This window comes from Sparus aurata, chromosome 1 (genome assembly GCF_900880675.1).
Source record: "Sparus aurata chromosome 1, fSpaAur1.1, whole genome shotgun sequence".
Lineage (NCBI taxonomy): Eukaryota > Metazoa > Chordata > Actinopteri > Spariformes > Sparidae > Sparus > Sparus aurata.
Window position 1 is genome coordinate 2,704,708 of NC_044187.1, and position 253,580 is coordinate 2,958,287.

At 44.5% G+C, this 253,580-nt stretch overlaps 17 protein-coding genes, 1 long non-coding RNA gene, 79 other non-coding genes and 1 pseudogene across 108 annotated transcripts; 88 read left to right on the forward strand and 10 right to left on the reverse strand.

Moving 5' to 3' along the window:
• Positions 1-14,979: 14,979 nt before the first annotated feature.
• trnap-cgg (transfer RNA proline (anticodon CGG)) lies at positions 14,980-15,051 on the forward strand. The gene has a single exon. It is a non-coding gene; the product is annotated as a tRNA-Pro (tRNA).
• Positions 15,052-15,408: 357 nt separating this feature from the next.
• trnap-agg (transfer RNA proline (anticodon AGG)) lies at positions 15,409-15,480 on the forward strand. Its single transcript has one exon. It is a non-coding gene; the product is annotated as a tRNA-Pro (tRNA).
• A 641-nt stretch (positions 15,481-16,121) lies between these two features.
• Positions 16,122-16,193, forward strand: trnap-cgg (transfer RNA proline (anticodon CGG)). The gene has a single exon. It is a non-coding gene; the product is annotated as a tRNA-Pro (tRNA).
• Positions 16,194-16,370: 177 nt separating this feature from the next.
• Positions 16,371-16,442, forward strand: trnap-agg (transfer RNA proline (anticodon AGG)). Its single transcript has one exon. It is a non-coding gene; the product is annotated as a tRNA-Pro (tRNA).
• A 656-nt stretch (positions 16,443-17,098) lies between these two features.
• trnap-ugg (transfer RNA proline (anticodon UGG)) lies at positions 17,099-17,170 on the forward strand. The gene has a single exon. It is a non-coding gene; the product is annotated as a tRNA-Pro (tRNA).
• Positions 17,171-17,344: 174 nt separating this feature from the next.
• Positions 17,345-17,416, forward strand: trnap-cgg (transfer RNA proline (anticodon CGG)). Its single transcript has one exon. It is a non-coding gene; the product is annotated as a tRNA-Pro (tRNA).
• Positions 17,417-17,824: 408 nt separating this feature from the next.
• On the forward strand, positions 17,825-17,896 carry trnap-agg (transfer RNA proline (anticodon AGG)). The gene has a single exon. It is a non-coding gene; the product is annotated as a tRNA-Pro (tRNA).
• Positions 17,897-18,537: 641 nt separating this feature from the next.
• trnap-ugg (transfer RNA proline (anticodon UGG)) lies at positions 18,538-18,609 on the forward strand. The gene has a single exon. It is a non-coding gene; the product is annotated as a tRNA-Pro (tRNA).
• A 177-nt stretch (positions 18,610-18,786) lies between these two features.
• Positions 18,787-18,858, forward strand: trnap-agg (transfer RNA proline (anticodon AGG)). The gene has a single exon. It is a non-coding gene; the product is annotated as a tRNA-Pro (tRNA).
• A 605-nt stretch (positions 18,859-19,463) lies between these two features.
• trnap-cgg (transfer RNA proline (anticodon CGG)) lies at positions 19,464-19,535 on the forward strand. The gene has a single exon. It is a non-coding gene; the product is annotated as a tRNA-Pro (tRNA).
• A 408-nt stretch (positions 19,536-19,943) lies between these two features.
• Positions 19,944-20,015, forward strand: trnap-agg (transfer RNA proline (anticodon AGG)). The gene has a single exon. It is a non-coding gene; the product is annotated as a tRNA-Pro (tRNA).
• A 641-nt stretch (positions 20,016-20,656) lies between these two features.
• On the forward strand, positions 20,657-20,728 carry trnap-ugg (transfer RNA proline (anticodon UGG)). The gene has a single exon. It is a non-coding gene; the product is annotated as a tRNA-Pro (tRNA).
• Positions 20,729-20,905: 177 nt separating this feature from the next.
• trnap-agg (transfer RNA proline (anticodon AGG)) lies at positions 20,906-20,977 on the forward strand. Its single transcript has one exon. It is a non-coding gene; the product is annotated as a tRNA-Pro (tRNA).
• A 605-nt stretch (positions 20,978-21,582) lies between these two features.
• On the forward strand, positions 21,583-21,654 carry trnap-ugg (transfer RNA proline (anticodon UGG)). Its single transcript has one exon. It is a non-coding gene; the product is annotated as a tRNA-Pro (tRNA).
• Positions 21,655-21,831: 177 nt separating this feature from the next.
• Positions 21,832-21,903, forward strand: trnap-agg (transfer RNA proline (anticodon AGG)). Its single transcript has one exon. It is a non-coding gene; the product is annotated as a tRNA-Pro (tRNA).
• Positions 21,904-22,559: 656 nt separating this feature from the next.
• On the forward strand, positions 22,560-22,631 carry trnap-ugg (transfer RNA proline (anticodon UGG)). The gene has a single exon. It is a non-coding gene; the product is annotated as a tRNA-Pro (tRNA).
• A 174-nt stretch (positions 22,632-22,805) lies between these two features.
• Positions 22,806-22,877, forward strand: trnap-cgg (transfer RNA proline (anticodon CGG)). Its single transcript has one exon. It is a non-coding gene; the product is annotated as a tRNA-Pro (tRNA).
• A 408-nt stretch (positions 22,878-23,285) lies between these two features.
• Positions 23,286-23,357, forward strand: trnap-agg (transfer RNA proline (anticodon AGG)). The gene has a single exon. It is a non-coding gene; the product is annotated as a tRNA-Pro (tRNA).
• A 641-nt stretch (positions 23,358-23,998) lies between these two features.
• Positions 23,999-24,070, forward strand: trnap-ugg (transfer RNA proline (anticodon UGG)). Its single transcript has one exon. It is a non-coding gene; the product is annotated as a tRNA-Pro (tRNA).
• A 177-nt stretch (positions 24,071-24,247) lies between these two features.
• On the forward strand, positions 24,248-24,319 carry trnap-agg (transfer RNA proline (anticodon AGG)). Its single transcript has one exon. It is a non-coding gene; the product is annotated as a tRNA-Pro (tRNA).
• Positions 24,320-24,924: 605 nt separating this feature from the next.
• Positions 24,925-24,996, forward strand: trnap-cgg (transfer RNA proline (anticodon CGG)). Its single transcript has one exon. It is a non-coding gene; the product is annotated as a tRNA-Pro (tRNA).
• A 408-nt stretch (positions 24,997-25,404) lies between these two features.
• trnap-agg (transfer RNA proline (anticodon AGG)) lies at positions 25,405-25,476 on the forward strand. The gene has a single exon. It is a non-coding gene; the product is annotated as a tRNA-Pro (tRNA).
• A 641-nt stretch (positions 25,477-26,117) lies between these two features.
• Positions 26,118-26,189, forward strand: trnap-ugg (transfer RNA proline (anticodon UGG)). The gene has a single exon. It is a non-coding gene; the product is annotated as a tRNA-Pro (tRNA).
• A 174-nt stretch (positions 26,190-26,363) lies between these two features.
• trnap-agg (transfer RNA proline (anticodon AGG)) lies at positions 26,364-26,435 on the forward strand. Its single transcript has one exon. It is a non-coding gene; the product is annotated as a tRNA-Pro (tRNA).
• Positions 26,436-27,091: 656 nt separating this feature from the next.
• On the forward strand, positions 27,092-27,163 carry trnap-ugg (transfer RNA proline (anticodon UGG)). The gene has a single exon. It is a non-coding gene; the product is annotated as a tRNA-Pro (tRNA).
• Positions 27,164-27,337: 174 nt separating this feature from the next.
• trnap-cgg (transfer RNA proline (anticodon CGG)) lies at positions 27,338-27,409 on the forward strand. The gene has a single exon. It is a non-coding gene; the product is annotated as a tRNA-Pro (tRNA).
• Positions 27,410-27,817: 408 nt separating this feature from the next.
• On the forward strand, positions 27,818-27,889 carry trnap-agg (transfer RNA proline (anticodon AGG)). The gene has a single exon. It is a non-coding gene; the product is annotated as a tRNA-Pro (tRNA).
• A 641-nt stretch (positions 27,890-28,530) lies between these two features.
• trnap-ugg (transfer RNA proline (anticodon UGG)) lies at positions 28,531-28,602 on the forward strand. The gene has a single exon. It is a non-coding gene; the product is annotated as a tRNA-Pro (tRNA).
• Positions 28,603-28,779: 177 nt separating this feature from the next.
• trnap-agg (transfer RNA proline (anticodon AGG)) lies at positions 28,780-28,852 on the forward strand. Its single transcript has one exon. It is a non-coding gene; the product is annotated as a tRNA-Pro (tRNA).
• Positions 28,853-29,588: 736 nt separating this feature from the next.
• trnap-agg (transfer RNA proline (anticodon AGG)) lies at positions 29,589-29,660 on the forward strand. Its single transcript has one exon. It is a non-coding gene; the product is annotated as a tRNA-Pro (tRNA).
• A 641-nt stretch (positions 29,661-30,301) lies between these two features.
• trnap-ugg (transfer RNA proline (anticodon UGG)) lies at positions 30,302-30,373 on the forward strand. Its single transcript has one exon. It is a non-coding gene; the product is annotated as a tRNA-Pro (tRNA).
• A 177-nt stretch (positions 30,374-30,550) lies between these two features.
• Positions 30,551-30,622, forward strand: trnap-agg (transfer RNA proline (anticodon AGG)). The gene has a single exon. It is a non-coding gene; the product is annotated as a tRNA-Pro (tRNA).
• Positions 30,623-31,278: 656 nt separating this feature from the next.
• trnap-ugg (transfer RNA proline (anticodon UGG)) lies at positions 31,279-31,350 on the forward strand. The gene has a single exon. It is a non-coding gene; the product is annotated as a tRNA-Pro (tRNA).
• Positions 31,351-31,524: 174 nt separating this feature from the next.
• trnap-cgg (transfer RNA proline (anticodon CGG)) lies at positions 31,525-31,596 on the forward strand. The gene has a single exon. It is a non-coding gene; the product is annotated as a tRNA-Pro (tRNA).
• Positions 31,597-32,003: 407 nt separating this feature from the next.
• On the forward strand, positions 32,004-32,075 carry trnap-agg (transfer RNA proline (anticodon AGG)). Its single transcript has one exon. It is a non-coding gene; the product is annotated as a tRNA-Pro (tRNA).
• A 641-nt stretch (positions 32,076-32,716) lies between these two features.
• trnap-ugg (transfer RNA proline (anticodon UGG)) lies at positions 32,717-32,788 on the forward strand. Its single transcript has one exon. It is a non-coding gene; the product is annotated as a tRNA-Pro (tRNA).
• Positions 32,789-32,965: 177 nt separating this feature from the next.
• Positions 32,966-33,037, forward strand: trnap-agg (transfer RNA proline (anticodon AGG)). Its single transcript has one exon. It is a non-coding gene; the product is annotated as a tRNA-Pro (tRNA).
• A 656-nt stretch (positions 33,038-33,693) lies between these two features.
• On the forward strand, positions 33,694-33,765 carry trnap-ugg (transfer RNA proline (anticodon UGG)). The gene has a single exon. It is a non-coding gene; the product is annotated as a tRNA-Pro (tRNA).
• A 175-nt stretch (positions 33,766-33,940) lies between these two features.
• Positions 33,941-34,012, forward strand: trnap-cgg (transfer RNA proline (anticodon CGG)). Its single transcript has one exon. It is a non-coding gene; the product is annotated as a tRNA-Pro (tRNA).
• A 401-nt stretch (positions 34,013-34,413) lies between these two features.
• On the forward strand, positions 34,414-34,485 carry trnap-agg (transfer RNA proline (anticodon AGG)). Its single transcript has one exon. It is a non-coding gene; the product is annotated as a tRNA-Pro (tRNA).
• Positions 34,486-35,126: 641 nt separating this feature from the next.
• trnap-ugg (transfer RNA proline (anticodon UGG)) lies at positions 35,127-35,198 on the forward strand. Its single transcript has one exon. It is a non-coding gene; the product is annotated as a tRNA-Pro (tRNA).
• A 177-nt stretch (positions 35,199-35,375) lies between these two features.
• Positions 35,376-35,447, forward strand: trnap-agg (transfer RNA proline (anticodon AGG)). The gene has a single exon. It is a non-coding gene; the product is annotated as a tRNA-Pro (tRNA).
• A 736-nt stretch (positions 35,448-36,183) lies between these two features.
• trnap-agg (transfer RNA proline (anticodon AGG)) lies at positions 36,184-36,255 on the forward strand. Its single transcript has one exon. It is a non-coding gene; the product is annotated as a tRNA-Pro (tRNA).
• Positions 36,256-36,896: 641 nt separating this feature from the next.
• trnap-ugg (transfer RNA proline (anticodon UGG)) lies at positions 36,897-36,968 on the forward strand. The gene has a single exon. It is a non-coding gene; the product is annotated as a tRNA-Pro (tRNA).
• Positions 36,969-37,145: 177 nt separating this feature from the next.
• On the forward strand, positions 37,146-37,217 carry trnap-agg (transfer RNA proline (anticodon AGG)). Its single transcript has one exon. It is a non-coding gene; the product is annotated as a tRNA-Pro (tRNA).
• A 656-nt stretch (positions 37,218-37,873) lies between these two features.
• On the forward strand, positions 37,874-37,945 carry trnap-ugg (transfer RNA proline (anticodon UGG)). Its single transcript has one exon. It is a non-coding gene; the product is annotated as a tRNA-Pro (tRNA).
• Positions 37,946-38,119: 174 nt separating this feature from the next.
• Positions 38,120-38,191, forward strand: trnap-cgg (transfer RNA proline (anticodon CGG)). Its single transcript has one exon. It is a non-coding gene; the product is annotated as a tRNA-Pro (tRNA).
• A 408-nt stretch (positions 38,192-38,599) lies between these two features.
• On the forward strand, positions 38,600-38,671 carry trnap-agg (transfer RNA proline (anticodon AGG)). The gene has a single exon. It is a non-coding gene; the product is annotated as a tRNA-Pro (tRNA).
• Positions 38,672-39,301: 630 nt separating this feature from the next.
• Positions 39,302-39,373, forward strand: trnap-ugg (transfer RNA proline (anticodon UGG)). Its single transcript has one exon. It is a non-coding gene; the product is annotated as a tRNA-Pro (tRNA).
• A 177-nt stretch (positions 39,374-39,550) lies between these two features.
• On the forward strand, positions 39,551-39,622 carry trnap-agg (transfer RNA proline (anticodon AGG)). The gene has a single exon. It is a non-coding gene; the product is annotated as a tRNA-Pro (tRNA).
• A 630-nt stretch (positions 39,623-40,252) lies between these two features.
• Positions 40,253-40,324, forward strand: trnap-ugg (transfer RNA proline (anticodon UGG)). Its single transcript has one exon. It is a non-coding gene; the product is annotated as a tRNA-Pro (tRNA).
• Positions 40,325-40,501: 177 nt separating this feature from the next.
• trnap-agg (transfer RNA proline (anticodon AGG)) lies at positions 40,502-40,573 on the forward strand. Its single transcript has one exon. It is a non-coding gene; the product is annotated as a tRNA-Pro (tRNA).
• A 656-nt stretch (positions 40,574-41,229) lies between these two features.
• Positions 41,230-41,301, forward strand: trnap-ugg (transfer RNA proline (anticodon UGG)). The gene has a single exon. It is a non-coding gene; the product is annotated as a tRNA-Pro (tRNA).
• A 174-nt stretch (positions 41,302-41,475) lies between these two features.
• On the forward strand, positions 41,476-41,547 carry trnap-cgg (transfer RNA proline (anticodon CGG)). Its single transcript has one exon. It is a non-coding gene; the product is annotated as a tRNA-Pro (tRNA).
• A 656-nt stretch (positions 41,548-42,203) lies between these two features.
• Positions 42,204-42,275, forward strand: trnap-ugg (transfer RNA proline (anticodon UGG)). Its single transcript has one exon. It is a non-coding gene; the product is annotated as a tRNA-Pro (tRNA).
• A 166-nt stretch (positions 42,276-42,441) lies between these two features.
• Positions 42,442-42,513, forward strand: trnap-cgg (transfer RNA proline (anticodon CGG)). The gene has a single exon. It is a non-coding gene; the product is annotated as a tRNA-Pro (tRNA).
• A 1,110-nt stretch (positions 42,514-43,623) lies between these two features.
• On the forward strand, positions 43,624-43,695 carry trnap-ugg (transfer RNA proline (anticodon UGG)). The gene has a single exon. It is a non-coding gene; the product is annotated as a tRNA-Pro (tRNA).
• Positions 43,696-43,872: 177 nt separating this feature from the next.
• Positions 43,873-43,944, forward strand: trnap-agg (transfer RNA proline (anticodon AGG)). The gene has a single exon. It is a non-coding gene; the product is annotated as a tRNA-Pro (tRNA).
• A 656-nt stretch (positions 43,945-44,600) lies between these two features.
• trnap-ugg (transfer RNA proline (anticodon UGG)) lies at positions 44,601-44,672 on the forward strand. Its single transcript has one exon. It is a non-coding gene; the product is annotated as a tRNA-Pro (tRNA).
• A 174-nt stretch (positions 44,673-44,846) lies between these two features.
• On the forward strand, positions 44,847-44,918 carry trnap-cgg (transfer RNA proline (anticodon CGG)). Its single transcript has one exon. It is a non-coding gene; the product is annotated as a tRNA-Pro (tRNA).
• Positions 44,919-45,326: 408 nt separating this feature from the next.
• Positions 45,327-45,398, forward strand: trnap-agg (transfer RNA proline (anticodon AGG)). Its single transcript has one exon. It is a non-coding gene; the product is annotated as a tRNA-Pro (tRNA).
• A 630-nt stretch (positions 45,399-46,028) lies between these two features.
• Positions 46,029-46,100, forward strand: trnap-ugg (transfer RNA proline (anticodon UGG)). The gene has a single exon. It is a non-coding gene; the product is annotated as a tRNA-Pro (tRNA).
• A 177-nt stretch (positions 46,101-46,277) lies between these two features.
• Positions 46,278-46,349, forward strand: trnap-agg (transfer RNA proline (anticodon AGG)). Its single transcript has one exon. It is a non-coding gene; the product is annotated as a tRNA-Pro (tRNA).
• A 630-nt stretch (positions 46,350-46,979) lies between these two features.
• On the forward strand, positions 46,980-47,051 carry trnap-ugg (transfer RNA proline (anticodon UGG)). Its single transcript has one exon. It is a non-coding gene; the product is annotated as a tRNA-Pro (tRNA).
• A 177-nt stretch (positions 47,052-47,228) lies between these two features.
• On the forward strand, positions 47,229-47,300 carry trnap-agg (transfer RNA proline (anticodon AGG)). Its single transcript has one exon. It is a non-coding gene; the product is annotated as a tRNA-Pro (tRNA).
• Positions 47,301-47,956: 656 nt separating this feature from the next.
• Positions 47,957-48,028, forward strand: trnap-ugg (transfer RNA proline (anticodon UGG)). Its single transcript has one exon. It is a non-coding gene; the product is annotated as a tRNA-Pro (tRNA).
• Positions 48,029-48,202: 174 nt separating this feature from the next.
• On the forward strand, positions 48,203-48,274 carry trnap-cgg (transfer RNA proline (anticodon CGG)). Its single transcript has one exon. It is a non-coding gene; the product is annotated as a tRNA-Pro (tRNA).
• Positions 48,275-48,930: 656 nt separating this feature from the next.
• On the forward strand, positions 48,931-49,002 carry trnap-ugg (transfer RNA proline (anticodon UGG)). Its single transcript has one exon. It is a non-coding gene; the product is annotated as a tRNA-Pro (tRNA).
• A 166-nt stretch (positions 49,003-49,168) lies between these two features.
• On the forward strand, positions 49,169-49,240 carry trnap-cgg (transfer RNA proline (anticodon CGG)). The gene has a single exon. It is a non-coding gene; the product is annotated as a tRNA-Pro (tRNA).
• A 961-nt stretch (positions 49,241-50,201) lies between these two features.
• Positions 50,202-50,273, forward strand: trnap-agg (transfer RNA proline (anticodon AGG)). The gene has a single exon. It is a non-coding gene; the product is annotated as a tRNA-Pro (tRNA).
• Positions 50,274-50,929: 656 nt separating this feature from the next.
• On the forward strand, positions 50,930-51,001 carry trnap-ugg (transfer RNA proline (anticodon UGG)). Its single transcript has one exon. It is a non-coding gene; the product is annotated as a tRNA-Pro (tRNA).
• A 174-nt stretch (positions 51,002-51,175) lies between these two features.
• On the forward strand, positions 51,176-51,247 carry trnap-cgg (transfer RNA proline (anticodon CGG)). The gene has a single exon. It is a non-coding gene; the product is annotated as a tRNA-Pro (tRNA).
• Positions 51,248-51,644: 397 nt separating this feature from the next.
• On the forward strand, positions 51,645-51,716 carry trnap-agg (transfer RNA proline (anticodon AGG)). Its single transcript has one exon. It is a non-coding gene; the product is annotated as a tRNA-Pro (tRNA).
• A 641-nt stretch (positions 51,717-52,357) lies between these two features.
• trnap-ugg (transfer RNA proline (anticodon UGG)) lies at positions 52,358-52,429 on the forward strand. The gene has a single exon. It is a non-coding gene; the product is annotated as a tRNA-Pro (tRNA).
• Positions 52,430-52,606: 177 nt separating this feature from the next.
• Positions 52,607-52,679, forward strand: trnap-agg (transfer RNA proline (anticodon AGG)). The gene has a single exon. It is a non-coding gene; the product is annotated as a tRNA-Pro (tRNA).
• Positions 52,680-53,335: 656 nt separating this feature from the next.
• On the forward strand, positions 53,336-53,407 carry trnap-ugg (transfer RNA proline (anticodon UGG)). The gene has a single exon. It is a non-coding gene; the product is annotated as a tRNA-Pro (tRNA).
• A 174-nt stretch (positions 53,408-53,581) lies between these two features.
• Positions 53,582-53,653, forward strand: trnap-cgg (transfer RNA proline (anticodon CGG)). The gene has a single exon. It is a non-coding gene; the product is annotated as a tRNA-Pro (tRNA).
• Positions 53,654-54,060: 407 nt separating this feature from the next.
• trnap-agg (transfer RNA proline (anticodon AGG)) lies at positions 54,061-54,132 on the forward strand. The gene has a single exon. It is a non-coding gene; the product is annotated as a tRNA-Pro (tRNA).
• Positions 54,133-54,765: 633 nt separating this feature from the next.
• trnap-ugg (transfer RNA proline (anticodon UGG)) lies at positions 54,766-54,838 on the forward strand. The gene has a single exon. It is a non-coding gene; the product is annotated as a tRNA-Pro (tRNA).
• A 2,074-nt stretch (positions 54,839-56,912) lies between these two features.
• acaa1 (acetyl-CoA acyltransferase 1) lies at positions 56,913-65,174 on the forward strand. Its single transcript, XM_030411371.1, has 12 exons — positions 56,913-57,198; positions 58,174-58,267; positions 58,806-58,863; positions 58,958-59,037; positions 59,119-59,161; positions 59,283-59,381; positions 60,843-60,923; positions 62,173-62,363; positions 62,436-62,615; positions 62,967-63,022; positions 63,662-63,807; positions 63,892-65,174. Exons 1-12 carry the CDS (start codon positions 57,034-57,036, stop codon positions 63,965-63,967), a joined length of 1,269 nt encoding a protein of 422 aa, XP_030267231.1. The 5' UTR covers positions 56,913-57,033; the 3' UTR covers positions 63,968-65,174.
• On the reverse strand, positions 64,904-72,672 carry esf1 (ESF1 nucleolar pre-rRNA processing protein). 3 transcript variants are annotated; one of them, XM_030407462.1, is made up of 14 exons: positions 72,580-72,672; positions 71,085-71,521; positions 70,559-70,890; positions 70,357-70,470; positions 69,842-69,951; positions 69,479-69,631; positions 69,251-69,365; positions 68,741-68,930; positions 68,457-68,648; positions 67,519-67,646; positions 67,245-67,335; positions 66,052-66,143; positions 65,811-65,966; positions 64,904-65,676 (listed from the first exon to the last, which is right to left on the reverse strand). In XM_030407462.1, the coding sequence occupies exons 2-14, from the start codon at positions 71,497-71,499 to the stop codon at positions 65,344-65,346; spliced, it is 2,421 nt and encodes an 806-aa protein (XP_030263322.1). In that variant the 5' UTR covers positions 71,500-71,521; positions 72,580-72,672; the 3' UTR covers positions 64,904-65,343. The 3 variants fall into 3 exon arrangements, with proteins under 3 accessions (XP_030263322.1, XP_030263148.1, XP_030263241.1); XM_030407288.1 differs by having other exon boundaries at positions 70,559-70,891; positions 71,080-71,521; XM_030407381.1 differs by lacking the exon at positions 72,580-72,672 and adding an exon at positions 72,502-72,550 and having other exon boundaries at positions 70,559-70,891; positions 71,080-71,521.
• Positions 72,673-73,081: 409 nt separating this feature from the next.
• ndufaf5 (NADH:ubiquinone oxidoreductase complex assembly factor 5) lies at positions 73,082-77,571 on the forward strand. Its single transcript, XM_030411517.1, has 11 exons — positions 73,082-73,478; positions 73,921-73,961; positions 74,056-74,119; positions 74,223-74,270; positions 74,866-74,969; positions 75,268-75,307; positions 75,517-75,714; positions 75,964-76,024; positions 76,164-76,247; positions 76,784-76,866; positions 77,343-77,571. The coding sequence occupies exons 1-11, from the start codon at positions 73,218-73,220 to the stop codon at positions 77,427-77,429; spliced, it is 1,071 nt and encodes a 356-aa protein (XP_030267377.1). The 5' UTR covers positions 73,082-73,217; the 3' UTR covers positions 77,430-77,571.
• Positions 77,572-78,472: 901 nt separating this feature from the next.
• On the forward strand, positions 78,473-80,563 carry LOC115578531 (uncharacterized). Its single transcript, XM_030411536.1, has 2 exons — positions 78,473-78,554; positions 79,318-80,563. The coding sequence occupies exons 1-2, from the start codon at positions 78,500-78,502 to the stop codon at positions 80,007-80,009; spliced, it is 747 nt and encodes a 248-aa protein (XP_030267396.1). The 5' UTR covers positions 78,473-78,499; the 3' UTR covers positions 80,010-80,563.
• On the reverse strand, positions 79,595-83,500 carry LOC115578728 (uncharacterized). Its single transcript, XR_003983523.1, has 3 exons — positions 83,480-83,500; positions 80,618-80,657; positions 79,595-79,729 (listed from the first exon to the last, which is right to left on the reverse strand). It is a non-coding gene; the product is annotated as an uncharacterized LOC115578728 (long non-coding RNA).
• A 15,059-nt stretch (positions 83,501-98,559) lies between these two features.
• On the forward strand, positions 98,560-103,486 carry LOC115578381 (dynein regulatory complex subunit 4-like). The gene is made up of 11 exons (XM_030411326.1): positions 98,560-98,694; positions 98,858-98,947; positions 99,978-100,175; positions 100,562-100,768; positions 100,869-100,923; positions 101,014-101,219; positions 102,037-102,204; positions 102,464-102,550; positions 102,625-102,834; positions 102,962-103,027; positions 103,100-103,486. Exons 1-11 carry the CDS (start codon positions 98,692-98,694, stop codon positions 103,244-103,246), a joined length of 1,437 nt encoding a protein of 478 aa, XP_030267186.1. The 5' UTR covers positions 98,560-98,691; the 3' UTR covers positions 103,247-103,486.
• Positions 103,487-104,259: 773 nt separating this feature from the next.
• Positions 104,260-125,139, reverse strand: kif16ba (kinesin family member 16Ba). 6 transcript variants are annotated; one of them, XM_030403004.1, is made up of 27 exons: positions 124,717-125,129; positions 122,063-122,132; positions 121,859-121,972; positions 120,834-120,950; positions 120,348-120,445; positions 120,147-120,256; positions 119,923-120,065; positions 119,641-119,809; positions 119,401-119,532; positions 119,132-119,307; positions 118,774-118,839; positions 118,616-118,675; positions 118,377-118,496; positions 118,043-118,094; positions 117,407-117,544; positions 117,197-117,279; positions 116,515-116,603; positions 116,133-116,165; positions 115,694-115,747; positions 114,099-115,448; positions 113,865-114,014; positions 113,661-113,769; positions 112,663-112,710; positions 106,775-106,897; positions 106,072-106,161; positions 105,678-105,761; positions 104,260-105,569 (listed from the first exon to the last, which is right to left on the reverse strand). In XM_030403004.1, exons 1-27 carry the CDS (start codon positions 124,761-124,763, stop codon positions 105,408-105,410), a joined length of 3,987 nt encoding a protein of 1,328 aa, XP_030258864.1. In that variant the 5' UTR covers positions 124,764-125,129; the 3' UTR covers positions 104,260-105,407. The 6 variants fall into 6 exon arrangements, with proteins under 6 accessions (XP_030258864.1, XP_030258960.1, XP_030258523.1 ...); XM_030403100.1 differs by lacking the exon at positions 116,133-116,165; XM_030402663.1 differs by lacking the exons at positions 104,260-105,569; positions 105,678-105,761; positions 106,072-106,161; positions 106,775-106,897 and adding exons at positions 108,751-110,858; positions 113,063-113,110 and having other exon boundaries at positions 124,717-125,139.
• A 3,912-nt stretch (positions 125,140-129,051) lies between these two features.
• Positions 129,052-134,003, forward strand: snrpb2 (small nuclear ribonucleoprotein polypeptide B2). The gene is made up of 7 exons (XM_030411650.1): positions 129,052-129,184; positions 129,755-129,825; positions 130,396-130,568; positions 130,648-130,782; positions 131,042-131,077; positions 133,488-133,576; positions 133,662-134,003. The coding sequence occupies exons 2-7, from the start codon at positions 129,762-129,764 to the stop codon at positions 133,819-133,821; spliced, it is 657 nt and encodes a 218-aa protein (XP_030267510.1). The 5' UTR covers positions 129,052-129,184; positions 129,755-129,761; the 3' UTR covers positions 133,822-134,003.
• Positions 134,004-136,075: 2,072 nt separating this feature from the next.
• Positions 136,076-141,038, forward strand: prokr1a (prokineticin receptor 1a). 2 transcript variants are annotated; one of them, XM_030411499.1, is made up of 3 exons: positions 136,076-136,171; positions 138,135-138,592; positions 140,082-141,038. In XM_030411499.1, the coding sequence occupies exons 2-3, from the start codon at positions 138,165-138,167 to the stop codon at positions 140,761-140,763; spliced, it is 1,110 nt and encodes a 369-aa protein (XP_030267359.1). In that variant the 5' UTR covers positions 136,076-136,171; positions 138,135-138,164; the 3' UTR covers positions 140,764-141,038. The 2 variants fall into 2 exon arrangements, with proteins under 2 accessions (XP_030267359.1, XP_030267367.1); XM_030411507.1 differs by lacking the exon at positions 136,076-136,171 and adding an exon at positions 137,867-137,999.
• Positions 141,039-142,726: 1,688 nt separating this feature from the next.
• Positions 142,727-159,247, reverse strand: aplf (aprataxin and PNKP like factor). The gene is made up of 11 exons (XM_030425575.1): positions 158,744-159,247; positions 158,385-158,519; positions 156,871-156,942; positions 153,702-153,865; positions 152,983-153,157; positions 151,662-151,797; positions 148,351-148,499; positions 147,488-147,786; positions 146,565-146,693; positions 145,720-145,766; positions 142,727-144,042 (listed from the first exon to the last, which is right to left on the reverse strand). Exons 2-11 carry the CDS (start codon positions 158,475-158,477, stop codon positions 143,840-143,842), a joined length of 1,467 nt encoding a protein of 488 aa, XP_030281435.1. The 5' UTR covers positions 158,478-158,519; positions 158,744-159,247; the 3' UTR covers positions 142,727-143,839.
• A 68-nt stretch (positions 159,248-159,315) lies between these two features.
• On the forward strand, positions 159,316-162,336 carry fbxo48 (F-box protein 48). 2 transcript variants are annotated; one of them, XM_030411702.1, is made up of 3 exons: positions 159,316-159,436; positions 160,448-160,775; positions 161,892-162,336. In XM_030411702.1, the coding sequence occupies exons 2-3, from the start codon at positions 160,476-160,478 to the stop codon at positions 162,051-162,053; spliced, it is 462 nt and encodes a 153-aa protein (XP_030267562.1). In that variant the 5' UTR covers positions 159,316-159,436; positions 160,448-160,475; the 3' UTR covers positions 162,054-162,336. The 2 variants fall into 2 exon arrangements, with proteins under 2 accessions (XP_030267562.1, XP_030267572.1); XM_030411712.1 differs by having other exon boundaries at positions 159,323-159,436; positions 160,451-160,775.
• Positions 162,337-163,065: 729 nt separating this feature from the next.
• On the forward strand, positions 163,066-170,761 carry cnrip1a (cannabinoid receptor interacting protein 1a). The gene is made up of 3 exons (XM_030411668.1): positions 163,066-163,353; positions 166,356-166,500; positions 167,453-170,761. Exons 1-3 carry the CDS (start codon positions 163,175-163,177, stop codon positions 167,615-167,617), a joined length of 489 nt encoding a protein of 162 aa, XP_030267528.1. The 5' UTR covers positions 163,066-163,174; the 3' UTR covers positions 167,618-170,761.
• Positions 170,762-172,912: 2,151 nt separating this feature from the next.
• ppp3r1b (protein phosphatase 3 (formerly 2B), regulatory s1ubunit B, alpha isoform, b) lies at positions 172,913-224,253 on the forward strand. Its single transcript, XM_030411657.1, has 6 exons — positions 172,913-173,195; positions 177,625-177,664; positions 218,470-218,646; positions 219,618-219,677; positions 219,907-220,091; positions 221,106-224,253. Exons 1-6 carry the CDS (start codon positions 173,193-173,195, stop codon positions 221,151-221,153), a joined length of 513 nt encoding a protein of 170 aa, XP_030267517.1. The 5' UTR covers positions 172,913-173,192; the 3' UTR covers positions 221,154-224,253.
• LOC115578310 (E3 ubiquitin-protein ligase TRIM39-like) lies at positions 181,052-184,314 on the reverse strand (annotated as a pseudogene).
• Positions 184,938-194,845, reverse strand: LOC115578327 (zinc finger protein RFP-like). 3 transcript variants are annotated; one of them, XM_030411244.1, is made up of 3 exons: positions 194,729-194,845; positions 193,993-194,144; positions 184,938-187,928 (listed from the first exon to the last, which is right to left on the reverse strand). In XM_030411244.1, exons 2-3 carry the CDS (start codon positions 194,118-194,120, stop codon positions 186,425-186,427), a joined length of 1,632 nt encoding a protein of 543 aa, XP_030267104.1. In that variant the 5' UTR covers positions 194,121-194,144; positions 194,729-194,845; the 3' UTR covers positions 184,938-186,424. The 3 variants fall into 3 exon arrangements, with proteins under 3 accessions (XP_030267104.1, XP_030267094.1, XP_030267085.1); XM_030411234.1 differs by lacking the exons at positions 193,993-194,144; positions 194,729-194,845 and adding an exon at positions 190,919-191,157 and having other exon boundaries at positions 184,938-188,080; XM_030411225.1 differs by lacking the exons at positions 193,993-194,144; positions 194,729-194,845 and adding an exon at positions 190,919-191,156 and having other exon boundaries at positions 184,938-188,058.
• On the reverse strand, positions 198,484-202,326 carry LOC115578341 (E3 ubiquitin-protein ligase TRIM21-like). The gene is made up of 2 exons (XM_030411255.1): positions 202,140-202,326; positions 198,484-200,169 (listed from the first exon to the last, which is right to left on the reverse strand). Exon 2 carries the CDS (start codon positions 200,165-200,167, stop codon positions 198,539-198,541), a length of 1,629 nt encoding a protein of 542 aa, XP_030267115.1. The 5' UTR covers positions 200,168-200,169; positions 202,140-202,326; the 3' UTR covers positions 198,484-198,538.
• Positions 204,185-208,124, reverse strand: LOC115576973 (E3 ubiquitin-protein ligase TRIM21-like). The gene is made up of 2 exons (XM_030409743.1): positions 207,910-208,124; positions 204,185-206,389 (listed from the first exon to the last, which is right to left on the reverse strand). The coding sequence occupies exons 1-2, from the start codon at positions 208,121-208,123 to the stop codon at positions 204,741-204,743; spliced, it is 1,863 nt and encodes a 620-aa protein (XP_030265603.1). The 5' UTR covers position 208,124; the 3' UTR covers positions 204,185-204,740.
• Positions 208,883-212,030, reverse strand: LOC115576923 (E3 ubiquitin-protein ligase TRIM39-like). The gene is made up of 2 exons (XM_030409612.1): positions 211,897-212,030; positions 208,883-211,299 (listed from the first exon to the last, which is right to left on the reverse strand). Exon 2 carries the CDS (start codon positions 211,295-211,297, stop codon positions 209,423-209,425), a length of 1,875 nt encoding a protein of 624 aa, XP_030265472.1. The 5' UTR covers positions 211,298-211,299; positions 211,897-212,030; the 3' UTR covers positions 208,883-209,422.
• A 5,994-nt stretch (positions 224,254-230,247) lies between the features above and the next one.
• etaa1a (ETAA1 activator of ATR kinase a) lies at positions 230,248-237,469 on the reverse strand. Its single transcript, XM_030409488.1, has 6 exons — positions 237,032-237,469; positions 236,349-236,480; positions 235,953-236,023; positions 235,704-235,816; positions 233,192-234,528; positions 230,248-231,506 (listed from the first exon to the last, which is right to left on the reverse strand). The coding sequence occupies exons 1-6, from the start codon at positions 237,195-237,197 to the stop codon at positions 231,400-231,402; spliced, it is 1,926 nt and encodes a 641-aa protein (XP_030265348.1). The 5' UTR covers positions 237,198-237,469; the 3' UTR covers positions 230,248-231,399.
• Positions 237,470-253,580: the final 16,111 nt, after the last annotated feature.

Sequence of the window (253,580 nt, forward strand, 5' to 3'; positions counted from 1 at the left end):
AGCAGAAATCATTTAAGAATGAGCTCTTCATCAACTCTCCAACAGAACACATGAAGATGGTAATTTCCTACTTTGGTGGTGGATGAGCTGATGATGAGGTGAACTTCTGGGAAAGCGCTGAGCCTGACAGGATCAGGCTAAGACCAGGTCTATCTGAGGCCACGGAGGAGACACAGCATGTGTTCTTCTGTCTGCTTGTGTTCACTGACAGGCTGCACAGTTGTGATGCATGAAGCCAAAAAGACTTCAAATTTCAAAAAGTTCACTAACTACAAAGGAGGATCACAACATTCATGATGTCATTGTGGAGTTCATTGTGGAGCTTTCTTCAGCTCTCAGTAAAAGGTTTAAAACACAAGCCAACACCTGATCATGCCTGTTGTCTGCACTGCCAATCAGAGGGGCTTCAGCACAGAGTCAGGATGGAAACCGTCAGAGACAAGAGGGCAGGACAGCACGTGTTGTCAAGGTTTATAGTCTAGGGGCGTGTTCTGGAAGAAGGAGGATTGTTGGCGCTCTTTTACTGATTAATCATTTATTCCTTTGTGTGGAGAGAGAACTGGCCACACAAAGGGGAATAATTGTACATCTTAAATAACATTTGAATTATATGAACCGGCAAACTGAAAACTCACTTGCTCTGTCGTCACTATATGCAACATATCTAAGAACCAAAGGAAGCACCAAGAGCTCGTTAGAGAAATTTATCAAATAACACAGAGTAACAAAACATAACTAATAAACATGTTCATATCTGTAGGTCAGGATTATAAAACAGAGAAGCACATCTACAATTATACATGATCATAGAAGTCAAATCATCAGTAAATCATACTGGTTACTATCAAATACACTCATGTTATACTAACATGATATCATTGTGTTAAAAGTTACTACCAAAACTCATCAGAGTGGAATCCTGTAAATCAGCAGAATTTAAGGTTCATGATATCAAAATGATTAGATGATCTGAAACACACGATAAATATATTTACACATTAGTATATCTTATGTTTATTCTGACAGATGATGTGAGATGATGAAGTTTTGACAGAAAGTCTTTGGCTCTTTGGCTCTTGGGACATTTTGTAATGGAGGTCCGTCTGCACGTAGCAGCAGCTCTATCCACTCATATACACATATTTACACATAATAACTCAAAGAAGACAAATGACAAACTTCAATGATGAATGACACATCAACAAAATACAACCTGTCTGAACAAAGATCATCATTATGATTATCTATATGCATGTGTGTGTGCAGCCTGATTTTATTGTATATACAGGCTGATTGTTGTGAGAAAACAATCAGATCACAAAGTTCAGAAAACTGAAATCTGAACGTTCAAAACAGATTTAAAGAGATTTAAAACCAATGATGTGCAGCACATTGACCAAGAAGAGACAAAACAACTGAACCATTTCTGTTACTGTCATTTACAGTGTGTGTGTGTGTGTGTGTGTGTGTGTGTGTGTGTGTGTGTGTGTGTGTGTGTGTGTGTCCCTTGTAACGTGGGTGGTGAAGGGGAAGGTTATGGTCGCTTTCAATGGCGGAAGCTCAGGTTAGGTTAAAGACACGGCAGGCAGCATGTGGGATTTCCGCACTTTATCCCAATATACAGACCATACCAAGCCATGTCTCTACGGCACTAGTTATTACATGCATACATGCAGTGACGAACACAGGAAGTACAACTGCTCTTCTTCTAGGCACCATTATCCATTAAACAAAACATTCAATAACTCCAACTATTACACCCTCCTACAGTGACACTGAGGAACCAGATGACCAGTACCAGAACCCAAACCCAGGATAAAGAGGTTGAGTGAATGTGGTGTTGAAGGTGTGGAGGTGGATCAGTGAGTCAGAGACTCTGTAGAAGGACAGAGTGCCAGCAGGACAGTCCACATACACTGCTACTCTGTTAGAGCCAGAGGAGGAGGAGGAGGAGAGGTCTATTCTTGTCTTATTGTGACAGACAGAGTAACGACCACCATCAGAGCAGCTCAGACTCCAGGACTGATTATTCCAGCCAAACAAACAGTCCTCTCTGTCTCCTGTCCTGCTGATTCCTCTGTAACTCACTGATATATCAACCCATCCTCTCCACTCGACCTCCCAGTAACAGCGACCAGTCAGATCATTTCTACACAGCAGCTGACACCTGTTCTCAAACCTCTCTGGATGATCAGGATATGGCTGATATTCTTCCACATGTGTCACCTTCCTGTTGTTGTCAGACAGTTTGAGGAATCTGTTTACTGTGTTTGTGTCCACTGTGAGTTCACAGACATCTGATGGAGAGAACAAGACACAATTCAGCAGCAGTTTATCATCTAACACAGCTGATGGTTTATTTGTTGCTTTATTAACAGACTGACTGTTAATTAGATCAAAACTTCACAATGTCTCATCTTTTTGGATCTTCTTTCAAACTGACAGTAGAATGCAGATACACAAGCTTTAGATCTAATCTACTTTAACATGTGCTGCCTTGTTTTCAGCAATCAAAGTGAACACACACTTACACTTCCTCAGACCAGGTTTCAGCCTCTGCTCTCCACCATGTTCCACCCTGGAGGAAGAAACAGAGTAAGAATGATCCTTCCAGGTCCTCTTCCACTGAGGACATCATCTCTTTGATTCCATGTTTCACAATTGTCAGTTCAGCAACATTATCCAGCTCTCTTCCCTGATAAATGGTCAATTTTAAAAAATCCCTCATCATTACTATTGTCTGCACTGTCTCCTCTTTCACTGTCGAGCAGTTCAGTTAAAGTTTCAGTCATATCCACATCTTCTCATTACCTCATGTACATTGTAGATCAGTAGGTTGGAATGTTAATTTCTGAATGTTAAGTCATTATAAATGATAAAGAGCGGCTCCTCAAGTGAATGTGTTGCTGCTGTATGACTGATAATGACTTATTATCCTATGATCAGAAAAACTCACTTTTTAGCCAAAAACTCTTCAGATTTGCGTTAGTCCAGAGAACACTTCCAAAGGAAATTAAACATTTCAGCAGTACAAATGGGTTCAGCCTCAGAAAAATAATGGTCTTAAGAAAAAAAACAAAAAAACAGGATTTGGACGAAAGGCTGAAGAGATGAACAGGATGAACACAGAGTCAGCAGGTGAGCTCCTCTAAGCTCCTTTAAATACAGCAGACAGAGTCAACAGGCCAGAGGAGAAGACACAAATATACAACTCAACCAAAGAAATCTCCTTTTTACAGCTTCATTCATGTTTCAGGAAACTGTAACGCTTCATGTTTGTCTGCTGACATATTTAGTTGTTGTTGACGTTTCTTTCCCTCATTCAGTTCCTGTCAAACACATCAGTTATTGGCTGCAGGCAGCTTGTTTTAAAATTATTGAATATTTTACATGTTGCTGAAACTGTGATCCCAACAGAAAGCTGTGAACACAAGGTACAAGATAAATAGAACCTTCTGCTCTCTGCACAGCTTTAGTCACATGCACACACTTCCACACACACAATATGCCTCAACTGCAAGTTCCTGTTAGAAACAGGATGAGAAATCAGTAATTAGATGATTGAATAAAAAGAGTTTCTACCAGACACCTGACATGTAATACAGTGACAGAATCTGAGGATGTGGGAGGGGCAAAGAGAGGAAGGGAAAGAGAAAAAGTGCACAGGTAAAAAACTGCCAATCACGTGTTGTGTGTATTCTCTTCATGTCTGTGACATATTCCACAGATAAGACATTAAAACTGTAGTGAAACAATAATGTCCATATGATTGTATACAGGTCATTTTTAGGTCCATTTTTGTCCAAAATGATGCGTGTTGTGGTAAAATTAGGCGAGACTCAGAATCTCTACATTTTGCTCTGCTCCAGCCTCGCTTGACAAGCAAGTGAGAAGTCCAGTCTGGTACTGCCTAATGTTATCAGCAGTGCTGCTGGTTCAGACTGTGAACCAACAGTCCTCAGCTTGTCAGTGTGACAGAGGAACAGTGTGTGAGCTCTTGTTGTCTGTTCATACCCGAGAGTGTTCAGTCTCCAATCTGGATCCTCGAGTCCATCCGACAGCAGCTTCACTCCTGAGTCTCCTGGATGATTGTAGCTCAGATCCAGCTCTCTCAGATGGGAGGGGTTGGATCTCAGAGCTGAGGCCAGGGTAGTACAGCCGTCCTCTGTGATCAGACAGCCTGACAGCCTGGACACACACACACACATACAAAGAATGATTGTTTTGATCTTTTTGTCATGTCTGTGTGAATTTTGAGTTAAATCTGCAGTTATCTATTCTTGACCACTCGGGAGCAGCATGACAAGATGTAAAACACAACATTGACATATCAACACAGCTGACTTTAAAGATAGGATCCACATACATAAATCTATCAGACTGCTAATTCAATCCAGTTTACAGTTTCTAAGCTCACTACATGAGAACAAAATTTATTGCCTGTAATAGCATGGTCAACGTCAGGCAGAAAATAATAATAACATTAAAAAACAAGCTCTGTTTTGAAGCTTTTTATAAGCACTCTGGCACCGTTCTTACATTCAAAGTACGTCTTAATCATTTTGGATATATTTTTGTCCAAATGTTAATCTGTCTCTGTCCTCCATCAGCCCACTGACTGTGGCTCACCTGCTCACCTTATTGACCATCAGCTAGCTTTGTTAAGCACATTCAAGTTAAGAACAGTTTTCACCATTGGTGTGAGCTGAGTAAAGGTGAGCAGGTGAACCACAGTGACATGGCTGATGGATGACAGAGGAATTTGGCCAATGATGATTATTATTATTATTATTATTATTATTATTATTATTATTATTATTATTATTATTATTACATTCATTCTGAAGTGTCAAGTAACATTTAAATGCTCATCTCACCTGAGAGTCTCCAGTTTACAGTGTGGACTCTTTAGTCCAGCAGAGAGCTTCTTCACTCCTGAATCCTGCAGGTCGTTGTTACTCAGGTCCAGCTCTATCAGACTAGATGACTGGGAGCTGAGAACTGATGAAATATGCTTACAACATCTGTCTGTGAGGTTACAGTTACCTAACCTAAAAAGAAAAACAAAATGACAACATTTCCATACATTCTCTCCTATATTTAAACACAGTAAACATAGCAGTTAGGTATCTTGAGGTTGAACACTTACAAAGCTGTCTTTGATACTTTGAGCACAGGCAGCAGCCTCTCCAGAACTTCATCTGATCTGTAGTATTTTTTCAGGTCAAAGACGTCCAGGTCTTCATTTGAACTGAGCAGCAGAAATGCCATAGCTGACCAATGTGCAGGTGAGATTTCACCAATATCTCCTGAGTTATGGTACTGTTGGACTTGCTCTAGCAGAGACTGGTCCCCCAACTCATTTAAACAGTGGAACAGATTGATGACCTTGTTATCGCGGGACAGATTCTTGATCTTCCCCGTGAATGTAGCTAATTGTGTTCCGGTTATTCCCAGGACATCTTCTTGTAAATTTAAATTCTCTCTGAAGAAGCTCCTGATACTTTTCCTGTGAAAGACCAAGCAGGAAGCGCAGGAACAAGTCCCATCGTCCATGATCGTCAACCAAAGCCATATCCACTGCCTTCTTTTGGAGGAAGGAAAGTTGACTTTTCTCTGATGACCTACGCCACCAACTTTTCTTGCTGGGAAGCAGATTCTTTCTGCTATCTATGAAGGTTTCTAACACATACAGAGCAGCAAGAAACTCCTGAACAGTTAAATGTATGAAAGAGTACATGACTTGTTTGTGAAGACCAGCTTCTTTTCTTATGACCTGTGTACAAACTCCTGAATAAACAGCAGCTTCTGTCAGGTCAATCTGACTTTTCAAGTCATCTTCATAGAATACTAAGTTGCCCTTCTGCAGCTGTTCAAATGCCAGCTTTCCTAATTTCATGATCACATCTTTGTCTGTTTCATCCTTCTGATAGTCCTTCTTATTTTTACGTTTTGTCTGGATGATCAGGAAGTGTGTGTACAGTTCAGTCACAGTCTTCGGTAGGTCACCTTCAGGAGTTTCTGTGAGAAGACTCTGGAGCACAGTGGCTGAAATCCAACAGAAGAGTGGGATGTGGCACATGACGTAAAGACTTCTTAACGCTTTGGACTGAAGATGATTGAGGATCTTCTGAGCCTTATCCTTGTCATGGACTTGCTTCTGAAAGTATTCCTCCTTTTGCTCATCATCAAATCCTTGAACCTCGGTCACCCTGTGGATGAACTCGGAGGGAATCTTACTGGCTGCTGCTGGTCTACTTGTGATCCAGACTGAGGCTTTGTGGAGCAGTTTCCCTTTGATTAGGTTGGTTAGTAGGCAGTCTAATGTTGTAGTGTCTGTAATACTCCGGCACGTCTCATTTTTCTCAAAGTCCAGAGGCAATTTGCTTTCATCCAGACCATCAAAGATGAATAGAATACTTGAACTGTTGTAGTCTGAGGTTTCTAAATCCCTCACTTCTTCAAAATAGCGACATATTAACTCTTTAAGACTCATCTCATCTTTTATTAAATTCAGCTCTCTGAATGTGAATGGAAATATGAAGTCAGTAGTCTGGTTGGCTGTTCCAGTCGCCCAGTCGAGAGTGAATTTCTGCACGGCGACAGTTTTTCCAATCCCAGCATTTCCCTTGGTCAGAACTCTCTTGGGAGGATTTTCTTCGTTTGATAACGGTTCAAAAATTGCATTGAGGTCGATTTTCTTCTGCTCACTTGAACTCCTTTTACATTCGAATTCAACAACTTCGTGTTCACTGTTAACCTCCCCACTGTCTCCCTCTGTGATGTAAAGCTCTGTATAGATCTTGTGTAACAGAGTTGATGATCCATCTTCCTGTGTTCCTTGAAACAGATCCGGAGTTTGAGATTTAAGATAAGATTTTAGATCAGCTTGGCACTTTTGGATGTTTCCTGAAAGATAAATGAGATCATAGTTACATGAATAACATGTTTCTCGTACTTTTCCAAGCAAATATTACACGTTTCTCCTTTCAGAAGACGCAGTTTTTACCGCTTTCAAGGTACTGCGACACAGCAGAAAACACTTCCCTTTTTTCTATTTGATTTTGCATTAGCTGCAGTGGGCACCAACAACCACCACGTGGCACATATGGGCAATCCAGCCTATAGTGAACAGGTTGCTTTATCACCTCATTGTCTCAGTACAAATCAACAGAGCCTCTCTAGGGCCACATGGTAGGAAAAAACTGGCTGTGAAAATCCATGCGAATGGATTTGTAAACTGTGCTCTCAGATTTAACAATCTGTGTGCATAGACTTTGCCATCTTCCCATTGATCAGCTGGAGGCTGATCATCAATAAAACAACTCTGTTTGACTGTATATGAGCAAACTGAGTGACATTTAACAGGAGGAGCACTGCAGTGCGTCTCTTTGTGTGTATGTGGTGCACTGATGTCAGAACTTGGCCTGGACAGGACCCAAGTACTATCATTTTAATGAATAGGGCTGTAAAAGTTAAATTTCATCCAAAATACTCATAATAACATAGTGCCATGCTGCCATTGCTAATCACATTGTGGATATAAAGTCAAATCCTGTCATTAGGATTCACAAACTCTGCTGTTATGTGCTAGTTATCTAGCGCAGCTCTCTGTTTTACCGCTGAAGTTTCACAGTGGTGACGCACCGTATCACAGCGGGTTAGGATTACCATACATGTGATTCTTTTGGTTTCTGAATAGATCTATTCAGAAACCAAACAAATCACATGAAGTACAAAATGGGCAGATGACAGGGTAGAAAAGCTGATGGCCAATAACTTTACAAGATGGTAGTCACTTTTACAGCTTTAAGCGTGTCATCTCCATAACATACTGTGTGTTCATAATATCTGAATCTAGTCATGTTTCAATAGTAGAAGTATGGTGAACTTTTGTATTATTTGGCTGTGAACAACCTTATTTAATATGCATGTATGTTGTATGTTTTTATGTGTTTAAAGAGCTGAATACCTTTGGTTTTAGTAGAAACATCAGTGGTCTCATCTGTTCTGTTTGGAGGTCGGTCTGAGACAGAAACAATCAACATCTACTGAAAAATGTTAAATATTTAAAGGCATTTTGGTAGCTACATTTCAAGCAAGCAGAAAGTATAAAGGTTGTTAATTTAATTTATTAATTCAGGGGAAACATTTACTTGTAAAATTATTGGTGATATCTGTGTGGACAGCAATGTCCCTGCTCGGACTGTAACCTGTTAGGCAAACAATGAACTGATCCTATTTTTCAATAGGTTTGATACTGCGGCTCCTCTCCCACAAGACTCTGCTGCTGGCTGCCCAACAACAACTGCCACTTTACCTCTCCCTACTCCTCCTCCTTACAGACCCCTTGTCTGCCCTCCATCACCTCAATTCACACACAACTACTCCACCCCTCCCCCCTGCTCTGCATCATGTCCTCCATAACCTGAGGACCTCACCTCTCCCCCAACTGTCACCTCTACAGTGTTCTTCACGCCTGAACTGGTGAGAAGGCAGCTGACAAGACTCCATTCCGGTAAGGCTGCAGGCCAGGATGGACCACAGACAGGAAGTACTTACAAGGCTAGAATGGTTGTGACTGGACAGTAAACCCAGTCCTGAAAAATGTACCCATCAGGCTCTCATGCCCTGAGAGGGCGAGTAAAGAGACAGAGCCGGACTGAAGAAGACACATCGTATCAACAGAATCAATATTCCTGCACACACCAGGAGAAGATTGACACTATTTCATTAAAAGTTACAATAAAAACACGACGAAGCAAAATACGTGTTTCACATGTAGCTTCTTCAGATTTGCTCCAATCAGACCATGAATCTGATTAGATCGTGTCAATTTGCCCTGTACTGGCTGCAGCCAGAGGAGAAGCACTGCTGTTCAATGGGCATCTTCCATTATCAAAGAGACATCTTATGTCACGTTAAACTTTTGACATTAATGCTTTTCATTCAAAGGAGTGCTGACCATGAAATTAGCAGTACCACTACCAGGACCTGAACCTGAGAGAGAAGTTTTTATATGTTACATTGTTTACTTGTTAATCATGTATTTGTATTCATTAATTATTTTCACAAGCTCACATTCGGTGATACAGACACACAAACTGCATGATCGTTTCTGAGCATCTTTCCACAAACTGTTTGTTTTAGAGCATATTTTTTGTGACACTTTCATCAGAGCAACACTTGTTAGACTGTCAGACACAAGTTAGTCTGACAGTCAGTTCCACCAAAAACTAAACTTTGACTTTCAGGGCTTCCGTACATACCAGAGAATACAGCAGCTTTACCTTCACTCTGAGAGGAAGAAGGTCCTCTGTTCTCTGGAGTCTCTCCAACATCACCAACATACACTGACACTGAGAGAGGTGAAGACAGAGATTATGGCTGGGTTGCACCAACAAGGATTAATTAAACCTAAAATTAGATCTAATCTGAGTTTAGTAAAACTAGTTTAAAATGAGTTGATCCAGATTTTAAATCAGGCGGAGCTCTTTTGCACCATTAAATGAATCTCTGCTCAGTTAAACAGTGTTTATTTCTGTGAACCAGAGCACCATCAAACCTCCATCCTCTCCAATAACAATTATTGATGCTTCAACCTTTTCTCCTCATTATGAAATCAGGCCTCTTTGTTTCTCTTTGCTGAAAACAATGAGCTTCTGTACTGAGAGGCCTGTTCCTTTACAAGTATTGTGTGGTCGACTCACTCTCTTCTTCTGAAAATGATATTAAAGACTGTGACTGACCTTCTGGTCCTGAGCTGTTGGCTGACAGACTCTGCACCAGGTCATTCCTCTTGATCTTCTCTAAAATCTTCTTGGTCACCTTCAGAGCTCCATCAAGTGTAAAGGTGTTCACCATCAGATCCACTGTGTCCCGTCTTTCTGCTCTCTCCAGCCTGGACTGTTTGATGGGTTGGTAGCCTTCCAGGATGTCAGGCAGCTTCAGATACCATTTGAAATCCTTGAATTCATCAACTTTTAGATCCTCCAGAGTGTTGAAAATGTCCTCTGGTGTCATCGTGGCTCCCTGCTAAAGACAGGCAGTGTTATCACCTGAAGGAAAACCAGCCAGACTTCCATCAGCTGGGAAACATCAGGGAAGACCGGTCTGAACTGTTGAGAAGCTGCTGCATTTATGACCTGACACACTGCGACCTGTACTGACAACATACACAAACTGCTAACCTTTTTATTCTCTGCTCTGCTGGCAGAGATGATTCAAACACAGAAACATGACCCTGGTTGTCAGACTGACCAATCAGTGGTCGGCACTGTTTTAACTCCAACTGTCTTCAGACAATTCTTCAGAAATCTCACTGAGCTATTTTCATAATATAAGAGAAAGTTTCCATGTTGGTCCAGTTTTAAATATACACGGCTCACGAGTGGCATTCGTCCAATCAGGTGCAGCCAGTGAGTGTTTGCGTGGTTGTCGGACGGTGTCGCCTGTTTTGGTCGAGTGTTCAAAGCTGGGAAGCGTCCTGTGCTCTTGTGTCAAATGAGCCAAGACTGAACACAGTCGTTCAGTTTGCAGCCTGAACACATTTATAGTCTACTAATGTTTATTTTCAGGCTCAGCTGGACAATAAAGTTGTAAAGCAACATTACAACATCGCTCTCTTATTGTGAGCTAACGTTACTTTGACATGTTGGAGATGATGTGGTGATAAGAGTGATACAAACACACAGCAGGACCTGACACTCCCTCATCTCTCAGCAGTAAAGTCAGCTCACATTAAAATCACTCAATTAAACAAAACATGAAAAGACTCATTTTGTTGAGAAAGTCACATTTCATAGAATAACTAGTGAGTTCATTCATGAACATTCAGAATTTCAAATCGTCTTCATTCAGTTCATCACTGCTCTCATCCACAAGTTGATGTTGTAGTTTGTTCATCAGAGGTGTGTCATGTTACCTGTCACAGTTCTCACCTGTTAAAGTCCAGATGAGGTCAAAGAGTGGTTCTTCCTTCGTCTACAGACTCTGACAGACGCTGCTGGTGTCTGTGTTCATCTGACCGACAGCCGTCACATCCTCATACCTTCAAATCCAAATCCAGACACATCAATGAGGTGAGAGCAGAAAGCCAGTGTGAGCTGTAGTGCTGCCAGTCAGCAGCAGGTGTCAGTGTTACAGAAGCTCTGTCAGTCAGCGCTCTGATGGGAGAGATTTCACAGCAGTTAGACACGCTGACAGAGATCCAGAGTCCAAACTGCAGGAACAATGAAGCCCCGACAACAAGAAGAGAAACAACAACAGGTTGATGATTGAATGAGGGAGAGAGAACAGTCTGTAAACTCATGACAACATGTGACAAACACAAAGTGCATCAACAAAGAGACAGAGAGGTCGACTGAAAGCAACAACACACATCTGACACACATTTACAATAAACTGTCTCTTTCAAATATCTGCTCTGTTTTCATTCAGTAACAACACCATTAATGTTTGCTGGCTGAATTTAAAGAGTCCTTCACATGTTGTCACATCTCAGTGTCTTAATACACAACTCACATGCTGTATGTATGTTGACAGAGTCGCTGGTTCTGCAGAACTGGACTCTCTTATTGTGACATTATAATATGAATAAAATCACAATCAGCTGATCAAACTTTGATGAGCTCATGATTTTGGCTCCGTCTCTCTTGTTGAAACTAAACTTCTCTCCACAAACATGTTACATTTAGAATAACGAGCTCGTTCTCTACAAAATACATCTATATTTTTAAAGCTGCTTCAAAATAAAATCATTCTAATCTAGAACCATCTCTTTTGTTTTCTTTGCATTAACCACAAGGAAATTACTTGTACACCATTTGATAAAACCCTGCATCTCCCAAACAAGGCGTTTGTTCAACGACAGACAGAAGCCTTCTGCTTTCATTCCTTTATAGTCACTATAATATATTACATTTAGAATAATGAGGTTGTTCTGCTTCAAAATAAAATCATTCTTGTTGGTGGACTAAGAGACTGGAATGTCAGGCTGCACAACTCTTCACATTATTGGAGGAAACAGAAGAATGAAAGAATAAGCAGCTGTTTGTGATGTCATTCTTCTGGATCAGAACCTGCTGAGGAGTATTAACCTCCCATGGCCGCTCACTCACACTGTCACTTTGTCTCATACTGCTGTGGCTGCTTTGTGCTTTTCAGCAGAGTGTCTGGATCAGAACACAAACATTAGAGCTTCACTTCTTCATGTGGTTCCATGTTTGAATGGTCCAACAGAGAATCTGGTCCCTGCCTCTCAACTGGTTTCTTACTAATAAAGACACAAGTTGTGTCTAAATGAATTAACTGTTTCTACACAACTAAATCTTTCCTGAGGAGATAAACGGGACGTTGAGTCTGACTGAACATTGTACAGTTCACATGAAAATGTGAAAAGAATGATGAGTCTTCTTGTTCTTCCTGATTTGCAGCGTTTCAAACTGTTCAAAACCACAAGATCCTGTCGACCAACGAGCTCAACACCTCTCACACATTTCAACAGTTTCTACTGCGATGATTGAGTCAAACTAATGAAGACACAAACAGTCTGATAACACGAGTCTTTACAGCAGAAAAGACACAAATTACACATGAAAAAGTGACATTAAAAACACACTTTTACCTTTTTGTCTGCAGGAAGAAATCATGTGAGTCTCACAGAGACAGGAAGTGAAGTTAGAGACGGAGAGAGAAACTGTTTACTCTCAGGACTGTTTACAGGAAGCAGAAGTTCTGTCTTCATAATCTGTTTGAATTACTTAATTTTTTTAATCTGTAAAAACATTCAGGAGGAATAAAATGTTTTTCAAGTGAAGATAATTGTTTTTTTATACAATATATTTTTGTCATGGAAATAAAAGTTAACTTGGTTTCACACCCATTACAAAAAAGGTTTCTCCTGATTTTTTTCTTTTTACTGTTTTACGGATGATTTTTGTTTCTCCTGAAGATTTTTGGAAAGTTTTCACAGATGAAAACAAAATGACTTTGACAGACGATCCTGTAAAGTGTTTTTACCACCAGCTGTCAGCTCATCAACACAGGAGAGAAAATAATTTAGATCAGACAGAAAATGGATCACCAGAAATAAAAAAAAACATCTTCACTGACCCCTCAGGGCTTCCGTACCTCATTAGCTGTAGAGAAACTACCTGTGGAGCCCCTGCAGGTTTGAGGAGGAAACCCCTAAATCTGATGTATGATCAGCTGTTAACAGCTATTATACCGTGGTCTGGGTGAATACTAGATTGTGATTGGCTGGAGGGTGTTAATGACCTTCTGATGAACAGACAGCTGTGAAACTCCTCCTGCAGCTCCAGTGTAACTGCCTGTTCACTGTTCTATATCTATGTACAGTAGATGTTTCACTGTCACCTGACACACCTCTCCTCCTGTTTATTGTAATGTGCTCCACTGGACACATGATGGAGACACACAACCACATATGGTTCCAACACAGGGTTGGAGAATGAAATGGCAGTCTGTAAACTCCATCATGCTGCACTAATGACACAACATATATACAGTTATTAATGTTACAGTTACTTTGAGGCTGTCTGTAGCTTCATGGACCCAAAGACAGACTCAGACACAATAAGGTGGAGGAAGGTGGAGGGTTATTAATAGAAATCTGAGGAGGCGACGTAGACATCAGGTATGTGGTAGAAAAAGTATAAATCATTCTCATGTTATATTGATTTATATATGTTGATATTGATGCACTGCAGAAATTGTGTCCCACTGTCATCTTGGGTCCAAATGCAAACAGACATATCTCCACTCACCTGTTCCATCTTTTTAAATCCTGATTAACACCCACCTGTGATGTCGTCTCTTCAAGCTGGATCTTCTCTTCACCATTACTGACACAGCCGTCATGTCTGCACATCTGGAACTGGACCTCTGAAACAAACCCAACAGAACATCTGCATTTTAACAAAGACAACCACTGGAACATGTTGTGTTCAGAAACAATATGATCTGTGTCTGATCAGACTTCACTGTCACAGGTTGTCATCACTTGATGTTCCAGCAGGTTTTCTGATAGAACACTGAGCAGGGCTGGACTGGTAATTGGGCATACCAGGCATTTTCCTGGAGGGCTGACAGTCCTCTGGGGACTTGTGAGTTTAACTTTTAAAAGCTGTGGATTCTGATTACATTGGCCTCCATCTCTGTTTTAAAGGAAAACACAAATGCAGTCAACGTAATTCAAGATATCTATTGAACTCTTCAGGGACATGATGAATGAGCACCAATAAACATATATTCATATGTACATCTATACAGTTAGAGTGGATAAAGGATAAGACAATAATCAATTTTAAATTCAGCTATTAAACTATTGTATATAGAATGAATTAAATCATTTTATCATGAATGAAAACTGAATGAAACATAAAACTAAACTAAACTAAACTGTCTGGTTAACTTAACATAAGTTTAAGTTATTAAGCTAAATTGACTTAACTTTATTAATTTCCAGGATGTTTGGTGGTCAGGATGTTAATGCTGCGTCCCTGTGTGAAAGGGGCTTGTGATTGATGACAGTCTTTCTCTCTACCACGAAGCCTTCACTGTGGCTCGTTTCTCTAGGGCAGTGGTGCTCAAAAGGGCCCGCCGGGACCTATTTGAGGCCCCAGAAGTGTCATTCTTGCACAATGTGTTTTGGTTGGGTCGGCACATGTATACCGGGACACGTCTCAATGCCAACGATGGGCAGACAACGTGTTACTGGGGCACTCACTGCAAGCGCAATTTTTAACTTTCACTTGAGTTTCTGGAGTAGTTCTCATATTGATATTTTGCTGGCTGTAGGAGCCAAGATTGCATAAAATTAACAGCTTAGCACCAAGATAGGAAGCGGGGCGGCACTGCTTGCGCCGCTGCACCAATGTGACAAAAAGGGTGCCCTCCACTTTTCTCTGTCTCTGTAATTCACTGGACTCTTTTCCTCTAGCAGGAAGCCCTCGCTGTGGCTCGTTGGTCTAGGGGTATGATTCTCGCTTCGGGTGCGAGAGGTCCCAGGTTCAAAGTCCGGACGAGCCCTCAGCCTCAACAGCTCTGTAAAGTAAGCTCTTTCCTACACAAGACACAAATCTGCCAGAGCACTGCGATACATGTTCCTTCCCAAAAGTGTTTGCTCCTGAACGCGCTCTCAACAAAACACCTTCTAACTCCCGAAGATCAGCTTAAAAGTTAGCGCACGATGCGACCTTGTTCGTTCTATTGTAAAGCAGCCGTTGTGGTCGCCTGAAGCCAAGTGTAAACGATGGTCGTTAGGGTCGTAGATAAGGCAAAATTTCAAAGTGTAAACGAATCCAATCCTGAAAATACACATTGATATTCCTGAAAGACTACCCTGTTTCTGTAAGGCGATGTAAGCCACAGAGACCCCATCTGCAGGGCTCGTTGGTCTAGGGGTATGATTCTCGCTTAGGGTGCGAGAGGTCCCGGGTTCAAATCCCGGACGAGCCCTACCCAACAGCTTCACAGCTGTCTGCCTTTCACAATAGTCCCAAAGGTGTGTCTTTGCCATAACTGCCACAGCTACAGTCTCTCCTCCTTGCCCAAGAAACCCTGTCTCTAGGTTGCTCAACAGGCAATTCAACTTGTTCTGTACTGGCCAATTGTTTTTGAAGATCGCCATCTAAAGCGCCATGGTCAGATGGACACTTGGTGTGCGATCGTCACGTGTAAAATGTTTGTCAAGTTTATTACTCATCCAGGTCATGGATGGTCACGCCTCAGGCAAGTGTCCTTGCTTATAGACACTTGAACGCTTTTAAAGTCTCCTCCAAGGGGGAGTTCTAAATGACTGGTACGGAGTACAAGGGGATCGTTATCGATCGTTGATACCACCTTGTTCATTTGTGCTGCTGGACGTTGTTTCGGCAGCCGTTGAAGTCGCCTGAAGCCAGGTGTAAACGATTGTCGTTGGAGTTGTCCATGGGGCCACATTTGAATGCGTAAACGGCTCCCATCCAGAATATACTGATCGATGTCTGACCTGAGGCATAAGCCCCCCCTGGGTTGAGCCCTGCATGTGTTAAATGTGTGTTTCAATTCCCCAACTGCTCTGTTTGAGACAGCAGCCTGTCAGGAGCTCAAGTTCCAATGGCTCGTTGGTCTAGGGGTATGATTCTCGCTTCGGGTGCGAGAGGTCCCGGGTTCAAATCCCGGACGAGCCCTGGTTAAACAGCTGAGAGCACCTGATGGTCGTTATTTGCAAATTGGCACAAAGATTGGAAGCGGGTTGGCAAAGCTGCACCAATGTAACAAAAGGTGGACCCTCTACTTTTCTCTGTCTGGTGTCTCTGTGGATGTCTTCACTGGAGTCTTTCTCTCGACCAGGAAGCCCTAGCTGTGGCTCGTTGGTCTAGGGGTATGATTCTCGCTTAGGGTGCGAGAGGTCCCGGGTTCAAATCCCGGACGAGCCCTCTGCCTCGTGGCGATAGCTCTGTAAGTAAGCTCTTTCCTTCACAAGACACGCACGTCTGCTGGCGCACTGCAGCGCCTGTTGCCTCCCACAAGTGTGTGTGTCTGAACGTGCTCTCAGCAAGACACCTTCTAACTGCAGAAGATCAGCCTCAAAGTTAGAGAACGATCGCTGTATGTTTTCTGTGCCATTGGCGTCCTCATCAGTTTCGGTGATACCACCTTGTTCATTCTCTGGGAAAGCAGCTCATCCAAGGGGGAGTTGAGAATAAATGGCGGGGAGTACAAGGTGTTTAACCTCAATGAGGTCGTTATCAATCAAGGTGATCCCAGCTTGTTCATTTGTGCTGCTGGACGTTGCTAGGCAGCCGTCGAAGTCGCCTGAATCCAGGTGTAAACGATTGTCGTTAGAGTTGTCGACGAGGCCACATTTGAATGTGTAAATGACGCCCATCCAGAATATACTGATCGATGTCCTGGACAGAGACAGTGGTAAGGAACCGCGTCTTGACCTGAGCCGTAGGCCCCCCTGTGTTGAGCCATGCATGTGTTTAGTGTATGTTTCAGTTCCCCAATGCACAAGACTTTGCATTGCTGTCTGCATACGTTCTAGTGCTCCTGTTTGAGATAGCAACCTGTGAGGTGGTCGTTTTTCGATGGCTCGTTGGTCTAGGGGTATGATTCTCGCTTTGGGTGCGAGATATCCCGGGTTCAAATCCCGGACGAGCCCTCGTTGAACAGCTGAGGTCAGCTGCAGATCTATGTTTGCAGCTCAGCACCAAGATAGGAAGCGGGGCGGCACTGCTTGCGCCGCTGCACCAATGTGACAAAAAGGATGCCCTCCACTTTTCTCTGTCTCTGTGATTCACTGGACTCTTTTCCTCTAGCAGGAAGCCCTCGCTGTGGCTCGTTGGTCTAGGGGTATGATTCTCGCTTCGGGTGCGAGAGGTCCCGGGTTCAAATCCCGGACGAGCCCTCAGCCTCAACAGCTCTGTAAAGTGAACTCTTTCCTACACAAGACACAAATCTGCCAGAGCACTGCGATACATGTTCCTTCCCAAAAGTGTTTGCTCCTGAACGCGCTCTCAACAAAACACCTTCTAACTCCCGAAGATCAGCTTAAAAGTTAGCGCACGATCGCTGCATGTCAATCTGCTGTGCCGATGGCGTCATTTTCAATTTCGGTAATGCGACCTTGTTCGTTCTATTGTAAAGCAGCCGTTGTGGTCGCCTGAAGCCAAGTGTGAATGATGGTCGTTAGGGTCGTAGATAAGGCAAAATTTCAAAGTGTAAACGAATCCAATCCTGAAAATACACATTGATATTCCTGAAAGACTACCCTGTTTCTGTAAGCCGATGTAAGCCACAGAGACCCCATCTGCAAGGCTCGTTGGTCTAGGGGTATGATTCTCGCTTAGGGTGCGAGAGGTCCCGGGTTCAAATCCCGGACGAGCCCTACCCAACAGCTTCACAGCTGTCTGCCTTTCACAATAGTTCCAAAGGTGTGTCTTTGCCATACCTGCCACAGCTACAGTCTCTCCTCCTTGCCCAAGAAACCCTGTCTCTAGGTTGCTCAACAGGCTATTCAACTTGTTCTGTACTGGCCAATTGTTTTTGAAGATCGCCATCTAAAGCGCCATGGTCAGATGGACACTTGGTGTGCGATCGTCACGTGTAAAATGTTTGTCAAGTTTATTACTCATCCAGGTCATGGATGGTCACGCCTCAGGCAAGTGTCCTTGCTTATAGACACTTGAACGCTTTTAGAGTCTCCTCCAAGGGGGAGTTCTAAATGACTGGCACGGAGTACAAGGGGATCGTTATCGATCGTTGATACCACCTTGTTCATTTGTGCTGCTGGACGTTGTTTCGGCAGCCGTTGAAGTCGCCTGAAGCCAGGTGTAAACGATTGTCGTTGGAGTTGTCCATGGGGCCACATTTGAACGCGTAAACGGCTCCCATCCAGAATATACTGATCGATGTCTGACCTGAGACATAAGCCCCCCCTGGGTTGAGCCCTGCATGTGTTAAATGTGTGTTTCAATTCCCCAACTGCTCTGTTTGAGACAGCAGCCTGTCAGGAGCTCAAGTTCCAATGGCTCGTTGGTCTAGGGGTATGATTCTCGCTTTGGGTGCGAGAGGTCCCGGGTTCAAATCCCGGACGAGCCCTGGTTAAACAGCTGAGAGCACCTGATGGTCGTTATTTGCAATTTGGCACAAATATTGGAAGCGGGTTGGCAAAGCTGCACCAATGTAACAAAAGGTGGACCCTCTACTTTTCTCTGTCTGGTGTCTCTGTGGATGTCTTCACTGGAGTCTTTCTCTCGACCAGGAAGCCCTAGCTGTGGCTCGTTGGTCTAGGGGTATGATTCTCGCCTAGGGTGCGAGAGGTCCCGGGTTCAAATCCCGGACAAGCCCTACCCAACAGCTTCACAGCTGTCTGCCTTTCACAATAGTTCCAAAGGTGTGTCTTTGCCATACCTGCCACAGCTACAGTCTCTCCTCCTTGCCCAAGAAACCCTGTCTCTAGGTTGCTCAACAGGCAATTCAACTTGTTCTGTACTGGCCAATTGTTTTTGAAGATCGCCATCTAAAGCGCCATGGTCAGATGGACACTTGGTGTGCGATCGTCACGTGTAAAATGTTTGTCAAGTTTATTACTCATCCAGGTATAGACACTTGAACGCTTTTAAAGTCTCCTCCAAGGGGGAGTTCTAAATGACTGGCACGGAGTACAAGGGGATCGTTATCGATCGTTGATACCACCTTGTTCATTTGTGCTGCTGGACGTTGTTTCGGCAGCCGTTGAAGTCGCCTGAAGCCAGGTGTAAACGATTGTCGTTGGAGTTGTCCATGGGGCCACATTTGAATGCGTAAACGGCTCCCATCCAGAATATACTGATCGATGTCTGACCTGAGGCATAAGCCCCCCCTGGGTTGAGCCCTGCATGTGTTAAATGTGTGTTTCAATTCCCCAACTGCTCTGTTTGACACAGCAGCCTGTCAGGAGCTCAAGTTCCAATGGCTCGTTGGTCTAGGGGTATGATTCTCGCTTCGGGTGCGAGAGGTCCCGGGTTCAAATCCCGGACGAGCCCTCAGCCTCAACAGCTCTGTAAAGTGAACTCTTTCCTACACAAGACACAAATCTGCCAGAGCACTGCGATACATGTTCCTTCCCAAAAGTGTTTGCTCCTGAACGCGCTCTCAACAAAACACCTTCTAACTCCCGAAGATCAGCTTAAAAGTTAGCGCACGATCGCTGCATGTCAATCTGCTGTGCCCATGGCGTCATTTTCAATTTCGGTGATGCGACCTTGTTCGTTCTATTGTAAAGCAGCCGTTGTGGTCGCCTGAAGCCAAGTGTAAATGATGGTCGTTAGGGTCGTAGATAAGGCAAAATTTCAAAGTGTAAACGAATCCAATCCTGAAAATACACATTGATATTCCTGAAAGACTACCCTGTTTCTGTAAGCCGATGTAAGCCACAGAGACCCCATCTGCAAGGCTCGTTGGTCTAGGGGTATGATTCTCGCTTAGGGTGCGAGAGGTCCCGGGTTCAAATCCCGGACGAGCCCTACCCAACAGCTTCACAGCTGTCTGCCTTTCACAATAGTTCCAAAGGTGTGTCTTTGCCATACCTGCCACAGCTACAGTCTCTCCTCCTTGCCCAAGAAACCCTGTCTCTAGGTTGCTCAACAGGCTATTCAACTTGTTCTGTACTGGCCAATTGTTTTTGAAGATCGCCATCTAAAGCGCCATGGTCAGATGGACACTTGGTGTGCGATCGTCACGTGTAAAATGTTTGTCAAGTTTATTACTCATCCAGGTCATGGATGGTCACGCCTCAGGCAAGTGTCCTTGCTTATAGACACTTGAACGCTTTTAGAGTCTCCTCCAAGGGGGAGTTCTAAATGACTGGCACGGAGTACAAGGGGATCGTTATCGATCGTTGATACCACCTTGTTCATTTGTGCTGCTGGACGTTGTTTCGGCAGCCGTTGAAGTCGCCTGAAGCCAGGTGTAAACGATTGTCGTTGGAGTTGTCCATGGGGCCACATTTGAACGCGTAAACGGCTCCCATCCAGAATATACTGATCGATGTCTGACCTGAGACATAAGCCCCCCCTGGGTTGAGCCCTGCATGTGTTAAATGTGTGTTTCAATTCCCCAACTGCTCTGTTTGAGACAGCAGCCTGTCAGGAGCTCAAGTTCCAATGGCTCGTTGGTCTAGGGGTATGATTCTCGCTTTGGGTGCGAGAGGTCCCGGGTTCAAATCCCCGACGAGCCCTGGTTAAACAGCTGAGAGCACCTGATGGTCGTTATTTGCAATTTGGCACAAAGATTGGAAGCGGGTTGGCAAAGCTGCACCAATGTAACAAAAGGTGGACCCTCTACTTTTCTCTGTCTGGTGTCTCTGTGGATGTCTTCACTGGAGTCTTTCTCTCGACCAGGAAGCCCTCGCTGTGGCTCGTTGGTCTAGGGGTATGATTCTCGCTTAGGGTGCGAGAGGTCCCGGGTTCAAATCCCGGACAAGCCCTACCCAACAGCTTCACAGCTGTCTGCCTTTCACAATAGTTCCAAAGGTGTGTCTTTGCCATACCTGCCACAGCTACAGTCTCTCCTCCTTGCCCAAGAAACCCTGTCTCTAGGTTGCTCAACAGGCAATTCAACTTGTTCTGTACTGGCCAATTGTTTTTGAAGATCGCCATCTAAAGCGCCATGGTCAGATGGACACTTGGTGTGCGATCGTCACGTGTAAAATGTTTGTCAAGTTTATTACTCATCCAGGTATAGACACTTGAACGCTTTTAAAGTCTCCTCCAAGGGGGAGTTCTAAATGACTGGCACGGAGTACAAGGGGATCGTTATCGATCGTTGATACCACCTTGTTCATTTGTGCTGCTGGACGTTGTTTCGGCAGCCGTTGAAGTCGCCTGAAGCCAGGTGTAAACGATTGTCGTTGGAGTTGTCCATGGGGCCACATTTGAATGCGTAAACGGCTCCCATCCAGAATATACTGATCGATGTCTGACCTGAGGCATAAGCCCCCCCTGGGTTGAGCCCTGCATGTGTTAAATGTGTGTTTCAATTCCCCAACTGCTCTGTTTGAGACAGCAGCCTGTCAGGAGCTCAAGTTCCAATGGCTCGTTGGTCTAGGGGTATGATTCTTGCTTTGGGTGCGAGAGGTCCCGGGTTCAAATCCCCGACGAGCCCTGGTTAAACAGCTGAGAGCACCTGATGGTCGTTATTTGCAATTTGGCACAAAGATTGGAAGCGGGTTGGCAAAGCTGCACCAATGTAACAAAAGGTGGACCCTCTACTTTTCTCTGTCTGGTGTCTCCGTGGATGTCTTCACTGGAGTCTTTCTCTCGACCAGGAAGCCCTCGCTGTGGCTCGTTGGTCTAGGGGTATGATTCTCGCTTAGGGTGCGAGAGGTCCCGGGTTCAAATCGCGGACGAGCCCTCTGCCTCGTGGCGATAGCTCTGTAAGTAAGCTCTTTCCTTCACAAGACACGCACGTCTGCTGGCGCACTGCAGCGCCTGTTGCCTCCCACAAGTGTGTGTGTCTGAACGTGCTCTCAGCAAGACACCTTCTAACTGCAGAAGATCAGCCTCAAAGTTAGAGAACGATCGCTGTATGTTTTCTGTGCCATTGGCGTCCTCATCAGTTTCGGTGATACCACCTTGTTCATTCTCTGGGAAAGCAGCTCATCCAAGGGGGAGTTGAGAATAAATGGCGGGGAGTACAAGGTGTTTAACCTCAATGAGGTCGTTATCAATCAAGGTGATACCACCTTGTTCATTTGTGCTGCTGGACGTTGCTAGGCAGCCGTCGAAGTCGCCTGAATCCAGGTGTAAACGATTGTCGTTAGAGTTGTCGACGAGGCCACATTTGAATGTGTAAATGACGCCCATCCAGAATATACTGATCGATGTCCTGGACAGAGACAGTGGTAAGGAACCGCGTCTTGACCTGAGCCGTAGGCCCCCCTGTGTTGAGCCATGCATGTGTTTAGTGTATGTTTCAGTTCCCCAATGCACAAGACTTTGCATTGCTGTCTGCATACGTTCTAGTGCTCCTGTTTGAGATAGCAACCTGTGAGGTGGTCGTTTTTCGATGGCTCGTTGGTCTAGGGGTATGATTCTCGCTTTGGGTGCGAGATATCCCGGGTTCAAATCCCGGACGAGCCCTCGTTGAACAGCTGAGGTCAGCTGCAGATCTATGTTTGCAGCTCAGCACCAAGATAGGAAGCGGGGCGGCACTGCTTGCGCCGCTGCACCAATGTGACAAAAAGGATGCCCTCCACTTTTCTCTGTCTCTGTGATTCACTGGACTCTTTTCCTCTAGCAGGAAGCCCTCGCTGTGGCTCGTTGGTCTAGGGGTATGATTCTCGCTTCGGGTGCGAGAGGTCCCGGGTTCAAATCCCGGACGAGCCCTCAGCCTCAACAGCTCTGTAAAGTGAACTCTTTCCTACACAAGACACAAATCTGCCAGAGCACTGCGATACATGTTCCTTCCCAAAAGTGTTTGCTCCTGAACGCGCTCTCAACAAAACACCTTCTAACTCCCGAAGATCAGCTTAAAAGTTAGCGCACGATCGCTGCATGTCAATCTGCTGTGCCGATGGCGTCATTTTCAATTTCGGTGATGCGACCTTGTTCGTTCTATTGTAAAGCAGCCGTTGTGGTCGCCTGAAGCCAAGTGTGAATGATGGTCGTTAGGGTCGTAGATAAGGCAAAATTTCAAAGTGTAAACGAATCCAATCCTGAAAATACACATTGATATTCCTGAAAGACTACCCTGTTTCTGTAAGCCGATGTAAGGAACAGAGACCCCATCTGCAAGGCTCGTTGGTCTAGGGGTATGATTCTCGCTTAGGGTGCGAGAGGTCCCGGGTTCAAATCCCGGACGAGCCCTACCCAACAGCTTCACAGCTGTCTGCCTTTCACAATAGTTCCAAAGGTGTGTCTTTGCCATACCTGCCACAGCTACAGTCTCTCCTCCTTGCCCAAGAAACCCTGTCTCTAGGTTGCTCAACAGGCTATTCAACTTGTTCTGTACTGGCCAATTGTTTTTGAAGATCGCCATCTAAAGCGCCATGGTCAGATGGACACTTGGTGTGCGATCGTCACGTGTAAAATGTTTGTCAAGTTTATTACTCATCCAGGTCATGGATGGTCACGCCTCAGGCAAGTGTCCTTGCTTATAGACACTTGAACGCTTTTAAAGTCTCCTCCAAGGGGGAGTTCTAAATGACTGGCACGGAGTACAAGGGGATCGTTATCGATCGTTGATACCACCTTGTTCATTTGTGCTGCTGGACGTTGTTTCGGCAGCCGTTGAAGTCGCCTGAAGCCAGGTGTAAACGATTGTCGTTGGAGTTGTCCATGGGGCCACATTTGAACGCGTAAACGGCTCCCATCCAGAATATACTGATCGATGTCTGACCTGAGACATAAGCCCCCCCTGGGTTGAGCCCTGCATGTGTTAAATGTGTGTTTCAATTCCCCAACTGCTCTGTTTGAGACAGCAGCCTGTCAGGAGCTCAAGTTCCAATGGCTCGTTGGTCTAGGGGTATGATTCTCGCTTTGGGTGCGAGAGGTCCCGGGTTCAAATCCCCGACGAGCCCTGGTTAAACAGCTGAGAGCACCTGAAGGTCGTTATTTGCAATTTGGCACAAAGATTGGAAGCGGGTTGGCAAAGCTGCACCAATGTAACAAAAGGTGGACCCTCTACTTTTCTCTGTCTGGTGTCTCTGTGGATGTCTTCACTGGAGTCTTTCTCTCGACCAGGAAGCCCTCGCTGTGGCTCGTTGGTCTAGGGGTATGATTCTCGCTTAGGGTGCGAGAGGTCCCGGGTTCAAATCCCGGAAGAGCCCTACCCAACAGCTTCACAGCTGTCTGCCTTTCACAATAGTCCCAAAGGTGTGTCTTTGCCATAACTGCCACAGCTACAGTCTCTCCTCCTTGCCCAAGAAACCCTGTCTCTAGGTTGCTCAACAGGCAATTCAACTTGTTCTGTACTGGCCAATTGTTTTTGAAGATCGCCATCTAAAGCGCCATGGTCAGATGGACACTTGGTGTGCGATCGTCACGTGTAAAATGTTTGTCAAGTTTATTACTCATCCAGGTATAGACACTTGAACGCTTTTAAAGTCTCCTCCAAGGGGGAGTTCTAAATGACTGGCACGGAGTACAAGGGGATCGTTATCGATCGTTGATACCACCTTGTTCATTTGTGCTGCTGGACGTTGTTTCGGCAGCCGTTGAAGTCGCCTGAAGCCAGGTGTAAACGATTGTCGTTGGAGTTGTCCATGGGGCCACATTTGAATGCGTAAACGGCTCCCATCCAGAATATACTGATCGATGTCTGACCTGAGGCATAAGCCCCCCCTGGGTTGAGCCCTGCATGTGTTAAATGTGTGTTTCAATTCCCCAACTGCTCTGTTTGAGACAGCAGCCTGTGAGGAGCTCAAGTTCCAATGGCTCGTTGGTCTAGGGGTATGATTCTCGCTTCGGGTGCGAGAGGTCCCGGGTTCAAATCCCGGACGAGCCCTCAGCCTCAACAGCTCTGTAAAGTGAGCTCTTTCCTACACAAGACACAAATCTGCCAGAGCACTGCGATACATGTTCCTTCCCAAAAGTGTTTGCTCCTGAACGCGCTCTCAACAAAACACCTTCTAACTCCCGAAGATCAGCTTAAAAGTTAGCGCACGATCGCTGCATGTCAATCTGCTGTGCCGATGGCGTCATTTTCAGTTTCGGTGATGCGACCTTGTTCGTTCTATTGTAAAGCAGCCGTTGTGGTCGCCTGAAGCCAAGTGTAAACGATGGTCGTTAGGGTCGTAGATAAGGCAAAATTTCAAAGTGTAAACGAATCCAATCCTGAAAATACACATTGATATTCCTGAAAGACTACCCTGTTTCTGTAATGCGATGTAAGCCACAGAGACCCCATCTGCAGGGCTCGTTAGTCTAGGGGTATGATTCTCGCTTAGGGTGCAAGAGGTCCCGGGTTCAAATCCCGGACAAGCCCTACCCAACAGCTTCACAGCTGTCTGCCTTTCACAATAGTTCCAAAGGTGTGTCTTTGCCATACCTGCCACAGCTACAGTCTCTCCTCCTTGCCCAAGAAACCCTGTCTCTAGGTTGCTCAACAGGCAATTCAACTTGTTCTGTACTGGCCAATTGTTTTTGAAGATCGCCATCTAAAGCGCCATGGTCAGATGGACACTTGGTGTGCGATCGTCACGTGTAAAATGTTTGTCAAGTTTATTACTCATCCAGGTCATGGATGGTCACGCCTCAGGCAAGTGTCCTTGCTTATAGACACTTGAACGCTTTTAAAGTCTCCTCCAAGGGGGAGTTCTAAATGACTGGCACGGAGTACAAGGGGATCGTTATCGATCGTTGATACCACCTTGTTCATTTGTGCTGCTGGACGTTGTTTCGGCAGCCGTTGAAGTCGCCTGAAGCCAGGTGTAAACGATTGTCGTTGGAGTTGTCCATGGGGCCACATTTGAATGCGTAAACGGCTCCCATCCAGAATATACTGATCGATGTCTGACCTGAGGCATAAGCCCCCCCTGGGTTGAGCCCTGCATGTGTTAAATGTGTGTTTCAATTCCCCAACTGCTCTGTTTGACACAGCAGCCTGTCAGGAGCTCAAGTTCCAATGGCTCGTTGGTCTAGGGGTATGATTCTCGCTTTGGGTGCGAGAGGTCCCGGGTTCAAATCCCCGACGAGCCCTGGTTAAACAGCTGAGAGCACCTGATGGTCGTTATTTGCAATTTGGCACAAAGATTGGAAGCGGGTTGGCAAAGCTGCACCAATGTAACAAAAGGTGGACCCTCTACTTTTCTCTGTCTGGTGTCTCTGTGGATGTCTTCACTGGAGTCTTTCTCTCGACCAGGAACTCGCTGTGGCTCGTTGGTCTAGGGGTATGATTCTCGCTTAGGGTGCGAGAGGTCCCGGGTTCAAATCCCGGACGAGCCCTCTGCCTGGTGGCGATAGCTCTGTAAGTAAGCTCTTTCCTTCACAAGACACGCACGTCTGCTGGCGCACTGCAGCGCCTGTTGCCTCCCACAAGTGTGTGTGTCTGAACGTGCTCTCAGCAAGACACCTTCTAACTGCAGAAGATCAGCCTCAAAGTTAGAGAACAATCGCTGTATGTTTTCTGTGCCATTGGCGTCCTCATCAGTTTCGGTGATACCACCTTGTTCATTCTCTGGGAAAGCAGCTCATCCAAGGGGGAGTTGAGAATAAATGGCGGGGAGTACAAGGTGTTTAACCTCAATGAGGTCGTTATCAATCAAGGTGATACCACCTTGTTCATTTGTGCTGCTGGACGTTGCTAGGCAGCCGTCGAAGTCGCCTGAATCCAGGTGTAAACGATTGTCGTTAGAGTTGTCGACGAGGCCACATTTGAATGTGTAAATGACGCCCATCCAGAATATACTGATCGATGTCCTGGACAGAGACAGTGGTAAGGCACCGCGTCTTGACCTGAGCCGTAGGCCCCCCTGTGTTGAGCCATGCATGTGTTTAGTGTATGTTTCAGTTCCCCAATGCACAAGACTTTGCATTGCTGTCTGCATACGTTCTAGTGCTCCTGTTTGAGATAGCAACCTGTGAGGTGGTCTTTTTTCGATGGCTCGTTGGTCTAGGGGTATGATTCTCGCTTTGGGTGCGAGAGATCCCGGGTTCAAATCCCGGACGAGCCTTCGTTGAACAGCTGAGGTCAGCTGCAGATCTATGTTTGCAGCTCAGCACCAAGATAGGAAGCGGGGCGGCACTGCTTGCGCCGCTACACCAATGTGACAAAAAGGGTGCCCTCCACTTTTCTCTGTCTCTGTGATTCACTGGACTCTTTTCCTCTAGCAGGAAGCCCTCGCTGTGGCTCGTTGGTCTAGGGGTATGATTCTCGCTTCGGGTGCGAGAGGTCCCGGGTTCAAATCCCGGACGAGCCCTCAGCCTCAACAGCTCTGTAAAGTGAACTCTTTCCTACACAAGACACAAATCTGCCAGAGCACTGCGATACATGTTCCTTCCCAAAAGTGTTTGCTCCTGAACGCGCTCTCAACAAAACACCTTCTAACTCCCGAAGATCAGCTTAAAAGTTAGCGCACGATCGCTGCATGTCAATCTGCTGTGCCGATGGCGTCATTTTCAATTTCGGTGATGCGACCTTGTTCGTTCTATTGTAAAGCAGCCGTTGTGGTCGCCTGAAGCCAAGTGTAAACGATGGTCGTTAGGGTCGTAGATAAGGCAAAATTTCAAAGTGTAAACGAATCCAATCCTGAAAATACACATTGATATTCCTGAAAGACTACCCTGTTTCTGTAAGGCGATGTAAGCCACAGAGACCCCATCTGCAGGGCTCGTTGGTCTAGGGGTATGATTCTCGCTTAGGGTGCGAGAGGTCCCGGGTTCAAATCCCGGACGAGCCCTACCCAACAGCTTCACAGCTGTCTGCCTTTCACAATAGTTCCAAAGGTGTGTCTTTGCCATACCTGCCACAGCTACAGTCTCTCCTCCTTGCCCAAGAAACCCTGTCTCTAGGTTGCTCAACAGGCTATTCAACTTGTTCTGTACTGGCCAATTGTTTTTGAAGATCGCCATCTAAAGCGCCATGGTCAGATGGACACTTGGTGTGCGATCGTCACGTGTAAAATGTTTGTCAAGTTTATTACTCATCCAGGTCATGGATGGTCACGCCTCAGGCAAGTGTCCTTGCTTATAGACACTTGAACGCTTTTAAAGTCTCCTCCAAGGGGGAGTTCTAAATGACTGGCACGGAGTACAAGGGGATCGTTATCGATCGTTGATACCACCTTGTTCATTTGTGCTGCTGGACGTTGTTTCGGCAGCCGTTGAAGTCGCCTGAAGCCAGGTGTAAACGATTGTCGTTGGAGTTGTCCATGGGGCCACATTTGAATGCGTAAACGGCTCCCATCCAGAATATACTGATCGATGTCTGACCTGAGGCATAAGCCCCCCCTGGGTTGAGCCCTGCATGTGTTAAATGTGTGTTTCAATTCCCCAACTGCTCTGTTTGAGACAGCAGCCTGTCAGGAGCTCAAGTTCCAATGGCTCGTTGGTCTAGGGGTATGATTCTCGCTTTGGGTGCGAGAGGTCCCGGGTTCAAATCCCGGACGAGCCCTGGTTAAACAGCTGAGAGCACCTGATGGTCGTTATTTGCAATTTGGCACAAAGATTGGAAGCGGGTTGGCAAAGCTGCACCAATGTAACAAAAGGTGGACCCTCTACTTTTCTCTGTCTGGTGTCTCTGTGGATGTCTTCACTGGAGTCTTTCTCTCGACCAGGAAGCACTCGCTGTGGCTCGTTGGTCTAGGGGTATGATTCTCGCTTAGGGTGCGAGAGGTCCCGGGTTCAAATCCCTGGACGAGCCCTCTGCCTCGTGGCGATAGCTCTGTAAGTAAGCTCTTTCCTTCACAAGACATGCACGTCTGCTGGCGCACTGCAGCGCCTGTTGCCTCCCACAAGTGTGTGTGTCTGAATGTGCTCTCAGCAAGACACCTTCTAACTGCAGAAGATCAGCCTCAAAGTTAGAGAACGATCGCTGTATGTTTTCTGTGCCATTGGCGTCCTCATCAGTTTCGGTTATACCACCTTGTTCATTCTCTGGGAAAGTAGCTCATCCAAGGGGGAGTTGAGAATAAATGGCGGGGAGTACAAGGTGTTTAACCTCAATGAGGTCGTTATCAATCAAGGTGATACCACCTTGTTCATTTGTGCTGCTGGACGTTGCTAGGCAGCCGTCGAAGTCGCCTGAATCCAGGTGTAAACAATTGTCGTTAGAGTTGTCGACGAGGCCACATTTGAATGTGTAAATGACGCCCATCCAGAATATACTGATCGATGTCCTGGACAGAGACAGTGGTAAGGCACCGCGTCTTGACCTGAGCCGTAGTCATTTTCAATTTCGGTGATGCGACCTTGTTCGTTCTATTGTAAAGCAGCCGTTGTGGTCGCCTGAAGCCAAGTGTAAATGATGGTCGTTAGGGTCGTAGATAAGGCAAAATTTCAAAGTGTAAACGAATCCAATCCTGAAAATACACATTGATATTCCTGAAAGACTACCCTGTTTCTGTAATGCGATGTAAGCCACAGAGACCCCATCTGCAGGGCTCGTTGGTCTAGGGGTATGATTCTCGCTTAGGGTGCGAGAGGTCCCGGGTTCAAATCCCGGACGAGCCCTACCCAACAGCTTCACAGCTGTCTGCCTTTCACAATAGTTCCAAAGGTGTGTCTTTGCCATACCTGCCACAGCTACAGTCTCTCCTCCTTGCCCAAGAAACCCTGTCTCTAGGTTGCTCAACAGGCTATTCAACTTGTTCTGTACTGGCCAATTGTTTTTGAAGATCGCCATCTAAAGCGCCATGGTCAGATGGACACTTGGTGTGCGATCGTCACGTGTAAAATGTTTGTCAAGTTTATTACTCATCCAGGTCATGGATGGTCACGCCTCAGGCAAGTGTCCTTGCTTATAGACACTTGAACGCTTTTAAAGTCTCCTCCAAGGGGGAGTTCTAAATGACTGGCACGGAGTACAAGGGGATCGTTATCGATCGTTGATACCACCTTGTTCATTTGTGCTGCTGGACGTTGTTTCGGCAGCCGTTGAAGTCGCCTGAAGCCAGGTGTAAACGATTGTCGTTGGAGTTGTCCATGGGGCCACATTTGAATGCGTAAACGGCTCCCATCCAGAATATACTGATCGATGTCTGACCTGAGGCATAAGCCCCCCCTGGGTTGAGCCCTGCATGTGTTAAATGTGTGTTTCAATTCCCCAACTGCTCTGTTTGAGACAGCAGCCTGTCAGGAGCTCAAGTTCCAATGGCTCGTTGGTCTAGGGGTATGATTCTCGCTTTGGGTGCGAGAGGTCCCGGGTTCAAATCCCGGACGAGCCCTGGTTAAACAGCTGAGAGCACCTGATGGTCGTTATTTGCAATTTGGCACAAAGATTGGAAGCGGGTTGGCAAAGCTGCACCAATGTAACAAAAGGTGGACCCTCTACTTTTCTCTGTCTGGTGTCTCTGTGGATGTCTTCACTGGAGTCTTTCTCTCGACCAGGAAGCACTCGCTGTGGCTCGTTGGTCTAGGGGTATGATTCTCGCTTAGGGTGCGAGAGGTCCCGGGTTCAAATCCCGGACGAGCCCTCTGCCTCGTGGCGATAGCTCTGTAAGTAAGCTCTTTCCTTCACAAGACACGCACGTCTGCTGGCGCACTGCAGCGCCTGTTGCCTCCCACAAGTGTGTGTGTCTGAACGTGCTCTCAGCAAGACACCTTCTAACTGCAGAAGATCAGCCTCAAAGTTAGAGAACGATCGCTGTATGTTTTCTGTGCCATTGGCGTCCTCATCAGTTTCGGTGATACCACCTTGTTCATTCTCTGGGAAAGCAGCTCATCCAAGGGGGAGTTGAGAATAAATGGCGGGGAGTACAAGGTGTTTAACCTCAATGAGGTCGTTATCAATCAAGGTGATACCACCTTGTTCATTTGTGCTGCTGGACGTTGCTAGGCAGCCGTCGAAGTCGCCTGAATCCAGGTGTAAACGATTGTCGTTAGAGTTGTCGACGAGGCCACATTTGAATGTGTAAATGACGCCCATCCAGAATATACTGATCGATGTCCTGGACAGAGACAGTGGTAAGGCACCGCGTCTTGACCTGAGCCGTAGGCCCCCCTGTGTTGAGCCATGCATGTGTTTAGTGTATGTTTCAGTTCCCCAATGCACAAGACTTTGCATTGCTGTCTGCATACGTTCTAGTGCTCCTGTTTGAGATAGCAACCTGTGAGGTGGTCGTTTTTCGATGGCTCGTTGGTCTAGGGGTATGATTCTCGCTTTGGGTGCGAGAGGTCCCGGGTTCAAATCCCGGACGAGCCCTCGTTGAACAGCTGAGGTCAGCCGCAGATCTATGTTTGCAGCTCAGCACCAAGATAGGAAGCGGGGCGGCACTGCTTGCGCCGCTGCACCAATGTGACAAAAAGGGTGCCCTCCACTTTTCTCTGTCTCTGTGATTCACTGGACTCTTTTCCTCTAGCAGGAAGCCCTCGCTGTGGCTCGTTGGTCTAGGGGTATGATTCTCGCTTCGGGTGCGAGAGGTCCCGGGTTCAAATCCCGGACGAGCCCTCAGCTTAACAGCTCTGTAAGGTAAGCTCTTTCCTACACAAGACACAAATCTGCCAGAGCACTGCGATACATGTTCCTTCCCAAAAGTGTTTGCTCCTGAACGCGCTCTCAAAAAAACACCTTCTAACTCCCGAAGATCAGCTTAAAAGTTAGCGCACGATCGCTGCATGTCAATCTGCTGTGCCGATGGCGTCATTTTCAATTTCGGTGACGCGACCTTGTTCGTTCTATTGTAAAGCAGCCGTTGTGGTCGCCTGAAGCCAAGTGTAAACGATGGTCGTTAGGGTCGTAGATAAGGCAAAATTTCAAAGTGTAAACGAATCCAATCCTGAAAATACACATTGATATTCCTGAAAGACTACCCTGTTTCTGTAAGGCGATGTAAGCCACAGAGACCCCATCTGCAGGGCTCGTTGGTCTAGGGGTATGATTCTCGCTTAGGGTGCGAGAGGTCCCGGGTTCAAATCCCGGACGAGCCCTACCCAACAGCTTGACAGCTGTCTGCCTTTCACAATAGTTCCAAAGGTGTGTCTTTGCCATACCTGCCACAGCTACAGTCTCTCCTCCTTGCCCAAGAAACCCTGTCTCTAGGTTGCTCAACAGGCAATTCAACTTGTTCTGTACTGGCCAATTGTTTTTGAAGATCGCCATCTAAAGCGCCATGGTCAGATGGACACTTGGTGTGCGATCGTCACGTGTAAAATGTTTGTCAAGTTTATTACTCATCCAGGTCATGGATGGTCACGCCTCAGGCAAGTGTCCTTGCTTATAGACACTTGAACGCTTTTAAAGTCTCCTCCAAGGGGGAGTTCTAAATGACTGGCACGGAGTACAAGGGGATCGTTATCGATCGTTGATACCACCTTGTTCATTTGTGCTGCTGGACGTTGTTTCGGCAGCCGTTGAAGTCGCCTGAAGCCAGGTGTAAACGATTGTCGTTGGAGTTGTCCATGGGGCCACATTTGAATGCGTAAACGGCTCCCATCCAGAATATACTGATCGATGTCTGACCTGAGGCATAAGCCCCCCCTGGGTTGAGCCCTGCATGTGTTAAATGTGTGTTTCAATTCCCCAACTGCTCTGTTTGAGACAGCAGCCTGTCAGGAGCTCAAGTTCGAATGGCTCGTTGGTCTAGGGGTATGATTCTCGCTTTGGGTGCGAGAGGTCCCGGGTTCAAATCCCGGACGAGCCCTGGTTAAACAGCTGAGAGCACCTGATGGTCGTTATTTGCAATTTGGCACAAAGATTGGAAGCGGGTTGGCAAAGCTGCACCAATGTAACAAAAGGTGGACCCTCTACTTTTCTCTGTCTGGTGTCTCTGTGGATGTCTTCACTGGAGTCTTTCTCTCGACCAGGAAGCCCTCGCTGTGGCTCGTTGGTCTAGGGGTATGATTCTCGCTTAGGGTGCGAGAGGTCCCGGGTTCAAATCCCGGACGAGCCCTCTGCCTCGTGGCGATAGCTCTGTAAGTAAGCTCTTTCCTTCACAAGACACGCACGTCTGCTGGCGCAGTGCAGCGCCTGTTGCCTCCCACAAGTGTGTGTGTCTGAACGTGCTCTCAGCAAGACACCTTCTAACTGCAGAAGATCAGCCTCAAAGTTAGAGAACGACTGCTGTATGTTTTCTGTGCCATTGGCGTCCTCATCAGTTTCGGTGATACCACCTTGTTCATTCTCTGGGAAAGCAGCTCATCCAAGGGGGAGTTGAGAATAAATGGCGGGGAGTACAAGGTGTTTAACCTCAATGAGGTCGTTATCAATCAAGGTGATACCACCTTGTTCATTTGTGCTGCTGGACGTTGCTAGGCAGCCGTCGAAGTCGCCTGAATCCAGGTGTAAACGATTGTCGTTAGAGTTGTCGACGAGGCCACATTTGAATGTGTAAATGACGCCCATCCAGAATATACTGATCGATGTCCTGGACAGAGACAGTGGTAAGGCACCGCGTCTTGACCTGAGCCGTAGGCCCCCCTGTGTTGAGCCATGCATGTGTTTAGTGTATGTTTCAGTTCCCCAATGCACAAGACTTTGCATTGCTGTCTGCATACGTTCTAGTGCTCCTGTTTGAGATAGCAACCTGTGAGGTGGTAGTTTTTCGATGGCTCGTTGGTCTAGGGGTATGATTCTCGCTTTGGGTGCGAGAGGTCCCGGGTTCAAATCCCGGACGAGCCCTCGTTGAACAGCTGAGGTCAGCCGCAGATCTATGTTTGCAGCTCAGCACCAAGATAGGAAGCGGGGCGGCACTGCTTGCGCCGCTGCACCAACTGTGACAAAAAGGGTGCCCTCCACTTTTCTCTGTCTCTGTGTTTCACTGGACTCTTTTCCTCTAGCAGGAAGCCCTCGCTGTGGCTCGTTGGTCTAGGGGTATGATTCTCGCTTCGGGTGCGAGAGGTCCCGGGTTCAAATCCCGGACGAGCCCTCAGCCTCAACAGCTCTGTAAAGTAAGCTCTTTCCTACACAAATCTGCCAGAGCACTGCGATACATGTTCCTTCCCAAAAGTGTTTGCTCCTGAACGCGCTCTCAACAAAACACCTTCTAACTCCCGAAGATCAGCTTAAAAGTTAGCGCACGATCGCTGCATGTCAATCTGCTGTGCCGATGGCGTCATTTTCAATTTCGGTAATGCGACCTTGTTCGTTCTATTGTAAAGCAGCCGTTGTGGTCGCCTGAAGCCAAGTGTGAACGATGGTCGTTAGGGTCGTAGATAAGGCAAAATTTCAAAGTGTAAACGAATCCAATCCTGAAAATACACATTGATATTCCTGAAAGACTACCCTGTTTCTGTAAGCCGATGTAAGCCACAGAGACCCCATCTGCAAGGCTCGTTGGTCTAGGGGTATGATTCTCGCTTAGGGTGCGAGAGGTCCCGGGTTCAAATCCCGGACGAGCCCTACCCAACAGCTTCACAGCTGTCTGCCTTTCACAATAGTTCCAAAGGTGTGTCTTTGCCATACCTGCCACAGCTACAGTCTCTCCTCCTAGCCCAAGAAACCCTGTCTCTAGGTTGCTCAACAGGCTATTCAACTTGTTCTGTACTGGCCAATTGTTTTTGAAGATCGCCATCTAAAGCGCCATGGTCAGATGGACACTTGGTGTGCGATCGTCACGTGTAAAATGTTTGTCAAGTTTATTACTCATCCAGGTCATGGATGGTCACGCCTCAGGCAAGTGTCCTTGCTTATAGACACTTGAACGCTTTTAGAGTCTCCTCCAAGGGGGAGTTCTAAATGACTGGCACGGAGTACAAGGGGATCGTTATCGATCGTTGATACCACCTTGTTCATTTGTGCTGCTGGACGTTGTTTCGGCAGCCGTTGAAGTCGCCTGAAGCCAGGTGTAAACGATTGTCGTTGGAGTTGTCCATGGGGCCACATTTGAACGCGTAAACGGCTCCCATCCAGAATATACTGATCGATGTCTGACCTGAGACATAAGCCCCCCCTGGGTTGAGCCCTGCATGTGTTAAATGTGTGTTTCAATTCCCCAACTGCTCTGTTTGAGACAGCAGCCTGTCAGGAGCTCAAGTTCCAATGGCTCGTTGGTCTAGGGGTATGATTCTCGCTTTGGGTGCGAGAGGTCCCGGGTTCAAATCCCCGACGAGCCCTGGTTAAACAGCTGAGAGCACCTGATGGTCGTTATTTGCAATTTGGCACAAATATTGGAAGCGGGTTGGCAAAGCTGCACCAATGTAACAAAAGGTGGACCCTCTACTTTTCTCTGTCTGGTGTCTCTGTGGATGTCTTCACTGGAGTCTTTCTCTCGACCAGGAAGCCCTCGCTGTGGCTCGTTGGTCTAGGGGTATGATTCTCGCTTAGGGTGCGAGACGTCCCGGGTTCAAATCCCAGACGAGCCCTCTGCCTCGTGGCGATAGCTCTGTAAGTAAGCTCTTTCCTTCACAAGACACGCACGTCTGCTGGCGCACTGCAGCGCCTGTTGCCTCCCACAAGTGTGTGTGTCTGAACGTGCTCTCAGCAAGACACCTTCTAACTGCAGAAGATCAGCCTCAAAGTTAGAGAACGATCGCTGTATGTTTTCTGTGCCATTGGCGTCCTCATCAGTTTCGGTGATACCACCTTGTTCATTCTCTGGGAAAGCAGCTCATCCAAGGGGGAGTTGAGAATAAATGGCGGGGAGTACAAGGTGTTTAACCTCAATGAGGTCGTTATCAATCAAGGTGATACCACCTTGTTCATTTGTGCTGCTGGACGTTGCTAGGCAGCCGTCGAAGTCGCCTGAATCCAGGTGTAAACGATTGTCGTTAGAGTTGTCGACGAGGCCACATTTGAATGTGTAAATGACGCCCATCCAGAATATACTGATCGATGTCCTGGACAGAGACAGTGGTAAGGCACCGCGTCTTGACCTGAGCCGTAGTCATTTTCAATTTCGGTGATGCGACCTTGTTCGTTCTATTGTAAAGCAGCCGTTGTGGTCGCCTGAAGCCAAGTGTAAATGATGGTCGTTAGGGTCGTAGATAAGGCAAAATTTCAAAGTGTAAACGAATCCAATCCTGAAAATACACATTGATATTCCTGAAAGACTACCCTGTTTCTGTAATGCGATGTAAGCCACAGAGACCCCATCTGCAGGGCTCGTTGGTCTAGGGGTATGATTCTCGCTTAGGGTGCGAGAGGTCCCGGGGTCAAATCCCGGACGAGCCCTACCCAACAGCTTCACAGCTGTCTGCCTTTCACAATAGTTCCAAAGGTGTGTCTTTGCCATACCTGCCACAGCTACAGTCTCTCCTCCTTGCCCAAGAAACCCTGTCTCTAGGTTGCTCAACAGGCTATTCAACTTGTTCTGTACTGGCCAATTGTTTTTGAAGATCGCCATCTAAAGCGCCATGGTCAGATGGACACTTGGTGTGCGATCGTCACGTGTAAAATGTTTGTCAAGTTTATTACTCATCCAGGTCATGGATGGTCACGCCTCAGGCAAGTGTCCTTGCTTATAGACACTTGAACGCTTTTAAAGTCTCCTCCAAGGGGGAGTTCTAAATGACTGGCACGGAGTACAAGGGGATCGTTATCGATCGTTGATACCACCTTGTTCATTTGTGCTGCTGGACGTTGTTTCGGCAGCCGTTGAAGTCGCCTGAAGCCAGGTGTAAACGATTGTCGTTGGAGTTGTCCATGGGGCCACATTTGAACGCGTAAACGGCTCCCATCCAGAATATACTGATCGATGTCTGACCTGAGACATAAGCCCCCCCTGGGTTGAGCCCTGCATGTGTTAAATGTGTGTTTCAATTCCCCAACTGCTCTGTTTGAGACAGCAGCCTGTCAGGAGCTCAAGTTCCAATGGCTCGTTGGTCTAGGGGTATGATTCTCGCTTTGGGTGCGAGAGGTCCCGGGTTCAAATCCCGGACGAGCCCTGGTTAAACAGCTGAGAGCACCTGATGGTCGTTATTTGCAATTTGGCACAAAGATTGGAAGCGGGTTGGCAAAGCTGCACCAATGTAACAAAAGGTGGACCCTCTACTTTTCTCTGTCTGGTGTCTCTGTGGATGTCTTCACTGGAGTCTTTCTCTCGACCAGGAAGCCCTCGCTGTGGCTCGTTGGTCTAGGGGTATGATTCTCGCTTAGGGTGCGAGAGGTCCCGGGTTCAAATCCCGGACGAGCCCTCTGCCTCGTGGCGATAGCTCTGTAAGTAAGCTCTTTCCTTCACAAGACACGCACGTCTGCTGGCGCACTGCAGCGCCTGTTGCCTCCCACGAGTGTGTGTGTCTGAACGTGCTCTCAGCAAGACACCTTCTAACTGCAGAAGATCAGCCTCAAAGTTAGAGAACGATCGCTGTATGTTTTCTGTGCCATTGGCGTCCTCATCAGTTTCGGTGATACCACCTTGTTCATTCTCTGGGAAAGCAGCTCATCCAAGGGGGAGTTGAGAATAAATGGCGGGGAGTACAAGGTGTTTAACCTCAATGAGGTCGTTATCAATCAAGGTGATACCACCTTGTTCATTTGTGCTGCTGGACGTTGCTAGGCAGCCGTCGAAGTCGCCTGAATCCAGGTGTAAACGATTGTCGTTAGAGTTGTCGACGAGGCCACATTTGAATGTGTAAATGACGCCCATCCAGAATATACTGATCGATGTCCTGGACAGAGACAGTGGTAAGGCACCGCGTCTTGACCTGAGCCGTAGGCCCCCCTGTGTTGAGCCATGCATGTGTTTAGTGTATGTTTCAGTTCCCCAATGCACAAGACTTTGCATTGCTGTCTGCATACGTTCTAGTGCTCCTGTTTGAGATAGCAACCTGTGAGGTGGTCGTTTTTCGATGGCTCGTTGGTCTAGGGGTATGATTCTCGCTTTGGGTGCGAGAGGTCCCGGGTTCAAATCCCGGACGAGCCCTCGTTGAACAGCTGAGGTCAGCTGCAGATCTATGTTTGCAGCTCAGCACCAAGATAGGAAGCGGGGCGGCACTGCTTGCGCCGCTGCACCAATGTGACAAAAAGGGTGCCCTCCACTTTTCTCTGTCTCTGTGATTCACTGGACTCTTTTCCTCTAGCAGGAAGCCCTCGCTGTGGCTCGTTGGTCTAGGGGTATGATTCTCGCTTCGGGTGCGAGAGGTCCCGGGTTCAAATCCCGGACGAGCCCTCAGCCTCAACAGCTCTGTAAAGTGAACTCTTTCCTACACAAGACACAAATCTGCCAGAGCACTGCGATACATGTTCCTTCCCAAAAGTGTTTGCTCCTGAACGCGCTCTCAACAAAACACCTTCTAACTCCCGAACATCAGCTTAAAAGTTAGCGCACGATCGCTGCATGTCAATCTGCTGTGCCGATGGCGTCATTTTCAATTTCGGTGATGCGACCTTGTTCGTTCTATTGTAAAGCAGCCGTTGTGGTCGCCTGAAGCCAAGTGTAAACGATGGTCGTTAGGGTCGTAGATAAGGCAAAATTTCAAAGTGTAAACGAATCCAATCCTGAAAATACACATTGATATTCCTGAAAGACTACCCTGTTTCTGTAAGGCGATGTAAGCCACAGAGACCCCATCTGCAGGGCTCGTTGGTCTAGGGGTATGATTCTCGCTTAGGGTGCGAGAGGTCCCGGGTTCAAATCCCGGACGAGCCCTACCCAACAGCTTCACAGCTGTCTGCCTTTCACAATAGTTCCGAAGGTGTGTCTTTGCCATACCTGCCACAGCTACAGTCTCTCCTCCTTGCCCAAGAAACCCTGTCTCTAGGTTGCTCAACAGGCTATTCAACTTGTTCTGTACTGGCCAATTGTTTTTGAAGATCGCCATCTAAAGCGCCATGGTCAGATGGACACTTGGTGTGCGATCGTCACGTGTAAAATGTTTGTCAAGTTTATTACTCATCCAGGTCATGGATGGTCACGCCTCAGGCAAGTGTCCTTGCTTATAGACACTTGAACGCTTTTAAAGTCTCCTCCAAGGGGGAGTTCTAAATGACTGGCACGGAGTACAAGGGGATCGTTATCGATCGTTGATACCACCTTGTTCATTTGTGCTGCTGGACGTTGTTTCGGCAGCCGTTGAAGTCGCCTGAAGCCAGGTGTAAACGATTGTCGTTGGAGTTGTCCATGGGGCCACATTTGAATGCGTAAACGGCTCCCATCCAGAATATACTGATCGATGTCTGACCTGAGGCATAAGCCCCCCCTGGGTTGAGCCCTGCATGTGTTTTAATTCCCCAACTGCTCTGTTTGAGACAGCAGCCTGTCAGGAGCTCAAGTTCGATTGGCTCGTTGGTCTAGGGGTATGATTCTCGCTTTGGGTGCGAGAGGTCCCGGGTTCAAATCCCGGACGAGCCCTGGTTAAACAGCTGAGAGCACCTGATGGTCGTTATTTGCAATTTGGCACAAAGATTGGAAGCGGGTTGGCAAAGCTGCACCAATGTAACAAAAGGTGGACCCTCTACTTTTCTCTGTCTGGTGTCTCTGTGGATGTCTTCACTGGAGTCTTTCTCTCGACCAGGAAGCCCTCGCTGTGGCTCGTTGGTCTAGGGGTATGATTCTCGCTTAGGGTGCGAGAGGTCCCGGGTTCAAATCCCGGACGAGCCCTACCCAACAGCTTCACAGCTGTCTGCCTTTAACAATAGTTCCAAAGGTGTGTCTTTGCCATACCTGCCACAGCTACAGTCTCTCCTCCTTGCCCAAGAAACCCTGTCTCTAGGTTGCTCAACAGGCAATTCAACTTGTTCTGTACTGGCCAATTGTTTTTGAAGATCGCCATCTAAAGCGCCATGGTCAGATGGACACTTGGTGTGCGATCGTCACGTGTAAAATGTTTGTCAAGTTTATTACTCATCCAGGTCATGGATGGTCACGCCTCAGGCAAGTGTCCTTGCTTATAGACACTTGAACGCTTTTAAAGTCTCCTCCAAGGGGGAGTTCTAAATGACTGGCACGGAGTACAAGGGGATCGTTATCGATCGTTGATACCACCTTGTTCATTTGTGCTGCTGGACGTTGTTTCGGCAGCCGTTGAAGTCGCCTGAAGCCAGGTGTAAACGATTGTCGTTGGAGTTGTCCATGGGGCCACATTTGAATGCGTAAACGGCTCCCATCCAGAATATACTGATCGATGTCTGACCTGAGGCATAAGCCCCCCCTGGGTTGAGCCCTGCATGTGTTTTAATTCCCCAACTGCTCTGTTTGAGACAGCAGCCTGTCAGGAGCTCAAGTTCGAATGGCTCGTTGGTCTAGGGGTATGATTCTCGCTTTGGGTGCGAGAGGTCCCGGGTTCAAATCCCGGACGAGCCCTGGTTAAACAGCTGAGAGCACCTGATGGTCGTTATTTGCAATTTGGCACAAAGATTGGAAGCGGGTTGGCAAAGCTGCACCAATGTAACAAAAGGTGGACCCTCTACTTTTCTCTGTCTGGTGTCTCTGTGGATGTCTTCACTGGAGTCTTTCTCTCGACCAGGAAGCCCTCGCTGTGGCTCGTTGGTCTAGGGGTATGATTCTCGCTTAGGGTGCGAGAGGTCCCGGGTTCAAATCCCGGACGAGCCCTCTGCCTCGTGGCGATAGCTCTGTAAGTAAGCTCTTTCCTTCACAAGACACGCACGTCTGCTGGCGCACTGCAGCGCCTGTTGCCTCCCACAAGTGTGTGTGTCTGAACGTGCTCTAAGCAAGACACCTTCTAACTGCAGAAGATCAGCCTCAAAGTTAGAGAACGATCGCTGTATGTTTTCTGTGCCATTGGCGTCCTCATCAGTTTCGGTGATACCACCTTGTTCATTCTCTGGGAAAGCAGCTCATCCAAGGGGGAGTTGAGAATAAATGGCGGGGAGTACAAGGTGTTTAACCTCAATGAGGTCGTTATCAATCAAGGTGATACCACCTTGTTCATTTGTGCTGCTGGACGTTGCTAGGCAGCCGTCGAAGTCGCCTGAATCCAGGTGTAAACGATTGTCGTTAGAGTTGTCGACGAGGCCACATTTGAATGTGTAAATGACGCCCATCCAGAATATACTGATCGATGTCCTGGACAGAGACAGTGGTAAGGCACCGCGTCTTGTCCTGAGCCGTAGGCCCCCCTGTGTTGAGCCATGCATGTGTTTAGTGTATGTTTCAGTTCCCCAACGCACAAGACTTTGCATTGCTGTCTGCATACGTTCTAGTGCTCCTGTTTGAGATAGCAACCTGTGAGGTGGTCGTTTTTCGATGGCTCGTTGGTCTCGGGGTATGATTCTCGCTTTGGGTGCGAGAGGTCCCGGGTTCAAATCCCGGACGAGCCCTCGTTGAACAGCTGAGGTCAGCCCCAGATCTATGTTTGCAGCTCAGCACCAAGATAGGAAGCGGGGCGGCACTGCTTGCGCCGCTGCACCAATGTGACAAAAAGGGTGCCCTCCACTTTTCTCTGTCTCTGTGTTTCACTGGACTCTTTTCCTCTAGCAGGAAGCCCTCGCTGTGGCTCGTTGGTCTAGGGGTATGATTCTCGCTTCGGGTGCTAGAGGGCCCGGGTTCAAATCCCGGACGAGCCCTCAGCCTCAACAGCTCTGTAAAGTAAGCTATTTCCTATACAAGACACAAATCTGCCAGAGCACTGCGATACATGTTCCTTCCCAAAAGTGTTTGCTCCTGAACGCGCTCTCAACAAAACACCTTCTAACTCCTGAAGATCAGCTTAAAAGTTAGCGCACGATCGCTGCATGTCAATCTGCTGTGCCGATGGCTTCAATTTCGGTGATACCACCTTGTTCATTCTCTGGTAAAGCAGCCGTCTTTTGGAAAGCAGCTCATCCAAGGGGAAGTTGGCGGGGAGTATAAGGTGTTTAACCTCAATGGGGTCGTTATCAATCAAGGTGATACCACCTTGTTCATTTGTGCTGCTGGACGTTGCTAGGCAGCCGTCGAAGTCGCCTGAATCCAGGTGTAAACGATTGTCGTTAGAGTTGTCGACGAGGCCACATTTGAATGTGTAAATGACGCCCATCCAGAATATACTGATCGATGTCCTGGACAGAGACAGTGGTAAGGCACCGCGTCTTGACCTGAGCCGTAGGCCCCCCTGTGTTGAGCCATGCATGTGTTTAGTGTATGTTTCAGTTCCCCAATGCACAAGACTTTGTATTGCTGTCTGCATACGTTCTAGTGCTCCTGTTTGAGATAGCAACCTGTGAGGTGATCGTTTTTCGATGGCTCGTTGGTCTAGGGGTATGATTCTCGCTTTGGGTGCGAGAGGTCCCGGGTTCAAATCCCGGACGAGCCCTCATTGAACAGCTGAGATCAGCCGCAGATCTATGTTTGCAGCTCAGCACCAAGATAGGAAGCGGGGCGGCACTGCTTGCGCCGCTGCACCAATGTGACAAAAAGGGTGCCCTCCACGTTTCTGTGATTCACTGGACTCTTTTCCTCTAGCAGGAAGCCCTCGCTGTGGCTCGTTGGTCTAGGGGTATGATTCTCGCTTCGGGTGCGAGAGGTCCCGGGTTCAAATCCCGGACGAGCCCTCAGCCTCAACAGCCGCTCTTTCCTACACAAGACACAAATCTGCCAGAGCACTGCGATACATGTTCCTTCCCAAAAGTGTTTGCTCCTGAACGCGCTTTCAACAAAACACCTTCTAACTCCCGAAGATCAGCTTAAAAGTTAGCGCACGATCGCTGCATGTCAATCTGCTGTGCCGATGGCGTCATTTTCAATTTCGGTGATGCGACCTTGTTCGTTCTATTGTAAAGCAGCCGTTGTGGTCGCCTGAAGCCAAGTGTAAACGATGGTCGTTAGGGTCGTAGATAAGGCAAAATTTCAAAGTGTAAACGAATCCAATCCTGAAAATACACATTGATATTCCTGAAAGACTACCCTGTTTCTGTAAGGCGATGTAAGCCACAGAGACCCCATCTGCAGGGCTCGTAGGTCTAGGGGTATGATTCTCACTTAGGGTGCGAGAGGACCCGGGTTCAAATCCCGGACGAGCCCTACCCAACAGCTTGACAGCTGTCTGCCTTTCACAATAGTTCCAAAGGTGTGTCTTTGCCATACCTGCCACAGCTATAGTCTCTCCTCCTTGCCCAAGAAACCCTGTCTCTAGGTTGCTCAACAGGCAATTCAACTTGTTCTGTACTGGCCAATTGTTTTTGAAGATCGCCATCTAAAGCGCCATGGTCAGATGGACACTTGGTGTGCGATCGTCACGTGTAAAATGTTTGTCAAGTTTATTACTCATCCAGGTCATGGATGGTCACGCCTCAGGCAAGTGTCCTTGCTTATAGACACTTGAACGCTTTTAAAGTCTCCTCCAAGGGGGAGTTCTAAATGACTGGCACGGAGTACAAGGGGATCGTTATCGATCGTTGATACCACCTTGTTCATTTGTGCTGCTGGACGTTGTTTCGGCAGCCGTTGAAGTCGCCTGAAGCCAGGTGTAAACGATTGTCGTTGGAGTTGTCCATGGGGCCACATTTGAACGCGTAAACGGCTCCCATCCAGAATATACTGATCGATGTCTGACCTGAGACATAAGCCCCCCCTGGGTTGAGCCCTGCATGTGTTAAATGTGTGTTTCAATTCCCCAACTGCTCTGTTTGAGACAGCAGCCTGTCAGGAGCTCAAGTTCCAATGGCTCGTTGGTCTAGGGGTATGATTCTCGCTTTGGGTGCGAGAGGTCCCGGGTTCAAATCCCGGACGAGCCCTGGTTAAACAGCTGAGAGCACCTGATGGTCGTTATTTGCAATTTGGCACAAAGATTGGAAGCGGGTTGGCAAAGCTGCACCAATGTAACAAAAGGTGGACCCTCTACTTTTCTCTGTCTGGTGTCTCTGTGGATGTCTTCACTGGAGTCTTTCTCTCGACCAGGAAGCCCTCGCTGTGGCTCGTTGGTCTAGGGGTATGATTCTCGCTTAGGGTGCGAGAGGTCCCGGGTTCAAATCCCGGACGAGCCCTCTGCCTCGTGGCGATAGCTCTGTAAGTAAGCTCTTTCCTTCACAAGACACGCACGTCTGCTGGCGCACTGCAGCGCCTGTTGCCTCCCACGAGTGTGTGTGTCTGAACGTGCTCTCAGCAAGACACCTTCTAACTGCAGAAGATCAGCCTCAAAGTTAGAGAACGATCGCTGTATGTTTTCTGTGCCATTGGCGTCCTCATCAGTTTCGGTGATACCACCTTGTTCATTCTCTGGGAAAGCAGCTCATCCAAGGGGGAGTTGAGAATAAATGGCGGGGAGTACAAGGTGTTTAACCTCAATGAGGTCGTTATCAATCAAGGTGATACCACCTTGTTCATTTGTGCTGCTGGACGTTGCTAGGCAGCCGTCGAAGTCGCCTGAATCCAGGTGTAAACGATTGTCGTTAGAGTTGTCGACGAGGCCACATTTGAATGTGTAAATGACGCCCATCCAGAATATACTGATCGATGTCCTGGACAGAGACAGTGGTAAGGCACCGCGTCTTGACCTGAGCCGTAGGCCCCCCTGTGTTGAGCCATGCATGTGTTTAGTGTATGTTTCAGTTCCCCAATGCACAAGACTTTGCATTGCTGTCTGCATACGTTCTAGTGCTCCTGTTTGAGATAGCAACCTGTGAGGTGGTCGTTTTTCGATGGCTCGTTGGTCTAGGGGTATGATTCTCGCTTTGGGTGCGAGAGGTCCCGGGTTCAAATCCCGGACGAGCCCTCGTTGAACAGCTGAGGTCAGCTGCAGATCTATGTTTGCAGCTCAGCACCAAGATAGGAAGCGGGGCGGCACTGCTTGCGCCGCTGCACCAATGTGACAAAAAGGGTGCCCTCCACTTTTCTCTGTCTCTGTGATTCACTGGACTCTTTTCCTCTAGCAGGAAGCCCTCGCTGTGGCTCGTTGGTCTAGGGGTATGATTCTCGCTTCGGGTGCGAGAGGTCCCGGGTTCAAATCCCGGACGAGCCCTCAGCCTCAACAGCTCTGTAAAGTGAACTCTTTCCTACACAAGACACAAATCTGCCAGAGCACTGCGATACATGTTCCTTCCCAAAAGTGTTTGCTCCTGAACGCGCTCTCAACAAAACACCTTCTAACTCCCGAACATCAGCTTAAAAGTTAGCGCACGATCGCTGCATGTCAATCTGCTGTGCCGATGGCGTCATTTTCAATTTCGGTGATGCGACCTTGTTCGTTCTATTGTAAAGCAGCCGTTGTGGTCGCCTGAAGCCAAGTGTAAACGATGGTCGTTAGGGTCGTAGATAAGGCAAAATTTCAAAGTGTAAACGAATCCAATCCTGAAAATACACATTGATATTCCTGAAAGACTACCCTGTTTCTGTAAGGCGATGTAAGCCACAGAGACCCCATCTGCAGGGCTCGTTGGTCTAGGGGTATGATTCTCGCTTAGGGTGCGAGAGGTCCCGGGTTCAAATCCCGGACGAGCCCTACCCAACAGCTTCACAGCTGTCTGCCTTTCACAATAGTTCCGAAGGTGTGTCTTTGCCATACCTGCCACAGCTACAGTCTCTCCTCCTTGCCCAAGAAACCCTGTCTCTAGGTTGCTCAACAGGCTATTCAACTTGTTCTGTACTGGCCAATTGTTTTGAAGATCGCCATCTAAAGCGCCATGGTCAGATGGACACTTGGTGTGCGATCGTCACGTGTAAAATGTTTGTCAAGTTTATTACTCATCCAGGTCATGGATGGTCACGCCTCAGGCAAGTGTCCTTGCTTATAGACACTTGAACGCTTTTAAAGTCTCCTCCAAGGGGGAGTTCTAAATGACTGGCACGGAGTACAAGGGGATCGTTATCGATCGTTGATACCACCTTGTTCATTTGTGCTGCTGGACGTTGTTTCGGCAGCCGTTGAAGTCGCCTGAAGCCAGGTGTAAACGATTGTCGTTGGAGTTGTCCATGGGGCCACATTTGAATGCGGTAAACGGCTCCCATCCAGAATATACTGATCGATGTCTGACCTGAGGCATAAGCCCCCCCTGGGTTGAGCCCTGCATGTGTTTTAATTCCCCAACTGCTCTGTTTGAGACAGCAGCCTGTCAGGAGCTCAAGTTCGATTGGCTCGTTGGTCTAGGGGTATGATTCTCGCTTTGGGTGCGAGAGGTCCCGGGTTCAAATCCCGGACGAGCCCTGGTTAAACAGCTGAGAGCACCTGATGGTCGTTATTTGCAATTTGGCACAAAGATTGGAAGCGGGTTGGCAAAGCTGCACCAATGTAACAAAAGGTGGACCCTCTACTTTTCTCTGTCTGGTGTCTCTGTGGATGTCTTCACTGGAGTCTTTCTCTCGACCAGGAAGCCCTCGCTGTGGCTCGTTGGTCTAGGGGTATGATTCTCGCTTAGGGTGCGAGAGGTCCCGGGTTCAAATCCCGGACGAGCCCTACCCAACAGCTTCACAGCTGTCTGCCTTTAACAATAGTTCCAAAGGTGTGTCTTTGCCATACCTGCCACAGCTACAGTCTCTCCTCCTTGCCCAAGAAACCCTGTCTCTAGGTTGCTCAACAGGCAATTCAACTTGTTCTGTACTGGCCAATTGTTTTTGAAGATCGCCATCTAAAGCGCCATGGTCAGATGGACACTTGGTGTGCGATCGTCACGTGTAAAATGTTTGTCAAGTTTATTACTCATCCAGGTCATGGATGGTCACGCCTCAGGCAAGTGTCCTTGCTTATAGACACTTGAACGCTTTTAAAGTCTCCTCCAAGGGGGAGTTCTAAATGACTGGCACGGAGTACAAGGGGATCGTTATCGATCGTTGATACCACCTTGTTCATTTGTGCTGCTGGACGTTGTTTCGGCAGCCGTTGAAGTCGCCTGAAGCCAGGTGTAAACGATTGTCGTTGGAGTTGTCCATGGGGCCACATTTGAATGCGTAAACGGCTCCCATCCAGAATATACTGATCGATGTCTGACCTGAGGCATAAGCCCCCCCTGGGTTGAGCCCTGCATGTGTTTTAATTCCCCAACTGCTCTGTTTGAGACAGCAGCCTGTCAGGAGCTCAAGTTCGAATGGCTCGTTGGTCTAGGGGTATGATTCTCGCTTTGGGTGCGAGAGGTCCCGGGTTCAAATCCCGGACGAGCCCTGGTTAAACAGCTGAGAGCACCTGATGGTCGTTATTTGCAATTTGGCACAAAGATTGGAAGCGGGTTGGCAAAGCTGCACCAATGTAACAAAAGGTGGACCCTCTACTTTTCTCTGTCTGGTGTCTCTGTGGATGTCTTCACTGGAGTCTTTCTCTCGACCAGGAAGCCCTCGCTGTGGCTCGTTGGTCTAGGGGTATGATTCTCGCTTAGGGTGCGAGAGGTCCCGGGTTCAAATCCCGGACGAGCCCTCTGCCTCGTGGCGATAGCTCTGTAAGTAAGCTCTTTCCTTCACAAGACACGCACGTCTGCTGGCGCACTGCAGCGCCTGTTGCCTCCCACAAGTGTGTGTGTCTGAACGTGCTCTAAGCAAGACACCTTCTAACTGCAGAAGATCAGCCTCAAAGTTAGAGAACGATCGCTGTATGTTTTCTGTGCCATTGGCGTCCTCATCAGTTTCGGTGATACCACCTTGTTCATTCTCTGGGAAAGCAGCTCATCCAAGGGGGAGTTGAGAATAAATGGCGGGGAGTACAAGGTGTTTAACCTCAATGAGGTCGTTATCAATCAAGGTGATACCACCTTGTTCATTTGTGCTGCTGGACGTTGCTAGGCAGCCGTCGAAGTCGCCTGAATCCAGGTGTAAACGATTGTCGTTAGAGTTGTCGACGAGGCCACATTTGAATGTGTAAATGACGCCCATCCAGAATATACTGATCGATGTCCTGGACAGAGACAGTGGTAAGGCACCGCGTCTTGTCCTGAGCCGTAGGCCCCCCTGTGTTGAGCCATGCATGTGTTTAGTGTATGTTTCAGTTCCCCAACGCACAAGACTTTGCATTGCTGTCTGCATACGTTCTAGTGCTCCTGTTTGAGATAGCAACCTGTGAGGTGGTCGTTTTTCGATGGCTCGTTGGTCTCGGGGTATGATTCTCGCTTTGGGTGCGAGAGGTCCCGGGTTCAAATCCCGGACGAGCCCTCGTTGAACAGCTGAGGTCAGCCCCAGATCTATGTTTGCAGCTCAGCACCAAGATAGGAAGCGGGGCGGCACTGCTTGCGCCGCTGCACCAATGTGACAAAAAGGGTGCCCTCCACTTTTCTCTGTCTCTGTGTTTCACTGGACTCTTTTCCTCTAGCAGGAAGCCCTCGCTGTGGCTCGTTGGTCTAGGGGTATGATTCTCGCTTCGGGTGCTAGAGGGCCCGGGTTCAAATCCCGGACGAGCCCTCAGCCTCAACAGCTCTGTAAAGTAAGCTATTTCCTATACAAGACACAAATCTGCCAGAGCACTGCGATACATGTTCCTTCCCAAAAGTGTTTGCTCCTGAACGCGCTCTCAACAAAACACCTTCTAACTCCTGAAGATCAGCTTAAAAGTTAGCGCACGATCGCTGCATGTCAATCTGCTGTGCCGATGGCTTCAATTTCGGTGATACCACCTTGTTCATTCTCTGGTAAAGCAGCCGTCTTTTGGAAAGCAGCTCATCCAAGGGGAAGTTGGCGGGGAGTATAAGGTGTTTAACCTCAATGGGGTCGTTATCAATCAAGGTGATACCACCTTGTTCATTTGTGCTGCTGGACGTTGCTAGGCAGCCGTCGAAGTCGCCTGAATCCAGGTGTAAACGATTGTCGTTAGAGTTGTCGACGAGGCCACATTTGAATGTGTAAATGACGCCCATCCAGAATATACTGATCGATGTCCTGGACAGAGACAGTGGTAAGGCACCGCGTCTTGACCTGAGCCGTAGGCCCCCCTGTGTTGAGCCATGCATGTGTTTAGTGTATGTTTCAGTTCCCCAATGCACAAGACTTTGTATTGCTGTCTGCATACGTTCTAGTGCTCCTGTTTGAGATAGCAACCTGTGAGGTGATCGTTTTTCGATGGCTCGTTGGTCTAGGGGTATGATTCTCGCTTTGGGTGCGAGAGGTCCCGGGTTCAAATCCCGGACGAGCCCTCATTGAACAGCTGAGATCAGCCGCAGATCTATGTTTGCAGCTCAGCACCAAGATAGGAAGCGGGGCGGCACTGCTTGCGCCGCTGCACCAATGTGACAAAAAGGGTGCCCTCCACGTTTCTGTGATTCACTGGACTCTTTTCCTCTAGCAGGAAGCCCTCGCTGTGGCTCGTTGGTCTAGGGGTATGATTCTCGCTTCGGGTGCGAGAGGTCCCGGGTTCAAATCCCGGACGAGCCCTCAGCCTCAACAGCCGCTCTTTCCTACACAAGACACAAATCTGCCAGAGCACTGCGATACATGTTCCTTCCCAAAAGTGTTTGCTCCTGAACGCGCTTTCAACAAAACACCTTCTAACTCCCGAAGATCAGCTTAAAAGTTAGCGCACGATCGCTGCATGTCAATCTGCTGTGCCGATGGCGTCATTTTCAATTTCGGTGATGCGACCTTGTTCGTTCTATTGTAAAGCAGCCGTTGTGGTCGCCTGAAGCCAAGTGTAAACGATGGTCGTTAGGGTCGTAGATAAGGCAAAATTTCAAAGTGTAAACGAATCCAATCCTGAAAATACACATTGATATTCCTGAAAGACTACCCTGTTTCTGTAAGGCGATGTAAGCCACAGAGACCCCATCTGCAGGGCTCGTAGGTCTAGGGGTATGATTCTCACTTAGGGTGCGAGAGGACCCGGGTTCAAATCCCGGACGAGCCCTACCCAACAGCTTGACAGCTGTCTGCCTTTCACAATAGTTCCAAAGGTGTGTCTTTGCCATACCTGCCACAGCTATAGTCTCTCCTCCTTGCCCAAGAAACCCTGTCTCTAGGTTGCTCAACAGGCAATTCAACTTGTTCTGTACTGGCCAATTGTTTTTGAAGATCGCCATCTAAAGCGCCATGGTCAGATGGACACTTGGTGTGCGATCGTCACGTGTAAAATGTTTGTCAAGTTTATTACTCATCCAGGTCATGGATGGTCACGCCTCAGGCAAGTGTCCTTGCTTATAGACACTTGAACGCTTTTAAAGTCTCCTCCAAGGGGGAGTTCTAAATGACTGGCACGGAGTACAAGGGGATCGTTATCGATCGTTGATACCACCTTGGCTGCACCAATGTAACAAAAGGTGGACCCTCTACTTTTCTCTGTCTGGTGTCTCTGTGGATGTCTTCACTGGAGTCTTTCTCTCGACCAGGAAGCACTCGCTGTGGCTCGTTGGTCTAGGGGTATGATTCTCGCTTAGGGTGCGAGAGGTCCCGGGTTCAAATCCCGGACGAGCCCTCTGCCTCGTGGCGATAGCTCTGTAAGTAAGCTCTTTCCTTCACAAGACACGCACGTCTGCTGGCGCACTGCAGCGCCTGTTGCCTCCCACAAGTGTGTGTGTCTGAACGTGCTCTCAGCAAGACACCTTCTAACTGCAGAAGATCAGCCTCAAAGTTAGAGAACGATCGCTGTATGTTTTCTGTGCCATTGGCGTCCTCATCAGTTTCGGTGATACCACCTTGTTCATTCTCTGGGAAAGCAGCTCATCCAAGGGGGAGTTGAGAATAAATGGCGGGGAGTACAAGGTGTTTAACCTCAATGAGGTCGTTATCAATCAAGGTGATACCACCTTGTTCATTTGTGCTGCTGGACGTTGCTAGGCAGCCGTCGAAGTCGCCTGAATCCAGGTGTAAACGATTGTCGTTAGAGTTGTCGACGAGGCCACATTTGAATGTGTAAATGACGCCCATCCAGAATATACTGATCGATGTCCTGGACAGAGACAGTGGTAAGGCACCGCGTCTTGACCTGAGCCGTAGGCCCCCCTGTGTTGAGCCATGCATGTGTTTAGTGTATGTTTCAGTTCCCCAATGCACAAGACTTTGCATTGCTGTCTGCATACGTTCTAGTGCTCCTGTTTGAGATAGCAACCTGTGAGATGATCGTTTTTCGATGGCTCGTTGTTCTAGGGGTATGATTCTCGCTTTGGGTGCGAGAGGTCCCGGGTTCAAATCCCGGACGAGCCCTCATTGAACAGCTGAGATCAGCCGCAGATCTATGTTTGCAGCTCAGCACCAAGATAGGAAGCGGGGCGGCACTGCTTGCGCCGCTGCACCAATGTGACAAAAAGGGTGCCCTCCACTTTTCTCTGTTTCTGTGATTCACTGGACTCTTTTCCTCTAGCAGGAAGCCCTCGCTGTGGCTCGTTGGTCTAGGGGTATGATTCTCGCTTCGGGTGCGAGAGGTCCCGGGTTCAAATCCCGGACGAGCCCTCAGCCTCAACAGCCGCTCTTTCCTACACAAGACACAAATCTGCCAGAGCACTGCGATACATGTTCCTTCCCAAAAGTGTTTGCTCCTGAACGCGCTCTCAACAAAACACCTTCTAACTCCCGAAGATCAGCTTAAAAGTTAGCGCACGATCGCTGCATGTCAATCTGCTGTGCCGATGGCGTCATTTTCAATTTCGGTGACGCGACCTTGTTCATTCTATTGTAAAGCAGCCGTTGTGGTCGCCTGAAGCCAAGTGTAAACGATGGTCGTTAGGGTCGTAGATAAGGCAAAATTTCAAAGTGTAAACGAATCCAATCCTGAAAATACACATTGATATTCCTGAAAGACTACCCTGTTTCTGTAAGGCGATGTAAGCCACAGAGACCCCATCTGCAGGGCTCGTTGGTCTAGGGGTATGATTCTCGCTTAGGGTGCGAGAGGTCCCGGGTTCAAATCCCGGACGAGCCCTACCCAACAGCTTCACAGCTGTCTGCCTTTCACAATGGTTCCAAAGGTGTGTCTTTGCCATACCTGCCACAGCTACAGTCTCTCCTCCTTGCCCAAGAAACCCTGTCTCTAGGTTGCTCAACAGGCAATTCAACTTGTTCTGTACTGGCCAATTGTTTTTGAAGATCGCCATCTAAAGCGCCATGGTCAGATGGACACTTGGTGTGCGATCGTCACGTGTAAAATGTTTGTCAAGTTTATTACTCATCCAGGTCATGGATGGTCACGCCTCAGGCAAGTGTCCTTGCTTATAGACACTTGAACGCTTTTAAAGTCTCCTCCAAGGGGGAGTTCTAAATGACTGGCACGGAGTACAAGGGGATCGTTATCGATCGTTGATACCACCTTGTTCATTTGTGCTGCTGGACGTTGTTTCGGCAGCCGTTGAAGTCGCCTGAAGCCAGGTGTAAACGATTGTCGTTGGAGTTGTCCATGGGGCCACATTTGAATGCGTAAACGGCTCCCATCCAGAATATACTGATCGATGTCTGACCTGAGGCATAAACCCCCCCTGGGTTGAGCCCTGCATGTGTTAAATGTGTGTTTCAATTCCCCAACTGCTCTGTTTGAGACAGCAGCCTGTCAGGAGCTCAAGTTCGAATGGCTCGTTGGTCTAGGGGTATGATTCTCGCTTTGGGTGCGAGAGGTCCCGGGTTCAAATCCCGGACGAGCCCTGGTTAAACAGCTGAGAGCACCTGATGGTCGTTATTTGCAATTTGGCACAAAGATTGGAAGCGGGTTGGCAAAGCTGCACCAATGTAACAAAAGGTGGACCCTCTACTTTTCTCTGTCTGGTGTCTCTGTGGATGTCTTCACTGGAGTCTTTCTCTCGACCAGGAAGCACTCGCTGTGGCTCGTTGGTCTAGGGGTATGATTCTCGCTTAGGGTGCGAGAGGTCCCTGGGTTCAAATCCCGGACGAGCCCTCTGCCTCGTGGCGATAGCTCTGTAAGTAAGCTCTTTCCTTCACAAGACACGCACGTCTGCTGGCGCACTGCAGCGCCTGTTGCCTCCCACAAGTGTGTGTGTCTGAACGTGCTCTCAGCAAGACACCTTCTAACTGCAGAAGATCAGCCTCAAAGTTAGAGAACGATCGCTGTATGTTTTCTGTGCCATTGGCGTCCTCATCAGTTTCGGTGATACCACCTTGTTCATTCTCTGGGAAAGCAGCTCATCCAAGGGGGAGTTGAGAATAAATGGCGGGGAGTACAAGGTGTTTAACCTCAATGAGGTCGTTATCAATCAAGGTGATACCACCTTGTTCATTTGTGCTGCTGGACGTTGCTAGGCAGCCGTCGAAGTCGCCTGAATCCAGGTGTAAACGATTGTCGTTAGAGTTGTCGACGAGGCCACATTTGAATGTGTAAATGACGCCCATCCAGAATATACTGATCGATGTCCTGGACAGAGACAGTGGTAAGGCACCGCGGCTTGACCTGAGCCGTAGGCCCCCCTGTGTTGAGCCATGCATGTGTTTAGTGTATGTTTCAGTTCCCCAATGCACAAGACTTTGCATTGCTGTCTGCATACGTTCTAGTGCTCCTGTTTGAGATAGCAACCTGTGAGGTGGTCTTTTTTCGATGGCTCGTTGGTCTAGGGGTATGATTCTCGCTTTGGGTGCGAGAGGTCCCGGGTTCAAATCCCGGACGAGCCCTCGTTGAACAGCTGAGGTCAGCCGCAGATCTATGTTTGCAGCTCAGCACCAAGATAGGAAGCGGGGCGGCCCTGCTTGCGCCGCTGCACCAATGTGACAAAAAGGGTGCCCTCCACTTTTCTCTGTCTCTGTGATTCACTGGACTCTTTTCCTCTAGCAGGAAGCCCTCGCTGTGGCTCGTTGGTCTAGGGGTATGATTCTCGCTTCGGGTGCGAGAGGTCCCGGGTTCAAATCCCGGACGAGCCCTCAGCCTCAACAGCTCTGTAAAGTAAGCTCTTTCCTACACAAGACACAAATCTGCCAGAGCACTGCGATACATGTTCCTTCCCAAAAGTGTTTGCTCCTGAACGCGCTCTCAACAAAACACCTTCTAACTCCCGAAGATCAGCTTAAAAGTTAGCGCACGATCGCTGCATGTCAATCTGCTGTGCCGATGGCGTCATTTTCAATTTCGGTGATGCGACCTTGTTCGTTCTATTGTAAAGCAGCCGTTGTGGTCGCCTGAAGCCAAGTGTAAACGATGGTCGTTAGGGTCGTAGATAAGGCAAAATTTCAAAGTGTAAACGAATCCAATCCTGAAAATACACATTGATATTCCTGAAAGACTACCCTGTTTCTGTAAGGCGATGTAAGCCACAGAGACCAATCTGCAGGGCTCGTTGGTCTAGGGGTATGATTCTCGCTTAGGGTGCGAGAGGTCCGGGGTTCAAATCCCGGACCAGCCCTCCTTGACAGCTGTCTGCCTTTCACAATAGTTCCAAAGGTGTGTCTTTGCCATACCTGCCACAGCTACAGTCTCTCCTCCTTGCCCAAGAAACCCTGTCTCTAGGTTGCTCAACAGGCAATTCAACTTGTTCTGTACTGGCCAATTGTTTTTGAAGATCGCCATCTAAAGCGCCATGGTCAGATGGACACTTGGTGTGCGATCGTCACGTGTAAAATGTTTGTCAAGTTTATTACTCATCCAGGTCATGGATGGTCACGCCTCAGGCAAGTGTCCTTGCTTATAGACACTTGAACGCTTTTAAAGTCTCCTCCAAGGGGGAGTTCTAAATGACTGGCACGGAGTACAAGGGGATCGTTATCGATCGTTGATACCACCTTGTTCATTTGTGCTGCTGGACGTTGTTTCGGCAGCCGTTGAAGTCGCCTGAAGCCAGGTGTAAACGATTGTCGTTGGAGTTGTCCATGGGGCCACATTTGAATGCGTAAACGGCTCCCATCCAGAATATACTGATCGATGTCTGACCTGAGGCATAAGCCCCCCCTGGGTTGAGCCCTGCATGTGTTAAATGTGTGTTTCAATTCCCCAACTGCTCTGTTTGAGACAGCAGCCTGTCAGGAGCTCAAGTTCGAATGGCTCGTTGGTCTAGGGGTATGATTCTCGCTTTGGGTGCGAGAGGTCCCGGGTTCAAATCCCAGGACGAGCCCTGGTTAAACAAGCTGAGAGCACCTGATGGTCGTTATTTGCAATTTGGCACAAAGATTGGAAGCGGGTTGGCAAAGCTGCACCAATGTAACAAAAGGTGGACCCTCTACTTTTCTCTGTCTGGTGTCTCTGTGGATGTCTTCACTGGAGTCTTTCTCTCGACCAGGAAGCCCTCGCTGTGGCTCGTTGGTCTAGGGGTACTGATTCTCGCTTAGGGTGCGAGACGTCCCGGGTTCAAATCCCAGACGAGCCCTCTGCCTCGTGGCGATAGCTCTGTAAGTAAGCTCTTTCCTTCACAAGACACGCACGTCTGCTGGCGCACTGCAGCGCCTGTTGCCTCCCACAAGTGTGTGTGTCTGAACGTGCTCTCAGCAAGACACCTTCTAACTGCAGAAGATCAGCCTCAAAGTTAGAGAACGATCGCTGTATGTTTTCTGTGCCATTGGCGTCCTCATCAGTTTCGGTGATACCACCTTGTTCATTCTCTGGGAAAGCAGCTCATCCAAGGGGGAGTTGAGAATAAATGGCGGGGAGTACAAGGTGTTTAACCTCAATGAGGTCGTTATCAATCAAGGTGATACCACCTTGTTCATTTGTGCTGCTGGACGTTGCTAGGCAGCCGTCGAAGTCGCCTGAATCCAGGTGTAAACGATTGTCGTTAGAGTTGTCGACGAGGCCACATTTGAATGTGTAAATGACGCCCATCCAGCAGCCTCAACAATTGTAAGTAAGCTCTTTCCTACACATGACACAAATCTGCCAGAGCACTGTGATTCCTTTTCCTTCCCAAAAGTGTTTGGTCCTGAACACGCTCTCAACAAGACACCGTCTAACTCCCGAAGATCAGCTTCAAAGTTAGCGCACGATTGCCAATGGCTTTGTTTTAAATTTAGGTGATGCGACCCTGTTTCTTCTTTTGTAAAGCAGCCCTTGTGGTCGCCTGAAGCCAAGTGTAAACGTGTTGTGCTAAACATTACAATGTTTAATATAAAAACAGATTATGAACTTCTGCATTAGTGTAACATAACTCAATTATATAGTATGAATATTTGCTTAGGATCTATTTTTGCTTGGTAACCTGAGGAGTTTTGTCTTTGTAGGGGCAATTCCGAAATATATTTGGAGCGGTGGACCAGGAAGCCGGACACTCGCTCTTTAATGTTTAAGAACCTTCTTTTTACAATTTAAAATAAAGATAAAGGAACACTTCATCAGTTTCAATTATTGACCTATAGAGGAACTTGCTTGGATGGATCAACTTAAGATTTAAGTTTTAATTTAAGAGGATTTCACGACTCTAGCCTCTTTTCTTCTTCAAATGTAACAGATTGTTGCATCTTTGTGGATCACCTAAAAAGGTTAGGAATCTCATAGTTTGACAAAATAGGGGCCCCTAAACAGCATCTTGCATAGGACCCTGAAAGAGACAGAAATGGCCCTGCTATCCACATTGAGTAATGACACCTTCAGCATAACCATCATTGCTTCCTTACAATTACAACATTTCAGAATTTGTAAATTTTTATAACTTTTAACCATTGCATATTCCTGTGCAGCTCTTCCATCTTTATTTATCTTTATCTATCTCACACTTGGTCTGTTTGTTAAATTGTATATATCATAATTACTGTTTGTTTATTGTTTATTGTCTTAAATGTATGCACCTTCCCCACAAAGACAAATTCCTCGTTGGTGTAAAATCCTTTTTGTCAATAAATCTGTTTCTGATTCTGATAAACCCTGCTTTCACTATCCTTTAAGTAATTAATCTCTTATCATAGATGTTTTTAAATGAAGGAAGCAAATTAACTAAAGCTATCAAATAAATCAAGACAAGCAGGGCCGGCCTGAGGCATAAGCGAACTACGCAACTCAATCGAGAAAAACGTTTTTTATTCTTTTTTAAAATATTCAATAAATTAAACAAGTGATATAAATGAATGAATGAATAAATCAAGACAAGATTATTCTGATTTCATGATCAATATTCCTGCCGAGGGGGTCCCAGATCAAATTCTTTTGGTGAGGACAGAACAGCACAGAGGAGACTCGTTCGGAATCTGTGTAGTTTGTCCCTCCGCGCTTTCCGTCCTGACGGAGAACAACACGGAAGTGAACACATCGCTGTCAGTCCAGAGTTCGAGTTACCTGACGGGCTGAATCTGGACGTGTAACCTCGCAGAGTTTCATCGACACAATGCACAGATTAAAAGTCATCTCGGGACACTTGTCTCCGGCCTACAGGCGGGACCTGGGACGGGCCGAGTGCGGAGCGGCGGCCCGGAGCAGCAGCCCGGAGGACGTGGTGGTGGTCCATGGACGGAGGACCGCGGTCGGGAAAGCCAAGAGGGGAGCGTTTAAGGTGAGACACCTGAGCAGAGACACCTGGGCTGACAGAGAGCTCTCTATTTACATTAATGTCGTGATATTCCTATAATCTGTCACCTCTAACCTGTCAGACTCATAAGAGGGAAACAGATTCAGTTACAAGTTACTTTCCAGCAGTAATGGAGTACCCAGGAGATTTTAACATTTGTTTTATTCAAGTCAAAGTTGGAATACCACAGTATTGAAATATGGAACCACAGTGTACTGAAAGTACCCAAAGTTAAAGGATTCATCGTCCAGAATCCCATTAATGTTAATTATATTAGCCTAATATATCATATTTGATGTGTTCATCTGCAGCTCTTTTTTCTTTTTTAAACTTTAAATATACAAATGTCAGTCATGTATGAGCACCTCAGCATTATATATAAGTAGAGTACATTTCTAAATTTCCCCTCAGAATTTACATCTTACATCTTAACGGTATTTATCAGAAACTTTTGTGCTACAGACAGCTAATAAATAATAGGATCAATAAAGTGTCTGTCGGTCTGTATTTAGTGTCTTTTCCACCGCTGCTTTCTTTTGAATACAAAAAAACACACGATCATCTGAAAATACACTCTTATATAAAATATGGAGGGTTCCCAACCTTTTCACTTTATGATAACATCAGTGTGACGTGTTTCAGATGTCCAGACATTTGACTTTTCACCTGGTTTCATTTGAATAACCATTGGAGTTCAGAAGAAATCAGATTATCCAATATTTTACACAAATATCAAAGACTCAACAGGTGTTTGTGTCAGAGCGTAGTTTTATCTTCCTCCCTCTCCTGGTGACCCCTCAGAGTTCGCTCCTCTCAGGATGATGCCACAGTACGGCCAATCTAACAGTGTTTAACTTTAACCTGACTGCAGCACTGGAGTGTTTAACATGGATGTGCGTTGGTGTTTGTAGTGACTGTGTGATGCCGTGGTGATGAGTTTAACCCTCCACCTGCCTGCAGGACACCACACCTGACGAGCTGCTGAGCGCCGTGATGACAGCTGTGCTCACAGATGTTGGACTGCCAGCCGACAAGCTGGGAGACGTCTGTGTGGGTGAGACTACACTTTCATTTCTTCTTCCGCTTCATCACATTAATGCAATAACAAACACATTAAAGGAGCAGTCTGTAGTTTTGTTGAAGAAACGCTAATGAGAAGAGTAAGATCTTCATCAGCTGATTTTGTTCTGTCAAAACTGAACAAACAAACTGACCTTAAAGAAACAACACAGTTTATACTGTTTTACTTTGTTTATATGTGGCAGACCCTGCCACCTTTCTAGCTTCAAACAGAGTGCTGGGACCTGATTTTCCTCTGAGAGCAGCTGTTTTATTCACTGATTGAGAAATATTTGTATTTTTACCTTGTTAATATTGTAAATATTAGAATTCTCTGTTTCTAATCCAAATTGACACACTGCCCCTTACGATAAACTCTATTAGCAGCCATAGTTTATTATTTTTTACCTAAAAATCAGAAACAAGAATGACAACTGGACACAAAACTCGTTCACGTTTTTTAAATATCTCTATAATCGCTGTACTGTGCACAGATGTTCTGTGTGTACTGAGCCGCGTGTTGCTGTCTGCAGGTAACGTGCTGCAGCCTGGTGCCGGAGCTCTGTTGGCCCGGGTGGCCCACTTCCTCAGGTCAGTCCGATCAGACCGATCACTCACTCTGTCATCCTCCATCAGTCACTCAGTCTGTCTCACTTCATGTCTCACTGCTCCGTCTTCCTCTCAGTGGGTTTCCAGAGACGGTCCCCGTCTACACGGTGAACAGACAGTGCTCCTCTGGACTGCAGGCGCTGTTCAACATCGCAGGTAGAATCTGGACTTATCTCTTTATAACCTGAAGAAGGTAAAAGACCCACACTGACCCTGTTATTAACCCCGGCTGTGCAGGAGCCATCCGGAGCAGATCCATCGACCTGGGCCTCGCATGTGGGTGAGTGTATGAGTCTGTAACTGTGAATAAAGACAAGTAAAATTACATCTGGTTAATTCAGGAGTGGAGAATAAAACTGATGAAACATGAGAAAAACAAAGTGTGTGTGTGTGTGTGTCAGTGTGGAGAGCATGTCTCTGCGTTCAGTAGGTAATCCAGGAGATTTGAGCTCCAGGCTGATGGACAACGACAAGGCCAGAGACTGCATCATCCCGATGGGGTGAGAGACAGGGTCCAGTTTGTTCTGTAGGCCAGTCAGTCTGGACTGAAGGTTCTGATCCTACATTAAATACAGTACCAACAAAAACTTATTTATCAACATCCCAAAAATAATTACTTTCAGCTCAGAAATTAAACTTCTGTAATTCACTTTATCCCTAAACTTGCTTTAAGCCTCAAGTTTGATAATCAATCTCAAAATGATTTTGTTGTAATCACAGATGTAGATGTATTTTTACAGGTGTAACATTTCTTATTATAATCATGTAATATCCCCCAAAAATTCTGTAATCTCAAAACTGTTTCGTCTAATCTCTAAATACATTTTGGAGCTCCTTGTTTCTGTTTTTTATAATCACAATTAAATGGTTGGCTGATATTGGCCGATCGATATCGGCGTATTCTGAGTAACATTTGTTTTTTTGTTTTTTTTATACTATTTTAATCTCAAATTGGGAAATTCTTTTTTCCACTCACATTACACACAGGTGCGCACACACAAACACACATGCAGTGTAGAGGAGATGAGCAAAGGTGCTGCCACACATGCCACGGCGCCCAACGAGCAGTGTTAGGGGACGGTGCCTTGCTCAAGGGCACCTCAGCAATGCCCAGGATGTGAACCGGCACTCTCCAACTGTCGGTCCACATCCTTCATTTTGGTCTGGGTGGGACTTGAACCGGCCTTCAAGTCCCCAAGCCAAGTCCCTACGGACAGAGCTATTGCCGCCCCAAATTATATTATTGAATATTTATATTCAGCTGTAAAATATCTTGCTTTCACTATTTATCTTTGTGTTTGATAACAACATTTAAGGGATCAATGCAAAAATATGGGTGTATCAGCCAATATATCCATATCTGAAGTTTTTGATAACCTCCAGGATCAGCACCGATACAGAGCCTCCAAATGACGATTAGCTCACATTTTCTAATACAGCTCGAAAAATAATTCATACAAACCAAAAACATCCAAGTTATTCCCCCAAAGATCTGTCAGCACAAATAGAGAAATGATTTTATTTTGGAATTTTAAGATTAAATAGCTGTGAAGTTTCAAATTATTTGTTGTAATCATGATTTTTTAAAGTGCTAAACACAAAATTCACCACCCTGGAATTTGTTATAATCCCATAATTGAGTCACTATATTGTTTTAATAAAAATTCTCAAACTGTCGTGTTCTAGCCAAATATTCCATTAGATGCCACCAAAATCTGTCTCGTCGCGAATATTATCTTAAGAGCACATTTTGTTAAAACTCCTCTCCCAAAAAAACTTTATGAATCCCAAAACTTCTGCTGTTAACGTCTGTGATAAATCCAAAACTTCTATGTTGTTTTCTTCAGACCCAGTTAGACAATCAGAATCAGAACCGCTTCACTGGGCCTTCTTGCAGCAGTGTGGTTGTGATTGGAGCCTTCAGACAGCAGTGAGTTCACGTACGTGTGTTTGTTTGACAGCATCACCTCGGAGAACGTCGCGGAGAGATTCGGAGTCTCCAGAGAGAAACAGGACGCCTTCGCTCTCAGTTCTCAGCTGAAGTGAGTCCAGTTCTAAGATTTGTTTGTCTGGACGCAGAAAGAAATGTAAATGTTTATTACACCTGTTTCATATGTTTTCATAATTTAACAGGAAGAAAAAACACATTTTCTTAAAACTCCTTCATGATGTCAGACGTTTTTAGTAACAAATGTGCTGACATTCAAACATTTACTAATTAATCCATCATTTATCTTGAATAACATTTTCTTCTAGTTCCGATCCAAACAGTTTTCCTTCCTGTGTTTATTACTTGAGAACTGGTGGAAAAAAAAGTTTTGCATAATCATTAAAAAAAATTTGTGAAACTTCTTCTTACTTTTTTTTTTTTTTTCATGTGTGAGAAAAAGAGTGGATGAAAACAATTCAGGAAAAAAAGTCTGTGTGTGAAATATGTTTGTAGTGGATTTCTTTTTTCCAGGAGAAAAATAGTTTTTCATGCGTGAAACAAAGATTTTGTTTTGTTTTTCATGTGTGAAACTGAGTTTTGGCAGTAAAAAAAATACAAAAGCACTTTAAAAAATGACCCTTCCCCCTCACTTTTTTTCACTCAGCCTAACACCTTTTGAGCAAAAAAAAAAAATTCATGATGAAACAAAAAAAATTCTATTTTTTTTCCCAACTGTTCATACTGAGCAAAAAAAGGTTTTGCAGGAGAAAAAAATATTGCAGCCAGTGATTATTTTCTGAAGAAAATAAATCCACTCCAAATATTTTCCATCCATTAAAAAAAGATTTTCTCTGGCCAAAGCCTTATTTTTGATTTAAAAAAAAAACTCTTTACCTCTTAAATGATTTTTATCTGTTTATTTATCTGTGAAAAGATTTTTTTTTTTTTACTTTGGAGAATTCTTTTTTCACATTTGGGAAAAAGTAAAGTAAAGAAAAATTCACATGATAAAACAAATCAAAAAAAATGTTGTCTTGAAAAAGTTAGTTTTTTTCATCTGCGAAACACATGAACATTTTTTAACCCTCCTGAGAAAATTCCCACCTCATTTCACACACGAAAAAAAAAAAAAATCTTTTTCAGGAGGAACAACAAAAGTGATGTTTTTTATAGGTGAAAGTGTCTAGAAACACTTTTTCAGTCCAAAATATGTTATTTCTGTCGAGCTTGCTACGATGAATCAGACTTTACTTCGCTGTAACCGTCTGCTGTGTCGACGCGAACATTTCTCAGACTGACAACAGTTTTTAAATGCGTCTGTTGTCTGAAACATGTTGAGCGTCCTGCTTCTGTCCCCACAGAGCCGCCCGGGCGCAGAACTCGGGTCTGTTCGAGCAGGAGATCGTTCCCGTCAACACGAAGATCGTAGACGACGACGGAAAGGAGCGCCAGGTGACGGTCGCTAAGGACGACGGGATCAGAGCGGGAACAACTCTGGCGGGACTCGCTAAACTGCGGCCGGCCTTCAAACCTGACGGCAGCACCACAGCAGGTGAGTCCTCAGCTGTGCCCGGCCAGTGACCCGATCAGTCTCAGCAGGCACTAATCGGTCCTTCTGTCTCAGGTAACTCCAGCCAGGTGAGCGACGGAGCGGCGGCCGTGCTGATTGGCCGCAGGTCTGCGGTGGAGGCTCTGGGGCTGCCGGTCCTGGGGGTCCTGAGGGCCAGTGCGGTGGTGGGGGTCCCTCCTGATGTTATGGGCATTGGACCAGCGTTCGCCATCCCTGCAGCTCTGCAGCAGGCTGGTACGATGTTAGAGGCGGTGGTCATGCTTTTAAAGGAGCAGTCTGTAGATGTGATGAAGAAAAAGATCCTCACTGGCACAAATCTGCTTTATTTTCCTCTGAGAGAAGCTCGTTTATTCACTGATGGAGAAAAGTTTGTGTTATTACCTCATTAATGTTGTAAATGTTAAAAATCAGTTTGAATTTCTTCTACAAAACTACACTGTGCTCTTTTATTGTTAAATGAAAATCGAAGGTCGGCCTCAGCTGTACACAGGGTTACATGTTAGCATGTTAGCATGCTAACTGTGTGTAGCCTGTAAGTCACGTTGTTGTATTACAAGTTGGATATAAAACTGTTTCCTCTCTCAGGACTGACTGTGGATGATATTGACGTGTTTGAGATCAACGAGGCCTTCGCCAGTCAGGTGAGTTCAGACTGAAAGTATCATCATCATCATCATGGTCAGCTGAGGACACTGGTTGGTTTCATACAGCAGTGTAGTGTCTTAAAACAGTGTGAGAGAAGTTTTATTGGTATGAAACCAGCAGAGTTGCATATTTTCAGTATTTACAGATTGTGACAAAAATAAAACCAGTTTTAAAACGTGCTACTTCGGCTCTGAGGTGACGTCTCCTCCAAAACACTATCTGATTGGTAATGTGTCACAATTAAAAGCCTATCAACACTGAATAATCTGAATCTACAGAGTAACTTGTAACTAAAAGTAATGCTGAGAGTATAAAGTAGCAGAAAATGGAAATACTCAAGTACTAAAAATCTACTTTGTATCTGTGTTCATCAAGCTGCTCCCACGTCTTTGAACAGCTTCTTCTTTCAAAGTAACATCAGTGATATTTATCTACAAATTATTTTACTCTATATTACAGAGAAGAGAACCATAGAAAGGTTCTGTTCGGTACCACACTGGTTCAAATGTCACTGACAAACATGAGAACAGGCTGATTTTCTGACACCATGTAAATTTGGCTGTTTGCTTCAAATAGAAATGTTTTTTTTCCTCCTGTTCTGTGACTGGCTGCACTGACCCTCTGCTGCTGCTCAGGCCGTGTACTGTGTGGAGAAGTTGGGCATCCCGCTGGAGAAGGTGAATCCTAACGGAGGAGCCATCGCTCTGGGTCACCCTCTGGGCTGCACCGGAGCTCGACAGGTGGTGACGCTGCTCAACGAGCTCAGACGCAGAGGGAAGAGGTTCGTCTCGGCTGCCGCACACACTCATGGTTTGTTGGCGCCGACGCGACTCACTGTTCCTCTCTTGTGTCTTCCTGGCTGCAGGGCGTACGGCGTCGTGTCCATGTGCATTGGCACCGGGATGGGAGCCGCTGCTGTGTTTGAATACCCCGGACCGTAGCAGCAGAACCCTAATCAGAACCCCGTCACGGTGATTAAAGCCCCTTTCAGACAAGACGGATAATCTGCCTTCTTAAAACCTTGTTACACTTAATAAACCTCTCAGGGGGGATTTGTGATTTGTGCTGGTAATCACACAGACAAGATCGTGATGTTTGTGCAGCGCAGCGACCAATAAGAGAACAGAGCTGACACTCTGAATATGACCAGAACTCTGCTAACCACAGAACACGTGGTAGGAATTTGTTCTGCACCTTCCACTGAACATCTAAACTAATGCTGTGTGACACGAGCAGCGTTACAGGTTCCAGAGAGATTTAATCAGCCTTTACATGAAACTCCCACTCAACTAACGCTGCTGCTCTTTAGAAGATATTGATCAGGTGATTAAGTGCCTTTGATTCGTCCTACTTTAATCGTCCCGAGCCTCGCTGTTACTCTCGCTGACGTCTACATGACAGGAGGATGTATTCTGTGCAGGGTGGAGAATACTGACCCTGTGACTGCGTTCTCTACAAGTTGTCGTCAAGGTAAAAAACAACAACTTTACAGTCGTGCTGTATCGTAGAAGGCTGGAGTGAACGATCACCGAGTCTCTTCACTCTGATTCTTTTGCTACATTAATCAGGAGTTCATGTCTAAAGATCCTGGAGGTGTTTGTGAATGATGTTCTGCTCTGTCCAAGTCATTCTGCCTGACATTTAGAGACTACAGTTCCAACACTGAACATTTCACTTCACATTGCCGTCAGACGCACTAAATTCTGTCAACAACGTCCGTATTCCTCCACAGAACAGCAGCCGTGACTGCAGCGCCTCGTTTCACGCCACTCATCAGTTGTTTGGCACTTTAGATTGCCGTCAGACGGACTCTGAAGGTCCGACCCAAACATTTTCAAAATATAACAGAACACAACAAAGTAATGGGACTGTCCGGATGTTTTTATGCCTCAATCTGAGTCTTTTAATTTTGTATATCTGTTATTAAATATCTTCACCTTACTTCTTTTTACAAGACATTTGATTCAAAAACTTAATGTCAAAGCTGTGAAGTGCACAGAAGATCAGAATCACTCGTATGTACCACAGAAGAAGAACTCTGCTCGTGTATGAGGTCCAATGTAACGACTGTAGCATCTTGTAAATTGAGCTGTGAATTAATGTCTTTACTGATTTTCTATGTGTAGAAATAAAAACATTTCAACATGATCTGTGGCAGCAGGATTCAGTTTTTACAAAAAATGTTCTTCACTCCTCGTCCGTCTGGATTCTTTCATGTACAAACGCATCAAACAGAAACCCAGCGGTCCAGAACCTGCGTCACCAGGACCGACCCGGCAGACGAAGAGACTCAGTCCATCACTTTCTGTCTTCACACCTACTTGAGCTTCTGTTTCTTCCGAGCCTGAAACTGCTCCGTTTTGCTTTTTATCGACTTGATGAGCAGCGACAGATTCGGGTCCATCGATTTCTTCGAGGCGGTCTCGACCGTCGGAGCGTCTGAGTCATTTTCACGTTTCGTTCCTGCCGCTTCCTGTTTACCAGCAGCGGTGCCCTCCGCCCGCCGCTGCTCCTCCTCCCCTCGGCGGCGCTGCTTCTCTGTCAGGATGCTCTGCGTGGCCTTCGTCTTCTTGTAGCTGGGGTGGGACGGGTCCAGGTTGAACAGGTGGGAGGTGAACATGGCCTGGAAACGAGGGTCTTTGACGTCGACCTGGACACACAGACAGCAGAGAGGTCGACACATTAAATCATTAAGGAGATGTCAGGATTTATTTCACTCTGAATCCCTTCAGTATTTATAGGTTCATGTTTGCAGAAATGGTTTCCGTCATGACTCAAACTGACCTGGAAGTCGTCGCCCTCCAGCGGCTCCTCGCCCTTCTTCAGCAGCTTCTTCCTCTTCTTCTTGCTCAGGTTCTGCTGCTCCACGATTTTGTCGTAGTTGAAGTGTTTCTGTTTGGCGTCTTCTCCGTCGTCCTCCATCAGCAGCGCCATCTCCGCCTGCGAACACAAACACACGCTGAGCATGAAGCTGCTCTCTGATCTGATGTTTGGTGGTTTATACGTGTCGGGATTCGACTCGGACCTTTTGTTTCTCCAGCTCCTCTTCCTCCTCAGCTGTCCGCTCCTCCTCCTCCTCCTGCGTCGTCTTCTTCTTCTTCTGTTTCTTCTTCATGTCTGCAGACACATCAGACAACATTAACACTGAACTGCCAACACACACGTCTTTTGCTTTAACACTATAATTATGAAGTCAAATCTGTTTCTGCTTCAAGTAACAATATAAATACAGAAATACAAGATTGACATGTTTAGATTAGTGTGACAAAACAACTACAATAAGTTATTTAACAGACGGAATCTAATCATATTTAATTAATACTTCTTTGTAAATGTACTTCATCAATAACAGATACAGGATAATAACTGAACTATACGCTTCAAAACTACAATAATACAGAAGTAGAATCTGAATTTAAGGTTCAGATGAGAAAATATTTCCCTCAATAATAATCCAACATCTTTTTAACCACTTTCAAAGTAACTTAAGATTCCCTGGAGCCCGGCCGATACATCGGTTCTGATATCACGGACCGATATTGTTGTTGACATCAGAAGAATACGGTGCAGAAACTGATGCCTGGGCTGATTTAAAGTGATTTCAAGTGAAGATCATTCAAAAAAAATATGTTCATAAGTTTTTTTTGCTCCCTTATTGCGGCTCCTGTCCTAAAGCTGTGTTCAGATCGGCCTGTGAAAAATACAGTATAGCAATCAATCAATCAACAAATATCTACCAGTCAGCCTTTATTGGCCGTCACAGATGTGTTGTTTCCAGTGAAGTTGACTGTTTCAGTGTTCAGCGCACTGATATGAAGTTTATTGTTAATATTTAAAACATCCAGCCTCTGTTGAATTGACAAACACATTTGAGAGATGGTTGCAAAAAAGTGTTTCTGTCTGAGAATATCTGCTGATAGATCGATATTTGAATGTCTTCCTCCCTGATATTAGTGTTGGTGTCCGCCTCAAAACTCCAGCTTCAGTCGGGCTTTATTGGCCAGCTGTTGATATTGACTCTGAATCAGGATCATTTAATTCTTGCTAAATTCAAAGTTGCAGGAAAACAAAGATGGTGATGGGATCTTTTCATCAGTGATTGTGTCAAGTTCTGCCTCAACGTGACAGTTTCATAATAAAACAGGTGATAAACAACACACAGCTGCCCTCTGGACCCGACTGTGATTGACTGATTGATGATCAGACAGTATTGATCACCTGTAGCAGCGAGCTCCTCGGCGAAGAACGGGTCACTGAGATCGACGTCTGAAGGAAGATCTTCTTCGCTGAGCTCCTCTTCTTCTTCTCCCTGATACAAGACAACAAATACAACTGATTGATGAAACCTCACAGCTTGAGGAAACTTAATAAATGTGTTTAATGAGTCGTGTGTGACTGATTGTGCTGAATGATGCAGGACTCAGATTGAGAACATGGGAACATCTCGCTGCATTCACCTGTGTGTACCTCCTGACTGTGTCGCTGTTCTCACCTGATTTCTTTGAGACTTCTTCTGCTTCTTTCGCTCTTTCTTCCTCTCCAGGAAGTCCTCCCAGGGCGTCAGCTGATCCTTCCCCTCCAACTTCTTCTTCACCAGCTGCTCCGTCGTCTCCTTCAGTCCTGCACGCACAGTTATTAAACTCTTGTCCACATATTTTCCAATATCAATGTTTTTCTTTGCATTTTGGTATTTGTATCTGGGAAAAAATGAGCGTGCACCTGACAACAACAACAACAATGGCGGACAGTGTTTGGTGAGCGCTGCTGAGCTCTAAACAGGCCTGAAAGGTGTTCAACGAACAAAGGTGAAGAATAAAGTTGTCAAACAACTACAAATAGATTAAATCAATAATAGGCTGCTGCTGTAAAATCCACTCATGACACAAGCTGAGTACGTTCACCTCTGGAATGATCACTGTAGACTTTATCACAACCTGCTGGCCCGACATGCTTATTTGGAGAATCAGTAGTAGATGTTTTGTGAAGTGAAATGTAGAATATCCACATCACGACTTGAAGATCGGAGTATTTTAACGCAACAGCTTGATTTTTAAGCTGCTGTCTTTTTGAAGGTTTGACAAGTTCAAATAATATTCAGCAATAAAAATAAAAAGATTCCACAGTTCAGGTAAAACACCAGCTGTAAGTGATTCAACAAGAAACAAGAAAAGATTGAGATTCAATGTTCAGTGTCTCAAATCTGTCCAGAGTGAACCATCTTCGCAAAAAAATGAAAAGATCTCTGATGAGGAAAATAAACCAACATCAGCTGTTCAGACTGTTTGTGGTGGAAATGAGGTCACTTGTGTTAAAATCAGAAAGGTGTGAAGCACACCTGACCTGAGTGAGAGCAGCTCTACAACCTTCAACATGCCTTTGATAGAACAACTTCCCACTCAGACAGCTGCAGGTGAAAAGGTGTGGTCGTACCTGGCACCCAGGAGATCTCCATCTCCATGGCTTTGTCTTCCTGCAGCTTCTTCTCTTTCTCCTGGATCCCTTTCAGCAGCTCTCTGTATTTTAAGATCTGCTCCTCACTTTTCTTCTTCTTCTGCTTCTTCTTGTCGTCCTCGCTCTGAGGTTTCTTCTGCAGCTCCACGACGGGCTCGTCTGTCTGCGAAGCTACAACACCAACAAGACGTCACAACTCCTGAGTGCTGTTCATCCCACCACAGAATCAAAACAGCGAGGCTGCGTCAACACTTCTGTCTCACCTCCGGCTGTGACACCATCGTCGTCATTCTCTTCCTCTCCAAACTCAAACCCTCCTTCCTCGTCGTCCTCTTCTTCGCTGGAGGAGGCCAGATAGGCGTTGAAGTCCATGTGCAGCAGCTCATTCTTGTTGAAATTCCTGTTCAGGGCGGTCACGCGCTCGTGGTCGGTCTCATCCCACGTCAGCTGCACCTGATTGGTTAAAGACACACACACACACATCAGTCCTGCTGCTTGTTCTCTACAAACATCATCTTGAAGTTGTGTCCTGCTGTCATATTTAAACCACAACTTTACACCCGAGTCTGTCACAGCTGCCATTAACCATTTCATTCCAGTTGCCGTCACTGACACTCTAACTAAATGTAACTTAGAATCTGCGTCGGAAGAAGTAAATTTACTTATAATTAGTCAGAAGAAGAAATGCCACAATTCCACTGCAGTAAAACTCCACCATGACCTCCTCAGTGGACGTAATGAAGGATTTCTCTGGACGGCGTCAGTATCTGTACCTTTGAGGTTGTTGTGGCAGACGAGGTGAACAGTTTGGGTGTGTAGGCTGAGAGGTTTACGTCCGTCGCCACGTCTTTGGGCTCCTCGTCAAACTTCTCATCATCAGGAATAAACCTGGTAACAGAGACATGAAGTGAAAAAGAGAATCGACAGTAGTTTAAATGAGACCAGTTTCATTTAAAAAGTTAAACTTGTATTCTCCGGTGCGCTCGTGTGTGAAATCCTACCGCAGGTCCAGGACGGAGCAGCTGCTCTCGTACTCGTAGCCGTCACACTCCTCGTAGATTTTGGCAGCCGTGTTGACCGAGTCACACTCGACTACGGCGTAGAAATACTTCAGACGCTTGAACTGGTAGTCGCGCATCTTCTCTCTGTAAACCCTGAGAACACACACACACACACACACACACACACACACACACACACACACACACACAACGTCAGATCCAGAGGAAGAACACATACTATCAATGATCGGTGAGCATGAAGTAGTTTAAAATGTATTTCAGGTGTTTATACTTGGTAACATTAAAGTGTGTGTGTGTGTGTGTGTGTGTGTGTGTGTGTGTGTGTTTGTGTGCGTGTCTTACTTCTCCTCCTCGGTGTCGTCCTCCGAGTCGTCGGGCAGAGCTCTCAGCTCCAGCGGTCCCTGCGTCTGCTCTGCCGTTATCCTCTCCTTCCCAAACTCTGATGGATAGATCTGGACAATACCCAGCATGCACTGCTGTCAATCTCACTTACACACAACATCCACCTGTCCCCGAGTGCTGTGGTGTAATGTAATAAAATGTGATGTATTTATGTGACTGACTACAACATTTGAGGCACTTTCTTCTTTGATTACACCACATTTATCTGACAGCTTTAGTTACAAGTAACTTTAGAATGAAGATTTTTGCACATCATATAAAAGGTTTTAAAACATGATTTTCTTTGTTATAAATTAAACTACAGTTTATACAAGTACAACTGAAATGATTGGGAAATCAATCAATTAATTTTGAAGCAACTTTTATGTGGAAAATTTTGATGGTTCAAGATTTGTTGCTTTTTTTCCCCAAACATTTTGAATCATTCAAATGTTTGTAGTAATTTAGATCTTTACTTTGACAGACAGCACAGCTCCTCCATTAGGTGTGAATGAGTTCAGCAGAGCCAGCAGGTCTTTGGCTTTCATCCGGTCCCAGTCCATGTTGCAGACGGCCAGTCGGGCAGTAACCTGACAAACATCCACAAACCACAAACTCAGTGAGAGCTCAAATGTTTCCTGGTCAGGTGAGCAGAGACCAGACGTCACGTCGCCTCACCTCGTCGCTGCGTGGAGCGTCTTTGCACAGCTCTCCCCAGTCGTGTTCAATCTCCTCTTCCTCCTTCCTCAAGATGGCATCCACGTCGTCATCATCGTCTTCATCCGAGCTGCTCTCGATGTTTCCCTTCCCTCGGGCCAGATCCGGCCCGCTGTCACTGTCCTCCTCAGAATCCAGACCAGACTCCTCTTCATCTGATCCGCTCGCCTCGTCACTCTCCTCGTCTCCATCATCCTCCTCCTCATCATCCTCCTCACTGCCATCTGTGACACTGTCTCCCAGATCAACACCATCTTCCTCTGCAGAATGCTGCTCCTCCTCATCATCCTCATCTGAAGAAAATCAGGTTACAGGGTTACAGTCGCATGTTTCTGCAGTGACAGAAATCTCAGAAACAAAAACCTGATTTAATACATTCAAGTTCAAAATGAAACAATGCAACACATCAGATTTGACTTCCACAGACTCTGCAAAAGCACAAATTCAAACACAAACAGAAACATGAGAATCAGAAACATGTGCTCACCCTCTTCAAACACTCGGACCCCTCGCTCCGGCTGCTCTGCTTTAGCATTAGCATCTCTGCTCTGCACTGGTTTTTCCTTCTTCACCGCTCCGTCAGCCTTCACCAGCTTCTCCTTCACTTTCTTCTTCTTCTTGCCCTCCGCCACCTTCTTGCTCTTCACGTCATCCTCATCCTCTTCGTCCTCGGAGTCGGAGATGTTGTAGAAGCGCTTCAGGTCCTCTGTGGAGGTGTGGTTGATGGGACGTCCTCGCTTGTCCACCGTGTACTTCACCTTGAAGCGCTTGTCGTGAAACATGGACTGGAACCGCTTGTCGATCTTGACTTTGCGCTCTCTCTCTGGCATTTCCCAGAACCTGGGGTCCTTCTGCACCCGCAGGAAGCGCTCATCGCCGTCCTTGTTCTTCTTGGACGACATGTTGGCAAACTTCACTTGTCACCTGACAGAAAAAACAGGAAACATTATTAGGTAACATGGACAGCGACCATTAAGCTTCTTTCTTATATCATTAATGTGCAACTTTCTTTTATAGGTCGTGAGACAATGTTTAAACAGCAACACATGATCTTTTCTCATGCTATCAAATGCTGCAGCACCTGTATTCACCCTCTGGTTTAGTGCTTCTCTTTAAAGGCCAGTCTGCTCTGATTGGTCAGCTCTCACAGGACTGAGCAGGCATGTTTGGAAGCAGCTCAGCTCTCCTGTGGTCATGCTGGGTTGTGATTACGGGCTGTGACTGTATAGTTGTGACATCACAGACTTAAGGAAGTCCTAACAGCTAATGTTAGTTCAAAGGCAAAATTCAAAACACATATCACACTTCCATAGTATATATAGTAGAGTATAGTATTTATATCGCACCCAGGACTGGTTTCCCTCATGTGGGACCTTTAAATGATCTGATCCTGGTTTCCAGCCTCTGGTGGACTTTCTAACATGCTTTACTGATGTTTGGTTAAATCTGCACCAATCAGTGTTTATTTATTATCAGTGGATAAACTGACTGTACTTTGTAATGTGATACTACTTACTGTCTCGTTTCTACTCTTGTTATAACCGTAGGCTCTTATATTTACACTTTAAAACCTGAATAATCACTTGATGAAGACGCAGATCAGTGAACAACACTGAAAACACTGGATGTAGTTTAACGTTACTGCAGCTACAAACAGTTAGCTGCTCAGCTACTGGAACTGATAGCATCGCATTTAATGACCGGCAGAAGTTCGGGTTTAACTGGGGATGTAACTTTGTCTCAGCTCAGGTGTCTGGACTGTTGTCTTGTTAAACTCGTGTTGTGTCAGTGGTTCGTTAAAGTTCGGTTCAGCTCAGCAGAGCCGCGCTGTAAACAAAATGTCCGGACAGTGAAGACGGTTAGTAACGGCGGGAAAACCCGGAACAACAAACAGCAACACAAACCTGAGCAAGAACCTGTGAGAAGGTATAAAAACAGGTTTAAAAGACTGTTTAACGGTGATAATAATCAACAGTCTTTACCTGAACCGCTCGGATGCTCTGCCACACGTGTTTTCCCAGCATGCAACTCTTCCGTGACCCCGCGCTTCTCCCGCCCCTTTCTCAGTACGGCAAGCGAAGTGGGACTAACGAGGCAAAACGCGCATCAAGGCCACAGGAAACTCCCAAAACACTTTCTAACTAACATAACGTCTAAAATATGACTTTAATATGACTCCAAACTATTATCGCACATGTTACTTTAGTTCACACTGTTAACAGTTACTCAAAAATATTTTTTCGATGCATTTTAGATCTTACTTCTCTTATTTTGTAATTTGATTGATGATCAATAATAGATCACACCAAAACATCTGATCTTACAAACTGCTGTACCTACCTACTTTGACTGCAATTGCTTTAAAATTGAATTAAATTAAAAGACAGTGGATCGAGTAATTATAACAGAAGTTGGTGGAAAAATAGTTTTAATGTTTGAGTCCAGTTCCATAGTTTCCACTGAACCAATCAGAATCCAGTTCCGTGTTTTCCCCCCTGCTGTCCTCGGAGGTCATCGCTGTGGAGGACAGGAAGCATGTCGGGTTCTGTTGTCATGTGTGAAGAGGTTCTGCTTTAATTCACAGCTGATTCTTTGACTTTGGACCCGACGCAGCAGCACCATGAGCACCGGAGTGAGCCGGACCGTCCTGCACAGGCTGCGGGCCGCCGCTCCCGCTCCGGCCGCCTCGTCAGGTACCTGGAGCCGGCTCCCGTCCTCCTGCTGCAGACTCCCGGCCGGGCCGAGGTGTGAGGCCCGCAGAGGGCTGTCGGTATCGGGCAGGGGCACCATGAACGTGTTCAACAGGGAGATGAAGAAGAGGCAGAAGAACTGGGCCGCTTCACTGCAGGACGGACACCAGTACGACTACCTGAGGGACGAGGTAGGAGCCCACAGACACTGTGACGTCACCAAGTACAATTACACAAGAATGAGTACACATCTGAGGTACCGGTACTGAGGTCCTGGTACTGAGGTTCTGGTACTGGACTGGAGTGTTTTCATGCTGTCTTCTGTCACAGCACATCTCAGAGGGAGATAAAGTACTTTTAACTTCACTACATTTATTACAGACCGATCGATATATTGATTGATCGATGTTATTGGTTGATATTGGCAAATCATAGATACAGTTTATATCGGCCCATATGTTGTTTTATGTTTATATATATTTATAACAGGAGGATTAACAGATGAGAGTAAAAAGACACAGTAAAATAAAATGTTAAAACATGAGAGTGGGTAAAATATAAAATTGATCCTTAGAAGAAGAAGTGATCATGTCAACAGAAACAGTGCAGTAAGATCAGCTTGTTGTGTTGCAGGTGGGCAGTCGGGTGGCAGATCGGGTCTATGACATCACGAGGTGAGTTTATGACATCACAGCTTGTTTCTTTTTCACGTTTTTTTGTTGTTTGTCTTCTCTTTCTTATCGTCGCTCCCTCTTCTCGTCCTCTCAGGACGTTTCCTCTCGCTCTGGACATCGGTGCTGGAAAGAGTCACATCGCAGAGCATTTAAACAAGGTACAGTGAACACCTGGATCTGTCTGATGACCTCACTGATCCAGGTAAACACTGCAGCACTGACTCTGACTTTGTCCCGTCTGTGTGTCTGTCGCTGTTTCAGGATGTGGTGGAGCGTTTGTTCCTCACAGACGTCTCAGAGAAAACTCTGGTGAGTGTCGTTACATTATTACCTGCTCGTTATCTTTTCATACAGTCAGACTCATTGTTTGTTAATAGATACATTAATCCTTACAGTCACTTCTTAGGGACTGATGACACAATATGAATTAAAGGAACAGTTCACGCAAAAAATGTAAATCCAGTCCTCCCTGATGATATGAAGTCAAGTCAGGAGGAGGAGAGGAGGACTCTATGGATTCACTCAGAAATCCTAAATAAAAACACTCTCCTCACATGAGCAGAACCTGCCTTAGAAACATCACGTTTTTAAGTTCTCTTCAGTACCACAGTGATCCAGTGACAGTCGTCTGAACATCCACAGGTTCACTGCTAACAGGAAGTGCTAACAGATAATTCGGCAAAGATTTAATCGAGTTCGAGTGTTAATTTCTTTCATTTTATTTGGTTGTTTCTCCATTTTAAATCACGTCTCCAGCTGCTTCAGTTGTTTTACTGTGAAGCTGGCGTTCTGTCAGCATGGAGGAGGAGACGAGGACTGGATCTTCATCTTTAGGTGAACTGTTCCTTTATGAATGTTGGCACATGATGCTGATTAACACTCGTTTCACGGCTCTCGTCTCCAGAAACAGAGCAGACAGAGCGAGATCCCGACTCACTGCGTTCTAGCTGACGAGGAGTTTCTGCCGTTTAAAGAAAACACCTTCGACCTGGTGGTGAGCAGCTTGAGGTGAAACAGTTTTTAAATATTATATTTTCTTTGTGCTGGTTCAGGTTTTCTCCACATGTTAGGAGGATCTGAGGGAGAATTTAACTGTAAACTTTGAATCTACGAGAACACAGACGTTGGTGTTTGTCTCACCTTCCTTTTTGTATTCTGTGAGCATGTTTTGACTTTATTTGGTGTATAAAACACCAGAAGTGTTGCCTCCACAGACTCACACTTGAGGAAACAGAGGAGGCCAGCTGTGTCGTTCACATGTTTAATGTTTGTGTGTTCACTCTCACTTCCTGTTCTCCTCCTTCAGTCTGCACTGGATCAACGATCTGCCCGGAGCTCTCAGACAGGTGAGCATCCACCTCGTGATGATCTCCCAGCAGAGGTCGCAGTTCAGTCAGGAAACGATTTTCCATAGTTTAGTTTTCTACTTGTGGTGAAAGGAAGTCCATGTGAGCCTCTTCTTCACGTTAACCCCTCCTCCAACTCCAACTCCTCCTCCTCCTCCTCCTCCTCCTCCTCCTCCTCCTCCTCCTCCTCCTCCTCCTCCTCCGCTCAGATCCACCAGGTGCTGAAGCCGGACGGGGTGTTCATCGGGGCGATGGTTGGCGGGGAGACGCTGTACGAGCTGCGCTGCTCCCTCCAGCTGGCCGAGACGGAGAGGGAGGGAGGATTCTCCCCCCACGTCTCCCCCTACACGGCCGTCACCGACCTGGGCAACCTGCTGGGCCAGGCCGGCTTCAGCATGCTCACTGTGGTGAGGAACAGAACCACCGTCAGAACCACACAGAGTCCACCATCCATCAGAACTCCCTCTAACCTGAATTATAGATACAAGAGAAAACTATGAAATAAAAGAAACTGTTAACGATGTGTTCATCCCAGGCAAAATTGGCAGTAATGAATGTACGCAACGTAACACATTTACAGTTAAACATTCAGGAGAATAAGAAGAAATGTGAACACACTGAGACTGAATCCAAACCGTCTCTTGTGTCTCTGTCAGGACATCGATGACGTTCAGGTTCACTATCCAGGAATCACTGAAGTCATGACGGACTTACAAGGTATCGACTGTAATTCACCTCCAACATCCAACCGGCCTTAAAATAGATAAATCTGAGATGTGCAGCTGCTGAACCTTTAAACTTTACAGGTATTTTACTTTTGCTCTTGTTGTTTTGATCTGACGATCATGTGTTTCAGGTATGGGTGAGAGTAACTGTGCGTGGAACAGAAGGTCGCTGCTGCACAGAGACACCATGTTAGCAGCAGCAGCGATCTATAAAGGTGAGAGAGCCACCAGAACACCTGAGAAACACTCAGATAACTGACCTCAGATCTGCCAACACACAGTTTCCTCCTCATGTCGGTGCAGCAGACTTCTTCCTGACACTTCTGCTTTCTGTTTTTCCACTGTTTCCTTTATTTAAACCTGACCTGGTGCCTTTTACTCACCATGATCCACACTGACACACCACACCAGCTTTATATAGACACTTTTCTGTTGGCGTTGGCACTCTACATGTTTTAACTTCCTCTCTCTGAGGCTGCAGTGCTGCACACAGGTACAGGTCAGAAGGAGGTGACAGTGAGGGTGGTTTTCTTCAGAGTGACCACAAACATGTGGAGGAACGTTGTGTTGCTGGTGAAGAAGCTCGACGGTTTCTCTGCAGGATCACATGTCAGCTTTAATGATGGTCATTTGTACTCGTCAGCTCACTGTGGCTGAAAATAAAACCCTGACAGTTTAAACTTCTCCTGAACTGTTCCTTTAACTGCAGCTGAACGGAGCTGCTTCACTTCATCATGTGTTTGTGTTTCAGAGATGTACGGTAACGAGGACGGGTCCGTCCCTGCCACCTTCGAGATCCTCTACATGATTGGCTGGAAGCCTCATGAGTCACAGGTGAGACGACACCTGGGGTCAGGTACACCTGGGGTCAGGTACAACTGTGTGTCTGCACAGAGACGGATATAAGAGCACACTGTCTTTGCCTCAGATTGATTCACCTGTGCGTACACCTGATTCTGTTTCATCTCAGCCACCACGTTCATCCATCAGTACACGTGATCGTTACATTGTGATGTCATAACGTGTCAGCAGGCTGTTCTGACACTCACCTTCACCCACTCTGTCCTTATATTCACATAACTGATGAATATTGATAACAAATCTGAGTAAAGACCAACAGTCACCCCCACAGTATTGTTTTAATATTCATACAGAGGTTGAAGCGTTGATGTTCTGAACCTCCCAGAGTTCAACAGTGTCTCAAACATCAGGGCAGGATTCTGATGATTGTGCATGTTGCTTCTGTTTTATTTATTCCACACTAAATGTTTTTTTGATTTTAAATGTTTCTGTGTTTTTGTCCCCGTCAGGCCAAACCAGCGAAGCGAGGCTCAGCTACAGCGTCGTTCGGGGATTTATCACAGATCGGCCAGCCGACCAGCACTAAAAAGACATAGAAGCATCCGAGCCGTAAACAGCTGACGTGCTGCAGATTGTAAATAAGATGTTTTATTTAAAGCGCTGTGTTTTGAAGCAGAGTTAAAAGAAGAACATGTGTTGTGATGATTTTCTCTGGAATAAAGTTGAGCAATGACAGAAGTCATCGTGGTGTTTCCTCTTACAGGAAGTTTGACGCCAACGGCCGTCCAGAATTAAAAATAACAGTTGAGTCACAGTCCAGCTGAGAGACTCACTGCAGGGCGCCATCAGAACCAGACCGACCCGCACTGCTGTCCACCCTGTGGACTCAACAACAGACACAATACAAACTACATATTAACTATCTGAACACCTGTCACAGTGATTTGACAGCTTCAATAAATAAATAAACAGTTAAACTAACAGTGAATTCACCAACAGAGTCCCAGTTTCAGGCTCAGTGAGTGAATCTGACCTGCAGTGTGAAGCAGCCTGATGAACATCAGAGATCTCTTCATCAACAGCCACAGAGCGCTGAGATGACGGATAAAAAGCTGCAGTGGAGCAGCTGAGACTGAATCCAGTACATGCAGAGATTGTACAAAGTGTTAAAGGAACAGTTCAACCAAAAGTGCTGATTAGAAAGTCAGGTGAAGTGTGGTAGTCCACAGAACAGTTCTGGAGCTTCACAGTCAAACAGTTGCAGCGTTCTGCTAAACAACTGAAGCAGCTGAGACTTTATTTAAACAGAGTCAAAGAAAACATTAAAAAGTCTCCGTGCAGCTGAAGAGACGTCATTTACACCCTTTTAAAGCATGAAATCTTCACTGTAGCTGCTGAGCTAAATGCTAACAAGTGCAACTGCACAGCGAGGGTAAAAAATAACCTTCAGCCATCACGGGCATAAATTAAATAATCATGATCAAAACTATCAAAGTTTATCAGTTCCAGTTCTTCAAACATTCCCTTGTATGCACAAAGTTCCTGATGTCAGTATGAGCTGACACAGTAACAGTAGTTTTAGTTCCAACCGCAGCCTCGTTAGTCACGACTTCCTGTTACATGGAGAAGAGACAGTTTCAGTGTGCAGAGTCCAGCGGCTGCAGAGATGCTGCTGCTCCTCTCCGTCCTCCTCGCTGGACGCTTCTGTCTCAGCTCGGCTGGTAAGAACACATTCATTTATTCATGTATGAAGTAAAAAGGCACAAATCTTCTTAAGCTTTCTGATTATTTCTTATTATTGGAGACGTAATCAAAAGATTTAAGTAAAAGTGAATGATCAACTACAAACATTTAAATATTAAAGGTAACTAAAAACAGAGAGTCTGGAGGACAGATGTGATCTGGTGCATTTGTCATTGATCATTAAATGAAGCCGTGTTAATCTAACTGCTGTGTGTACAAAGGAAGGATTCTGATTTTAAAGATGAAATATGTCAGAAATGTATTTCAAAACAGTCAAATGTGAAGAAATAACACCTGCGCAGCTCCGAGCTTCATTAGCTCAATCAACAGGCGGTCAGTTCTTACATATTGCATCAGCTCTTGGATATAAATACAAATACTCATAAATACAAACTGTATTAAATGTTACAGTTGTTACAGGTCTTGAGGAGAACGACTGTATATGTGAAAAAAGTAGTACGACAGAGGAAGCTGCATGAAATGTGATAAACTGCCTCCAGTGGCTGAGTTGCATTGTGGGTAATGTAGGCAGCATGTTTACCCACATTACAACTTAGTCACCAAGTGGCATCACTGGAGGAAATTCATGTGATCACACGTGCAGCAGAACTCCCAAAGACCTGTGAACACACTGAGGCGTGTGAGTGCTCGCTGCAGCAGCTGTGACCTCTGACAGAGACGCACAGGTGACTCAGACACGTTCACCTGTAATGCATTAATAACTGCCTTCTTACTGTACAGGTGTTCCCCAGCGTGTGGCGCAGCAGAACACGCAGGTGACGCTGCCCTGTCCTCACAAGGTGGGAAATGTTCAGTGGAGCCGCTTCATCAACGGTGACAAGGTCGTTATAGTCAGGATTGAAGACGGGATGGAGAGAATCCTCGACAAACACTACAGCTCCCTGGCTGATAATTCACTGGTCATAAGAGATGTGAGACTGTCTGATTCTACTATGTATTTTTGTAACGACAGTAGAATATATCTGCAAGTGACAACAGATCCCAACATGGTCACACAAGGTAACGATGGACTGAAGGACGGAGCTGCAGCCGGGGACCCACAGAACCAACAGTCCTCTGGGTCCTGGAAACTAGCAGCCGGTGCGGTCGTGGGTGCTGCTCTGGTGACTCTGGTCGTCTTCCTGCTGAGATTCTGCCCCAAAAACAGAGAAGAGACAAACAGCAACGTGAACGAGACCGTCACCGATGTGATTTACGAGGAGATTGAAGCTGGTGAGGAGCAGCTGAGGAGGGACTCTGACGTGGAGAGTCCGTACTACTGGACCAGCATCAGTGAAGCGCCGAGCACCTCCACGCCAGCCAATCACAATCTGTACAGCAGCGTGAACAAGCTGAAGCCCGGAGGGCCCAGCCAGGAGGCCGTTTACTACCTCGCCCAGAACCCAGCACAGACAGGAAGTGTCAGCCTTTAACCTGTCACGTCTCACACTGAAGACATGAGGAGGAAGAATTCTGCAGTAAAATGTCTAAAAGCGCCGTGTTGTAATGTGTGAGGATGGAAACAGTTGCTTTACTGTCACGGAGACCAAATTCATATTTATACATCTAATCTTCTTTCTCTCTGTCTGAAAATCTACTAAAGAAAGTGTAAATGATGCTCTTGCAAAAGCAAATCAAGCGGCATACAACGTGTTCTTACCTTTTTGATTATATTGTTTATTTTTTGCCATTATTATTTGTTTGTTTGTTTTGAGTAATATTCTGTCCTTTTGCTGCCTTGGCAAACACATTTCCCCGTTTGTCGGACAATAAAGAAATACTGATTCTAAAAGAAAGAAAGAAATACAAAAACTGCATTTTTTTATGGATCATTTGATTGACTTTGTTAAAATGTATGTTTTAAATATGTGATATTCCAAAGTCTCATATTTATTTATCGTCTTATTTTCTTTCTTTCTTTGAATTTCCGTTTCCGGTCATTGTCTCTCTGTTATACACAGTTTGTTCAATAAAGCTTTATGTGAATGAAAAAATGATACAATGATGAGAGAGAAGAGTGTAAAGTGATCATTAAACTTACCAAAGACGGTGCATCGTTTGGTGAGTGGAATCCAATACATCTGACAGAGATGATAAACAGAATGCTGGGTGAGATTAAAGTGTTGCGGAATGGGTCGTTGTTAGTAGTATGCAGGGATAGTGATCAACAAGGGAAGGCATTCAGAATAAGTAAAATTGACAGAAAGAAAGTACAATGCTCACTGTTTGAGGGCAAAAATGTTGTACGGGGAGTCATCTCGGGAATACCGACAGCTATCACCGAACAACAAGTGAAAGAGAATGTGATGGGAGCAAAAGTGATTGAGGCAAAACGTCTAAAACAACTAGAAATGGGGAAACATGTGATAGTTTGTCTGTTATGATAAAGATTGATGAGACGAAGTTACGGGACAGAGTATTCATAGGATACATCAGCTATGAAGTCAGACCCCATGTCCCTCCGCCACTGAGATGCTATAAGTGTCAAAAATATGGCCATGTAGCAGCCATCTGTAAAGGCAAACAGAGGTGTGGAAGACGTGCAGGAGAGCATGTATACGGGAAATGCAAAGCGGGAGCTAAACTGAAATGTTGCTACGCCAATAAAAAAGCAACAGAGGTACCGCAGATTCAGACCACGCAGGGGATTACACATGCAGATGCAGCTAAACAAGCATCAGGCGAGGAGATGATGAGAGTGCGTGCAGAGGAAAAACATGTGGAGCCATGTAAAGGGTGTGACAAAGTTCAAGAGGATACGCTGGCTGTGGGGAAAAACAAGTTCATACTCTTTATGACTGATGTAATAAATTGTTCTGCACAGACAGAAAGGAAAACAGAAAAGATTAAAATCATTGTGAGGTCAGCTGAGAAATATCTTGGACTGAAAGGACACTCATCTAGCTGACAGACTAATATTTCCGTTCACAGTCCTGCTACTAGCCTGGATAAAGTCTAAGGTATTTGTGTCAAGACTGTTAATGTTTAAAAATGTACTTATGGCTGATATAAACAAACACATCTCAATATTGGTACTGGCCTCAAAAGTCCAGTTCTGCTCAGGCTATAATCATACGGATTTAAACAACATTTCCAACACTGTTTACATCAGCAGCTTATTCTCAACCATCCCTGTTCTCGTTTGTGTCCTTCAGCTGCCTGAAACAGAAAGTGGGCCTTGGAGGACCATAAAGTCAAACACCCGTCCATGGAGGAGGCTGTTGGAAAGACCCCCACCCAACAAATGGTTCAGTCCATCCCCACCTGACCACAACAGCTCCAAGGGGAAATGTTTTTTCACCAGACAAGTCTACAAAATCTTTTTGCAAAGCTCTTTGGACTGGGAGGATTTGCCTTTCTCTGAAAGTCTTACTGAGTTTTTTTGTGAGGAAAACAAAAGATGTAGACATTGTTTGTGAAACAAAGCTGCATCTAAACATGCAAAATCAGAAAGAAACAGCTAAAAACAACCTGGAAATCAGATCACAAGACAAGAACTTACCAATGACCTCAACTCCTGTTTGTCAAACTAACACAGAGATAACTTTTTGCTGCAACTGTCATTTTCTCTTCCCCTGACTGCTCTCCACTTGATCAGCTGTAACGTAAGTTTGTTAGTGATTGGGTACTGCTGCTACATCCAAGGACCAAATTAAAATATCAAATTGACAGACTTTCATTGATTTTTGTATTATTAGGGTCTGAGCACTATCTGTGTTTCTGTAAGTTCAAATTGTTCATAGAGTGAAACCACAAGCTGCACACACACTTTCTCCTTTGCTGTGATCACATTAAAAACATGAACATTAATATTTAAAGTTCAGAGAGCATATTTAGGATCAGACTGAATTAGCTGAAAACAAACAGGTGAAGTGAGAGTGGGAAAAAAAGCATTCAGAGAAAAATCTGACCATTACTGGTGCAGCTGAGGAGCCTGTAAACTATCCTGACTAAAAGGCCTTTTGGATTTATTTCAGGTCCCGTTTTCTATTTTATATTAATAAGTACTTGGTTTAAAACGAGGTTGACATGTAAAAACCTTCAGTCAAATAAAGCCTCATTCAGAGATCCATTCAGAGACATAGAAAGTAATCAAAACTAAAACATTAAGACATTAAAACAGCATCTGAAAGACAGAATGGGAAAAAGCTAATATAATAAACTACAGATAAAAAAAATGCATTAAATTAATGTACTTATTTGAAATACAGTGAACAGTTATGAATTAGAAGAGTGGACAGTTTTACTTCAATTACATTACTGACTATTTTTAAATAAGTAACTGTATCAGAACAAACATTTTAAATAACCCTCCTGATCCTCGTACAAGTAAACCAAATGTGTTCAGTCCTGAGAACATTTAGTGCTTTACAGACCAGTAATATGATTTTAAAGTGCAGGTAACAATGAGGCTGCATAATGATCATATAAACTACTGTAGCTGCTCAACATGAGCTTTTATCTGTCTGCTTGGTGACATCACAGGCAGCACTGCAGGTATATTTCATATCAGCTGCTGGTAAAACGTTATAAACTCTCACAGCTGCTGTTAGCTTCATTCATGTGATAAGAGATGGAGAGAGGCTAACTTACTCAGACATTAAACAACACATGGTTTCTAAATCAGTCATTCCCAGAATAGGAATAGATAATGAAGGTAATGGAAGCCCTGCTCTCCATTACAGAAAGAAAACGTATACATCAAATATAGTTAAAGCTTTGAAAATGCCACTGAGAGGAGACATTGGACTCCATCAAAAGACTCAACACCTTCTTTAAAAATCTATAAAAACCACAACAGAGTGTAATTCAAAAAAAGGTTTTATTATGTAAAAAACCAGCAAAGACAACAGTGCTCACTGTCTGAGCAGGTGAAACCAGAGCCAACAAACACCTGCAGCACCTGAAGGAGTTTCATCAGAAGACGATGTTATGACCCCGGCTCGAGGGAAACACAGGTACTACTCAAACACAGGTTAAATGCAAGTAATCTACGTTTATTGTAACCAAAAAATAACAAAGGAAAACCAAAATGGTGTCTGGCGACCATGCTGCTGGTCCAGGCTGCAGGGAGAGAGTGTGGGTGGGGTCACGCTGGGCTTTTAAACCCAGCAGCAGGTGCCAGGTAACGAGGAGGAGGAGACTCAGGTACTCTGTAAGACACAGCACAACAGGTCTTGGACATAACACCCCCCCCCCCTTAAAATGGTTGCTCTAAGGCAACCTTCCAAGCTCTACAAGAGACAAAGATTATGCGTAGCTGTACACAATGTTGACACTTATGACCTTGAGAGGGCATCGGCAAGAACATTGTCCTTTCCCCGGATATGCTTGATTTCTAGGTTAAATCCTTGTAGGAACAAGCTCCATCGCATCAATCGACGGTTCGAGTTTCTCATCCTGCTCAGAAAAACAAGCGGATTATGGTCTGTGTAGACCACCAAGACCTGGCTGGAAGAAACATAAACATTAAAATGGTCAAGAGCAGAAATAAGGGCCAAGGCCTCTTTCTCAATGGTAGAGTAATGCCTCTGATGAATGTCAAACTTCTTGGAAAAGTAGCAAACCGGGTGCTCGACCCCTGAAGAGTCATCTTGAAGAAGGGCAGCCCCAACCCCAGCATCACTTGCATCAACAGCCAGTTTAAATGGCCTGTTAAAGTCAGGGGCAGCAAGGACTGGAGCACTAGCCAGCAGTGCCTTCAGATTCTCAAATGCCCTCTGGCACATCTCTGTCCAAACAAAGTTGACCTTCGGGCTAAGCAGGCTAGTCAAAGGGGCAGCAGCTGCAGCGAAATTTTTGCAAAAACTCCTATAATAGCCTGCCATGCCAAGAAAACGTTTAAGCTCACGACGAGAAGTAGGAATGCCAAAACTCTGAATGGCCTCTATTTTAGCGCCAACAGGACAGACTTCTCCCCGACCAACAACCTTCCCCAAGTATGTTACGGTGGCCTGTCCAAATTCACATTTGGCAAGATTCAAAGTCAAATTTGCAGCAACAAGCCTACCAAATACTTCCGCCACCTGAGCTTTGTGTCGAGACCAGGTGGAGCTATAAATGACTACATCATCAAGGTATGCTTCGCAGTCTGCAACTCCTTTCAACACCAGGTTAACAAGACGCTGGAATGTTGCAGGTGCATTCCGCATTCCAAAAGCCATAACGGTATACTGACAGAAGTCATCAGAAGTCACAAAGGCAGAGATTTCACGAGCCCTCTGAGTAAGAGGGACCTGCCAGTAGCCCTTAAGAAGGTCTAATTTGGTGACGAAAACTGCAGACCCTACTCTGTCGATACAATCATCTAAACGGGGAAGGGGATAACAGTCTGGTTTTGTGACAGCATTAACCTTGCGAAAATCTGTACAGAAACGAAGTGTGTGATCAGACTTGTCAACCAACAAACACGGGGAGCTCCATGGGCTAGCACTAGGTTCTGCAATGCCATGCCGCAACATGTAATCCACTTCTTTACTCATCAGTCGGCGTTTCTCAGGATTTGCTCTGTAAGGGTGCTGCCTAATAGGCGCAGCCTCACCGACATCGATATCGTGCTGGAGAACGTTGGTACATGTAGGCACATCAGAGAATAGTGTAGGATGTTTACCAATCACTTCAATGATGTCAGACCGATTTGATGGCTCTAAATAAGACAGATGGACATCCAAATTGGATATGATCTCTGAATTCAGAAGCCTACCATGAGACACTCCAGGATCAACAACCCCATCAGTGTCCCTCTCACCCACAAGGATTGGAGAGCTCAGCACAGCAACAGTCTTCACATCTGTAAGTTCAGCCTGGCTCCTCTCACAATATGGTTTCAAAAGATTAACATGGCAGAGGCGCGTTTTACGTTTTCGTTCTGGTGTCTTTATCAAATAATCACACTCACCAACCTGACGCTCAACCACATATGGGCCACTGAATCGAGCTTGTAAAGAAGACCCCAAAAGTGGCAGCAGCACCAACACCTTCTCACCTGGAGAAAAAGTTCGATGCCTTGCCTTCTTATCGTACCACCCCTTCATCCTTCCCTGGGCTTTCCCCAAGTTCTGCCTTGCCAGCTCACATGCTGCTCTCAGCTTAGACCTGAAATGACAAACAAAATCTAGGAGATTTGTGGCTGGAGATTGATTTACCAGCCATCTGTCTTTTAGTAGTTTCAAAGGGCCCCGCACAGTATGCCCAAACACTAGTTCAGCTGGACTAAAGCCGAGGGACTCTTGAGTGACTTCCCTAGCCGCAAAGAGGAGCAAAGGGGTTCCATCATCCCAATCTCTGTCAAACTCTTTACAGTAGGCTCGCAACATAGACTTAAGGGTCTGGTGAAACCGTTCTAAGGCTCCCTGAGACTCTGGGTGGTAAGCAGATGAAGTGCAGTGCTCAATGGACAACTGCTGGAGCACCTGGGAGAACACGCGGGACATGAAGTTAGACCCTTGGTCAGTCTGAATAACTCTTGGCAGACCGAACACTGTAAAGAACTTGATAAGGGCTTTTGAAATGGCTGAAGCGGTGATTTTACGTAGAGGGATAGCTTCAGGAAACCGGGTAGCTGTACACATGATTGTCAATAAGTACTGGTTACCTGATTTGGTACGAGGAAGGGGACCCACACAATCAATCAAAATACGCTCAAAAGGCTCTCCTATAGCAGGAATAGGATGTAAAGGAGCTGGTGGAATTTTCTGATTGGGCTTACCGATAGTTTGGCACACATGACATGTCCTACAATGTTCAACAACATCAGATTTCACACCAGGCCAAAAAAAATGTCTCAGTACTCTGTCCAAAGTTTTCTTAATTCCCATGTGACCAGCAAGACAATGATCATGGGCCAACTGCAAGACATCGTGACGATAGACACTTGGAACCACAACTTGGAACACACTACTCCAATCATCATAACAGGACATCTTAGGAGAAGTCCACTTTCTCATTAACACACCATTGTTCAGAAAATAGCAACCAGACACAGTAGTCACCTCGTCTTCAGAAACAACCTCGTCAAAAAGGGGAGACAGGGTTACATCTTTACCCTGCTCGCACTTGAGCTCATCACAAGAGGGGAACACTTTACCAAATCCCAGCATGTCACCCTTAGCTAAAAATGTATCAAACAGTGCAATATCAGAATCAGCTTCTTGGATTTGTTTCTTTTTCTTTAGCATGGCACGGGTGGCAACACAAACGGGGAATGTCTCTGGATATTGCTTCTCAAGTTCATCTGGGCTTTTGGACACTAAAGGGAAGGGAACCACCTCAGGAGCAGCAAGTACTCTACCACCGGCAAGATCATTTCCTAAGATTAAGGATACCCCTTCAATCGGGATGGAGGAACACAGAGCTACAGCAACCTCTCCAGAAACAAGACCAGTTTCAAGTTTGAGGTTATGCATTGGCAGGGACAGATAACCCCCCCCAAACCCTTGGACAAGGGCATTAGAGCCCAAGGCAGACTGGTCAGTAAACTGTAAAAAGTCATGTAAAATCAAAGACTGAAAAGCTCCAGTGTCTCTCCAAATCTTAATAGGTTTCTTGGTTGTAGAATGACCAAGGGAAACAAAACCATCCATAAGAAAAGACGAAGAGCCAGCCAGCTCACACTTCTGAACTGGTTGGTCCATGTTTTGAGTGCTATAGTTTTTTGCAGATTTTATTAAGGCAACAGGTTTACAAGATTCTTGCTTCTTACTCAAGACAGGGCAGTCAGCAATGAAATGACCACTGTTCTTGCAATAGAAACAAACCTTTTCTACAGGAGTACTCGCAGTAGCCAACTTTCTAGTAGAAACTGTAGAGACAGTGGGAAGAGGCTTTGGAAACCGAGATCTATTAAACAAAGCCCTTCCTTTTTGCTCACCTTGTTCGCCATCAAAATTTACCTTATGTGTCAACTCAAACTCATCTGCCAAAACAGCAGCTTTATCAAGAGTTGTCACTTTTTGCTCATTAAGATAAATACACACAGCTTTAGGCAGACAGTTTTTAAATTCCTCAAGCAGAACCAATTGTTTAAGATCTTCCTTAGTTTCAGCTTTCTGCGACTTACACCAACTATTAAAACTGGTCTCCTTTTCTTTCGCAAAGTCAACATAAGTCTGTTCATCCAGCTTACTGAGGCTTCTAAAGCGCTGGCGGTACGCCTCAGGAACGAGCTCGTAAGTTCTTAATATGGCATCTTTAACCTTTACATAGTCCTTGCTATCCTCAATGCTTAAAGCAGAGTAAGCTTCCTGTGCTCTCCCCACCAAAACACTTTGTAAAAGCAATGTCCAGGCATGTGTTGGCCACTTTGAAACCGTAGCCACACGTTCGAAATGAAGAAAATATTTTTCAACATTCTTCTCAGCGAATGGAGGTACCAATCTGATGTTTCTCACTACATCAAACTGAGAGGACGAAGCGCTCGATGAGTTTAGAGCAGCATGTTTAAGTTCAACTTCTTTAAGGAAGCGTTCATGTTCTAAATGCATTTGTTTTTCTCTAAGAAGACGCTCTTTTTGGGCATCTTCTAATTGTAGTTCTTGAAAAGCCAGTTCTTTTAACCTTAACTCAATTTCACGCTCTGACATTTGAGATGTTACAAGTTGTTGATATGCTGGTGACGATGACGATGGCTTAAGGACTTTGTTTTCTGTTAGAATAGTCCTAAGTGCATCCCTTATACTATCTTTAAGCCGTTTATCGCTACTGGCAATCTCAATGTCATAGTGACTAGCAAGGCTAAGAAGCTGTTCTTTAGTAAGCTGGCAAAGCAACTCCTCTGATGGTGCACTAATAAAGTCATTGAGTGATGCCATGCCAGATAACTTTCCTAAGTCAAAAGTGAAAAATGAAAAAAAAAAAAAAACCCAAATCAACCTAAACTATAAACCAATTACACAATATTTCAAATTAACCAGTATGCACAATGCACACAAAATAAAGTGTCCAATACTACAAGCAGCTAGTCACAAATGGCCTCTACTAAATGGCTCTAGAAACCATGATCACAAAAATAGGCCTAGAAACCCCCCATCAAGCTACTAAGGTAGCACAAATGTTGCCCATACAAAACCATTAACAAAATGGAACCTGCTGGCAATTAAACTAAGGAAACTTAGGGAGAACTAGCCTATAAAGTCAAGTTACACACCATCACTTGACAAATTGAAAGCTGCACCAAAATACAAAATTAGGATCCTAGGCACGCTACCACCTTTGTCCCCCATAAGGCAATAACTACCTCACCTAACTTTACCAATCGATCACTATTGAGTCGGTGAGCAAACCTCCGAGTGTCAATGATCGAGCAAGCAAGCCCCCCTGGTACCTGCCTAACTTCAAACTAAGCCTACCTGCCTTCTGAGACGTGCCGGGTTCGAGGCTTCTTTAAAGCAAAACCTCAGGAAACCTTAGCCATATGACCAAGGCCCCTGAGATGCTCGCCCCCACCAGAGACATGTCTCCACCCAGAGTTGCCTCAAAAATAAAAAAGGCAAAATAACAAATAGTATACCGAAGGAAGGACAGATTGCTCTGCTCAGCTGGCACACTCCCTAACTAACCAGGGATCACTCACAAGCTTAACCCAGAGACACTCAGATATTATACTCACCACACCCACCAGGAGAAGACCACAGCTGCTCCCAGCCAAATTGCCAAACACCACCAACCTATAAGATTACACAGTCTAGGGGAAAAAAAAAACGGACACAACACATTTTTTTTTTTTATCCCGGACGAGCCCCCAATATGTTATGACCCCGGCTCGAGGGAAACACAGGTACTACTCAAACACAGGTTAAATGCAAGTAATCTACGTTTATTGTAACCAAAAAATAACAAAGGAAAACCAAAATGGTGTCTGGCGACCATGCTGCTGGTCCAGGCTGCAGGGAGAGAGTGTGGGTGGGGTCACGCTGGGCTTTTAAACCCAGCAGCAGGTGCCAGGTAACGAGGAGGAGGAGACTCAGGTACTCTGTAAGACACAGCACAACAGGTCTTGGACATAACAACGATCCTCAGTTTTCCTGCTTCAGGTCCTGTGACGGCTCGTCTTATTCGTCTCAGCTGCTCGTCCGTCACCTGCAGGAAGAGAAAGAGGAGCAGTGGTAGTTTGATGTCTCTTTGTGGAGGTTTAGTGTTGTTCGTTTTTAGAGGTTTGGTGTTGTTTTATGTTTGTTTGTTTGTTTGTTTTTAGGGTTTTTTGTTTGTTTTTAGGGGTATTGTTTGTTTTTTTAGAGGTTTTGTGTGTTTGTTTTTAGGGATTTTGTGTTTGTTTTTAGGGATTTTGTGTGTTTGTTTTTAGGGATTTTGTGTGTTTGTTTTTAGGGTTTTTTGTGTGTTTGTTTTTAGGGGTTTTGTGTGTTTGTTTTTAGGGGTTTTTGTTTGTTTGTAGAGGTTTTGTGTTTGTTTTTAGGGGTTTTTGAGTGTTTTTAGGGGTTTGAGTGTTGGTTTTTGGAGGTTTTGTGTGTTTGTGCAGGTTTTTAATGTTTTTAGAGGTTTTGTTTGTGTGTGGAAGTTTTGTTTTGGTGGTAGTTGTTTGTCCTCCACAAAGAGACCTGGGTCTATTTTTGATGAGTTTTGAGTCTCCTTGTGGAGGTTTGAGTCTCTAACTCAGTTGTATTTAACCTGAAATCACTTTTCGTAATTTATTTACATGGAGTTTTAATTTAATTCTGAAGTAAATTAGAACATTTACAGGTTTTGTTTCACTTAGAGGAAATATAAACAGGTCTGGTTACTGTGCCTAAATGCATTTATTTGATCTAATTCATAAAGTATTTAACATGTGTATACACTGAGAGCCACATCATTAGAACCAGTGACGGGTGAAATAAATAACATGGATCATTGTGTTCCAATGCCATGTTCGGCTGTGAAACCATGAGTTCTAGCATTCATGTGGACGTCTCTTTGACAAACACCAGTCACCCAAACACAGCTGCAGACCGAGTACACCCCCTCATGGCAGCAGCACTCCTTGATGGCAGTGCCCCCCCAGCAGGACAACGCGTCTGCAACGCTGCAAAAACTGCTCAGGAACGACCCGAGGAACGTGGGAAAGAGCTCAAGGTGTCAACCTGGCCTCCAGATTCCCCAGAATTCAATCCAACTGAGCTTCCACTGGATGCAGTCTGAGCCAAGAACGATCCACGGGGGCCCCAACGTGGATGGGAGTTGGTTCTGGCGCATCCAATAGATGCTCAACTGGATTGGGATCTGGAGAATGAGGAGGCCAGTTTGACACCTTGGGTTCTTTGCCATGAGGAGGTGTAGTTGGTCTGAACGGTGTTTGGGTGGGTGGTGTTTGTCAAAGAGGCTCCACAGAAATGACAGAACTCAAAGTTTCCCAGCAGAACATTTGATTGTAACAAGATGATCAATGCTCACTTCACTTGTCAGCTGTTTTAATGTTGTGGCTGAACAGTGGAGATATACATGTTAAATACTTTTAATATTTAGCATAAATTGAGTTTTTAACTATATTATTACTTTCACTGCACTTTGTCTAACAGCTTTAGTTACTAGTTACTTTGCAGATTCATATAAACAATATTAAATATTCAAACATGATGTATTATTATAGATTAAGTTATCCAGCATTAAAAGCAGAAAGTTGAGAGCCAGTGTGCTGCATATAGAGGACAATTATTTATCATTTGATTAATTGCGTGATGTCGGTATACTTATAAAGCAATTCTGTAGAAAGACAGCTGATTTTCTGGTCTCATTCTCAGGTCGTCAAATAACACACTTTGTGGGCTATTAACAGGACTCATAGAGAGTCGAGTTGTTAACAGTGAGAAGATTTGTATTTTCATACACATTTTATTTCAAGATATATATTTTTTTATATCCAGTAGCTGTAAAAACATTCCTTGAATCCTGTGGGTTTGAGGCGGGGCCTCAGTCTGCTCTGGTTGGTCGGTTCACACAAGCCTGATAACCAGTTTACCTGGCAGAATACTAACAACTGGATTGCTGTTACTGAACTTTTGTGCCTAGAACTCTATGGTGGTGAACTGGTTGTCATAGCTTACTGCACTCAACATTGTTTAGCTAACACTGTTAGCCTGAAAATCTTTATACCACGATGTTTCTCCAGCAAAACAACAACTTCAAAGGCTTCATAAAGCTTATCAAGCACTCTCTGAACGCACATTTGTGCACTCGAGTGGAGATGAACCTGAACTGAAAACAACCTTCAATACACTCAGAAGGACGCAGACAAACTAACAACCGCTCAAGCTGTTTGTAGCTATCAGTTTGCTGCAACTCCACCATGAACATAACCACAACAACTGCTTCCTAACAAAAAACATCAACACAACACAATCGGATCGTTATTAGTGGTCTGCTGGGCAGTGAGGCCGAGGGCCCTGTAACAGCTTTGTAATGATCTCTGCATGGTGTAATCAAGCAGGATGCTGTTACACACAGTTGAAAAGAAAATGAATTCCTACACATTTTTTTTTTTATTGTGTTTTATCACAGAGTTCAACATTATCTTCAAGCAAAGGCATCGCGCCCATACACACTGAGCTCGCGAGGGAAATCGGCATGGACAGATGAGGGCAGAGACCGGAGCCGCTTCAGTGGCGTCAGGCGAGCTTTTACCGTGGCCCTGAGCATATCCCTAGCCAGGCCGAGGCCCAACTAAACACGTGCACATTGTGCACGATTCTACCATACCATAGGTGTGTAACAACAGGGGCCTGTAAGTTGGCGGGATGGCACAAGGGCTCGTAGGATACACTATTACCAATACCAGCAGCTGATCAAAGGCCTGACTACTGCCATTCATAGAAAACACTGCTATCAGCTCCGATGGACAGCACTCGGGCATTTGCCATTGAAGATAGCTGAAGTCCGGTCAAGTTAACCTGTAACTTACAATGACAACACCAGGTTTGCCTGGCAGACCACTAACAACTGGATTACTGTTACTGAACTTTTGTCCCTAAACAGCTCTATACAACGAGGCCTCCAAAACAACAAGTCTCTGCTCAGTTCTGCTGCTGTTGTAGCACTTAACTCACTGCACTTCTACCACATATAAGAACGCCAATGTTAACACTAAGCTCTGCTCAACATAGTTTATACACTCAAAGGACGTAGACAAACTTACAACTGCTCAAGCAAAACCTTACACAGGCTGACAGAAATTAACATGTCTCTGGTCATTCTGCTGGTGTTTGGAGCGCAGTTTGCTGCATCTCCACCATCAATGAGTCCACAAGAACAACTTCTAAAGCAAAACTTCACTACCACACAGTTGCACATCAGAAACTGAATACGATCCTTATTAGTGGCCTGCTGGTCTAACAGGCCGAGACTTATGCTAATGTTGAATCTACATAAATGAAGCTGTCCATTTAAAATGCATAAGTCTTAGCTCAAAACCCAGAGAGTTCAAAGGAAGAGGAAGTCATTTAAACAGGTTTTGTTTTACTGAGAGGAAATATAAACAGGTCTGGTTACAGTGCCTGAATGCATTTATTTGATCTCATTCATAAAGTATTTAACATGTGTATACACTGAGAGCGACAACATTAGAACCAGTGACAGGTGAAATAAATAACATGGATCATTGTGTTCCAATGTCATGTTCGGCTGTGAAACCATGAGTTCTAGCATTCATGTGGATGTCTCTTTGACAAACACCAGTCACCCAAACACAGCTGCAGACCGAGTACACCCCCTCATGGCAGCAGCACTCCTTGATGGCAGTGCCCCCCCAGCAGGACAACGCGCCTGCAACGCTGCAAAAACTGCTCAGGAACGACCCGAGGAACGTGGGAAAGAGCTCAAGGTGTCAACCTGGCCTCCAGATTCCCCAGATCTCAATCCAACTGAGCTTCCACTGGATGCAGTCAGAGCCAAGAACGATCCACGGGGGCCCCAACGTGGATGGGAGTTGGTTCTGGTGCATCCAATAGATGCTCAGCTGGATTGGGATCTGGAGAATGAGGAGGCCAGTTTGACACCTTGGGTTCTTTGCCATGAGGGGGTGTAGTTGGTCTGAACGGTGTTTGGGTGGGTGGTGTTTGTCAAAGAGGCTCCACAGAAATGACAGAACTCAAAGTTTCCCAGCTGAACATTTGATTGTAACAAAATGATCAATGCTCACTTCACTTGTCAGTTGTTTTAATGTTGTGGCTGAACAGTGGAGATATACATGTTAAATAAAATATGATTATATCATTTATAATATATATAAATGAGATCAAATAAATGCAGGTGTTCTAAACAGACAGACTGTTTAAATTTCCTCTCAGTAAACAAAAAACATTTAAAATACTACTAATTTATAGAGTAGTGTCCTCACAGAGATACTATAGTGGCTTCTGCCAACCCAAACTGTCAGTATTCAACGACCTGTGAATGAGACTCGACTATCTTCTAGAATCATTTACTGATTTTAGAGTATTAATGAACAGCAACTGACACAACTCACACTTTCTGCCTTTAATTTTTGCCCCTATACTGCACTGACCTTGTTGGACCAGGTGTCTCTCCTCTCCAGGTCTGATCATCATACAGGTCAGAGCTGTTCCACCTGAAGCTGAAGACAAGTCCCACTGTTCACCTGGAGAGAGGAGGAAGTACTTTAATATAACATGATGACTACGTGCATATGTGTGTGTGTTTGTCTATATACATTTTAATTATAGCAGTAAAAAAGAAGAAGTAATCAGATTACAGATACATCCGGCAAAAAGGGGATCTCTTACAGGATTATAATTTTATAATAAAGAATGATATAACAGTCTGTAACCATGTGCATGACATCACTTCAGGAGTCTCACATCATTCTGCACTATAAAATCTGCTAGAATCTGATTTAATAAATGTGTTTTTTTAAAAAGTAAACCAAAAGTAAACCAAATGTATTAAATCCTGAGAACATTTAGTGATTTATAGATGAGTAATGAGTATATTTAAAGTCTATCTTTTGACAGACAGGGAGTCAGTGCAGTGAGTTTAATAACACTTTAAACCAGAACTGAGACAAACTGAATCCATTCTGTGCAGCTACAATGAGGCTGCATATTGTGTGTTAAACTACTTTAGCTGCTCAAAATGACCTTCTAGATGCTGACATACTAACAGACATTATTACACATGGAGCCTGTTAGCTAACTGTGCTGTACTCAGATATTCAGCTGTAATGATGCTAGTATTAACAAGCTAACATTACACAGCAGGATAATGCCTTCATGCTAACACTCTCCAGCAGACACACACGTTAGCTAACATGCAAACCTGTCTGTAAAAACACGATGATTAAATGACTCAGACGTCTTTATAAGCTCGTTATACTGTCAGTACCGTTAATAAAGGCAGCTGAGCCGCTGCTAACGTGTTTCCAAACCTGCAGTGCATCTGCAACAACTTTAAAGTCAGCTAGCTAACATAGCATTACCACTTATACTGACCAGCTAACGTTAGCTAAACAGCTTTCATGCCGTTCTAAAGAATAAATACATTTATAAAAACTTAATGCCGACTTTACCGAAACTACCGTCTTGTATTTAGATAGTGATCAAAGTTAGTTAACTGTGCTTTATTCATGTAATTAACATGGCAGAGATAAAACTGACCAAAATCTCAATGGAGTTTGGTGCATGGAACAAAACACAACGTCCATCACGGATTTAATTGGCTGTAATTAAAGGATTATGTTCGAGCCGAATTTACCTCAACAGTTAACAGATAAATGAGAAGTCTTCAGCTTCTGTTCAGAGTTATTTCAGAAACATTTGAGCTAGAAACAAATCTCACCACATGAAAATGAGGCTGGCTCCATTTTAACCCGCACAGAACTTACTGGGCTTATACAGCCATGAAGGTAGTTAATATGTGGAGCTGCTGATATATGAAGGAACATCACCTGGACTTATTACCTGAGATCAATAAGTATTAACTACCTGTACACCTTCCACACAGACATGAATACACCTGTACTGAGCAGGTAACTGGACACATAAAGCAGATCGTACAGAACAGTTTACTCACCGTGTTCGTGTCCTCAGAGAAGAGCAGCTCCAAACAGAGTGACGATCAGTCAGCCATTTTTATACACATCTGAGGTTTTGGAGGGAAATGCAGTAACTTCGCGCGGGAAACGAGGGAGACCGCCCCTTTTGACGTACACCACCTGGATTCGTCAGAAGCTCTGGGGGTGGGACTTCTTTGACGTAGTTTACGTCATTACAGGTAGAGAATTCCTTTACAGCCCAAAGCTGTTAAGCTCAGTGGGTAGAGTAGGAGTTCTGTGATCACAAATCTGCTTTTATCCTGAGTTTGAATCCCTGCTGGAGAAACTCAACTGCATCATATTTACTGTAACTTCTCTTGTCAAAAGTTAAGATAAAAATTATTGGAACAAACACAGATAAACACTTGTTAACAGGATACACAAAAATATACTTTTTTTATTGATATTTAATTTCTCTGGACTTCATTTGTTATCAATCCAAAAACTAACTGAATGTAATCAAGTTACATTACTTTTTGGACACCTCAGCTCAAGTGTTACTGATTTCTGTTCTGTACTTTTACCATAAAATGAATTAAATTAAATGTGAACGATGACTTCATGGGGATGATGTCACAGAAAGGGGCGGGGCACTAGTACATATTATGTATGTAAGAATCTATTTCTTACCCTTCTATTATATATTGTTTATTCTGTACTTTTATTCATGTTTATTGATTAGGCTGTTGTGACACGCAGATATCCCCGTTTGACTAATAAAGGAATTCTGATTCTTATTCTGATTCTGATTCAATCACGCTCATGGGAATTGCATGAGGAGGTCAGTGACGTGATATTCTGATCAGTCATAAATAAGAAAATGTTTCTAATATCTTATCATGTTATGTTTGTTATGGAGCTGTTGAAAAAAGAGAACAGTTCTGGGAAAAACAGGACAGGTGGCGTCTCTAAAGGTTGCACTGGGAAGCAGTAGAGGAGATGCTAAGTGGAGGGCCTCCTAATTCACAGAAATGGGCTGGTTCATCATGGTCTTAAGTATTCTGCAATGGAATGCCAGAAGCCTTACAGCCAATGGACAAGAATTTAAGAGATATATATTTGAACTACAAAACAAACCTCATATAATCTGAGTACAGGAAACTTGGTTAAAACCGCAATTGGATTTTATTATACAGGGTTATACTCCCATAAGGAATGATAGAGAAGTGGGTAAAGGTGGAGGAGTTGCTACATTTATACAAAGTGGAATAAATTATAGTGTGAGCAGCGTGGGAAAGGAGCAGGAATCAATATGTATCAAAACCTGGACAGGAAATGATAGTGTCACAATAATTAACTAATATAACCCTTGCAATAAATTAACACCAGGTATATTAAGTGATATAGGTGGGCAGTCACAAGGGAAAATTGTTTGGTGTGGGAACTTTAATGCACATAGTACACTCTGGGGTAACAAAAGCACTGATGTGAATGGGTTGGTAGTAGAGGTATTTATTAAAGATAATGATCTAGAAACCTTGGTTCAGTACAAAAGAGCTCAAGCAGTAGTCCGCAAAACAGTAAAAACAGCAAAGCGTGCAGGCTGGAGGAAATACTGTAATAGAATTGGGAGAGAGACAGCATTGGCAGAGGTTTGGAGAAGACGAACGGAATCAAGAGCAAATATGAAATACCAGTACTAAGTAGCAGTAACAATAAAGCAATTAGCAATGTGGAAAAAGCAGAACTTTTGGCAAGCACATTTGTTAAGTTTCATGGGTCAGATAACCTATCAGCAGATGCAAAACAGAGTAGAGAAAATACCCTCATGCAGTATCCAGGAGTGACAGAAAGACGGGCCAACACAGGGCGGGATCTGGACTTACCACTTACTACGCTAGAACTAAGGAGGGCAATAACAAATGCAAGGCAAACATCACCAGGGAAAGATGGCATCTGCTATAAAATGCTGGCGAATATGAAGGACAGTTCGCTCACAGCAATATTGAAGATGTTCAACTTAATATGGGAAACAGGCCAAATTCCATCTGCTTGGAAGCAATCAGTCATAGTACCAATACTTAAACCTGGTAAAGTTCCATCTGACCCAACAAGTTACAGACCCATAGCTTTAACATCACAGTAACAACAATAGCAACAGATAGTATCTCAACACTTACAAGCATTCAATCAGGGAATTCATGCGGGCAGGATCTTTTACTGGAAATATCAAATCCAATATACAGATTACACAATAAAGGTGTGGATGTTTCTTTCCTCTGGGCTCCTGCCCACGTAGGAGTCGAAGGAAATGAAGAAGCCGATATATTGGCCAAACAAGCGCTAAAATCAAACACAATAAACATGGAAATACCCCTAAGCAGGGCAGAAATCAAATCTATTATCAGTAAACACATGTACAAAATCTGGCAGGAAAGTTGGGATAGTATGAACACAGGGAGACATCTTTACAGTATACAACCGCAAGTCAAAAATGGTGAAATACGGGGCAGGAACCGGAGGGAAGAAATTATCTTAACTCGACTCAGAATAGGACACACAGGACTCAATCATACACAGTAAAATAGGGAAACATCCAACAGGTTTGTGTTCACAGTGTACACAACCAGAAACAGTCCAACATGTATTGCTGGAGTGTAGTAAGTACAGGGAGGAACGACAGGAAGTTCTCCAAATGCTGACAGAAGAAAAGCTGGAATTGACTTTAAGGAATTTATTAGGGAGTACATCAAAAAAGGGGATGAGTGTTTTAATGAAATATCTAAAGGACACAGGTATAGGATGCAGACTATTTGGAATAACAGCTAAAAAAAAATGTTTGTTTTTTTCATTTTTCACTTTTAATTTTTTCTATTTTATTTTATTTTCTCTTCTCTTTCTGTATTATTTTCTAGTTCTGACATCTCATGTTCCACACTCCCGTCCAGTAGGTGGCGGTAAATGCACCTAAAAGCTGGTTGCCAACCGCCAATAAGAGCCAGTAGAAGAAGAAGAAGAAGTTGTTGCCATGGCAGCGCGTCGTGGTGACGCGTAGCGGAGCACCACAGCGCTTCTGGCTCTGCTAGCTAACAGTTTAACATTAAACCGACATTTTATCGTCCCGCGGACTTTGTTTCACGATGGTGAGTAAACTCCTGTTGAGTCACTAACTCACGTATGTCACAGTGTTATTGTTAGCATGTGTTGGTTAGCATCAGCTAGCTAGATAACCAGCTTCGTGTGCAGACAGCTAGCTGGGTCGGCTAATGAGGAGCGAGTTTAATCATGGTGTGTTTTTATCTCCAGCCGCCCAAAGGTAAGAACAAGAAGGCCGGGAAGGGGAAGGCGTCGGCGGTGGTGGACGGTCTGCCAACGGAGGAGATGTCCAAGGACCAGGTCAGAGCTGCTGGGAGATGCTAACACGGCTAACGTTAGCCCCCAAAACTATCAAACTGTGCTGGAGTAGTAGTTGGAGTCAGCTGGAGGCTGAGTTAGCTTAGCGTCTACCAGTCCAGTGACATTGAGTTTGTCCTCACTGTGACTGCAGCACGTGTGTTGAATAGAAACATTGACTGAGGTTCAGAGCTTCAGCTTTAAATTGAGGATATTTATGTAGAAAAAACCCTAAACTTAATTAAAGTACTTGAGTAAGTGCTCGCTACTTTCTACTTCATCTGGGACTTGAATGAAGTTCAGCTTTGAGGTGCTTCTGTTGCTCCTGACATTTATCAGCTCTGCAGACTCATTACAAAACAAAACACCAGGGCTCAGACTGATGACCTGGTGTCATTGTCTGCACTTTGTTTTAATCCAGTAAAGATCCTTCTCTTCTCATTAACATGTCTTCACTAAAACTACAAACTCTGTCTTCATGACTGAATAAACAAACTGACCTTAAAGGGCAACACAATATGTGGCGGACCCTGCCACCCTGCTAGCTTCAGACAGTCTTCTGGGACCTCTGAGAACAGCTAGTTTGTTCACTGATAGAGGAGCATTTGCATTATTACCTCACTGATCATTTAGATCTCAGATTTAGTTTGAATTTCTTCTCTTTTTTTGTTCTTTTAAATCTGTTTGTCTAAAACTAAAAACCCCGAGCAACCACAAGATCCAGTGACCGAGCTGCTGTGTGTCGGCTGACACCTGCAGGATGTGACCCCATGTGTCCTCTCAGGAGTTAAACCCTCCACACCACCGTTCTCCACAAGACTGAAACAGAATATTACAGAGAAACATGAAAGAACATGTGTTGCAGGACATATTCTTACTCCATTAAACATTATTAGGCTGCTGATTTAATGGTTAGTTAAGTGTTGGCTAAGTTTGCACGGTGCAGACATAACATGATGATATGAGATGTGGAGGATCCTGAACACAACAATGACCTGATCTCCAGCTGACCCGACTGTGTGTGAACTTCCAGCTGGAGGACCACATCATCCGCCTCCGAGAGGAGCTGGACAGAGAGCGGGAGGAGAGGAGCTACTTCCAGCTGGAGAGGGACAGGATCCAGGCATTCTGGGAAATCTCCAAGAGGAGCCTGGAGGAGGCGAAGGCCGAGCTGAGGAACAGGCAGAGGGAGAGGGAGGAGGCGGAGGAGCGCCACCGAGTGGAGATCGCTGTGAGCTGCACACACACTGTTCAGAGGGTTACTGTTACATTTAATCATTTAATATTCAAACAAACCACCAGTTATTCACAGAGACATTTTAAATATTTCTTTGTCAACATGTAGATTTTAAACCGTATGATTATATAATGACAGGAGACGGAGAGATTTAGAGAAACAAACATAACAGAAGAAACATGTAAAGACTATAAAAATCCTGAAAAACAAGTTAATATACAAACTTCATACTTCCTGTTTACTGCCTGTTAGTCCAGAACATCTTCAGGTTCTTCACAGACTCGTTATGATTCAGCTGATTAAACGCAGTGAATGTCACCAACATGTTTCTGACGATGCTTTGTTTCTCTTCTGAACGTCACGTGCTGGTCGGTGTTCAGGTGTACAAGCAGAAGCTGAAGCACGTCCTGTCCGAGCACCACAACGTGTCCTCTGAGATGAAGATGGACGGCGTGGCCTCGACCACGCTGATCCAGAACCAGCACACGGTGTCGGAGCTCGGGCTGCAGAGGGAGGCACGCGGGCTGCAGGCCGACCTCCGGGAGAAGAAGCTGCACAACGAAACCTACATCAAGGAGCTGAAGCTGGTGAGGCTGGTTTTATTCTGACACCTGAGCTTTTGTTTCCTGTTTTATTTGGACATGCGAGCAGCTCTGCCACAGATCTTTAACTGCTGACTGTCAACAGAAACATCAGGTGGAGTTAATGGAAATGGCAAACAGCTACGACCAGAGAATCAGAGGTGAATAACCCGACCTCCACTTCTGAGTTAATTTAAAGCTGCTGTAATAAACTCTGTCTGAACATTTCCCTCCGGCTGCTTTTGAAACAGAGATGGAGTTGAACTTTCACGACAACATGCAGACGATGAGCGAAGCGGAGAGGAAAAGGTGGAACGCCGAGATCAACGAGATGGAGGACAGAATGAAAAGTCGGGTTGTGAGTCTGGTGGAGGATAATGACCGAGCGCTCAGACACGCTGAGGAGCACTACGCTTCTATCCAGCGGGAACTCTTATCAGATCGAAACCATCTGAAGGTGAGATGATAAAACACAAACCGAACAGAAGAGACTCGATCCGTCAACACTGTTTCTACACAACAACCTGCCCGAATGAAAGCATGTTAAACACTCACAGGTTACATGTTAGTGATGTCATGATTCACCAAATCCACAAATGAATTAGACTTTGGATTTTAAGGTCAGGATTTGATTGTGATTCCATTGTTAGTCTGTCACATCTGAATCAGTAAAGATCAGTTTTCAGCTGTCCTTTACATCATTAAAGTCTTCTTTAAAAAGATGGAGGTATTTCACAACAACAGCTCGACTTTCTCCCGTCGTCTCTGTGACAAGTTCAGTAATAAAGACCGCAGCCTTCAGTGATCCAACTACAGACTACAAGAGAGAAATTCAGTTTGTTACAACATTCACTTTCTCACATTTGTCCAGAGTGAACCCTCTTCACAGACAAATCAATAAAGGATCTCTGAAAAAGACAATAAACAAACATGTCAGACTGTCAGAGTTTCCTCCAGTCAGGGCTAAATGCTAAGCTAACTGTGTCGTCTTTGAAGTATCGTAGTATATCGAAGTAGACGGTGTGGAGAGAACAGAAAGTACTCGGAGAAAATCTGATCCTGCTTGATTTAGAAACAAGATGGTGACTCATCCACTACATACAGTCAATACATGTAGAACTGAGAAGTTACATCTCACTGGAGGAAAGAAATGGTCACAAGTATTTAGAATTTTGTTCACAAAGAACCAGAACATGTGTTGAGGATGTTTGGAGTTCAGTCACTCCTCAGGTGTCTCTGCTTCAGTGAGCCATGTTGTGTTTGTCGATTTGCAGTCAGAACTTGAGGAGGTGATGAAGCAGCATTCCCGAGTGGACAAAGAGCTGTCAGCAGCTCTGCAGGAGAACAAACGTATGAGTGAATCTCTGCAGGAGGCCCAAGAAAAGCTGCCACAGCTGCAGAAACAGCTGGAGGAGTTCGAGCAGGCCAAGGCCATGATGGCGGTGCGTTCACTGCACACAAAGCACCACCACACTCTGTATTACAGTAACAGTAACACACAGTAACACAGATGATCAAGTGTTCGTTCCATGAAGGAAAATTAGATTTATTAACAAGTTGAATCTAATTTTTATAGATTGGTCTGTTGTTCAGTTTCCACCACATGAAGATACAGTGACAGTATTAGACGACAGAGTGTAGCATCACCAGCACAGTGAGGTGGATCATTAAAGTATTATCACACTGCGATGTGTCCGACAGACGTGTCGAGCTGAGATGAAGCTGGTTGAGAGGGAGCTGAGGGACCTGACGGTGGAGAACGAGATGCTGCGGCAGGCCTTTGGGAAGGTAAGCTGCTCACAGCGCAGGTCTGTCACGCTCGGCCCGGCCGGCGCTCTCATGAATGTTTCTGTGTCCGGCAGGTTCAGCAGGAGCGCGACGAGCTGCTGAAGAAGCAGATGGAGCTCATCCTGGACCTCCAGCAGAAGAGCGGCCTGAAGGAGCTGCTGCTGGAGAGGAAGCTGTCGGCGCTGACAGAAACTCTGGAGCAGAAGGAGGCTCAGCTCTGCGCCGCGCTCTCCGCCTCCAGCGTCGACCAGACTGCAGCCGGCAGCGCGGCAAACAAACTCGAGGTGTGATGTTGTGTCCACATGAGGGGACACAACCAGGTTCTGTCCTCTGGATCATTATCTGTGATATAATGTAATTTACACGTGTGTGTGTGTGAGCTTCTGTCTGAGAGTGTTTCCCTGCCTGTAGGAGATACTGGACTCCAAACGGGTCACCATCGATGCCTTACAGTGCGACTTGGCCCGAGATTCTGAGGTCAGTTAACTTCTCAGTGATCAGATGTTCTGTCAGATAACGTGCTGATTAAAACGACCGTGTGACCTGCAGGTGTATGACGCCATGCTGCACACCTGTGAGGAGAAGCTGAGGGCTCTGGGCGTCCCGCTGTACGACTTCCCCTTCAGGCCCTCGGAGCAGATCCTGGGCCGAAAGACTCCGGGTCAGAACTCTCCTGGACCTGCGTCCAAACACTGAAGTCCTCCAGGTGTCAGGATCATGCACCTGCTCCACCTGGATGATACTCACCTTCTCTACCTCTGTCTCATCCGCTCAGTCACATGCACTGTACAGCTTTATATTAAACAGATATGAATGGACTTTGTTCTGAGGGGGACCGGTCCGTCACCCTGTGCTGCTGGTGACGACACGTTTACCAGGTAAACTGTGAATCACAAAGGTCACAACAATAAACACTTCTTTTGTCTTCACACTTGATTTCCTCAGTGTGCGTTTTCATTTCTCTCTCACTGTATTTGATCGTGTAATTTGTAAAATGAGGCCAAAAACACAGGACGGTGTTTCATCAGCTGCTGCGCTGTGCTAGCTGCAGTTAGCAGTGACACCAGCGGCTGTAGAGTTTTCCACATGTTACTGTGAACGGAGAAACCAGAGGAGACTGTGGAGACGAACCAGAACTGTTCTGGTGACTCCGACTCTGAGTCCAGTCTGAATGAAGTGAGTCTGACGATGAGTCAACGAGCAGATTAAACTGGTCTGAGTTCAGTCTGAGACACAAACGGTTGGATTTTTCTGTTTATAATGAAAATAGGAGTCAAAATATTTCCTTTCTTCACATTCGTGAGTTTATGTTGTCAACTTCTTATACTCAGAAGTGAACTACAGGCTGTCAGACTGTCACCTCTGAGAGACAGAGGCTAGCTGTTAGCATGCTAACTCCAGTAGATAACTGACAGAATATCAACACTGATGTTTCTTCCCTCGGTTCATGTTAGCTCAGCTTTATAACATTTAAAACTGAACTTCTGAACATATTACAGATGTTTCCTCTCATGTCTTTGATTAATTAGAGTTCTTCCAGTTCACAGAGTTAAATACGATGTTGTTGTTTTGTGTCATTTAGTGTTTATCCCTGTGGACAGAGCCAGGCTAGCTGTTTGCAGTCTTCGTGCTAAGCTAAGCTAAGCTAAACGTCTGCTGGCTGCAGCTTCTGGTGTCGATTCACTCACAAAGAAAACAAGCAGTCTGAATGTTGTGGCACATTCCCTTTACTGACATTCAATGTCAATACATTACATGGCAAACAAGCATATCGTATAGAAAAACTATGCACATCCATATTTACAGTCTATATACACACAGTATGGCTTATGGAGCGAGCAGTCAGCGGTTTGCAGGCTGAATGAACTGAAAGTGTTTCCTGTGAGGCTGTGGAAGACTTCAGGATCGGATCAGTGACGGAGGCTGATGTCACCACGGAGTTAAAATTAGTTCTGGAAGATATATTTAAGTGTTGAGCTGCCGAAGGAGCAAAACGTTCCCTCTGAATGAGTTACTAGATTATTCTTCAGGTGTGTTTCTGCTGAATCACTGCAGCTCTGCGCTCTCCTCTCTTGTTTTACAGGCCTGAAGAGGTTTTTTTACTCGTCGCTAACAAAGTGCAAACTCAATCTAATGTGATTTAACTGATCATGCTGTTGTTTAAAAGAAAACATCCCTGCAATCAATTTGCAAAATCAATAATCAGAGCACAGAGAAGCTGTGAGACACCAAAATGTCTCAAGTCACAAATCGTATTTTCGGGAGTCGGTCAATTAAACTTTAAGAGTTGAGACGTCTCGGATGTTTTTTATACATTTTCTGAACACGTTAAGCGATGCTCGTAGCGACAGCTTGTTTGCACCTCCTGCTGCTCAGAGCGCCTCCTGTGTTAATGTTTTCTTCTACTTTAGACTTGTGATAAATATCGTAGCTGTGAATATATTAGATATAAAGCTGTTTATTGCTAGAATGAGTCAAATAAAGTCTTTGCGTCCATCACTGATGTAAAAAACTCGGCACATGATCGTACAAAGTCGGATCTTTATAGACGATGAAATTGTGTTTTTCTCTGGATATATAATAGAAATGAAACTCTTTAAACAGAGCGCTGATGTTCCTACTTGTCCGTTGGAGATAGAGTTTCCACAGAGAGCTGAACAGCAGCAGGCTGGTTTGAGATGTTGTTCTCTCAGGATGACGTGAGGCTGGAGACGAAACTGACCTGAAGTTTCTCCTTCTTTGAGGCGGTTCTGCGAGCCGAGGCTCGGGGGAAAAGGCACCGAGCAGTTTCTTTTTGTTTTGGTTTGGAGGAACTTTCAGCCCAACAAGACGCCGGCTCAGGCGCTCGGCGGTGGAGTCAGCCGGTGCCGTGGCTGCTGTACTCGAAGACGCCCTTCTTGAAGAACGGCGAGAAATCACAGATGGCGTGTTTGGTGAGATGGAAGCCGCCGTCTGCGTCGGCTCGGAGAGGAGAGCCGGAGGACGACAGCATCACCCGGAACAAGTTCCTCAGATAACGCTGCAGAGAAACACGACGGCAACATCAAGTCAACTCAAACATTTCTATGACCAGAGAGACGAGAGAATCGACTCTTTGTCCTTTAATATTTATATTAAACTGTCTTGCCTCCAAGTGATTCCGGCGCTCAGCGACCATCCGCTCGTCTCGGTTTCCAAACAGCTTCTTTGGAGGGAACTCGAGAGCTGCCAGCTGAAACAGGAAGACAACAGACTTCATCAAACACACGATACAACAGCTGATGTCGGCCATCGCTGAAACCGACCAGTCGTGGTGGGAAAGATGTGCACACAGGAGAGTTCTCCTTTCAATCACATCTTTAACGACGTGAACCTGCAGATTTTAACCTGAACATGTTTTGCTTAAACTACCTGATGCACAGAACAGAAAACAACAAGTTAACTGTGTGTGAAGACAAAAAGTCAGCAGTATAACAACACGTCCCATCAGTGTGACCTTCAGTTAGGTAGAAGTGACGCAGTGACATCACACAGCGTCTCACCTCTGGGTATTTTAACTTCAGGCTCTTGTGCATTTCCCGGAAGCGGCTGTAACGTCTGAACACCGTCCACGTCTCGTCCACCACGGTGATCTGACGAAAGAGGGAGAAACGACGGACATAGAGACGGAAGAAAAGATCAAAACATTAACAGTCGAGCTCAAGTTTAACAGACTCAGACCCGATACAACGTCACCGCCTGGTTCTGATGATTAATACATCCATACAATACATTAACTTCTGAGATCTGAGTGAAGGACTGAAAACACTGAACTTTAATCCAGAGTTCTGAAATGTTTTTCGAAGTAAACTGCTGTTCTACACTTCAAACACTAAAAATCTTACAAAGTCTATTTGTTACACTTCCAGTCAAAATATCATTACACTTAATTTCAGACACATTCACTCTGAGCATCATTTTTTCACGTTTCATATGCAGATTTTTAAAACTTAAATAAAACAAGAAACACCTTGTAATCTTTGTGTTTGACTTGTTTTGTCCTTATTTTTATTTTACACACTTGCTGCAGTAGAAACTGTATTTCTGTAATTATTTAATCACATCTCAGAAGAAGATGAATAAAACACACAACCTGCTGGAGAGAGAAGGATGATGAAGGAGACGACACATGAGAAGATGAAGACGTAAGAAAACATAAATAACCGATGAAGTGATGAAAAGATGAACCCGGCTGAGGAAACTCACCTTCACCTCGAACTCAAAGTGCTCGTCCTTCCCCTGCCCGCGGAGGACGTGGCGAGGAATGCTAATTTTAACGGGCTCCTGAAGGTCGTCGGCGCTCGTCCCGGGAGGGCGACAGACCAGGTGCTGCACAGGAAGTCGGCGGGGAGAGAAAGGAGAGAAGACGGGAGAAGAGAAGAAGACGACAGGACGAGAGTGAAGTGTTGACTCAGTGATCGCTGAGAATCGATTCATGAACACGACTGAGAATCATTTCTGAAGATTAACAAATAAAATCAGACGCTGAGAATCGTGCAAACTTTAAACTTTATTATCCTCTTTACAAACTAAATGTTGTCACTGCGTATCATCATACAAGAGACATTAAACATCAGTCATTCAAATACACAATAATCATCTGGAGTCTGGTCACATGTTGACAAATCAAGTCATCGGATCAAAATCAATCTTTGCAAAGTGCAGAATAAACTTCAAGATTCTCCCTTTAAACCTCATCAGACCAACAATCAAACAGGAAGCTGTTTATCTTCATCGTTCATATAAATCACAGTTCATCATCTCAAAACACAAAACGGACAAAAATCACACAATTACATTCAAATATCAGATATCTTTAAAATGTTTAAAAATATCTTAAAATACTTTCAGATGTGTCGTTGTTACTTTACACACGATGCCTCTGAACTCTTAACGTCTCCCCAAGAACGTCTCCTCAGATCAGGGGAGGACTTTATATCATCAGGAGGAGGAGAGGAGGACTTTATATCATCAGGAGGAGGAGAGGAGGACTTTATATCATCAGGAGGAGGAGAGGAGGACTTTATATCATCAGGAGGAGGAGAGGAGGACTTTATATCATCAGGAGGAGGAGAGGAGGACTTTATATCATCAGGAGGAGGAGAGGAGGACTTTATATCATCAGGAGGAGAGGAGGACTTTATATCATCAGGAGGAGGAGTAGGAGGACTTTATATCATCAGGAGGAGGAGAGGAGGACTTTATATCATCAGGAGGAGGAGAGGAGGACTTTATATCATCAGGAGGAGAGGAGGACTTTATATCATCAGGAGGAGGAGAGGAGGACTTTATATCATCAGGAGGAGAGGAGGACTTTATATCATCAGGAGGAGAGGAGGACTTTATATCATCAGGAGGAGGAGAGGAGGACTTTATATCATCAGGAGGAGGAGAGGAGGACTTTATATCATCAGGAGGAGGAGAGGAGGACTTTATATCATCAGGAGGAGGAGGAGAGGACTTTATATCCTCAGGAGGAGAGGAGGACTTTATATCATCAGGAGGAGGAGAGGAGGACTTTATATCATCAGGAGGAGGAGAGGAGGACTTTATATCCTCAGGAGGAGAGGAGGAACTTTATATCATCAGGAGGAGAGGAGGACTTTATATCATCAGGAGGAGGAGAGGAGGACTTTATATCATCAGGAGGAGGAGGAGGAGGACTTTATATCATCAGGAGGAGGAGAGGAGGACTTTATATCATCAGGAGGAGGAGAGGAGGACTTTATATCATCAGGAGGAGGAGAGGAGGACTTTATATCATCAGGAGGAGGAGAGGAGGACTTTATATCATCAGGAGGAGGAGAGGAGGACTTTATATCATCAGGAGGAGGAGAGGAAGACTTTATATCATCAGGAGGAGGAGAGGAGGACTTTATATCATCAGGAGGAGGAGAGGAGGACTTTATATCATCAGGAGGAGGAGAGGAGGACTTTATATCATCAGGAGGAGGAGAGGAGGACTTTATATCATCAGGAGGAGGAGAGGAGGACTTTATATCATCAGGAGGAGGAGAGGAGGACTTTATATCATCAGGAGGAGGAGAGGAGGACTTTATATCATCAGGAGGAGGAGAGGAGGACTTTATATCATCAGGAGGAGGAGAGGAGGACTTTATATCATCAGGAGGAGGAGAGGAGGACTTTATATCATCAGGAGGAGGAGAGGACTTTATAGAGGAGGACTTTATATCATCAGGAGGAGGAGAGGAGGACTGAGGTTACATTTGTGTGTGAACTTTCCCTTTAATAATCCATAAATACATATAGAAATTATCTGGCAGTGAACTTTTAATGTCACATTGATACGTTGAGGTGAAACAGCCTTCAGTCGTGTGTCTCAGGTGCTCAGGTGGTTGATCAGGATCATGGCCTCTGCAGTGCATCCAAAAGATAAATTCCAGGAGTGGCACTGACTCCTGCGATGAGAGACGGACGGCACCTCCGCCGAGCCTCGCCTGGACTCCACCTTCCTCTCCGGCTTGTTGGTTGTAAACGTGATTTCTACCACCAGCCAGTCGTCACTCCGCCTCACGAGCAGACATCTGATCTCTGATCGCTTCCGGAGTTCAAGCCCTCGGAACTGGGGCTGGGACGGGACCAGACTGGTGCCCCGTGGCACCGGGTGAAACACGCCGTCCTCACGGAGAAGAGCTACGTGAGTGTCCGTCAGGAGGAACTGGAAAATGGCGCTCTGATGCAGACGGGTCGAGTTCATGAGCTTGACGCTCGTGTAGAGCAGAGGACAGATGTTGGCCAGAGAGGGTTTCCCAGGACCGTCCATGTTCCCGTGGACGATGTAGAGGAGGTCTGCCAGGACTCGCTTAAATCTGGAGGTGATGTGAAGACCGCCGTCCAGGACGATGTCAGGAACACTCGAGGACCAATCCAGAGAGAGCGCCATGAGGTCACCGGAGAGCAGCGGGTGATCTTCAGTCCCTTCAGGGAGCTCTTCAGGAGACAGGACCTTCAGTAAGTCCTTGCACAGCTCCTGGGTCAGATCTCTGCTGTGGGTGAAGACGGCCAAGACCGCGTCCTCGGTGCAGCCGATGAGGCGGACGTGCTGCCCTGCCAAGCTAATCTGGACCTTCTTAATCTCCATGAGATCAAAATGGTGGAAGACAGCCAAGGTGTCGCTTGAACTGAATTTACTTGACAGCACCGTTATGTCCTGTTCTGATAAGAGCAAGCAGCCCGGCTGTGGGATCGGCTGCTCACGGTTGGCGGTTTGGATCCAGAAGATGCTCAGGAGCTTGTTGAGTTTTATTTGAGGAGCGAGCGATTCTAACTTTTCTAGAATCTTCTGGGATGAAAGTGACCGTAGCTGAGACAAGGCTGGTGGCATCTGGACCAGGTTCTGATGAAACACCTCGGGACAAGTGTTTCTGAGAGACGACACGGAGCCTTCGGGCCATCCGGAGACGCCCGGGATCACAGACATGTCGCTATTCTGAGGAAGACTTAGGGTGCGATCCATCGACACATCAACTGAACTGACTTTGTTTTCAGCAAGGACACAAGGTTCTGGTTCCGGTTTCAGCTGCATTCGATGGATCAGTGGCAGCTCTTTGGACATCTTGGTCACATACTGTGAGAGAACAACCTTCATGTCACCAGCTCGAACATTCTGGATGATGTCCCGAGTACCCTGCAGCCTTTTTTCAGCGTCCTTGTACGCTTCGGACAGCCTTCCAGTAAAATATCCCAAATCGTAGCTCCAGTTGGCTGCGACTCTCTCAGCTCCTGCGTCTGCCACTTGTTTTATCTGCTCACGAATGGATTCCTTCAACTTCTGCGTGGAGGGGATGTAGCCAAAGACCGAGCTCAGCAAATTTGAGGATCTACCATTGGAAGGTTCTTCATCTTTTACTGATACTATTCCTGCTGCTGTTTGGTGTTTGTCTTGTCCCTTTGCGTCAGAAGAAGAGCGATCATTCACCTTCACGCCACCTTCAAGCTTTTTATCCTCATCAGGAACACAGGAGGCAGAACCGCTCCGTTTCTTATCAGTGATATTCTCGTTTTCATCGAATCTGTTGGTGGTTTTATCTGCTAAGGCGTCAGAACGATCTTGTTCAGACTCAGTCACCCTCACTTCCCACCATTTGTTTTTGTCACTGTCTCTGTAAGGCACTTCCTGTTTCTCCGTCAAGGCTTCAGCTGTGGATTGGTCTTCCCTGTGAAGCTTCGAGAGGCTGCCCTCTCGTTCTTCCGGCATGTTTTCCTGGATGTGAAGGAGGGAGTTTTCCTCGAGCTCCGGTGGGAAGCTAGACCACAACCCGCTGACTCTCTGTGTGCACAAGGTGGAGGGAGAGTCCATGACTACATCGTCAAGAGGGACGTGAAGGTTCTTTGAATTATACTGAAGTCCTTAATCCACCCAGAATTACAGTTCCTCCATCACCAGGTGCACAGGCGAGTCGTAAGTGATTCAGAATTATCAGTGTTAGGAGGGATGGCATGCAAATTATTATGACAAGCGTAAAAAACACTTTGAAACTCCAATCAAACAGGAAAAGTAGCGTTTGCAAATAGTTCTTGGTTCTAATTAAATCCTTCTTGGTGACGAGATGGATTTTCCCAACAGAATTTCTTCGAAAAATACTATTTCACCCATGGTTAAATCCAGGTTGATTGAAATTTAAATCTACGTTTTGTCTGTTGTCTGTTTGTCCTCAGGGCCCGGTCACACCGACCCGACGTAGAAGAACTCAGGGCGCCGAAGGCCGACTGTTGCAGGACCGCGTGACGCCTGTGTTTCGACCAAAACGTTGCACTTAAACACACCAAAAAGAATAAAGCCGACGGCATCGAGCTCGTAACTTCTGGTCTCGCACCGGGCGGATCTGGTCGGTATCGGTCCCTCAAAAAAGGGAAACTAGAAGTTTAAAGACTGGAGATAGAGAGAGCCGAGGCCGGGCCCGTTCCAGAGAACCTCAGGGGACCTTACTTTGGAAAAACTGCAGTAGTGAGTGAAGACAGATAAAGTACTGATCCAGTCTGAACTGGGTCAGAATCTCACACCTGATGTATGTCAGTTTGTTGCAGTTAAAGTCAAACCTCATGTACATCGTCTCATCAACACGGCACCAGAACCAACATGGAGCCAACTGGGTCAGAAAAGGTTCTGAACAAGATGAGCCTCACAATAAATCTGCTCATACTGACAGCTGCAGTTCTGTGAGAGGAGAGCTGGTTCTGGTTCTGGTTCAGTTCTGTGAGCTGTTGATATACAGGAGCAGCTCTACAGTGTTTGTTCAAATAAGGTCATGAGGGGAACAGGAAGGGGCGGAGCTTCAGCTCTCTCCATCTTGTACTGGCGGAGGCGGAGAAAACACCCTAGTGGTGGAATCATGGATACTACAGCGACGTAGGTCCAGTTCTCACTTTGTCCTGGCCGGGTCAAACGGCCAATCAGAGCCATTTCTCTCAGGGACGGACTCCGCCATCGATTCAACATAATCAGTTGTTTGTAAAGCCATCGACAACGACAGCGAGCGGGAAACACCACCAATACTTGGACCACAGACACTCACTGACAGCGGACTGTCAGCCCGGTTCGTCAGTACCCTGAAGAGGGAAAGCAGCTTCCTGGACCCAACTGAAACATGAAGGGTCCGGGTCCACATGGCGTTTTTTTCTGAACACAAGGCTCTGGTGACGTCACCGTGGCTCTTTCTCTTTTTTCCTGGCCTAGCTGATATTATTCACTGTGTTTGTGTCTCCTATGGATGATGTCATCACCAGCATCCTCCTGAGCAACACAGCCAGAACTTTTCTGGAACAAACACCACGTGGACTAGGACCCTGAGAGTTTCAGCCGCTCTCGTTCTACCAAATAAGTAGTCACGTGACTGATATTAAGGACTGGAGTTGTAAAATATGAACCTGTTTGTCAACCCTGAAGACTTCAAACTAAAATCACATTTTCCTTTTTCTTTAATTCTATGTAGATTTTAAGATGTTGAGATTTTATGTAATGTCATTTTGTACCATGCACATGAGCAACAACAGGCACATTGACTCTGATTTTCATTGATTGATTATTAAATTGCCATAATCCCCAAAACCCAGAATGAGATCCTGGTTCTTACCTCATATTTCAGCCTCCTTGGATTAATGTTCTGCTGTTTTTCATCATCCTGAAAAGATGAAACTGAACATCAACTCTCAGCATCACAAAATGTTAAATATCCACCGAAATATTCTTCATTTGCAAAAACAGCAGGCAAGATTTTAATTAATACTCTTCAAAGAAAAAGAATAATAAATGATTTCAAACGTCAAATCACACGTCACGATTCCAGGAGGAAAAGAGGGACACATCAAACAGAACCAGGAGAAATAAAAACCAGGCGGAGAAGAACCCAATTAAAAGAACTGCAAACCAAACTGACTGGAGTCGATCAATAACTGTATCGGGGAGATTCATGCAGATCACAGAGCAGGGAGAGTCTCATCGGGACATTCAGAGCAGACGGATCCTGGTCTTACCTCGTCTGTTAACCTAACAGAGCTACTGTCGATAACTTCCTCCTCCTCCTGCAGGGTTAAAGAGCTGAACATCAGTTCTACACAGGAACAGAAGCTTCGACCCGCAAACTGTTTCTGGACCTCAGAACACACTCAACGTAAAAAGTCTGTCCCGACTTTTATTACAGAATCTGAAGACTGTTTTTGTTCTTAAATACGAGTTAAATGTTCTCAGATGCAAAAACCTCCAGCTGACTTACTGTCATTGATTGTTCTGCCACATAATAAATTCATGTTATGATTTATTAAACATCTATAAAACTGACTCATCGTTTCTGTCCAGGAAAATGTACCCGTTTCCTCGGTAACAGCCGGGATTAATCTGATATATGACACAAACTGGAAGTGAAAGTAAGTGAGTAAACAGTGAGTTCAGTAAAACTTGTGTCAGTATGGATGGAGGTTAGTTCTGAACGCTCGTCTGGTTGTTTTTAAACTTTGGTCTCTAAATATACCAGCGCCCACGTGGACGAGGACGCCGTGTGACCGTCTGAAGTGTGTAAAGTGAAGCAGTACCTTAATAAAACTCTGCAGGTGAAGCGTTTGGATCGGTGCTCACCTTGAGGGATTCGCAGGACAGAGACAGATCCATGTTGCTGCTGCTGCCGTTCAGGAGGTTCATCTTGCGTAACCGTCGCTGGACTTCCTCTTCGATGTACGCGTTGATCCTGGAGAATAACGAGGACGACAAAACAACGTGAGCGACGGCGTGAACGTGTTTCTGGGACTGAAACTGACGACACCCTGCAGAGCAGACGCGTACCTGTCGTCTGACAGCGGCAGCAGCGTGTTGAGACTCTGGATGTGGCTGACGGGGGAGCTGGTCTTCTCCTCGCTGCTGATGGAGTGAGTCCTGTTGTTCTCCTCCCCTTCACTGATCCGCTGCCTCAGCTTCTGGATCTCCCGCTCCACTCTGCAGAGAAGAACACAGCGTGAGTTCTGGTTTCATGAGTGAGGAGCTGGTGTGTTCACGGACTGATTAATATGCTGTTCTCACCTCTGCTGGTCCAGGTCGGCGCCCGTCCTCTGGTTCCGGGTGACTGAGCTCTTGTGTCTCTGCTCCTCGGCGTCGGTCTCTATGGAGACGCTGCGTCTCAGGGCCGAGTGCCTCCTCTCCAGCCGGGCCACCGCCTGCTCCATCGCCTCCCTCTGCTGCTTCTCCTTGGACTCCAGGATCTCCTTCTCCTTCCTCCTCACCTTCTCCTCCTGCCGCGCCACGTTGGCCGTGAACTCGTAGGTCTCCTGCAGCTGCTGGAGCTGCTGAGCGCTGTTCCAGTGGAGGTTCAGTTTCTCCTCCTTGTCCTCCAGCTCCTTCTCCACCTGGTACAGCGTGTTGTCGAGGCCCGGCGGGCTGTCGCAGTTCCCGTTGCTCCCTCCACCGCTGCGCTCCAGCATCTCCACGGCTCTCTGCTTCTCCTCGGCCAGCGCAGGGAGGAGGCCGTCGGCCACCCGGGCCAGCTGACGCTCCTTGAACTGCAGCCTGTGCTCCGCCTGTTTGACCAGGTGCTCCTCCTGGCAGACGGCTGTAGCCTCCAGCGCTCCCTTCTCCTGCTCCTCTTTCAGCTGCTGCTGTCGTTCTTTGAGGCCGCGGGCGAGGAGCAGCAGTGTATTCTGCTCAGCAGCGACCTCCTTCTCCAGGCGCTCCCTCTGCTGCTGCAGTCCCTCCTCCAGCTGGCCCAGCTCCTTCACCTGCGCCTCCTTGAAGTCGGTGTATCGTGCCTTTGCAGATCTCGCCTCCTCGCTGGCGTCCTCCACGTCTGTCCGCTCTCCGGTCTCTTTAGCACGCAGGAGAGCTTCTCTGATCTCAGCCAGCGCTCGACGCTCCTCCTCCAGGCGGCGGGCGTCCTCCCGGGTCAGCAGGGTGGTGGCCGCCTCGTGTTTCTCCCTCAGCTGCTCCTCCAGCCTCCCCACCAGGCTCAGCTGCTCCCGCTCCTGCTCCTCCAGCCGCCGCCGCTCAGTCTCCAGACGAACCTTCTGCTCTTCGCGCTCCCTCTTCAGCCTCTCCAGCTCGCGGTAGATCTCCGTCTGCTCTGCGGCCTCCTGAAGCCGCCGCTGCTCCTCGTCCTGCTCCTCCTCTGCATCCCCCTCCTCCTGGTGGTGCCTCGGCTGGAGGCCCGCCCCCTGGATATCTAAGCGTCTCTCCTCCTCGAAGCGCTCCTTCTCAGCCAGGAAGTCTTTCAGGCGGCTCTCGATGTCCTGACTGCGGCGGCGGAGGCTTTCCTCCTGATGGAGGATCCGCTGCTGCACCTCCTCAGACTCCTTACGCTGGCTCTCCACCTCCTGCTGCAGCCGCTCCAGCTCCGCCTTCTCACTCTGGTGCTTCGCCTCCATCTCCTTGATCAGCCTCCTGCAGCAACCACAGAAACAACAGAGAGGCTGTTCAGATGTGACCCAGTGACGGTCTGTGATGTCACTTCCTGCTCTAGATGTAAACAAACCCGTCCATCACTGAGACAAACACACAAACAAGCTCAAGGTCCAAATACTGCAGAATGAGTCAGAGACAGAGTTTCACAGAGTTTATAAACGTCTTCTTCATGTCGGCCATCACAGTTTATAACTTTACATCAGTCGAGTCTCGACTCTTTGTACCTTTTCAGCTCCAGCTTCTCCAGCTCTTCTCTCTGCTGCCTCTCAAACTCCAACCTGTCCACACAAAAACCTCCATCAGCTTCTTTTACTCCCGTTAAAATAAAGAAGAGAGCACACACACACACACACACACACACACTGACACACAACACCACAGCTAGTGAAGTGCAGTAAGTGAAAGCAGCAGTCGACACAAAAAAATGAGGCTTCAAACTAAAATGCCAGGCGATGTGTGAAAAGCAACGATGCATTCTCTACGGTCACACGTCAAGATGGAGACAGGAAGCAGTGGGGTGACGAGCAAAATAATAATAATGATAATAATAATAATACAAAAAAACAGACAATGAGGGTTCAGATTCAGAGACCGGACGAGTCAACACATGTCTGTGTGTCAAAAACGGGACAAGTTAGACAGGAAGTGGACGACTGAGTCTACCTGAGGAAGACGGGGCCCTTCTCAGTGAAGAGACTGTCAACAAGACGGGTCAGACAGTTAATCAGCCGGCTTCAACCATCAGGTGTGTACAGACGTAACGTGTGATGTGAATACTGCAGGACTCTAAACGCTGTTTCAAGTCTGAAATGTTAAATATGTAGTGAAGGCATGAGCTGAGTGACTGTTGTGTCGTGAAGATGTTTCTGTTTCTCTGTCGGTCAGTTTTCATCGGACCAGAGTTTCAGAGCCTGTGTGTCTGTGTGGTGCTGATAGAGGAGCCTGAATGTGTCCTGAGGGTTTGATGCAGAGGGTTGATGCACTGCAGGGAGTCTGAGCGGATCGTCACATGCAGCTGCTGCTGTCGGTGTGTCGCTGCACTCACCCGGGGTTGTAGAGCATCACGGTGGACAAGTTCTCACAGGACTTGGACAGATCCGTCATAGAGAGGCTGAAGGTGGAGAGGAGGCCGCTCTGAGGAGGAGAAGCGGGTCAGAAACATCACTCACACTGAGCTGGTTCAGTCCAGAGCCTCATGACAACAACGTAATTCTGGATTTGGTACCATTTTGAACCCAAACAACAGGGGAGACTTCTCTGAGTCTTACTGCACAGTTACTATCCAGGTTTTCTCTAAACTGATCAATGTACGAGTTGTAAAGTCAGAGTTAGAACAGTGTGTAACTAAAGTGGCCTGTAAAGACGGACTAATGAGTAGATGAGTCTCCGTGTTCGCTGTGAGGACGTTTAATGTCCCCGACAACCTCTGTAGTCTCATTCAGACACTCGTTAGCAACCGCTAACTGTTTTTAACACATGAAGAGCTTCATGATTAAACTGTGGGACATTTAATGATGATTTAATGTTGGAGAATAAAACACACTCACAGACTGTGAGACGAGGGAAACAGACGTGCTAACATGCTAATGAATTTCAGGGTTTTAGGATGATACCGAGCGGTTCCGTTAGTCTCATCAGAACTTTTGACAGTGGAAATACAGATATAACTGTTGACTGCTTGGTGGAAACATGGTTTCAGTTTCAGCTCTCAGCAGATAAAGTCTCACCTTTCGTTTCTCCCTCAGCTTGGCCGCCTCCTTCGGATGGTTGAACCGGAACATGTTGGTCCTGCCGAGCAGAATCACAGCACCTGGACCGCAACACAACCGACAGGAAGTGAAAACACTGCACACGACCCTGAAGACAACGATTATTAAAGACATTTTCACAGTGACGCAGCTGAAGAGAAGAGACTGATGAGGTTTGTGACGTCTCACCCTGGTTGAGCTGCGACGGCTGCGTCACCTGGACTCCGTTCACTGAACACTGAGCGCCGCCGAGCGGAACCAGAGTCACTTTGCCGTTCTGGTTCTCAAACATGCAGTGTTCGCTCTCCAGGTCCAGACCGTGCAGGACTGCAGGAGGGGGAGACGACACGGGACACACATGGAGACTGTGAGCGTCACAGAAAACAAACTGCTGCACGACGACAACAAACGTTTACAGATCTTCAGTATGAGACGGTCGAGTAAAAGAGTCATAACAGACATAAAGACAGCTCATGAACATGATGCTGATAACTGAGGTTTGTGTGATGCAACAATCAATCGATCGGATCAAGACAGAAAAGTCTAGTTTCCTGAAATTAAATCCTCCTGTGATGAAACAAGATATTTGATCATCTTGGACTTTAAGAAACACAGATCCACACGTTTCATCCCTTTCTGACATCGACAGTGAAAATTATAAACATGTAACTTGTGTATTTATTCTATTTCCTTGTCTGTCTGTGAAGCTCTTCTGTGTTTCCCGCCTGTTTAAAATCCGTCTCTGTTGTTTCTTTTCCCCTGCAGCTCATTAAAACTCCCTCCTGCTGGTTTCTGACAGGAAACAGCTTCATGTAACAAACTCACTGATGTCCTGCTCGGTGGACGCGTCCTCTCGGCCCACGTACGTCCGTCCCTCCTGAGGACGAAGCAGAAAAACAAAGTCAGTCACTTCACAGAACAGGACACTCGACTCTGCTCAGGATTATTAAATGTTAGCTGGACGTCTTCCTCCTCGTTCTCCTCTCTGCTGTGGAAAGATGTTTTCATGTGTTTGTTCAAAAACACAAAAGAAGACCTGAAGTTTAAAGCTCCTGATGTTCACCAGCTCATCAGCAGTTACAGATATAAATCCAGCTTTAAGGATGAAGTCGGTCGGTCAGACGATGACGTGTCTGTGTGTTTCAGGTGTTCCTCTCACCTTTAGGTGATACAGGATGATGCCGGTGCTCAGCAGGTCGTCGTCGATGCCGATGAGGTGAGGCAGCTCCGAGTCCAGCACCACCCCGATGCCCTCCTTCCTCAGAGCCAGAGTCTCCTCCTGCAGACGCGTCCACACAGATCACAGTTTAAAACCTGAGCAGTCATCTAACAAAGCTCTAACGCTGGTTGATCAATGACTGTGAAACTGTAGAGACTGCAGGAAACACGCGTTCTTACCTTGAGGATATTCTGAGTCTCGTTCCATTTGTTGGTCCACTCCTTCGTCAGCTCCAGAACCTGCAAACACGACAGAAAAACCTCCATGTTACCACAAACCTCTGCAGCACATCGTTCACAGCTCACATGCAGGTGGAAACATCTGACTTCAGACTCACTCTGGCTTCATTCTGGTGCAGCTTCTCCTCCATACTCAGAGCTGTGGGCGAGTCCAGGAGAGCGATCTGACAACACAGACACAGACAGACAGAAACACTCAGAGCGGGTTCTCAGTGACGTTCACGCTGTAAATGTGTTATTATCATTATAATAATCACTAACAGCACGTTACAGAAGGAACCATGCAAAAGCTCAATTATTCAAAATAAGATAAACTCATTATCACTTTCCCTAAACGTGCTCTTAAAGGAACAGTTCACCCAAAAAACGTAAACCCAGTCATCCTCTCCTCCTGCTGATGATATGATTTTAGATTTTTGTATGAACTGTTCCTTTAGCTCCGCCCCCTCTGGTCACCTGGTTGCCCTGGACCAGCAGCGCCTTCAGTCGGGCGATTTCTGCGCGCAGCTCTCTGATCAGCCGCACGTTGCCGTCCTCGTTGATGGTGGGCTTGTTGATGATGTTCTTGGCTCGGTTGGCGTATCGCAGAGTGCTGAGCGTCTCGCCGTAGTTCACGTCGGCGGGGGAGATCGCTGCGAGGACAATGTAAACAGAATGACGTCAAACATTTCTGTTTCGCTGGAAGAGTTTGAATGTCGGCGTGTGGCTCGGCGTTCGCTGCTCACTGGCGATCATGATGGTCTTGGAGTTTCCGCCCAGACTGTCTTTCAGCAGCCACGTCAGCACCGAGTCTCTGTAGGGGACGAACACCGACTTCTTCTTCAGGTTGGTGTTCACGCCGTCCTGCGACATGTCAGCTGGACACACACAGGAAACACATCAGTCAACAACACACACACACACACACACACACACACACACATCGATGAATGCTTCAAAGCCGACTGTCGTCCTGCGTCTCTCACCCAGAGAAGAGATGACGTTGCCGAGGGTAACCAGCGACTTGTTGATGTTTCCTCCTTCCTTCAGTCGGACGCCGGTCGCTCCGGTGGCGTCGGCTCGCTCGCTGCCGGCCAGATCGACCAGGTGGATCTTACTGACCGTCTCACTGGGCATCTCTGCATCGAACTTAGCCTGACGGAGACGGAGACAGAGACAGAGACGGAGAGGGAGATGTCACAGTTTGAATATTTAAGATGTGACATCAACATCATTTTTCTCTCTGACATGAGCGAAGAGTTCCCGACCTGCGTGAAGTTGATGGTGAAGATGGCGTGCGAGCGGCTGCTGACGTCGTTCATGCCGGTGCTGGCGGTGGTGCGGTTGATGTTTCCAGCCTCCATCAGCTCCTCCACGTCGCTGTAGTTCTGCACCAGGTGTTTGGACAGATCTGAGATCAGGGAGGAAGGTCAGAGGAAGTCGACTCGAGAACACAACACTGACAGGAAGTCTGATGATTGGTGACACGTACCTTCTACGTACGGTCCGTCCTTCGGGTGCTCCCGGACTCTCAGGTTGTAGGTCTGAGTGGATTTCCTCCTCAGCAGGTCTCTCACTCGCTCGTTGTAGATCTCCAAGTAGCTGAAGGCAAAAAGATCAGAGGACAACATGTTTACAATCCCGTCTGCACCTCATCTCTCTGTGTGCGGCGCAGCGTGAAGTCCGGTCTCACCTGACTTCTGTACGAAACGAGGCTTCGTCCCATCGGGTCGCGTCGGAGATTCTGCTGAACAAACTCTCACAGAACCTCGGGATCAGACCTGCATCTCCCTGAAACAACAGCAACAGGTTCAGACTCGGACAGCAGCGTGTCAGATCCTCACTCAGCGATTATCACGTTTAATTCATGATGCCAATATCGTAATATGCATCTTTTACTTTGTGTTTCGTCTCCAATAAATTAATAAATTATCCTCAAAATAGAAATATAGGGAGATGAGAGAGTCTGTGATTATATCTGAACTATCTGAATCTTTATTGGACTTCTATCAGGACAAAACAAGCAGATAGAAGACAGAAACATAATCAGCAGATAAACCGACTGTCCGAGCTCGTCGCCCAGCAGACGGATCAATGATCGAGTCTCTGTGTGTCTCATCACTTTCTATCTTTCTGGATAACAAAGTCTGGACTGTGACTGTTAATAAAAAAGTCTCACTGGGTTTCCCATCATGGTGTACGACTTCCCCGAGCCCGTCTGTCCGTAGGCGAAGACGCAGGCGTTGTAGCCCTCGAACGCCGCCTTCAGCACGTCGGAGCCCAAATCTTTAAAAACCTGCAGATCAAACAAACAAACACAGAAAAAAAAGAGCTTTTATTTCTGCTCAGACGTCTTTAAAGTCTCGGCTGATGTGACGACTGGAGCTCCAGACTGCACCTCAGATTTAAGCCTCACGTGACCCATCAGACTCGAGTCGGGTCAGAACAAACACAGCGAGCCTCTGACGGGGATCCGAACCTCTGTCAGAACCAGTCACCCAAAACAACAGCAGGAGGTTTGTAAAGAAACGACTGGAGGACTAAGAACCAGAATAATCTGGGTTCACTCACAGCTTCACTGCAGCCGCTAATCCAACACGACTCCTGATGAAATAACTCGGATCAGAACTTCATTTAACAGTTCTGGAGCCAAATGCTGTAGTTTTCACTCTGATACTTCACTGCAGCAGAGACACATTTATAAAAAATAAATAGTCATTCAGATTATTTTAGCAGTCATGTAGGATCCAATAATCAGCCAATTTATAGACGTATAAATGACCTGTTTGTATATTTTGGACTCTTATGAACATTTAATATCAGATTCTTGTAATATGGGCGACTGTGCTGTGATTCATTCAGTTTGACTGTCTGCATTATTTCACCCTGACAGTCCTCCAGTCCAGGTGAGCCAGGTAACAGAGGAGACGACTCCTCTTCATCACATGTTGCTGCAGGTTTAATCAGCTGTGACATGAAGTCAGACGTATGCAGGAACAGGAAAAGCTGTAGCAGCTTCTTCTCTTCTCTGCGTGCCTGGATGTTATTTTACACTTGTTGATACTGAGGATTCGTTTAGATGCGTGCAGCACTGATACAAGTACAGACGACTATATCCTGATCCGATTCTGGACTGAAAACAGCTTCCAGACGCAACAAGACGAACAGAACCAGCAGTCTGACAAACAACCCGGCGACACTCACCTTCTCCTGGGAGACGAAGGCGGAGCTCTTACAGTCCATGGAGTCGTAGGAGAAGTCGTACGTGAAGGTTTTGGTTCGATCCCTCGTCGACTCCCCTGCGATGCCTTCAGGGAGCTTTTAGGAAATCAGAGAGCAAAAATAATTAAAAAGGACACATGTTGAGCCGGAGTTACAGTCTGAGTGACGCGTGGAGGAGAGAAGTACCTTCAGGTTGGTGATGGAGGTTTTGTTTCCTTCCATCCTGATGATGCACTTTGCGGTCAAGTCCTTCTCCCTGTGAGAGATCAAGAACGACATACTGATTATGTTTCCTCGTTACACGGTGAACATCAGTGTTAAACACCTCGTCCAGGATCTGATCAGGTGAGTTTGGAGATTTCTGTCTGAACCTTAAAGGGAAACAATCCAACTTCTTCTTCTTAATGTGAATGTTTTCTGGGTTCTTCCCTCGTTTATGACAGAAAACTGAACATCTTCGGGGACAAAAAGAGACATTTGAGGATGTTTTCTAGACGACTGATCAGCCTGGAACTTTGAACACTACATCACACTGCGTCTCTGCTGCGTCTCGTGACTCCAGACGAACCTGCCGCTCGTCAATAAAACCACATGACTGCAGTTTAATTGCATCAGCAGGGCGACGGCGTGTTTGCTCAGTCACGTATGATCTTCTGCCTCCACCCAGTTTGTTCTCAGCTCGTATTAACGTCCTTTATGAGGCTCATTATTACCGTACAAAGCTTTTAAAACAGGTGCAGCCGGTTTGAGCTCCAAGAATCAGCGCAGACAGAATTAAAACTAAATGACTTTCACACGTCAGATCTAAACGGTCGGCAGAAACAGAAACACTTTTCTGATTTCTGTGTCGGAAAGCTTCGACTCTCAGACTTCCTGTGGGTTTGTGGGTCAACATCAGCTTCACTTCACGGGACACGAAGGTGTCTGTTATCTCAGACTGACTGAACAACACGTTACGTAACACCGAGCGCCCTCGTTATGAGCTCATCACATAACGAAGGTTAACACGAGAGCGTTTAGACAAAGTGCTGAAGTTCGTCTGGAGTTTAGCTGACGGCTGCAGAAACAAACAAATATTCACATTTAACAAACTCTCGACTGATTTGTCTGTTTTTTAACTATCTGATTTGTTTCTGCTCTCATTCAGTTTGTGAACAACTAAAAGATAAATGACAAACGTTGATCTGTTGCAGCCCGACAGATTCATCAGCTGGTCGACATTAACACAGATTTCTCAGAGCGATACGTGCCGATGTGGTTTATAATCATTATCAGATCATCAGTTAAGTTTAATGTTTCTGAGCTCTGACGGCGTTTTGGATAATAAACTGTAAAATATCTAGTCTCTGTTTTCTATCTTTGTGTTTCATAACAAGATTTAAAGAATCACAGTAAAAAATTAGGTAATAAACTCTCGTGATATTCACTAATATCGACCTCAGCGACAAAACTTAAATATCGGTCGGGCTCATTAAAGTTACAGGAGTCAAACAGGAGAATAATCAACAAATACAACAACTGATCAATACTTAAAATCATTGATCTTCCAGCTGTGAGTGACTCTGATCTGTTTGTGTGTGTGTGTGAGACATTTCTTTGCATATTCAACTTTTACACTGTTAAAACACAAAAAAGTTGGTTTGAATCAGAACAAGTTGATTTATTTCACAGTGTAAAGTTCTTCAACAGTCGTTTGGGTTCAGAAACAGGAAAGAAATGTTTTAATTCGTCTTCACGCTGAGAAAAAGTTATTTTAACTTAATTAATTTAAGATTTATTTTGTCCCCTTCTTTAAGTTACACTGTGCTTCATTCTTGACGTTGCACTGCTTTATTTAATATATTTAACAGAATATTTTACATTTTGGTTCTTACAGAATATTATTTAATAACTGTTGTTTTCATGGTTTTAATCCTCCACTGTTGTAAGCTTTGATTCCAGCCTGTTTATTCATGTGTTACTTTACTTTTTCAACTGGATTAGATCAGTTTTACACATATTAACTGATTATAATAATAAAAAGTTACATTATAAGTGTATTTAAATTAGAATCATGTGGTTAACAGATGTATTATTAAAGTTATAAAGGAGGAAACACGGAAGGAAATAAATATGAGCCGCAAAACATGTAGATGAAAATATCTTAGATTGGTTCTGGATCTGATCACAGGCTGGTTCTGTTGGTTCTGGTACTGTTTACAGGCTGGTTCTGTTGGTTCTGGATCTGATTACAGGTTGAGTTCTGTTGGTTCTGGTACTGATCACAGGCTGGTTCTGTTGGTTCTGGATGTGTTTACAGGCTGGTTCTGTTGGTTCTGCTGGTTCTGGTACTGTTTACAGGCTGGTTCTGTTGGTTCTGGATCTGATTACAGGTTGAGTTCTGTTGGTTCTGGTACTGATCACAGGCTGGTTCTGTTGGTTCTGGATGTGTTTACAGGCTGGTTCTGCTGGTTACTGTCTGCTGGTACATCAGGAGTGGATCTGACTGAACGTACAGCTGAAACACTCAGAACAGTCCGTGTCTCTGTAACAACCTGTGCAGGTGTTCAGCCTCTCAGGGACACAGGTGAGGTCACACACCTGCACGAATCACCGAACCAGCTGACTGGAGCTGAGCTGCAGCTCCAGAGGCTGCTAACACTCTCTTTACCTGATCTTAACTCACCTGTACAGGAACCTTAATGCCGCCTGAAGCAGTGAAAACAACATTTCTGAGTGGACTGAGTGATTTGAACGCGGCTACATCCTGATGACCAGTTAGCTTAAAAACACAAACTGCTGTTCTGATTTAAACATGATAGTTTAGCATCAAACAACCGTGATAAGTGTCGTGAACTCACCGCCTGTTCATGGGCCGGACCCGCACAGCCACCCGGACCGATGCCATCGCTCATCCCGCTGCGGTCCGGTCCGGTCAGTTGGCTTCGACAGTGACCCGGCGCTGCTTTATAACAGCCGACTAGCTAACCGGCTAACGAGCTAGCATGAGACTCAGCGGGCAACTCTCCCCCACTGCGGGATAAGGAGGGCAAAAGTCGCACAGATAACCGACTGACTGCGCACAAGACGTCCACACCGGGCTGATAGAGCCGGGGAGAGACGGTCGCCGCCGCCGACAGATGTTATCGCTGTCCGGTGACACCGTGTCGCCGTCCCGGCGCGAACCGGCTCGCATCCATGGTCACTGTTGGGTAGCAGTTAGCCTGTTAGCCTGTTAGCTAGCTATCATCTGACAAAAAGAAGCAGGGAAACATCAGCTGATGACAACACGGCGGAGTACGGAGGCCTGGAGAGGTCGAAACTAAACAAAATAAAATACAATAAATAAATATATAATAACGGGAAAATGTCCAGAAATAAATATATTTCTAAACAACCAAAATAATTAACATCTATAAAAAAATTAAAAATCTTTATTCCAGTTTCTCTAAAGTGACAATGTGCTGCTCTAGTTTGTCTTTGTGATGTAATCTGATGTGAGATTATTGATCAATTATTTAGATCTTTGATTAATTATTTCTGCTCTTTTAAAAGCAAAAATGTGAGACAAGATTTGCTGTTTAAATTAAATATAAAAATATAGTTTTAGACTGTCTGCAAGACAATGGGCAAGAAAAGAAAATAGTAGAAATTAATGAATAAATTGCATATTTATTATTGAGAAATGTTAAATGTTTCTTAGCGAGGAGCCACAGACCAAACATGAGTTAAAATACTGCTTTAAGTTTGACTCACAGCAGAAACTGACACACTATATGTCTGTGCAGATGTTCTGTAGTTTTAATAATAAGTTGAATTATTAATCGCTATTAAAAAAGAAATATATATGTAGGCCTTACTTATGCACTTTTACAGTGTAATCCAGTATTATTAGTTGATCTTATTTATACCAAAGTAAATACTCGTTCCACCACAAGTAGAGAGATCTAGAAGGCCAACCACTGTAATTTATAACACATATTTATAGAGAGCATAAACTATTTATAGGAGCAGTGTTTAGTTTTGAAGAAGAAATCCAAACTCTGAATTTTAATATTCACAATATTAATACAAACTCAGAAATATGTATTTCTCAGATTGTTTATTCAGTCATGAAAACAAAGAGAGTTGAAGAACTAACTGATGTGTTTTTAAATCAGATTATAACTTTATTGAGATGTGCACAGGTGTCACACCTGCTGTGAAGCATCTAATAAATAGATAGATAACTTTATTAATCCCAGAGGGGAAATTCAGTCATCATAGCAGCAGGTACATTCAGTGCAAATACAGTAAAAACATCAGGGCACATATAGAGGCGATAAGAAACAATACAGTACTCTATACAATATGCAACAACAACAATAGAATAGAACGTTCCTAACAATAGAATACTATAAAGAATAAAATGCTCAGGTAGTTATGAAATAAAATACACCAATGAAAATATTAAAGTAAAGAAAATTAATAATATGCTGTAAATAAGACAGGAAGTTTTTCCCCCTGACTTTTTGAAAAAACATTAAATTATAAAATTTCTTCTAAGTCCTCCTGTAGTTCTCCTCCTCCTGTAGTTCTCCTCCTCCTGTAGTTCTCCTCCTCCTGTAGTTCTCCTCCTGTAGTTCTCCTCCTGTAGTTCCCCTCCTCCTGTAGTTCTCCTCCTGTAGTTCTCCTCCTCCTGTAGTTCTCCTCCTCCTGTAGTTCTCCTCCTGTAGTTCTCCTCCTGTAGTTCTCCTCCTCCTGTAGTTCTTCTCCTCCTGTAGTTCTCCTCCTGTAGTTCTCCTCCTCCTGTAGTTCTCCTCCTGTAGTTCTTCTCCTCCTGTAGTTCTCCTCCTGTAGTTCTCCTCCTCCTGTAGTTCTCCTCCTGTAGTTCTCCTCCTGTAGTTCTCCTCCTCCTGTAGTTCTCCTCCTCCTGTAGTTCTTCTCCTCCTGTAGTTCTCCTCCTCCTGTAGTTCTCCTCCTCCTGTAGTTCTTCTCCTCCTGTAGTTCTCTTACTGTAGTTCCCCTCCCGGCCTGTAGTTCTCCTCCTCCTGTAGTTCTCCTCCTCCTGTAGTTCTCCTCCTGTAGTTCTCCTCCTCCTGTAGTCCTCCTCCTCCTGTAGTTCTCCTCCTCCTGTAGTTCTCCTCCTCCTGTAGTTCTCCTCCTGTAGTTCCCCTCCTCCTGTAGGTCCCCTCCTGTAGTTCTCCTCCTCCTGTAGTTCCCCTCCTCCTGTAGTTCTCCTCCTCCTGTAGTTCTCCTCCTGTAGTTCCCCTCCCGGCCTGTAGTCCTCCTCCTCCTGTAGTTCTCCTCCTGTAGTTCCCCTCCCGGCCTGTAGTCCTCCTCCTCCTGTAGTTCCCCTCCTGTAGTTCTCCTCCTGTAGTTCTCCTCCTCCTGTAGTTCTCCTCCTCCTGTAGTTCTCCTCCTGTAGTTCCCCTCCTCCTGTAGGTCCCCTCCCGGCCTGTAGTCCTCCTCCTCCTGTAGTTCTCCTCCTCCTGTAGTTCTCCTCCTGCAGTTCTCCTCCCGGCCTGTAGTTCTCCTCCTCCTGTAGTTCTCCTCCTGTAGTTCTCCTCCTCCTGTAGTTCTTCTCCTCCTGTAGTTCCCCTCCCGGCCTGTAGTTCTCCTCCTCCTGTAGTTCTCCTCCTCCTGTAGTTCTCCTCCTCCTGTAGTTCCCCTCCCGGCCTGTAGTTCTCCTCCTCCTGTAGTTCTCCTCCTCCTGTAGTTCTCCTCCTCCTGTAGTTCTTCTCCTCCTGTAGTTCCCCTCCCGGCCTGTAGTTCTCCTCCTCCTGTAGTTCTCCTCCTGTAGTTCTCCTCCTCCTGTAGTTCTCCTCCTCCTGTAGTTCTCCTCCTCCTGTAGTTCTTCTCCTCCTGTAGTTCCCCTCCCGGCCTGTAGTTCTCCTCCTCCTGTAGTTCTCCTCCTGCAGTTCTCCTCCTCCTGTAGTTCCCCTCCTGGCCTGTAGTTCTCCTCCTCCTGTAGTCCTCCTCCTCCTGTAGTTCTTCTCCTCCTGTAGTTCCCCTCCCGGCCTGTAGTTCTCCTCCTCCTGTAGTTCTCCTCCTGCAGTTCTCCTCCTCCTGTAGTTCTCCTCCCGGCCTGCAGTTCTCCTCCTGCAGTTCTCCTCCTCCTGTAGTTCTCCTCCTGCAGTTCTCCTCCTCCTGTAGTTCTCCTCCCGGCCTGCAGTTCTCCTCCTGCAGTTCTCCTCCTCCTGTAGTTCTCCTCCTCCTGTAGTTCTCCTCCTGTAGTTCCCCTCCCGGCCTGTAGTTCTCCTCCTCCTGTAGTCCTCCTCCTCCTGTAGTTCTTCTCCTCCTGTAGGTCCCCTCCCGGCCTGTAGTTCTCCTCCTCCTGTAGTCCTCCTCCTCCTGTAGTTCTCCTCCTCCTGTAGGTCCCCTCCCGGCCTGTAGTTCTCCTCCTCCTGTAGTCCTCCTCCTCCTGTAGTTCTTCTCCTCCTGTAGGTCCCCTCCCGGCCTGCAGTTCTCCTCCCGGCCTGTAGTTCTCCTCCCGGCCTGCAGTTCTCCTCCCGGCCTGTAGTTCTCCTCCTCCTGTAGTTCTCCTCCCGGCCTGTAGTTCTCCTCCTCCTGTAGTTCCCCTCCCGGCCTGTAGTCCTCCTCCTCCTGTAGTTCTCCTCCTCCTGTAGGTCCCCTCCCGGCCTGTAGTTCTCCTCCCGGCCTGCAGTTCTCCTCCCGGCCTGTAGTTCTCCTCCTCCTGTAGTTCTCCTCCCGGCCTGCAGTTCTCCTCCTGCAGTTCTCCTCCTCCTGCAGTTCTCCTCCTCCTGTAGTTCTCTTCCTCCTGTAGTTCTCCTCCTGTAGTTCCCCTCCCGGCCTGCAGTTCTCCTCCTCCTGTAGTTCTCCTCCTCCTGTAGTTCTCCTCCTCCTGTAGTTCTCCTCCTGCAGTTCTCCTCCTCCTGTAGTTCTCCTCCTCCTGTAGTTCTCCTCCCGGCCTGCAGTTCTCCTCCTCCTGTAGTTCTCCTCCTCCTGTAGTTCCCCTCCCGGCCTGTAGTTCCCCTCCCGGCCTGCAGTTCTCCTCCCGGCCTGTAGTTCTCCTCCTACTGTAGTTCTCCTCCCGGCCTGTAGTTCTCCTCCTCCTGTAGTTCTCCTCCTCCTGTAGTTCCCCTCCCGGCCTGCAGTTCTCCTCCTCCTGTAGTTCTCCTCCTCCTGTAGTTCTCCTCCCGGCCTGCAGTTCTCCTCCCGGCCTGTAGTTCTCCTCCTCCTGTAGTCCTCCTCCTCCTGCAGTTCTCCTCCCGGCCTGCAGTTCCCCTCCCGGCCTGCGGGGGGCGGTAGAGCATAAAGCCGCCGCCGGTGTTCTCGGCGGCAGCAGCGAGTGTTTCCTGTCGTACATGAGCGGTGAGAGTTGAGGAGGTGAGCTCCATATTTTATACTTTTATACAGTTGTGTCTGTTTTCCTCACCTGTCTGTAGTTTTCCCGCCTTTCTGATACCTGTGTATGTATATATTAACACCAGCCGGCGGTGTGTTTCACCACACACACACATACACACACATAACAAACAGTTAGCCGCACAGCTAACTGCTGCTAAGCTAACGTTATGAATGAATGTAGCCGACGTACAGACAACGCACGCTGCTAGCAGCTGTAACTGCGCGGCTAACGTGGGAAAACAGGATAAAAACACCTGAGCTGGGACATTAATGGGTGAAATCTTTAGTTCTGATCGATATCTGCAGCAGCTAGCATCTTCTCCTGACATATTTAAACCTCTCAGCTGTTGTTAGCAGCTAGCCTGACACACGGATCTCAGCAGATGAAGTAAATCAGACTTTAGACCTTTTATTCATCCCGCATCGGGGAAATTCACTTGTTACAGTAGCAGGTAGACAGACAAAATACTAAAAAAGATTTAGATAAAGAGAAAGATACAATATAGAAAGGACTATACGCTTTAAACTGCCTCTCTGTTGTCTCTGCAGACACATCATGGATATCCGACCAAACCACACAATCTACATCAACAACATCAATGACAAAGTCAAGAAAGAAGGTGAGTGTGTGTTTATTCTCTGTGCGGCTTCATAACGAGCAGTCAACAGTGATGATGACAGATTAATTAATGAAAATGTCCTTTTATAAGCTCATCTTCTGGTTTTGCTTTTATGTTGTCTTTTGTGTGATTGGGAATTGATTAGCTGTGGCATTGTAGACGTCAACTTGATTTTAAAATACTTACTAATCATCTAAAAAGTGACTGACGAGGGATGCAACATTATTAGCAATTTCTTTAATAGATAGTCGGCTGCCTTAACAATCAATTATCAGTTAATAAGTCCTAATATATGTTATAAGTTAGTTGTTCTTCCATTAGAAAACTGTTTTAAACTAAGAGGCTGTGAGTTTAAAGAACAGAGAGAGTAAGTTAAGTCTCACTGACGACGACAACATCGTTACACTTTAGATGAAGAATTGAAGTCGTGACTCTCCTGATATCTGTGCTGTGCTGATGTCATCAGGCAGCGCTGATGTGCTGACGTCATGCGTTGGTCGTCTCAGCGGTGCAGAGTTGTGTAGGTTCAGTCGGACGTGACGTCTTCTTCTCTTCTTCTTCCTCCTGCAGAGCTGAAGCGTTCGCTCTACGCGCTCTTCTCTCAGTTCGGTCAGATCGTCGAGATCGTGGCCATGAAGACCATGAAGATGAGGGGACAGGCCTTCGTCGTCTTCAAAGAGCTCGCCGCCGCCACCAACGCACTGAGGCAACTGCAGGGCTTCCCCTTCTACAACAAGCCCATGGTAGGCTGAGAGTCATGATGTTCTGGTTGACTGCTTTCACCTCTGAACTTTGGCTTTAACTGACTCATGTGTGTTCCAGAGGATACAGTATGCAAAGACGGACTCCGAGGTCATCGCCAAGGTGAAGGGCACGTACGGCGACAAGGAGAAGAAGAAAGACAAGAAGAAGAAGGCTCTGGAGCTGCCGTCGAGCCTGACGAAGAAACCAGCAGTGGTGAGTGGAAAAAGGAAAAGAGTGACGTAGAGAGGAGGGAGGAGAAACAGACAGGAAGTTAGCTCAATCTACGACAATGCTAACAGCAGCTTTAAATATCTAACAACATGCAGAACAACTGAAATTCTCCTGATAAGGTCGATCACATGTTCTGTTGTAACTGTTAGAAATCAGCTGTTTGACTGCTTTAACGTGGAAACTACAGACAGGAAACGTCACTGTTCTTTTGTTCACCATCGTGTGTGTTTGTTGTTTGCAGGGATCAGCAGCACCTGTTCACTCCCCTGCAGCACAGGTGAGTTAACACATTGGTTTCAACAGTTCTAATAAACCAGGTTGATGATTTAAAGGGACATTCTGTAGTTCTGGAGAAGAAACTCAAAGTCAGAATTTTAATATTTACAATATTAACGAGGTTGTTAATTAACCAGCTGCTCTCAGAGGATAATCAGGTCACAGGACACTGTTTGAAACTAGAGAGGTGGCAGGGTCCGCCACATGTAGACAAAGTAAAACGGTATAAGTGGTGTTGTCCTTTAAGTTCAGTTTGTTTATTCAGTTTATCAGCCAGTGAGGTTCTTTCTCTGCTCATCAACATTTCTTCAACTAATCTACAGACTGAACCTTTAAACTACAGACTGCTCCTTTAATCTACAGACTGCTCCTTTAAACTACAGACTGAACCTTTAAACTACAGACTGCTCCTTTAATCTACAGACTGCTCCTTTAATCTACAGACTGAACCTTTAAACTACAGACTGCTCCTTTAATCTACAGACTGCTCCTTTAAACTACAGACTGCTCCTTTAAACTACAGACTGCTCCTTTAATCTACAGACTGCTCCTTTAATCTACAGACTGCTCCTTTAAACTACAGACTGCTCCTTTAATGTACAGACTGCTCCTTTAAACTACAGACTGAACCTTTAAACTACAGACTGCTCCTTTAATCTACAGACTGCTCCTTTAAACTACAGACTGCTCCTTTAATGTACAGACTGCTCCTTTAAACTACAGACTGAACCTTTAAACTACAGACTGCTCCTTTAATCTACAGACTGCTCCTTTAAACTACAGACTGCTCCTTTAATCTACAGACTGCTCCTTTAATCTACAGACTGAACCTTTAAACTACAGACTGCTCCTTTAAACTACAGACTGCTCCTTTAATCTACAGACTGAACCTTTAATCTACAGACTGAACCTTTAATCTACAGACTGAACCTTTAGGCCATGTCGTAAAGTACCAAATGATCTTTTTTCCTCCGTCTTTCTTGGCATCGTTTCAAGAATATTTGCATCCAAACGATCCATCATAAACGGCAAAACAATGCAAAACTTGCATTTACACAAAAAAGCGTTTCCATGTCGACGTCATCAGGTGCGACCCTGCTGAGCGTCCACGGCATGTTCACTGCTTTAACACGGACTAAACCACGCGCAGGTGATGGCGGGAACACAGAACCAGAACTAGGTGACCTCTCTGTTCAACTGCTGCACATCTCAGTAGCTATTAAAGGAACAAAACAAACTGAATTCATCCTTTAATGTTCATTTTGTCCAGCAACAATAGAAAACCTGAACTTCACACAAACCTGAAGACTCGCTGCCGGTCCTTTGAACAGTGTTGATGTCTGAACTGATGATTTAATATTTACTGTTACTGACTGCTTCACTGTAAACACTGACAAACAGGACGGCCCACACAGAGACTCTCCTACAGGTTTCCTTTCTTTAGTCTTTGACAGTCGGGAAGCAGCAGGAACTTGACGTCTGTCGACTTCACACACGTTCAGCCGCCTCCTCGTGTTCAGCAGGCTGCGGTTTACATGCAGTCACATTTGTGCTGAAGAGGCCAAAAACTAACTGAGCAACAGAGGCAGAATTTGATTGTTTAGTCGTCCTCAGCACAACACAGCCCTTTATGCTCGTCATGTTCTTCTTCTTTATATATATAGTCACTGCAGGCGACAGCATGAGGTGCAGATATCAAACATGTATGATAGAAAACAAACTGGATTACAGAAGACGAGCTGTGTGGAGCTCACCTGACTCTCCATCAGCATGGAGGGAGGAGATGATGACTGCTGCTGTGTCTCAGTTCAGGTCTGCATCCTCTGAAGGACTCGGCCTCTGAAGGACTCGGCCTCTGAAGGACTCGGCCTCTGAAGGACTCGGCCTCTGAAGGACTCGGCCTCTGAAGGACTCGGCCTCTGAAGGACTCGGCCTCTGAAGGACTCGGCCTTTGTGGTGTTTGAAGGCGAGTCCTTCAGAGAGACCTTGTTAACCTCGTCAGCCGTTGTTAAATGTGACGGTCTAGCCTTTGGAGCATTTCCTGGTTGCGTCACCAGATGTTTTACCCTCACATATCCCAAGATTCTTTGCACACCCCAAAAAGAAGGAAGAAAGAGAGAAAATGGCGACATCGCGTGGCGTAGTCGTGGCACATATCGTGACGATCTACGCCACGTGATGTCGCCATTTCCTCTCTTTCTTTCTTCTTTTTCGGGTGCGCAAAGAATCTTGGGAAGAAGGAGCATCTGGAGGAGCCTTCAGACTGGGACAGCCTTCATGTTGCGTTGTGACATAATCGGCCTTCAGATGCTCCTCTGAAGGATGCAGAGCTGAACTGAGACACAGCATGCGTTTACATCGTTGGGTGAACTGTCCCTTTAACAGATTAACAGGACGTGTTTTCCTCTCAGGTGCCCGACAATCCGCCCAACTACATCCTGTTCCTCAACAACCTGCCGGAAGAGACCAACGAGATGATGCTCTCCATGCTGTTCAACCAGTGAGTTCAGGGTCCGACTCTGTTCAGGTCCAGGTCTTCACAGGAACCAGAACCAGTGTGTTAACAGTGTTCTTGTCCCCGGCAGGTTTCCTGGGTTCAAAGAGGTCCGGCTCGTCCCGGGGAAACACGACATCGCCTTCGTGGAGTTTGAGAGCGACACGCAGGCGGGCGTGGCCAAAGACGCGCTGCAGGGCTTCAGGATCACGGCGACCTGCGCCATGAAGATCACGTACGCCAAGAAGTAGTTTGATCTGGACACAAAGAGACTCTGAGTGACTGACAGGGACCGGCCCGGTCCAGATCCTTCCTGATTTTTGTAAATCCTACAGAGCTTTCTGAAGTTTTTCTTTTCTGTGACGCTCTCGAGGTCGAGGAGGAAAACCTCTGAGCTGCGTTTTGTTTTGTAAAATAAAAGACTTTTCCATTATTGTTGTCTTTTTAAAAATGAATTCTTCAAACATGAGTTTCTGTTCAGGCTGAAACCAAAAACCTCCTCAGCGTCTGATTGTCTGCTGAACACGTTGTAGACTTCAGACCAGAGCTGCAGCGATCAATCAGATGAGTCCACAGCTGTTCTGATAACCGATCGATCTGATTAAGTCGTTTATTTCCAGCTTCTTAAATGTGAATATTTCCTGTTAGTTTCCTCCTGAGCGTCTCTGAGCTGTGGATGAAAGACAGTTTGAGGATGTCGTCTTGGGCTTTGGCAAAACACCGATCGACTGACTTAATAGATCAAACAACGTATTGATTAGTGGAGGAAATCGTCGATAAACTGCATTCTGCAGGACTTGCAGTGGTATTTCTTCCTCCAGCGCTCGTTAATCTGTCGTTCCAGCACTCAGACTGCTCTCGCTGAGCTGAAGCACAGTTCATCTTGTCACTGAGTATTGTTGTCATCTTGTGAACACGACCGCAGGACAGTTATTGATCGGCAGGCAGCTGAACGAGGTCAGACAGACGCTTCATCACTGTGAGCTGTGATCAGATGACAGCGGGGGTTTACGGGAGGAGGAGTGATTGCAGAAGTGTTTCATTCAGCCTGAAGTGATTGTAGAGAGCGCTGTTGACGGCTGAGCGTCTGATGAGGCCACACAGGTGAACCATCTGTTCTCTGATCAGCTCGCAGGAGTCATCGAGTCATCGCCTGCTTCTGTCTGAGAGCAGCACAGGAACACTCACACATGCTATAGGATATAAATAAATTGCTGTTCCATGACAGGTAACCACTTCAGACTGACCACGGTCTGAAATGATCATCAGCACATGACACAAAGAAAAAGAAGACTTGTAATTATAATTCTAACTCCTGTTAACTGACCTCTGGCTCAGTGTGATTATGGTTATTACACTGTATTAAATATCTGAGCTAATTAATGTTGAATGGTTTGTTGAGTCGACTTCAGATGTGAAGTTAATCATCACATCGATCTGATTCATCAGTAAAGTCAGCAGACGTCAAGGTGAAAGAATAAAAACACCACAAACTTTGAGTTTAATCAGCTCGAAACACATTTTTGTAAAGACGAGTTAATGTGACTCATTTAACTGTTGTACATTATTAATGACTCACCTGCCTCACACACCATCACACAAGACAAGAAAGACTCAATAAAATCCAGGTGGAAAATAAAACATGTCAACTTTATGACAGGAAGAGAGTCTGAATAATAATAATAATAATGATAATAACATTATTATTATTGATAATAATGATATTAATGTTATTATTATTGATAATAATAATAACGTTATTATTATTGATAATGATATAATGAAAATAATAATAACATTATTATTACCAATAATAACCAATAATAACATTAATATCATTATTATTATTAATAATAATAATGTATATATTATCATTATAATAATAGTAATAATGTTATTATTGTTATTAATAACAATACTGTTATTATTATTAGTAATAATAATAATAATAATAATTATTATTAATAATATTACGTTATTATTGTTAATAACAATAACACGATTATTAATAGTAATAATAATGTTATTAATAATAATAGTAATTAGAAATAATAATAATAACAGTAATTAGAAATAATGATAATAATAATAATAATAATAATAATAATAGTAATTATTAGAAATAATAATAATAATAATAATAATAATAATTAGAAATAATAATAATAGTAATTAGAAATAATAATAATAATTATTATTATTATTAGAAATAATAATAATAATATTATTTATTAGAAATAATAATAATAATGATAATAATAATAATGATAATAATACTACTACTAATAATAATAATGATGATAATAATAATAATAATAATAATAATAATAATTATAATAATAATAATAATAAACCATCAGAACCTCCTGCTGCTCCATCAGAACCTCCTCCTGCTCCATCAGAACCTCCTGCTGCTCCATCAGAACCTCCTCCTCCTCCTGCTGCTCCATCAGAACCTCCTCCTCCTCCTGCTGCTCCATCAGAACCTCCTCCTGCTCACTGGACCTTTACAGCTGCAGCAGCTGTCACGTGAACGCGCCTCGCGGTCTCGCGGTCAGTTGAGAGGAGCAGAGCGCGCGGACAGAGAGAGAGCAGCGTCAGGTCTGTGATTAACATATTAATATAAATATGATTATTAATTATTGATCTGAGCTCAGTGTTGTTTTATCTGATGCTGTTAATGAGCGCAACGTGTTGATTACTGAGGAGAGACTGTCGGTTATTAATCGACTGATTGGCTGACTGTCTCTTCTTCTTCTTCTTCTTCTTCTTCTTCTTCTCCTCTGATCATCACACCGCTTCTCTCACACACTTCATGTCTTCATCACTGAGGTGTCCTCTCTTCTTCTTCTTCTTCTTCTTCTTCGCTTGTTTCTCTGATCTTAATGATCCAGGTGTTTGTCAGTGTTCTGTCCGCGGACCGAACCGGTCCAGAAGTCAAGTCAAGTTCAGACTTCAGCATCAGTTCACTCTGAAAGATACCTTCAAACTGCAACACGTTACATATTACTAGTTACTTTCATCTTAAAGTGATATACTATGTTACAATAATACTGTCTGCATAGAGTAATAGATTACTTAACACAATGCTTTTTAGTTACTTTCATCTTAAAGTGATATACTATTTAAAACTGCCTGTGTAATCTATTATTTATAAAACTACTTTTTAGTTACTTTAAAATGCAATGGTTACAGATTACTTTAATTTTAAAGTAATGTATTATGTTGAAATATTACTGTCTGCGTAATCTATTACTTTTAATTTTTAAGTAATATATTATGTTGAAAGATTACTGTTTGCATAGAGTAATAGATTACTCAAAACTTAGTTTTAGTTATTTTAATTTTGTGACGTCGTCTCCTGACTTGAACACTGTTGAGCTGCTTCTGTATATCAGCAGCACACAGAACTGAACCAGAACCAGAACCGCAGACGTCAATATGAGCAGATTTATTGTGACGTCCATCTTGTTCAGAACCTTCTCTGACCCAGTTGGCTCCCTGTTGGTTCTGGTGCCGTGTTGATGAGACGATGAGGTTTGACTTCAATCACAACAAACTGACACTTTATTAACAATCTAATGTTTTGTGGACTATGAAACCTTCCGATGACTGGACTTCCAGGTGGACTGCTCCTTTAATGAACAGAACCGTTAGCCGTTAGCTGAGTGATGATTAATGGACCCGGCTCGTTATCTCGGACCCTCCTGCTGCTGGTGTCTTCAGTCCTGAGAACAGACTGACTGCTCATCACAGTTTGGCTCAAAGCTCTTCTGTCGGAGCACAGAACAGTTCTTCAGACGGCGGCGCTCAGATGAGACATTCCCCAACATGTGGACGAATCTAACGGCTCGCCCTCGTCAACACTGTAACCTAGCAACCACGTCAGCAAATCTGTGCAGACGAAGTGTTTGAAAACTCAGATCCAATATTTCTGTAGGTCTGCGAGCAGCCGGAGAGCTGACAAACCGTCAGCAGACAGTAAATCTAGAGTCCATATGTGTGTTTGTGTGAGAGGCCCCGAGACGGACCGCTGACCTGCTCGCAATGTTTCACACAATGCATGCTGGGATACATCCAGCGCTCCTGGAACAACACGTTGGAGCACGAGCGGGGCTGTGTTTTTCTTTTTATGAACTAATCCACTGAAGAGACCAAAACAACAACAAGAGGAGGAGAAGCTCTGAGTGAAGTCAGCACCCAGCAGACTCTGGTTCTGGTTCTGGTTCTGGTTCTGGTTCTCTGTCTCCTAAAGTCCATTTCCCCTCCAGCTCCAGTCAACAGTACAGAACAGAACCTGAGGTCCGCTCCGGATCACTGCTGCAGTCGGGCTGATCAACAGGAGTGAAGATCAATCACTTCTTTAATCCAGAAAGTTACAGATTAATCTGTGTTAACGGCTCCGGATCAGAACCTGATGAGACTCCAGGTGTTTACTCCTCCAGCAGGACTGGATCAGCACCGGCTCTGTCCACACAGGACACGTATTCTTTATTCAACCAGAACATTGTAGAAACATCATGAAGAGTGTAACCGTGTTGTTTCCTGTGTTTCCCCCTCACAGACGCGTCTAAGCATGTTGACCTGATCCAAAATGGACGCCCCGCTGAACAGAACCGTGAGTCTGGCGGACTACTTCCTGGCGAGTGACGGCCTGGACTACGAGATTCCACCGGACGAGATCCCGGACACCACGCAGGGCCGGGCCTTCTTCGTGGCCACCATCGTGATCGCGGTGGTCCTGGGGGGCATCATGTTGGTGTGCGGCGTGGGGAACTGCCTCTTCATCGCCAGCCTCGCTCGCTACAAGCAGCTCCGCAACCTCACCAACCTGCTGATCGCCAACCTGGCCGTGTCGGACGTGCTGGTGGCGGCGGTGTGCTGCCCCTTCCTGCTGGACTACTACGTGGTGAAGCAGCTGTCGTGGGATCACGGCCTGCTGCTCTGCGCCGCCACCAACTACCTGCGCACCGTCTCGCTCTACGTCTCCACCAACGCGCTGCTGGCCATCGCTGTGGACAGGTGGGTCGCCGAGGAGACGGGATCAATTAAGATCAATTAATGTGTTGGCGAACAGGTTAGAAGGTTGCTGTGCGGACGGCGTCGCCGACACCACAGTGTTCTAACTCCTGAGCAGCGAGTCGTTCAGACAAACTTCCTCTCTCCTCGTCCAGTCTTCACCAAATCTGGAAGATATTAGAGCTTCATGTAATCATTGGTTGTCAGAGCGTTGTGGGCGGGGCTTACGGTGTATAAACGGCCATAACTCTTGAACACATCGTACAACTGCGAACAGGTTCAGAACCACAGATGGACCTGCTGACTGAACATGTTTGATCTGTGTTGCGATCGTTTAAATACAAAACTGGCAGTCGACAAGTTTATTTGCGTGGTTATAAAGCAACACTTCTATCTGCTTTCTCGTCTCTTTTGGAGACTAAATAAATGAATAATGTCGTCTTTGCAGCAGCAGCGTCACAATATCACCACGAGGAAACACAACTCACAGACGTCATTCGGTGACGAATTATCCAAAACTTTTATTTTACAGATTTTCTTAGAAAATAAACCAGTAAAAACACAAATATGAAATATTAGGGGCTGTGCAAAGTCAAACCAAACCACAGACTATATTCACGCGGCAGCCATCTTTTTTCCTGATGTCACGCTCAGATGCTGACGCTGCTGCATTCAGGTGCTCCTAGGATTTTTAACATTTCGTTGTTGCGTTGGTGTGTTCACGTGCACCAAACAGTTGTTTTACATTGTGTTTAAAAAGCGCTGACAGCTGATCTGATGTACAGTGTCTGAGAGACGATAAGAGTGAAGGAAACAATAAAAATGTTTGCTTTCATCCACCATGTTTCGTTATAACAACACGTTTCTTAGACTCAGAGAAAAACAGTTTTCTGATAGTTTGGACGCACAGTGAGCTGAGAGGAAAACAGGAGGCAGGTAGAGGATCCGGGTCCTGACCAGAACAGACCAGAACAGACCTCCGGACTCTGAGGAGGAGCCGACACATGATTCACATTCTGCAGCTTCTGGGCTCCTGAATTGAATCCATCATCAGCTGTAGCTGCTGGCACTCTGGGACCAGCAGCCCCGAGCTTCATCTATCACAGCTGACAGCCCTCTCATGTATAATCTGCAGAGAGGAAAGATGGATCAGCTCCACAGATCCCAGAACATCTGCGTGCTTCCAGTTTCCCTGTAAGTTCTCAGCCAAACATGTGGCGGTGTGCCTGACCGAGTCCTGCTCTCCTCTGGATCAGCAACACCACTCTTCACTAACAGTCTGATTCAACGCGGACTCGTTGCTGCTTCTCTGGCTGGCAGCAGTTTGAAACTCTCACAGCATCAAACAGCTTCCAGTCCTGATTATTCAGAACAGCCACAGCAGAATCTAACTTTATTGACGCCTGCAGTGAATCTGCTGGAGATATGAATGGAGACGCTTTTTGAATATGTGTATTTTACCTTCTTCTTCTGTGGTTCTGTGTGTCTGCAGGTACATGGCCATCCTGCACCCTCTGCGGCCCCGGATGAAGCGGCAGACGGCGTACTGTGTGATCCTGACGGTTTGGATCGTCCCCATCTTCATCTCCATCCCGTCGGCCTACATGGCCTCCGAGACGACGTACCCGCACGTGGAAGGCGGCACCTACAAGACCTTCTGCGCTCAGATCTGGCCCGTGGACCAGCAGGTTTACTACCGGTCCTACTTCCTGCTCATCTTCGCTCTGGAGTTCATCGTCCCGGTGACCGTCATGGCCGTGTGCTACATCCAGATCTCCAGGGAGCTGTGGTTCAAGGACGTTCCTGGTTTCCAGACGGAGCAGATCCGGAAGAGGCTCCACAGGCGTCGGAGGACCGTGGTGGTGCTGATTCTGGTGCTGGTCGCCTACGTCCTGTGCTGGGCGCCGTACTACGGCTTCGCCCTGCTGCGGGACTTTTACCCCACCCTCATCTCCAGGGACAGAAACTCCCTGGTGGCCTTCTACATCATCGAGTGCATCGCCATGAGCAACGGGGTCATCAACACGCTCTGCTTCATGAGCGTACGCAACAACAACAAGCGCCTGAAGAAGGACGCCAAGTTCCCGATGAAGCTGGTGACGTTCGGCGAGGCTCGGACCTCCTCGCTCCGAGTGACGGAGGACGTGGACGGAGCTCGGAGGTCAAACCTCTGACGGGCCGAGGACACTGGACGAGCCTGGACTTAAACTTTTCTGGAGATCTCAGAACATCAGCTGGAGAACAGGTAACAATAATTTGTACTCCAACAGTACGGAGCGAGAACACACTCTCAGCCAATCACATCACTGGGCTCGCTGCTCTAAAACAGCCGAGCCAATCATGAGGACGATAGAGCTCTGCAGTGAAGTGCAGCATCTCTGATTGGTGGAGCTCTTTACTGACTGAATCCACACCACCTGTTTCATTTAAACAGTTTTCTGACATTTGATTCGTTGCTGTTGTTGTGTGTCAGTTTGTGGTTGACGGTTTGTCTTTGTGTTACTTTGCATGTGAACGCGACTCACTGCCGTCGTGTTGATGTTTGTGTGTTTGTGTGTTTGTGTGAGTCGAGAACAGGAAGCTGAATAAACCTTCACATATAAACAAACACATTCAGACTGGACTGGCTGCATGTAATCTAATGTTGCATTGTGGGTAATGAGTGATGGTCCTGTTGGGTCGACGCAGCAGAACAGAGATCTCACCTGCTGCGCACATTACCCACAATGCAACTTTGCCACCGAGTGACATCACTGGATGTAATTTATTAGATTAGCTTCTTCTGGAGCCACAAAATGCTTCATACTAAATACAGTTCTTTGATGAGAATTGACTCGTTTCACGGCCAGAACTTGATCCATTTGGGCCGATAACATTTGGGAAGTTAGCCGGGCGCTAAACCGGATGTTAGCCGGGTTAGTCGGCTGTCACCGGACTCCACCTCCAACGCTGGGTCCAGGTTTAACATCACGTCCTCAGCAGAACTCCAGTGGAGTAACTTTGCTTTACTGCGCTGGAGTTTCATTTGTATTTTCACGGTGTGATAATTGTCTCATCCTTGAACATTAATACAGTCCTCCTTCCCTCAGTTTGTTCATGGGAGCAGAATCGTGGCCCGGTTCTGTGTGACATGAGGAAGTAACATGAGGGGGAAGTTGTTTCCTGCTGCAGGAGAGGATGATGGGAGACGGGAAGCTGTTTCATGTTGCATGAGTGGAAGATTTCCCTTCTCAGTGTGATCGTGTGTTAAACATGCGACGCTGCAGCGCATGAATCCACCCAGGTGTTGTGTGTCTGCAGCTGGAGCTCGTCAGCAGAGACGCTGTTCAAATTCATGAGGCCGACCGGCTGGTCATCAGCATCAATCAATGCAAAGTGTCGTCTGTCTGAGTCACGACACGCTACAGAACAAACCAGACTCTGGATCAGCTGGACAGGAGCGACTGTATACAGTTTAAACCCACATGAACCGTGAGGACGATTATTCTGTGTGTGCAGCTCAGCACCGCCCTCAGTCAAACACACACAGAGATTCTGCTACGTTCTGGAGTCAGAACCTCACGTTGTTACTGACCAGAAACATCCTGAACACGACATACTGAGAGTATAAGTAAATCAGGCAGAAAATAGGATCTGTGTTGGTGCAGACGTCTCCACAGACTCGTGGTGCAAACATACGATATTTGACTCTGGAGTGAAAGTGTCAGACGACCTCAAGATTTTAGTGAAGTAAAAATACTTCCACCAGTCGGCGGGTCACGTGACTCTTGTTGTGTGATGTCAGTGCTCAGCAGGTTTCACACAAACAGCTGATTGTCCATCACTGTGTGTTTCATGCAGATGTGTCTTGAAACGAGAGTGATCCAGGTGACCATCATGACTTAAAACGCTGCTTTCTTTAATTGCATTTTAATTGTTGACCTGTTCAGAATCGACTGTTAATTTCAGGAAGACGTGTCTGAGGATGCCAGTGTTTGCTTTTCACCTTTTCAAAGTCAGAAAACCAGGGAGGAATTAATTACATGGAGATAAAATGTATTAAAAACTTGATTTATCAGCTGATGAATGAATAGATTAATGTGATATTTAGTGTTTTTTTGTGTTTTGGTGGCCATGAAATCAAGACAGGGAGCTCCGTTTTCATCAGAAAGATATTATTTAAACAACGTAAGAAAAAAACAGTCCAACAAACAGAGTGAAGATTAACAGAGAGACTCACACATATTTACACAGACAGACTCGATCTGAAACCAGAACACAAGCGACTTCATTCGACATAAAATCTAAACAAAACAAAAAAAATACAAGAACAAAGATTTTCCATCAGTTTTCATTTCCCGCTTCATTCTGGACGGATCAGTTCTGAGTGTTAACACACATGTAGTGATTTAGAAACACACGATTACTTGTTTCGTCCCAAAAAACACAAACTGGCTTTCTCTTTCCTTCTGTAATCAGCCCGAGCTGCTGACAGCGCCACATTAACCCTCTTTAGAATCTGCGGCTGCACAAGGCTTCGCTCAGAGCCACCTGTGTTCAATCAGCAGCCCGTTGTTGGGTTTGACGTTGCCATGACGACACCTGCAAATACACCTGACAGCTTTTTCACACACACTCTCACACACTCACACTCTCACACACACACACACACTCACACCAGCAGTCTCAGAAATCTTTAAAACAGGTCGTGAGTAAACAGACGAGAGGCCGCGGCGCTGACACCAAGGTGCCGAGAGCTCAGAGCGCTGCTGGTGTTTTACTTTGAAGTGTCCGATCGTCACTTCCTGTTAGGAGATCTGACGAAACCAAAAAAAAATAAAAAATCAGAGCGCTTTTCTGGCTCCCAGGTTCTGATTCTGGCTTTGAGAGTTCTGATTGGTTCAGTTTGTTTTTCCAGGACAACAACAGAATTATCAGAAATATTAAAGAAGTTCTGCTTCACCTGAGGAGAGCTGTGACACGCAGCATCCTCTGGACAGAAGGACTGCGGGGGCTGACTGATGTTTCAGTTAGATTACAAAGATTTCAAAACTTAAAGTAGGAAGATAAGATTTTAAGATTTTAGCTGACACAACCTGTGGTGAACATTTCTGCTTGAATCTGGAACAGATCATTTATCTGAAGGACGGTTCTGAGCTCAGTCTGAAGAAGCTACAACCCGTCCTGGAGGATTTCAGGTGATTTAGTCTCATTAAACTGACGTGTGCACATAAAAACAGCCGCCTGACCGCGACAGACAGGACGCCGCGTCTACTTCCTCTTCTTCAGAAAGGCCTTCGCCTCCTTCTGCAGTCTTTTGATGTCCTCCTTGCCGCTGTCGTCTGAGTCAGGAGGGGCGTAGTCTGAGTCATCGCCCGCGTCCCCGCTGTCGTCATCGATGAAGCTGTCCTCGTATTCGTCTTCGTCTTCGTCGTTAGCGGGGGTGTTTTTCTGAGCGGTACGTCTGGTGGAGGCTGTCGACAACAAACAGTGTTAACTGGTTTACATGCTGAGACGCTTCAAACATCACCAGCTCTGCAAGAAGTGACTCACCAAAACCATTTCACCTGGAGACACGGTGTTCTCATGTTTAGAGGACTTGTGTCTTGTGAAAGAAAACACTCATGTAGGTGTTTATTCAAGATCTGGACATTTATGCAAATGAGTGCATTATTAATCATGAGACTCATTTGCATATATACACGTAAAAATAAGAGAATAACATTTAAAAACACTTTTATGCATCATTTTCTAACAGCTCGTAGAAACGTTCAGAATAAAATATTCTTTTTCCATTGAAAACATAATTGTAATCATGAATTCATGATTTTTAACGGCGTTTGCATGATAATGTCAGTAATCCAGATGTTCGAGCTTCTTGTGTATCTTGTTCACAAGTTCATCTGGATCTTTTCAGCTGAGGGCAGCTGTGTTTTCTCTGAGTCTGAGGACGATTTATTAGCCAGAAGAGAGAAAAAACAACACAGTAAACAAAGTTAAAGACAGATTTGATCACTAGCTTCGCTCGCCCACGACAATCATTTAGTTTGAATCTCTGAACAACATAATCTGGTTAATGTAATAATCACATTTCTTCTCTTTAGTCATTTGTGTTTTCAGAGAATCAGTGTGGAATTAAATGAACTTGATGTCTTCTTCCTGTGTCGAGGCAGTTTGGTTTATAAAGTGACACGTACGGTGTCGTCTTCCCGTCAGCATGAGCGCCGCTCGAGTCGAGTCGACGAGCACAAAGCGCCAACTAAACGTCAGCCGGGACGTCGAAACGCACGTGTTGAAAGCGCCAACTAAACGTCAGCCGAGACGTCGAAACGCACGTGTTGAAAGCGCCAACTAAACGTCAGCCGAGACGTCGAAACGCACGTGTTGCAGGTGCGTCATAAAATGTTGGAGGGTGACGGTGCCGACGTCCCGAGGGGGCCCGAGATCACGTTACACAAGCTGCTGACGAAGAAATCAATAGTCCTGAACGAGTTTATGGATGGAGACAGGTGTGTGTGTGTGTGTGTGAGTGTGTGCTCCTCAGGTGGATGTAGGTCTGCTGGCTTTTAGAGACAGAATTTATTTTTATTCTTGCTTATCAATCATAATCAATAACATCATCCTGTAAGAACTATCAGGACGGACTGATGAAACCTGAAGCAGCAGACGGTTTCTCACACAGAACCATCCAGAAACTGTTTGGAAACTGTCGGACACTTTAAAAAACATAAACCTGGCAGCTGATTGGACGATCCATCAGTCCATCACAAGCTAACGTTAACCAATCAGATCATCAGTAGGAGAGAACGTCCACTGTCTTCTCCAGCTCGGACAGAACTGATGTGACAGCAGCTTCGCTAAAGTAACGTCCAGCAGCTTGACAGAATTTCAGAAGTGATTTAAGTCACAATGTTATTTTCACATGTGAATAATGTTCAGTAACTAAAACCCTTGTGGTTGTGTTAAATGTGTGTAATGGACCTGCGGTTTGGAGCTTTTCCTGCATCTTAAAGAAGTTTTGGTCTCCTGTCATCAAGACCACATATTTATTTTAGAACAGCATGATGTTTGTGGAGAGCAGAACCGCTTCACTGGTTCACAAACAGCTTTAAAGTATTAATTCAACATCAAGACAAATAAAAACTGCCCACCTGGTTTCTTTGTGTGTTTGAATTCTTTCCTGTGAAGAGGATTTTTCCTGCGAGGGGAGAAAAAGACGAGTTTAGTTACAAAACACAAAACAAGATTAAAGAACAAGTTTGATAAACAGTCATGCAGGAGACTATTATCAGTATTATAACACCCCAGAGAATCAGTCTGAAGCAGGACAAACAACTGAAGGTGGCAGCAGAGGGAATCTCACGGGGGTTATTCAAATCTAAAAGGTTCATCCTCTGAGCAGCAGGAACGTCACGAAAATCTACCTGCTGATCAGGAGAGACCTCGTGTGCAAGCCTGAGGATTTTGGTCACTACGATGATCAAAGTTCATCACCGTGAATATCCACAACAAACGTAGTGCCGCCATGAACGCTCTGAGTAAATGTTTCACCAATCTGCTCATCAGACGGGAGACGTCAAAGTCTTCGTTCTCTTGATGTTTTGTGATTTGAATTGTGAAAGAAAGCTCTTCGGTGTTTACCTGAGTATTGAACCACTGAACATCTTTAAAACTGTCCAGGTGTGTGTGCAGAGGTTTCATCTGATATCTGAGTGTTTGACTTTCTGTAACTGTGACTGATGAAGATTTGTGATGGTTAAAAAAAAGGACCATGAATATCCAGATAAAATAATAACTCCAGGAACATCCCACTGATCACTGACTGATTTAAAGTCTCCTGTGACGTGTGTTCATCCTGAGAACTCTCTTCACTACCAGAATAAATATTTCAGCTGTTAATGTTCTGCTTCAGGTCATCAGTTGTTGGTAATCATTTGGATTCCCATCATGCCGTTCTCTCTCTGGTGCCAATAATGGCCGTGCTGTGATGTCTGACCTGTAGCAGTCGGTGCCGTAGGGGCACTCGGGTCGGTCTGCCTCCTCTTCCTCCTCCTCCTCCTCGTCCTCGTCCTCGTAGTCGGTGTCACCCGGGTGACAGCACTCCTGGAAGTGGATCGGGTTCTTCCTGGAAACAACAAACATGGAGGTGATGAGAGTTCGTCAGGCTGCTGCTGCTCCATCACTACGTTCCCTGCATCTAAAGGTCCAAACCACAAGACCACAGGAGCCGGACCGGACTCAACTGTTCTTATAATCATAATAATAATAATAATAATAATGATAATAATATAGAATAATATCTTCTTACACTTAAATGAAGGGTGCTAATATCAGCAACTGAATAACAACATTTTGTGAAGAAACAGTTGGAAGATAAAAATGCTAAAATGTTTCACAGATCTGGATGTTAAAGAGACATTCTGGTAGACACACTTCTAGTGGACGCAGCTTTGACAGGTTCTGTTTCCCCATAGACTTCTGTTGCAGCTGAGGAGATCTACTGGACCGGATCCAGAACTTGTCCTAAGTATAAATCATTTACACACCAGATCTTACAGTACAGGACCAGGTTTAAACATACCTGAACTTACATTCACATGTTCTGATCTAAGTTTAAACTGCTCAGTATTTTAACATGTTGTGTCAGTTTGGGGGATTCAGAGGTGAAGAACTGTGTTGTGATGAACTTCTCCTCTCCAGAAAGAAACTTTAACTTTCCTGAAATGATCCTCGTCTTTAATTAGAGCGGTGATGTCTCTGCTGTGAGAAGCCCGATTCGAATTCACTTCATCTCATCTTTGTTGGAAAATGAGCCACATCAAAGGAGAAGCCCTCCAGCAGAACTTCACAGAACCTCCTTCATCATCCTCCAACTTTTCTTATTTAACTCTGAAGGAGTTCAGTCTGAGGTGAACGTACCTGTAGCAGTCCTTCCCGTACGGACACGGCGTTCTGAGTTGAGGTTTGGACGGAGCGGGTCTGGACGGGGAGCTGCCGTTCAACCCGACAGATTCCGCTGGTTTAGTGGTCTGTCGTCCGTTTTTCGCCTTCTTGTCCTCAGTCTCAGGTCGACGGGCTTCATGCGTCCGTGTCGAGGTGTCGGCGGCAGCTGTAGATGACTCTCCACCGCTTCTCTCCTCGTCCACCTCCATCGTCTCAGACTCGTCGCTGACATCACACCTGCTGGATTTACTCTGCAGCCGGACTGAGGGAACATCCTGGAGGTTAAATCAACAGAAACACAGAAAGGTCCACTTCAGTTTGATGAAGACACTCAGTGAGGTGGTTCTGACTTGTTCTGCTTGAAAAAGTAATTAAACTCTAACTGTTTTCATGATGGAGTGTCGAGGATAAATTCAGGAGTGAAGCTGCTGTCGTCTGATGAACAGTTATTATTCTTACAGCCATCTTCATGTATCCAAACACACAAACAAACAAACTACATCTAGTGCAACTTGCATCAAAGCTAAAGCAGCAGATTTATGAATTAATTTATCTGATCAGCTAAAAAAGAAAAGAGAAACGATGCTTCTGATCATCGAGAAAATGCTGAATATTGGATCTGATAATCTAGCAGGCAGGTATTCAGTTGACTCAGGTCTATAGATAATATATAATATATATATATAATATATGTACTATAATATATATGTAATATTGGTATCATTTACTTTTCCTCTCAAAGTGTATTTTAACATCTTTACTTTTACTCAAATATGAAGTACTTTTTCCAACACTGACCGTTTTAGATGGAGCTGCGTCTTCGTCATCACTGATCATCCTTCTCCTCTTCTTTGGCTTCTCCTCCTCCTTCTCCTCCTCCTCTCCTCCTCCTCCTCAGGTGAAGAGGTCTTGGTCTGTTTGCCGGCCGCTCGCTTGGTGCTCGTCGACGCTGCCGCCGGCCGTTTACTTCCCTTTACAGCAGACTGAACTGAAACAGGAAGAGAAGTATTTGATGTTTGAGTCCGATAACAATAAAATATAAAACAGGTTAATATAGATAGTTCACAGAAACACGAGCACGACAAGGATTCTTCAAGGACTCGTGTGTGGGAGTCTTTTATGTCATCAGGAGGAGGAGAGGAGGACTTTATATCATCAGGAGGAGGAGAGGAGGACTTATATCATCAGGAGGAGAGGAGGACTTTATATCATCAGGAGGAGGAGAGGAGGACTTTATATCATCAGGAGGAGGAGAGGAGGACTTTATATCATCAGGAGGAGGAGAGGAGGACTTTATATCATCAGGAGGAGGAGAGGAGGACTTTATATCATCAGGAGGAGGAGAGGAGGACTTTATATCATCAGGAGGAGGAGAGGAGGACTTTATATGATCAGGAGGAGAGGAGGACTTTATATCAGGAGGAGGAGAGGAGGGCTTTATATCATCAGGAGGAGGAGAGGAGGACTTTATATGATCAGGAGGAGGAGAGGAGGACTTTATATGATCAGGAGGAGAGGAGGACTTTATATCAGGAGGAGGAGAGGAGGACTTTATATCATCAGGAGGAGGAGAGGAGGACTTTATATCATCGGGAGGAGGAGAGGAGGACTTTATATCATCAGGAGGAGGAGAGGAGGACTTTATATCATCAGGAGGAGGAGAGGAGGACTTTATATCATCAGGAGGAGGAGAGGAGGACTTTATATCCTCAGGAGGAGGAGAGGAGGACTTTATATCATCAGGAGGAGGAGAGGAGGACTTTATATCATCAGGAGGAGGAGAGGAAGACTTTATATCATCGGGAGGAGGAGAGGAGGACTTTATATCCTCAGGAGGAGGAGAGGAGGACTTTATATCATCAGGAGGAGGAGAGGAGGACTTTATATCATCAGGAGGAGGAGAGGATGACTTTATATCATCAGGAGGAGAGGAGGACTTTATATCATCAGGAGGAGGAGAGGATGACTTTATATCATCAGGAGGAGAGGAGGACTTTATATCATCAGGAGGAGGAGAGGAGGACTTTATATCATCAGGAGGAGGAGAGGAGGACTTTATATCATCGGGAGGAGGAGAGGAGGACTTTATATCATCAGGAGGAGGAGAGGAGGACTTTATATCATCAGGAGGAGGAGAGGAGGACTTTATATCATCAGGAGGAGGAGAGGAGGACTTTATATCCTCAGGAGGAGGAGAGGAGGACTTTATATCATCAGGAGGAGGAGAGGAGGACTTTATATCATCAGGAGGAGGAGAGGAAGACTTTATATCATCGGGAGGAGGAGAGGAGGACTTTATATCCTCAGGAGGAGGAGAGGAGGACTTTATATCATCAGGAGGAGGAGAGGAGGACTTTATATCATCAGGAGGAGGAGAGGATGACTTTATATCATCGGGAGGAGGAGAGGAGGACTTTATATCCTCAGGAGGAGGAGAGGAGGACTTTATATCATCAGGAGGAGGAGAGGAGGACTTTATATCATCGGGAGGAGGAGAGGAGGACTTTATATCATCAGGAGGAGAGGAGGACTTTATATCATCAGGAGGAGGAGAGGAGGACTTTATATCATCAGGAGGAGGAGAGGAGGACTTTATATCATCAGGAGGAGGAGAGGAGGACTTTATATCATCAGGAGGAGGAGAGGAGGACTTTATATGATCAGGAGGAGGAGAGGAGGACTTTATATCATCAGGAGGAGAGGAGGACTTTATATCAGGAGGAGGAGAGGAGGACTTTATATCATCAGGAGGAGGAGAGGAGGACTTTATATCATCAGGAGGAGGAGAGGAGGACTTTATATCATCAGGAGGAGGAGAGGAAGACTTTATATCATCAGGAGGAGGAGAGGAGGGCTTTATATCATCAGGAGGAGGAGAGGAGGACTTTATATCCTCAGGAGGAGGAGAGGAGGACTTTATATCATCAGGAGGAGGAGAGGAGGACTTTATATCATCAGGAGGAGGAGAGGAAGACTTTATATCATCAGGAGGAGGAGAGGAGGACTTATATCCTCAGGAGGAGGAGAGGAGGACTTTATATCCTCAGGAGGAGGAGAGGAGGACTTTATATCCTCGGGAGGAGGAGAGGAGGACTTTATATCATCAGGAGGAGAGGAGGACTTTATATCATCAGGAGGAGGAGAGGAGGACTTTATATCATCAGGAGGAGGAGAGGAGGACTTTATATCATCAGGAGGAGAGGAGGACTTTATATCATCAGGAGGAGGAGAGGAGGACTTTATATCATCAGGAGGAGGAGAGGAGGACTTTATATCATCAGGAGGAGGAGAGGAGGACTTTATATCATCAGGAGGAGAGGAGGACTTTATATCATCAGGAGGAGGAGAGGAGGACTTTATATCATCAGGAGGAAGAGAGTTTAAAGCACCAGAATCAGTTCATCATGTGTTATGTTCCAGTCTTGTGTCGTTCTTTAGGTCTAGACTGGTTCCTTCTCCTGAGAGTGGCATCACAGAGATCACAGCCTCAGTTTCTCTTTAGGAAACTGGAACTTTTCCATCAGTCCACTCTGCCCAGTTAAACTCAGCTCTAATGTGAGAGGATGGAAGCAGTGATACAGTCAGAACCAGCAGAACAGAGCCGTCTGCTTTCCTTCAGAGCAAATATTAGACAGCAGCAGCAGTCTGTGGATCAGCAGCTGTTTAAATCTGCAGTGACACACACACACATCATCTACTGTAATAATCAACGGACATCCTGACACACTGAGAAACACTGACGGCAGTGAATCTATTCAACCTATTGAATACTGAAGCTCTCAGACCGGGTCAGTCGGGTTCAGTCGCTGTTTAAAGTCAACAAACATCTGCAGTGTCACCTGAGAACAGACTCGTTCCTCCACCAGACACTTGGTGGATTAGTGCTGCGAGGACGCCTGCTTTAGAAACAGTCTCATATCAGCACCACAGATAATTCTGTCCTTCTGTTACAAAGAGTCGTCTTGGCAACATCTTTAGCAGCTTTTAAATCTTCTCTTAAAAGGTTCTTTTATAGGGAGACACTCATGACTTTGGTGTTGTGATGTAAAGACAGATCAGATTCAGGTTAAAATGTGAACAGACTGATGAAAACACAATAAATCCACATCTGCTGCACTGAAGTCCAGTTGGACAAACATGAACATGGCACCTTTCGGGCTGGAGGAGGAACCTCGTGGAGCTGCGACAGCCGCCGTCATCCAGGCGGGTAAAACTCTTCTCTTTGGTGCAGGCGGCGTGACGTCACTCCGGTGATGCCCCGCCTCTTTTGGTTGTGCAGAGTTTCCCTACAGGAGACAGAGCAGCCTCTTCAGTGTCCCGTCAGTGGGCATGATGTCAGAGTTTTAAACTTCAACACAACATCAGTGTAAAAAACAAACATTTGGTAACAGTCCTATAGAAAGATAAATGTTTCCATCTTGTCATCAACAGCCTGCAGAAACATCACTGAAGACAAACCGACACTTTCAAAATAATGTTGATATCTGAGCAGTCACAAGTTGAAAATCTGATTGTAGACCAGTTTTATGATAGACGTGGTTCTTTTGGTGGACTTAAACATGTGGTATCAAAAAAACTGACACTGATTTCAATTGGACCCGAATGCTTCAAAGTTTTAAAGCTTCATTGTTGACATTTGAATTCTTTTTTTTGGTAGAGGGGGGAGATGCTGACAGCAACGACTGATTCAGACTGAGAAATGGAGTCTCCTCCCTCTCAGCCTTTAATAAGTCAAGTTACCAGTGCAACAACATGGCAGTAGCTCCATTATTAGCGCCACAGGAACATGCAGCACGTTCCTGGAAATATTTCACAATAAAAGCCTGGTTAAGAAGTGAAGCAGTTTCTGTCCACCTAGATGTTGGAGGGCTTTGAATTTAAATTTGAAAATAAAAGTTTGTATTAATAGCGTAATCATGAAAGTGTCATTTAGACCTGGATACAGCAGCTTCACTCCGCCTTACGACCAGTTTCACCTCAGTGGCCACTCGCAGCATTGCAGTGAGAAATTGGAGGTTTTATATTTGTGAAACTTTCCTCAAGTCAGAAAAAATGGGTTCAAAAATCTTGGGGGCAGTGCCAGCAGGAGAATCTACTCCATATTCAGCTGGAAACCTTTCAGGTATGTGCCAGGTGAGCAATTCTCATTGAACTGAATCGGCACCATCTTTAATTTCAGTAATTTAAGTTCTACTAAAAATCTATGAGTGTAAAGCAGCAACTTTAACAGTGAAGCAAGAGTGTATCAGATTAAGAGTCTGCGCTAAAATATGAGTAATTATACAAGTAAATATTCAATGTTTAACAGTGAAAAAGGGATGCTGAAGGGAAAGATATCGCACAAGGGATAATCCAAAATGTCTGATGGTCAACACAAGCTCCGCCTCTACCTCCAAAGACATCGTCACGATAGGACGACCAGCTCACGGGTCAGATCGGTGCTGAAAAGATTCTGTTGTGAGTTTTTAAACCTTGTTTAAAGTTCTGTCAGGACTGTCGGCCTCCTCCTGCTTCGACACAGCTGCTGGTGTGGCCTCCTCATGAGGGGGAGTCTGTCCACGGTCCAGTCCAGCAGGAGAGGGTGGGTCCACTTCAGGCTTGGGAGAAACTGGAAGCTCTTCTTCTTCTTCAAACATCTGACTGTTTCTACAAGAGTTGGTATTTGACACAATGACAGTGAGCCTCGACGATTAGTGGAGAATTTTCTTAGAAGACATGATTATGAGAAAAGTGTCAGAGATCCAAAACTTGTGAAAGTTTATCGCTGCTGCTCTGATGCAGGTTGGAGTTTTCAGCATGAATTTTACATGAGCGTCGGCTGGTTTGAACAGTGGCAGCATTACTCGAGAGTCCTCTCCTGTCTGTTTGATCTGAACTTCAAACACAGAGCTCGCATCAGAACAACAGCGGAGCGGAAACTCAGATAAAAGATAAGCAAACCCAGAGACCACGTAAAACAACCTTCTCCCCCGGTTCTGTCTTTAATTGCGTTAACAGATAACACTCAACCCCACGCTGTCTGCTTTGTAGAGATAAAAGATAGAGTTTAATTAAACGGTGGAGAGCAGCCTCTTCTGTTTATCTAATTATTCAGAGTCGTCTGGTGCTGGATGATGGATTCATAGATTCATGTCTTGCTCTTGACACATTATCAACATGAAAAGGAGCAATTTTCTTGACGTCTAAGTACCTGGGAGTGCCGTCTTCTCCGCCCACGGCCACCACCTTGTAGACAAACTGCCCCGGCAGCAGAGAGAACAAATCTCCATGATGAAGAGGACACCAGGAATCTTTCTGCAGAGGTCGAGGGTCGTCGGCCGGAGACGACTGAAAAAAGCACGGGTTCAGGTGTGTCTGAGGAGATAAATCAACACAGAGGAAAAACAGTTAACTCCAGTTTGGCTTTCATTTTTCTGTGATGATGTTTTTAGTTCACTCTCACTGTGATCCAAGTTTGCAGCCCATGCAGTCTGCCGTCAGGTAATAAGACCAATTAGCTCCACTGCTAACTGAGCTATCTTGGTAACAGCAGCTAGTCGCTACAGCAGAGAGTACACTGAGCAGAAGTTAGCGGTTATGCTGCCTTCTATAGTTTTGGAGCCACCTTCAAATTCTCACCATGTCTTGCTGCTTCTTCTGCTGCGCAGGTTGTTGCTACCAGAACACAACAGAACCTTTCTCAGGCCCAATCAAGATGCTTCCCTATTGGCTGATATGTTCCAATATGAAAACTATATTCTTTATGGAGATCTGAATACAGATAAAGTTGATTGTGGCGGTTTATAATCATCAAATTTGAGGTACGTTTTACTGTTACAGCAAATTGATTAACTCTAACCCCACTGACAATAAGTTTATCCTGTGAAAGTCTTTCAAAACCATGTTTGGGTCGCGTTCTAGTCAGTACCCTTAAGAGTTTTTGTTAAATGTTGCTTGGAGCTCTTTTGTTTGGCAGCTTGTGGTTTGTTTTCTTTATTTCCATGTATTTTTCCATTCATAGTTTATATCTTTATTCGACCACTGACCGCTGATGTATTTCACGTCTCTTTGTAAGTTCTTACATCCACAAATATGTGAGTACAACTCTCAACAAGAAAACCACTGTGATGGAAAACAATATGAAACCTAGAAACACGCAGAGCTTCAGAGTAGATGTTGTTTGTCTTTATATTGCAGCACTGCTTCAGTCTGACAGACTTCAGGGAGGTTTGTGAGACTCCTCTCACAGCGTGAAACACACTGAACCTGCAGGATCGCTGTATTCACACAGCGGGTCGGGCTGTTAGATCATTTCCCTCTGATCAGGTTCTCCTCCAAACCACCTCTGTTAAATGGGTCGGGGATGATTTTTCATCAGGAGTAATCGTCCGGAGTCTGGTGTGATTTTCGATGCCGCTCGCAGCCCTGCGGCGAGAAGCTGACAGAAAACTGGACAGATTTGTATTTTCTCTGTTTTATGACGCAGGTACGAAGGTTAACAGGTCGATGTTGGTCCAGAGCCTCGGGCTCTGTGGAGACAATCTGTTTGAGGTTGTTTCCAGTGTGACACCACATCACCACATCATCGTTAAACCAATGGATGAAGCGTTCGTTATTTTTCTGCTTTGAAAAGCAATCATGCACAAACAGCCCTTCAAGTCAATTGAGCACAAATGGTAATTAAGTGAGGTCAGTGTGATTTATGTCTTTAACAGTGTAATCGTTCTCACAGACCTCCATCTGACCTCTGCTGCTGAGCCTCCCCTCAGGACGAATACAGATCTGCGTAATGACTGTATTTATTGTGAAAGGTCACGACTGTTTGACAGCACAGAAACTAAATGAACACCTTTCACAGATCAATGACAGCCATTGATCCAGTTTCTCTTGATGTCAATAGAGTGGTGTAGTCTGTAGCTGGAAACCAGTTAGCATGTTAGCATGTCCGTTGACGTGTTCTCAGTTAAAATGTGTGAAATAAGGTTTGTGGTTACAGGCTGAACATATCAAATCATCACAGTTTAATCCTGAAGCTCTTCATGTGTTAACAACAGTTAGCGGTTGCTAACGAGTGTCTGAATGAGACTACAGAGGTTGTCGGGGACATTAAACGTCCTCACAGCGAACACGGAGACTCATCTACTCACTAGTCCGTCTTTACAGGCCACTTTAGTTACACACTGTTCTAACTCTGACTTTACAACTTGTACATTGATCAGTTTAGAGAAAACCTGGATAGTAACTGTGCAGTAAGACTCTTAGTGGTGGAGACGTTTCAGTCATGTGACCGTGATGTCGTCTGTTTGTAGCCTAGCATTAGCTTCTTACTGCTACACAGTTAATTTAGCTTCACACATCACAGAGTGGAGTTCATCTGTGGAGATTATCTGGATCAACAGAACCTGGACGGGTCAGAACCCAGTTCAGTGATCCCACAGAGGAACCAGAGAGATGCTAACTGCAGCTAGCTACAAAAACACGCCATCACTCTATGCTGCAGCGTTTTGTTTTAAAAACCAAAAGTTTCGACAGTAAATGCAAATTTGCTAAAAAGGTTTGTGTGACTCGTCTTAATTAGACTTTGCAGATTTACTTAAACTGGTAATAGACATAAATATTGATGTCACAATGTAATACAGAATAACGGCACTGCCTGTGTTTTAATTGGTTCCAGATAAACGTCACCTCCACCTGCTGTTCTGTCCGTCACCGGCCTCTAAACTCCGACGGCTGATGTGTGATTCAATCCGACTGCCATCATTTAATTCTGCTCCCACGTCTCCATCAGAGAATCAATTAATGAATCACTCAGGTTTTGTCCCGGTGCTGTTGGTGGCTGTCAAGTGTAAACCTGGGTTGTAATCAGCCTCTGCAGACTGTTTGCAGTTTGTCTCAGTGGAGATTCACAATCGGAAATTTGATCAGAAGAAAATTAATTGGAAGTTGGTCGAACAAAAGAGGCGATCTGAAGACGTCACTCTGAGCTCCAGGACACGCTGATGAATATTTTTCACGATTTGTTTGACATTTCCATCAGATCCATCAGATCCACACCTGCTACTCTGCGCGGGCTGTCAAAGAATATCAAGCAGGCTGTCAGGAATATTAACTTCATAATGTTTGTTGCAAATCTGAGTCAAAGATGTTAAAATCAGGTTTATTCCAGCTCAAGAAAATCTCAAAATGACTGGAGGATTTACAAAAAGTCTTACATGCTTGTATCTATTCTCTGCTGGATTATTGTCATATATTGTACTCGAGTATCAGCAACAGACTGCAGATGTTTTAAACCAGAAGAGTTACAGATTCCAGATTTAAAAGCTGACAGTGAGTTTTGGAAACAGCAGATGTCGGGTGTGGATGTGTAAATCTGTCTGTACCGGTTTGAGTCGCAGCTGTCCGTCCAGGTTCTCCAGCAGCCCGTGATGTCGGGACACTCTCTTATCACTGACCTGAGACAAGACAAAACAGAAGAAGGGCTTCAGGACAAAATATACATGTCGCTCTTTTCTTTGTTGCTCAAATTCAGATCACTATCTTGACACCCACAGATCAGATTCCCATGAAGTTTGCTGTGGACATACACAGACTCATTTCCTCTTGTGCCTCAGTTGTTCCAACTTTACCAGCATTTTTTCCATCACAGGATCACAGAAGGATCTAAAAAACAGAGGTTACTAAATAATGGATGGTGGACGATGATGTTCGCTGTGGATATTCTCGGTCCCCTAAAAACTAATTCTGGGGATGAGTTTCCTGGAGTCATAAACTATAACAGGTCAAACTGCACAGATCACCTGGATTTTCATATTGTTCATTTCCAGCCGATTTGTTTTGTGTCTGGTTTAAAACAGATAAATAAACGATTTATTTTAGCTGAACACAACAAACTCTGTACACATTTTACAACCCTCCAGTCGGGCTGCCTGCATGTTATCAGTGTGACAGCGTCCTCCAGTGGTTCAGTGGAGGAGCTGCAGCTCAGTTAACACTCAGACGTTCCTCAGGTTTATCTGGAGGAGCTCGTCTTTAATGGATGTATATGTGACGTGCATAACACAACAATCATGAGATATTATAGAGATTATTCCTGATGTATCAGTGCAACAGATTACAGATTGATAATCAGATATAATAATCAAGACGCTCCTATCGTCTCACATTTCTTCTGATGTGGCTGTTTCTGCACAGTGTGAACGGATAAACGTCCAGGGACTTCTGACGTCTCAACACATATGACGGCAAACACTCGTGACAAAGACACGTAACCGAGGCAGAATATTTTACAATATAAGAATAAACTTTAATATCCAGAAAGACGCCAGTGCACTGCAGCAGGTCACTTCTTGGAGATCCAATGACAAGCATCTTTGTCTTTATTATAATCTGTTTGTTTTGTTTTTTTTTAAATTGGGGCATTCAAGACAACACACAGAACTGAAGTCACGGCCCTGCCACTGGACCACATGGATATTAAGGACACAATAATTCTTGTGCAGTATTCAACAGGAACAGAAGAATACCAGGTTGAATTGTGTCATGAATCACACGTATGATGTTTGTCACTTAAATAAAATTAGTTTTCAAGTAAAGAAAGTTTGTTATAAATAATGTAAATGATCATTTTGTGTTAAAGCGCTCAGTGAACTACATGGTCTCACTCAACACACGCCATCAACACCAGTTGGTGTTGATGGCGTGTGTTGAGTGAGACCATGTAGTTCACTGAGAAAAGATACATAAAAACACTAATATCGATACCAATATATCTGATATCACCTGATAATATCAGTCGACTGATATATCGGTCTGATTCTAATTTACAACTTATCTAGTGTAGTAAATAATTAAGAGTTCTGCTTGTATTAAACTAAACTGAATGAGGAGGACTCACTCCCAGCAGGGGGCCCCGGCCCAGCACCGTCTCCCCCGGCGGCAGGTGGATCGGATCCCCGCCGTCCACCGGGACGAGGTCGAACCCGGACATCTGCTCAGAATGCGGGACTGGAGGGAGCCTCACACCGGGACACTGGAAGACAACACATCACGACATATTCGGCTCAGTGAGGATTATTAGATATATTAAATGATGTCCGGACTGAAGTTATGTTGTGTTTGATTCAGTTGTGTGAGGGCAGCAGTTAGCTAGTCTGCTTTAAACAGAAACCAAAGTTCAGCTAAGACCTTAAAACATATAGTTTTATATCTATGGTCACAACGAGTCCTGAGGAAGTTAACTTTAACTCTGCTCACCTGCTGTTGTGCTGAACTGGACCAGTTTTTGTCTCCCAGGTGAGAAACTCTGACCGACGGGACGCAGAACAACTCTGTCAGCCACACGATTCAAAACTTCCGGGTTGCAGAGGAGCATGCGCAGTGTACATCTGGCGCTGCTCGATAGACTTCCGCCCACACATTCACCGAATTCCATCTTGAATTTTCTCAATTTAAAATGTTCGTGTTTATCGTGATTATTTGTACCTCTAGAAAAAAAATCTCGAGATGGTTTGTTAATAAGAAGACACCACTCTTTAATTCGGCACAGGTGAAATACACAATGCGCGACTCCATTTGATCAAAATGCTAAAAAAAAAATTGAAGTTTTTGATGTGGTTCACCGTTATCACCTCGCTTGTAGACTATTATTGTGTGGATATTTAAACCATTCGCCGAACTGAAAGGCACCGCAAATTATCCAGAAATATACATTTCATAAGGTTAGCACATTTATCTGTAACAGACTAGTGAGACGGGACTTTTAGCGAAATGTCCGACGGAGAAACTGAAACACTACAAATGGAATGTTTTGTTTTGACTGGGGAATGGGCGTGGGACCCTTGTACGCATGCGCACGTTCTGAAAACACGATGACGAGTGTCTGTGTGTCAACAGCCGTTGAGACATTTAAACAGTCAGCTGTCAGAAAGACACAAGTCACCACTGCCGGTAAGAAACACGCCATTTAAACCACATAACATCGTCTTTATTCTTACATACACCGGCAGACATTTTCCACCCGCTTCCTCCTGTGTTTTAAAAAAGGTATTTGGACTGAAAATTGCGAAATGGCCGCAGGGTGCCTCAGTCGATGTTAGCTAGCTAGCTAGCCGAGTAGCTGCTAGCCGGGCGGAGGAGAGACTCGTGCAGCTGAGCGTGACTGTAGAAATCTGTTGTTTTTACTGTCAGAGTCACAGTTTGGAGCAAAAAGTGAAGATTCTGTTCATCTACAGACTCCACAGGAAAACAAACAATACGAATATTAAGTGATTGTGGTGGTTTTGTGCTTCATGATGGCGTATAAATAAAAAGTGGAAGTGTCAGTGTGACACTTCATGTTGTAGATAAAGTAATGAGACACCAGACATTCAGACTTGTGAGGGAAACATGAAATACAGGATGTCTGAGAGAGATATGGCTTCAGTAACTGTCATTATCAGCTCTGATACAAGATTATTTAATGATATCTGCAAAATTATTATACATCTTTTAATTATATTTGACTTGAGTGAGGAACAACTGTCTCGTGTGCCTGTTAAGAGTTTGTTGGATTAATACACAGATAGACATGAACAACGAGGGTCAGTGTGACAAATATAGTGTGTTGTTGCTGGGTAACTTACAGGGTGTTTTACAGTTAAGGTGCTTTTGTAACTGAGCAGAAGGCCAGATCACAACAAACCATCGCTGTGATGGCAGGAAAACATATCAGAAAGAAATATATTCTGCAAAAAAGCAGAAAAAATTCAATCAAAACACTCTCATATTGGTGAAAATGTACAGTTTGCTTCTCTGCAAAATACAAAATATGAGACTTTTCATTTAGAAATGTTTTAAAATCATTTACAGCACTTCTTATATTGATTTATTTTAATTCTTACCCAATATTAGCCACAGAAAAACTGAAACAATGATCTGCAGTTTGTTTCACTTTCTCTTTGCTCTGAATCCTTCTGTTAGCAGGCTGTGTCCAACTGTTGGAGTTATTATGCAGCATGACTTCACGAGGACCTCGCCCGTGTTTCTCCTCTGTGGAAGACGACCCACCCTGATTTCCAGCCGTGACAGAACCCCTCAGAACTTTGCAGAGGCGCTGCCGCCAGAGATGAGCGTGAAGATCTTCAGCGAGCTGGATGCAGAGAGTCTGTGCAGCGCCTCGCGGACCTGCAAGCTGTGGCATCACATCATCGAAGAGAACGAGCAGCTGTGGAGGAGGCAGTGTCTGCCCGTCAGAGCCGTCTGTCAGAGGGAGGTCGACAGCGACAGAGGAGACGGCCTGTCCTGGAAGGTGGGTCGACGCATCGGCAGGAAAACAGAGGAGAAGAGGGAAGCTGTTAGAGCGGGGCTGTAAATATAAGATATATATCGTCAACATGATATTAGATTATATGCTGTCTTAGATTAAATAAATCTAGATAAATCTTGTCTTTTCCTGGTTTAACAGGCTGTGTTACAGTAATTTTATTCTCCAATACTTACCTTTACTCACTGGTCATTATATCCACATCACTGATAATTACAGTGAAAGAACCGTCAGTCATCTCAACAGAATTGTAACAACATTAATCTCGTCCAGTCCTAACATGAATGAAGTGCCTCTGAGGAGATTTTCAAAATATCAAAGTATCTATTGTACATCACAGTATAGCTTTAAAACATGGTGGTATTATTTTAAGGTCACATCATTCAGCCCCAGGAGTTAAACCAACACAAAAAGCTCATACAAATCTATGAAAATACAGGAAAACAGTAAGAACATACGATGAAAATACATACTCTAAACACAGTGTAATACAAATGTAGAGTATCCGTGTAATATATTTTGTGCAGATACCTGCACCAAGGTATTATGGCCCGGTGAAACTGCTTCACCGTGATTTAAACTCACCAGATCTGCATCAGATTGATACCAGCCACGTAAATACGCCTGATTTTCCTGAGAAATGAATGAAAACCTCACAACCTTAAAGAAAGTGTATGCATGTACTTGACTGGGCTCTATTCTGGGCTGAGACACATCAACTGTCCATGTTTAGTAGAAACCTGTTCAGTAGTTTTTGTGACAAACCAACAAGCAGAACCTCCCTGGCAAAAGGAAATTATTAATCCAGCTTCCAACGACCCGTCACCAACAGCTGGACTGAAGCTGAAGGTACTTTGTCGTCACTTTGTCGAGACAGAATACGTGATCGTGCTGTTTCCAGGTGATGTCACACTGTCAGGTGTTCTGTTGAGGATGTTGACCTGCACGGACACACTGAAGCTTCAGATGAGCTCAGAGGCGATTAAGAGATTTTAGAGGTTAAAGGTCTGAGGTGTTAGACGGGACGCGTAGAGGCTGTTGGACTGACTGAGAAGACGGTTTAAGGTGCTTTAATACTTCTGCTGTGTTTGCTGCGTGCAGGTCACCCTGGTGAGGAACTACACTCGCAGCCGGCTGAAGAGAGACTGGCTGAGAGGACGTTACAGCCACGTGAGGTCAGCGGACGAGCTGATCGGCAGGAAGATGACGCCGCTGGACGTCGAGACGTGGGGAGAGATCCTGCAGGCCGAGCTGGACAGATGACTGACTGATGGCAATGTTTGCTGCCACATACAGGACTTTACTTAAAGCACCTCGATCACCTCAGAGTGTTTGATTTTTAACTCTAATATATCTTTTATAATTGTGTTTTTTATACCAATACACACAAACAATTGTACAGACATTTTTTTGTATTGCTTTTTTTAAGAAAAAAAGAACCATGGAGAACCAGAAATGAAACAAATGACGATGATTAATGGCTGAAATTAATCGTGATGTAAATATGGCTGAGATGCAATAAACCATGTTGTGTTGAAGAGTGTAAGGCGGTCTCACAGGATTATGGATGAAATATCCACAGATGCTGGAGTGTTCGATTACATTCAGGGCTGTAACAAGTGTTCAAAACTCATTCCTGAAGTATGTCTCCCATATGAATAGTAGTTGAGTAAAAGTCTTAAAGTATCTGATATTAAATGTTCTCTCAGAAGTAATGTTGTAGCAATAAACGCATTTAAGTGTTTACAGTTAAAGTAAATTATTATTATCAGATCTGATCTTTAACTGAAGGTCAGGATCAATAAAAGATAATATTAATAATAACTAAAGGGAGCATCATGTATACTTAGAGAAAAAAATCAAGCTCAGAATTTTAATATTTACAATATTAATGAGGTAATAATAGAAAGTATTATCCAAAAGTGTATAAACAAGCTGATGTCAGAGGAAAAGGGTGGCAGGGTCCGCCACATGTAAACAAAGTATAACAGTATGAGGTTGTGTTGTCCTTTAGGGTCAGTTTGTTTATTCAGTTTACTACAGAGTGCTCCTTTAAAAATAGTATTTTTTTTATTTGATCTATAAAAAACAGTCTAAAACACACACACAAAAAATACTTGTCATAAAGTGAAATGTGAGTATCTGTTGCTTGTCTTTGTTAGATAAAATGCTAAATTAATATATTTGAGATTTGGACTCCTGGTTGAGCAAATCGAGACATTAAAAACAGGCCTTTGGTTATTAAAATGGCTTTTATTTTGAAAGTCATCACCGGAAGCCCCGCACGGTGCAGCTTGGCTCTGGTCCCTCCTCAGCATCACCGCATCATCCGCCGTCTTCTCCCTCGGTGCGGGACCGATAATTGACCCAGATAAACCGGGACAATGGACGACGTTCCGCCGATCATCAACATCTCCATCTCCCTGCGGATCCAGCCCAACGAGGGGCCCGTGTTCTTCAAGGTGGACGGGACCCGGTTCGGTCAGAACCGGACCATCAAACTGCTCACAGGCTCCAAATACAAGATCGAGGTGGTGGTGAAGCCTGGAAACGTCGAGGCCACGTAAGAAGAGTCGGTGTGTGTGTGTGTGTGTGTGTGTGTGTGCAGCAGGAGGCCTCACACGTCATCTCGTTTACATCATCATCACACAGCTGAGCGCACATCTGCACGCGCGTGATGCTCTGTGGTCATACACACGGTTCATACGTGGAGAATGAAGCGGAGGTGAGCGTGTGTGTGTCCGTCTGCGGCCTCCTGCTGCCGGCTGCAGCAGCCTCACAGGTCCGCCTGAATTAATGATGACGGATCGTGTGTGAGGTGTGTGTGCTGCTGTCAGGAGGCGTCGTGTGTGTGTGTGTGTTGATGGACAAACACACACGGACAGGTGAGCTCTGTTGTTGGTGCTGGACTGGTTAAAGTGCAGCAGGGCGCGGTTCTGTTGGACCCAGGGCCTCCCTGACAGCAGCATCTGTAACAGTAAACCCTCAGGAAGGTGAAGGAGAGCTAAAAGTCAGCAGTCAGGTGGATATAAAGACAGAGACACAGTGTGAGGGTGACACACAGTGAATATCTACATTAAACATACAGATTTAAAGACACATCTGCAGAGTTTTCATGGTGGATCACATCAAACTATGTTTTCATTCAGCCTGAAAATATACATTCCACTCAATAAACATCATATTATCATTTTCTCACAGCGTCTAAGTGTTGAAGTCAAACGTTCATCTTGTGATCGAACTAGAGAAGCAAATTCTGAGCAGTTTATTTGACTGATAGCTGCGTCTGCAACAATCAATGATCGGTTGATCATTATTAATACGTTCATCATGTTGGACTGTTCTAACCACCAACAGGATCTATGTTGGATGTCGGCACTAAATAATGTCGTCTGGTCCAACAGAATCCAGCCGACACTGAGGAGACCACATGACTAACTGTAATCATATCTTATTATAATAATAATATCTTTCTATAAAATGTTGTATTCTAATTAAATACATTATCTCATGACAGTATTTAGTATTTTTATTTGTCATTTGTCACAAGATACTTTTAGATGTATTTGTGCTTTCACTGATCGTTGCTTTACACATTTCTATCGGTTAAATTCCTAACGGCGATTAATTATTAACCTCTCTAGATTGAACAGTTTGAATGCTGTCAAATACGTTAAAACACAGTGTGTTGAGTGAAGCGGTGGTTCTGGCATCAGGCCCGGTCAGCTGTCGCTCTACACAACACAGGGCTGGAGAAAGAAATGTGAGTTTATGATACGCAAGCGAGCAAAGTTTATTTATACTGGACCTGTCACAGACACCAGGCACACAGCGCTTCACAGCCAGACAAAGTAAAAATAAAGTAACAACAACAAATAGATACAAATTCAAGATAAAACAGACATCAAAGGCTCAAATGCCCGTCTGAAACAGAAGGTTTTTAGCTGCTTTTTAAAAGAGTCCACTGGATCCAGAGGTCTCAAACATGCAGGGAGAGAAAGGAGAGATCAACCCGAGTCTTGAGATGTGTCCGAGTAACGCTAAGAGAACCTGGGTGAAGGACCTAAGGACTCGACTTGTAGTGTAGACCTCACAACTCTTGCAGTTGTTCTTGGAGTGGTAGAAGATTATACCACGATTGTGCAGACTGGGTTGACAGGATGAAGACAGGGAACCAAGTTTCTGTATGATATCTGAATGCAGGTATTTCAGGGACAACACGTTTTATCTGCTTTTAGCTGCAGAAAGATATTCGCCATCCAGCTCCCAGTGGTGTTTAAACAGTGTTTCAGAACAGACAGTTTATGGAGCTCATCGGCTTTAAATGAGAAAACAGCTGGATGTCATCAGCGTATAAATGGTAAGAAATGTTGCTGAACTAAGCAGCAGAGAGAAGAACCACTCTAATGCTACACAAGACCAATGATTTGTTATGGTGGAGTGTTGAGGATGAGTTCAGCCTGAGGAGTGAAGCTGCTGTGTAGTCTGGTGGTACAGCAGCTTCGCTCCTGTATCTGTTGTCAGAGGGCAGCAGGGTGAACAGACTGTAGCTGGGTGGTTGTTGTCTTTTAGCATCTTCGGGCTCTGATCAGACGTCTCACTTCACTGATGTCACTGATTCTCTGTAGATGGTACCAGGTGATGTTCTGGACGGTTTTAATCAGCCCGCTGTAGAGCCTTCCTGTCCTGGGCCGTGATGAACCATGACAGTTTGTGGTGTTTCTATTGCTCCTCTGTAAAAAATGACCGGAATCTTGATCTGGAATCAATCCATCCTGAGTTTCTGTATGAAGTAGAGCCTTTGTAATGTGTGATGACCGAGATAAGTTCTCAGTGATGTTTATTTCCAGCAGTTCAACACTCAACAATCAGCTCCGTGGTTCTGCTGGCGTTGAGCAGTAGATTGTTCTCTGTGCACCACTCTGCAAGACTGTTGTCAACTATTTTGACAAACCCTGTCAAAACAAACCCTGATGTAGCTTCACAAATGTGCATGTGTTGCTTTTCTTTGTCATTTAAAATGCTAAAATTAATATATTTGAGATTCGGTCTATTGGTTTGTCAAAAGAAGTAATTGGAAACAGTCTTTATCAGGTTAAAATAGGCCTTTAAGTTACGGCAATTAATCAAGACCATACAATAGATAGCCTCTCTGCTAGATTGCTGATTTTCTCCCAGTATGAAGTGTAATCTTGTTTATAATGCGGCCGATGACGGTGGTGTCGTCTGCGTACTTCGCAGTAGAGTTCTCCTGATGTCTGGGAGTGCAGTCGTGGGTGTACAGTGTGAACAGGAGGTTCTGGTGTTAACGGAGGAGGTTTGACTGCCAGTCCGAACTCTCTTGTACTACAAGTGGCACAGTGGTCAGCAATGTTGCCTCATAGGAAGAAGGGGCCTTTCTTCTGGTTTCCCCCACATACTGTAAAAACAGAGCCCAGTTTGCTAACATCAGATACCCAGTTTCACTTTGTTGTTGTATGTATGTATGATTGTATACGATGGACAAAAATTCTTCTCCTTCTTCTTCTTCTTCATACTGCTTTCTCCTCTGTCTCTTCCTCACAGCACCATGAACATCGGAGGCATCATCTTCCCTCTGGAGCAGCAGTCTCGAGACGAGGAGTCGGTGGTTTATCACGCCCAGTACGACACTGAGGGCGTCCCACACACCAAGAGTGGAGACCGGCAGCCGGTCCAAGTCAGTATGGAGGTAAGACAGCAGAGTTCAGTCAGAGGATGTTTCTATCTCAGGAGATCTGAACACAAGTGTAGACGACCATCAAGACGTCATCAATATAGGACATGATTGACGCCACCTGCTCATGTTAGCAGCACTGTCTGTTTCAACTGATCCATCCATTGAACCAGTAACCACAGCATCACCAGTCTCCCTTAACAAATCATCTGATTTAAGAGTTGTTTCATGAGGAGAAACTTAACAAACTTAGTGAAACTTCTATGACAGATTCTGAATCATTGTGTCCTTGTTGTAAATTCAGCATTAAATCTTTCAGCTGAAGTTGTTTGTCTCCTTGTAAAAAGTGTCAGTTTGTGGCAGCATGTCTGTACCAGCCTGTCTGCTTCTGTGTCTAAAGTGCTAAAGTCTTACCTGCCAACATTGATCAGCTGTTTGAACACACTGTTTACACTGATTTCACCATTTACACTCCATTTATGAAAGAAGAAACATGTTATTGATCTAAACATGTCACATGTTACAAAGACACTAAACAGTAACAATATAGGCTACTTCTTTGTCCCCGTGGAGAAAGTCCCCAGACTCCCTTAACAAATGTGTCAGTTTAGTGAGTTGTTGAGTTGGAGACACTTTATAAACTCTGTGAAACTCTGTCTCTGACTCATTCTGCATTATTTGGACCTTCTTGTTAACTCAGCAAATGTTCTATATGAACTTCTTTCTGTCTTTGTGTTAAAAAACAAACATTGTGTCCATTTGTCCCAGTGATGTACATGTTTACTGAGATCTGATGACTACCAGGTATGAACATATTGACGGTGACCTCCAATAAGTCATCAGATGACTGTGGCGAAGTGAAATACAGAAATGTTACTCAGGGCAGATTTTGGGCGTCTTGATCTATAGATTCAAAGACCTGAACCGTCATTTTGATATTCAGTCAATCATTTCTCTGTCTGTTCAGTTTAACAAGGCAGGAACATTCGAGACGGTCTGGCAGGCGAAATACTACAACTATTACAAGAGGGAGCACTGCCAGTTCGGCAACAAATTCAGCAGCATCGAGTACGAATGCAAGCCCAACGAGACGCGGACCCTCATGTGGATCAACAAGGAGGCGTTCAACTGAGTCAGCTCCTCCACACACCAGATACCAAGCAGAGGACATCACTGAACCAGGACTACCTTTGAAGCATCAGCACCACAATAAAAGGACAGCCTTGTGTTAAAGGCGGGGATCAAGTCAGCGAGGGTCTGGTATTTGTGTTGTTTTATCAAAAAGGGGAGAAAAATAAGCTGTTTGCTATGCTGGTCTTGAAAGGGTTTTTTATTTTAAAACTGCACTCGTCGGCTTCACATGACAGCGAATAGGGAATAGTTTGAAAAGCAGGAGCTAGTATTCAGAACACAGTGACGTACGTTAGCTGCACACTCGCTGGATTCAAACATTTTATATCCAAGGGACAGAACAGAGAGAGGATCCGACTTTAAAGTTTCCTCTGGAGGAACGCTCCTGTGTCTGTCTTTAGCTCTTCAGTTTTCAATCCGTCACGTTCTTTGTGGGCAGATTTCCTTTCAGCGATCAAACATCAAGTGAATGTGAAGCACTGCAGAGTGTAGGGTTAAAGGAACAGTCGGACATTTTGTGAATAAAGCTTGTTTGCGATCTTATTCACAGTCAGATGAGATAAAAACTCTTGTTCAGACTGCCGGCAAACCCCCCTTTTTTTGTCATATCGAGATATCTGGGCAGCCAAAAAACTAATGAAATATGATTTTTGGAAAATTGGATCCAAGCCACACTTGGAGTGATTTGCCACAGCGTCTACGACTCAGAGAACAACAGTCAGTGGATAATCTTGCTGAAAGAACCAGCTGACATCGTTACCGCAGCAGACAGGTTGGTGCTCTCTGGACCGAAAAGTCCGATCTGATCTCAGTGTGGTCCGTCTGTCTTAAAGATCTGATGGGTGAAAAACAATCTGATTGGCCTGCAGTCTGAACAAGGTTTAAAGATTCATAAACATTTCATCTCAGTGTGTTCAGTAGAGAGATGTGTCCAGGAGGTGTTAGCCTAGCTTAGCTCACAGACTGGAGGCCCATTTCTGACCTGAGATCTGTACCCCTGCTGGAAAAACCAGCATAGACCAGCACCAGAACCAGCACCACAACACATCATATGCATATGTTGTGTTGTGGTGCTGGTATATGCTGGTTTTTCCAGCAGGGAGCTCCCAACAAATACAGTAGCTTCAATGCTAACAGTTGCTAAAACTATGCTAACAGCTGTTTAATATTATTTCTGCACATCTTTAATACAGATATAATACATCATGTAAAGTTTGGAGTTTTTGGAAGGTGTATTTGTTCACCTTTGATGAAGCTAGGCTAGCAGTTTCCCCCTGCTTCCAGTCTTTGTGCTAAGCTAAGCTAAGCTAAATGCTGGATCTACTGTATCTCTAGATGTGAAATTCATATCAATCTCCTCATCTCACTCTGGAGAAGGAAGTGTTATTCACAAAATGTTCCCACTGTTCCTTTTAGGTGGTTTTGAAGAAGCCTTTGCGTTTTGAACAATACCCCTCGATAATTAGATCTTTATCGCAGCACAATGTGGGAGGTAGCGAGCGCACCAGTTAGCATGATGCTAGCTGCTGGAGACCAGGATGGAAGACACCTGTGTGTGGAGGACGTATTTTACCTTATTCATTAAATGTGTGTCTGAGAGAGAAGAGACGACGTGTGAGAGCGTGAACGTCATTGTGATAGTTTGGACTTTTCTTATGTGTCATGTGTCGTGTTATTTAAAGGACAAATCCACCCAAAACACACAAACACTGTTACTAGTTACATTTCCGTCTCTTAGATGAATTTCAGACGTCGTGACAGCAGATATTCTCTCCAACGATCTGAAACTGATCTGAAAAGTATTCTGGTGTCAGTCCATCGAAACCAGAGTTGGGTTGAGACAGGGAGGAACCGATGTCACAGGAGGTGTGAGATGTAACAGTGTGAGTGAGCGGACGACGGTGGATTTTTAAGAGGTTCAGGTTGGTGTTACTTATAAATTCAACAAATCCCATGAAAAGACCAAAATGAAGAACGTCCTCAAACCTGAGAGAAGTCGTATCTTTGCTTTTTTGGTTCCCTCGTCTCAAAGTTACGTGTCTGACATAAGATCTGTGGTCAACACAAGTGCAAAGATTTTGTTCTACGACATAAAATACACCAGTTATTACCCCGTTTCTGTGTTAAAACAGTTAGCAGAGACTCATCTACTCACTAGTCCGTCTTTACAGGCCACTTTAGTTACACACTGTTCTAACTCTGACTTTACAACTTGTACATTGATCAGTTTATAGAAAACCTGGATAGTAATTGTGCAGTAAGACTCTTAGTGGTGGAGACGCTTCAGTCATGTGACCGTGATGTCGTCTGTTTGTTTATTAGCCTTTTTTACTTTAGCTTTGAATTAATTTAGCTTCAAAGATCATAAAGAGGCGTTGAGTATCACAATCTTGTGTTCACCACAGAGCTGAATTCAGTCGAAAAATCATGTTAAATAAAAATAACATTCAACACCTCACAAATATGTAATTTCATTTATATAAAAGGTTCAGTAACTTCCTAAAACAGCAGCTTTTATCAAACAAACAGGAGGAGGTAGTGCATCTGTTGGGGACTAGTTTCAGCAGCGGATGAATCCACATTTGGTGCTCTGGTGAGTATCTGTGGCAGCAGGATGGTGTGTGTGTGTGTGTGTGTGTGTGTGTGTGTGGCTCATTCATGTGTTTTTAATGGAGGACGAGGACACATCCGACTGTGCTTTCTTTGGGTCTTTTAATGGGATTTATTTATTTATTTATTCTCAGCAAGCAAAATGTAGAATCAGCAGACTCCTCCAGCCGTCTGCTGAGCAGGAGGCGACTCCTCTCGTCTCATCAGACGCTGCGAGCGCTTCACTTTGTGTTATGTTTGTGCAGCAGCAGCTCTTTTTGCATGGCTGGATTCGTTTTTGCCAAATCTGACGTTTGCTTGTGTGTTCTTTGTTAAGTTATCTCGATGCCTGAACCTTGCAGTTTCGTTATGTATTGAACTGAGGAGTATAAAGTGTCTTTGTGAATAAAACAGTGTACCGGGCCGATATTATCTCACAGTGACAGTTGCAGTTATTATAAACTTGAATATTTCACTTTTGCAGTGGTGCAGGAGGAAGTCAGATCCTCGACTCAAGTCAAAGTAGCAATACACACAATAAAGATTCTTCCTGACACGTGTCCGTCCTGCTTTGAACATGTTGCATGAATCTCACACGTGATGTTTGTCAGTTTGTTGTGATTAAAGTCAAACCTCAGTGAACTACATCATCTCATCAACACGGCACCAGAACCAACATGGAGCCAACTGACTTTACAGTGAAGAAGGAGACATCTTGAGTCCAGCAGTCGAACCTGTGACATGAAAAATATTCACATATTTATATATATACTGGAGGTTTAAATGAGGGAGCAGGAGCCATTTTAAGGATCTTAATCTGGTAATTATACTTTTTTTCCCTGCATAAACCCTGCTGGCACACTTTGGAGAATATCCTGTAACACATGCGTGGAGGGAATCTTTGGAGGTGCATTATTTAAAGCAACATTATGTAACTTTTTATCTGCCTAAAATAAGCAGCTTCATGTTGGTGGTACAGCGTGCTGTAACAGGCTGAATGGTGTCGACACAGTGAGGGGAGGATCACAGTGGTGCTTCCTACACATAACATTAATATGATGTCAGGAGTTTAGTTTATAGTCAGCGCCTACATCACATCTGACAAACTGTTACAGACCTGGGATCTGTTCACATCAGTGCTCAAAATCCCAATTTCTACATAATGTTGCTTTAAGTACTGGCCAGGTGGTTGCATTTAGCTCGTGTAGCCGCTAACAGCTGCCAACAAAAGCTTCCTTTAGCTAGCTAGCTCAGTTAGCCGTGCAGCGAGCAGCCCGGACTTGGAGCACAGGGGAAGTGCTGCTACCTCAGGAACTATGACCTGCACAGGGCTAGCTAGCTAGCTAGCATGCTAAACATGCTTAGCAACACAAGGCATCATTGTCATAACACTACAACTGTTATTCCTTCACATTTATGGTAGTTGATATTACATAGTGTTAAATATAAACAATTACTGTTACATATGATGTCATTAGATTACAATCCTGATGAACAACCTGTAGGAAGCATTTTACTGCTGTAGTTGGATGAGATGGAGATAATTCTCTATTACTGTCTGCACTGTTGGAAGGTTGCATGTGTGGAACCTGAGTAAATATACTCAGTTACTCAGTTACATTCAACCACTGCAGCTGCACGGCTTTAAAAGCCAACATGTCAGATGGACCTGATGCTCTGCTCTGTGAATCTGTGGCTGATTAATACCTCATATAATCATATAAACATTCATATTTCACATGCAAAACATGAAGCACAGACACAATCACGCAGCTGAGATATGATTCTGTGCACACTGTGACTGAAATGTAGGGCACTGTCATCAAGCTAGCATCAATAAAGAGGCTAGCTTAGCATCTTTTAAAATAGAAAGCAGGATGCTGCTGTGGTGAAGACATGATGGTTGGTGTTGGCTGTTTATGATGTTTCCTCTCATCAGCCAGGAGCTTCAAGAGGAAGAGACAGACCCTGGATCTGCTGGAGGCCTACAGTTTTACACAGAGATCGTGTGTGATAAGGTGTGGAGTCACTCTGTGCCATAAAACAGGCACCATAAAGAGATAATCACATGTTACAGAGATTAACACTGTTTACATGGCTTTGTAATTCGGTCGTAATGTGCCCCAAATCAAATTTCATATTAATTCTAAATTATTTCATGCTTAATTAATTCTTGTTTTCTGCGTATCCAGACGCAGATTGCATCATTGTGCATGGATGTAGATGATGCTGAGGGGGGAGGGTGCAGCAAACCCCCTCAAACGAGGCTATAACATATGCCGAATTTACCAGAAGGCCCAAATCATTAAGAATTGGTCAGAACCAGCGCTTCATAAGTGTAATAAGTGCTTCCTGACTCAAAAACTCACAAAATTTAGCGATTTTATAGTGGAGTCTGGTGGACGTATGTCCCTCTTCCTCTACATGCGGTTGTTGCCTGCCGTCGATGTGGCTGCTTCTGACCTGAGATGTGTTGGGGTGCAGAATTAATGTGAATTAGTGTTAATAACGGTCAGATACACGTGATCCGAGCAATTTAAATTCATACATACAAATATAAACGAGTGTATTCTCATAATCCCACTCAGGGAGATTTAAACCTTCTTTGATTCCGTGTTGTTATTATGAATCAGAGTGGAGCCTCTTGCTAATAGACGAGCTTTGCTTTGCACCTTCCACTCCTCCTCCTCCTCCTCCTCCTCCCCCTCGCTCCCTCTTCACTCTCCTCACCGACTCGCTCTCTCTCTCCACTCCACCAGTCTCTCTGTGCTCGCTCTCCCCCCTCTGCGTCTCTCTCTGCTGGCGCTGCGGTGAATCTCTCCCCCGCTGTCAGTAACCGAGAAGTCAGGCAGCCGGTGGTCGGTCTCTGTCTGACCGTCAAAAGTCACACGAACCCCGCTGAAAACATCGTCTCTCTCCGCCCGTATCGACCCGTTAGCGGTGCTTTGAATTACCCCCTCGGCAGCTGAAGACCCCCCGACGGCAAAATGGTGAGAAAAAGCCTGTTCCTTATTTATTTTTTAATGTCAAACCTCATTTTGTAACAGCAGCTTCTCCTCCTTCGACTGTGCTGCTAGCTTCGTTACTAGCACTCCGAGGCTAAGCTGCCTGCTAGCTAGCGTTAGCACAGCGCAAGAGCGTAGCGATGGTGGCAGTTTGTTTATCGCGGTATCGGTTGATTGTTGTGTTATTTGTGCTTCTCACGACAGACACGCTGTCACACATCCACGTTTAGAAGGGGATTTAAATGTAGTGCTTGGAGGAGTTTGACGATGAAGCTAGCTTGTGAGGAATTATAGAAAATACTGTTAATGCTTTGCTAGCAGGTTAGCTAGCTGGAGGTGCGTCAAGTGCGCAACCGAGTGACGACGGAAATGTCGTAACGGTTCCATCAAAATAAAAGCGTGTAGTTTGTTAATCCTGGAAGACAAATGTTCATATTCCTGTAGAAACACAGATTATTTAGTTATTTTGTACTAGTCTCGGGTTTGTTCCGACCTGAAATTCAAAGGTTTTTAAGATGCAATGATATGAAACATAGAAAAGCAGGAAAACCTCTTAAATAAGCGGGAATAAGAGAATGTTTTGCTTTTTTATATGATTGAGTCAAAATCGTGATTCTCTCTGAAACGTTAACATTACATGTTACACGTTAAAGCCATAACTGATGATTATATTCATTTCTTAATACTTACTGATTGTGATCATGTCCCTAAATCTGCTGATTAGTTTCACAATCGATCAATCTTTTAGTCTATAAAGTGCTTTTCTGGAAGGCTTGATGACAGATGTGGAATAAAGCAGAGGAATTGTTTCAGAGAGAAGGTTTAATGACACAAGACTGATTATTTTATTTTTGGTTTTTCTGCAACTTCTTTTAGCAAGCTTATTTATTTTTATTCATTTTTAGGTATTTAAAGGTCCAATTTGTAAAAATTCCCATCAAATGCTGACAACAAAGTGTCAATATTTGTCAAGTTGAGAATGAGACTCAAAAATCAACTTCCCTACAAATTGGACCTTCAATTCTTATTTTTTTATTTTCACGCGATGATGCACAGTGATCAACACCTGTCTGTCACTCAGGCAACTGCTTGACTGTTGACTCTCTTCCATTTTTCAGACCTTTGTCAATAGAACAGCAAAAAGTAAAAGTAGCCGCCTCCAGAACTGCAGTTTGCCCCGGCCACAAAACAAATCACACACTCAAAAAAAAGCCTTAAATGACGTTTTCATATTAATTCTTTTTAACCAACCAAGAGTCCAAAACCCAAAGCCTCATTAACTGTCATAGATGAAAAGAAAAGCTTAAGTGCATCACAGTTGTTATATTAATATATATTTTAATATATTTGTTATAAATATATATATATATATATGTATATGTATACACACCAGTCAATCAGACGACACACAGTTGGTCCTGGTGTAGCTGCGTTATTTTAAATCACACTACCTCGCTCGGCATGACCCGCCCTACTCTGTCTGTGATTGGCTGCATCTGGTCAGTTAAGTAATGCACATGTGTGACTCTCGCCAAAGATTGAACAGAGGCGAGACGTCTCACTCTGTAGCTAAAACGGAGCGTTCAAGACACAGTGTGACAACAGATGCTGCAGCAGTTCAGCATGTGAGGAAAATAATGTGTTTTTGGACAGTTAAAGTATGTAAACCTGTTCTACTAGACCCCCAAATAAAAGTATATACCTGAAAATGAGCATGACATGAGCTCTTTAAGGAGCTTGAATACGAGAACATTTGGCATTTCTGTTCGATAAATGACCCAAAGTATTGATCTTCTCTGAACTAAAGGTTAGACGTGTCTTGAATACTTGATAATTATCATTGTCTCCCTCTCAGAAACCTGAGCGAACGTCTATAAAATGTCCAAACAATTCCAATTCTACACATGTTCAGTTTGCTTTAACATTACATTAAGGCTTCAACTTATGATTATTTTAATTTCTGATTAATCTGCTGACTATTGTGTCCAGCAGTTAATCTTTTAGTCTATGAAATGTCCCAATTTCCCAGAGTCCAAAATGACGTCTTCAGCTAATTTGGTCCAACCAACAGTCCAAAACCCAAACACTTTATATACGTTCATAAATGACAAAGAAAAGCAGACAATGCTCTCACATTAGAGAAGCTGGAGCCAGAACATGTTTGACATTTGTGCTTTAAATCAATTATTTCAATGGTTGGCAATTAATTTTCTTCTGATTGACTCATCAATTATTTGACTAATGGTTGCAGCTTTGCATGAGATGAAGAAAAGCAGCCAGTCAGCAGCAGAGCATGTTCTGATGAAAGACCTGAATAATCAATTAACATAGATGAACTTCCTGTCAATAAACTGTTTAATTGTCAGGACAAGTCTGTTTTGTTTATAATATATAGACTTGATTATGTTTCTGTATTTAATCTCTGAGTCTGAACTTCTGCTCCAGCTCCTCGTCTCAGACATTACAAGTGTCTCGACTCTTCTGTCGGAGCTCATTCTTTACAGTTTTCCGTGTTGTTCCCTGTTTTATTTTGAAAATGCTGAGAGGAAGTCTTTGTTTGTCTCCTGTAAGAGAAATGGCAGATTCTCCGTCAGACATTTTTTGTTCAAATGAAGCCGTCAGCCTCCGTCAACGAGATGTTCGTGGAGTTTTTTCAGGCCGTCCTCTTGTTAACTCGCGTCCTTTTACAGCAAACTGAGTGTGACGTTAAATCTGAAAATGAAAGACGCACAGGTCATCCGCTGACTGGTACCACGAGCGGAACAAGAACCAAAATATACAAAAGCCCAGATCATAGAACCCTGATTTTATTCATCCCATTTTGAAGCGCTTGACGTGCTGTGTGGAGATCTGCCCACTGAGCTTTGATCCAAAGGCCAACAATGTGCTCCACATGGCTGCATGACCTTTGCAACATCGCCGGTTCGATTCCAACCACTGATGTCAAATCTCCGTCTCCCTCGTTCCTGTTTTCTCGTTCGCTGCTGGATGAAATGAGCCTGTCGAAGCTGCAGGGTCACGTGACCGGTTTGATTTGTAATAAGAAACAGAGTCGTATATATGTCGATGCTGCAACATGAGTTTCAGCTTTTTTCCCCATTTATTAGTTATTCTTTTCTGTCAGATTGCAGATAAAATAAACTGATTTAAAAATGTGTTACTTTGGCTCAGATGTCCCGCCCACAACACTGGTGACATGAAACAATTAATAATCTGAATCTGCAAAGAAACTAGTGACTAAATGTATGAAATAAATGTAGTGGAGAGGAAATATAAAGGAGCAGAACGTGGAAATACTCCAGTAAAGTACCTGAACATAGAACTTGGCCTTATTTCATCAGCTGCAAATTAATCAGTCCCAAATGTGTGTTTTCAGTCTCCCTGGACGTACAGACAGGTGGAGAAGACAGGATGAGGGTGTAGAGGCGGTGACGATCACGGCTGCCTCCTCGTCCTCCAAAGACATGAGCAGTTTTTATTTTCCAGAGGAAAAGTTTGGGAACTTCTGTCCTCAACCTTCAGCACCAAACCTTCCTCTAAATGTTTCAAAATAGTCAGATATAAAACAACAATCTGCAAGTATCCTGGGAACTAATAGATTCTTTCTGTCAGCTGTTGAGGCTTGTTGCTTTTTTTTGTCCCGTGTGATAATTTAATGTCTAAAGATTTGATGCTGTTTGTTGGACGAACGAAACATTTGTTACAGAACTAATCAGAGGATTAATCCACGATAAATATTGTTGTATGCCATGATGGGTACAACATTATCTGTGACTGGATCAGCGTCTTCTTCTGCTTAAACTAATGACAAAAACAACAAAATCACAGTTTAAAACTAAGAAGCAATCAAGGAAATCAAAGCAGAAACGTCTGATAATTCACTGCATGCTAGAGATGAATTCAACAGAGTCAGGAAGCCCAAAATCTCAGTGAAGAACCGACTATTCATGCATTCGATGTGCTCGAGCTAACGTGGCTCTCGTTAGCAAGAAGAAAAGCTGCAGCCTCGGCGGAGCAGCCTGGTTCAAGTCCTCCAGAGACGAGACGAAGCAAATCGAGGCGGCACGTTGGCCTCGTTTTCAGAGTCCAGATCATTCTGTCGCTCATGCATAATGAACGCCAACATTTACACAAGAAACACTGAACGCTTCAGGTTATCCTTCGTACACATTTGAATTGAGATTTCTGCAGATTTTCTTTTATTTATGTGCACGATTTCTCCCAGAGTCCACAGAGAACTGATCATCAGTGGGATTTAAAGAAACGTGCCAGTTGGCTTTTTTCACCTCTCCACACGCCAAAAAGCAGCTCTGCTTCTTTTAGTATCAGCGACAGAGATTTCTCTTTTCTGTCTTTAATCAGGTGCTTTGATGTGCAACACTTTGTTTCATTGTCAATCTTCTGTCATTTTCAGGGAAATGAAGCCAGTTACGCCCTGGACATGTGCTCGCACTGTAAGTATCACTTAATGTCTCTGCACCACGTTATCACATCAAACACTGTCGGCGTCTTCACTTACAAACATCTGCTGATTGCCACATCTGTTGATCCGTGTATCTGTATTCATTTTGAATATATAAAGGCTGGTGAGAATCTGATAGAACAAACCAGTGAGAAATCAGAATGCGGTTTAGGTTTTTGATAAACTACTTTGAGGGCAAGAAGTTTCTTTTTCTCGTTTTATTGGAAACATTTTCTGAGCTGAGCTGCAGGAAAGTTTTTATTCTTAAAGTGATTAACACGACGACTTTTGGTTGTGCAGGACAACAATTAAGTCTGCCTACAGTTCAGTTCATATACTGGGTTTACTCGTGTTCGTGCATCGTTGTAACTGACTGGAACGCGGCTTTTAGAATCTGGATCCGATGTTTGGATCTGGATTTCTCTGATCAAAAGAAAAGCAAAGACCCTGCGCAGGTTTTTAATAATTGTACACAAGCAGATAATGTAACACCTGGCTGCTGTGCTGGATGGTGATCATCAGGGAGAAGTCAGTCATGTTCACCCTGACTGACATGATGGTGGCGGGTGATTGATGTGAACATCACCACATGCTGCACCTCGTTCTGCGGGCCTCAGCCGGCGCTCTGACCCAGACGCTGCGAGGCTAAAAATGCCTCATCGCTCTGTAAAGGTCAATGTCAGGGGTGCTGGGAAAACCTCGTTTATTTTTAGTCGCTGCAATATCCCAGTTTTAATTAGGTGGTCGCCTCGCTCTGAACCTCCGAGTCCAGAGAGGAAATCTTGCTGCTTTAATGAGAAAATAATGACTTTAATGCTTGACCTATTTTTTGAGGAGTGAGCTTTGTAAGCTGAACTCGGGCTCAGGATGACGTCGACGTCGCTGTTGATGGGAGAGAGCTTTCAGAGCCTGATCTGTGTGTGAACTGTCTGTAAAACCTGCCTGTCATTCTGCCTGTCGAGTCTCAGAAACAGCTTTTAGCCTTTTTTTGGGCTCAATCCCAAAACACCTTTTGCCCTTTACACCACTCAGTCCTACCTCTCTGTTTTGTGCTGCTGACTAGCTTGCTAGCTAAGGTGTAATTGATATCGCTGTTAATTGCATGATCGTCCTGCATTTTGCTGCATTTCAATGATGCAGCGTTGACATCATATTCAGTCAGAAGGGGAATGCATTCAGTAATGAAGCAGTTTTCTTCTTGATTTGTTGAATTGTTTGATGGTGTGAAGTTGTGAACACATTGCGAGCGTACATGCTTTTTAATCTCCGTCAGATAAATGGCTAACTGTATTGTGATGATACCATGATTTCCTCGTTAAAGCAAGAGAAATCACCACAGCTGAAGACGGGATATTGGGAATGTTGTGTCTGTTTATACAACTTGTCACAGGAGGAGAAATCAACCGAGCCTCCTGTAATTCTGCTCTCAAGTGCATGTGGGCGCTTTTTCAAAAGGTTGGGGTGAAGATGTGAAATGTTATTAAGCTTTAGACTTTGTTACTTGGAAAGCTGATACCAGATCTTTGGTCTGCTTCTGTCCTCTGCTGTCTCTGTGTTTCACATACAGCACAGGGACTTGTGGTGCATTCAGGTGCAACGCATAAATGAGGAAATCTTGAAAAAAGGTTGTTGAAAACGGGAAAGTTGCTTGTTCCCCTTATTTTCCTCAGTTGAATTACACAGGCTGACATCTGTCATTAATTTCCAGTGCTTTCACGACAGCATTTTTGATAATTAAGTGTCGCATTAATTTCTCCACAGGCTATTTGAACCACAAATATCTGAAACCCTTTCATTGAATTCTTATGATAAACAATACATGCGTGATTGATGCTGATGCCGATATTAGTTAACAAATTCAGATATGTGTGTTTTTTTCAGTGATTTCTCAAATCTAATTATATTTTATTTGATATTTTACTGTAAAACAATAAACTTAAAAGTCCAAAATGACACCAGTGCATGAAAACCGTAAACTTCACTGTGAATTTAACATTCAGAAATCATCCAAAGCATCTTTGTTCAGGATTATAACCTCTAAAAAGAAAGTTTTCATATCGTGGCTCCAAGTTATCCGTGACGAGCCTCATATCGACTGATGATATCAGTCGACTTCTAATAAACATTAATATCTTTAATGATACACCAGATTACAGACTTCCTCGTACAATGAACAGCATTCGTTTTCTCTGAATCTTTTTCACATCCAGGCAACTTTGGTATTGTTCCTAGAATAACCCTAAACCAATCAGTTTGTAATTTAATTGGATCAAATTTAGAAATCAAGTCTAATCAGGAGCCAGTGAATCAGAATCAAATTGAATCAGCAGATGCAGTGAAGAAGAAGTCTGCCAGTAGACAGATGTAGACGATGCAGAAGTTCAAGCATTAAGAAAAAATGTGTCTTTACGACTTCTGAGAAATGAATTCTGCACCTTCGGCACACAATATGTTTCACCGAGTACGGCAGAATGTGAAAACAGTCTGCTGTATGGTGGTTGGCAGCGTTCAGTGGATGCATGAGCAGAACCTCTCGATCATGACTCCTCTCTGCTCTGCTATTTCGATGCCCCAGTTCTATTTTTGCTGCAGCTGCTCTTCTGTTGTAGTTCTGACAGAACAGTTGTTCACCGAGTGAAGCTGCTGTATTAGACCAAAACGTGATGTTACCACCACAAACCTCAGGTTCCCCCAGATCACCTGTAGACTGGACTTGATAAAGTTGTGTTAATACCAAAAAACCCCGTTCTATAGTCTGCTGAACAGTCGATTCCTTTATGGATTCCTGGTTAGATGTTCGCTGTGAACAGAAAGTAGGCCTACGCAGGGTTTCAAAGGAAAGAATCTGCTAGGCCTGCCTGCGTGGTTCTAATGTCATTATTACATAATATGGACTTCAGGTAGCAGACATGCTGCTGGGCTGGGAAGCAGAGAGTTGAATTCTCTGCATTTCTGGAAATTGAGCGCATGTTTCATAGAAATATGTTCCAGCATATTGCTGGTGTTTCCACCCGGACTTAGAATGATTATAAACATTACAACCAGCTCTGTCGGTGTCTTTCTCTGTGATACGAAGACATCGTGGACTGTTTCTGTCACACAAATGAAGCACAACTAAAACATAAAACAGGCTTTTTTGTTCAGTTACCACCAGTGTTGGGTAAAGTTACTTTTAAAAGTAAATCATTATGTTAATGCATATGTACATAGAAAAGTAACGTGCTAGATTTCGTTATAATTACCAAAAATAACAATAAAAACTCAAACTCATTGCACCTGGTCCAAAAGGTGTGCAGCCAGTTGTACATGAACCTTTGAATGTTTTGACTCTACTGTCATTTTGGTGCCTTTTCTAATAACAGGAACGACAGACGCAATATAACATTTACATCTTTATTCTGCTAACAATCTGACAGTGAACTGAGCAGAGGCAGACAGTGTTAGGCACAGCTGATTCAATAAGAACAAGACAACACAAGATCCTGAATGCAACTAATGAACCCATAAACTGAGTGCTGACATAAAAACCATAAAAGCACAAATACAATGTTTTTTAAACACATTATATAAGTATATTTAGGCTTTTCAAACACACACACACTCACCCAGCCAATGTTCTGTTCTCTCTAGTTTACTTTAAAGTAATCCAAGTACTCTTAACGAATTACAACACTGGTCACCGCTCACGTGTCTTTAAAGCAATTCACCAAGTTCATTTAGTTTTTTTCCAACCCATTTTTTATTTCAGCCATCTTGCATCGTCTGTTATTCACAAAACAAGACTGGCCAAACTAACAACTTACAAAATAAACCACTTTTCAGAAAACATATTACAGTTTGTTTGCATCTATTCAGTGAATTTACATTGTTCCTTAACTTTGTATGCAGCGTTTAACTATGACACACATTAAATAAAGAGATGAATGCATCAGAATAGTGTGTTAGTTTTGTAATGGCATATTTTTAGACACAAATAAGTATGATAAAAAATATAAGTATAATAAGTGTAAATCAATCACCACAGTAAACAGATTCTTTAAAGATGGGAAGTAAACTGTACAGTATTGTCACTAATGTGTCCATTTGTTACCTTGACTGAAAGGTCAACAAACTGAATAGGACCAGTTGTCAGTCTACTCAGTGTAACTGACAGGTGAGATGATCAGAGGGCCAGAGTTCTTACCACCATCATGAAGACCAGGACCAAAGTATGGGAGGAGTTTCTCAGTGAAGCAGCAGCCAGTAAAGGAGAAGATACGATCTGCAGTATCTACGTCATAAAAGGAGACCAGACCCTCCTCATAATCCACAAACACCCCCACCTTCTGAGGCTGAGACTCCAGAGAGAGACTGACATCAGGGCCAGCAGCAGAATAGAACTTGTGTCCATTTCTCAAATGTATTGTCCAAAAACCATTCTGAGGACTCCTTGTGATCGTTCCCTTCCTGTTGATCGACTCTCTGGCCACTCCTAGATTCCATTCAGTCTTTCCTTTAACCTGAACCTCAAAGTAAAACCTGCCTGAGGAGAAACTCTGCTTTCCTAAAATCCAAACATGATAGGAGAATCTCTTTCGGTTGTTTGGTAAATTCTTGCAAACATCAGTGTATCGCACTTTTTTCCCATTATCAGTTAAGATGAGAGCAGGATGTGCTGTATCAGGATCAAAAGTCACATCCACTGCATACTGCTGGACCCTCTTCAGCTCAGCTTCAAGCAGCTTCTTCATCTGTTTACTGAGTGTTTCCTCCAGCTGAGCCACAGCTCTCACCACAGTCCCTTCATGTGATGGACGGACTCTGACTCCTGTCCAGTCTTTGGTGGGTGGAGCAGGGCTCAGAGATGGAACGTTTTGGAGAAGATGGAGGTGGTCTTCAGAGTGTGAGAGCTGCTCCACCTCAGTCCTTCTCTTCATCAGCTCAGAGATTTCTTGTTCCAGCTCTTTGATGAAGTCTTCAGCCTGTTTCTCTGTCTTCTTCTGCTTCTCTTCTATTGTTCTGATGAGCTCGGCCTGGCTTCTCTCAACAGTTACCTTCAGATAAGTGAAGACCTGAACACCTTCTGCTATCTCTCTGTCTGCATCGTTCTTACTGCGCTTCACTGAGTCCTCGATCTTCCTGAATCTTCAGTCGTCTCTTCTGGATCATCTGCTGAATTTCAGCCTCTGTCTTCTCCAGTTCTGCCTTCTTTTCTTCATATACTTCTTTCAGAGGAACAACATCATGTGTCTTGTGGTCTGAAACAGGACAGAGCATACAGACACATGTCTGATCGGTCCTACAGAACAGCTCCAGAAGTTTATCGTGCTTCAGACACATCCTGTCCTCCAGGTTCTCCACAGGGTCGATCAGCTGATGTCTTTTCAGGCCTGACTTTGTCAGATGGGGCTCCAGGTGAGTCTCACAGTAGGAGACCAGACACACCAGGCAGGACTTCAGGGCCTTCAGTCTGGTTCCAGTGCAGACGTCACAGAGAACTTCTCCTGGTTTGGACACTTGTTGCTCTGAGCTGCTGCTGCTGGCTTTCTGTTGAGCTGACTGTCTGAACTGAGAAACCATCTCAGAGAACAAAGTGTTGACGTGCAGCTGAGGTCTTGTGGTGAAAACTGTTGCACATATGGGACACAGGTACTGGTCGTTCTCATCCCAGTGTTTAGTGATGCAGGTTTTGCAGAAGTTGTGTCCACATGATGTGGTGACAGGATCAGTGAACACATCCAGACAGATGGAGCACAGAAACTGATCTTCAGATGGAAGGAAGCTTGCAGCAGCCATGTCTACACATGAAGTGTGGAAGAACAGGAAAATATTATATTTATAAAACAGTTATAGTTACTAGTTTATAAAGAAACAGGTGTTCTACTGTAAGTATAAGATGTGACACTTGATAGTGTAATTTTGATAACATATGAAGAGTTTTAATTTGCACCACGCCCAGTGAGTAACTGCCATGATAACAACAAGCTCAGACTTGTTAAGCTGCCAAAACAGCACCAAATATCTCTCTAGCTGTTGTGTTGACACATTATTATAGAAGTGCAGCACTGCTAAGAAAACTGTGCTGACTGGATGATGAACTAATAACATCTCCTCTAGCTCCTTCACATTAAAAGCCTCCTGCTGGCACACTGGTGGAAAGCTTTTAATGTGAAACAGTCAGAGGAAACAGAATGCATTCTACATGTAGGAAGTGAGTCAGTGATGAACTAATCTTCAACCTACAGAGATTCAGTTATAAGTTATAAAGTCCTGAGAACTGACACAGAGACTGTTTGAAGCAGTTGAAGTGTGTTACTGTATATTGAGCCTGTGGACAAACAGCTGTAGTTAAATATAAGAGTCAGTATGAAATGAACAGAGTGGAACTTCCTGAAGTTTTGTGTCAGTCCTGGTTGTTGAAAGTGTAAATGTGATCATCTGTACTCACCAGTGTTTGTCAGAGACTCTGCTGCTGCTGTTAAAGACCTGATGAACTCTGTTTGAATTGTCTTTGAGAGACAAACAGAGACTCGTCTCGACTGCTGCGTGGCTGCAACTCTGACAAATGTTAAGTTTCGTTTCTGTTGCGTAACGTTGAAGCTCTCGTCAGTGTTGCTCCTCCTCTTACTGCAGCTCTGTGGGTCAGGACTTGTTTCCTCCCTCTGTTTTATATGATTAACAGTTGGGTGGAGTAAGACATGTGAAAGGGTTTTTTGCAGTAACTTTTGGCTCATCCTTCCTTTGTGTTGTGATCCATCTAGTGGTGGTTCTGTGTCATAACATCAGTCAGTGGTCAACATGGAGGCCTGTTGTTGTTGATACAGTTTAACTGCAAAAATGAGGTCTGCCAACTCCCTCATTCCAGAGGTTTGGATTATATTATATATTCCTCATCAGCAGATTGAATTTGCTCAGTTGGCAAAGAATTTTGGGTGTTTGAACAGAAAAACAAACACGGTATAGGTTGACCTACTGTAAAAATTCAAATGTATGATGTCATTTACATTTTTCCTAACATATCAACAAGGTAAAAATAATTTTAGGAAATAAAGTACAAGTGCAGGAAGCATATTGTCTGAAGTAAAACAGATATAACCCTGAAGATTTCCATGAAATCCAATCTTACGTCCTGTTTTATTTATTGATGGCATAAAAATCTTTTTAATGCAGGTAAATTTAGTAATTACTTCTCTTTGTGTAGTTGTTTCCTTTGGTGTCAAATTATAACTTGTGTAAACAAGAATTTCTGAGTCGGTGTCTGGAGCTCAAGTCACTGCTGACAGGCGTTGTGTTCAACAAGTACTTTATTTTATAGTTTCTATGTAACAATCACATATTTACAGAGATTTACCATCTCACCAGTACTCACAATACTGTGACCAATGACAGAGTGAACAATATTGAAACAAAACACTTTTCACACAAAATACACAATTTCCTGTGTATACATCATGTCCATATGATAAGTGTTGCTCTTCAATGAAGCTTCATGACACACTGAAATATTGGGTATGATTTCTGTGGCTTCACACTCAATGGAAAAAAAGAGCTCTAGATATTTTTTGCAGATGTCCTCGAACCTCAGCTTAACATATTTGGTGTCTTTAGAAACAGTTATTTCCTCTGGATCCTAAAATAAATATCTGCGGAGTAAATCAATAGATATTCTCCACATAACCTGTGCATCAGTGTTTCCCCTGTATGCATCTAGCTACCATGTATCTATAGTGCTGGAATACGACCTGCTGCATGTTTGTCTTTTTTAACGTGAGGAGAGGAGGAGGAGGCTGCGTTTCATCTCATCATTATTTCATTTTGCACTATAGACGCTTCATATCTAGGACAATTAACACACGTGAGTTAATCAGAAATCATAGAGACGGGTAGACTCATAACTAACTGTGAATTACTTTGCGCTGTCACACACTGCTGAGTGAAGCATATAAAGAGAGATGACTCTCTTATAACTTAAAAAAACTAAAGTTGAATGTTCTCTTGCTACTGATGCTTCATATCCAGAACAATTCTCTCAACACTAGTAAACCATTAAGCATGTAAATGAGGAACTTCACGTTAACCTGCATGTCGGCACAATGTTTAAAACAAGAGGCATCGGGAAAATGTTAATGCTTAAGTCAGCAACACGTCCTGCAGCTTCAAATGTGAAATAAAACATTAAAAAGATCTAAACTAATACAAAGACAGTTTGTATTCCTCAGATTCGATTCATCTCGCTGTGTGTGAGGGGTGCAGTGAGGCACTACAGCTGTCTGACAGACGTCACACTTCAACTGAAAGCTTGTTTGACAAATCACATAGGTCAGTGGTGACCCCTTCAGGCTAGATTTCCTTCACTTGGAGGGTGTTTGTTAGCAGAGTTTCAATCCTATTTTTCTATTATTCTCAAAATATCATCTAGTTATCCCTCCAAAGTTTAAAAGACTGGGTCATCACAACTCATATGTACTGACAGTTCCTCTGCTGTGGGCTTATAGAAATCTCTGGTATGACAAACTTTGGGACCAAGGTTAGGTTATAAGAAATAAATGTGTGTGCATGTTGACCCTCTGCTACTGAAACTCCTTCCTGGGGGAAACGCTAATTATGATGCAGAAATGGAGACAAACGCATTGTAATAATGTTTACATATGATGCGAACATCTTCAACATGAAATGTAAACCAATCCCAGTAAACAGTTTCCTTAGAAAGTAATTTGGAGACAACAAACCTTAGACCTCAATATTTACATTTGTTCCCTTGAATAAAAGTCACTCAGTTGACAGGAGAGATGATCAGAGATGCAGAGTTTTCACCGCCTTCTTTAAGACATGGACCAAAGTATGGGAAGAGTTTCTCAGTGAAGCAGCATCCAGTAAAGGAGAAGATCAGAGCTGCAGCATCTACATCATGAAAGGAGACCAGACCCTCCTCATAATCCACAAACACCCCCACCTTCTGAGGCCGAGAGACCAGAGAGAGACGGACATCAGGGCCAGCAGCAGCATAGAACTCATGTCCATTTCTCAAATGTATTGTCCAAAAACCATTCTGAGGATTCCTTGTGATTTTTCCCTTCCTGTTGATCGACTCTCTGGCCACTCCTAGATTCCATTTAGTCTTTCCTTTAACCTGAACCTCAAAGTGAAACCTGCCTGAGGAGAAACTCTGCTTTCCTAAAACCCAAATATGATAAGAAAACCTCTCTGGGTTGTCTGGAAGATTCTTCGTAAGATCACTATAACTCACTTGTTTCCCATCATCAGTTAAGATGAGAGCAGAATGTGCTGTATCAGGATCAAGAGTCACATCCACTGCATACTGCTGGACCTTCTTCAGCTCAGCTTCAAGCAGCTTCTTCATCTCTTTACTGAGTGTTTCCTCCAGCTGAGCCACAGCTCTCACCACAGTCCCTTCATGTGATGGACGGACTCTGACTCCTGTCCAGTCCTTGGTGGGTGGAGCAGGGCTCAGAGATGGAGCGTTTTGGAGAAGATGGAGGTGGTCTTCAGAGTGTGAGAGCTGCTTCACCTCAGTCCTTCTCTTCATCAGCTCAGAGATTTCTTGTTCCAGCTCTTTGATGAAGTCTTCAGCCTGTTTCTCTGTCTTCTTCTGCTTCTCTTCTATTGTTCTGATGAGTTCGGCCTGGCTTCTCTCAACAGTTACCTTCAGATAAGTGAAGACCTGAACACCTTCTGCTATCTCTCTGTCTGCATCTACCTTGCTGAGCTCGACTGAGTCCTCGATCTCCTGAATCTTCAGTCGTCTCTTCTGGATCATCTGCTGAATTTCAGTTTCTGTCTTCTCCAGTTCTGCCTTCTTTTCTTCATATTCCTCTTTCAGAGGAACAACATCATGTGTCTTGTGGTCTAAAACTGAACAGAGCATACAGACACATGTCTGGTCGGTCCTACAGAACAGCTCCAGAAGTTTATCGTGCTTCGTACACATCCTGTCCTCAAGGTTCTCCACAGGGTCGATCAGCTGATGTCTTTTCAGACCTGACATTGTCAGATGAGGCTCCAGGTGAGTCTCACAGTAGGAGACCAGACACACCAGGCAGGACTTCAGGGCCTTCAGTCTGGTTCCAGTGCAGACGTCACAGGGAACTTCTCCTGGTTTGGACACTTGTTGCTCTGAGCTGCTGCTGCTGGCTTTCTGTTGAGCTGACTGTCTGAACTGAGAAACCATCTCAGAGATGAACGTGTTGACGTGCAGCTGAGGTCTTGTGGTAAAAACCTCTTTACACATGGGACACAGGTACTGTTCGTTATGATTCCAGTGTTTAGTGATGCAGGTTTTGCAGAAGTTGTGTCCACATGATGTGGTGACAGGATCAGTGAACACATCCAGACAGATGGAGCACAGAAACTGATCTTCAGATGGAAGGAAGCTTGCAGCAGCCATGTCTGCACATGAAGTGTGGAAAAACTGGAAATAAATATACAAAACAGTTAGTTATTAGTTCAAAAACGAAGTTCTAATGTAAGTATGAGATGTGATACTTGATAGTGTAATTTTTAATAATATATAATGAGTTTTCATTTGCACCACACCCAGTGAGTAACTGCCATGATAACAACAAGCTCAGACTTGTTAAGCTGCCAAAACAGCACCAAATATACTATATTGCCAAAAGTATTCACTCACACATCCAAATAATTGAAATTACATGTTCCAATCATTTCCATGGCCACAGGTGTGTAAAAGCAAGCACCTCGGCATGCAGACTGTTTCTATAAACTATGAAAGAATGGGTCACATTCAAGGGGCTCAGTGAATTCCAGCGTGGTACTGTGATAGGATGCCTGTGCAACAAGTCTAGTTGTGAAATTTCCTTGCTCCTAAATATTCCACAGTCAACTAGCAGTGGTATTATAACAAAGTGGAAGCCATTGGGAATAACAGCAACTCATCCACGAAGTGGTAGGCCACGCAAAATGACGGAGCGGGGTCAGCGAATGCTGAGGCACATAGTGCGCAGAGGTCGCCAACTTTCTGCAGAGTCAATCGCTGCACACCTCCAAACTTCATGTGGCCTTGTCAGCCTTCAGAACAGTGTGCAGAGAGCTTCATGGAATGGGTTTCCATGGCCTTGCAGCTGCATCCAAGCCATACATCAGCAAGTGCAATGCAAAGTGTCGGATGCAGGGGTGTAAAGCATGCTGCCACTGGACTCAAGAGCAGTGGAGACGCCTTCTCTGGAGTGATGAATCGCGCTGCTCCATCTGGCAATCTGATGGACGAGTCTGGGTTTGGCAGTTGCCAGGAGAACGGTACTTGTCTGACTTTGTGCCAAGTGTAAAGTTTGTTGGAGGGGAATTATGGTTGGGGTTGTTTTTCAGGAGCTGGGCTTGGCCCCTTAGTTCCAGTGAAAGGAACTCTGAATGTTTCAGCATAGCAAGAGATGTTGGACAATTCCTTGCTCCCAACTTTGTGGGAACAGTTTGGGGATGGCCCCTTCCTGTTCCAACATGACTGTGCACCAGTGCACAAAGCAGGTCCATAAAGACATGGAGGAGAGAGTTTGGTGTGGATTAGTGCTGGGCGGTATACCGGTTCAGACGAATACCAGTGTATATTTTCGTCATGATATGAATTTTTAATATACTGCTATACCGCTGTATTTGATTACACAAGGTTCGGAACGCTGTTGTGGGACACTGTTTCTGACCGGACCCTTTTCAATGTTGCGCTTCTAAACAGGCATGGTGCGACGGCCAGGCGTAGTGGGGGTAAACAGTAGTGCTCTGGTGTTATGTTACGGTGAAGAGGGATAGGATAGACATTGCAGTTCATCACTTAATCTGCGGACGTCAAGATGAGCAACTGGAAAACCGCTGAGATCCGGGAGATGCAGCGTCTCCTCGGTCTCTGTAGCTGTTAGCTTGTTGTTGTAGTGGCAAGCTACTTACGGTCGCAACTTTCAAATTAAAAGCCCCCGCTAAGAACCCCATTCGAAACTTCAGTAAGGAGCAATATAAAGCTCTTATTTTGAAGACAAATTCGACCTGCTTCCTGTTAACTATCTGTTGCTTGAGGCAGCTAATGGAGGGTGAGGCGCTCCGCCGCACGCTTCGTTTAATAGCGGATTTAACATCAGCGTGTCTTTGACTGAGGAGGCGAGAATATGGGCCACGGGTCTATAATTAAGTAAATCTATCATGTGTTGCCACATTTCTTCCGATGCATATGTTGTATGTCACTGTTCACGCCAAACTTCGTGCTTCAGGTCACATGTTTACACCTACCTCAGTGGCGCTTTTTGTGAAGAAGGAATGAGAAACTGGTTGAGAGAGGAAAATTACACCTCCCTTATAGATAGATAGAGTGCTGCCTTTACCTTGCAGCCAATGTGCCGCCTTTTCTATCTAAAAGGGGCTAGTAATTGCTCTCTCAACCAGTAGAAAATGCTGTGAACACCTGATTATGCATGAAAAAAATACCGTCATATACCATGAAACCGTAGGAATTCTGGAAAATACCGTGATATACATTTTTGGTCATACCGCCCAGCACTAGTGTGGATGAACTTGACTGGCCTGCACAGAGTCCTGACCTCAACCCGATAGAACACCTTTGGGATGAATTAGTGCAGAGATCCAGAGCCAGGCCTTCCTGTCGTACATCCGTGTGTGACCTCACAAATGCGCTTCTGGAAGAATGGTCAAAAATTCCCATAAACACTCCTAAACTTCGTGGAAAGGCTACCCAGAAGAGTTGACGCTGTTATAGCTGTAAAGGGACCAACGTTATATTAAACCCTATGGATTGAGAATGGGATGTCTCTTAAATTCATATGCAAATCAAGGCAGGTGACCGAATACTTTTGGCAATATAGTGTATCTCTCTACCTGTTGTGTTGACACATTATTATAGAAGTGCAGCACTGCTAAGAAAACTGTGCTGACTGGATGATGAACTAATAACATCTCCTCTAGCTCCTTCACATTAAAAGCCTCCTGCTGGCACGCTGGTGGAAAGCTTTTAATGTGAAACAGTCAGAGGAAACAGAATGCATTCTACATGTAGAAGTGAGTCAGTGATACTAATCTTCAACCTACAGAGATTTAGTTATAAGTTATAAAGTCCTGAGAACTGACACAGAGACTGTTTGAAGCAGTTGAAGTGTGTTACTGTATATTGAGCCTGTGGACAAACAGCTGTAGTTAAATATAAGAGTCAGTATGAAATGAACAGAGTGGAACTTCCTGAAGTTTTGTGTCAGTCCTGGTTGTTGAAAGTGTAAATGTGATCATCTGTACTCACCAGTGTTTGTCAGAGACTCTGCTGCTGCTGTTAAAGACCTGATGAACTCTGTTTGAATTGTCTTTGAGAGACAAACAGAGACTCGTCTCGACTGCTGCGTGGCTGCAACTCTGACAAATGTTAAGTTTCGTTTCTGTTGTGTGACGTTGAAGCTCTCGTCAGTGTTGCTCCTCCTCTTACTGCAGCTCTGTGGGTCAGGACTTGTTTCCTCCCTCTGGTTTACATGATTGTCCACTGGGTGGAGTAAGACATGTGAAAGTGTTGCACAGTAACTTTTGGCTCATCATTCCTTTGTGTTGTGATCCATCTAGTGGTGGTTCTGTGTCATAACGTCAGTCAGTGGTCAACATGGAGGCCTGTTGTTGTTGCTGCAGTGTAGCAGAGAGTCATGTAGAGGTGGTCAGACGTGAGGACGACTGTCAGGCCTCAACACATGTTCACAGTTAATATCAACCAAATGTTGTTGGACGAGTCTTTCAGAGAGACTTTATTGTGTTATAGCCTTGATGTTTTTAAATTAGGTCAATCTAAACCATTATTACTCTCACTTGTGTTACTTTTAGAAGATTTTTAGAAAACATAACATAAAAGCAAGAAAAAACACACCGTGTCTCTTAGTTTGTATCAATAGAATCTCAAATTCACCCCCAAAGTCTGCCAAAGAAATCAGTAAGTACAGGTTGACACACTGTAAATGATTTAAAAGTATTACATCATGTAAATGTTTCTTTAAATATCACAAGGTAAAATTTGTTTTTTATGAATTGTAGTAAAACTGCAGGAAACATTAGCAGGCTGAAACAGACACAACCCTGAGGATTTTCATCCAACTAACAATGTGTATAGATATGTATTAAATGCAGATAAATTCATAAATGATCCATCTTTATATCAGATCTCATTGTTGGTGACATCACAAATTACCTTTTTAACAAGACTTTTCTGTCATGAATTAACTGCAGAGTTTGTGTTCAACAAGAAGTTTATTTGACAGTTTTAATAAAAATAATCACAAGACTGCAGATTACTTTGACTTGATATCCATCTTTCTATCGTTCACAAACATTTAAAATTTGGCTGAAGTAATTAATGAAGACAGGTCTTTTTATATACAAAATACATAATCCTGTTGCCATCTCTTAATTTAACCTACATTAACCAACATTTTACGCCTGTTATAACAACATCACACACTGTATTATGTATACATGTGAAAGGCCTTAAATTAAACTTTATAACAAAATAAAACATTTAGCGTCACTTTTTCAGCGGCTGAAAATCAAATACAAAATTTAGGCATTTTACAACGATATATGCAAATTTCATTACTCATCTCAACATTTTTGGTGTTCTTTGAAACAGTGATTTCCTTTGAAAGTGAAAATGAATGTCTGTAGTTTACAGAAGTTTAATTAGATATTCTCTAATGTATCATGATGTGAGGTGAAAGAGATGAACAGTTCAAATTAATGTGTTACCAATGAAATGGAATCACATACGATAAAGATTGATACTTTAGAGATCAAGATGTAAACATTTGTCCCCTTGAGTGAACTCAAACTACTCAGTGTAACTGACAGGTGAGATGATCAGAGGTGCAGAGTTTTCACCACAATGGCTGAAACCAGGACCAAAGTATGGGAGGAGTTTCTCAGTGAAGCAGCAGCCAGTAAAGGAGAAGATCAGAGCTGCAGCATCTACATCATGAAAGGAGACCAGACCCTCCTCATAATCCACAAACACCCCCACCTTCTGAGGCCGAGAGACCAGAGAGAGACTGACATCAGGGCCAGCAGCAGCACAGTACTCATATCTCTTTCTCAAATGTATTGTCCAGTATCCATTCTGAGGACTCCTTGTAATTTTTCCCTTCCTGTTGATCGACTCTCTGGCCACTCCTAGATTCCAATCAGTCTTTCCTTTGACCTGAACCTCAAAGTAAAACCTGCCTGTAGAGAAACTCTGCTTTCCTAAAACCCAAATATGATGAGAAAATCTCTCTGGGTTGTTTGGTAGATTCTTCTTCACATCACCATCACTCACTTGTTTCCCATCATCAGACAGGATGGCACAGGGATGTGCTGTATCAGGATCAAGAGTCACATCCTCTGCATACTGCTGGACCTTCTTCAGCTCAGCTTCAAGCAGCTTCTTCATCTCTTTACTGAGCGTCTCCTCCAGCTGAGCCACAGCTCTCACCACAGTCCCTTCATGTGATGGACGGACTCTGACTCCTGTCCAGTCCTTGGTGGGTGGAGCAGGGCTCAGAGATAGAACGTTTTGGAGAAGATGGAGGTGGTCTTCAGAGTGTGAGAGCTGCTCCACCTCAGTCCTTCTCTTCATCAGCTCAGAGATTTCTTGTTCCAGCTCTTTGATGAAAGACCTCGGCCTGTTTTTCTGTCTGTTTCCTGCTTGTCTTCTATTGTTCTGATGAGCTCGGCCTGGCTTCTCTCAACAGTACTCCTTCAGATAAGTGAAGACCTGAACACCTTCTGCTATCTCTCTGTCTGCATCTATCTTACTGAGCTTGACTGAGTCCTCGATCTCCTGAATCTTCAGTCGTCTCTTCTGGATCATCTGCTGAATTTCAGCCTCTGTCTTCTCCAGTTCTGCCTTCTTTTCTTCAGATTCCTTTTTTCAGAGGAACAACATTCATGTGTCTTGTGGTCTAAACTGAACAAGGCATACAGACACATGTCTGTTCGGTCCTACAGAACAGCTCCAGAGGTTTATCAGTGTTCAAGACACATCCTGTCCTCCAGGTTCTCCACAGGGTCGATCAGCTGATGTCTTTTCAGGCCTGAACTGTCAGATGAGGCTCCAGGTGAGTCTCACAGTAGGAGACCAGACACACCAGGCAGGACTTCAGGGCCTTCAGTCTGGTTCCAGTGCAGACGTCACAGGGAACTTGTCCTGGTTTGGACACTTGTTGCTCTGAGATGCTGCTGCTGGCTTTCTGTTGAGCTGACTGTCTGAACTGAGAAACCATCTCAGAGAACAAAGTGTTGACGTGCAGCTGAGGTCTTGTGTTGAAAAGTGTTGCACATATGGGACACCGATATTGGTTAGTATACCAGTGTTCAGTGATGCAGGTTTTGCAGTAGTTGTGTCCACATGATGTGGTGACAGGATCAGTGAACACATCCAGACAGATGGAGCACAGAAACTGATCTTCAGATGGAAGGAAGCTTGCAGCAGCCATGTCTACACATGAAGTGTGGAAGAACAGGAAAATATATATTTATAAAACAGATTTCATTATTGTTTAAAAATATATATTTAATAGTGTAATTTTGAATAATATGAGTTTTCATTTGCACCACACACAGTGAGTAACTGCCATGATAACAACAAGCTCAGACTTGTTAAGCTGCCAAAACAGCACCAAATATCTCTCTACCTGTTGTGTTGACACATTATTATAGAAGTGCAGCACTGCTAAGAAATCTGTGCTGACTGGATGATGAACTAATAACATCTCCTCTAGCTCCTTCATAATAAAAGCCTCCTGCTGGCACGCTGGTGGAAAGCTTTTAATGTGAAACAGTTAGAGGAAACAGAATGCATTCTACATGTAGGAAGTGAGTCAGTGATCTTTAGTCTACAGAGATTCAGTTATAAGTTATAAAGTCCTGAGAACTGACACAGAGACAGTTTGAAGCAGTTGAAGTGTGTTACTGTATATTGAGCCTGTGGACAAACAGCTGTAGTTAAATATAAGAGTCAGTATGAAATGAACAGAGTGGAACTTCCTGAAGTTTTGTGTCAGTCCTGGTTGTTGAAAGTGTAAATCTGATCACCTGTACTCACCAGTGTTTGTCAGAGACTCTGCTGCTGCTGTTAAAGACCTGATGAACTCTGTTTGAATTGTCTTTGAGAGACAAACAGAGACTCGTCTCGACTGCTGCGTGGCTGCAACTCTGACAAATGTTAAATGTGTGATCTTTCCAATGTCGCTCCTGCTGTTACTGCAGCTCTGTGATAAATACGGAGCAAAAGTGGTTCTACATCTAACAGGTGGGAGGAGTAAGGTAGGTGAAAAGGTGCTTGCTGAAGCTTTTATGGTGCCTTAGCTTTCCTTTTTTCTGGATGAGTGTAGTTTATTGAACACAAGGAGACGTCAAACATCAGCAAGAAGTTGGTGATGAAACAATAAAGTCTAGGGATCATTTATTTTGTGCTTCTTTATATAAAATCATCACACTACCATCACATGCTTACAACAAAAACATATCGTATTATCTATAAGTAAACCACTCTAAATCAGACCTATGCGAAGTATTTATTCCTGTTAATCAATATATCTGAATCAAGACAGTGCCATGCCAAAAATATCATGATATGAAAGGTGAAGAATGATGATTCCTGTTTGCTCTCATGCTGTTTGACTGGATACCTATTTATACATCCATACAATTGGCATGAATCAACATTGAAAATATAAATAGACAAGACTGTTTGCTCAGATTATTGTTATTGTACATAATACATATATATATTTTAAACCCTTCTTTCTCAATAGTCACAGTATTCTATTTTTGTGGTAACAAAAGTAAAATGATTTAATATAGAACAGGTATAATAAAACTGGTACAGTAATATGTTATTGGGGGACAAAGTTCAGATGTAATGTTGTAAAGTGTTTGTGACTCTCAGGTGCAGATATTTCAGTACAGACATCATCGTCACTCCCAACTTAACATGTCAGCTCCTGTAATTATGAGCTGTCAAGTTTTTTGCATTCAGTTGACAGTTTATGGGGTTCACATAGATATAAGTAAAGCAGTCTAATACGACTGTGGTGCAATAAATCCTGAAACTACTTCAGAGAGGTGTAACCCTAACCCTGTTATACTGACTGGAACTTTTGTTATTAAGCCTACAGATGATCTTTATAACAGGACTATTGTATTAGACTACATTAGTTTCATTTACCTAAGAAACTGGTGGTAACTGCATTTCCCAAAAGACGACCTACAGATGTAAGGTTATTATTCTTAAACCTGGAAATTCATGAAATCAGCTTTTGTGTTATATCAAGAAGAAAATAAAGATAATCAGAATTCCTATAAAGTTGATATAGAAGCTAGGGCTGGGCATCACCAGGTACCTCACGATACGATACTATCACGATATTTTGCCCACGATAACGATAATATCACGATACAGCGATTCTGCGATAATCGATATATTGCAAGAAATTTCATCCACGATACATCAAGATATCTGTGTCACTGAAGAAATTCAGAATTTAGGGATTACAAAACATTGTCAATCAATTTCACATGAATGACAGCCAAGTAAACAAAGAGTATATTGCACAGTGACTCTTCTTAACACACACACTGACTACAACTATTATTTGGTTGTATACCTATGTTTGAATAAAGATAAAGTTGTCCTCCGAAGAGGGATGGTGGTGGTGGGCCCAAAAATTATTTTTTTTTTTACATTTTTAGATATCGATATTTGGCGCCAGTGTATCGATAATGTACCTCAAGACGAAATATTGCGATATATCGTAGTATTGATATTTTTGGCACACCCCTAATAGAAGCTGGTGAAGATTGAGGATATGGCGTGTCGTCCTGAATTGTAAAAACATATCTGAGGTTGTTAAGTGTATTTTTGGCCGTCATGACTCATGGTGTGTTAACTGTCATGTATCAGGAGTTTTTGGTGGTTTGTGTTGTGATCCATCTAGTGGTGGTTCTGTGTCATAACGTCAGTCAGTGGTCAACATGGAGGCCTGTTGTTGTTGCTGCAGTGTAGCAGAGAGTCATGTAGAGGTGGTCAGACGTGAGGACGACTGTCAGGCCTCAACACATTTCTTCTTTTCAAAACTAGTTACTTTTAGATGACCCTTTGAAAGACACACTAGACAATACCATTTGTTGTCAGTATTGACTTTGGGTTGGAAAAAAGTCTACCAACTTACAACATATACAATTAAAGATAGAAGTCTTGTTTTCAGCAAGAAAAAAGTACTGCAAAAAAAATAGATGGATAAAGATGGAAACATGCTTAATTATTCCTAGTTTGTATTCATAAAAATATCTAAACCTGTAGGAAGCATGTGTGCAGTATTTATACAAGATAGTTTTTGTTGTTGGTAGTAAAATACAGCTCAGTGTAAACACGGCTCTTCTCTCAGCATTTGGTGCTCAGTCGACTCTTTACTCAGGCTTTAAGTTCAACAACTAGTTTATTTGACAGTTTTTATTAAAATAATCCATCTTTCCATTCTTCACAAAACAGGTAAAAATTGACTTAAGTGACAAATTATTAGCCAAACCACTTTCTATATACAATAGAAAATTCAGGTTGCTTTTCTATCAATTTACCATAAGATCTTATTGCTGGTATAACATCAAACACTGTATTCAGTTGAAATGTAGTAGGTCTTGTTCTTAAATTAAGCTTTATGACAAAGTGACACATTTGACTTAACATATTCAGTGGCTGCCCATCAAATACAAAATCAAGGCATTTTACAACAATTGGTGCAAATTTCATTTAACCTCAGCTCAACATTTTTGGTTTCCTTTGAAACAGTGATTTCTTTCAAAAGTGAAAATACATTTCTGGAGTTTACATAAGTTTAATTAGATATTCTCTAACATATCATGATGTGAGGTGAAAGAGATGAACCCTTCAAATTAATGTGTTTGCAATGTAATGGAATCACATTAGATAAACATTGATACGTTATAGATGAAGATGTTAACATTTAGTGTTGCACGGTAAACCGATGCGCGGTACCCGTTAAAAACAATACTTTTTCATGTTTTATTAGTATTGGTACTTTATAAACTTAGTGCGACAGCGGGGCAGCGTGTCTGTGTGCAGCTTCTCTCTGCTTCAGTCACAGAGCAGTGCGAGACAGACGTGTTGGCTCTCTTGGTCATTACGGATTTAAAGCATCGTTTACAGAAGGGCTTTGTGGTGTTCGTGGGCTTGTCCTTACTGTCGGCAACGTAAGCTCTGTGCGTCTGCTTCTTCAACAAGCCTCAGATGGTCGGCAGGAGCACTCATGCTGCTCTCAGCTGACAGACATTCGGACTTGTTCAAAGAGCTGCAGGTTAGTGATAAGTAACATTGATATCCCCGGATGGAAGTCAAGCAAGTTTTTTTTGTGACCAGCGAACTTTTTTCACCATCAGAGTTGCAGGAGGCAGTCAGGGGTAAACACAATGTATGCAAACACAACGTTCACACTGGTAACATGAACTTTACCAGAACATGCGCTGGTGTTCACAAGTATGTTGGTCAACAATTGGTAAATAATTTAAAATATATATTGTAATTCATATAATTAGAACATGGTCTGATTTGAGCACAGACCTCCACCAGGTCTGGGTCATTGTGTTGTACTTTAGTGCACTAATGTAGTTTGCAGGCTAATAATTGATAATAACAAACAAAATCAATTTAAGTTCCACATTCTGTCATCTAATATGTTATTCCATTACTTTTGATGATGTTTTAGTTTTGCACCGTGGTATCGTTTCAGTATCGGTATCGAGATATTTTAGGCAGGTATCATACCGAAGTCATAATTTTGGTATCGTGTCAACACTATTAACATTTGTCCCCTTGAGTGAACTCAAACTATTCAGATTAACCGACAGGTGAGATGATCAGAGGTGCAGAGTTTTTACCACCATTATTGACACAAGGACCCAAATATGGGAGGAGTTTCTCAGTGAAGCAGCAGCCAGTAAAGGAGAAGATACGAGCTGCAGCATCTACATCATAAAAGGAGACCAGACCCTCCTCATAATCCACAAACACCCCCACCTTCTGAGGCCGAGACCTCAGAGAGAGACTGACATCAGGGCCAGCAGCAGCACAGTACTTATATCTCTTTCTCAAATGTATCGTCCAGTATCCGTTCTGAGGGCTTCGTATGATTGTTCCCTTCCTGTTGATCGACTCTCTGGCCACTCCTATATTCCAATCAGTCTTTCCTTTAACCTGAACCTCAAAGTGAAATCTGCCTGAAGAGAAACTCTGCTGTCCTAAAGCCCAAACATGTTCGGAAAATCTCTCTGGATTGTCTGGGAGATTCTTTGTCACATTACAATGACACACTTTCTTCCCACCATCAGACAGGATGAGATAGCGATGTGCTGTATCAGGATCAAGAGTCACATCCACTGCATACTGCTGGACTCTCTTTAGCTCAGCTTCAAGCAGCTTCTTCATCTCTTTACTGAGTGTTTCCTCCAGCTGAGCCACAGCTCTCACCACAGTCCCTTCATGTGATGGACGGACTCTGACTCCTGTCCAGTCCTTGGTGGGTGGAGCAGGGCTCAGAGATGGAACGTTTTGGAGAAGATGGAGGTGGTCTTCAGAGTGTGAGAGCTGCTCCACCTCAGTCCTTCTCTTCATCAGCTCAGAGATTTCTTGTTCCAGCTCTTTGATGAAGTCTTCGGCCTGTTTCTCGGTCTTCTTCTGGTTCTGTGCTATTGTTCTGATGAGCTCGGCCTGGCTTCTCTCAACAGTTACCTTCAGATAAGTGAAGACCTGAACACCTTCTGCTATCTCTCTGTCTGCATCGTTCTTACTGAGCTTCACTGAGTCCTCGATCTCCTGAATCTTCAGTTGTCTCTTCTTGATCATCTGCTGAATTTCAGCCTCCGTCTTCTCCAGCTTTGCTTTTCTTTCTTCATATTCCTCCTTCAGAGGAACAAACTCGTGCATCTTGTGGTCTAAAACAGGACAGAGGACGCAGACACACATCTGATCGGTCCTACAGAACAGCTCCAGCAGTTTATCGTGCTTTGGACACATCCTGTCCTCCAGGTTCTCCACAGGGTCGATCAGCTGATGTCTTTTCAGACCTGAAGCTGTCAGATGAGGCTCCAGGTGAGTCTCACAGTAGGAGACCAGACACACCAGGCAGGACTTCAGGGCCTTCAGTCTGGTTCCAGTGCAGACGTCACAGGGAACTTCTCCTGGTTTGGACACTTGTTGCTCTGAGCTGCTGCTGCTGGCTTTCTGTTGAGCTGACAGTCTGAACTGAGAAACCATCTCAGAGAGCAAAGTGTTGACGTGCAGCTGAGGTCTTGTGTTGAAAACTGTTGCACATATGGGACACCGACATTGGTTAGTATTCCAGTGTTCAGTGATGCAGGTTTTGCAGAAGTTGTGTCCACATGATGTGGTGACAGGATCAGTGAACACATCCAGACAGATGGAGCACAGAAACTGATCTTCAGATGGAAGGAAGTTTGCAGCAGCCATGTCTACACATGAAGTGAGGAAGAAAAGAAATATATTTATAAAACAGTTATAGTTACTAGTAGGGGTGGGAATTGATGAGTTTTTATCAATATCAATGCCATTGTTGATTCTGCCTATCAATCCAATTCCTTGTCAATTCTCATATCGATTCCTGAGTAGTTCATTGAGTGGCAAAAAAGGAGTTCTACACAGTCTTCTGCACCAAAAGCAACCATTTTATTTTTTCCAAAACAAAGAATAAATCGAGAGCCTGTCAGTCCGCACGGAGGGAATAGCACTGTCCGTATAAACAAACTTGTGTCTGGAGGCTCCATGCACACAGCGGGGGCGACGTAGGAGACCAAGGGATCCAATCCCAGTGATGGAGCCTGGGGTGAAGTAACAGCAGAGGTCCAGGAGCACCTGTGCTGAACACCTGAAGACCCCGCCAGCAACGGCGGAGCAGGGACCGCCCAACAAGGCCGGGGGAGACTACAGCAGCAGAGGAGAGTGACAAAGGAGCGGTGAATAACCCTGAGGTTGTGGTGGAGGGAGGACCAACAGAGCAATGATGGACAGCCCATAGAGTATTGAGTATGTCGGTTTGAAAGTTAGCGTTGCTAGGCTAACAGCTAATCGGCGAAGCTAACAGCTAATCAGCTGAGAAAGGTGAGTCCATGGAGCCAGTTGTTCTTGTGTGCAGCCTACAGAGTCAGTAGCACAACCCCAGAGCTTGTAGGTAGGGGTGCACCGATCCGATATTAAGATCGGATATCGGCCCCGATATTGACAGGATGGCTGGATCGGGGATCGGTAAAATTAACAGATCCACGGGCCAATCCATTTTTTTTTTTTTTCTCCGTCGCAGCACATCCTACGTCATTCGTCAGCGTGTCGCATCCTAGAAGAGCACCAGTTGTTGTTTGACCAACTTTTTATTAGTTTATTAGTTTCAGGTTCAGCTGCTATGTTTTATTTTGTATTCCTGTTTGCAGGACTTTGCACTTACTCACGTCACATTTCTCCGCTGATCACCTGTTAGCCCCGACATCAGTTGTTAGCCTCAACGATCAGCTGTTAGCCTAGCAACGCTAACTTTCAAACCGACGTACTCAATACTATATGGGCTGTCCATCATTGCTCCGTTGGTCGTCCCTCCACCACAACCTCAGGGTTATTCACCGCCTGGCTCCTTGTCGCTCTTTTCTGCTGCTGCGGTCTCTCCCGGCTCGCAGCGATGTTCGATGGTCGCTTCTCCTCCGTTGCTCGCGGGGTCTTCAGGTGTTCAGCACAGGAGCACCTGGACCTCTGCTGTCACTTCACCCCAGGCTTCATCGCTTTGATTGGATCTCTTGGTCTCCTGCGTCGCACCCGCTGTGCTCTCGATTCCCACCCCTAGTTACTCGTTTTTAAAGAAACAGGTGTTCTACTGTAAGTATAAGATATGATACTTGATAGTGTAATTTTAAATGATTTGCACCACACCCAGTGAGTAACTGCCCTGATAACAACAACAACAACAACAACAAGCTCAGACTTGTTCAGCTGCCAAAACAGCACCAAATATCTCTCTAGCTGTTGTGTTGACACATTATTATAGAAGTGCAGCACTGCTAAGAAAACTGTGCTGACTGGATGACGAACAAATTACATCTCCTCTAGCTCCTTCACATTAAAAGCCTCCTGCTGGCACGCTGGTGGAAAGCTTTTAATGTGAAACAGTCAGAGGAAACAGAATGCATTCTACATGTAGGAAGTGAGTCAGTGATGAACTAATCTTCAACCTACAGAGATTCAGTTATAAGTTATAAAGTCCTGAGAACTGACACAGAGACTGTTTGAAGCAGTTGAAGTGTGTTACTGTATATTGAGCCTGTGGACAAACAGCTGTAGTTAAATATAAGAGTCAGTATGAAATGAACAGAGTGGAACTTCCTGAAGTTTTGTGTCAGTCCTGGTTGTTGAAAGTGTAAATGTGATCATCTGTACTCACCAGTGTTTGTCAGAGACTCTGCTGCTGCTGTTAAAGACCTGATGAACTCTGTTTGAATTGTCTTTGAGAGACAAACAGAGACTCGTCTCGACTGCTGCGTGGCTGCAACTCTGACAAATGTTAAGTTTCGTTTCTGTTGTGTGACGTTGAAGCTCTCGTCAGTGTTGCTCCTCCTCTTACTGCAGTACTCTGATGTAGAACCACCTTTGCTCTGTATTCATCAAACAGGTGGGAGGAGTAATGTAGGTGAAAAGGTGCTGCTTGCTGAAGCTTTTATGGCACCTTTTTCTGGATGAGTTCAGTTTATTAAATGCAAATAGGCGTTACACATTAGCAGTAAGTCTATGATAGCACTATAAAATCCAAGAATTATTTCCTTTGTGCTTCTTCATATAAAATCATCATACTACCATTAAATCCATACAACAAAAACATTGTGTATTATCAATAAGTAAGCCACCCTAAGTCCGAACAATAAGAAATACATATTCATTTCAGTCACTATATCGGAATTAAGACTGCAAAGCTAAAAATATCATAATGGAAAAGAGGAAGAATGTCTATTCCTGTTTTCTCTTATGCTGTTTGACTGGATATCTATTTATTCATCCACACAATTGGCATGAATCAACATTAGAAATGTAAATATAGTGTTTGCTCAGATTGACCATAGGTGACGGTGGGGACGAAGATTGATTGGTAGATCAAGAGCTTTGCCATCCGGCTCAGCTCCCTTTTGGTCAAATGTATGCACATGCAACACCGCACCCGCTGCTCCGACTCTCCGGTCTGAGCCGAAAGGTGCAGCTCTCGATTTACCGGTGTCCACCACGGTGTCAGAGGGTTGCCGCCCATTGAGGCACCTAAGACCCTATGGCCACAGGACGCTGCAGCTTCAACAACGGAAGCTTTGAATATCGTCCATTCAGGTTCGATAACCCCAGCCTCCACAGGGATGCTAGAGAAGCTCCTTCGGAGGTGGGAGTTGAAGGTTTCTCGGACTGGGGACTCCCCCACACGTTCTCACCTTACCCGCACTACTCGTTTGGGCTTACCAGGTCTGTCCAGGGGTTTCTCCTGCCACCAAACCAAACTCAGCACCAGGTGGTGATCAGTTGACAGCTCTGCCCCTCTCTTCACCCGAGTGTCCAAAACACACGGCCTCAGATCACATGATACGATCACAAAATCGATCACTGACCTTTGACCTAGGGTGGTCTGGTACCACGTATACTTATGAGCATCCCTTTGTTCGAACATGGTGTTCATTATAGACAAACCGTGACTAGCTCATAAGTCTAAAGATAGAACACCACTCGGGTTCAGATCGGGGAGGCCGTTCCTCCCAATCACGCCCCTCCAGGTATCTCCGTCATTGCCGACGTGCGCGTTGAAGTCTCCCAGTAGGACCATGGAGTCCCCCACTGGAGCCCTGTGCAGGGCCCCAGCCAGGACCTCAAAGAAGGCTGCATACTCTGAACTGCTGTTCTGTGCATATGCACAATCATCATTCAGAGTTTTCCCCCAGCCCTCAGTTGTAGGGATGTGACCCTCTCGTCTCCTCGCCTACTCGTAAACTCCAACACAGTGGCGCACAGCCGGGGACTTGTGAGTATCCCCACATCCGCCCGGCACCTCACACCTTTGGCAGCTCCAGAGAAGATTAGTGTCCAGCCCCTATCCAGGAGTTTGGATCCAGAGCCAATGCTGTGCGTAGAGGCAAGCCCCACCAGATCCAACCGGTTACGCTCAATCTCCCACACCAGCTCCAGCTCCCCCGGAGTAGTCTGGCCCCTCACCTGAGACCAATTTGCCTCGGGAGACCCCACTGGGAGCACAACCTAGCTCACAGGTTAAGTGGGACGCACAAACCTCTCCACCACAATAAGGTGATGGTTCCCGCAGAAATAAAATACAGCTCAGTGTAAACAAGGCTTTTCTCGCAGCGTTTGGTGCTTAGTCGAGTCTTTACTCAGGCTTTAAATTCAACAACTAGTTTATTTGACAGTTTTAATTAAAAAAAAAAAAAAAAAAAAAATCCATCTTTCCATTGTGACAAGTTAAAAGCCACATCACTTCTAATACACAATAGAAAATTCAGGTCGCATCTTTTCTATTAATTTAACATACCATTTTATTACTGGTATAACGTTAAACACTGTATTCTGGTGAAATGTAATAGGCCTTATTCTTAAATAAAGCTTTATGACACAGTGATACATTTAACATTTAACATTAACATTTTCAGTGGCTGAACATCAAATACAGAGCATTTTACAGCAATTCATGCAAATTTAAAAAACATTTCAGCTCAACATTTTCTGTGTTATTATAAACGGTTATATACTTTGGAAATGAAAATGAATGTCTGGAGTTTGCAAAGGTTTAAATGGATATTCTCCTCATAACGTGCGTCATGATATAGAGTCAAAGATTACTACATGGTATATGTATAATAATGAAAAACATTATGTTGAAACGTTAATCAATCATAGTGAACAGATCCTGTACTAAATTAGATCTGAACTATACAGTAATGTCACTAAATTTGTACCCTTGATTAAAAATCAACCACGACATGAAATCAGATAAGTTGTCAGTCTACTTGGTGTAACTGACAGGAGAGATGACCAGAGGGCCAGAGTTTTTCCCACCATAATTAAGACCAGGACCAAAGTATGGGAAGAGTTTCTCGACGAAGAAGCAGCCAGTAAAGGAGAAGATAAGAACTTTAATGTCTGCGTCATAAAAGGAGACCAGACCCTCCTTATAATCCACAAACACTCCCACCTTCTGTGGCCGAGACCTCAGAGAGAGACTGACTGAAGGATGAGCAGCAGCACAGAACTCATTTCCATTCCTCAAACATATCGTCCAGTAACCATTATCAGGACTCAGTGTGATTGTTCCCTTCCTGTGGATCGACTCTCTGACCACTCCCAAGTCCCACTCTGACTTTCCTTTGACTTCAACCTCAAAGTAAAATCTGTCTGACGAGAAACTCTGCTTACCTAAAACACAGTTACATTCAGAAAATCTTTCTGGGTTGTCTGCAAGACTCTTCTTTACCTTACCGGGCCTCACTCTTTTCCCATCATCAGACAGGATAAGATAGGAGTTTGCTGTATCAGGATCAAGAGTCACATCCACTGCATACTGCTGGACTCTCTTCAGCTCAGCTTCAAGCAGCTTCTTCATCTCTTTACTGAGTGTTCCCTCCAGCTGAGCCACAGCTCTCACCACAGTCCCTTCATGTGATGGACGGAAGCTGACCTCCGTCCAGTCCTTGGTGGCTGTTTTTTGGTGAATGTTTAGGGACTTGACATTCTGGAGAAGGTGGAGGTGGTCTGTAGACTGTGAGAGCTGCTCCAGCTCAGTCTTTTTCTTCATCAGCTCAGCGATATCTTGTTCCAGCTCTTTGATGAACGCTTCGGCCTGTTTTTCAGTTGTTTTTTGCTCCTCTTCTATTGTTACGATGACCTCGGTCAGGCCTCTCTCAACTGTTTTCTTCAGAGCGCTGAAGACGTGAACACCTTCTGCTATCTCTCTGTCTGCATCTTTCTTACTGAGGTCAACTGAGTGTTTGATCTCCTGAATCTTCAGTCGTCTCTTCTTGATCATTTTTTTTATTTCAGCCTTCGTCCTCCCCAGTTCTGCCTTCTTTTCTTCATATTCTTCTTTCAGAGGAACAACATCATGTGTCTTGTGGTCTAAAACTGAACAGAGCATACAGACACACATCTGATCGGTCCTACAGAACAGCTCCAGAAGTTTATCGTGCTTCAGACACATCCTGTCCTCCAGGTTCTCCACAGGGTCGATCAACTGATGTCTTTTCAGACCTGAAGCTGTCAGATGAGGCTCCAGGTGAGTCTCACAGTAGGAGACCAGACACACCAGGCAGGACTTCAGGGCCTTCAGTTTGGTTCCAGTGCAGACGTCACAGGGAACTTCTCCTGGTTTGGACACTTGTTGCTCTGAGCTGCTGCTGCTGGCTTTCTGTTGAGCTGACTGTCTGAACTGAGAAACCATCTCAGAGATGAACGTGTTGACTCTCAGCTGAGGTCTTGTGGTAAAAACCTCTTTACACATGGGACACAGGTACTGGTCGGTTTGATTCCAGTGTTCAGTGATGCAGGTTTTGCAGTAGTTGTGTCCACATGATGTGGTGACAGGATCAGTGAACACATCCAGACAGATGGAGCACAGAAACTGATCTTCAGATGGAAGGAAGCTTGCAGCAGCCATGTCTACACATGAAGTGTGGAAGAAAAGAAAATATTATATTTATAAAACATATTTATTAGTTTAAAAAGAAAGGTGTTCAACCCTAAGTATAAGATGTGACATTTCATTGCGGAATTTTGAATAATATGTGTTTATCAGGTGAGCCATCATCTTTACAAAGTTACAATGAAGCCAACAGCGTTAAATGCTCCTCCTCTTCTTCGTGGGTTTTACCAGTGGAATAAAAACAACACAGTATTGGTGTATATAATATCATGCTAGTCACTGATGAATGTACTGTCTTGAGTGAGTGAGGACGGGAAGCTCCTAAAATAGAAAATCAATAAGTGGAAGCCAATTTAGATATTTTGGCAGGCCACCCAAAATAAATTAATTTGAGGGGAAACACTACATGATCAATCATACTTGATTTTATTGTACAGTTGTAGTTAAACATGTCAGAACTGTCCTCATCCACTTTTTGTGAACATTTCAGTGTTGCATAAGTCGTTTAGGTAAATATGTTTTGCACAGTTAAATGTTTATGTTACTATTTTCTTGTTAATAAAGTATTCTAAATTTTAAATCATGAACTGTCTGGTTTATTCAATCTTCAGGCATTATAATCTTCTAACCGGCAGCATGATCAGATAATATATTGTGATAAATATTGGTCAATATGGATGGGAAAAAAAAAATTGGATTGTATTTAATGCCGTATCGACCAACACATTGTGCTTAAAGTAGGGCTGGGCGATAAAACAATAACGATATCTATCGTAATAGACACGTGATCAATATCAATAGAAAATGTGTTCGATAATTTCACTGAACTCCGTAGAAACAGCTGATCTGCGAGCGGCGAAACACAGTGCGAGGCCCAGTTGCTGGATGAGAGGTTTATGCACGCAACTCTGTTTACTTTCAATGAAAACTAAACTTAACAATTTCAGACACAGACCGTAGAACCTCCGTATCCCTACGCATTAGCGCAACCGTTGCACTAATGCGTAGGGATACAGAGGTTCTATGGTTGAGAAAATGTAGTGCCAAAAGTGCCAACAGACAGATATCCCATTAACATATTGTCAAGCAGCAATGTCAACTTCTACACTATTTTGTCTCATGTCCTAGATTCTGATATCTTGAAAAAGATTTTATTTTTTTTCTAAAATCTCACCTGTAGTCACCATTTAAAGGGTTATTTTTCAGTTTTTTCTTATTTCAAATGGGTAAAAAAAGAAAATCAATAATTATTGATATCGACTGATACGAAACACTTACCGTTTTTCAGCCATATCGCCCAGCCCTAGCTTAAAGGATGTGAAACTAAACTACAGAGATTCAGTTATAAGTTATAAAGTCCTGAGAACTGACACAGAGACAGTTTGAAGCAGTTGAAGTGTGTAACTGTATATTGAGCCTGTGGACAAACAGCTGTAGTTAAATATAAGAGTCAGTATGAAATGAACAGAGTGGAACTTCCTGAAGTTTTGTGTCAGTCCTGGTTGTTGAAAGTGTAAATGTGATCATCTGTACTCACCAGTGTTTGTCAGAGACTCTGCTGCTGCTGTTAAAGACCTGATGAACTCTGTTTGAATTGTCTTTGAGAGACAAACAGAGACTCGTCTCGACTGCTGCGTGGCTGCAACTCTGACAAATGTTAAGTTTCGTTTCTGTTGTGTGACGTTGAAGCTCTCGTCAGTGTTGCTCCTCCTCTTACTGCAGCTCTGTGGGTCAGGACTTGTTTCCTCCATCTGGTTTACATGATTGTCCACTGGGTGGAGTAAGACATGTGAAAGTGTTGCACAGTAACTTTTGGCTCATCATTCCTTTGTGTTGTGATCCATCTAGTGGTGGTTCTGTGTCTTAACATCAGTCAGTGGTCAACATGGAGGCCTGTTGTTGTTGCTGCAGTGCAGCAGAGAGTCATGTAGAGGTGGTCAGACGTGAGGACGACTGTCAGGCCTCAACACATGTTCACAGTTAATATTAACCAAATGTTGTTGGATGAGTCTTTCAGAGAGACTTTATTGTGTCGTAGTTTTGAAATTTGGCTTGAAAAAATGTCAACTTACAACACATAAAACGTAAGTTGTGATTGTCAGTTGTACAACTTGCAAGAAGAAGCACTGCTGAAAACAATACATGCATTTGAATTCTTAGTTTGCATTCATAGATTTAACATGACTTTAGCTTTTCTGTATCTGTGTAGTGATAACAAATTTAAAATGACTGGATTCAAGTCTAGAACTTATTTGAGACTGAAAACTATACATTCATTTTAACTTTACATTTGTTTCCAGGTGGATGTTATTGTGTTCATACTGAATAGAGTCTGTTGGTGAAGATGAAGGTAATCAGACTCTGTAGCTGAAGGCTGTTTTAACATTAACATCAGACTGTGGAGTTTAACTGTCATGGAGGAAGACAGTTGTTTGGTTTTAAGAGTTTACACCACTTAACAGGATTATTTTCATGAGCTTGAAAACAGCAGTTTGACAAACAGTCTCTCCTTACGGTCCCTTTAATTCTTCATTCCAGAGCTTTTGATCATTCCACACAGTCTTTATCATCAGTTTGATATGTTCGTTCAGGAATATATGTTAATGTAAAACAAATGGAAGATTAAGCATATGTTTATTTTTTTCCGTTCAGTGTTTTGTGCTCAATTCACTTCTTCCTCAGACTGTGTGTTCAGCAACTGATTTATTTTACAGTTTGTCATTTAACAATCACATATTTACATATTTATTGGCCACTGTAAGCCACCTTTTCCAGTATTCACTTAGCAAAACACAAAAGTGGTGGAAATGACCAGTAAATAAACAAAACACCATTTAAATGAAAGAGAAAATACTATTAACATTTAGTCCATGAATTAACTTTAGCCATTACTTTTTCATGCCCAGTATATCTAAGACACACAATGTATTCTGTAGAAACTGTTGGGTCTTAATCTTAAATGAAACTTTCAGCACTATAATTTTGTGAAGCTGCACATCAAATAGAAAAAAGAAAAACAAAGAGTTCAGCTTGACATATGAGGGGTTTTTCTATTTTTTTCGAAAGACTGGCTTCCTTATTTTTCGGTGAAACACTTGCTCTTGGTGGGGTTTAACAGGGGTCAGCATGGACTGGTTGAGGGCTGGATTTTCAGTAGGAAAGGGGATCCTGATGACCTTTGGAGTTCTCATCACGGGCTCCTGGAAGAGGGACATAGATTCCGCGAAGGAAACAGGGAGTAATGGTGAAGGACGGGGCATCATGGACTGAGCAAAAAGGGCGAATCGGGCATCTCCGATAGAAGAGATGATCAGAGGTACAAAGTTTTTACCAGCATCATCAAGACCAGGACAGAAGTATGGGAGGAGTTTCTCAGTGAAGCAGCAGCCAGTAAAGGAGAAGATACGAGCTGCAGTATCTACGTCATGAAAGGAGACCAGACCCTCCTCATAATCCACAAACACCCCCACCTTCTGAGGCCGAGACTTCAGAGAGAGATGGACTAAAGGGTCAGCAGCAGCACAGAACTCATTTCCATTCCTCAGACATAGAGTCCAGTATCCATTCTGAGGACTCAATGTGACTTTTCCCTTCCGGTTGATCGACTCTCTGGCCACTCCGAAATCCCACTGAGTCTTTCCTTTTACTTCAACCTCAAAGTAAAGTTTTCCAGAAAAGAAACTCTGCTTTCCTAAAACACCAGGATTAAGACGAAATCTCTCTGGGTTGTCTGGGAGAATCTTCTTTATGCAACCAAGTCTCACTTGTTTCCCATCATCAGACAGGATGACACAGGGATGTGCTGTATCAGGATCAAAAGTCACATCCACTGCATACTGCTGGACCTTCTTCAGCTCAGCTTCAAGCAGCTTCTTCATCTCTTTACTGAGTGTTTCCTCCAGCTGAGCCACAGCTCTCACCACAGTCCCTTCATGTGATGGACGGACTCTGACTCCTGTCCAGTCCTTGGTGGGTGGTGGTTCTTGGATGTTTAAGGACTGGACACTCTGGAGAAGATGGAGGTGGTCTTCAGAGTGTGAGAGCTGCTCCACCTCAGTCCTTCTCTTCATCAGCTCAGAGATTTCTTGCTCCAGCTCTTTGATGAAGTCTTCAGCCTGTTTCTCTGTCTTCTTCTGGTTTTCTTCTATCGTTCTGATGAGCTCGGCCTGGCTTCTCTCAACAGACTCCTTCATGGAAGTGAAGACCTGAACACCTTCTGCTATCTCTCTGTCTGCATCGTTCTTGCTGAGGTCAACTGACTGTTTGATCTCCTGAATCTTCAGTCGTCTCTTCTGGATCATTTTCTTAATTTCAGCCTCTGTCTTCCCCAGGTCTGCCTTCTTTTCTTCATATTGTTTTTTCAGAGGAACAACCTCATGTGTCTTGTGGTCTAAAACCGAACAGAGAACGCAGACGCATGTCTGGTCGGTCTTACAGAACTGGCCTAGAGGTATCTTGTGCTTCGCACAGAGCCTGTCCTCCGGGTTCTCCACAGGGTCGATCAGCTGATGTCTTTTCAGACCTGACTTTGTCAGATGGGGCTCCAGGTGAGTCTCACAGTAGGAGACCAGACACACCAGGCAGGACTTCAGGGCCTTCAGTCTGGTTCCAGTGCAGACGTCACAGGGAACTTGTCCTGGTTTGGACACTTGTTGCTCTGAGCTGCTGCTGCTGGCTTTCTGTTGAGCTGACAGTCTGAACTGAGAAACCATCTCAGAGATGAACGTGTTGACGTGCAGCTGAGGTCTTGTGTTGAAAACTGTTGCACATATGGGACACCGATATTGGTTATGATTCCAGTGTTCAGTGATGCAGGTTTTGCAGTAGTTGTGTCCACATGATGTGGTGACAGGATCAGTGAACACATCCAGACAGATGGAGCACAGAAACTGATCTTCAGATGGAAGGAAGCTTGCAGCAGCCATGTCTACACATGAAGTGTGGAAGAAAAGAAAAGTATATATTTATAAAACAGATTTACTTAGTAGTTTAAAAAATACATTTAATAGTGTGATTTTGAATAACATGTAATGAGTTTTCGTTTGCACCACACCTAATGAGTAACTGCTTGTTAAACTGCTAAAACGGCACCAAATATCTCTCTACCTGTTGTGTTGACACATTATTATAGAAGTGCAGCACTGCTAAGAAAACTGTGCTGACTGGATGATGAACTAATAACATCTCCTCTAGCTCCTTCACATTAAAAGCCTCCTGCTGGCACGCTAGTGGAAAGCTTTTAATGTGAAACAGTCAGAGGACATAGAATGCATTCTACATGTAGGAAGTGAGTAGGTTATAAACTAATGTTGAACCCTCAGAGATTCAGTTTTAAGTTATAAAGTCCTGAGAACTGACACAGAGACTGTTTGAAGCAGTTGAAGTGTGTAACTGTATATTGAGCCTGTGGACAAACAGCTGTAGTTAAATATAAGAGTCAGTATGAAATGAACAGAGTGGAACTTCCTGAAGTTTTGTGTCAGTCCTGGTTGTTGAAAGTGTAAATGTGATCATCTGTACTCACCAGTGTTTGTCAGAGACTCTGCTGCTGCTGTTAAAGACCTGATGAACTCTGTTTGAATTGTCTTTGAGAGACAAACAGAGACTCGTCTCGACTGCTGCGTGGCTGCAACTCTGACAAATGTTAAGTTTCGTTTCTGTTGTGTGACGTTGAAGCTCATCTTTCCAGTGTTGCTCCGCCTTTTACTGCAGCACTCTGATGTAGAACCACCTTTGCTCTTTATTTATCAAATAGGTGGGAGGAGTAAGGTAGGTGAAAAGGTGCTGCTTGCTGAAGCTTTTATGACAAATTTTTCCAGATGAGTTTAGTTTATTGAACACAAATAGGCATTACACAGTAGCAGTAAGTCAAGGATAACACTATAAAGTCCAAGAATTATTTCCTTTGTGCTTCATCATATAAAATCATCATACTACCATTAAATTCATACAACAAAAACATGTATTATCAATATGTAAACCACTCTAAGTCAGAACAACAAGAAATGAATATTCATTTAAGTCAATATATCTGAATTAAGTCTGCAAAGCTAAAAATATCATGGGAAAGAGGAAGAATGTCTATTCCTGTTTTCTCTTATGCTGTTTGACTGGATATCTATTTATTCATCCATACAATTGGCATGAATCAACATTAGAAATGTAAATATAGTGTTTGCTCAGATTGTTATTGTACAAAATATATATTTTAAAGCCGTCTCAATAGTCACAGTATTATAATTGTATATAAATAAAAGTCAAATGATTTAATATAAAATTGTAGGATTTCAAATATGTCACTAGTTTTCATAATACTCCTCCCATAGTTATAATAAAACTGGTACAGTAATATGTTATTGGGGGACAAAGTTCAGATGTAATGTTGTAAAGTGTTTGTGACTCTCAGGTGCAGATTTTTCAGTACAGACGTGATCGTCACTCCCAACTTAATATGTCAGCTCCTGTAATTATGAGCTTTCAAGACTTTTGCACTTAGTCGACAGTTTATATGGTTCACGTAGATATAAGTAAAGCAGTCTAATACGTCGACGATAAATCCTGAAACTACTTCAGAGAGGTGTTAATTCCGCTCAGTGATCATTGTGGAGGCTGCAGTCTTATATTATACTGACAGGTGCTTTTGTTATTTAGCCTACAAATTATCTATACAGTACTGTTGTATTATACTACATTTGTTTTATCTACCTAATAAATTGGTAACTTTTGTGTTAAAATAAGAAGAAAATCAAGACAATGAGAATTCCTATAAAGTTGGTATAGAAGCTGGTGAAGATTGAGGAGACAGCGTCTCATCCTGAAATGTAAAAACATATCTGATGTTGTATTTTTGGCCGTCGTGAGTAAATTAGCTGATCATGACTGACAGTGTGTTTACTCTCATGTATCGGGAGTGTTTGCTGTTTTTTTGTTGTGATCCATCCTGATGTTGTTGCTGTATTGTAGCTGGGAGTCATGTTGAAGTGGACAGATTTGAGGACGACTGTCAGGCCTCAACACATGTTTGCTAATAAAATGTAAATCTAACCTTTTTTCCAAACCAGTTATTTTTAGACGTCCCTTTGAAAAACACACTACACAATACCATTTGTTGTCAGTATTTACTTTTGGTAGGCAAAAAGTCTATCAACTTACAACATATACAATTAAAGCTATGATAAGTCTTGTTTTCAGCAAGGATAAGGTACTGCAAAAATAATAGATGGATGAAGATGGAAACATTCATCATTATTCATAGTTTGTATTCATAAAAATATTTAAACCTGTAGGAAGCATATGTGCAGTATTTATAGAAGATAGTTTTCATTGTTGGTAGTAAAATACATCCATCCATTGTCGACCGCTTATCCAGGGTCGGGTCGTAGGGGCAGCAGCTTCAGCAACGAGCCCCAGGCTTCCCTTTCCCCGGCCACGTTGGCTAACTTTGACTGGGGAATCCCCAGGCGCTTCCAGGCCAGAGAAGAGATATAATCCCTCCACCTGGTCCTGTGTCTACCCCTAGGTCTCCTCCCAGTTTGACGTGCCAGGAACACCTCCCTAGGAAGGCGCCCTGGTGGCATCCTCATCAGATGCCCGAACCACCTCAACTGGCTCCTTTCCACGCAGAGGAGCAGCGGCTCTACTTCGAGTCGCTCCCGGATGGCTGAGCTTCTCACCCTATCTCTGAGCGAGACCCCAGCCACCCTGCGGAGAAAACCCATTTTGGCTGCTTGTACCCGCGATCTCGTTCTTTCGGTCATGACCCATCGCTCATGACCATAGGTGAGGATAGGGATGAAGATTGACTGGTAGATCAAGAGCTTTGCCATCCGGCTCAGCTCCCTTTTCGTCACAACCGTGCGGTTAAGCACATGCAACACCACACCCGCTGCTCCGACTCTCTGGTCGATCTCAGGCCCCATGATCCACTCACTCGTGAACAAAACCCCGAGGTACTTAAACTCCTACACTTTGGTTAGGACTCATTCCCCACCCGGAGTAGGCAATCCACCGGTTTCCTACTAAGAACCATGGCCTCAGATTTAGAGGTGCTGATCCTCATCCCTGCTGCTTCAAACTCAGCTGCAAACCGATCCACTGAGCGTCGTAGATCAAAATACGATGGTACCATCAGGACCACATCATCTGCAAAAAGCAGTGATGTGATCTTAAGGTCACCAACTTGTAACCCCTCCACACCACAACTGCGCCTCGAAATCCTATCCATGTATATCACAAACAGGGTTGGGGACAAGGCACAGCCCTGGCGGAGGCCGACACCCACTTGGAACATGTCTGACTTACTTCCGAGTACACACATGCAGCTCTCGCTTTGAGAATATAGGGATTGGATGGCCCTGAGAAGGGACCCCCTCACCCCATACTCCCGCAGCACCTCCCACAGAACATCCCTGGGGACCCGGTCGTACGCCTTCTCCAGATCCACAAAACACGTGGACTGGGAGATTGTACTCTCAGGCCCCCTCCAGGATCTCTGCCAGAGTAAAGAGCTGGTCCGTTGTTCTACGACCAGGACAGAATCCGCATTGTTCCTCTTCAGTCCGAGGTTCGACAACCGGCCGGACCCTCCTTTCCAGCACCAGGCAGGCTGAGTAGTGTGATACCTCTGTAATTGGCACACACCCTCTGGTCCCCCGTCTTAAAGAGAGGGACCACCACACCTGTTTGCCACTCCTTCGGCACCGTCCTCGACCCCCATGCAATGTTGAAGAGGCTTGTTAACCAAGACAGCCCCTCAACATCCAGAGCCTTCAGATTTCTGGTGGTATCTCATTGTGCCCTGGGGCTTTGCCACTGTGGAGTTGTTTGACTACCGCAGTGACTTCACCCAGGGAAATCAGTGATGATACCCCATCATCCCCCAGCTCTGTCTCTGCTACAGAGGGTGGCTGAGTGGGATTCAGGAGGTAACGAAAGTACTCCTTCCACCGCCGTATGACCTCCTCAGTTGAAGTCAACAAGGTGCCATCCTTGCTGTACGCAGCTTGGATGGTTCCCCGTTTCCCCCTCCTGAGGTGCTGGACGGTTTTCCAAAAGCGATTTGCACCGCCCGAAAGTCCTTCTCCATGGCCTCGCTGAACTCCTCCCAAACCCGCTGCTTTGCCTCTGCTGCAGCTGCAGCTGCTGGCATTCGGGCCCGTCGGTACCCCAAAACTGCCTCAGGAGTCCCCCGGCACAATCTGTCCCTAAAGGTCTCCTTCTTCAGTCGGACAGCTTCCCTGACCACCGGTGTGCACCGCGGTGTGAGAGGGTTGCCGCCCATTGAGGCACCTAAGACCCTACGGCCACAGGACGCTGCAGCTTCAACAACGGAAGCTTTGAACATCGTCCATTCAGGTTCAATATCCCCAGCCTCCACAGGGATGCTAGAGAAGCTCCTTCGGAGTTGGGAGTTGAAGGCTTCTCGGACCAGGGAATCCCCCAGACGTTCCCATCTTACCCGCACTACTCGTTTGGGCTTACCAGGTCTGTCCAGTGGTTACTCCTGCCACCAAACCCAACTCACCACCAAGTGGTGATCAGTTGACAGCTCTGCCCCTCTCTTCACCCGAGTGTCCAAAACACACGGCCTCAGATCAGATGATACGATCACAAAATCTATCATTGACCTTGGACCTAGGGTGGTACCACGTACACTTGAGCATCCTTGTGTTCGAACCTGGTGTTCATTAGACAGACCTTGACTAGCACATGAGTCTAATGATTGAACACCACTCGGGTTCATATCGGGGAGGCTGTTCCTTCAAATCACGCCCCTCCAGGTATCGCCATCCTCGCCTACTCGTAAACTCCAACACGGTGGCGCTCAGCCAGGGACTTGTGAGTATTCGTTTCTGTTGTGTGACATTGAAGCTCTCGTCAGTGTTGCTCCTCCTCTTGCTGCAGCTCTGTTTGTTAGGAATTGTTTCCTCCTTCTGACTTACGGCGTTATTGGGAAATCCCTGTTTTCTCCTGTAAATAAATAGGAGCAGTTTGTAATCCACTTCTCAGGAGGGTGAAAAACACCAGAGTTTTACAGTGGATGATATAAGTCTTATTCAGTAATGGATCCAAGTTACAGATCCGTGTCAGAAGGATGAATGTTAGGAGACCAACAGGAGAAAGAATGATACCACAGTCGAACCACCACAAGCTTCTTTCTGACAGGAAAGTCTTGTTGTTTATTCAGTGAATTCTGTATCTGTGATGCCTTGAGGATTGATCTTCTAATGCAGATCTTTTTCAATGACTCAGTGGTCCATGAATTGAGGTCGGTCAGGCCACATGCAATAACACTGTAATATTCAAAATAAAATGTCCTTTTCATTCAAAACAACAAAAATACAAAATAAAATGTCATTTCCATTTTGACATAAATTAAAATACATAGTTGAATATTTACTCTTTTTGTTTGCATTCAAACATTGTGTTCATCACTTCAGTCATGCTGTATTTTATTATTTCTGCATGTGAGAATGGCTTCTTGTGCTTACCCAGAATCCACACCAGTCTAAGTGAGCACTATGTTGCTTTTTGTTGTTGTCATAGATGTGACAAGAATCCTGCTTGCAGCTTGATTTGATGATTTCAGTGCATTTATTTTTGTTGTTCTTACTTCTGAATTTTGAGGAAATGTCTCTTCAAAATTCCAGTGCTTCGTCTCATGATGCCGTTTCAAATTGGAAATCTTCATCTATAGTCTCATGGCACATTAAGCACATGAGTCTTGTGCTGGTTGAAGGGAGAGTGAATGCAAGTTTTTCCGTCCATTCTTCTTTGAATTGCCGATTTTCACTGTCCACTTTTCTTTTAGCAGTTAACTTGGAACACGCCATTTTCGTGCAATCTAGAGGCTCCTACAGCCGGCAAAATGTCCATATGCGAACTGCTCCGAAAACGAAAGTGATAGTTAAAAGTTGCCCTGGCAGCAGTGAGTGACCCAGCTGTCTGAGTATCGTTGGAGACAAGTATACGTGTGCCGACCCAACCAAAACACATGGTGAAGGAATAGTAGTTCAGGGGCCACAAATAGGAGGCCGGCAGGCCAGATGCGGTCCGGGGGTCGCCTATAGAGGACCACTGCTCTAATGCTTATGTAATCGTGATTCAGTTTCTGTGAAGAAGCCTTTAGTCTAGGCGTGATTTGATGCTGAGAAAGAACCTCTTAGACTTCTGGCAGTGTCATTTAGTGTCCGAGTCTTTTATCTCTCTGATTATTTCCAGGTTGACAGATTTTATACATGAGTCAGAACAATGGAGTGGTGCAGTGTTTAGTCCTAAAACCCAGAAATCAGTTTGCACTTTGTCACTCGTGGTTCCCTCGTCTGGAAGTATGTGAGCTCCCTCTAATTGGGTTTCAGTCAAATGTCTGAAATAAGGTGTGTGTTGCCTCAGGCTGAACATATTTACATGTTTTATTCTACGACATGAAATATGTGGAAAAAGCAATCAAAACTAAATACTTGTCATTTTCAGTCTTGTAAAACGACAGATAATCAAATCAAGGGGTCTTGTTTTAACCTTAACTCTAAACTGATGGTGATCTAGTTTTTGTCAGTTCCTCGACTTCCACTTTGCAGTATTTTCTATCTTCATGTCTTTGCTAATTTAACGGGACAGGATAAAGTGTCTCCACCAGGTTAGGAAAACAACACACCTCCACTGTGTCTTGCTGATTCATGGTTATCAGCAGAGTGATTAGTGTTGAAAGAGGTGTCACATGACCCGGTGTTAGGGCTTAGAGCGCGGCACCAGGAGGTCCGTCCAGTAGCACAAGGTTCAGCCCGACTGGTGCAGAGAGAGACCAGTCGCTCTGGACAACTATGGCCAGTAGGAGCAAGAAACCGGGTAGGTCTGGTCCAGTTTACAGGGAAGTGGTTTCTGCAGGCAGGCAGGAAGGAAGGCAGATACATGAGGTTTAACTGCTGCGTGTCATTAACTAATCAGGTGTCGACTAAACTCTCTGTGGTCAGCAGACTTGGTCCAGAGACTCTCCTCCTCCTGTCAGGCAGAACTTTAGTCCGTGTGTTCCGTCTGTCTCGCTCTTTCTCTCTGTCTGTCTGTAAATAACTCGTCTCTCTCTCTCTCTGTTTCATTTCAGTTGATGCTGATGAGATTAAGAGGTTAGGAAAGAGATTTAAGAAACTCGACCTAGATAACTCCGGCTCACTGAGCGTGGAGGAGTTCATGTCCCTACCAGAACTCCAACAGAACCCCCTGGTGCAGCGAGTCATCGACATATTCGACACCGATGGAAACGGAGAAGTCGACTTTAAAGGTAAATAAATCATGACAGAGGCCGTCTCATGAAGCCTCGAGGGGCGAGTGAGAATCATTGTGTTCTCTCCTGTGCTTGTAACGTGTACGGAAGCCCTGAGGGACAAATGAGACTTTGCTGACCCATTTTCTAAATTATCATGTGAAATCAAAATGTTTTTCATTTTCAAGGTGTGCACAGTTTGTATCTGACAGCACAGTCACATATTGTGTCATCTTTCAGTCACTACAAATAGGATCCTGTGGTAAAAATGACTATTACAAAAAAAAACTACAAATAAGCCTGAAAAATCCTCAAGAAAGAAAAAATAGTGAAAATAAAAAATCTTCTGAAAAATGTATTTCCACTCTGTTTCATGCAAAAACTATATTTCTCCTGGAAAAATATATAAATGTCTACTTGTTTTCATAAATTGAATATTTCTTTTTAACTTTTTCTATTTTTTCATTTAACCTTTATTTAACCAGGAAAGTCCCATTGAGATTAAAAACCTCTTTTTCAAGGGAGTCCTGACCAAGAGCCAGCAAAAATTCCACAGTTACACTCACAACATAGAGAGAGAAATTAGAAGTGTAAAAAGCAATTAGCGATTACAATAATAAACAGTTATAAGTAAATTAAAAATGATAAAAAAAACAATTACAAGTAAAGGAGGTCGTCTCAAGTGCTCTTTGAAGATTTTACTAGTAAAACTGTTTCATAAAGTCATAAACACAGCAGAGAAACAATTTAGATCAGACAAATGAATCACTTGGAGAAAAATAAATCCTCACTTGTCCCTCAGGGCTTCCGTACAGTCGCCTTCAACATGTTTTAGACCTCAAACTTTTTCTCCCTCTGAAAGTTTTTATTATTGACACCAAGCTGATAAATGATCTGTTGGCTTTAGAGATACAAACTGTTTGTCTGCTGGAGCAGTTTTTAAATTACCTGCAGTCTGAATTGATGATGGTGTCTTCTGTCTCCTGCAGAGTTCATCGAAGGAGTCTCTCAGTTCAGCGTCAAAGGAGACAAAGAGCAGAAGCTGCGCTGTAAGTGTCTGAGTTATGCATGCAGACAAATTAAATACCATGAACACTTCAGTCAGAGGCACTGTTAGACCTCTGAGTGTCCACAAGGTGGCAGCACAGCCGCTTCCATCAGTCAGACCTGTGGATTTATTTACCTCCATGTGTTTAAGTGACTTCACATCATGTAGCTGTGAACATTTCAGCATCAGGATTTTGCAGTAATTCCTCCGTGTCTCCTGTTTGACCTCAGTTGCCTTCAGGATCTACGACATGGACAAAGACGGCTACATATCCAACGGCGAGCTCTTCCAGGTCCTCAAGATGATGGTGGGCAACAACCTGAAGGACACTCAGCTCCAACAGATCGTCGACAAGACCATCATCAACGCAGACAAAGACGGAGACGGCAGGATATCCTTCGAGGAGTTCTGTGCTGTGAGTGTTGATGATTGAGCCTCAGACTGAAAGACACACTTGAGAGTACTTAACTTAGTTTAAAGATCGATTTTATTCGCATGAATGGAAAAACCCAAGCACAAACAATAACACGCTGAGTTAAGTTTGTTACCATGAAGTTAACACAGTATCCCGCTCCTTTACTTAAAGGAACATTCAACTGGACCCAATATTTACATGTTACTTACCTAAAGTTTTACAGACAGTCCAGAGGTTTTTATTCTAAAGTTGTGTTCAGACCAGACATGAAGATAATATTCACGTCCCTCATATGACATCCAGCTCAGTGAATTACCCCGTCTGCAGCTGCAGAGCACCTGTTTCTTAATAGGTGTGTTAAAATCAATAAGTTGTAACTGTGACCAGCAAATAGACGTAGACTGAATAAATCTGTCTTACCACATCGGCATGAGCCCAAAACAAAGATATTTCTCCGTGATCTGACTCAATAAATGGATCCGATGGACGCTGAAATAACAACATCGTAATGCCGTCTCAAACAGTTTTTAAAAAGCTCATTTCCTGAATGGAGTTCAATCAATCATAGCCGTGCTGTGTTTGGATATAGTTCCATGACTTACCAGGTAGTCCGACTTACTCGCTCAGTTGTCGTGTCTCAGTAGAGCAGACGTGTTATCGTGCGACATTAACATTATGAGCAGTTTCAATGTCGGTGCAAAAATTTCGCTTTAGCTCAATATTTCCAACTCTTGCAGAAATGCAGATTTGGTGTGTTTGTGTCGCCTCGAGCGAATCGACATGAATCTTCATCTATTCGTGCCTTTTTTGAATAATTTACCTGATGTTTGGTCTGAACGCACCACAAGAAATCCTCCAGATTAATCGACTAATTCATATTTTGTTGGCACCATATTTCCACCTGTAGAGCTGAAACACTGATCATCACAGCTTTAGACTTGTCCTGTTCCTCGTTAGTCATCCTGTCACAGGCAGGTACTGATGTGTGACCTCACTTCCTGTCGTCTCCTGCAGGTCGTCGGTGGATTAGACATTCACAAAAAGATGGTGGTGGACGTCTGACAACTTTTTTCTCTGTTCCTCCATTCACTGAAGATCTGCTTGAAGACGTCGTCCAGCGAATCGCTCTTATCTGTTTTCGACAGAAGTATTTTCTCCTCACCCGTCCTCCCCCCTCCTCACCCCACCTTCCCTCCCCTCCCTCCCTCCCCCCCGAGCCTTCTGAAGCCAAACTCTCACCACCTATCATCATCGATCAGGAACTCTCAGTGACTCGACGTCGCACTTTAAAAGCTGACGGACGGCTTTTTAACGCAGAGCGACGGTTTCAGTTTGGTGGAGGAAAGCTGGAGAGAGTGCGTGTTAGTGTGTGTGTACTGTATGTTTTACTGGTTTTTCAAGGTATGTGGGTTTTTTATATTTATTTTGGTGTCATTGTTTTTTTTTTTGTTTTTTTTTAGTGTTGAGAATCAAAGAAAGTCTATCTTAAAGATCTTTAGTGGACGCGTGCAGTTAGCAGTGATGTTACTTGATTTCAGAACAACACAAACAGCATGAAGTGCCAACCAGAATTTCTGACATGCAGGTGAATTACAGGTAAAATGTGTGTCTTTATTTTAGAGATGTTATTGTATTATTGAATGCATTTATCTTACTGGAGTATTGCATTATTTACACTTAAAGAACAGCTTCATTTCAGTCGTGTTTGGCTCAGTTTTCTCAGACATTAAGGAGCTCTGCATGTTTTTAAACGACGTTCTCTGGCTCACGAGCATCACGATCGCCGCTCTGAGTTACAACAACAGCATACATGTCGACGTTAACATCGTTTATAAGAAGGGGCAGGTACTGAACTCTGTGCTTTTAAATAGGACTAATTATCGATTAATCACCTGTAAGAATTTATCAGATTAAAAATGTATTGGCTGACTATCAGAGAAGGGCACAAATGCATCAAAATTACAAATCTCTCAAAATAAAATAAAGGAATATAGAGTGATATTACTACATTTTGGCCATTTAGTCGATCCAGGTGATAAATGGTGACGGACGGGAGCGTCACAATTAAAATGAGTCACTGTCGTGTCGTTTAACTGCTAATGTAGCCAAACATAAATCATCTCAGTAGTTGAAATGGTTATCTGATATCTGATAATTGATTGTAAAGCCGACTATCGATTTCGAGAAAAAGCTTAAAATCTGCGTCCTCAGTACCAACAGATACACGTTAAATCTAAATTTAGACAAATAAATAAAAAGCTGAACAGGAGAACACGTCTCACCTGGTCAAACATCAAACTATCTGAAAGATGAAGAGTGGACTGAGTTCAGGGTTTCTCAACAAAAAACATCTTATCGAGAGCAAAAGAGTTATTCTGATCTACGTCAGTGAGCCAATCAGGATGCAGCGTGCTTGTTGTGTTAACATCAATAGTGCTGCTGGTGATTGGCTGTCTGGAGGCACGCAGGACAATTAGATAGTTATTTATATATTTCAGATAGTGTGATAATGTGCTGATGTTCCTTCAGTTTCTAAATTTTAGTCCAGGTGTCCAAGTGGGAGTAAAGCAGCTGTCAGATGTTACTCACAGCAGCTTTACTCGGAAAAATTATGACTTTTAACAACTTAAAGTGAGAAAAGTCCAGGTACTGTATCGATTCCCAACCCTATTTATAAGTCAGATATTTGAAATAACAACAACTCAGATGTGACGTGACGGCCGAGCTCCTGCTGTTAATGTTAGATATTAATCTGTTAATAAACTGCTTTACACACACATTTGTAGATATGCTGCAGAAATCTGAAAAGTTTGGAGCGAACAAACGCTGTTAAAGCTCTCTGTGGACGAACATCAGCCATGAAACACTATATTTTCTGTACGTTTCTCATCAGGACTCACGTTTGCTCGATTCTCATCTGAGGCCGCCGCCACTCGTTTGAACAACATGCAGGAATCCGACGATGTTGGAAAGACTTTTACATTTACATTTTTTAGGTTTTAATAGTTCTGGACGTGTTTTTACACCTGTTAGATTTAGGAAGATAAAAAAATAAGCTTCATCTGTAGAGGGTCCGGCAGGATGATTTCGTGGACAGACTGTGTGTGTTTGCAGCTCCTCTGTTTTGGACGGTCACATCTTTAAACTCTCTTTGAGAAGAAGAAACGAAGCCGAGGAGAAAACAAACTGCTGGAACTGCGCCGGACTGAACGGTTTATTTAGTGACGCGCTGCAAAAAGACTTTTCTACCTGAAACGGACGACTTGTGATGTGTTTGCATGACGTGTGAACTGATCTCTTCTTCTTCTGCCTGTTTTGCATGTAGATCAGGTTTTATTAAAGCTCTTTACAGCTTTATTAAAAGGTCTTTTTTCAAAGTTTACCAGACTGGTCTCAACATTTAATGAAATGAGTGAAATGTCTTGCAAATGCAAACGATCGACTCTGTGCATGCAAGAGTTTGTGACAGTTCAGCTGGTTCAGTTCGACCACACGCACTGAAAAGACTTCATTTTCTGTGAGGTAGAATATTTATGAATTTTTATAATACCATGAAATAATAAATGGCTGGTTTTTGGTGCATGTTTAATAGTTAGAATATAGCTACTTTCAATAGAACTTTAACCCTTAATCGACATTGTTTATTTATCTGTAATAGGTTCATATTTTAAACGTGTTATTATCAGATCATGTGTTTCACGGTGAGGATATTTAATCTTAACATCATTTTTCTTGTATTTCAATAATTTTTGCATTTGAGAGTTTTGGCTCATTTCATAAAATTCAGTGAGACCGTGTTGTGTTTACATGTTAATAATGGTGATAAATAAATAAATAAAAACATTTCAAGCACGTAGATGTTGCCAATTAAAAGTTTTAAACATGGAAACGACTGTAATCATAAAGGTTTTTAAGTCGCCCGCCACTCGCTCTGTATTTGTTTCTTTTCCCCTCCTTTTTTTTTTCTTTGGGTCGATGATGTTTCGTTTTGAACAGTTGGTGTCGAAGCTTCCCGCTGCTTTAGCTGAAGTGTTTTAATGTTGGTTTAAAGGGACGTTTGTGATGGATTCAGTCTTAGATTTTTACTCCTGTTTTCATCTCTGCTGCATCACTGAAACTTCATACACGCAAAAACGAGAAATAAACTGTTTGAAGGTTGTTAGACGCTGTGAGCTTCTCATTTCTTCATCTTCTACGATATTTATTTACTGTGTTGTTGCACATGTTTCCTGTCTGGTTGTTGAAAGTTAAAGAAACACACAAAAAAAAGTGCATTTAATGTTTTGAGTAGCATCCTGTCACATTCTCACACAGTCTAGATATTTTATAACAGTCTGGAAGAATCTGACAGTAGAAAGATTTGAGACAGATGTTTTTTTTGCGGTTATAAAAACACAAATATCCAAAAATTACTCTGAAATCAAACCTGAATGAAACTAAAGATGTGAAAGTCAACCACAAAAATAGAACTGGAGTAAAAGTCTTAAAATATCTGAAATTAAATGTATCAAAAGTAAATAATATTTATATTCACATGTTTGTTGATAAAATGAATTAATTCAGAGTGTTACTTTGGCTCTGACGCAGTGTGTAATCTGTAAAGTAACTAAAGTTTGCAAATAAATGTAGTGAGTTAAAAGAACAATATTTGCAGTAATGAAGTTGAAGTATGAAGTAGAGATACATGATGTTTATCTGACAGGTAGAGAAATTACAGCTGATAATACAGATCCACACTGTGCAGCATCTCCACACAGTATGTGGCGGGACGCACCTTTACAGGTGTTTCCTGAGCAGCCAATAAAAACGGAGAACAAGAACATAAAGCTGAACTGCTGCAGCTGTGTAGAACCACACAATGTAGACAAGAAACACCTGAATACCAAATAAACCATCTTTGCTCACTACAGCTGAGCTTTTCTTTCTATTGTTGGTTATTTTATCAGTCAGGTAAATATCGGTTATTGTATCGGCTGGATACTCGACACAGTTTCAGAGTCAAACTGCTGAGGGATGTAAAGGTGCACTGCTCTGCTCCCACCAGCAGGAGACGCTGTGAAGCCACATGAGACACTCAGCTGAGGTCAGGACTTCACACACTTACAGTCGTCTTAAAGACTCAAGTCAGCAGAACATCATCTGCCTCGTGTACGACATGTTTACTACAAATTATTTCAGTAATAATTCACGATATCACGACTTCAGCGAGTCGTAACTTCAGGTCCGCCTTCAAACTCAGAGCCTCTTTATTTACGTCATGAGAAAACCAAGAGAAATCCAACAAGATGTCTGATTTCCTCTTTGGTCTGCACGAACACGACCACAGCTGTCAGTCTGCTCAGTGAGGAAGAAGACACAGAGTCAAAGATCTCACATTTACAGACTGAATCAAACTGTTGGGCCTTAAAGTGAAACTCTCACCAAAATGCAACCGAGGCTTTTTATGTGAATGTTTATGAGTCAAACCTTCATGTGAAAGCATCATTACGATGAAAGAGGCACTTTTAAGATTTACCGTATTTTCGTTTTCAGGTCAAACTCATTTTCAATGGGAGTGCTACGGGCACTTTTACGATAGCATCAAAATCTCTATTTTTAAAACAGTAAGAAGTCTCGACACAACATGAAACTTTGCTGGTAGCATCACCAGGGTCTCTACACATGAACACGAGCATTGAGAACATTGTTTGTGTACACAGAGTTTACTAAAAAGAAGGTTTTTGAACAACTCACGTTAGCAGTAGCTTGTTCCGCTCGCCGCCGTCCTGCCAGTGGAGAAGTGTCGATCTCAGAATGTGACGTAACCTGGAGGACAGTTAAGGTGGAACGCTCCTAAAGCTCAGTTCCATATAAATGCAGGATAATTCCCTTTCTTTCCCCATTTAACTGAGCAACTTGTTTTGCAGGAGGAACATTTTTTTTTTTTTTTATGTGTAAAGGTAAAAAAAAACTTTTTTTTTTTACCCCTCCTGAAAAACTTTAATTTTTCCTTTTCCAGGAGAGAAAATCAAGACTTTTTTCACAGCTGTAACTTTGCTGGTTGTATTAATAAAGTTCATTTAGTCAAATCATCGTTTATTCATTTTATAACAAAGACTTTCCGTCAGAATCTTAAATCTGTGTCGCCCTGTTTCTTTAAAGTTCCTTTATAAAGTTTCATGTCTCGTTGGGCTCACTGAGGTGAAGCTTCAGACAAGCTGATGTCACAGGTGTGATGTCACAGGTGTGATGTCACAGGTGTGATGTCACAGGTGTGATGTCACAGGTGTGATGTCACAGGTGTGATGTCACAGGTGTGATGCTCCTGATGGAGCTGCAGGAGGAGGCGGCCGCTGGTTGCTGTCGCTGCCAATTAAAAGTCTCGTTCGTTCTCCCTGGAACTCGCCGCCTCTCGTGGACTCGCCTCATCTGTTTGTGATTTAGACTCCAGATTTATTTTCACACGGCCGACATGAAAGCCAGCGGAGCCGGCCTCTAAAACGTCTCTCTGGCTCTCTGCGCTGTAATGGCCGAAACAACATTAACACGATTCCAGGAAATATGGATTTTCACAGATCGTCCTGAGTGAAAACGGAGAAACGTTGGCTTCGTTCTCCGGCTGAGAGCAGCTCGAGTGTCAGAGGAGACAAAGTTTACTGACAGAACACACAAATCCTGCAGGAAACAACATCTTAGCAGGAAATATTGTACTTTTAACTGCACTGAACGCTGCACCGTTACAAGTATTTAATAATTTAATAATTGTCAAATATCTAAATACCATTTAAAGGTGCAATATGTAAGAATTTTAGTTGAAAACATTCAAAACTTCACTATCGACAGAACGTAACAAACACTTCTGACATGCTGACACACTGGAGTTAGCATGCTAACCAGCTAGCTGCAACCCAGCCCTAGCTGCACGGCTAACTGTGCTAACTGCTGCCAGCAGCAGCTGCAGTTAGCGAGTTGGCCCTCCATAAGGTTTTATTGGCCTGCAAAATGTTTCTAAAACAGTAAGTTTTGACAAGTTATAATATAAATAATCATGTTTTTCAGGTTAGTTCCTGTTAAATATGCAGGATTAATAACTACTGATTACATTTGATAATCTGAGAACACTTTGAGCAGGAGATGTGGAATCTGAAAACACGGTTGACCAAAACAATTCTGAGTCTACAAATTACTTCTGATACTTCAGTGTATTTGTTGTCAGATACTAAAAGACTTTAACTGAAGTATAATTTTTAATCTTTATGACTTTTGGGCATTTTTTACCATACAGACTGTTTCTACTCTTGGACTCGCTCTTGTTCAGCCTCTTTGTCGTGTCTTCAGGCTTGTGGAGGTTTTGGATGACGCTGTGCTAGTTTGTTGTTTGTTCAGTTTCCAGGCGACGTTAACGAATCCAGGACGTCAGAAAACGTCTTTAAAGTGAAACCCGTCCGGCTGTTTATCAGTGTGGATGTCGTCTGTGAAAGCTGGACCGACACCAAGCTGTCACTATCCTCCGTGATTAGCCTGGGAATAATTAATGCAGCAGAGTGAGGGGGAGGTGCAGGTGGAGGTGCAGGTGGGGGTGCAGGTGGAGGTGCAGGGGGTCATTCAGAGTTCAGCGTGACTCTCAGGTAACTTCATTTCACCTGCAGGTAAGTGTCGGCTGCAGCCGGTAACAGGAGCCGCCGTAAACACTCTCAGCCATGTTGTTGGAGGCGTCGTGTGTGTGTGTGTGTGTGTGTGTGTGTGTGTGTGTGTGTGTGTGTGTCATGTAAACCAGCCGACCATGAGCTCCATCTTTGCCATTCAAATGTGGCTGTTTGGTTTCTGACAGCACGACACCATCCTGTTTTCAGTCATTACTTTAGTGCTGCACAGATAAAGTTTGACTGTCTCAGAGTCAGACGCTGCAGTTCCTCTAACGGCCACTCGAGGCTCTAAACGCGAATCAGACGCGAAAAAAAAACACGATACAGATGATCAGCCTGATAATAAGTCCACTACTGAACTTTTTTTAAAGACTGTGGTCACCATTTATACTTTAACACAAAAAACAAACAAAATTAACTTTACATTTTGACTGAAAAAAATTCCTGTTGTTCCCGTTACTGAACCACAACGCTGGAAAATAAAACACAAATTAAAGTTAACTGTGTTTATCCACGTTTGGATTATTAATAATCTGTTTTGGTATCGGCTCAGATGAAACCACCTCAGCTGGATCCGGTCTCTGGTCTGAACCTCTCGGCTGTATTTGTGTATCAGACAATCTGTTCGACTGTCTGTGCAGGTGAGTGGGCGGCTGTGGGCGGAGCCTAAAGTCCAGAGCTCTCAGCGCCAAAACAAGCTTCTTTATAATTAAAAAACTGGTTGTCAGAGAACAAGCTGAGAGAAATTTCCTTTACAAACGAGAGTAAAGTGAATCCTGGAGTCTGTTTGATTAAGGAGAGGCAGATTACATCTGAGCACCTGTGATTTGCTGGACTACAGTTACACACCTGTCTGCTGATAACCAGGCTCGGTTTACCTGCCGGGACGAAATCTGCCCCATCAGACAGCTGCCAGCCTGCTAATGAAGAGACCTGACGAGGCCGAGCCGACCGGCCGGACCGCCCAGGTACAGCTGAGGCCGGGCCGCCCAGGTGCAGCAGGTGAGGCTGCAGGTGAGGCTGCAGGTGAGGCTGCAGGTGAGGCTGCAGGTGAGGCTGCAGGTGGGGCTGCAGGTGAGGCTGCAGGTGAGGCCGCAGGTGAGGCTGGGCTGCAAGTGAGGCCGGGCCGCAGGTGAGGCTGCAGGTGAGGCTGCAGGTGAGGCCGGGCTGCAGGTGGGGCTGCAGGTGGGGCTGCAGGTGGGGCTGCAGGTGGGGCTGCAGATGAGGCTGCAGGTGAGGCCGCAGGTGAGGCTGGGCTGCAAGTGAGGCCGGGCCGCAGGTGAGGCTGCAGGTGAGGCTGCAGGTGAGGCCGGGCTGCAGGTGGGGCTGCAGGTGAGGCCGGGCTGCAGGTGGGGCTGCAGGTGGGGCTGCAGGTGAGGCTGCAGGTGAGGCTGCAGGTGGGGCTGCAGGTGGGGCTGCAGGTGAGGCTGCAGGTGGGGCTGCAGGTGGGGCTGCAGGTGGGGCTGCAGGTGAGGCTGCAGGTGAGGCTGCAGGTGGGCTGCAGGTGGGGCTGCAGATGAGGCTGCAGGTGGGGCTGCAGGTGAGGCCGGGCTGCAAGTGGGGCTGCAGGTGGGGCTGCAGGTGGGGCTGCAGGTGAGGCTGCAGGTGGGGCTGCAGGTGAGGCTGCAGGTGGGGCTGCAGGTGGGGCTGCAGGTGTCTACGTCAGGTGTAATTAAACTACTCAAAACGAATTTGGGGTTAGAGATGTTTATGTTGTTTATATTCAAGCAATGAAGAGTCAAAGGAAATATTCACAAAATACAAAGTTAAAACTCAGATGTGTCACAGAATAAACTATCGAGTGAAACACAAAAACATCCCAGAATACTTTGCAGCAGTGTAACTAAAGGTGCACCAGGTGTGAACTGTACCTGTTGTTCCTCCACTACGTATCTTCAGCAGCTGCAGCGACCGCTTACTTTTCATTTCTTACATTTTAAAGACGACTCACCTGTTTTCATTCAGTTCCTCCTGCTGTATCGGAGCAGTCGGCATCGAGTGTCGCTGCTCAGCTGATTCAGGAGAAGCTGAAGTTTTGTTTCGTCTGAGAATTTACAACAACATGTACTTATATTCTAAATTCACCTTGTGTTAAAGAGAGTTAGGAGCAGCAGTGAGGGACAAGAAAGGAGGAAGAAAGCTGAAATTTCGTCGAGTTTCTGAACAGAACGTCTGTGTGGACGAACTGCTGAAACTGTTCTTCAGAATCAGCTTCAGTAACAAACACAGTGTTCCTGTTTCAGCTCGTAAACACTGTTGTTGTCAGTATGATTGTATTTTATCTTTATCTTGCTGTGTAAAATGAAAATAAAACTTCCTCCTCTCATTTCTCTCCTCAACCGAGAGAAATGAGAGGAGGAGGTTTCATTTTCATTCAAGAAATGTAGCTACGTACATTTTGAAAGCTCTAACACAACACGTGTAATCTTGTATTTCACTGCCTGGTTGGAGATGTGAACCGCCTCAGAGGTCCGACTGGCTCCAGTGAGTCCAGAACCAGGAACAACAACAACAAGACCTCGAGCAGCAACCATGTCGACAATAAAAGTTTATTATCAAAACACTTTGAAATCAGTTAAAGTGCTTTAAAGAAAATAAAGTGATTAAAAGGAGAAAAGAGCAGAAAACAAACTGCTCGTGTTCATGATCGAAACAGAAACAAGAAATAAAACTGACAGAACATCTTAAAGGGACAGTACGCCATCCAAGACACTCCCACTGTGAGCCGAGCAGCGTGTAGTTAGCCTAGCTTAGCACAAAATCTGAGCTAAAGACAACTTCAGTTTGTAGTTTATTAAATGAGGAATATTGAACGAGTTCTGCATCTTTCGGAAGAATCTCGACGCTGACGAGAAGTTTCAATATGTTGTGATATAATCTGGCATTAAAGGACCAGTTCAACATTTTGGGTAAAACATTATTTATTTTCTGTCCATGAGTGAGATGAGAAGATGGTTTAGTAACATTAACTTCGTCACAGTCGGATCTTCGACTGTCGTTCATAAATCTGTGGGTGAGTTTTTGGACTCAGAGACTTTAAACTGTTCCAACAAATCTAATTTGTAGTAAAATGTTTGTTTCTTTGTCTTTTGTGTCGACAGGAAAAACACTCAGAGTGAATCACACCCAACACTGGAAATTGTATTTTAAAGTTTCCTGTTAATCAGATATCTTCAGATTTGTTTCTCCCGTGTTTCCAGTCTTTATGCTAAGCTAGGCTAATCACATCCTGACAGCTTCTGATCTCACTCTTGGAAAGAGAGCAAATAAACTTATTTCACAAAATGTTGAACTTCTTCTTTAAAGACACGGAGCGACACAATTTAACATTTGAAACAAAGAGCTTTTCATTCTGATCGTCGACATCAGAAGAAGAATCGACTTGTGGAATAAGTTTCTGTTATGACGCTCGTATCAAAAAACAGAACCGGACAGAAATCTGAATAGAAGCACAACATAAACATTTTACAGCACATGTACAATTCAATTTTACAAGATCGTCTCTGTACAAGAAATGTTGTTGGATCTGGTCGACATGTTTTCTCACAGAGAATCATCAGAAGTTTGTTCTGCTGTGAAACCGACCGGCTGTCAGCAGTTTGTCTGGTTTCACCTTCAGGCAGGTGAAGCGAGACGTCGCTCAGCTCTGCAGGTTCGTCGCCGTCGAGGAGCCGGTCGGCCCGTCAGGTCGGAGCTCGAAGGTTCTGGGCGGTCTGAAGTCGGTGTCGCCGTCTCTCCATCGCCTGCTGCTTCTTCAGCTCGATCTCTGCGGCCGAACATTTCCCCACGACTGCAGAGAAAACAGAGACGCAGAGCGATGAGCGTCACGCTGCAGGTCTGACGTTCGATCAGAGGAAATAAAACCTGCAGACGTTCATCTAACCAGCTGCTACTTTCACCGCTCGTCACTCATCAGTGATTTCAAACTCAAATCAACAAAAACATACTGATGTCTTGGTGTGAAATCCAAGTTTGACCTAACAGGAAGTTGAGCTTCGACAGAGTGAACGTGAGCCCACAGAGCGTTAACGACACACGTGGTTAATGTTCCAAAGTGACCATCAACTCCACAGACTGTTCCAGATGTAAATATGATGCATTCAGACAGTTTCAGTCTGAGAGCAGCGTCTGTTTAGAGAACATCTTCTATCAAATAGAAAATTAAGATACAATCATTTTATCACACTACAAAGAAAAGGTAAGAAGGAAGGTGAAATATCACATTTAAAATGTTAAATTATCATTTCAAAATGATCAAAGAAGCTCAAATAGAAACACTGGAACTGAAGGATGAAACTGACGCGAGAAACTTCAAATGTCAAACTCAAACTGAGGAACAGAAAAGCTTCACCTGCCAATAAACAACATATCTGTGGAGTAAACACCGGAACATGACACCACCTGTATGGATCAGCACCGCTCCTACTGTGATACTCAGTCTGACACCAGGCTGGATTTCTCCCAGAAAGTCAGAATAACAGCACGAAGGAAGCACAACCCAAACAGGAAGAGGCATCGTTCTCCCCGGTCACTGTCCACAGGTAACAGTGAAACACCTGGAACAACTGGAGCCTCTACACCGGTGATGGAGGAGGCAGAGAAGGTGAGCGTGATGGAAACTGAGGTGAAACAAAGAGCAAACAGCCGAGCAGCAGCTGGACGGAGAACGCTCCGCTGTGTCAACGTCAGTTCCCTTCGTCCACGTGTTTCCTCTCGAGACGCTTCAGAACCACCAATCTTTGTACACAACCTGCTGACTTCAGGGATTCTACAGCAAACTGGGATTCTGACAGCAAACTGGGATTCTGACAGCAGTGTTTCAGCCGGTAGCCTTACTTATGTTAGCTGTCGAGTTTTAATAAACTCAGTGTATCTCTAACACATGGCGCTCATTAAAGCCAGCGAGCCCTCTCTGTTCCTCTACACTTTTATAGATAGACAGATATAAAAAACCCACGATTCATGATAGAAAGAGTCACAGTTGAGCTTGTTAGCATTTGGAGGTTTTGTTGCTTTATGGGGATTTTTTCTGCTGTGATACCACGAGTGACCACCGGGCAGGAAATGAAGCGAGGCTGAGCTGCGATGTTAATTTCACTCATGAAAACTACGACCACGCTGAAGACGAGACGCTGACGAGCTCCAAACACTCGTTTGATAATAAAACCTGTGATGAAATGTTTGTTCACAGCCTGAAACAATTAAGGATTTCCTTCCAGCAGCTTCTAGTCTGAGTGTCGAGATAAAACCACAACAATCATCATCGCCAGCGCTCGTCAACAACAAACAGAGACGGAGACGATCTGTGCTGCAGACTGAGCCGGAGAACAGAGACACCCTGAACTGGATCCACCTGCTGGTTCTGCCACAGCGGGTCGGATAACTGAACTGTCAGAACTCACTTTAACTAAACACACACATATAAATACACACATCTCCTGGCTGCTGCTTTGCTCTGTGGGCGTCGCCTCTTACCTTTGCTGGTCGCCGTCTGAACCGGGTTGTTTGGCCTCTTGAAGGTGAACCGGTCTTTGTGGGCGTGTCCCGGCGGTTCTGACTGGACTCGGCTGCTCCCCGGCACACATCCTGAACCCGTTTTAGTTTGTGGGACTCTGAACGAATCCTTCGTCTGTGCACCTGTTGTGAAGTCAGAGACGACACCAGCAGCCAATGAGCTGCCGGCTGCTCCACCTGACGCCCAGGTGAGGGCGCTCGCTGCCCGTCTCTGGGGAAACTGCTGCTGATTGGCTGGTTGCAGAGCAGCTCTCCGGTTCGACACGTGAACCACAGGAAGAGTCTGTTTGGCGGGAACGTTCTGGAGCTGGTTCTCCACGTCTTCGCACATCTCACACAGCAGGTCGTCGTCAGCCGGGTCGTCCCAAACCGGGTCGGCCGAGAAGAACGCCAGCAGGTCGTCGTCCGGCAGGTGGGAGGCGGCGGGCTCCTCGCTGTGAGAGGAAGCTGCTGCAGGGCTTTGTGGGAAACTCTGAGCTGTTTTTACAACCGACGTGTTCGAAGCAGGCGTGTTGTGTTTGGTACCTGATCCTGAGACAGACGGTCTTGGGTGAATCTGTGGTTTCTGTGGTTCTGACTTGGCTGTGCTCGGTGTTCTCACTGAAGCACCTTCACTCTGCTGAGAGTCTGTCTGTTTGGTTTCTGAGCTGTAATCCACCTTCGACTTCGTCCACGTGTTGGTCTGGAGTCGTCCGACAGAGAAATGAGGATTAGACTCCAGTTTGAAGGTCGTTCTTTGTCTCACGTCGTCCTTTTCCGCTTTGTGTGACGGGCCGAGTCCTCCGACAGGAGCGTTAACCGGACCTTCTCTGGACGGTTTCTGGGTTGAACTGTGCGTCGGAGCAGCAAACATCTGAGGATTCTGTGTCATCTCCAACACCAGAGAGTCGTCGAGCAGGTCGTCGTTCTCCCAGTCGTCCTCGAAGTCGTTTGCCACAGTGGCTTTAGTGTTGGTGTGAGTGGAACCGTGTGAGGAGGACGACGGTTTCACTTGTGACGCCGCCTGACTTAAATTTCCGCTCACGTGTTGCGTCGGTCCGTCGAACAGGAAGTCCAAATCGTCCTCCATGTGTTGATCCGGTTGGACCTGAGCGTTCGTCCCAGCCGCCGTCGCCTTCACGGCTCGTTCACAGTTTCCAGGAAGTGAAGGTGAAGAGTCGTTCTCCAGATCCAAGATGTCCTCCGGCAGGAGCTCCAGGCTCCGCTGGTGCAGCTCCTCCACGTCTTCTTCGTCCTGATGAAACATGTTGAAGTCGAACTGCTTGGCCAGTTTCAGCAGGTCGTCCACTCCGTTCGGCCTGCGACAGGAAGAAACCATCAGCTGACTGCGATGATGGAGACACTCTTATAACAAATGATCTTTTTTTGTTAATAAAGATGCTGCTTAAACTGCCAGATTACACTTATTTTTTTTCTTCACTTTCCTTGAATGTCTTTTTGTCTCTTGTTGCTCCCACATCACTACTAACCTTTCATTCTTCTGTATTTAATCATTTTGTGATGTGAATGTGTTCTCCTTCGCTCTCTTTGCATTATCTTCCACATTTGTTACTTTGGAAAATTACAACTAAAATTATTAATAATAAAAACACACACACAAAAAACAATGAACCATTTAAAAACAACAATTTACAGCAGAGAAAAAAAAAGTTCAGTCTGTATAAACTCACAACAACGTGAGAGTAAAAGTCACGTTCACTGAATATTGTTATTCTTTATGTTTTCATTATTAATATTCTACTATATGAAGAAAACTACATTTTCAGTCGAAGCATTACAGAGTTTATCAGCACAGAATTAAAGGACGCTTGCTGCTCCCTGATTTTACAGACGAAAATAAGAAAACGTGTAACTTAAAGGAGAACGTCGGCCGTTTTTAACTCATATCCCTGTTGATCGAGGTCACTGAGTGCTGTCAGGAGGAAAAATAACGTGAATTGTTTGCACAATAGATATCAGGACGGCAGCTAAAGTGAACCTATGAGGGCAGACATCCTTAAGTTTGCCCCCATTGGTTCACTTCAGCTGCTGTTCTGATACTCAGTAAATATTGTGCCAAATGTTCTGGTTATTCTTCCTCCTGGCAGCACTCGGTAACCTCGATCAACAGGGATCTGGGTTAAAAATGGCTGAAGTTCTCCTTTAAAGGTGCGTGTACATTTAGCTTCACACAGACTCAGAGTGTTTACATGATACAGTCAGATTTCTGCAGTTTTAACTCTGGTCTCTGTTCTCTCGTACAGGACTTGTTCTGGTCTCACAGGTGTGTTTCTCCTGGAGGACAGTGACGTTGTGTTTACACGTGCAGAACTCGAGCAGGTGGCCGATGCAAATGGAAACACACTCCCCTGAGTCACAGTGTCGCGTTACACAAACCAACAACAGCACTGACCCTCAGCTCAACTACAGACTTCTGGTGAGGGTGAAAATAAAAACCTAAAGCAGAAAGCTGGGTGGGATCTTCTGGACCTACCTCGGGGATTTCTTCTTGGGTTTGGGCCCTTGAACATCAGGCGTGCAGGGAATGGTGGCGCTGTCTCCGATCCACTGCTGTAAGGTCGGCTCTGTAACCTCGGGCCGGCCGTGCTTCAGAGACACAACGCAGCAGGAGTGTTAATAAACTGTTTACTGGATCTATAATCAGAACACAGTCATGAGCAGCAACAACACAAATGTACAGTTGACCTGAAAGTTTTAGCGGAGCCAGTTTTATGTTTCTGACCTTTGGAGCGATCCGGCTGACGATCTCTGAGATGTCCACAACTCCAGGACGCTGCTTCTTTCCTCTTTTTCCTGAAGCAGAAAAACATCACGCAGGTCAAAACCAGCTGGATTTGTTCCACCAACAATCCAGAGAAAAAATGAACACCTGACAGGAAACTAATCACATCAACACATCCAAACTGTTGTGGATTAATTATCTGTTGACTGACTGATGGATCAGCTGTCTGCTCTCTGCAGCAGAACAATTAAATCAGGAACTTTATTAAACATTCTGGAATAATAGATGTGATGTGACTATAGATCATCACAGTGTGGATGCTGAATGTTATATCGTGCAGCTCCGACACAAACTCTCTGTAACCCTCGTGGTGGCAGCTGGCAGTCGGAGGTTTACCGCGTCTGTTGGGCGAAGGAGACGTGGCGTCCCAGATGATGTCCTGCTGAAAGTCCGAGTCGTTGTGAGGAGACTCTCCGCTGAAGACGCCTCCTGATCTGGACCTCGGGATTCTGGTCGGGGTCTTAAAATCTGAAGGAGAACAAAACACAAACAGCTGATTTAGAAACAGATTCACAAACAGCATTTATGTATCGATCAGATCTCCACGATCCTCTTCTCCATGCAAACACTGTCAGCTGTTTGCTAAGACACAACCTCACGTGCAGGCATTCAAGATGGAATATGAGTCACAGTGAGAATATAGTGTTTTGGTTGTCTTGTGTTTGAGTGTAATATATTGATGTTAACATGTAAAATGCACACACATTATTCACAGTATGTCTGGACATACAAACATTTTATTATTTTGAATCCTCCAGTCATGTCTGCACTGTGGCGATCTTGTTGTATGCCGAATTAAAGACTGACACCTGTAGTTTGTAAGGATACTTTCACTCGTGTTTTCTGGTGAACGGTATTTCCTAGATGTGCGGGAAAATCTTAAATAGCGATGATTTGTAAGGGAGTTCAGGACACGGTCGTGTACACGGAGAAGAGCCGGACGTTGTCCGGGTCACAGCAGACAGAAAACACCTGTAAACACCTGAGACAGAATCAAACAGAGGAACACGGTGGCTGACCCGGCTGGTGGCTCCTCGGAGAGTCCAGCTCCGCCGCTGTTCGGGCCTGCTGACTCCGCCTGAAGCTCCGGCTCAGGCGGTTCGGTTTGGACGGGGTGGCCTGAGTCTGCAGCGGGGATCCAGTCACACCGGGCGGGCGGTCGAACCTCCTGAAGCCGCCGTTCATCGTTACCTACCGGCGGTCAGCTGCGGAGCGGCCCGCGGGGAGCCGGTCCACAGTCTGCGGGTTTGAACTGAACTCCGTTCGGTTAATTTAAGTTTATTTTGTGGTTCATTCCGCCAGTCGGCTGAACTTTCGAACGTCCCGCCATCTTTGTCGTTCCCACAATTCCGTTCGCGGGTGCGTTCAAGAGCTGCGCAGACACTGCGCATGTCAAAGATGGCGGACGGGCTGCGTGTATCTGCTGCTGACAGTAACCATAGTAACCGCCAGTAACGTTCAGGGACTCTTTTTAAGTTATCCATCAATTACATCCTGAAACTGTGTCAGCAACAATCAGCAACAATAAACAATAAATAATAAATAATGATGATTTCATCTTGATTTGGAAGAATATGTCATGTGGTGTCCTGGAAAATAACAACAACAAAACAACTTACACTACTCTGATATCCTGGATATTGTGACATTCAATTAAATTAAATTCAAAATTCTTTATTTGTCCCCAGGAGCCAATTTAAAGCACTTGAAGTAATTTGAACACAGACACAAAACAAGTCAGACAGAAAAGAAACAGACTAAATAAACTCAGTAAGATATTTACAGTATTAACATGAGGTGCAAAGTAGGTTTATAAATACATATATTTCTGTGTATGATATGTTATATCAGTAATCATGCAAAAGATAAACAACATGCATTTTTTATTCATAACTACTGGTTCAATCATTTCACCCAGTTCATCTTATATCATCATTTATAGGTTTCTATTTAATTTATTCCCATTTTTTTTTTACATTTGCATTTTTATTGATAATTTTGGGACATTTTCTGAGCGCCAACCTTTGGACATTGTCGCGTACCTCGCAGCCAAAAACACCTGAGGGCTTCTCTGTTTGACTGAGGGCAGGGCTGAGCTACACACAGAGCAGAGCTAACTGCTAACAGCTAACTGCTAACAGCTAACTGCTAACAGCTAACAGCTAACTGCTAACTGCTAACAGCTAACAGGAGGCAGTTTGGTTGGATTCACATTAAAACTTGGGCGTTGTTTGGAGGAGTGTGTCTTTATTTGTGCTTCAGAATGTTAAACAATCATAAAATTACGTTTAATTTCTCTGATTCTCTGCTTTGTTGCAGTAAATAAAGCCACCAGGCAGAAAATAAGATGTCTAAAATCAGCTCTCCGTCTGTGATTTCTGCAAGTAATGAGTTGTTTTATTTTCACACCTTTAGCTGATAATATAATCTTTATCTGTGTGTGGAGCTGTGAGATATTCTTGACCAGGACTTCAGTGATGAGGACTGGGTTTGGAGGTTGTGATCTAACGAGCCGTTACAACAATTACAGTCATCGTGTCTGAACATCAGCAGTAAATCTCCGTTTATCTCAGAGACGTTCGACATCAAATAGACTTGTGTGTGTTCAGAGTGCAGCTGCAGGCCGAGTCCGTCCAGCACACGACAGCGGGGGTTGTTTGTGAAGCTGTCAGCAGCAGATCTCCACCTCCTCCACCTCCTCCACCGTTTCCCCGGAGGAAGGATTAGCGCGTCGCGTCCCGCTGGGCCGACAGTAAATACAGGCTGAAAACAAGTTCACTTCAAAACCAGATGAAAACACGCTGAGAGAGACTGAGAGCAACAAACTACAACACAGGACAGTTTGACAAAAATGTTTTCTGACTTTCTTATTATTGTTGCATTTAATAAGAATTTTCAACGTGTTAATAAAGAGTCACGACACTGAAATACAAGAGGGGGAGACAGGACGGAAAAAATGCAAATTCATGGAGTTCTGATCCGACAGACGCAGAGCTCAGAGATCATCTTCACTCCTGTTGATCAGCCCGACTGCAGCAGTGATCCGGAGCGGACCTCCAGGTTCTGTTCTGCTGACTGGAGCTGGAGGGGAAATGGACTTTAGGAACGAGAGAACCAGAACCAGAACCAGAGTCTGCTGAGTGCTTACTTCACTCAGAGCTTCACCTGGATCCAAACAGAAACACCCTCCATGCAGCTCGATGTCTTACAGCTGATGTTCAGTAAAGTTATCTGGCTGTATGAGTAACACAAATAATCACCAGTGATCCGGTGGTCAAACCCACTTCAGTGGTGCTGAACATGCTGATAAACATCCACAGCTGCTGATGAGAATCTGTCAGACGTGACTCAGACTCAGAGATCTCAGACGAGTCTCGTCCTCTGACTCTCTCCTGGAAGTTAAAGCGACCACATGAAACTCAGCGCCGCCTCCAGTGAAATGAAAATCTTCTGGGTTTAAACATTGTTGGAAACATTTGAAATAATCTAACTCAACAAAATCATTACCAGAGGTGTTGTCGTTTTTAAAGATTTAAATGTGGAAATGTTAAATGTTTTATCTTTAAAGGTGCGGTGTCATCGAGGAAGTGAGGTAATTTGTCCCTCTGGGCTCCTGTAGAAACATGGCAGACCTGGTGGAGTATCTGCTCCCTGTGTGGACGTAAAGACTCGAGGTTCAGGTGATTTCACACTAATGAAAGTCCATAACTCCTGCAGACACTGCACCTTTAACTCTCCCAACAGAGTGCAGGTCTGTTTGCAGTTCACGGTGTACTGAGGTGAAACCCGAGCGATTCATCACGGTCCCGTTGGGCCGACATGCCGACCCTCCGCTTGGCCCGCGGCCAAACAGATACGCACCATATTTCATGGCCTGTGCGTCCGAACAGAACACCCTGCTGCTCCAAAGAAAACACTGAGCGACGGCGCTCGAGGAAGGAATCCGTGGCCGAGCTGTCAGGAAGGAAAGAGGCAGATACCTGCTTTTTACATTACAGCCAGCTGAGCGGCTCGGTTTCCCCCAGCAGACCCGGTCCGGCTTTGAAATGTGATCCGGAACGCTGGTTAGAAGAAAAGGGTCTGAGCACAGAGAGCAGTGTCAGATATGCAGCTCTGTAATCTCCCCAATCCATCACTGTCTGCTTAGAAGTGCCACAGAGCCTCAAAACAGCACCAGCTCAGAACCGGGCCAAACCAAGAGTACCAGTCTGCAGCTGCAGGAGGCCCGTTTGTCTGACAGCAGCAGTAAGAGCTTCTCTGCTGAGATTTCTACACAAACGGCATCATTACAGGTCAGACAGTCGGTTCTGTCCGACCCGTCACCTCTGGTGTTGTTCTCAGACGGTGGATTCTCACTGAACGAGGACAAAACAAGTCCAATAACACATTAATTCACAAAACCATCCCTGTTAACGTGTTGACCCTTCAGAGGGGCAGACAGTGAACCAGCAGCTGCAGATCTGGAGCTGTCTTCAGCTGCTGGACACTAAAATCAGCTTCCTGTCCCGACCGTCACTTTAAAGGTTCTCTTTGTTTTCTGCTCTCTGTGAAGCCGGACTCACGTCTTACACGTTTGTGAGCGTACAAACAAAACAGCTGTAGAGTCTGAAGTCATCATCCTCACTCACCTTCAGCCAGCGACAGCACGGACTTCTACTACAGGACGCTGACAACACCTGTGTACTTATAATTATGGAGGATTTTGAATGTTGGAAGCACATACCTGAATGGGCTTTTAAAGGACAGGACCAGCTGTAACATTTAACTGATTATGAATTATACTTGAAAAACAGCAAAATCCAAAAAAACAAGATGTTTGTCTCATTCAGTCGACACAGGAAGACATTAAGATCAGTCACATGACCTGAACGCTATTGAAGAAACTGACTCCTGTTTACTAAAAATATCACGAAAGAATATGACAAAGTTTCATTAAAACATTTTTTTTAAAATGACAAAACACTAAAAATCCAATAAAACCAGGTTTGTTGGACATTTTGACATCTATTTTTAGTCAGTGGGTCACACGACCTGGAAGCTATGGAAGAAAAAGTCAAAATACTGTTTTAAAAACTTAAAAAACACTAAATCCAGTAAAAGTTGTGTCTCAGATCCACAGAGAACAAACCAACAGGGATCTCTCACCTGCTGTGATGTGGCCGAGTCGTTGTCTTGGTTAGAAATCACTGTGAGTCGTTACTGTGTTGATTCTCCGTAGTGAAACGTTATAAACTGTTCCCAGATCTGTGTAACGTGACTGTACCTGATAGAAATGACTCACCTCAGCTGAAGCGACCCAGAATGCTTCACTGTGTGTAAGGTGAGCAGTAGAATCTGATCCTTGCTGTTGCTCTTTCTAACATCCAGCAGATCTTCAGGTGCTTTTAAACACGGCTGCCGTCTTTTATTGGCCTGCTGCTGCTCTCACAGTCTGAGGACGATCCAGGTCGTCGCTGCGCCTGGAAGCTTCCAACACGCCTGGTGTAACAGCTCGTCCTGAAGAAATGTTCCTGCTGCCGAGATAAGACTCACCTTTAACTCTCTGACGGGAAATTTACCAGATACGAAAGCTCGAGAGTCAAACGTCGAGGAAAGAGCGAGAAATACAGATAAAATACAGATAAAATACAAATAAAATACAGATAAAATACAGATAGAATACAAATAAAATACAGATAAAATACAGATAGAATACAAATAAAATACAGATAAAATACAGATAGAATACAAATAAAATACAGGTAAGATACAAATAAAATAAAATACAGATAAAATACAAATAAAATACAGGTAAGATACAGGTAAGATACAAATAAAATAAAATACAGGTAAGATACAAATAAAATAAAATACAGATAAAATACAAATCAAATACAGAAAAAAAACAAATAAAATACAGATAAAATACAAATCAAATACAGAATAAATACAGAAAAAATTCAAATAAAATACAGAAAAAAACAAATAAAATACAGATAAAATCCAAATAAAATACAGAAAAAAAACAAATAAAATACAGATAAAATCCAAATAAAATCCAGAAAAAAAACAAATAAAATACAGATAAAAAACAAATAGAATACAGATTAAGCAGGGGTATTCGTGCCACCTCTCTAGCTTCAAACAGTGTTCTGCGACCTTATTTTCCTCTGAGAGCAGCTGGTTTATTCACAGATGGAGAAACATTTTATTTTTTTTTACTTACATTTTAAATTCAGGGTTTGAATTTCTTCCTCCAAGAACTACGTAGTGCTCCTTTAATGGGCCCACTGATCAGCAGATGATAATGGCGGTTCAACAGGAGCTCCGCCTCGACTGCAGGTATTAAGACGTTCAGCTTCAGCTCTGTTTACATGCGTGCAGACGTTCTTCCTAAGAAGCTTCATCTCGTTAACAACATCAAACTAATCACCTCCATTTAGCTGATTGACTCCGAGGAGCTGCTTCTGTTTATTTCTCTTCTCTTGGAGACGTTTGTTTCTTTAACTCCGAGACACCGTCGGCTCGTTAGTCTGCTCCTGACGGACAAGACGGAGAGAGTTGAGCTGAAATGAGACGAACATCACAGTTCAGAGGAAACATCAGAGTCTGTACTTTATTTCCTTTTGGCTCCACTTTAGTTTTACAGTGATGGAAAAATATCTGCTTCATAACGTTTATTCAGAGTTGTTAAAAAAGACATTAGATACGGACGGGATGTCTGATCCAGAGCAGAGCAGATGTGGCTCAGTTACAAGAAGACAAGTGCTGTAGACAGAACCGAGAGAAGTGGAACCGGACGGGTTCTGACCGGAGCGAGGCAGACGTGACGTCACGCGTCCACAGCCGGGGAACAGACGGAGACGGGCAACGCTTTCCTCCATCAAAAGAATTCCCAACGACAGAGCGGCGAGGAGTCCAGAGTCCACAGTTTACAGCTCGCCACACTTCAGGTCTAATGTTCCTCCAGCCTCCCTTCAGATTTCCACTTCAACACCCACTTTAATGTGTGCAAACGACTCCAGTTACTGTTTCATTACCGGCCTATAAACTCCACGATAAGTGGCTCCGTCACATCCATTTGAGAGCCGTCCAAGACGTCGCCCGCAAAGTGGCCCGCTCCAGCGTCTGAGCCGGACTTAATGCTGCATTTACTGCCACTGCCGGGCCCGTTGTAATCTGTGTCAGATGGTGTCCCAGCGCTTTGTTTGTCTGAGAGGCAGGAGGACTGAAGTTGTGCACGGTCTGTCTGTCGGAGGGAAAGGTAAAGTTTAGGTTTGTTCGTGGTTCGAGGTCACAGCGGAGAGTCCGGTCCTTCAGACGAGACGCCAAGTCCTGCAGAAAACACATCATTACATTACATTCAAATCCATTTTTCACAGATGGGTGTCGATGTTCTTACATTTTGTGATGAACTCTATTTATAGTTTTATTGTTCGTGGTTCATTCTTTGTGTTGGAAAACAACAATCCCACCTCAAGGTACATTTATTAGGTTTCTCCAGAGCTTTCAACTGAATCTCACAACATTTAAGGACAGAAAAGTAAAGCGTCAGATGGCTTCTGTTACAGCGGATCAATCACTGAAACCAGTCACTGAAAGAAATGTGAGCAGTTTCTTTAGGTTCACTTTTAAATTGGATGGCTGAGCTCGTGGGCCAGTTAGGTTGGTCCTGCTGCCACGATCATGACTGGAAAATGTCTCAACATCTCGTCTACAAACACTCAGTCGTGTCACGCTTACAAACGTTGGAACTCTGTGTGGAACAGTGGTCTTTGGCCTCCTGACATGAAGGTCAGCTCACATGTGATGTAAACGTGTGTCACGTACAAATTAAAATGCACCGCTGGTTTGCAGAAATGTGAGCTGCCGACATTTTACTCTGCTGACCGAGCTGCTCTCTCTCTCTCTCTGTCTCGCTCCAGAACAACATGAAGCTGCTGTAACAATCAGCAAAATTCTGCATATTTCATAAACATTTTGGTTAGAATTTGTGGAAGCTCAGCTCTCATCCGTCTGTAACGTTTATCATGCAGTGTAATTTAACTCTTCATATTGCCGACTTGTTGTGTCACCAGGAGTCTCAACACAACATCAGGCACGGCACTAATTTGAGCTAACTGCTAACGACAGCTTTAAAATACTCATAGTGTGAATGCTAACATGCTGATGTTTGGGAGGTTTACAACCAGGACGAGGCAGATCGTCACTGTGGTTGTTCTCGTTAATGCTGATGATCTGAAGAGTCTGTTTAAACTTTCAGTTTCAGTTTACAGTCACCAAAGTCATAAAGTGTGTCCTCTGGGCACCACGACAATCCATCCCAACCCTGTGAAGACGTTTGGATCTGACCCGGCCCACGCCGTCATCCTGCCAGCAGTGTGGCTGAAAGGCCGTTTGGTTCTTCATCCACCCTCGTTAACACCGGTTAGAGACGTGATGCCGTCATGTCCCGCGGTGCCAGAGAGCTCTGGAGCCCGTCTGTGAATCTCCCCGAGGTCGCTGTTTGTGCTGCACAACCACCTTGTTGTGGTGAGATATTGAGTTTCACAAGAACTGGCTCTGACGTCGCGGACACAGAGAACCCGAGCGGTTCCCCGATGGCTCGCAGATTAACCAGCACAAGACACATGTGATGAAACAAAGAGGATTTCAGAGCCAAACGAAGGATCTGAGAGTGTTTTCAAGAGCTAATTGCGTCGGGTGATGCATTCAAACATTTATCAAGAGGGTCTGTTTTCTTTCCAAATCTGAAACACCCGCAGGAATGCTTTCATTTGTAGACTGTAAGTGCTGCAGGCTCGGCTGTCAGCGCGCAGCAGTCCAGAGAATCTGAGCCTGCAGCGGAGCAATGAAACCACTCGGCCAAAACTTCATTCTTCCCACGGTGACAATAGTATTTGGCCTGTGTCAGCTCGGTCCGCTTCCAGCCCGAGTGCTCTCTTCTGGTCCGGTTCTCCCCTCGTTCCCTGGATGCTGCTCTTGGAGTCTGGAGAAATCCCCTCCGTCGTTCCAAACATGAGGATTGTTTGGATTTATGGAGGAGCTTTTACTGGACCGTTGGGAACCGGCCTGCAATCACCGCACTGCAATGAAACCCTGACGTTATTCTGCAGCCCGACCGTAATCCACTTCACTCTGACCCGAGTCCAGACATTCAAACCAGCGCAGTGAAACTTCTGTTGCATGTAATTCTTACCTCAGAAACTCTGCTGGATCTTCCAGCTGCACTTTTTCTTTAATAGCCAGACTCAGTGAGAGGCTGCGGAGGGGGAGGGAGGATATGTGAGGCCACAGGGGGAAGTTAAAAGTTAATGGAAATTAACTTCTTGGACTCTCAGGACAGATGAACGGCTGTTTATTGGAGGGCTGATCATCAGCGCCAACACACTTTATCTACAGCTACAGTTTAATTAAAGGTAGCTGTGCCGTGTGTCGTTTAAAGGAGCAGTCTGATGTTTTGGGATATGCTCGTGTTTGTCATTTTAATTTAAATCCATCTACAGGTCCTCATCAGCCTGAGGGGTTTTTATTTTAATATTAGATTATTGCAGAAGATACGTTTATGGTACTCACGTTTGAAGCTAAATTAACTGTGTAGCAGTAAGAAGCTAATGTTAGGCTACAAACAGACGACATCACGGTCACATGACTGAAACGTCTCCACCACTAAGAGTCTTACTGCACAATTACTATCCAGGTTTTCTATAAACTGATCAATGTACAAGTTGTAAAGTCAGAGTTAGAACAGTGTGTAAATAAAGTGGCCTGTAAAGACGGACTAGTGAGTAGATGAGTCTCCGTGTTCGCTGTGAGGACGTTTAATGTCCCCGACAACCTCTGTAGTCTCATTCAGACACTCGTTAGCAACCGCTAACTGTTGTTAACAAATGAAGAGCAAAAAGAGTAAAAAGTTGCATGAAATGAAAATTCTAAAATACAAACACCTAAAACTCATACTTACTGTAAATACAGTACTTGAGTAAATGTACTTAGTTACTCTTCCTTAGTTTGGCGTCTCGACGTCGTGTTTATTGACAAACAGCCTGTCTGAGGCTCCGCCCCCACCGCTAACGAGCTGAGCTAATTGAAGTGAATGTGGTGGTTAATGAGCGCGCTGCAGGCGACCGCTCTCACTCTCATTAACCTGATTAATACTCTGGTTCCCCGCAGCTACAGATTACATGTCAGTGTGAGTCATTAGTTCTTCCTCCGAGCAGGAGAAATGAATCTGACCCGAGACCAGCAGCCAGGAAACACGACAGGAAGCGTTTGTGAGAGAGACTTTCAAACTGCATCCGTCTTCTAATTAAAGACGAAACTGCCTCCAACAGGCCGCGACTCACAGCTCAGAGTCCCGTTCAGTTCGAATCCTTCTTTCTGAAGTTTCCGTCTAAATCTGAACAGCTTCAATAGAACGACAGCTGAACTAACTCTGGTGGAAGACCGTGAGAAATGACTGAAAGCTCCAGATCAGCTGCTGACTAAATGGACGTGGTGGTGAGACTGTTCTGACCCGGTGTCGTTATTTTTATTATATGTATGTCTGCATATATTTATGTACCATTCAGTGAATATACTTTTAATTAGACAACAACAACACTTTCCCCTCGAGGTCGATTCATTTATCATCCTGCAGCTTTCCATCGTATCACATGATCGTTTGTCAGCTGGTGAAACATTCTGAAACTGTTGGCCGAGACAAAAAGTTCTGACTGATTGTGTTTTGGGTTTTTTAAATCGAGATAATGAGGAAACCTTTTTAAAAGGTAGCTGGGTAAGAATCAAATCAGATTCTTAGATTTAATGTGATAAAACTAACAGCTACTCAACAGAACTGTTAAATAATAATGTCCAGCTGAAGCTTCGTCAACAGATGAGCAGTATTTATTTATCTATTTATTATTTTCTGAGCTCTTCAAAGACTTCTTGTCCATGTCGGCCTGAACGTCGGGCTGAAAGCTCGTACGTGACCTCTGTAAACTCAATGAGGTGTATTCAGTAGCTGCTCTGACGACCCTGCATCCTTTAAATTAAATTAAATGTTATATTTTAATTATTAGTTTATCAGTTTATTATTATTTGTGATTAAATTGCATTAAATCCAGGCAATCTCTGACATTATTCAATTATAATTATGGTGATTAAACTTTTTTTTAATGGAAACGTTTTGAGCTGTGTGATGTTTTTTAGTTTATACAGCTTTTAATTTTTTTCATATTTAATATCATTATTATTACTATTATTATAATATCTCAGGCTGATTCTTTGTTTAGTTCTGACGTTAGTTTATTTTAAACTGTTTTTAAAATGTTGACAGTTTTTCCGGTCATGTTATAAACAAACAGAGTCGTGACATTATAATAATAACGAGCTGTGAATATCATCCTAACCACAGTAACAAGCCGACAGCTCTTCGCTCTCTCAGGTGGACGATGACGACTGTCTCTCATAAACCAGGTCGACTTCCTGTCCACCAGGTCGACATGTGCCGCTGGAGTAAACTGACCCTCCCTCATTCCTCCCTCGTCTCCCCCACCTGACCTCCTCCACTTCCTCTCTCAAGGTAACCATGATCCTCTCCTCCCCGAGTTCCTGGATCCTCTGTCCGACACTGAATACCTTCCCCTTTTGCCCCGCACATGGGGAAACACATTTAATCCGTCCTGAAGCAAGCATTTAATTAAAGGCAATAAATTATCCAACTTTGTGTTCAGTTGCTCCCGGAGCCCACGGATGCAGACGGCGAGCAGCGAGGCTTTCAGGGGAGGTGAGTGAGCTCATGGAGTATTGATGGACCAGCGGGTCACAGCCCAGACCTGGAGGAGGCAGATTAATGTCGCCCTGGAATCTGGGTCTGCTCAGGCTAACGCTCGTTACTGGAGTACAAATCAGTTGTCAGGTTGTTTAGATAAACCTCGTTACCTCTGCAGTCAGAGAGGGTCGTCCTCTGGGCACCAGAGCCCACCGGGCCTCTGGACCCGTTCATCACCATCAGCACAGACCTGCTGCATTCTTCACTGCTGACAGAACACAGACACCGAGACAGGACTGATACATAAAACTGAGAAATAACACCGACTCTAATGTGTGTGTCGGAAGCACACACTCACTAAATATCTCCTGGTGAACCCTGGAGCTGCCGGAGTCTCAGGGGACACGATGTTGGCCTCGTGTCATGGACAGATGACCGAACACCTACCAGGCACATCCTGAGAGTCTCTGGTTACAGTGACTGTTACGCTTGTCTGGAACATCAAGTTAAACAACTACAGAGAGACAAAGACTACAAAGAGACAAAACAAGATCTAAAGAGACAAAACAAGACCTGAAGACCACAAAGAGACAAAACAAGACCTAAAGAGACAAAACAAGACCTGAAGTCTACAAAGACACAAAACAAGACCCAACGACTACAAAGAGACAAAACAAGACCTAAAGAGACAAAACAAGACCTGAAGACCACAAAGAGACAAAACAAGACCCAACGACTACAAAGACACAAAAAAAGACCTGAAGACTACAAAGACACAAAACAAGACCCAACGACTACAAAGACACAAAACAAGACCCAACGACTACAAAGACACAAAACAAGACCCCAACGACTACAAAGACACAAAACAATACCTAAAGAGACAAAACAAGACCTGAAGACTACAAAGACACTAAAAATTAGTATAAAGAGATGTCAAACAACTACCAAGATATGAAAAATGACTACAAATAGACACAATTATATATATAATATATATATTTATATTATACATATATTATATATGTATATATTATAAATATATTTTATTTGCGTTTTTAATAACACTGTGAAAATAAGGTATGGAGTCAGAACCATATAATCTGCTATATAAAGTGTTGACTGTCATGTCCCAGTCCAACCATGTACTCATACGTTCTCTAACATGTTGAACTGCTTTATTCTCCAGTCTGATTTTCTTCTGCTGCAGTTACATTTAAATATTTTTCTCCCTCCTGAAACAACCAGACTCAGTTGGAAAAAAAGTGTAACTGATGTTTCACGTATCAGCCAGTTAGGATCAGCTGTTCTGTCAGGATCAGCTGTTCTCTCAGGATCAGCCGGAGTGAGATAGGTGATGCAGGTTGTTTTGACGTCAGCTCAGAGAGCCAGCATGACGAGCGTCGGAGGGCAGCGGGACGCCTCCCAGCAGACGTTCAGGTGAGTGACCTCAAACACACCGTTAATCTGGATCATTGACTATAAATGTATTACTGTCACTATGGCAACAGACGACCTTTGACCCCTGTTGCTCTGCTACATTTATTCATAGTTACATTTTAAAATTAATTTATTATGCCAGCGATCAGATCGGACATTTAATATCAGATTATTTACGATTTTTACTCAAGTACTATTCATGTGGGCAGAGGTGGAAGTAACTATACAAGTACTCACATTACTTTTTTTACTTTTACAAGTAGTTCTTCAAGTCTGTAATTTGACCATATGATCTATGTGTGTACATTTTAAATAATAACTGAGTACCGGGTACAGTTTGGATTAATATCTAAACCTTCCATCTAAAACTCTGAGAAGTGTTTGAGAAGAATACTTTTACTTCAGTATTATTTTAATGCCAGTAGTAATTGAGTAATCTTCCAGTAATGTAACTGTACTTGGACTTTAGTACCGATCATCAGAACTCTGATTTCATTGATACCAAAGTAATATTTAAACATGATATCTTACTTTTGACAACACTGTTCACTCGGGTCAAATACCAGAATTAAATATCAAAAATATTTATTATATTTATTTATTCTGGTGTGTCATGTAATCTGTAAAGTAACTAAAGATATCAAATAAAAGAAAAGGAGATTAAAGTAGCAGAAAATGGAAACACGTCAGCACTTTATAATAACATCATTAATAAATGTTAATTTAGAGTTAATTAAACTTGTGTTCTGTCACTGTTAATCCTCTATGAACCGTTTATTAAAGGTTTATAACCATCATTGTGACTTCACAGCCTGATTAAATGTTTGTTAATCGTGTTACTGTTCGTTAACACGTGTTGCATTCACTGCCTGAGTGTTCTGTGGGAGATTACAGCTCAGAGCATTAACTCCCTCTCAGCAGTGATCTTCTTGTTTGTGTTGCTGTCTTGTTGTTGTCGCAGCGTTGCGTCTCCACAGACTCTCTGCACGCCAACACTTCTCATCATCTCTTTTGCATTTTTAAGCAGCAGCACGTTGGATTTCTTTGATGAGCGCTGTGACCGACTAATCACACATTTAGCTTTTTTAAAAAAACAGGAGATGAAGGCAGTTTCCACAATCCCCTAAAGAGGGCAGTCAAACACGGCAGTCGGATCTGCCGCCTGTCAGTCAGCTCAGAGAGCAGCCGAGGGAGACGAGGACGCCTGTTTGCTTCAGCTCTCGTGTTTTCTGCTTCAAAAACTAAAAAACCTCCAGTTGGTTGAAAAAAAAAAAGAGAAAGAAAAAGTCACCATGCAGGACCATAACACTCATCTGAACAAGTTCTGTTTCCTGCAGCCGCACAACAACAAAAAAACCCCTCGAGTCACAAACCGGGCTGAATATCTGCACTCGCCTCGGCTCCTTTCTCCAAATTAGTAATTGATTTTAAGAGGGAGATAAATGGAGGACTCTTTGTGGCCTCCAGCTTTGAAATGAGGTGTATCTAGGAAACTCCCAGCGGATTGGGAGAACACATCCATTGAGGGGGCCAACTGGAGCGTGAGGGGGAACTAATCTCTCCATTTAAGAGTTTGGAGCAGATTTACGTAAATCGCCCTTTTTTTTTTTCTTCAGTCAAATTCCAGGAGAGGAGCAGCAGCCGAGGCCGGCTCTGCCTCGAGTCGGCCTGCCTGGATCAGCAGCTGGATCTGTGAGAGCTCTCAAACAATCACACATGAAATTAAAGTTGTAATTTTAGTTTGTAGTTTTTTTTGGACTTTCTGCCCCTCCATCCACAGCCCAGCAGCTCCTCCGGTGTGCTGATTTAATGTGGGTTTAGCTTTAGTCGCCATGTTGGCAGTCAGAAATGGAAAATAAATAAAATGCTGGCTGAAAAATAGATTTCAAAAGAAACAAAACAAGCAGCTGAATAATGCTGTAGTCAGTTTTCTAACAGCGTCTGACTGACAGAAAGTCTTTATCTGTGAACAGAAACGCTCAGTTAGACATGAAAGTAAATCCAGGTGTTCAGAGTGGAAGCACTGCTCAGCTTCACGCCTCCAGCTGTGGACGTTCCTCATCGAAGGAGGTGCAAAATCAAGGAGTTCATCTCAACAGCGGACAGTAAACGCCTCGCAGGGTTAAAGAGGCAAAAATGAACCGACAAAGTTTGTAACGTTCATCTGTAAGTACAAATGAAGCTTCAGGAGGATTTTAGTGATAACGCCGGGGACAATCTTTAGAATTTACAGTCAGGAGATTATTCAGTTTCAGCTTTCGTCTTCTCTCTTCATCTGAACTCAAACATCTGAACTTTCTCCTTCTCACATTTTCAGAACAGGCTCGTTACTTTCGTTTGATGCATTTTTATTTGGCGTCATCCCAACATCATGAGACTGATGTGTTCTCTCCTGCAGACGAGCTGCACGGAGAAGTCTGATGTTTTAAATCAAGTCTCAGCTGCTTCAGTTGTTCAGCAGAACGCTGCAACTCTGTTTTACTGTGAAGCTCCAGAACTGTTCTGTGGACTAACACACTTCACCTGGATTTGTTTTTCCTTTTTGGGTGAACTGCTCCTTTAAGAGGAACTTACATTATTATTCAAGTATTTCACACAACAGTAAAGAATTTCAGGCTGGTTTCTCCTCCAACAGGAGCCTGAATGTGTCTTCATACACTGAACTGATGTGAAGTCTTCAGGCTCATTATTCTTTACGTACAGATTCAACATCGTCTCTGTTTCTCTGGATCACTCAGGAAACATGACTTAATATCTCCACACCTGCTTCTCTCATGTTAACTGTAACATGTTCATATATTCAGTAGAAAAGTGAAGAACTGCTGTTAACAAACACGAGACTGGATCTGTTTTATCAGCCGTCACATAAAATGTAGTCGAGTTAAACGACAGCTTTGTCCTCTGAAACGGTCTCCAAATGGATCTACGGTGCGTTCAGGTACACTTAAATTCTGTATTAGTAAATTAGTGTCCACTCCCACAAGCGGTCGTCCACATCCAACACCCTCTGTGGAGTCAGAACCACCAGGAGTCAGAACCACCAGGAGTCAGAACCACCAGGATCCAGAACCACCAGGTGTCAGAACCACCAGGAGTCAGAACCACCAGGATCCAGAACCACCAGGAGTCAGAACCACCAGGTGTCAGAACCACCAGGAGTCAGAACCACCAGGATCCAGAACCACCAGGAGTCAGAACCACCAGGTGTCAGAACCACCAGGAGTCAGAACCACCAGGATCCAGAACCACCAGGAGTCAGAACCACCAGGAGTCAGAACCACCAGGAGCCAGAACCACCAGGAGTCAGAACCACCAGGAGTCAGAACCACCAGGTGTCAGAACCACCAGGATCCAGAACCACCAGGAGTCAGAACCACCAGGTGTCAGAACCACCAGGATCCAGAACCACCAGGTGTCAGAACCACCAGGTGTCAGAACCACCAGGATCCAGAACCACCAGGTGTCAGAACCACCAGGAGTCAGAACCACCAGGATCCAGAACCACCAGGATCCAGAACCACCAGGTGTCAGAACCACCAGGAGTCAGAACACAGGACCACCAGGAGTCCAGAACCACCAGGAGGTCAGAAACCACCAGGAGTCAGAACCACCAGGAGTCAGAACACCAGAGTCAGAACCACCAGGATCCAGAAACCACCAGGAGTCCAGAAACCACAGGATGTCAGAACCACCAGGAGTCAGAACCACAGTAGTCAGCAACCACCAGGAGTCAGGAACCACCAGGATCGTCAGAACCACCAGGGTCAGAACCACCAGGATCCAGAACCACAGGAGTCAGAACCACCAGGTGTCAGAACCACCAGGGGATTCCAGAACCACCAGGAGTCAGGAACCCACCAGGAGTCACGAACACCAGAGTCCAGAACCACAAGGAGTCCAGAACCACCAGGATCCAGAACCACCAGGGTCAGAACCACCAGGAGTCAGAACCAACCAGGATCCAGAACCACCAGGTGTCAGAACCACCAGGCGTCAGCAGAACCACCAGGAGTCAGAACCACCAGGTATCAGAACCACCAGGTAGTCAGAACCACCAGGATCCAGAACCACCAGGAGTCAGAACCACCAGGTGTCAGAACCACCAGGAGTCAGAACCACCAGGATCCAGAACCACCAGGAGTCAGAACCACCAGGTGTCAGAACCACCAGGAGTCAGAACCACCAGGATCCAGAACCACCAGGTGTCAGAACCACCAGGATCCAGAACCACCAGGAGTCAGAACCACCAGGATCCAGAACCACCAGGAGTCAGAACCACCAGGAGTCAGAACCACCAGGATCCAGAACCACCAGGAGTCAGAACCACCAGGATCCAGAACCACCAGGATCCAGAACCACCAGGAGTCAGAACCACCAGGAGTCAGAACCACCAG

What these genes read in the sequence shown, in the direction of transcription:
- cnrip1a (XM_030411668.1), top strand. Translation starts at nt 163,175, where the DNA reads ATGGACGACGTTCCGCCGATCATCAACATCTCCATCTCCCTGCGGATC. An exon ending in CCTGGAAACGTCGAGGCCAC is followed by an intron (nt 163,354 to 166,355) that starts GTAAGAAGAGTC and finishes TCTTCCTCACAG; the next exon opens with CACCATGAACATCGGAGGCA. An exon ending in CGGTCCAAGTCAGTATGGAG is followed by an intron (nt 166,501 to 167,452) that starts GTAAGACAGCAG and finishes CTGTCTGTTCAG; the next exon opens with TTTAACAAGGCAGGAACATT.
- LOC115578531 (XM_030411536.1), top strand. Translation starts at nt 78,500, where the DNA reads ATGCTGCTGCTCCTCTCCGTCCTCCTCGCTGGACGCTTCTGTCTCAGC. An exon ending in CTTCTGTCTCAGCTCGGCTG is followed by an intron (nt 78,555 to 79,317) that starts GTAAGAACACAT and finishes CTTACTGTACAG; the next exon opens with GTGTTCCCCAGCGTGTGGCG.
- ppp3r1b (XM_030411657.1), top strand. An exon ending in CCTGGACATGTGCTCGCACT is followed by an intron (nt 177,665 to 218,469) that starts GTAAGTATCACT and finishes GTTTCATTTCAG; the next exon opens with TTGATGCTGATGAGATTAAG. An exon ending in CCTTCGAGGAGTTCTGTGCT is followed by an intron (nt 220,092 to 221,105) that starts GTGAGTGTTGAT and finishes CGTCTCCTGCAG; the next exon opens with GTCGTCGGTGGATTAGACAT.
- kif16ba (XM_030402663.1), bottom strand. Translation starts at nt 124,763, where the DNA reads ATGGCATCGGTCCGGGTGGCTGTGCGGGTCCGGCCCATGAACAGGCG. An exon ending in CAACGTCATCTCTTCTCTGG is followed by an intron (nt 119,533 to 119,640) that starts GTGAGAGACGCA and finishes GTGTGTGTCCAG; the next exon opens with CTGACATGTCGCAGGACGGC. An exon ending in GTGATGCTCTACAACCCCGG is followed by an intron (nt 116,166 to 116,514) that starts GTGAGTGCAGCG and finishes TCTTGTTGACAG; the next exon opens with TCTCTTCACTGAGAAGGGCC.
- etaa1a (XM_030409488.1), bottom strand. Translation starts at nt 237,197, where the DNA reads ATGAACGGCGGCTTCAGGAGGTTCGACCGCCCGCCCGGTGTGACTGGA. An exon ending in TCCTTCGCCCAACAGACGCG is followed by an intron (nt 236,024 to 236,348) that starts GTAAACCTCCGA and finishes TTTCTGCTTCAG; the next exon opens with GAAAAAGAGGAAAGAAGCAG. An exon ending in TCAGACGGCGACCAGCAAAG is followed by an intron (nt 231,507 to 233,191) that starts GTAAGAGGCGAC and finishes TTTTCTCTGCAG; the next exon opens with TCGTGGGGAAATGTTCGGCC.
- LOC115578341 (XM_030411255.1), bottom strand. Translation starts at nt 200,167, where the DNA reads ATGGCTGCTGCAAACTTCCTTCCATCTGAAGATCAGTTTCTGTGCTCC.
- LOC115576973 (XM_030409743.1), bottom strand. Translation starts at nt 208,123, where the DNA reads ATGGAGGAAACAAGTCCTGACCCACAGAGCTGCAGTAAGAGGAGGAGC. An exon ending in AGAGTCTCTGACAAACACTG is followed by an intron (nt 206,390 to 207,909) that starts GTGAGTACAGAT and finishes CTTCATGTGTAG; the next exon opens with ACATGGCTGCTGCAAGCTTC.
- prokr1a (XM_030411499.1), top strand. Translation starts at nt 138,165, where the DNA reads ATGGACGCCCCGCTGAACAGAACCGTGAGTCTGGCGGACTACTTCCTG. An exon ending in CTGGCCATCGCTGTGGACAG is followed by an intron (nt 138,593 to 140,081) that starts GTGGGTCGCCGA and finishes GTGTGTCTGCAG; the next exon opens with GTACATGGCCATCCTGCACC.
- LOC115578381 (XM_030411326.1), top strand. An exon ending in TGCGGCAGGCCTTTGGGAAG is followed by an intron (nt 102,551 to 102,624) that starts GTAAGCTGCTCA and finishes TGTGTCCGGCAG; the next exon opens with GTTCAGCAGGAGCGCGACGA. An exon ending in GCGCGGCAAACAAACTCGAG is followed by an intron (nt 102,835 to 102,961) that starts GTGTGATGTTGT and finishes CCCTGCCTGTAG; the next exon opens with GAGATACTGGACTCCAAACG.
- aplf (XM_030425575.1), bottom strand. Translation starts at nt 158,477, where the DNA reads ATGTCCGGGTTCGACCTCGTCCCGGTGGACGGCGGGGATCCGATCCAC. An exon ending in CTGACAGAACTTTAAACAAG is followed by an intron (nt 151,798 to 152,982) that starts GTTTAAAAACTC and finishes TGTCTCCTGTAG; the next exon opens with GGAAACTCTGCACAACCAAA. An exon ending in CAAACACACAAAGAAACCAG is followed by an intron (nt 144,043 to 145,719) that starts GTGGGCAGTTTT and finishes TGTTGTCGACAG; the next exon opens with CCTCCACCAGACGTACCGCT.
- fbxo48 (XM_030411702.1), top strand. Translation starts at nt 160,476, where the DNA reads ATGCAGCATGACTTCACGAGGACCTCGCCCGTGTTTCTCCTCTGTGGA. An exon ending in GAGACGGCCTGTCCTGGAAG is followed by an intron (nt 160,776 to 161,891) that starts GTGGGTCGACGC and finishes TGCTGCGTGCAG; the next exon opens with GTCACCCTGGTGAGGAACTA.
- snrpb2 (XM_030411650.1), top strand. Translation starts at nt 129,762, where the DNA reads ATGGATATCCGACCAAACCACACAATCTACATCAACAACATCAATGAC. An exon ending in TGACAAAGTCAAGAAAGAAG is followed by an intron (nt 129,826 to 130,395) that starts GTGAGTGTGTGT and finishes TTCCTCCTGCAG; the next exon opens with AGCTGAAGCGTTCGCTCTAC. An exon ending in CTCTCCATGCTGTTCAACCA is followed by an intron (nt 133,577 to 133,661) that starts GTGAGTTCAGGG and finishes TGTCCCCGGCAG; the next exon opens with GTTTCCTGGGTTCAAAGAGG.
- esf1 (XM_030407288.1), bottom strand. Translation starts at nt 71,499, where the DNA reads ATGTCGTCCAAGAAGAACAAGGACGGCGATGAGCGCTTCCTGCGGGTG. An exon ending in ACGCTCCACGCAGCGACGAG is followed by an intron (nt 70,471 to 70,558) that starts GTGAGGCGACGT and finishes GATGTTTGTCAG; the next exon opens with GTTACTGCCCGACTGGCCGT. An exon ending in CTGCCACAACAACCTCAAAG is followed by an intron (nt 68,931 to 69,250) that starts GTACAGATACTG and finishes TTAACCAATCAG; the next exon opens with GTGCAGCTGACGTGGGATGA.
- acaa1 (XM_030411371.1), top strand. Translation starts at nt 57,034, where the DNA reads ATGCACAGATTAAAAGTCATCTCGGGACACTTGTCTCCGGCCTACAGG. An exon ending in TGACGGCAGCACCACAGCAG is followed by an intron (nt 62,364 to 62,435) that starts GTGAGTCCTCAG and finishes CTTCTGTCTCAG; the next exon opens with GTAACTCCAGCCAGGTGAGC. An exon ending in CTCAGACGCAGAGGGAAGAG is followed by an intron (nt 63,808 to 63,891) that starts GTTCGTCTCGGC and finishes TCCTGGCTGCAG; the next exon opens with GGCGTACGGCGTCGTGTCCA.
- LOC115578327 (XM_030411244.1), bottom strand. Translation starts at nt 194,120, where the DNA reads ATGGCTGCTGCAAGCTTCCTTCCATCTGAAGATCAGTTTCTGTGCTCC. An exon ending in ACCTGCATCACTGAACACTG is followed by an intron (nt 187,929 to 193,992) that starts GTATACTAACCA and finishes CACTAAACACTG; the next exon opens with GAATCATAACGAACAGTACC.
- LOC115576923 (XM_030409612.1), bottom strand. Translation starts at nt 211,297, where the DNA reads ATGGCTGCTGCAAGCTTCCTTCCATCTGAAGATCAGTTTCTGTGCTCC.
- ndufaf5 (XM_030411517.1), top strand. Translation starts at nt 73,218, where the DNA reads ATGAGCACCGGAGTGAGCCGGACCGTCCTGCACAGGCTGCGGGCCGCC. An exon ending in CTGGTGGTGAGCAGCTTGAG is followed by an intron (nt 74,970 to 75,267) that starts GTGAAACAGTTT and finishes CTCCTCCTTCAG; the next exon opens with TCTGCACTGGATCAACGATC. An exon ending in GGAAGCCTCATGAGTCACAG is followed by an intron (nt 76,867 to 77,342) that starts GTGAGACGACAC and finishes TGTCCCCGTCAG; the next exon opens with GCCAAACCAGCGAAGCGAGG.